Below are 288,358 nucleotides of genomic sequence, written 5' to 3' on the forward strand. Positions count from 1 at the left end.
GTTTACGTATTGTGGCCATCCAAAATGACTGAACCACTGTGGGATGGCTGGGGCAGTTTTTGTGAGAAGTTATGGTGGCTGGACAGTTTATGCGTGAGAAGTTAGGGGAGCGGATGGAAACCTTAATGTTCAGAGGAATGGCCTCAAGTAGAATGACAGCCGAAGCAAGAGAAATACACAGGAGACAAGTGAGTGAAATCGATCTGTCCGTCAGCCATACAATACCTGACAATGGCGACGACGTCTGGCTGGGGAAAGTTTGACGTGAGTTTAGGGGACAAGTTACAGACACAGTGGCAGCCGTGAGGGTGATCCCCAGTGTTGGGAACTTAAGCGGTTCTGAGGAACGGATGGCAAGTGACGACGAGGTTGAAGGGAGGAGGATATGTTTGTCTCAACCTCCAGAAACGGTCAGGTATAGGAGGACGAGTCTAGTCAAGCTGTACCAAACCTCTTTAGTGAATTGGCTTCACCGTCTTTCAACGTCACTATGATACAAGACTGATGACCAGTGTCTTCAGGGAAGGTAAATTCTGTTTTTCTAAAGAACACACGACTATGGAGAGGGACCAAAGCAACGGTGTGGAGTAACAGGTGGAGTGTGAGGTAACCCACGTGAGATCATTGTTTTGATTTGTTCACTGGTAATGGCAGCCCACCCGCTGAACGCTTCAACGTAAACGTAAAGTCTTACCTTATCATCGTCTATATATATATATATATATATATATATATATGGCATCAATGAGATGGCTTTTATTCTCAGGAAGGTATTCAGTGCCTTGCATCGATTCAGCCAGCTAACGTAAAAAATAATAATAGATATTACACCAAGTTAAGGTACATTATATTTGTTTGGATGATATATTAGGCTTCATTACATGTCACCGAGGGACAACTAGTGATCGTTGACCGGAGCAAGTACGGTTGACGGAAGGAGACTATAAAGTCTCGTCAGAGAACTCCTTGTTTTAAAGGAGTCCATCTATTTCTGTTACTGACTGTAGCGCAGCCTTGGAACCTTAGAGCCCCTAAAATATATGGGTCCTGAAGTAATTATGAATGATATATATATATATATATATATATATATATATATATATACATATATATTTTATTTATTTTGCTTTATCGCTGTCTCCCGCGTTAGCGAGGTAGCGCAAGGAAACAGACGAAAGAATGGCCCAACCCACCCACATACACATGTATATACATACACGTCCACACACGCAAATATACATACCTATACATCTCAATGTATACATATATATACACACACAGACATATACATATATACACATGTACATAATTCATACTGTCTGCCTTTATTTATTCCCATCGCCACCTCGCCACACATGGAATAACAGCCCCCTCCCCCCTCATGTGTGCGAGGTAGCGCTAGGAAAAGACAACAAAGGCCCCATTCGTTCACACTCAGTCTCTAGCTGTCATGTAATAATGCGCCGAAACCACAATTCCCTTTCCACATCCAGGCCCCACAGAACTTTCCATGGTTTACCCCAGACGCTTCACATGCCCCGGTTCAATCCATTGACAGCACGTCGACTCCGGTATACCACATCGTTCCAATTCACTCTATTCCTTGCATGCCTTTCACCCTCCTGCTTGTTCAGGCCCCGATCACTCAAAATCTTTTTCACTCCATCTTTCCACCTCCAATTTGGTCTCACACTTCTCGTTCCCTCCACCTCTGACACATATATCCTCTTGGTCAATCTTTCCTCACTAATTCTCTCCATGTGACCAAACCATTTCAAAACACCCTCTTCTGCTCTCTCAACCACACTTTTTATTTCCACACATCTTTCTTACCCTTACATTACTTACTCGATCAAACCACTTCACACCACATATTGTCCTCAAACATCTCATTTCCAGCACATCCACCCTCCTCCGCACAACTCTATCCATAGCCCACGCCTCGCAACCATACAACATTGTTGGAACCTCTATTCCCTCAAACATACCCATTTTTGCTTTCCGAGATAGTGTTCTCGACTTCCAAACATTCTTCAAGGCTCCCAGAATTTTCGCCCCCTCCCCCACCCTATGATTCACTTCCGCTTCCATGGTTCCATCCGCTGCCAGATCCACTCCCAGATATCTAAAACACTTTACTTCCTCCAGTTTTTCTCCATTCAAACTTACCTCCCAATTGACTTGACCCTCAACTCTACTGTACCTAATAACCTTGCTCTTATTCACATTTATTCTTAACTATCTTCTTTCACACACTTTGCCAAACTCAGTCACCAGCTTCTGCAGTTTCTCACATGAATCAGCCACCAGCGTTGTATCATCAGCGAACAACAACTGACTCACTTCCCAAGCTCTCTCATCCACAACAGACTTCATACTTGCCCCTCTTTCCAAAATCCTTGCATTCACCTCCCTAACAACCCCATCCATAAACAAATTAAACAACAATGGAGACATCACACACCCTTGCCGCAAACCTACATTCACTGAGAACCAATCACTTTCCTCTCTTCCTACACGTACACATGCCTTACATCCTCGATAAAAACTTTTCACTACTTCTAACAACTTGCCTCCCACACCATATATTCTTAATACCTTACACAGAGCATCTCTATCAACTCTATCATATGCCTTCTCCAGATCCATAAATGCTACATACGAATCCATTTGCTTTTCTAAGTATTTCTCACATACATTCTTCAAAGCAAACACCTGATCCACACTTCCTCTACCACTTCTGAAACCACACTGCTCCTCCCCAATCTGATGCTCTGTACATGCCTTCACCCTCTCAATCAATACCCTACCATATAATTTACCAGGAATACTCAACAAACTTATACCTCTGTAATTTGAGCACTCACTCTTATCCCCTTTGCCTTCGTACAATGGCACTATGCAAGCATTCCGCCAATCCTCAGGCACCTCATCATGAATCATACATACATTAAGTAACCTTACCAACCAGTCAACAATACAGTCACCCCCTTTTTTAATAAATTCCACTGCAATACCATCCACACCTGCTGCCTTGCCGGCTTTCATCTTTCATCTTCTATATATATATATATATATATATATATATATATATATATATATATATATATATATATATATAAACACGAGTAGGAAATTCCTTTCCAGTCCACAGAACCGGTTTGTATTAAACTTCTGTCAGGGACAAATTACTTTGACTGAAATTTTGCATTTCATACTATGTTTTGGGGGTGAGGGGGGGAGCAGGGTACCCCCACGTGTTAACAGGCAAAACCCTTAATTGTTTTATTTGACATTACGCTGAAAAATACGAAAAATATTGAAACGAAAACGTGTACCACTGGATTCAAGGGACAAAGCCCTTGAATATCATTTATTATCTGATTTATCTATCGATAATTTCGTTCGCTTCAGACCTTTTATATTTCCTGGTCTATTGTGGTCATAAGGAAGAAATTAGAATGAAAAATTACTGAGGGGGATACATGACTCACGGTATTATCTACCTCTGACCCATTTTCTCCTTTAGAATAAGGGTCATTTTCTATGTCAGGTCTACTTGTGGAAGACGGCCATGATACATGAAGGAAGGTAATCATTTAAACGTTTCTATGTGATCTTTAATTTGGGTCTTGTAGGGATTCCTGTGTCCCATCCATTTTCATCGTGATGTTCTCCGGAAATACATGCGATCATACAGAGAGAGAGAGAGAGAGAGAGAGAGAGAGAGAGAGAGAGAGAGAGAGAGAGAGAGAGAGAGGAGACACCTACACATACGATGGCTGCCATACGCTTACATATGCACGTTCAGATACACAGGAGATGGGGATCCACGGATGTACGCACTCTACACACACACACACACACACACACACACACACACACACACACACACACACATACTACAGGTGGGGTAGCGGTCAGCGTTACTGATTATGAGTCAGCACGGATCCGCGTTGGGGTTGTGGCTCCTACGGGCCCACATCCGGCCCACGTGTTCATCCTCCCCTCACGGATGGTCGATGAATGGGTACCTGGCTTTGGCTGGTGTGTGTGTTTGTGTGTGTGTGTGTGTGTGTGTGTGTGTGTGTGTACGACTAAAGACGTCGTAAATGTACACAAAGCTAACAGACGAGGCAAATGAGTGTAAAACTCCCTCCCCGTAACACACAAAATAGTTCGCAATAGTTATCGCTCATACACACCAAACGCCAACACACACACACACACACACACACACACACACACACACACACACACACGTGCGCGTGCGCACACAACCAGTCTCACTTGTACAAGTGGAGAGAGAGAGCACATGTATACACAAACCAAGACAGCGCCAAAAACCACGTAATAACTTGCTGGAGTTCGCAAACTCTTCCCTCGAACGTCTTTCTTCCATCCGGCAAAAGTTAGCTGCAGGAAAGTTGCTCTGTTGATACAGCTCTCGCAATAAACTGGATAAAATGGCTGAGCAGGAGGAGAGGAGGCGGTGTCTAGCTGACGTCTGGAGGGTAGCTGGCTGGGAGAGGAGGAGGAGGAGGCGCACCTTCGCTATGGCAGACGCAGAACTGTGGCTTAAGAATGGAAGATTCGTGATTGGCAGCCTGAGAATGGCAACCTTAAAATGGCAACGTCAGAATGGCAACCAAATAAGGGTGGCTTTAGAATAGTGACCTAAGAACTGTAGCTCCAGAGTGGCAGCCTGAGAATGGCAAATTCAGAATGGCAACCTGAAACTGGCAACCTTAGAACGGTGTCCTTAGAATGACGACCTAAGAATAGCAGCTTGAGAATGGCAGCTTGAGAATGGCAACCTCAAAATCATAATTTATGGTTGGCTACCTCAGAATGGCGACGTAAGAATGGCAGCTTGGGAATGTGGCAACCTCAGAATGATGGCCTGCGAATAGGATACGTAAGAATGGCGACCTGCGAGTGAGCAACGCCTCTGTGTAATAATCTCTGACTGGCAGCTTTTACGTAGCATCGTCAAGAACAACAACTTCAGAGTGATAACCTGAAATTAACAACTTCAGGATGGCAGTTTCAGAGGGGCAACTTCAGAGTGGCGGCCGCCTCATACTGCAACATCAGAGTTTCAAACTCATATCAACAACTTCAGAGATTTAAACTTCAGATTTCTCTTATGTTAGCTGAGGCGGCACGGGCAGCTGGGGCCCTAATCAAGGCCATCCCATTAACGCTGTATATATATATATATATATATATATATATATATATATATATATATATATATATATATATATATATATATATATACATATTATCCCTGGGGATAGGGGAAAAAGAATACTTCCCACGTATTCCCTGCGTGTCGTAGAAGGCGACTAAAAGGGGAAGGAGCGGGGGGCTGGAAATCCTCCCCTCTTGTTTTTTTTTTAATTTTCCAAAAGAAGGAACAGAGAAGGGGGCCAGGTGAGGATATTCCCTCAGAGGCCCAGTCCTCTGTTCTTAACGCTACTTTGCTAACGCGGGAAATGGCGAATACTTTGAAAGAAAAGAATATATATATATATATATATATATATATATATATATATATATATATATATATATATATATATATATATATATATATATCCCTGGGGACAGGGGAGAAAGAATACTTTCCACGCATTCCTTATCCCTGGGGATAGGGGAGAAAGAATACTTCCCATGCATTCCTCACGTGTTGTAGAAGGCGAATAAAGGGGACGGGAGCAGGGGGCTAAAAACCATCCCCTCCTTGTATTTTTAACTTTCTAAAATGGGAAACAGAAGGAGTCACGCGGGAAGTGCTCATCCTCCTCGAAGGCTCAGATTGGGGTGTCTAAATGTGTGTGGATGTAACCAAGATGAGAAAAAAGGAGAGATAGGTATTGTGTTTGAGGAAAGGAACCTGGATGTTTTGGCTCTGAGTGAAACGAAGCTCAAGGGTAAAGGGGAAGAGTGGTTTGGGAATGTCTTGGGAGTAAAGTCAGGGGTTAGTGAGAGAACAAGAGCAAGAGAAGGAGTAGCACTACTCCTGAAGCAGGAGTGGTGGGAGTATGTGATAAGAGTGTAAGAAAGTAAACTCTAGATTGATATGGGTAAAACTGAAAGTTGATAGAGAGAGATGGGTGATTATTGGTGCATATGCACCTGGGCATGAGAAGAAAGATCATGAGAGGAAAGTGTTTTGGGAGCAGCTGAATGAGTGTGTTAGTTGTTTTGATGCACGAGACCGGGTTATAGTGATGAGTGATATAAATGCAAAGGTGAGTAATGTGGCAGTTGAGGGAATAATTGGTATACATGGGGTGTTCAGTGTTGTAAATGGAAATGGTGAAGAGCTTGTAGATTTATGTGCTGAAAAAGGACTGGTGATTGGGAATACCTGGTTTAAAAAGAGAGATATACATAAGTATACGTATGTAAGTAGGAGAGATGGCCAGAGAGCATTATTGGATTACGTGTTAATTGATAGGCGCGCGAAAGAGAGACTTTTGGATGTTAATGTGATGAGAGGTGCAACAGGAGGGATGTCTGATCATTATCTTGTGGAGGCGAAGGTGATGATTTGTAGAGGTTTTCAGAAAAGAAGAGAGAATGTTGGAGTGAAGAGAGTGGTGAGAGTAAGGGAGCTTGGGAAGGAGACTTGTGTGAGGAAGTACCAGGAGAGACTGCGTACAGAATGGAAAAAGGTGAGAACAAAGGAGGTAAGGGGAGTCGGGGAGGAATGGGATGTATTTAGGGAAGCAGTGATGGCTTGCGCAAAAGATGTTTGTGGCATGAGAAGCGTGGGAGGTGGGCAGATTAGAAAGGGTAGTGAGTGGTGGGATGAAAAAGTAAGATTATTAGTGAAAGAGAAGAGAGAGGCATTTGGACGATTTTTGCAGGGAAATAATACAAATGAGTGGGAGAGGTATAAAAGAAAGAGGCAGGAGGTCAAAAGAAAGGTGCAAGAGGTGAAAAAGAGGGCAAATGAGAGTTGGGGTGAGAGAGTATCATTAAATTTTAGGGAGAATAAAAAGATGTTTTGGAAAGAGGTAAATAAAGTGCGTAAGACAAGGGAACAAATGGGAACTTTAGTGAAGGGGGCAAATGGGGAGGTGATAACAAGTAGTGGTGATGTGAGAAGGAGATGGAGTGAGTATTTTGAAGGTTTGTTGAATGTGTTTGATGATAGAGTGGCAGATATATGGTGTTTTGGTCGAGGTGGTGAGCAAAGTGAGAGGGTTAGGGAAAATGATTTGGTAAACAGAGAAGAGGTAGTAAAAGCTTTGCGGAAGATGAAAGCCGGCAAGACAGCGGGTTTGCATGGCATTGCAGTGGAATTTATTAAAAAAGGGGATGACTGTATTGTCGACTGGTTGGTAAGGTTATTTAATGTATGTATGATTCATGGTGAGGTGCCTGAGGATTGGCGGAATGCTTGCGTAGTGCCATTGTACAAAGGCAAAGGAGATAAGAGTGAGTGCTCAAATTGCAGAGGTATAAGTTTGTTGAACATTCCTGGGAAATTATATGGGAGGGTATTGATTGAGAGGGTGAAGGCATGTACAGAGCATCAGATTGGGGAAGAGCAGTGTGGTTTCAGAAGTGGTAGAGGATGTGTGGATCAGATGTTTACTTTGAAGAATGTATGTGAGAAATACTTAGAAAAGCAAATGGATTTGTATGTAGCATTTATGGATCTGGAGAAGGCATATGATAGAGTTGATAGAGATGCTCTGTGGAAGGTATTAAGAATATATGGTGTGGGAGACAAGTTGTTAGAAGCAGTGAAAAGTTTTTATCGAGGATGTAAGGCATGTGTACGTGTAGGAAGAGAGAAAAGTGATTGGTTCTCAGTGAATGTAGGTTTGCGGCAGGGGTGTGTGATGTCTCCATGGCTGTTTAATTTGTTTATGGATGGGGTTGTTAGGGATGTGAATGCAAGGGTTTTGGAAAGAGGGGCAAGTATGCAGTCTGTTGTGGGTGAGAGAGCTTGGGAAGTGAGTTAATTGTTGTTCGCTGATGATACAGCGCTGGTGGCTGATTCATGTGAGAAACTGCAGAAGCTGGTGACTGAGTTTGGTAAAGTGTGTGAAAGAAGAAAGCTGAGAGTAAATGTGAATAAGAACGAGGTTATTAGGTACAGTAGGGTTGAAGGTCAAGTCAACTGGAAGGTAAGTTTGAATGGAGAAAAACTGGAGGAAGTGAAGTGTTTTAAATATCTGGGAGTGGATTTGGCAGCGGATGGAACCATGGAAGCGAAAGTGAATCATAGGGTGGGGGAGGGGGCGAAAATTCTGGGAGCCTTGAAGAATGTTTGGAAGTCGAGAACATTAACTCGAAAAGCAAAAATGGGTACGTTTGAAGGAATAGTGGTTCCAACAATGTTGTATGGTTGCGAGGCGTGGGCTATGGATAGAGTTGTACGCAGGAGGGTGGATGTGCTGGAAATGAGATATTTGAGGACAATATGTGTTGTGAGGTGGTTTGATCGAGTAAGTAATAATAAGGTAAGAGAGATGTGTGGTAATAAAAAGAGTGTGGTTGAGAGAGCAGAAGAGGGTGTTTTGAAATGGTTTGGTCACATGGAGAGAATGAGTGAGGAAAGATTGACAAAAAATATATATGTGTCAGAGGTGGAGGGAACGAGGAGAAGTGGGATACCAAATTGGAGGTGGAAAGATGGAGTGAAAATGGTTTTGAGTGATCGGGGCCTGGACATGCAAGAGGGTGAAAGGCGTGCAAGGAATAGAGTGAATTGGAACGATGTGGTATACCGGGGTCGACGTGCTGTCAATGGATTGAACCAGGGCATGTGAAGCGTCTAGGGTAAACCATGGAAAGTTCTGTGGGGCCTGGATGTGTAAAGGGAGCTGTGGTTTCGGTGCATTATTACATGACAGCTAGAGACTGAGTGTGAACGAATGGGGCCTTTGTTGTCTTCCTAGCGCTACTTCGCGCACATGAGGCGGGAGGGGGTTGTTATTTCATGTGTAGCAGGGTGGCAATGGGAATGAATAAAGGCAGACAGTATGAATTATGTACATGTGTATATATGTATATGTCTGTGTGTGTATATATATGTATACGTTGAGATGTATAGGTATGTATATTTGCGTGTGTGGACGTGTATGTATATACATGTGTATGTGGGTGGGTTGGGCCATTCTTTTGTTTGTTTCCTTGCGCTACCTCGCTAACGCGGGAGACAGCGACAAAGCAAAATAAAATGAATATATATATATATATATATATATATATATATATATATATATATATATATATATATATATATATATATATATATATATTTGTGTGTGTGTGTGTGTGTGTGTGTGTGTGTGTGTGTGTGTGTGTGTCCTAGCCTAAGCCAGGCACCCATTTTATCGACCAGCTCCTAGGGGTGGATGAACAGCTGGTTTGACTGTGGACCGACTGCCGTTAACCTTGTGCGCTCGACTCTGGGCGGCCCGTGAAGACGTCACGATCAGCATGATACAACTGGAGCTATTAATCCCTGGCCAATACCCGACCAAGTAAGGCGCCAGTATTACTCCGTGGGTGGAGGATTCCAGGTCGAGAGGAAAACCCTCCATTCCAGAGGCGGAGGCTTCCAGGTCACGAAGGACACTCTACCAGCCAAGGGCGTCGTGGGACCCCGCTTTTCCTCGTTGCCGAACATGACCCTCCTATTCAGGTCATCAGTCGAGGTTTGTCTCAAACCTTGAAATATTCATTCACTCGTGATCATTATGAAGATTACGTAAAGAGATTAATCATTCTTTAGCTCTCTCTCTCTCTCTCTCTCTCTCTCTCTCTCTCTCTCTCTCTCTCTCTCTCTCTCTCTCTCTCTCTCCTAAATCACTAACGATAATCAAGTTTGCACGATTATACCTGAGCACCAAGTCCTCTCCTACTGTCGTAGTGAGTAATTTCGACGAGAAAAAAAATAGGGTTTCGCTTGCCTAACTTTCCACGTGAATGTGTCCGTCTGTCTGTCTATCTATCTGTCTACGTCTTTCGCGTGAAGACTGTCTGCTACTTCGTCAGCGTTGCCAGTCCCTGGTCTGCCAGCCTGCCTGCCACCGGTGGGGGAAAAAAAGATAGAGCACTGCCATTCCTGTCGTCCTGAGGAGATTTCTCACATCTTCCTCACAACTCTGGCAATGTTTGGACGGCATCCCCAAGTTTGATTGTCGTAGTTGTTGTTCTTGTAGTTGCTCTTCCGGTGAATGTTTGTTGTTGTTATCTCTCACTGCAGACCGGGGCTTGAGTAGGTAGCGTCTGTCTCTCACAGTGGACCAGTTCTTCAGTACGTGATAGCTATCTCTCACTGTGGACCAGTTCTTCAGTACATGATAGCTATCTCTCACTGTGGACCAGTTCTTCAGTACATGATAGCTATCTCTCACTGTGGACCAGTTCAATAGTACGTGATGGCTGAGTTATCTCTCACTGTGGACCAGTTCTTCAGTACATGATAGCTATCTCTCACTGTGGACCAGTTCTTCAGTACATGATAGCTATCTCTCACTGTGGACCAGTTCAATAGTACGTGATGGCTGAGTTATCTCTCACTGTGGACAAGTTCTTCAGTACATGATAGCTATCTCGCACTGTGGACCAGTTCTTCAGTACATGATAGCTATCTCTCACTGTGGACCAGTTCAATAGTACGTGATGGCTGAGTTATCTCTCACTGTGGACCAGTTCTTCAGTACATGATGGCTATCTCTCACTGTAGACCAGTTCGTTAAGTACAGCCATGATTTCCCCTTTCATTGTCGTGATGTAAGTAGGTTTCATCATCGTTCCATCTGACTCAACCTGCCACCACCTGTGACAGAGTTATGTCGGTACGTGGCTGTGACCCCATTTGACCCACATGTCATATGACACACCCACACATCACTTGAGGTGTGACCCATCCCATCTGAAGGCTTGGTCCGTCCACTGAGTGTGGTGCCAGTCAAGTCAAAGCTGCAAGCATTCTACACAAACATACATGTAACCGTATCACTAAATTTGTGTCCTTCCTTTCGGAGTTCCATACTCCAGTCCAGGCTGATCTACAAGAGGTTCTCTTGAGCAATATACAGTACGCCCTCCTGCTGGTGCAGCACAGGCCTGACTCGCCCACACCATAACCCTACCACTACCCATCTTTAATATGACCTACAGGAACCCAAATAGAACGTATCCCTCCATAATTCTAGAGGACGATATTTATGCCGCCCACTGTACACAGCCGCCCCACCTCAGCCTTTAGCCACAGCGCCCACCACCCATCTACCTCTCTCATCCTGTCTCCTCCAAACCGACACGTGCAAATCCCTCTCATCAAACAATTTCCAATACTCACCCTTCTCGAGCCCGCATCATCCACACCCTTCACATTTCACACATCCATTATATCTTTTTTCTTCTCGGTAAACCCGAACAGATTTCGTCCACTAGGCTCATCTGCACGGCCCGCATTGGGCATTGAGGTGGTGAGGGAGACCATCCTGGGGACAAATGATCCGTTCCTCTGGCACACAAGAAAAGCTCCGCATCTTTTCACTTTAGGTTCGACGTGTGTTTCACTGAGTTTGATATGAAACGTAGCGTAAGTATGTGCAGATATCTGAGTAAAATGCGAGACGAAGGTATGGAAATGTAATTTTTGCAACAGACGCAAAAAAAAAAAATGTTCGTTGGTGCGTTGGGTAAAATAAATATTGTTTGTATTGCGAAGGAAATCTATTCAGTCATGATGACATAATAGATATATAGAATTTACCAGACGGGTCTGGTGCACCAGGGATGGGTGAGTCTGTCTGTCTGTTACAATGGTGGGGCGAGTCGCTGTGGAATACTAGTAATGGGCTGGGCTGAGTCACGGTGAATACCAGTGATTGGGCTGGGCTAGGTCACTGTGATATACCAGTGATGGGTTGGATTGTATGTGTACGATAACTGTCTCAACTACCGCTTTACTATCTCCTGCACCTGGCCTAGCGTCCGGGTCCTCTTACTGCAGGTGTGTTCACAGCTCTGACAGAGGAACACAGTGTGAAAACGAGTGATCTAAACTCCCTTCTGTCGTGTTCCTCCCTGGAACCAGTGAGGAATGGGCCACCCACATATACATTCTGTGACCCCATGGTGCACCCTTTCCTAGGACCAGAAGAGACAGCGCTCTGGGAACCAACCCTGTGGATAGAAAGCCCCATTCTGTGCCACTCCTACAGCTAGAGAGCCTCCCTCTGTGCCACCCCTACAGCTAAGAAGCCTCCATGTGTGCCACCCGTACAGTTACAAAGCTTCCTTCTCAGCCACCCCTGGAGCTAGAAAGCCTGTATCTGCGCCACTCCTAGAGAGTCTCTCTTTGTGCCACCCCTATATCCAGGCAGCCTCCATCTGTGCCACCCCTTACAGTCAGGCAGCCTCCGTCTGTGCCACCCCGACAGCCAAACAGCATCACTCTGCGGCACAGGACTTCGCTGTATACACCTCTACGATCAATAAACGATAATCATGGCTGAAAATGAGATCGATCAATGAAGACACTGTTCCACCAGACCCTGCTTCACATGGGACACTGGGTAAACACAAGTGTTGACCCACTTGATAAAAACGTTGATTCACAAAACTTCGAAGACGTCAGGAGCGAAACTGGCGAGAAGATGCACGTATTTTTCTTCTAGGACTTACAAACTCTTGAGCACGACAGTACGACCCTTAAGAACCCTTGTCCATGACAGTACTATCCTTGAGCACGAAGTTATGGCACTCGAACACGAGGGAACGACCCTTGAGTACGACAGTACGATCCTTCAGTTTCAGGTCAGAGACCAAGACAACCGTACCTGAGAATCGTACCTTCGCAATCAAGGGTCGTACCATCATACTTATGTGCCGTACCGTCGTGCAGAGGCACTAAGATACTAGAAACAAAAGACATGCGTCAAATGATCTAAATATAACTGAACTTATGTGACGATTGTCTCATATTTTCACCTATTTCTTTTCTTGAAAGCTATTTAATGCCTCTGGGGACATAGCATTCTCAATAAAGCAGTACAGTAATAGTAAACACTGCGTACCCGCTTCTGAGTAAAGACAGCCACTACCTCCCTAAGTAAGACGGTACACCAACACCACAACGGTACAAACCTCCAACACGACAGTACGAACATTAAGGGTCAGGTCGAAGGTCAGTATACGTCAGAAGCCCTGGAAACCAAAGGGGGGGGGGGGGGGAGAAAAATTTTCATGGAAACATCAAAGGGTTTTGTCGGCAGGAACCAGATGTCGCGTTTTGCTCTGCCCAGCAAGGCAGACAGCGTCATCAATCACCCTCACAATAATTCGGGCGACAGTTCTAAAATCATTAGTTTCCACGCCGGCACAAGTGTTAATTATTAAGAGCATGTCGTTGATTAATGAACCTGGTGTCCCTCTTTTAATCTGGCAGATAAATGTTGACATTTATCGTCTGGTTTCACGCCTGCGTTGGCGTTTCCCAGAAAATCCCGAGATTGCGTTGAAACTCGGACGTCTAGCCTCTGTTTCCTATTTCCGGACGCGCGCTCAAACTCGTACTAACTAACATCGCTGAAGAGTAACTGCTCCTCACGGCTCGGGACAAACGAAGCCATGCGGATATAAGCGAGTCTCTGGAGGGGGTCAGCAGTAACTCCAGCAGTTACTTCTCGATCTCTCAAGTTCTGGAACTTTTCCACTGGAGCCTTTTCACTGAGAACAACCACACCCTTCGTCCGGACACACCCCCACCTTCCCCAGATCCAACATCGTTATATTCAGTTTTCTTTCTCTAACTACGAACTCTTTTTTTGGGAAGGACTGACCGTAGTCCGTCCCAGAAATGCTCTTATTCTAGACATATTCGTGTGAATTGTGTGGTTCGGTGGAGCTGGAAATTGTGTGGTGGGTACGTGTTCAAAACGTAATCCCTAAAGATAACAAATTTCATTATAGTTCTTTTGTTTTCGGTGGCTGGAGTGAGTTATGACGCACCTGGGTAATGCTAATTGGTAGTAGAGTGGCAGTTACTGGTGGGTCAGCCTGGAATATCATACCTGGAAATGTGTGGTGGAAAGGATTTTCTTTATTTTTTCCTGTATGTTTGTCTTTCTTCATTATCCCCCACCCCCCTCTCTTCCTCACACTACCGTATCCACATACTATTCCCCTTACACTGCGTGGTATTTTCTCTCCTTTTTACCTCCCTACAGTTGAGCCGGAGTGAGAGGTGAGTGGGGAGCTGCCCATCTGCTTTCCAATCCCTTCTCTATCACTTTTATTAGATCATCAAAACAAATAACCTCGTTACGGGTCATCAGCTCTCCTGTTATCTGTCCTTCCCACATCCCCCCATGTACACAACATTAATCTTTTCTCACTTTCTATGGAAGTTCTGGCCCTCCTACACCCCACTCTCTCCGGCCACCTGGTCCAATCTCCAGCTGTGACCTCCTCTCTAGTGGAACTCATCCGTTCAACTCTTTCCATCTTCCGTAGCGTGTGTGTGTGTGTGTGTGTGTGTGTGTGTGTGTGCGTGCGTGCGTGCGTGCGTGCGTGCGTGCGTGCGTGCGTGCGTGCGTGTGTATTTTTTTCCCGTCTTCTAGATGTGTTAGCTTTAAACATGAATATTCGTTTCTCATTCCCGTAACGTGAAAATCTCCGGGAAAGAACAATCTTAGTTCGCAAAACGAGCGGATGGAGACAGAAATTAAGAGTTTGTTACGTGAAGTCTCGATCCCACACTTCATGTTGGCCCAACCTTCAGTGTTGTCGGGAATCAATCGCCTCACAGAACACGGACGCTGACATGCCATCAATAGTCGGTCAGTAGCTTGACCCACCCGCCTGACATGACCCGCCACCAAGCTGACATGACCCACCAACCTATCTCATACTGCCAGGATACAGCGCAGCGTTGAAAACACCACAGGCAGACAGACCAATAGGTATTCCATTTCCTTCTTTCCTGTGCAATTCCACGCTTCCTTTACTTCACCAGAGCATTGCTACTCTGCCATTCTTTGATGCAGGAGATTGTAGGGAGAGAGAGAGAGAGAGAGAGAGAGAGAGAGAGAGAGAGAGAGAGAGAGAGAGAGAGAGAGAGGCTTATGACTGTTCTATCCTATCCTACAACAGATGTCTAGTTAGTGTTGTAAACAGCCTGTCAGGGAACAAAGGGCCTTCTGCTATCATCCTATTTTCCTTTGTACCAACCATGATAGTCCACCTACCATTTACATCCACCTACCATGACACCCACTATGTACATCCACCAACAAATCGCGCTTCCACCTACCACGTACACGTCCACCTACCAAGCACATCCACCTGCGTCTGGAGTGGCGATGACGAAAACATATCATACACCCGTGTGATGATGTTTTACACTCGCTGTCGACGTCCTGGAGCTCCAGACATTAATCAGGAAAACACTTTAGGAGATACACACATTTTGACGAGATGTTTGCGACACGCTGAAGAAATATTCCCAAGCATTTATATGTCCAAAACATTTATTATACATTCCAAACTGCTATAAGTCTCTTAGTTCATGAGAAAGACAACTTTATATTCATATAAAAAAAAACATGAATTAAGAGGAAGCGCTTTGTCTACATAGACGAATAAAGACTTTTAAATTAGAACAGGAAACGTCTTTTCAGACACAATATTCAGAGAATATCTGGAAACCTTTCAACTGGTCTGTAACTGACGAAGTTAAACCCACATGTGAAGCAGGTGAGGACGGCCCAAAACACACACACACACACACACACACACACACACACACACACACACACACACACACACTGCACCAACTCACGTATTCTCCCCAAAAATCCACATGCGGTAGTCGCTGGGGAACAAGACTGGACGTTAATTACAGCGTCTTCCTATTTACAGGGAAATTGACTCTCTCTCTCTCTCTCTCTCTCTCTCTCTCTCTCTCTCTCTCTCTCTCTCTCTCTCTCTCTCTCTCTCTCTCTCACACACACACACACACAAACAAACAATACAGCACACTGGCTGTCTCTTCCCACCCCACCATAAGGAGCTTCTCTACCTTACAATACTGGGAAACAATAAATACGAGGTTTGTTAGTTCCCGGTAAAAGCATCAAAATGGTCGTGTTTAAATGTCGTTGAGAACTAAGGCTTTCAGCGTCGTGGGAAAAACATAAGACTCGCACAGGATCATGTTATCCGGACAGCCATTACACTTGTATTATGGTGTCTATTGGGACAGTACTAGACTTGCGCAGAATTACGATGTCTGTACAGCCATAAGACTGGCACAAGACCATAAAGTCCAGATAGCCGTAAGACTTGCACAGGATTTTGAGGGAATAAGTATCGTTTATCAGCCATACTGTATGTGGGATATCTTTATCATATCTAATATGATTTTATAATCTCGAGTTACTGATAGTGTTCAGTATCTGCTCTTAAACAACAGAGTCATTCTATCTGTATTTTCATGTATTTCATATGAATTTTAGTTATAATCTCCATAATTATAATTGATCCTTCTTATGATTAGAATGTCTCTGATTAATTGATCAAAGTTGTTGATATTACCTGTGCACTAATCATTTGATCATATTTCAATCTTTTTTTTTTCTATTTCCCTAATTGATTAAAGTTATACATCGCTTACTCCAAACTGAAAAAATATAGAAAAGTTTTTTTTATATATATTTGAACCAGGTGACGACGGGAAAATCTACCAGAGAAGAATTTATTTGTTGCTCAGGACTTAAATTTCCGATATTGAGGGAAACATATTGTTACAGGTTTGAGGATTTTTCACTAATTGGTGGGTTTCCAATATTTTGGTTCCGGGGGCGTTATTTGCGACGTAATCCAAAATTTTAGGAAATAATTTTAGTAGCAGGGTTGAGGACTGGTCTTATATCTGCCCAAAAGCCTTATTAAAGATGAAGCCTAATTAATAACACCGTCAGTCTTCGTCAGTCTGACCGAAAGTCTTATTAGTGTTGAGCCTAAGAATGATATTAGTCTTCAGTCTGACCAATGGGCTTATCACTGTTGATCCTAGGAGCATTATTAGTCTCAGTCTGACCAAAAGTATGATCAGTGTTGAACATGATTAAAAGCATCATCAGTCTTCAGCCTGACCCAAAATCATGACCACTATTGAGCCTGGAGAGCATTAGCTGTCTTCAGTCTGACCGGAAGCAGGATCAGCGTTCAAGTCTTACCAAAAGGTCCAGTCTGCTCCAGTCTGACCAAAAGGGCCGATTCAGTCTTCACCCTGACCAGTGGCCTAATTAGTCCTCAACCAGACCTAAAAATCTGGCTACGTTCTACGCAAAAATCCTAAGTCAGTCTTCGCCAACGGTTGGGGGCGTCACTGAGCCCCGTTTTCTACACAGCCTCTTGATTCAAATTTGTGTGAAATTACCTCCTAACGCGAGAATTTCTCACAGAGGCCCCCGGGCAGCTGTAAGGCTCTGGGCTTTATGCAAATATCTTTTTTTTTTTCCTTTTATGTAACTCGTATATTTCATGGAACCTTTAAAAAGCTTATACTAGCAAGAAAATATTTTATTCATGAACAAAGTTCATGTGAATTCTGATTCTGGAAAAAAAAACAAAATAATCTACACAGATACGAATTAACTTTTTTTTTTAAAAATGTATATATATATATATATATATATATATATATATATATATATATATATATATATATATATATATATATATATATAAAAGACTACTGGTCTGTAAACGCTTTAATGACAAATACAAAACCTCGGTGTATGGAAATAAAGAATTTTATGGCGCGCATTTGTATCGGGAATGAGAAGGCTTCCTCACGCGGAAGGAAAATGGTTGAATCCAAGGGAGCTCGAAAACATAACAGGAAATTAGCCGGATGAACAGAAAATGAGCGAAAAATACGGACGCGGAGCAGAATGATATCTGTAATGCAAATGAGGCATGACCGGCTGACTAGGCGAGGTAACAAATGGTGTGTTGCTGATTGCTCCCAATCCTCTCGCTGATTATGCTAATCCCGAACTACTTTTGGATAATCGGAATCCTGGTGCTGACTCTCACTGCGTTTTCTGATTATCCTAATCGTATGCAGGTTGGCAGCGCTGTTGCTAAGGTTTCGAGAACCCTGGACTTCTAAGATTACAAGCCTAATCTTCACAACCCAGGTCTTGGTACACGGATTCGCTAATACTTTAGGTGATTATTCCAATCTTTCTGTTGGCGACCTTAGAATGAATGATGATAATCTCATATAGATTGGCTTTTAGTTCTAATCATGTTGGTCATTGATTGCCCACATCTTGTTTGTTATCTGATCTCTGATACGTTTCACTTTAGTATCTGTGTTGGTAATCTTGGATATGTTGTTGGTAATATCGATTATGTTGTTGGTAATACAGATTATGCTGTTGGTAATGCTGATCATGCTGATCAATATCAATATCGTTGCTGGAAATACCGATCGTGCTTGCTGGAAATACCGATCGTGTTTGCTGGAAATACCGATCGTGTGTGCTGGAAATACCGATCGTGTTGCTGGAAATATCGATCTCGTTGCTGGAAATACCGATCGTGTTGCTGGAAATACCGATCGTGTTGCTGGAAATACCGATCGTGTCGTTGGAAATGCCGACCGTGTTGGTGGAAATACCGATCGTGTTGCTGGAAATACCGATCGTGTTGCTGGAAATACCGATCGTGTCGTTGGAAATGCCGATCGTGTTGGTGGAAATACCGATCGTGTTGCTGGAAATACCGATCGTGTTGCTGGAAATACCGATCGTGTTGCTGGAAATACCGATCGTGTTGCTGGAAATACCGATCGTGTCGTTGGAAATGCCGATCGTGTTGGTGGAAAAGCCGATCGTGTTGCTGGTAATGGCGATCACGCAAGAGACAACCTGATAATCCCAGCGCAGTTGACGATCATTCAAGTCCTGATGTAGAGCTTATTGCACCTCTGCCCCAGATTATCCATCTCCACCTCCAGTTGAGTCAAGGACTGATAATGTCATTTCCAGTCCTGCTTCTCGACAGTTCCAGGAATATGTCTGGTAACACAAGTTCTTTCCGCTGGAAACCTCACTCATCTCGCATCTGGACAGCGCTCATATCCTCATGGTGAGGGAGCTCTCTCCTGATGCAGAGTAGCTGGTGCTCACCCCATATTGAGTGAGGTCCGGTCTCATGTGGAGTAACTGGCGCTCACCTCATAATGAATGAGCTCCGGTCTAATGATAAGTTCAGGTGTTCCCAGTTCCTCCAGCCTTCACTAATGATGGTTCTACTTCCCTTCCCTCCCGCCTAGCCTTGCCTGGCCTGGTCTAGCCTGGCCTGGTCTAGCCTGGCCTGGTCTCTCCACTATATGTGTTAACACTCGCAATACGCCGTTGGCTGGTTGCTTTTACCATGGCGTCAGTTTATACTTCCAGCCACCAAAGCCATTTCATGGACGTTTCCTTTCAAACATAGTTCAAGAATTTGGCTATAAATGTCTTTGGCGAATTCTAGCCTTAATTTCTCGCTTGTCGTATTCATTCGTATTATCAATATCACCAGAGTTGATTTTTCATGTGTATCAGTGTTTCCTAGTCATTATCACCAGTCAGTCGTGGGCAATATTAGTCGTTGACTTGACTGTCACGGGTGTCTTCCTCTCCGGACTGGATCTTGCTCTCCAGCTAGTCATCCCCTAGACTGAATCTTTGTCTACCAGTCATTCTCTGCACTGGACCTTGCTCGACTGCCAGTCAACCCCCGGGACTGGATCTTGCTTAACTGCCAGTCCAGTCACTCCCTGGACTGGATCGTGCTCGACTGCCAGTCACTCACGACCCTCCGAGTCGCCACACAACTCCCCACAACTTAGCCAGACTTTCAAAAATCGTTTTACAGTCATTTTTGCCTGACCTGTTGGGAGCAGCAGGTGTCTTGGGGATGCAACATACCCAGTCTTAGAGTCCGTGGGGAACTGCCTGGTTCTTTTCAATGTATCAGAAGACTCTAACATCACACACACACACACACACACACACACACACACACACACACACACACACACACACACACGTGTGAAGAAGCTGGTCAAACCAATGGTGATGTTCAAGACGTAGTAATGTTCCAGCAGAATAAGAGAAATGCAACGTCATACCAATGTTTAGAACAAAATAAGAAATGACAGATGTATCCTGAGCTACTCACAGGCCTGTGTCACTAACGAACGCGGCTTGCGTGATTCGAGAGGATTTCACGAGGGAGCAGATAGAGCAGAGGTTGAGTGAAGTAGGAGGTAACATGGTTCCAGAAATAGACATCTCGCGTGACGAATCTAATGGGTTTCTGCGAGAGTGACCTACGCCCCAGGGAACACGAAGGATGGATGGACTGGTTAATGTATTTATAGAGTGCCAGAGAGCCTTGTGGTACTGTGTCCCCCAACAGGAGATTAATGAAACCTAGACATCCAGGTTGGAGTAAAAGGAAGGCTGCTTAAATGCAATGACAGCCACCTGACTGGGAGAGGAGAGACGAATGATTATTACGGTCTCTCGAGCTTGACGAAGGTGTCAAGTGGGGTCCTCCAAGGCTCTGTTCTGGAGGTATATTGCTCGTTTCTGACCTGCGTAAACGATGCGCCAGGTGGAATCCAACCTGAATATATTTGCTGATGATGCCAAGATCATGAAAGAAATGGTATGTGACAATGACTGCGAAATATTGCAACGTGACCAAGAAGAAAAAAAAGATACATCAGCGATTAGGCAAACAGGTGATGTAACCATGATTATGGGAAGTGTTTAAACACACCAGACGAGGATTAGCGCCATACAGGCAGGGTAAACAAGCTACAAGAGCGGCACTGTGTAAGAGACTTAAGAGTTAACCATCATGCTGAACCGAACAAGAACACGTAGTGTGAAAAAGGATTGCGAAGAAGGCGGGCAATGTATTGGTCAGCGTATAACAACGCCTTGAAGTACAAGGACTGTGAAATGTTGAAGAAAATGTACACTGCGACGCACACACTTGGCCCCAAGAACTTGCAACAGTCTGCCCTCCTTACCTAACGAACGACATCAGACTGAGGGAGGGAGTCGAAGGGAAGGCAGAATGATTCCAGACTTTAGTGCAATGAGCTAACAAGAGATGAGGATCCTTCAGTCTGCTCACACTAGAAGAAAGAAAACAGAAGACACGACAACTACATATGATCTTCTTCAGGGTAATTGACCACATCAACACAGAGCAGTTCTTCGAAGTTAAGAGAGAGTCCAATACAAAAGATGCACAACTGGGAGTCAGGCGGTGTAAAGAGGGGCGCGAGGAAGCTTTTCTTCACCGAAGGAATTGCGGGAGAAAATGCGAATAGCACCAGAGAATTCAAAAAAAGCTGTTAGGTGAAAGTGTAAAGGTAAAACACTGGGCACCAAAGAGTGCAAAGCTCCCTTCCATCTGCACAAGGTAGTGATAACACACACACACACACACACACACACACACACACACACACACACACACACACACACACTCCCCTGGCTGCAGGTGCCGCAACTCGTGACCCTAACCTAGTAGTCGCAGCCATACCCCTGAACCTAACATGGCTACAGCTGCCGCACCTCCTAAACTCCCTCTCCAAGCTGCCCACACCGCATCTCCTAACCCTCCCCAGGCTGCCGCTGCCGCATCCCCTGACCGTCCCCTGACTGCCGCTGCCGCATCCCCTGACCGTCCCCTGGCTACCGCTGCCGCATCCCCTGACTGTCCCCTGGCTGCCGCACCTCCTGGCGCTCCAGCCGCAGCATATCATTAGCTTCTTATTGACTTCTTCAGCCTCCTGGCGGGTGGCGGCCTGCGGCCCGCACCGCTGCCGCCTCCAACACACATTTGCCAGACAAATAACCTGTCGTCCGAGACACTGGAGCGAAAAAGACCACTCACTTTTTTGTACAGGCGTCTCCGTTTTCATTTAGGCGCATCACCTGGATCTTACCAGAGACCTTTCGTGTCTTTTTTGAAAGATGTGCTGAGATCCATTTGAAATTCAGATTTTGTCTATTAAAGAATACGATCATCAACGTTTTCATGTCAGTAAGATTATAGAGGAATATCTGTGTGATGTATGAAATGTGTTCTCCAATACGTGTGCAGGTATCATCCCGGAGGAATGAGGATATAAGGTAAGGAAAATCAATACTGCATTATGTTGTGTGTGACGCTGGGAACTTTCCCCAACGTGATGATAGCCAGTTACCGTCCAGCCTTCTTCCTGTGGCCGGAGGGTTAACTGCCTGGCTTCTCCCTTCCAGTCCACCTCCCTGGCCGCTGCCTCCTACTCCTGTTTGGCCGCTCCAGTGCAGTGCGAGGCCTCCACTTGGTCATTCCAGCGGCAATGTAAGAACTTCATTCCAGCGGCAGTGTACGGCCTCCACTCAGTCGTTCCAGCAGCAAGGTAAGGTGTCTACTTGGTCTTTCCAGCGGAAGTGTATGGTCTCCACTCGGTTTTTCCAGCAGCAGTGCAAGGCCTCTACTCGGTCGTAGCAGCGCGAGTGTAAGCCGTACACTCGGTCTTTCCAGTGGCGGTGTCTGTAGACGTCCACTCTGGCTTCCAAACATCAACAACCAAGACATCTACAGAGAGCTTGGAGTCCTCTCAAGTACACGGAAGTGTGGAGCTGAGGTCGTCTGCTCTGTCGTTTAAGCTTTTCTCTTTCAAATTTCTCAACTTTGCCAGAAGATATAAATTCCTCAGTCCTCATTATCTTCATCGGAGGAGAATTCTGTATTCCGACGTGGACAAGTGGCCAAGAGAAATTGAATAGGAATCAAATTATGAGAAATTCGATAATATCTGATAATGTTTATGCTGCTTTTGATAAGACTGGTTTGAGTGATGTCTACCTTTAGAATCAAATGAAGAAATAATATACGAGAATGGAAAACAAAAAGGAGACCGATTATTTTAAGATGTTATTTATTTTCGAAAACTGCAGAAGAATGGGAAGGTGAGGATGGTACGTGTGATAAGATAAAAACAAAACAATAGAAATAAAAGCATAATATTGAGAATATAGATCACCTGAAGATTCACCCCCATCCAACCCCCTAAATAAGGTTATACTAGGTAAGGTTGGTACTCTAACCTAACCTACTCATATCTAATGTAACCTAGTACTCTAATATAAATCACCCTTATTTAACCTAAGTTGGTTTGTACTGAACCAAACCTAACCAAAACTAACTTAGCCGCAAAAATAGTAAAAGCCGTAAACGCCAATGGAATCAAACGTCGAATATTAATGAAACCTGGACACTGGCTATTGTGGCAGAGGAAGCCGTCAGACAATGCGAGGCACTCACCAGTCTTAGGCTAGTGTATGTGAAGGAGACGATGCACGAGACGCTACGTATAAGTATGGCACATTGACTGGACAGTTGCTGACGTGACTGGGAACGAATAGCACTTGTTTACATCTGAAGCAATGACTTCAAATTTCAGATCCGGAAGTTTACCTTTTGGACAACCATATCATTCCTTCTGAGAAGAGGATTTGATGGTCTTCATGACAGTTGCGCAAAGAAAGAATTGGAGAAAAAAGATGAGAAAATGCAGCCAAGGTCAAGCAGATGCAAGTGACATTAATCATCTATGTATCTGAGTTGCATTTCTAATGTAAGATTACAGAAAGGTTGTATTTCAAACCCAAAACACTATGAACTTCTGTACAACGCTTCACTAACGGTCTACAGCCAAATGAATCAAGTTATCAAACCGCGCCTGATGACACCAGGACGATTAACATGATTCAGGTGGATTAATTAATGTTCAATTCATCCAGCTATACATTCAGCATTGACCACATCACTTATTATATTTTGTGGAACGGGTTTAGAAACACAGGCTGTCTCAAAGGGTTTGGAGTCTAAGGCACAGTCCACTATCCACCTTAAATTTAAGAGGAATTGACATTACGTGACATGAATTAGCATACATTTAACGATGAGTGCGAAGTACTCATGAGTACTACCTGTCTGCTGCTGAATCATGGCGTGGAATCTGAAGATGTGTTGGGCAAAAGGTGAGTAGCGGAATCTGCCGCTGAGACCAGACTCTTCAGACACCCTGTATTTGAGTGCCGTCTCTGACAGTAAGTCTCACCAATGCTGAAACAACGGAATTGCCTTCGTCTTCATGGAAACGAAACGTCAGACAGTAACAAAAAATAGATGGAGGAATAATAGATGGAGATGGGAACTTGTGCGCTACGCGACTTCACCAGAGCAAAAACGCTCTTCAAACACAAGTCAGTTCAAACGCATGAGTCGCTGTAGATGGCGTTTGTGGAAAACTTTGATATCAACAGCCACACTGGCTATATTTCACCCAGATGAGGTAACATACACACACTGTGATGGATCTGTTGACCGCAGATCTGGCGTTCACGTCCCCTACACCCACCATATATATATATATATATATATATATATATATATATATATATATATATATATATATTTTTTTTTTTTTTTTTTTTTTTTTTTTTTTTATACTTTGTCGCTGTCTCCCGCGTTTGCGAGGTAGCGCGAGGAAACAGACGAAAGAAATGGCCCAACCCCCATACACACGTACATACACACGTCCACACACGCAAATATACATACCTACACAGCTTTCCATGGTTTACCCCAGACGCTTCACATGCCTTGATTCAATCCACTGACAGCACGTCAACCCCTGTATACCACATCGCTCCAATTCACTCTATTTCTTGCCCTCCTTTCACCCTCCTGCATGTTCAGGCCCCGATCACACAAAATCTTTTTCACTCCATCTTTCCACCTCCAATTTGGTCTCCCTCTTCTCCTCGTTCCCTCCACCTCCGACACATATATCCTCTTGGTCAATCTTTCCTCACTCATTCTCTCCATGTGCCCAAACCATTTCAAAACACCCTCTTCTGCTCTCTCAACCACGCTCTTTTTATTTCCACACATCTCTCTTACCCTTACGTTACTTACTCGATCAAACCACCTCACACCACACATTGTCCTCAAACATCTCATTTCCAGCACATCCATCCTCCTGCGCACAACTCTATCCATAGCCCACGCCTCGCAACCATACAACATTGTTGGAACCACTATTCCTTCAAACATACCCATTTTTGCTTTCCGAGATAATGTTCTCGACTTCCACACATTTTTCAAGGCTCCCAAAATTTTCGCCCCCTCCCCCACCCTATGATCCACTTCCGCTTCCATGGTTCCATCCGCTGACAGATCCACTCCCAGATATCTAAAACACTTCACTTCCTCCAGTTTTTCTCCATTCAAACTCACCTCCCAATTGACTTGACCCTCAACCCTACTGTACCTAATAACCTTGCTCTTATTCACATTTACTCTTAACTTTCTTCTTCCACACACTTTACCAAACTCAGTCACCAGCTTCTGCAGTTTCTCACATGAATCAGCCACCAGCGCTGTATCATCAGCGAACAACAACTGACTCACTTCCCAAGCTCTCTCATCCCCAACAGACTTCATACTTGCCCCTCTTTCCAGGACTCTTGCATTTACCTCCCTAACTGCAGAAGCTGGTGACTGAGTTTGGTAAAGTGTGTGAAAGAAGAAAGTTAAGAGTAAATGTGAATAAGAGCAAGGTTATTAGGTACAGTAGGGTTGAGGGTCAAGTCAATTGGGAGGTAAGTTTGAATGGAGAAAAACTGGAGGAAGTAAAGTGTTTTAGATATCTGGGAGTGGATCTGGCAGCGGATGGAACCATGGAAGCAGAAGTGGATCATAGGGTGGGGGAGGGGGCGAAAATCCTGGGAGCCTTGAAGAATGTGTGGAAGTCGAGAACATTATCTCGGAAAGCAAAAATGGTTATGTTTGAAGGAATAGTGGTTCCAACAGTGTTGTATGGTTGCGAGGCGTGGGCTATGGATAGAGTTGTGCGCAGGAGGATGGATGTGCTGGAAATGAGATGTTTGAGGACAATGTGTGGTGTGAGGTGGTTTGATCGAGTAAGTAACGTAAGGGTAAGAGAGATGTGTGGAAATAAAAAGAGCGTGGTTGAGAGAGCAGAAGAGGGTGTCTTGAAATGGTTTAGGCACATGGAGAGAATGAGTGAGGAAAGATTGACCAAGAGGATATATGTGTCGGAGGTGGAGGGAACGAGGAGAAGTGGGAGACCAAATTGGAGGTGGAAAGATGGAGTGAAAAAGATTTTGTGTGATCGGGGCCTGAACATGCAGGAGGGTGAAAGGAGGGCAAGGAATAGAGTGAATTGGATCGATGTGGTATACCGGGGTTGACGTGCTGTCAGCGGATTGAATCAGAGCATGTGAAGCGTCTGGGGTAAACCATGGAAAGCTGTGTAGGTATGTATATTTGCGTGTGTGGACGTATGTATATACATGTGTATGGGGGTGGTTTGGGCCATTTCTTTCGTCTGTTTCCTTGCGCTACCTCGAAAACGCGGGAAACAGCGACAAAGCAAAAAAAAAATATATATATATATATATATATATATATATATGCCATACTGGAGGAGGCGATTGAGAGCTGACCGATAAAATGTCAACGTAGTACAATGTACCGTGCTAACCTCCCATTGTCATCATTAAGCAATCCAACAGGTAATTACGTTAAATCAAAAATGACGCGACAGAAACTGTACAATTGATTTCACGCCTGATGATCCACGATTATATCAGGAAACACGTTATGCTATGAACGTTATAGTGTTATGATATATATATATATACATTAGCTTTCGGGGATGAGTGTTTCATGTGTTATATGACATCGGTTCTCAACCTTTCAGGAGTCGAATCCCAGTAAGTCGAAATTTCAGCCACTTTGTAAAATACCTTGAGATTCATTCGTTTATTTATCTACAATTACCTAAGGTCAGTTTCTATGAGTCTTGGTGTTAACCAGGGCCTTTCTGAAGGCTCCTGCAGCCCAAGGCTACTCTACATTCAGTTGCAGGATACTGTACACTCGACAGGAGTGAGAAGAGCTTCGACGAGGCTATTGTACTCCCAGTGGTACAGCCTCGCCAGAAGTGACTTTACAGTCGCGGTGTCATCTCGAGCAGGTCGAGTCCGGTAACACCTACTCTGAAATTGAATGCATCAACGCGTGTATGACGTCACATGACGTTGTGCAACATCTTATAACGAAATTAATATTATACCTTTTTGCTTTAAGACCACAAATCTTAAGACAAATACCATCTACCATCTGGATGGTTCTCCCACTGCTAATGGTACGTGGAATACAGGCCATCGGTATCATGACAACCCTAGCGGACCATCCCAGAAGACCCAAGACCCCCAGCTTCACAAAAACCCCAACGGACCATCCGACAAGACCCCCCCCCCCCCTCAGCTTCATTACAACTCTAGCGGACCATCCTAAAATACTCTAGCTTCATGAAACACTTACGGACCACCCGACAAGACCCCAGCTTCATGACAACCCTGGCGGACCACCCGACAAGACCCCAGCTTCATGACAACCCTGGCGGACCACCTCACAAGACCCACATATTCATGACAACCCTGGCGGACCACCTCAAAAGACGTCCAGCTTCCTGTCAACCTTGGCGGACCACCCCAAAAGACCTCCACCTTCAAGACTAGCCAGGCAGACCACCATAGAAGACCAACAGCTCCATGACGGACCAGGACTGCTCGAGAACACTCGCCTGTTGACAAAAAAAGCTAAGATTTATGTAGGCAATATTTATTTCAAGAAAGATGCGAGCGTGTTGAGTAATACCATGTTGTGATTTATGACCTGAATATCTGTGGGCGTATTGTTTAGGTGGGGGGAAGGGGGGTGCCGCTGCAGCAACAACAACATCAGCTGCAGCAGCGGTAGCGGCACCAGCGGTAGCGGCAGCCAGCGGTAGCGGCAGCAGCGGTAGCGGCAGCAGCGGTAGCGGCACCAGCGGTAGCGGCAGCAGCGGTAGCGGCACCAGCGGTATGGCAAGGAACACCATCAACGTAACGCAGCCAATCACAGGGAGACATCTGCTCGAGAGCAGCCAATTACAAGGAGGCATATCCCCGAGAGCAGCCAATCATAGGAAGGCATATCTCCAAGAGCAGCCAATCCCAAGGAGGCATATCCCCGAGAGCAGCCAATCATAGGGAGGCATATCCCCAGGAGCAGCTAATCCCAGGGAGGCATATCCCGAGAGCAGCCAATCACAGGGAGGCATATCCCGAGAGCAGCCAATCATAGGAAGGCATACCCCCAAGAGCAGCCAATCCCAAGGAGGCATATCCCCGAGAGCAGCCAATCATAGGGAGGCATATCCCGAGAGCAGCCAATCATAGGATGGTATCTCACGGGAACTAAACGAATATTATTTATCCCAAATCATGTGTTGATTCTCATACTACGACCTGGGACGAGCCCACTACGACCTGGAACCCATCATGACCTGGGACCCACCATAACCTGAGGCCTACCACAACCTGGGTCTCACAACAACTTAAGACCCAACACAACCAGAGCCTCACCACAACCCAGGACCCACCATGACCTGGGACCCACTACTACCTCAGACCCACCATGACCTGGGACCCACCATAACCTGAGGCCTACCACAACCTGGGTCTCACAACAACTTAAGACCCAACACAACCAGGGCCTCACCACAACCCAGGACCCACCACGACCTGGGACCCACTACTACCTCAGACCCACCACGACCTGGGACCCACTAAGACCTGAGATCCATTACGTTCTGACCCTCACCACAACCTCAGACCCACCATGACCTGGGACCCACTACTACCTCAGACCCACCATGACCTGGGACCCACTACAACCTCAGACCCACCATGACCTGGGACCCACTACTACCTCAGACCCACCACGACCTGGGACCCACTACAACCTCAGACCCACCATGACCTGGGACCCACTACTACCTCAGACCCACCACGACCTGGGACCCACTACAACCTCAGACCCACCATGACCTGGGACCCACTACAACCTCAGACCCACCATGACCTGGGACACACTACAACCTCAGACCCACCATGACCTGGGACCCACTACAACCTCAGACCCACCATGACCTGGGACCCATCACAACCTAGATCTCACACAACTTGGGGTTTCTAGCAGCCCTTCACTCGTCTCATTACCAACTGCGAGTGGTGTAGGTACGTCTAGATGCCTCCCACAGCACAGTGACCGTATCGTCTTTAAGTAATTGTTCGGGTCATTAAAACTCTCTGGAGGATTGTCAGTGATCAAACTATTATGCAAAATCTTCGTATCGCTATTTTTTCCCACCAGCCGACCCACTCTGGATGTGGACCAAGACAGCAGTATTTCCATCACAAAAGAATGACTCTCTCTCTCTCTCTCTCTCTCTCTCTCTCTCTCTCTCTCTCTCTCTCCTCTTCTGTCTTCTCCTTCCCTTCTTGCCATCAAGTGTTCTTCTGGATGATCTGGTGAGAGTGTTCATCTCCTGACGAAGTGTATTATAATGCTGTGTGTGTGTGTGTGTGTGTGTGTGTGTGTGTGTGTGTGTGTGTGTGTGTGTGTGTGTGTGTTTAATTTCCTATTTGTACTGGATGAAAAGTATAGACAAAGGATTAATGGAACAATGCAGCGTCCACATCGCGGCACACTGCACTACGACCAACACACAACCACACGGCTCTGCTTAAGCGTGAGGTGAGGCAGCAAGTGGTGGCCTGGTGGGTGGGTCAGCCAGACACCATCAGTGTCAACATAACATCTTTATCGTTCCCTGCCGGTCTTGAGAAAACCTCAACCATCGTCCACAGCCGAACTCCGTCCTCCGTAACGTGACGTGTGACGGACGGTTGGACCCCTTCGGCTCAGCCCTGCCCGTCACACACTAATATCAAACCAGACAGACTTTCCCGCTTGACAGTGGAACAGAGAAATGATGAATAGAAGGAAGACTCGACGCATCAACCACGAGAGTGTAAACTAACCATAGAAACAACAGCCAGGCTGAAGATACATTTGTGTATATACAGTACTGGTGGCCGTGTATCCTTTGAGCCTACGTGTCTTGTGTATCAGCGAGGTCACGTCGCGGGACAAGACAAGAGACGTATCATAACTACAAGCAAGGTGATCCTCCGTGTCATGACACACTCATCACTCCCAGGGTTTCACCAAGCTTCACATGGACGTGATATATTTCATAACTTGTCACGAACCTAGTGTGGTACGCCTTGCCCACAGGAGACATTGTTTAAACTTGTGTGATCCATCAAACTTTCAGGCAAACCAGACCCTTGTGAACCCGACTTTCGTCATCTGGGTGCAAGCCTGTGGACCAGTATGTTACCAGGGTAGTGAGTGATGGAGGAGGTGGCAGCCACCCACAATGACCTCCAACACTTTTATCCTATTTTCACCCGCCTGAGTTATGTGAGGGGGGCCTCCCCTGACCTCACCCCGTCAGGTTACTGGCTTTACCTGTCAAGGAAATTGGTCTCCCCTGCCAGTTCCTTGACCTTGCTACTCAGGTTCCTGACCTTTTCTGTCAGGTTACTGACCTCATGTCTCAGGCACCTCTCAGGTCACTGACCCCTTCTGTCACTGACCTCTTCTGTCACTGACGTCATGTCTCAGGCACCTTTCAGGTCACTGACCTCTTCTGCCCAGGTTGCTGACCTCACTTATCAGATTACTGACCACTCCTAGTCAGGCAACTGACCTCAACCAATTAGTCAATATTCTAAAAGCATACAGTTAGTTCGTAGACATCGTCTTCTTGTTTCTGATACGAGCCAAAGAATGTCATGTGTGTGTGTGTGTGTGTGTGTGTGTGTGTGTGTGTGTGTGTTGCATTTGACGACTAGTATGGCTGGTGCTCTGCTGAGCGGGAGGGGTTGAGGAGTCAAGGTTCTAGGGAAGTGCAGGCTGGATTCGTGTCTCTAAAGGGTGAGGAAGGTGACAGTAGATAACTATGGAGCTCCAGACAATCTGTTTTGTGAAAGCCAGCGTTATATTTGTGTGATGTTGTGCCGTATGTTCATAATTGCTTGCACACTGCCACACCTCTGCTTGTGGTATTGTATGGTCGTCTGAAGAAAAGAGGAATCTCACAGAGTGCTTTTCTTTTGACTTTTAGAAGGGGAAGAGGGCGAATAAGGATCGTGTGGGAAGAGACTGAAAAGAGATGGAGACAGAATGGTGCCCTGTAGGACTCCGCTGCTGATCTTATGGCTTTTGGCAGTGTGGCCTTTATGGATGTGGATGGGTCCGACTTGAGGGATCGAAAGTAAAGTTACTTTACTATTCTTCGTCATTGTTATGAAGAGTAGTACCATGTCAAGTTTTGTGAAGGAACGTAGGGAAACGATGTCGAATGCCAGGTTGAAGTGCCACTGAGCTCTGTGCAGATGGCGGCTTATGGTTCGTTGAAGCCATCTAGAACGTATTGTGTGAAGTTTATAGTGGCGGAGCGGTTGGATCTGAAGCTGTGTTGGGTAGATGGAAGTGGGGTGTTCTGCTTGATTCTTTCGTTACTCAGGTTCTCGAAGACACAAGATATTGATGATCTTAGTGCTATGGGTCAGTTAGTGGGGGGGTAGGGAAAATAGGGAGCTGGATGGGTTTTAGAATAAGTATCATGTAGGCATTTTTCTAGATGTGCAGGATTTTGTCGTGTTGACAGGATTGGTTGATGTGTGTGTGTGTGTGTGTGTGTGTGTGTGTGTGTGTGTGTGTGTGTGTGTGTGTGTGTGTGTGGACAGCCATGACCCCAGACACACAGCTGAGGCAGGTGTGTGTGGATGGTAATGACCCGAACACAAAGCTGAGGCAGGTGTGTGTGGATGGTCATGACCCGAACACACAGCTGAGGCAGGTGTGTGTGGATGGTCATGACCCGAACACAAAGCTGAGGCAGGTGTGTGTGGATGGTCATGACCCGAACACACAGCTGAGGCAGGTGTGTGTGGACGGCCATAATGACCTTGGACACACAGCTGAGGCAGGTGTGTGTGGATGGTCATGACCCGAACACACAGCTGAGGCAGGTGTGTGTGGACGGCCATGAACTCGGGCACACAGCTGAGGCAGGTGTGTGTGGACGGCCATGACCCGAACACACAGCTGAGGCAGGTGTGTGTGGACGGCCATGACCCCGGGCACACAGCTGAGGTAAGTGTGTGTGGATGGTCATGACCCGAACACACAGCTGAGGCAGGTGTGTGTGGATGGTCATGACCCGAACACACAGCTGAGGCAGGTGTGTGTGGACGGCCATAATGACCTTGGACACACAGCTGAGGCAGGTGTGTGTGTGTGTGTGTGTGTGTGTGTGTGTGTGTGTGTGTGTGTGGACGGCCATGACCCCGGGCACACAGCTGAGGCAGGTGTGTGTGTGTGTGTGTGTGTGTGTGTGTGTGTGTGTGTGTGTGTGTGTGTGTGGACGGCCATGACCCCGGACACACAGCTGAGGCAGGCATGTGTGTGGACGGCCATGACCCGGACACACAGCTGAGGCAGGTGTGTGTGCGGACGGCCATGACCCCGGACACACAGCTGAGGCAGGTGTGTGTGTGGACGGCCATGACCCGGACACAGCTGAGGTAGGTGTGTGTGGATGGTTATGAGCCGGACACAGCTGAGGTAGGTGTGTGTGGATGGTTATGAGCCGGACACACAGCTGAGGCAGGTGTGTGTGTGTGTGTGTGTGTGTGTGGACGGCCATGACCCCGGACACACAGCTGAGGCAGGTGTGTGTGTGGACGGCCATGACCCGGACACAGCTGAGGTAGGTGTGTGTGGATGGTTATGAGCCGGACACACAGCTGAGGCACGTGTGTGTGGACGGCCATGATCCCGGACGCACAGCTGAGGCAGGTGTGTGTGGACGGCCATGATCCCGGACGCACAGCTGAGGCAGGTGTGTGTGTGTGTGTGTGTGTGTGTGGATGGTCATGACCTGGACACAGCTGAGGCAGGTGTGTGTGTGGACGGCCATGACCCGGACACACAGCTGAGGCAGGTGTGTGTGCGGACGGCCATGACCCGGACACACAGCTGAGGCAGGTGTGCGCGTGTGTGTGTGTGTGTGTGTGTGTGTGTGTGTGTGTGTGGACGGCCATGACCCGGACACGCAGGGAGAGTCAATAATATACCAGCACAAGTCAGTTCACCGGCGGGTCACCAGAGGTCTCGCTACTGACGGAAATTTATCAATGAATTCGAAAACTTCTCAATTTCAAGATGTCCAAACAACCTTCTCAAACCTGGACATTGAATTATATGAAAGAGTCGTATGTCAAAGTTCATGTGTAACTCAAGAAGAAGTAATGATTCTTTTGGAGGAGGATAAATTCCCGTGCTCTGCTGATCCAGATGGGAAACTTTGATGGGAATCATCCTATGAAAAAGAAGTTAGAGACGTGCCTCAACACAGTGACTATGAAGGCGGTAGTAACGGGACCAGCAACAATGTGGGAGCAGGAAAGGGGTGACTGTAAGAGTGGGAACAAGGAGTCAGCGTAGGAGCAGGAGTGGGGTGAATGTCTGTTTAGGGGCAGGAGCGGGGCAGGTGTCACTGTAGGGGCAGGAGCGGGCCGGGTGTCAGTATAGGGGCATGAATGGGTTGGTGGGTTGATATCACGGTAAGGCCAGGAGTGAGCCGGGTGTCAGTGTAGGGGCAGGAGTGAGCCGGGTGTCAGTGTAGGGGCAGGAGCGAGCCGGGTGTCAGTGTAGGGGCTGGAGTGAGCCGGGTGTCAGTGTAGGGGCAGGAGCGAGCCGGATGTCAGTGTAGGGGCAGGAGCGGGCCAGGTGTCAGTGTAGGGGCAGGAGCGGGGCAGGTGTCAGTGTAGGGGCTGGAATGAGCCGAGTGTCAGTGTAGGGGCAGGAGCGGTGTGGGTGTCAGCTTAGATGGTCGTCTATATCTCTAGAATTCTTCGCGAAGATAACTACGTCGTCTCCACCAAAAGAAGCTGATGTCTCTCGTGTCATCCAGCGCCTGCACCTCTAAAAACATATCTTCCTTAAGACCTTGACAGCCAATACGAGTGAGACGTGTGGACAAACATATTCCCTGACGTGACACGTCTCCCGGTGGACTGTGACGAGGAGAGACGAGGAATAACAACGCCGAACTTCCCTTATTATCATCTGCGGAAGCCAAAGATCTTGGCCAAGGCGACACGTCCAAACTGAAGACCATTTTCCTTTAAGAGACCTGGCCTTGGAAAATATATCTACTGATAACACTGACGTAAAGATATATATATACGTCGACAATTGTGTGGGGGGAAAATGTATGTTTCCATCAGTTGTCTCAAAAGTGAGGTGTTGATTCCTACAGGATTTTACGGTGGTTAAGAAAGGGATGGATGGTACTGCAGGGCTGGACGGGCCACAACTGGTGCCTCCCGGTCTATACTGCAGTGTGGCGACCGTGTTAATCCCTGGCCAGCTTTATCATGGGGTTAAATGAATGACCTTTGCTTCCTTAAAACTCGAACGAGAGAGCCGGAAAAGAAAACGAAAAGAGGGGAAAACGAAAAGAAAAGGAAACCATTTCTTCGCAAACTGAAACCCCCCCAAAAACGAATCTTTATCGAGTCTCAGGATTAGAAAAAGAAGATAATGGCGCGCACCTGGAACTGCTGGAGAAAATAGGACTGGAAAGATGTGAGGGAGAGACAGAAGAAACGTCGGAGCCGAGGGCTTCAAGAGCTGTTCTGGACACGGACATTCCCCCACCAGAGTCCCAGGTCTGTCTGTTACGTGGGATGCTGAAAATAAACACGTAACTGAAAAGTCTAAAACTGTGTTATATAATTCAATCACTGTGGCCCAGTTTCCTGGACATTTTGTGCACTCTCTATCCTCTTTCGTCCCTCCGCCCACACGATGGGGCGGAGTGCACGATAAAATAAAGTCGTGTTTTTTTTTTTCTCTCTTTTTTCTCCGCAGTAAAAATCAAATTACCTCCCCACCAGAGATGAGACCTAATAATGGTCTGAGGAAATCTCTCTCTCTCTCTCTCTCTCTCTCTCTCTCTCTCTCTCTCTCTCTCTCTCTCTCTCTCTCTCTTACATATATCTCTCTCTCTCTTACACACACACACACACACACACACACACACACACACACACACACACACACACACACACACCGCAGATTTGACCATTCCCTTCTTCAAGTTGTCGTATGTAAAAGTGGTGATTATGTAGAGTACTCCAAGAAAGGGTGCGGGTTAGGGCAAGGTGCACGTGGAGTGAGGTCCACGTGCAGCGAGGAGTACGAAGGGTGAGGTGCACGTGCAGCGAGGTGCACGAAGGGTGAGATGTGGGTAGGGTGAGGTGCACGTGCAGCGAGATGCACGAACGGCGCCCTTCAATTCCCCCTCCTCTACCTTCCCACTCTTACCCATTCCCAAGCTTCTCCAAAAATCCCCTCTCCCCCTCCCTCTCAACTTCCTCTCATCCCTCACCCCTTTCTGAAACACTCCCCTCCCCTTCCCACCACAGCTTCCCCCTCCCTCGCCCCTTTCTCCAACACTCCCCTCCCCTTCCCACCACAACTTCCCTTCCCTCGCCCCTTTTTCCAACACTTCCCTCCCCTTCGCACCACAACTTCCCCCTCCCTTGCCCCTTTCTCCAACACTTCCCTCCCCTTCGCACCACGACTTCCCCCTCCCTCGCCCCTTTCTCCAACACTTCCCTCCAAATCCCACCACAACTTCCCCTTCCCTCGCCCCTTTCTCCAACACTCCTTTCCCCTTTCCCACCCCAACTTCCCCCTCCCTCGCCCCTTTCTCCAACACTTCCCTCCAAATCCCACCACAACTTCCTCCTCCCTTGCCCCTTCCTCCAACACTTCCCTCCCCTTTTCCACCCCAACTTCCCCCTTCCCTTTCCCCTTCCTCCAACACTCTCCTCCCCTTCCCTTCCCACCTGACTCACCCCTTACCACCACCACCCCTTTTGCCTGGAGACCGAGCCACAAAACTCAGTAATGAGGAGGCCGAGCGGTGCGGAATAAAGAAGAGACAGAAATAAAAATGAGAAACGTTGAGCGCGACGCCAAGTTCCGCCTCCCCTGAATGGCAAAATGGAGGATTGGGAGCGATGATGAGAGGATTCCAACCGACGGCAAGGACGATTGGAGACACTAGCTGGAGGATTGGGGGGACTATAATGAGAGGATTGGAACTTGTGGCATGAAGACTGGAGACACTAACTAGAGGATTGGGGGCTATAATGAGAGGATTGGAACTTGTGGCATGAAGACTGGAGACACTAACTAGAGGATTGGGGGCTATAATGAGAGGATTGGAACTGGGATTGGAACTTTGTGGCATGAAGACTGGAGACACTAACTAGAGGATTGGGAGCTATAATGAGAGGATTGGAACTTGTGGCATGACGACTGGAGACACTAACTAGAGGATTGGGGGCTATAATGAGAGGATTGGAACTTGTGGCATGACGACTGGAGACACTAGCTGGAGGATTGGGGGACTATAATGAGAGGATTGGAACTTGTGGCATGACGACTGGAAACACTAGCTGGAGGATTGGGGGCTATAATGAGAGGATTGGAACTTGTGGCATGACGACTGGAAACACTAGCTGGAGGATTGGGAGCGACGATGAAAGGATTCCAACCGACGGCAAGGACGATTGGAGACACTAACTAGGGGGATTGGGGGCTATAATGAGAGGATTGGAACTTGTGGTAAGACGGCTGGAGACACTAACTAGAGGATTGGGGGCTATAATGAGAGGATTGGAACTTGTAGCATGACGACTGGAGACACTAACTAGAGGATTGGGAGCTATAATGAGAGGATTGGAACTTGTGGCATGACGACTGGAGACACTAACTAGGGGGATTGGGGGCTATGATGAGCGAATTGGAACTTGTGTAGCTACACGATTGGAGATACCGGTTGGAGGACCAGGAGACCAGGATAAAACGATTGAAACAGACGGAAAGGCGATTGGAGAGATGAACAGGAGGATTGGGAGGGCATGATGATGGGACTGAAACCTTCGACAAGATGATTAGAGACACTGGCTGGACTACTGGGGTCAGGATGAGAGGATTGGAGCCTGTGGCAAGACGATTGGGTGCACCAGCTGGAGGATTGGCTGATTGGAGATACTGATTAATGGGAGGGGGAAGAGGAGGAGGAGGAGGATAATCGGCAACAGAACAAAGTATATCGGCGATAGAACATGGTATATCCACAAGCATAAAAATATACCGACGACGAAGTAAATCGGCAAAAGTACAGTATATATCGGCAGCAGAACAGTATATACCGAAAACAAGAAACGGGTGTATATCGGTAGCAAAAGCGGATGATCATCCGTAATAAGAGAGTATATCGGCATCTGGACTGAGTATAACATCAACAGACCACAGTATAATGGCAACAGAAATGGACTGTCAGCAACACAGGATATTTTGACAACAGAACTGAGTATATCGCTAACAGGACAAGGTGTATCGGCAACACAACAAACAACATGGACAAGAAGACAGATACATAAGAACAGAGAAAGTATACTGGCAACAGAACAGAGTATATCAGCAACAGTACGGGGCTCATCAGCAACAGAACAGAGTATACGAGCAACAGAACTAGGTATATCGACAACAGAGCAGGAACATCGGCAGTAGAAATGGGATATCGGAAACAGAACAGGGCATAACGGTAAAGAACAGGGCACATCGATAATAGAACAAGGCCTGTCGATGATAGAACAGGGTATATCGATAATAGAACAAGGCCTGTCGATGATAGAACAGGGCATATCGATAATAGAACAAGGCCTGTCGATGATAGAACAGGGCATATCGATAATAGAACAAGGCCTGTCGATGATAGAACAGGGTATGTCGATAATAGAACAAGGCCTGTCGATGATAGAACAGGGCATATCGATAATAGAACAAGGCCTGTCGATGATAGAACAGGGTATATCGATAATAGAACAAGGCCTGTCGATGATAGAACAGGGCATATCGATAATAGAACAAGGCCTGTCGATGATAGAACAGGGTATATCGATAATAGAACAAGGCCTGTCGATGATAGAACAGGGCATATCGATAATAGAACAAGGCCTGTCGATGATAGAACAGGGTATATCGATAATAGAACAAGGCCTGTCGATGATAGAACAGGGCATATCGCTAATAGAACAAGGCCTATCGATGATAGAACAGGGTATATCGATAATAGAACAAGGCCTATCGATGACAGAACAGGGCATATCGCTAATAGAACAAGGCCTATCGATGATAGAACAGGGTATATCGCTAATAGAACAGGGCCTATCGATGATAGAACAGGGTATATCGCTAATAGAACAAGGCCTATCGATGATAGAACAGGGTATATCGATAATAGAACAAGGCCTGTCGATGATAGAACAGGGTATATCGATAATAGAACAAGGCCTGTCGATGATAGAACAGGGTATATCGATAATAGAACAAGGCCTGTCGATGATAGAACAGGGTATATCGATAATAGAACAAGGCCTGTCGATGATAGAACAGGGTATATCGATAATAGAACAGAGCATAACGATGATATAATTCAGAGATTATCAAGAAAAGGACTGGGATTATGAGCAACAGAAGTGAAATCGAGACACGACAGATTATCAATGATAGAAGTATGATAATCACTCAAAAGACGAAGCTAATCATCAAACTGATTGGAATCCTGAGTTGCAAGGAAGGACATGATTGGTAATAAACTGTGACGATTATACACAGGCAACATGATAATCTGTGCAACTGAAGCGTAAGGTTCAAGGCGACAGAAATGGAATTATATCAGTTACTTGACTGTGCGATTATCAAAGGTAGGATTGGAACAATCAGGGGGAAAAGATTAGGTTAGGTTCATTGAGATTTGATGAACAACAACACATACACAACGACAACAACAACAACAACAGCAGCAGCGGTACCTCATTTGTTTCCGACAATAAACACCAAAAATCCTTCGTTTTCTTTTTTTTTCTACGAAATAAATTTGAGTAAAACTTCCGTTCTCTCTCTCTCTCTCTCTCTCTCTCTCTCTCTCTCTCTCTCTCTCTCTCTCTCTCTCTCTCTCTCTCTCTCTCGTATTCAGAGAGAGACCAAACAACGCCATATATGCGAACTCGTACACATATGAATATGTACCAATTATACATATTCTTACATTTTAGCTTGCGGATAGTCATGCATTGGCAGTCAGTAGTGACCAATCAGAAAGATACTTGCAAAGCCGTCGTGACTAATCAGAAAGATGCTTGCGAGGCCGTTGTGACCAATCAGAGTGAGGTTTACAGGGCCTTTCTGACCAATCAGAGCTAGGTTCGCAAGGCCTTATAGCCAATCAGAGCGAGGTTTACAAGGCCTTTCTGACCAGAGTTAGGTTTACAAGGCCTTATAACTAATCACAGCGAGGTTTGCAAGACCTTTCTGACCAATCGGAGCGAGGTTTGCAAGGCCTTTGTGGCCAATCAGAGCGAGGTTTTCAAGGCCTCTGTGACCAATCCTCCACCTTATGTCTAATAAAGTCTAACACAAACAAACTCAAGGGCGTGAGGTCTGGAGAAGGAAGGATCTAAGGTATGGTTTTGCGTCCAGGTCGTCAGTGAACTGAATACATCATTGATACGTACTTTTTAAGACTGAAATTTTATATCAAGTGCTGGACCAGAAACTCGGTTATCCAGTATCAGAACACGAACTCCAAATATCCAGTATCAGACCAGTAACTGCAAATATCCAATACCAAACCACTAACTCCAATTATTCAGATCATTAACTCCAAATACCCAGTATCAGACCGTTAACTCCAAATATATAACACCGGATCATCAACTCTAAATACCCAGTATCAGACCAGTAACTCCAAATATCCAACACGAGACCATTAACTCCAAATATCCAACACCAGACCAGTAACTCCAAATATCCAACACCAGACCAGTAACTCCAAATATCCAACACTAGACCAGTAACTCCAAATATCCAGCACCAGACCAGTAACTCCAAATATCCAACACCAGACCAGTAACTCCAAATATCCAGCAACAGACCAGTAACTCCAAATATCCAACACTAGACCAGTAACTCCAAATACCCAGCACCAGACCAGTAACTCCAAATATCCAACACTAGACCAGTAACTCCAAATATCCAGCACCAGACCAGTAACTCCAAATACCCAGCACCAGACCAGTTACTCCAAAAGTCTGACGCCTCGCAGTTGTCTGGGGGATGTTGTTGACAGATGTTTGCGTGATGGAAGTAATTTCATGCAAATCTAATTTCCAGAGACGGTATGGAAGTTGGTCGGCGACGAACGCTAGCGCCTCCAACAGCAGCTCTCGACTACCAACCAAACCATCTATATTCCTAACACCACCAGCCTCCATCCCCTCTTCCTTCAGTACATTTCCTTCAGCTTGATGTAGACGATTTACAGAACATTAAGGAGAAAAAAAAAGTGAAAAATCCAACAGCTATGGTAACATTCTCAGGGCAACGGCTGTCTTTGCCTTCAGTTAAGGAGACTATTGTTGCCGCCAGTAAATATCTCTCGTCGGTTGAGGATACGTTCGTCAAGGTTCCACAATCCGGATAAGTGTTGCCGCCAGTAAATATCTCTACGTCGGTTGAGGATGCGTTCGTGAAGGTTCCACAATCCGGATTAGTAGGAATCGTTCTCTATGACCTTCGTTTTCTTACTCTCTCAATATTTTCTTTCCTTTTTCAGGATTTTTTTTTTTTAATCCATTTTAGTCTATCACATATCAATGTAGACAGATAAGTGCAGTTAGTCGTGAGATCTATAGCACAATAACTGAAGAAAATCCTAACATAAACAATGTAAGGATATGAACAGAGACACCGGTGCGAAACAGAGACGAACTGACAGACAAAAACAATTCTATAATGTAACAAAGTCGACAAAACAAAAATAATAAGGGGGCCGGGTGCAAAACTAAAAAATAACTGGACCTAAGAATACGAGAAACTTCATCTGAATTACAGTAGAGGTCATGAAACTCTTACATTAGCAAGTGGATGTTCTCCAGCGGCCTTCCCAGACTTCAGTGTTGTTCAGGTACGATGTAACCAAACCATCTACATCCCTGACACCACCAGCTTCTACCTACTCCTCCTACAATAAGGTATTTCTTCCCCTGATCTACGTAGACGATTTACAGAACCTAAAAAAAAAAGGACATTGGAAAATCCAACAGCTACGGTAACACTCTCGGGGCTACGTACATTTTTCATTTTCCACGGTATAGTTAGCCTTTTGATCATGACGACCTACGACCATGGTATTATGACGACCCACGACCCATGATGGTGCGAATCTTGATCCCAATGGAACGATCCTTGAGCTCATTAGTGATCTACTCTTTACAATGGCGGAATGACCTTCCCCACTTCACCACGGCGGTACGATCCTTGAGCCTAGCGATACGACGTTTCAGCACGTCTGTGCGACCCTCGACCTCGAAGGTTACGACCCTATGTATGATGTCAGGTCAAAGGAGAAGGTCAGCAGATCTACGGGTAGTAACGTCGTGATCAGAAACCCCACCGTCGTTTTCTTTATTCATCGTTTTTAATGGTATTCGAAAGACTTGTGGATCATCCCTACCTGATCATTAATCATGGGTGGGGATGGTTACGGCCTGTTCGAGGCTCCCCGAGATATATGTGTTATAAAACTTAATATTCAGTCACCATATAGTTCCCCAGGTGTTGTCAAAAGATGCTACAGGTGGCGTGAGGAAGTGTTGGCCATTGTTGGCACTTGGGTCAAATGTTGTCAGGCACTCGCGGAGGCCGCGCTGACAACTTTTGTGCCCTCACCACGAGGTAGACCAAGCAATACTTGCAAAGCTGCTGCGTCACGTGATTACTGTGTGGCAGTTGGCAACGCATGGGTGGGCCGTTTTGATAACTTCTTCTTTCCCTACGCCTCGAAACTTTGGACCTCTTTACTTGTCTATAAATGACAAGTTTTCCACTTCCTTGAAAGTTCGTGAATGCTTTCCCTTGTCTTTTCTTTTCCCCTTTCATAACCCTTCCTGCATTTCAAATACGGCCCGAAGTTGATGTGGATTTCAGTCCGTGACTGGAGCCTCCAACGTAGAAAAAAAAAAAAACTGCTAAACATTTACACTCATGATCCCTCACTACGAACGATAAACATCTGACATTATGTGATTAAAAGAGTAGAAAAAATATAACTTTCTTGAGATTTTGAGAAAAAAATATTAAAATAATGTATGTGAAAAGCCTATTATCTTTTTCCTTTTTTTTCTGTATAGCAAAATGGAAAAAAAAAAATGCTTACAATAATGCCCTCTTGGAGAAAGCCTTTGGTGATGCAAGGCCCCTCCCTCTGAAACCACACGTGTGTGGAGGGATGGAACAGGGAGGGAGGGAGGAAACTCCCTGCTAATGAAGAGTGGCCGTAATTAAGAGTGGCCGTAATTAACGGTGAGGCCAGCCACAACCTCCACCCCTTCCCCTCCTTCTGTCTATCCCATCCCCGAAGTCCATGCCCCAGGAGAGGCTACCCCAGCTGGATCTCCACTCAGGTTTTTTTTTCTTGTCGTATGATAACAGCTCTTTAATTCTCACTCATCTATCTGGCGAGTGGTAGGAGTATTTCTCAAGTGCCACTTGAAGGGCCACAGAGGGACCGACTGAACGTGATTTTACCTTGTGAGTAGAAAGGTCGTCCTTGGCTTTCTCGATGTAGATATGATTCAGGGAACGTGAAGATTCGATGGTACCTTAATATATGTGTTCATTAAATCACGTAAATTAGCGTCTATTTAGCACTTGCCATGATGCCATCTCTTGAACTGTCATTAAAGAATAATTACGATCTACTTACACATTTTCATATTCACATGATCATTTACATATGAATCAATTACATCTGCCTTGCGTGACATCAATATATCGTATGTAAGGTGCTGGAGAGAGTGATATAAACATGTTGAGAGCGTACAATAGTGTACAATAATGACTGTGGTCTTGAAATAGCGTGTGGGATGTCCTAAGATTTAATCTGACACTTTCATTACTCGTTCAGTCCCACTTGCGACCGGCAACATAAGTGAATTTCCACATCGTTTCGCGGTTGTTTAGGTACGTTTTATATCCCAGGTTATCCATACGGATTACACGGGCCACCATGAGCCTAAGACACGCTGGTCTGTTTGCAACAAGTCGTCTGTATACAACTGAGCATTGCAATAATGTCCCCATGATATCAACGACAATTTGTGACCCCAACAGGCGTTATAATATCTTGATATATATATATATATATATATATATATATATATATGTATATATATATATATATATATATATATATATATATATATATATCAAATTTCTAAAAATGAAATTTTTGTAGTAATAAAAGAAAACCGGGTAATCACTTTTACGTTTTCTTCCCAGCAAACATGGGGGACTAAGCAGGAGTACTCACGGTCGCACGGAATGGTAATATAATCCTCCACACATTCTACAGTTGGCTGGATATATTTCAGAGGCTGTCTTAGACGTGTGGTGTTCCTAATTTCAATCTGCATCATATATTCTAATAAACACATAGTTGTCGTTTCTCTCAAAGGTTAATTTTCTATTGTTGGTGTCTGATAAGCCTTTTGTACACGCTGTATGTGTCTACATAACTCTCTGTGTGTGTGTGTGTGTGAGAAAGTCGTTTTCTTTTTCTCCATTTTGTAAATCAAGTCCCCCATTTCCTCCCTCTTCCTCTGGCGGTGGCAGCAGCTCGAGCTCCTGCGTCTGATTACCACCTACTCACTACAGGAAAATTGTACCCGTCAAGCCCACCTCTTTAAGCTCGACGCTAATCTGATTATATGAGAAGCTTCATCAAGGCCGTGGGTAGTATGGGGGAGTGAGTCCTCTTGGCTAACAACTGGGAAAGTAGTTCTTATGAGAAATATTTTTTCGTCCTATTTTTTTTCTCTAACCATTGTTTTGCCTCGACGGTCTGCAGCAGGTGTGGCCACAAGCAATATATCTAAGTTCCGAGAGAACTTCTAATGGAAGTTGGCCATTAAAACTTAGATTGCATTAAACAATCGTAGTCCTATGGCCTGACAATATATATATATATATATATATATATATATATATATATATATATATATATATATATATATATATATATATATATATATATATTGTCAGGACTCTACCTGCATTTGAAGCTACACCGCGGGTGTAAAGCCACCTCCAGCGAAGCGCAACGTGGCCAGGAAGTAGTTCGGTCCTGTCGAGAGATTTCTCACTCTAGAGGCGTCCATCATGTCTCTGCTACCGACTCTGGCGCAGCTTTGAATCTGTAGGAGGAGTCCTGAGGGTTTTACCTGATTAAGAATCAATGTTCTCTCGGTCTTCCCTTGCCCTTCTGCCATTTTTTCCTACTGACGGTGAACACTAGAGCCACGGTACTGCCCCTCTCACAGTCTCACATTCCTGGGGCGGTTCTCTCGAGTTTCCTCGTCTTCAACAACAACCTCCTTGGCCGGGGGGAGGCTTCCAGGAATGGCGGTCATGAAACACAAAGCTTCTCCCAGGATCAAAGTTCCAGAGCCCCTAACCTGGTACCAGCCTAGCTACTTCCAGGCTCGCCGGGTCGGTCCGTTTTCTCTCTCCTCTCGCCAGGTATATGGTCCATCGTTCTGGACCAATGGCCTCTATTAGCGCACGGCTCAACGGCTTGCGTAGCCTTCGCTGCAGTTACGTGGACTGGCTGGTCGTACACAAAGAGAGAGAGAGAGAGAGAGAGAGAGAGAGAGAGAGAGAGAGAGAGAGAGAGAGAGAGAGAGAGAGAGAGAGAGAGAGAGACTGGCAATATCATTACTGCAACTGGTGCCATATCTAAGATGGGAGACGAAGCATGTATGGCCGGACTCTCAAAAAAAAAAAAAGGGGGGGGGCTGTTCTCTTAGAGAATCCTATGAGTTGCCCTACTGCCTTCTTCTGTCTGCTACCATTACCATTCCTGCTCTCTACGCCGTCAAACTCATGCATAAGACATTTTCCTGCGGAAATATATCCGAAATTGACATGAAAGGTTCTGTCAATAAAGGATGGCTTTTGTTGGCTTTTGTAAAAGGGTAGATTACACCTTCGACGTAAAAACAGAACGTTTCATCGTTAGTCTATACGTCTTACATGACCAACAACCTCTCGTTAATATCATACTGGACGGTTCTGTGCAGCGAATGATACCTCCAGCTTGCCAACAGCCCAGGAAGATGGTAATATATCTCTGAAAATTCATGAGTCCTGGATTTGTGGGTGGAAAGAACTCATGGTTGTGAGAGGGTGGAGGAGCAGGAGAGTGTTGGGCTGGATGATAAGGAGAGAGGAGTAGGGGAGTGCTGGGGCCGGGTGATGGGGAGACAGCAGGGGTAGGGGAGTGCTAGGTTGGGTGATGGGGAGACGAGAGGGGTAGGTGACTGCTAGGCTGGGTGATGGGGAGACGAGAGGAGTAGTGGAGTGCTGGGACTGGGTGATGGGGAGACAGCAGGGGTAGGAGAGTGCTGGGTTGGGTGATGGGGAGACGAGAGGGGTAGGTGACTGCTAGGCTGGGTGATGGGGAGACGAGAGGAGTAGGGGAGTGATGGGGCTGGGTGATGGGGAGACAGCAGGGGTAGGGGAGTGCTAGGTTGGGTGATGGGGAGACGAGAGGGGTAGGAGACTGCTAGGCTGGGTGATGGGGAGACGAGAGGAGTAGGGGAGTGCTGGGGCCGGGTGATGGGGAGACAGCAGGGGTAGAGGAGTGCTAAGGCTAAATAATGGAGAGATAGGGAAGGAAGGATAAACCATAAGATCCAGCAACGTCCACAAAGATCTATCAAAGCTACCAACGCTAAGTCTTGGATGTAGGACTCGATTTCAAATTAGACCTGAGGATCGATATATCAAGGGTCTAACGCCACGTTTGACCAAGATCCAACTCGACCCAGCTAAATGGGTGATCGGAAAATCAAGTTTAGGATGAAAATTCTCAGAGATGAGGAGGCGGTGCGTGTAAAGGAACCCGGCCCCACGGAGCTGATCAAAATGCAACAGGGTGTAACAAACCTAATGATCAGAAACTCGGAAAGTGTGTCATACATACGTAATAACGTGCAGCTGACTCCGACCTTGAAGATGAGATGACGACCGGCGGAATCCAGATTCACATCCGACTTCCCCGTGAAGATCCAACGTAATCTCACGATCTTTCGTCAAGCCAAGGCTCGGGAAATACACGCAGGCGCAGTTATGTACGTGTCATTAGGTTCCATCTCCACAAACGCAGTATAACCTACCCTTAGGTACCATTCATACAGAGTTTCAGACCGCAATATTGTCACTGGCTATGCGAATAAAAATCATCCCCAAACAAACGCTAACTTGACACCTGTACCACAATGGCATCTCGTCTCATCAAGAGGATGAATGAAATAAAATTAAATAGCTTTCATTTTGAAACAGCTCAACGTTAGATGCAAAATACGGTTCCTGCTAGTCTCGTATAACATACATCTGGGTGTACTCAGTACACTTCTTCAGCCACAGCAACAAGCGGGTCTATAAATCTGTCTTCATTCAATGGCGCTTCAGAAAACGATGATGAGGGATAGAAAATGGCGCTTCAGAAAACGATGATGAGGGATAGAAAATGTAAACGACCTTAGCAAGATAAACTTCATAAGGTTTGTCAGCCATCATGTGTTAACGACGTCGGGGTTACTGAACCCTTCAAGAGGGTAAAGTTAGCATCACTTGCTGTTGGGAACCTCCGAATTATGGACGGCATTTGTCATTACCGTAACATTCACTATACATTGTCATTGTCATACCATTCACAACACATACTCATCACCGTATCTATCATATACTGTCTTACTATATCATTCCCTATACACAGTCATTACTATAACATTCACTATACACTGTCATTACTATAGCATTCACTATACACTGTCATTACTATAGCATTCACTATACACTGTCATTACTATAGCATTCACTATACACTGTCATTACTATAGCATTCACTATACACTGTCATTAGCATTCACTATACACTGTCGTTACTGTACCATTTACTAAGTCCTGACCCTAAAGTCTTGAGTGTTCCGTGGTGTCCTCAAGCATCTGTCACTGTAGAGACGCCAGTGGTAATGAGCGACGGCACGATAAACAACACAGCACAAGAAACAGATTGTAGTACTCAATACTGTTCAACAGACAAACATTCTCTTACCCCCCGTAGCTATTATCACCGATACATATGAGCTTAATAGACATTTGTAGATCAAAAAGGGTTTAAAGATCGTTTCCGAGACTATGATTCAACTGCTTCTGATGTGTAAGTATACAGACAACGATTACCAAGATGTCTTTTGTGTTCAGTCGAACTCGGCCACACCTCTCCTGCATCTTGTGGTCTTTCTCTAGGGTCATGCTGTTCTGACATTACTCGTATCTGCTGTAGTGGGAAATATGACCGAGTGTTGACTTCACTAGCGAGGGATGACCGTCAAGGGGGTCACACAAAGTGGGTTTCGTGAGCCTGTGTGAAGCGAGGTTGATCGTACTGGACGAGAAGAGAATTAACGTACTGCGAAGCGAATAGTTTGTTTGTGAAACCCGTGCCACCAACAGCTGGTTCTCACACAGAGGTCCTGGGATGAAGCAGAATGTTGGTATACGCCCACCACGGCCGTGTGCCCAGTTCACGGTGATGGGGAAGACCTTGGCTCGCTTTGTGTAGTCGCACTCCTCAATGACACACTGTTCTGTAAAGTCATTCCTATAGACTAAATCCCACAGGCCAACGTTGGTCACTGACAAGGGAAAAGTAGTTAGGAGAGATACACGTCTTCACTATCCTGATTGCATAGGACCCGACATTCTCACACCACCGTCACTCAACATATCACTTCCACCTTATCATACTCTTCGACTCGACCGAACGCTAAGTGCACAGGAGCACAGGTCATCTCGTACCCAAACCATTTCATATCGTTTTTCTTTTCCTTTTTGCCCTCGAGTCATTTTCGTATTCACTGCGCAACGAAGTCAATCGTGCACAAAACCGCTACGTGTTTGCGTAAGTAAAATAAGCTAAATATTCAAAGAAACACACAAGAACGCTGTTCTCTGGCGATGAACATCAGAGGCAGTTCCCCCTCTAGTTCCTCCTTGATATCCGTGCGCCTCTGTTCCTTCCTCCCCCACACTTCCACCCCCCCCCCCCACTCTCTCTCTCTCTCTCTCTCTCTCTCTCTCGTGTTTTGCAATAAGCGCACCAGCTGAGCGAGGAAGATGCCTTTAACAACGCTCTATTTCCCACGGAGGTCGAAGTCCCAAATTTCATAAAAGGAATGGGAAATAGCGGAGTCTCTCGGCGTGACTTCTGCCATTATTTACCTTGAGTTGAATATTGGATCCAGCTGGTGCCTGGCCTGGCTCATCCTCCAGGGGCCCCACCTCACCACCACCCCAAGTATAGGAGGTCCTCCCTAAGGGACCCCACTCACCACCATCCCTGATACAGGAGGTCCTCCACAGGGCCTTACTCATCACAACCCCTTGTTTAGGAGGGCCCTGAGGACCCCGACTCACCACTTCGCCTCACTCACCCCCCTTCCCAAGCCTCACTCATGACCCTTGACGTAGGGGAAGACCTTGGAATACGCCTAAACATTTACGAAAACATCCGATATTTATGCCAAAGAAGCAAAGAAAACACCGACTCTTGACCCTGTGGAAGGGTGACCTGACGTAAGCAAATACTATTTCACTCAAAAACTGTTAACGTTTAGTTCAACCCTTCCATACAAGGGTTGGACAACCTACAGTCATCACCTGGATATTTCTGTGCATAATACGGCACCCCAGACCATGCCCATTAGTCTACACACTACAGTCATGTTCCCACTGCGCAGCGAGGTACTGTTAGTGTGTCATGATAAAGTCGAGGATGAAGTGAACGTGTTAAGTCCGCTCCTTTATTAGACAAATATCATCACTCGACCTCCAAACATCACCAGCCACTGTTGGTGTGTCGGGAACCAACCCACGCCAAGGGTTTTGAAGTGAATCCAAAGAAACTACTGTTTATAATTCACTGGTGTATCCCCTTCTCTAATAGTCAATTCAGACTGCATGCCTCATTTCAAAAAACGTCATACATAAGATCGGCAGCAAAATATGCCACAAAGATCAGGGAACTGACAAATATATATATATATATATATATATATATATATATATATATATATATATATATATATATATATATATATATATATATATATATATATATATATATATATATATATATCCTATGCCAGCCATCTATTAAACCTGAACTTATTTGTAGCGTAAAGAAGACACCAGCAAGATGCGATTATGATACAACTATCTGATATCATGAAAGGTTCAACAGCCTTGATGTAAGCAGCTATCTGTGGGTAAATCAGATTTCACACTCACTTGTGGATACACACTCGAGGCGCGCAACACAAAAGAAAATATGCAGTATTATAAGATAAAAATCAGTAAATAACGATAATGTTATGAATAAAGCTCCTACAGTACAATATCCTTTATCATGTTGAGTATTTTCTCTCATTGTAAAATACATTACATGATAGAAACAATGCAAAGTTTGTCCCTACATACCCTCTTAGACTGATTCACAAACATCTTACGATACTCACAGTTTAAATCAAATTTCCCCAGGCGAAATGATAATATATATATATATATATATATATATATATATATATATATATATATATATATATATATATATATATATATATATATATATATTTCAACGTGACTATATAAATCACGCGTTACGTTGAAAGTTTTTGAGAAATGCAAAAACTTTACAAAGAACCAAGCATATAATGACCATCGGATCGTCTATAACTCCTGAATATTGACAGACCTGATCATCATCCTCGTCAACATAATAACCCAAACGGGTCAAATATATTTCGATTGGATTATAACATTACGTTGATTACGCTCTGATGACCTTACCAGTCGATGATTCTCTAAAAGTCAAAGTTAACTATCCAACCCACCTAATCATGATGGTTCAATCTACAGTGCACATTTGTTAGTCAACACTTAAGAGGTCAACACTCACCTGTACCAGTGTTGAGCACTTTCCCTTACGTTTTGTTATGAAATCACAATACCCCAACCTGGAACAGGGTAAATAATATATTTGCTAGGTATTCTTTTTATTGGTTGTCTTTTAATATACAGCATAATACATACATTCAGTACTGTCGTGTTTAAAACATTACTACAGCGTTTATTCAATGGCAATAAACCTAATCAACCCTTTTTACAGTAAGGCAAGAGTTTTTAACTAGTGAGGGGCCCCATCTCCTATTTACCCTTCCAATACACAACTATCCAAACACACATTAACGTCATGAGCTTCCTAGCGTACAAGAAATTGCGGGAATTTCCTCGCGTATATGAACTAATATACAATAACTGCTCCTCATCTCTCTTGCACCTTGTGTTTTGGTCTAAGATAATCTAGTAAAAACACTATGCTGGGCAACCTAGCATAGGGGTGATGTATAACATTCGTCTGGTCAACCTGCACTCCTGCTAGAATAGGAAATATGCCACACGTGTACACAGCGAGGTTATAATACAATAAATATATTGTTACTTTGGGAATTGTTTCTGCCCTGGTAACTCTCAAGAGAACTTTGGACAATAAGAAAATAAAGTTTTAGCATTACTAACATTTTACATGTAAGGAAGTACGTGCAGTGCGACTCCTGTTGCTATTTCGGCAATTTCTAATGTTCACGTAAACTTTCCTCTCAAAACAAAACTTAATTTTCCTCTAAGAGCAATCAATCGTGCGTTTGTTTTAGCACTCTGTTTATTATATGATCTATAAATACCCCAGTAAGTCATTTCTTTTTACCGTGATTAATAACCGACCACATATCTGGAAAACTGACTAAATATCTGATCATAAACCCAAGCTATAATCTATTAAGCTATGCAGGATCAAGAAACTTATCAAAACTTTCATTAAATAGTCATACAATCATTGAGGATGACCTGTACAAATCATTCCATTTCAGTTTATAATCTTCTGTACCACAATACAAACAGGAAAATATAGAGAAAGTAATTTCTCTAGAAGTTATATGTGGAAGGCGATGCTTCGCATATTTTGACAAACACCACATAAAGTGTAGGATCATATTTCAAAATCATTTATGTCTGCCAGATGCAAATTCTCTTGGTTCTCAGAAATGAAGCTTTGAAAACAAATGAACATCATGTATGGCTTAACCACGACCTTCTCACCTAATGAATGACGTAGGAGCTCATGTGATATGTAGCCATAGAATGATACAGACATGTTACGTACGTTACAAACTCAAACATATGTAGATAGGCAGACACCTATTAAGCTCTTCCCTATAGAGAACATTTGACAATATTCTACCTTCCAATGATGGTTTTTTCATACAAGTCGCTTCAAAGTCTGCTTCCTTCTCCAACTAAGAAAAGTCTATTGATATACTACTGTTAAGGCACAGAAAACACCCTCCCTCCCATTTTGATTGTTACACAATCTGCTAGACATAAATCTTATCCTCGCTTGGCCAGGATCATACCATTTCAACACCCACCCACCGGAGGACTGACCAACCCACTGTGGCTGTACCTAAGAACTTACAGCATCAGTAGAAATCCTCCTGCCAGATGTGTCATGTGTTCCGCGCCCCCGTTCCAGCCGTCGTCGCCTGGATTCACAGCTCAAGATCCGTCTGGATTTCCAGGTACGAGGCAATATCTGGAAAAAATAGAAAATGTTAAGAATTGTTTCTGTTCACGGATAAGGCTTGTTGCAATGTGTGTGTGTGTGTGTGTGTGTGTGTGTGTGTTGGGACTTAAAAACTTTATAGATTGTTTGCACCTGATGAGGCGGATTGTCTTCATGAAACATGTCGTACAGCATGTAGAGAAAAATACATGTAAGGTAAAATTATCTGAACTGCCGAATTCCAATTTCACCACACACACACACACACACACACACACTCCCAGTCATTTTATCGACAAGCCCATATGGGAGAATGAACAACAGGGTTAACTGTGAACCACTTGACACGACCAGTATTAAAACCTATGCACTTGACCCTCGGCGACCTATGAATGGTTCATGGTCAGCCACATTAACCGTTACACTCCTGTGGTCCACATACCCATATATGTTACCCTCTTATCATACATGTTATACATGTATCATGTTAAGTGCACTGACATACATACTATAGTCTGCACTGTCATTTGCATACAACACTCACCACAGCTAAATAGAACCAGCCCACAATTTCGTCTGAAAAAATTTACAAAGACCAAGCAGTAACTCAGACACGCAGAGATACGTGATGTATATGTGAAAAACTCACACATCCGGTCACAAGACATTCTCAAAAGAGTACACATCACGAACAAATTAAGTTCTTTCAATATTTCTGACCTGGATGGTGATGGTTTCCGATATCTTCAAGTGTAGGACCCGTCAGTCAGTAAGCACGTCCGTAACACTGCTTCTGCAATGAGAAATACAGCGATGAGTTACTACACATGTAAATATCTGGTCTTATGCCTAAACTATAGTCCTGTTCTATATACTAAAGACAGGGCAAGAGTTAAACCTCTAATCGTTCTCACACTACCAAAAACAAATCTAACCTTAAGCTAACCTTAAAAAAACGTAGCCACTGGTGGCCGTTGTACTAGGCGTTGGTGCACAGTAATGTTGCATGCTCTTTCTACCACACCACCTTCTCCTTTTGCCTGGTCAGATCATATATATATATATATATATATATATATATATATATATATATACCACATACGAGGCGTCTATACACTGTAATACATGCTACTGTGTTCAGACATAAACCTGACTCGAGTGAAGGCAACACACACACACACACACAATTCAAATATGAGGAATTCCTAATCCCAAGCAGTTAGAAAATCAAATAGAAGCAGTCAAGACAGACACTGAAAATAGGACACATGCAAACACAGAGAAACACAAAAGTAACCAAGACTAATATTACCTATCACCCAGACGAGGGTTTGCTAAACCTCCTCGTTGTAGAGAACCGATCAGTTGCTGCGATCGTCCCTCTGTTATTGTAAGATGAGTTTGACCTTCTGCTTCTGTACCAAAGTAAATGATCTGATAATATACCATACTCTTGCATATACATCTATGCATGCTCTGATGTTATTAGTTCTAACCTTATCACACATTGTAGAAATCATACACACTGGAGGTAACCAAATGATGAATTAAGTACATCATACACACTGGAAGGGGTACCAAATGTTGAAGTAAGTACAGATAGAAACATGATTGGGAACAAGTCTATACAACTGGGAGTCACTGGCATCACAGATGACATCACAATCAACTATTACATGAGAAATAAAAGATACAAAAATTCAGACACGATAAGTCATGTGGTTTTAGCAGATATGCGATTTAAAGGTTATGAAGAAATCGTGTGTATGAACATTAAAAACTACAATGCATGAGAACCTGCATAAACGAGGTGGGGAGGACAGGGTCACTTGAAAAGGTAACAACTGCTGCCGTTGAACCAGTTAGGAAATATCTGATGAACAGGCCCCCCAAAAATGCCAATCACCACCATAATACTGACCACCACTCATCATTCCTGGTGTAGATGTGAAGTATGTAAAATATACTTGTCAGAAATAAGCTGTGAATGAGCTCCTACCACAAACCATCCATTAATGCTATGACCTGCTCAGGTACAACAGAGACTCCTAAATACAGAGACCACGAGAGTACGTGGCACCCAAGACACAGAGGTATGATGCAGATATGACCATCATACTCTTACCCATCTACATCTTCAGCTTTCAAGCTACACTTGTTCTACTGAAACCGAGTACGGTCGTTAGGAAGATGAACAGAGCAGCTGCCACCACTAGCTTACAAAGTTTCTGCATAACCAGACGAGTATTACTAGGGGAAAAAGGAAATGAACGTGAGAAAAATTCCTCCGTAAGTTTGAGACTCAAAGAAAAAATGAATCAAAGAATAATGAACGTGAACTTAAAAGATTCACAAGTCACAGCCCTCAACTGCACAAATCGGGTCTTTCAAGAAACGAGAGAAACCACAAACAAGAAAACAAGACAGCTCAACAACGTCAGCCTTCGATAAAACTAGTACACACATCACTAAACCAAGCTATATCGGATTATAATCTACGTGGGACCTCTAAATTTGAGAGAACTACTATATTTTTGAGATTATGACTGGCAGTCTAGTGTTTAGCAACCCTAAACAGCACGTCTTGTGGGGGTGAGGAAGGTTTCCATTCATTGTGATTAATGAAATCCTAAATCCAGACTCAGGATACCCTGCCTTTAAAATCACTTTCATTGAGGTTAAATCATCTCAGATCAAATCACAAGTTATCATTGAATCCTCAATCAAATTTCTAAATGATACATCCTGTTGTACATTAATTCGATCCTACTTTGAAAAATGAAGTAAGGGCTTCCGGACGAATTATCTAAACCAAAATTAAACATCTTCAGCCTCATTACATCCTAAGTAGACACTATCCCCGAGTTTAATATGGACGTGACTATTTACTACGAATCAGTATTAGATCAGTCGTTACCACAATAACCACAAACACTAACCTTATACTATTCATCGCACTATTTAATTAAACTGTTTAAACGATGCAAATAACACACTAACGTGCACGATTCCTAACACGTCACATTCCATGCTCCTGCAAGCTCTACAGCACAATAGAAGTTTTCAATACATCGAATTTAAGTAAGTATGAAAAGTACTGAACATCTTCAAAATCACCTTTATTTACAATGTTTTACGATCGATTGTCCAGTTTCAAACGCCTACGTCCACCAATCCGCCATTTTCAACATGACCAGATTGTCCAGCGTACACTTTGCCCTAGAAAGCCAAGCCAATGCTTCTTTTCATTTAGGCTTATCACCCAGTCATATACTGTACATAGAGTCGAACACTTTAGGCCATTCGTATGATCCTCGATGACTCTCAAAGAAATATCCTGCAACCAAATACAACTTACTTCAGCAAGCTCCCGTCGGCAACTGAACCATATAATAAGGTGTTGGTTCCCGACTTCACCTCCGTTACGAGATCGGGCGCGAAGTCTCGTGAAGCGGTTTTGAACACAATGAATCACCCACACTTTGAAATACCTAGAAGTTTTTGAAGCCATTTTCTGCTTCCAGCAATAGATAGATAAATGGAATATGTCACTGAGTCCCTTCGAATATTAGTGATTAAGAAGATACATCTCCAAACATTTCGATCAGTGAAGAAAAGACAGTTGAAACGCTTATTTAGCCAGTTCATTCACAATTCAAAATTGCTTGTAGACAATCTTTACCTTACATTCATCTGCCATAAGAACACTGTCACGACCAATACAAAAACAAACTAAGAAATTATATTAACATAGTAGTAAAACAACGCAAACCCCCGTAATGTAACGAAAACTGTCGATATGAATATACCTGAATCCGATACCATTAAAGCTGAAACGAAGTTTCGATACTGCTTCAATGCAAGGGTGTTTGTGTGTGTGTGGGGGGGGGGGGGGGATGGTGTTTTCACAACATATTTACTAATAACATCTGACGATTACATGTTAATTATATTTGTATCAGGATTAAGTTTTTTATTTAACAGCTCTTGCAAGAGCCGAGACCATCAACACAACGAGTAACATCTGGCGAGAACGGAACTGAAATCATCGATTTAAGTGATCACTAGCCAGATTTTCAGTAACCTGTTGGAATAAGATTCGTCATTAGGTGAACTTATTATCAACAAAAGTCGTCAGTTAATGTTTCTCTGGTTCTGAAAATTCATCTATGACCATGCTAAGATGCACAGAAGAATATGACGCTTTTCATCATCACTAAATGAGTTATATTTATAATAAGGTTGGGCTGAGATTTGCTACCTGTAGGTAGGGGCCGATATGTGAACCAGCCATATAAACGATGAAACAAGTATGATTGGTATTGGTTATTCTGGTATATTTTGTAGTTACTTTCGGAATGAACATCAGTGCATTAAAGAGGCATTTAAAAGACGAGATGACATTAAAGCCCATGTCGCACAGGCTGTTCTTATCGGTTACCGCGATCTGCAAAAATACTCCCCCCAAAAGTCTTTTCGTTCTTCTTGCTTGAACTGAGGCTCACATCACTTTTTTCTTGGTTGTTTATCATTCTTATATGTTCCTCTATATCACGAGAGATGCGATATGGTGTAAATACGATGCATGTCGTAGTGCGGGCTACCGATCTGGTGTGAGCATTGTGAAATATTTCTTCCTTTGATTTGTTACAGATCTTTTCCTTTCATATCCAGCTTTGCTCTACTAGTGCATTTGAATAAAACTTAAGGCAATTCGAATGGTACAGATTATGTAATTCTGGTGTATTTGGGAATATTTCGAGATTTTGTCACCGTATTTTTCCATCTGAATTATATAAGTGTATCCTAAAATTATTTTGTCCATAGAAAACATAATATGATGGTAGACTTTTAAAACGGTATGATTACTTTACACCTTTGTTATTGTCATTGATTTACCTCTTATGAAAAATGTTAATTAGAGTTGTATTCACATCATTCAGGTCTCTCCGTCAGAGCTCCTACTGTACAGTCAAAACATAATGCCAACAATAATAACAGAAAGTACAGAATCAAAGCCGGGATCAGGAACTTTGTCATAGGGTTTTACGAAGATTTTGTGTATTATTCTATTTTTTCTGAGTCTAATATTAGCAGATCCTGTTACCCTGCGGTAGTTCGGTGCCTTACAGTTTTCTGATACTCCACTGCCAAGACTGGTCGCTTCCATATCCGTTTCTGGGAATGTTTCAACGAATTTCCATTTCGAAAGTACAGTCGCTTCCTCCCAAGACTCACCTGTTTCGTCTTTTCTTGCATCCTGCCTGCCCCTTTCCAGGAAGGCACCCTTTGATCGCCCACTCTTGACGGCACGAGTTTCCCACAAATGAGAAAATTTGGAATCACTAAGCAGTAGGTCCTCCCTGAGCACGTCCTACGTCACTCTTGTTTACCATCGGACTCCATACATTCCGTCCCGTCAAGAGGTCGAACCAGACTCGAACAAGGTTCCAAACTTACAAGTTCGAATCATTCACTTAAGCGCAGCTTTAAGAACGTCCACATCCAACTGCTGCAGACGGTTTTATATATATATATATATATATATATATATATATATATATATATCCCTGGGGATAGGGGAGAAAGAATACTTCCCACGTATTCCCTGCATGTCGTAGAAGGCGACTAAAAGGGGAGGGAGCGGGGAGCTGGAAATCCTCCCCTCTCAATTTTTTTTAATTTTCCAAAAGAAGGAACAGAGAAGGGGGCCAGGTGAGGATATTCCCTCAGTGGCCCAGTTCTCTGTTCTTAACGCTACCTCGCTAACGCGGGAAATGGCGAATAGTTTGAAAAAAAAAAAAAAAAATATATATATATATATATATATATATATATATATATATATATATATATATATATATATATATATATATATATATTGCAAAAAGAGGGAAAAGCTAATCATTGCTGAAGTCTCAGACTGAATACTCATAAATTTGTTTAGGATGAAGCAATTCGTCACATTTTACGCGACACACACACACGTCCACCTAAAAGAGACCCAGAGATTACAGTCACACCGGGGGACCCCGTGCCAATAATGGCAAACCCAGAGCACACACACACACACACACACACATCCTCCCTGTGCCAGTAATGGCACATCCGAGAGCGGGCCTTCATTAACAAGATCCCTTGCTAATCTTTACACATGCATGCAGATCCACTGTCATAGGCTGTACATGATAACTAACATATAACACAAGAACCATATTTCATGATCCGAAATAATCGTACTACGCAGCACATCCTGTGTGGTCAGGAAGTTCAGGTCTTGGATAATTACAGTATACCTACAGCATTTGAGTGTCTATGAGCTAGAAAAAAAGTTAAAACATTGAAACTCATTATCACATAAACAAATATTTCTCTCAAACAACACAGCTTCGTACAACGACTCAATCACAAATCTAACGTCAGGGACATTCTACTCACCTATTTTTCCATCAACATCCTTATTTGTAACGAAGAATATATCTTAACACACACACACACACACACACACACACACACACACACACACACACACACACACACATTTTAAGTCCTGGCAAAGTACCACTATTCCACAGTCTTAAACGTACACATAGGAAGGGAGTTATGCTGCTTACGGTATCCCTTCAATTGATGCGTCCCTAAGGAACTACAATCTTTACAAATGAGTCTCTATTACGTCCTTATAGTCTTATATATAAATTTATGTGGCGAACACATACCACGCTCAACCTTTGGCTCTGTAAATTGATGATAAACACCTCATCACTATTTGTCTATTTGATTCTGATATCAACAGTATGATATCTTGATTCCTTTTCGACATTTTTCCACATCATTACATTCTGAGAGTAGGTTGAGGAGAGAGGGATTGAATTTGGTTATAATTAGCAGAGCCGACGCCTGCGCGTGGGTGCTATTTCAGTGCGAGCCTTGTGCCCCATGCTGAGGTAATCTTTGTGAAGGTTACAGAGGGTCAGTTTCACTGTAAAGTGACCCCATATAACCTTTCTTTTACAGTCTTGTTTGTCACAGATAAGGTCTAGGCTACAAGGCTAACTATATAAAATTCATGTTACTTGATAGTATATATTTTTCTTTTAGATAATCTATAGATATAAAGATAACTTAAAAGAAAAATCTGGGAGTCGAGTCTTACTCAGATATAAAATGCAGTTCTTCCCAGAGAGTTTAGATTCGACGATAAGTATGTGCACATAAATGCTCTGAGCCGTGGAACCATTTATGGCAATAGCAGGAAACAGGAAAATTACGAGGAATTCTAGAAACAGGATCAAAAGAAACAAGAAAAGATTAAATTTTATGAGCATCAACTGAGATACGTTTGCCCCATTGGGAAATCTTATCCAGATTCGAAGTAAAGTAATTGATGACAAACGACTCAAATCGAGGAGACTGGGGATTCTGAATGAAGTTAAAGAATGTATGGTTGACGCATCACCATAGGGGTAAATTGGATTTGTTGGGGAGAAGAAATGATCGTATATATATATATATATATATATATATATATATATATATATATATATATATATATATATATATATATATATATATATATATATAGCATAAAAGTAAATAAGAAGTCAAAGCCTTGGGAAACGCCGCTGCTGATAGGGAAAGGGGGAAGACATTAATACATATGAAAAGGAACCGACTACAGGGAATAGTGATTGTGAGGAGGAAGAAAAGCCGAAAAGTAGCAGATTGGAGATTAGCAGAACACTAGCCATAGCACAGACTCCTTCAATGAAACATACACGTTGGTATTGATTAGATGGGATGACATGAAAATATATAGTCATTATACAACTTAGACTCCGGAAAAAAGTAAGATATTACCAGTGTTACTTAAATACCATTCAGAAGTAGAAAGGTTCATTAAAATACCCGAATGTGATCTAAATGAGAAAACCGAGACAAAAATACTCTTGTCCGAACCGTCTAGAACAGTCTCGGGTGCTTCTCACAACGTTGGGTATTCAGATCTTCTTCATGGTAGGTTAAAAGCAAAAGGATAAAAGGAAAGTAAATCAAGTGTCTGAGGACAAGAAGAAAATTGTTAAGGTGACATTTGGTAAAACAAATTAGATAAACCAACCACGTTATTTAGTTTTGAAAACGATATATATATATATATTTTTTTTCTTTTTTTTGCTTTGTCGCTGTCTCCCGCGTTTGCGAGGTAGCGCAAGGAAACAGACGAAAGAAATGGCCCAACCCACCCCCATACACATGTATATACATACGTCCACACACGCAAATATACATACCTACACAGCTTTCCATGGTTTACCCCAGACGCTTCACATGCCTTGATTCAATCCACTGACAGCACGTCAACCCCGGTATACCACATCGCTCCAATTCACTCTATTCCTTGCCCTCCTTTCACCCTCCTGCATGTTCAGGCCCCGATCACACAAAATCTTTTTCACTCCATCTTTCCACCTCCAATTTGGTCTCCCTCTTCTCCTCGTTCCCTCCACCTCCGACACATATATCCTCTTGGTCAATCTTTCCTCACTCATTCTCTCCATGTGACCAAACCATTTCAAAACACCCTCTTCTGCTCTCTCAACCACGCTCTTTTTATTTCCACACATCTCTCTTACCCTTACGTTACTTACTCGATCAAACCACCTCACACCACACATTGTCCTCAAACATCTCATTTCCAGCACATCCATCCTCCTGCGCACAACTTTTTTTTTCTTTCAAACTATTCGCCATTTCCCGCGTTAGCGAGGTAGCGTTAAGAACAGAGAACTGGGCCTTTGAGGGAATATCCTCACCTGGCCCCCTTCTCTGTTCCTTCTTTTGGAAAAATTAAAAAAAAATAATGAGAGGGGAGGATTTCCAGTCTCCCGCTCCCTCCCCTTTTAGTCGCCTTCTACGACACGCAGGGAATACGTGGGAAGTATTCTTTCTCCCCTATCCCCAGGGATAGTATATATATATATATATATATATATATATATATATATATATATATATATATATATATATATATATATATATATATATATATATATGAGTAAAAAATTCTTTATAATGCACATGATGATATGAATATATGTATACGACTTTAGTATCATTTTGTAAGTATTCCGGAGAAGAGACATACAAATCATTATAGTTTACAGTAGATGCTTGTGTTTGCTAGTATATCTATACTTTTTGTCAGTTTAAGGGCAATAAACTAGGATTTGCACCTTTTGTGAGGACTTGGAATAATATACAGAACAATGTAACTAAAGTCTAAATTGTGTACATTATTCATTACTTTGCGAATATTGAGGAACACTCGTTTGTCACTGTACCTCTAAAATTGTCATAAATTCTAAAACTAGAACAGTACTTGGCTGTAGAGTCCGTTCTAGCATATTCCGGCAGAGCCCAGTATGTGTTATATTTAGTGGTATGAGAGACAGGTGTGAGTGTAACGATGTCAGCAATCCTCTCATGTTTCCCTTTCATCCAAACTGGATAATTTACAATCAGTTAATCTAGTAATGTTTGCCCAGGTAAATCTTCTCATGACTTTAGCTACAAATCTTATTGTCCGCTCCTTTTATTGATTGTTAATAGTCATAATGAAATACCACATTATGCTAAGCTGGTACATATTTGAGGCATTTTGGTTACTGGCTTAAATTTTCGGAATTAGACAATGAATACCATAACAAATTTGCTATTTTAGAAAAATACTCCTTCCGTTGGCAACAGTAATTCATGCCAAAGTACGATAATTATCAAAGTTTACGGAAATAGTTTTTGACATTTAATTTTCCAACATTAGACATATATTCAAATATTCAGAGAGAAAATAGATGTTGGAAACGTTTGAAGAGAAGGCACTGAAAACTGCTTAGTAGTATCAATACAGCTGAATTATTTCATATTCATTCATCATTACAATCATTGATCTTTAAATCTTTCTCTAGAATCAACATATCTTGATTGTAATTGGATTATTCATATCAATATTTTTCTAAGTCTGTTGAAAATTTTTCCACTTTCGCAGCTATCTGATACTTATTATACAATATAATGAAAATTGATTTCAATTTGAGTTGTCTGTGATACTTTAAGATTTTTTTCTAATTACATTTGTATAGTTTTTAGCTTAACTCTTTCATGTAAAGAAACTATTACTTATTCATTTTTTAAGAAGTCGTTTCATCATTTTTCTCTATAAACTATTAGTATGTGCTTCACTGCCTTCATCTCCCGCTGCGAATGAAATTGTACCCTCCAGTCACCATGAATGAAAAATCACTACCTATGACACTGGCAATATATATATATATATATATATATATATATATATATATATATATATATATATATATATATATATATAAACACTATGAACAAGACTGTCCTACAATAATTTTTCAGTGTGTATAATGGTTGTGTATAGCGTTGTTGAAATAAACTAGTTGGCAACTATCGCCCTCAGCTGATCTGGAGTCTGGTGAATCTGTTCCCCAGCACCAGTAAATATGAGCATGGCGAAGGTTAAAGGGCGACCTATTGTGGAGTTGGGCTTTCTTGAGAAGACTCCCTCCTGGAAATTACGATCTAAATTCTTTCCTAGCAAGGTATGAGCATCAATAACATATTCTGAGACGTGATGCATTGGCTCTCATGCTATTTTACTGTTCTCGAAGTCCCCAAAACATGTACTGTAACTTTTACAGAGACTTAAATGTAAATCCATGTTCACTCAGAACTAGAGACAAACAATCAATGCAGATTCTTCGGCAAAAATTATGTATATATGTGATGTGTGAGTGTGATAGGGGTTGTTGCGTGTTTCCACATTAGGTATTGCTTCAAGTTCACGTGCACGTGTTGGTGACACTGTATCAAACTTAGGGGACTCGACGTGGATCATGTGAATAGAATTGTAAGACTTAGTAAGATTAAATTAGACGTGAGGTTCTAACGTACAAGGTGTATATACACTCACACATAGGGGTTAATACCCCAAACTGGGCAGTGCTATGAAGCAGAGGGAAACTGTAGGATAATGACGAGAAAGATGAAGAAAACAAAGTTCAACATGAGCTTGGAAAACTTACCATAACCTGGACACATAGGAGACTAACTTAACATAGCAATAAAAGTACAGAATGAACTTACAATTCAATAGTAAGCATAAGGAATTGGTGCGATATATCAAAATGTTTAAGTACTTTGGACAAAAAGTATGAAGGAAATCAATTTATGTGCAAGTAGAGAGGAAACAGTTTCTTTTGGTCTTGAAGATATATACTTAAATCAGTGGTTATCCAGTCATACAGTGTTTGCTTGATCCATGATAGTGATCTGGCAAGAGACTCTTTAGGCAGATGAATATTATTTACTTTCATACAAAATAGATTTGTTTATTCATTTATTTATAATCTCCCCAGGACCAATTATATGAGAGTCCATTCGTTACTCACGACCTTTCTAAAGGCTCCTGCAGCCCAAGGTTGTACTACTTCCTTAATTGGAAGTTTATGTAACTGTATTGGTTACAGGTTGGAGGTTACCCAGCATGGTTAGCTTTGAAAGAACTACCCACGTATGAAGAGCTGTCATGTCGCAGGTGTAATAAACCTCTTGTCTTCTTGTGCCAGCTCTATGCTCCATTTCATGACAAATCAATTTGCTTTCACAGGTAAGGTTCATTAGATTTCATCAAAAATTCTTGTTTGACATGCATTGTATTTTGTCTGATTCCAGATTATTATTCAAAAAGACAGATCATATTACTTGAGATTTTTGTGGATAGACTGCATTGAATGAAACACTCTTATTATAGACAATGAGAGCCCTCATAATCATAATTTGTAGATTCATAGTTCTTATTTTTAAAAGATGTTTAATTCTCATCTCTGAATTGCATACTTACCAACCATTCAGATTTTGTCAGAATCCTTCCCATATTATTGCCCAGTATGTGATATATTCAGTTGCAATGATACTGTGGAATATACTAAAGGAATGCCAAAAAAATAGGAGTTTCAGAGTCAAATATGAATTATATAACAGTCAGAGAAATAAAAATATTGAGGAAATTTTAGGATATAATGTTAGTAACGATAGATTGATGAATTTTATAAAGGAATCCAAAATATATTTTTCTGTATAAATATTTTAAATTTTGTAAGTATCCGTTAAAGGAAGCCATTGTACATAACTATAGATATTTGCAAGCTTTCACGTATCTTATTTATACTTAATAACTAAATTACCAACTGGTTCTAGCACTCTACAAATGCCACAGAATCATTCTATATCCTGCTATCTGTGTTACAGTCTTTTAACAACAATTTCTTATTTTTAACCTTTTATGATCAAGGAGAAAGATATACGGTGGACAATTTATGATTAAGATTTTATTACATACATGCTTATTGATAGTATTCACGGATCTATTTTGTTAGAAACAAGTGAAATTCTACAAGGCTGTAACTAACTTTTCTTAAGGCTATACTTAGGTCAAAAAGTTAAAGTTGCATAAGAAGTAACACTTGCTTCATCTTTTGATGGTAACCAGAGAATTTCTTAACGTTGAAAATTATATAGACCTCATCATCTTGGAAGTAGCAAGAGGATATGCCTACGAATTCATGTAAAAGAAGGAAAGCAGTTACAAGATATAGTTTTTGAAAAGAAAAATTAATCATATTGTAAATGTGATTTCAGAATAGTATTTGTGTTTGTGTGCCGTGAGCCAGACTGCAGTCAAGACAATGATGCATCAAATATCCGGGTATTCCGTTCACAGTTACCTCGAGAAAATGAATTTTATTCCGCTGACCCATCCAAAGTAAGTTTGATAATGTATATGATTTTCTACTGGCAGTTTGATAATGGCATTGCTGAACTCTGCACAGTTATGCTGCATAAGGAAAAGTCCCCTTCAGTAAGGTTGCATGGGGGAAAGAAATACAATCTTGATGAGGGACTTTTCACTCCAAAGGATTCCATCATTTTCCTGTTACTTGAACCTCACTTTACTCAACAAAACTTACATTAGTAAAAATCTTTGCAGAGGAATCTACTGGGGGTGGATATTAATGGAACACTTTGGAAGCTGGGTGTACTGTACAGTATTACTAAATGCCTGGTGTTAGTAAGTATTCTAAAGGCATATTAAAAGTTTGATGTTTGTAACCTTTGTATTAATGTTTGAGATGTGGAGAGAGAAATTCATATGTTTATCATATATGATACCTGGAATGTTTGGGGTTTGCTTGAGGGTTAGTGGTTAACCATTCAGATTTATGGAGCTGAGAGTGTACAGGTTGGATTCCTGTTGGTTCAGGGCTAAGACTGTGATGATTGCTGTATTTGGGGTTGCAGACTTTCTGTTTTCAGTAAAAATGTAAACAAATCTGTAATTTCCAGGACATTGAACTTGGCTCTGAAAGTCCAGGTGCTGGTGATTTCAACAACTTATGTCGTGTATGTGGTGCCCGAGGACCTAAGGTAAGAGTTCTTTTCAAGTTTCCACTGTCAGAAAAAAATTGTGTGTTAAGACTGTGATGAGTAAAATAATATCATTTATAGTTATGTGTGATGTCTCCATGGTTGTTTAATTTGTTTATGGATGGGGTTGTTAGGGAGGTGAATGCAAGAGTTTTGGAAAGAGGGGCAAGTATAAAGTCTGTTGGGGATGAGAGAGCTTGGGAAGTGAGTCAGTTGTTGTTCGCTGATGATACAGCGCTGGTGGCTGATTCATGTGAGAAACTGCAGAAGCTGGTGACTGAGTTTGATAAAGTGTGTGGAAGAAGAAAGTTAAGAGTAAATGTGAATAAGAGCAAGGTTATTAGGTACAGTAGGGTTGAGGGTCAAGTCAATTGGGAGGTGAGTCTGAATGGAGAAAAACTGGAGGAAGTAAAGTGTTTTAGATATCTGGGAGTGGATCTGGCAGCGGATGGAACCATGGAAGCGGAAGTGGATCATAGGGTGGGGGAGGGGGCGAAAATTCTGGGAGCCTTGAAGAATGTGTGGAAGTCGAGAACATTATCTTGGAAAGCAAAAATGGGTATGTTTGAAGGAATAGTGGTTCCAACAATGTTGTATGGTTGCGAGGCGTGGGCTATGGATAGAGTTGTGCGCAGGAGGATGGATGTGCTGGAAATGAGATGTTTGAGGACATTGTGAGGTGGTTTGATCGAGTGAGTAACGTAAGGGTAAGAGAGATGTGTGGAAATAAAAAGAGCGTGGTTGAGAGAGCAGAAGAGGGTGTTTTGAAATGGTTTGGGCACATGGAGAGAATGAGTGAGGAAAGATTGACCAAGAGGATATATGTGTCGGAGGTGGAGGGAACGAGGAGAAGAGGGAGACCAAATTGGAGGTGGAAGGATGGAGTGAAAAAGATTTTGTGTGATCGGGGCCTGAACATGCAGGAGGGTGAAAGGAGGGCAAGGAATAGAGTGAATTGGAGCGATGTGGTACACCGGGGTTGACGTGCTGTCAGTGGATTGAATCAAGGCATGTGAAGCGTCTGGGGTAAACCATGGAAAGCTGTGTAGGTATGTATATTTGCATGTGTGGACGTATGTATATACATGTGTATGGGGGTGGGTTGGGCCATTTCTTTCGTCTGTTTCCTTGCGCTACCTCGCAAACGAGGGAGACAGCGACAACGCAAAAAAAAAAAAAAAAGTTATGAAAATGATATCATTCATAGTTATGAAAAATCACTAAAGATTCACAGTTCCAGATCTGAATGTTGCTTGCTCAAAGGAATGATCCAGAATTTATTGACATAGTCTATGAAGTTGACTTTTATAATACTAGCATTTATATTGTAAGGATTAATGTTCCAACTGTACCTATAAGACCTTGAAAATTTTCATGATTTGATGGATGGTAAGTAAAGTGGAAGGTTTATTTCTTTATGGACAGTATTTTTTAACCCAGTTATTGACCTGATGAATGTGCATGTCAGAAATTTGTGATAGTTGTTTAAGCTTCCATATTAAAAGTTTGATGTTACCAGACTCCACTTGCTTGTGTTTGTGCAGAGTGAAAAGTCATCTTTGGCAAGGTTTGGCAGCCTTTCAGGTGTATGAACGCCTACGGTAAGTGTCTGGCTTATATTATAACAATAAAAATTTTCATTGTAGCTGATGGAGTACCTTATCAGGTTTTCACTCCTCTGTAGACTGTCTCACAGATGTGAGAAATTACTTAGAATGTCCTTTAGGAAAATTTTTGTTAAGACATTCCAGCTATCAAGTTTCTGGTGGTGAAGTGCTAGCCTTCCCCACCCTTTCCTAACTATTCAGCCATGGTAGCAGTAGCTTGTTCATTTCAGTCCCATCTTTGGTCAACCAGAAACCATCACAAAATTGCAATTAACTTTCCTCCAATTTTTTAGACCTGTGGAGGATGCAAGGTTGCTCGTTACTGCTCCAAAGATCACCAAGCTCTCGACTGGAAAGCTGGGCATAGGGAAGAATGCAAAAATCCTGGTATGTAGGAAGTGTTGTTTTCACCTTTATTTTACCGGATAATCAGCACTAGTTGATCCTAACTGCCCTCAGAAATTGGAGTAAAATCTTGCTTCACAAAACCTGAACATCATAAGACCCTCTGCATATTTCTTTAGACTTATTGAGATTTTAGTGTTGCTTTTGAACCAGCAAGCAATATAAATATATATAGATAACAGTAAGCTAGCTTCTTAAGATGTCCTAAGATGATTCTCTCAGTAAACCCTATTTGTTCGTATCTCTATATTCCTGTACCTTTCTTTCCATTTTACAACCAGGTATTGCACAGAGGATGGCTCTGACAGAACTTTTGTACTCACTATGGTCTCCACAGATCTTTTTATATAACCTAACAAATTATCTTATCCATATACAGTAGTTTATGTTCATCTTTCCATCTTATCTTCTTGCGTGTCTATCTAGTATTTCAAACTCTTTCCATTTTCAATGTGTATGTCCACCACAGGAAGAAATTTAACAAACTGTGACCATACTAAACATCTGCTGTCATTTGCTCACTAGATATGTATGGATGTGAGAATGTCATGTACTAGTTTTATTAACACAGCAGAGAGTGTGTATAATCTTTGATTCCAATAATTTTCTTTTTTTACAAAAAATAAACCTGCAGATGCCTCTAAAACAACTGTCTTGGAAAATATTATGCTTGACAACCATTTGAACATGGGGCCCTGCAAAACCTGATTTTTGTTAGTCATGCAAGCACCACAAATAGGAACTTTAAACACTCATTTCTCAAGAAGTAGATTTCTCTACCCAAAGTCTATTCAGCAAGCACATGAGTGCCTGCAGAAAGGGCTAAAGGGAACATTTGTTCCCCTGCATTTTATAAAGGGGGTGGGTGGCCGGTTAGGATCTCCATAAGATAATGATGAAAAGTTCAAGACAGATGTTAAGAGTGTTGTGTAAAGACACAGTATTTAACTCATGTATACAAGATATTAAAGAATTTCCTTACACAATGATTGTTGTTTGCCATGGTCACTACCATTATGCATGTATATAGTTTAGAATATTAGTTATACATCATAGATGAATTCTTAACATCTTAAGTAAACCACATAATTTTAGTGCCAGTAATTCTTAATGAACCTGTAAATTTGTGTATGTGTTTAAACATACATAACATATTATTTAGTCTGTTGACTTGCACTGTAAAAGGTGATCGCATCATTATTCATAGATGTCTTGCCTCTCCTTGAAAATATTTCTATGGATGCCCATGCATAAGCATGAGATTTGCTTGGGTATTCCCAAGGAAAATCAGGGATAAAACCTTCCAACTGTAATTGTTTCCAGCGAGGAAACTTTGACCTTCCTCATCCAATGCTGTCTGCTTAGTCGTGGGTGGCAGGTCACTCATTTCAGACATATCTTCAGCCAAACAGAGGCCAACTCCTCCTGATATCTGTTCTGACACCAGAGTTTGCACTTATTCTTTATGAATAGAACAGTATTTTTGGGAACCCACTGTCTAGTGTCATACAAGTTTAAATATTTTGCCCAAGGTTCTACAGTGCGTACACCACATTCACATATTGATAAAAAGCCAAAAAAGTTTAGTTCCTTGAGAGCTATTAGAACAAAATTAGTATAGAATTGTACATAAGACAGCATTGTTTCATAAAAGTATTTCTTCCAGTAAGAATGTAGGACTAGTGGAAATCCCTCCTATTATTCCATTTTGTCAGTGAAGATCACTGATGTACAGCTCACTCAGCTTTTCGTCTTTTTTACCTTCATTCACCAAGAAGTTCTCTAGGACTTATAATATTTTTTGTATAAATACCAGTAGGTACTACAATTGCTGATCCTTTTTCTAGTATCCATTAGTAGAATCTTTCATGCCATCTTCATCCTGTTCCTCCATCTTACTTTGTGTTGCTTATCTAATTTGGGTATATACATTAATCATTATGCCCCATCCATTTTCTTTTATCTTAATATCAACTGACTGTTCCATCTTTTTGATAACCACTTCCTTAATCATACGATTTACCTCATATTTCCTTATACCTCACCCTGTCCACTCTTAGAACTCTCTATCCGCTTCTCAGAAAATAAATCACAACTGCTTGCGGTGGTTATGTAATGAATTAACATAGTACATAATTCATATTTGAGAGGTGCAACTCTGATTTTTATTCTTTAAGTAAATAGTAATTATCATCGATCTGGAATATTGTACTTGAGATTTCCAGCAATATTTTTTCGATGCTTTTTTCACCAACAGATACTGTAAGCAAAGTTTCATGCAAGGGTAGTGATACATTTCTCTTTCCTGAATTTGAGATTGAAATGGAACCTGAGGAATTGGAAGTTGCAAAAGACAAGACTGAAGAAGAAGTGATGAAGGATTATCAGGAATTGCTCCGATCTGGTCAAGTAACTCATCAGAATGATGATGGTATAGTTTTCAATTCATTGTCTTGATTAGTAGCACAGATATGGATATTTTAATTCAGAAGCTTTTGAAATACCAGGTCTGTGATTATTTTTTTTTAACTCTTTAACAAAAAAGGTTATGATTTATCATCTTGACTTGAGAAATATGTAAGATATGAAAAAATCCAGTCTGGATTTTAGATGCTAATGAGTACATAACTTTACAGTCATTTAATCTAAGTGCTGTATTTATCAGTGCTCAGTATACATATGTTACTGTCAAGTATATAAGTTCAACACAAATTACCATTATGATTAACTAAATGAGAGGTAATTATACTTATCATAATATAGGTTTGGGTCTGAGGGAAACATCAGGCCTAGGTTTCATGCTACCTTGTCATGGGTAAGAAGTATTCTAGGTTGGTTGGTTGGGTATGTCAGGTTTTAGACATGTCAACTGCCATGATCATTAAGGCCATCAACTTTCAAAGTACATTTATTACTTCAATAAGCATGAATATCAAAATTTCTTTCAGGTGTTCAAAATAATTCTTACTGTATGTATGGCCCTTCTGGAGGCTTGGGATGCATTTTATTACATATACCCATGTTTTAAGAAGGATCATATTAGAACAAAACTATACACTTAACACATATGATATATAGTCAGGAAAATTCCAGTACAAGAGCAACACATGCTCATTTGGGGAATGCAGCTGGGAATCTTAAACACATATGACATGGCATCGTTTCATTTTGGCTTTGGTACTCTTTCAAACTGGAGGGTAAAAACTTTTCTTTGTGACCACCATATTGAAAATACGTTGTAGACCATAAAACCTCTCCCAAGGAATCTGGCATTTTCTTTTAATAATTGGGATTAAGTATTTACCATCTCCTTAACCATTAACAAAAGAGGAACATGAATGTTTGATATGTCCCTAACTACTTAGTGAGACATAGCAATCAAGTCAGAAGAAAATATATACCAAAATTATGAGAGATTGGTTTAAATTCAAGTTGGATAGTCTATAGCGTGACCACCTTATTGAAAATACATTGTAGACCATAAAACCTCTCACAAGGAATTTGGCATTTTCTTTTAATAATTGGGATTAAGTATTTACCATCTCTTTACCCATTAACAAAAGAGGAACATGAATATTTGATATGTCCCTAACTACTTAGTGAGACATGGTTAGTTAAGCAATCAAGTCAAAGAGGAAAAAATATACCAAAATTATGAGAGATTGGTTTAGATTCAAGTTGGATAGTCTGTAGCACAACAGGTGAAGTTACAATATGAAGTAAAAATGGAGCACCATTGGGAAAGACTTTGCAAGAGGAGAAATTTTGTCTTTGTGTGCTCCTCCTGTTTTAGTTAGTTCATTTAGAGGATATAAATTCATTCCTTTTCAGATTCTGACACTGAAAATGACCTTGTTGATATGGCAACCAAAGAGACAGACAAGCAGTTCCAGAAGTTTAGAACACGCATCATGGACTACCCTGATCAAGTAAGTTGTAACTTAGAACAAAGGAAAATGATAACTTGAAATCATCATTAGGTTATTTTCAAAGGAAAGTTTGTCAGAATTTCAGTGCTATCAGACTGGAAAACCTATCTTTGAAATTTTTTACATTAAACTGGATGTTTCACTCATCAATTAAACTGTTTGAAAAAGAATGAAAGAGGATTGCCAGCAAAGTTTAAATATCTCATGTGTAGACTGAACCCTCTTGGCTTCTTAATGTACTTGCTCTTTAAAATATTGTTTTTGCCCCTGAAAACAAAGCATATGCTGGAGGATTAACTCCGCCTTCAACTATCATGAAATATATGAGACTGGTCTATGCTCATTCGTAGGTACTAAACAGCCATGCAGTAACTCACCTAGGTTTATGACATCACTGCCTGGGGTAAGGTAGCACTTGCTCGCTGTAGCACCATACTGACCAGCTGACCATTGCTTGATATCAGTTTGCACTGTCTTCATTTCCATTTCTGGCCTTCAGAGATGTTAGATTGATATCCTTATCTTTTAATCAAGGTTTTCTGTGACTTATGTCATGAGTACTTTGTTGTAGAATAATTCCTTCTAAACATGGGTACTCAGGGTGCTGAACTCATCATATCTTGGGTATTGTGGTCTTGAGACTTGCCAGTCTCTAGGTTAGCAGTGGGGATAAAGATGCCAGTTCAGGTTATGGACATATTGTCAGTGTAGTTTATTTTGCTACTGTGCTGCATGTGTATTTGGAAACTGAGTGCTAATTAGTTGACACTTTTAAGCAGGCAAGCAACTGGCCATTGACAGTCCCATCAGCATCACTCCCCCAGTCACTTTATGTCCAGATTTCATGAACCTCTTCTTTGAGAATTATTCAAAAGAATTTTTGACTGGTCTTGACAATGAAATACAAGCAAGATTGTCTGATGAGCTAAAACACTTATTTTCTATATATTTCCTCTGTTACATGACATACCCCTTGATTAATCCAGTGTCACTTCTTAGTGCAGATAGGTTGAGCCAAGACAGGTTGATCTTCCTTCATAACATACAGTTGAGTTGATTGGTTTCACTTGGAACAACCTAAGATTAGTTTTATTATATCATAGTTTGCACATTATATGAATACATTTTTCCTTGATATGACTAGAAATTTCTTTGGTTGACATGAATTTTAAATCTATGTATCACTATCTGTGACATGAATGTAAACTCTAAAGTGATTTTAAAGAAGTGCTTGTCTTTTTCATAACCCCAAATATATGTACATGTGTGAGACAAAATTATATATTCTGGTTATGGAGAAATTAGATGCCTAGAGCTTTAGGAGATATTAGTGTTGACAGTTTCTGTTTTGGTATATATGATGTGTGCTGATAACTTATTAGGTTTGTGTATTGCTTCTTGGTTAAAGGAAGCCATCTTGAAACTCATTTCTATCAGGTGGGAATATAAAACTTACAAAGTTGTGAATGAAAGAAACATGTTTGGTGTATGAATGTTTAGTTATCAATATATACAAGAAGTGGAGCATTTTGAATATTTCAGAAATAAGCCAGCCTACGTTTACAAGACTTACTTACTCTTAAAGGTGGTGCGTTATGACCGTGGTGGTGAACCTCTCTGGGTATCTACTAGTAATCAGCCTGTTGCTATGCCACACTGCCCTGCTTGTGGAGAGCCTCGGCAGTTTGAATTTCAGGTATGGGCTTTGAAAGCAATGAAAGCTTGTATAACTTTGTCCCTGACTTATTTTTGTGTAAATTTGCAATGAAATTAAACGATACATGAAGGTTCATTGATTCATGAAAACTGTTTGATCATTGATTTAATTTTCCATGTACATGCTGCTGCTCTGTTATCTGAATCTTAGTAAGAGTTTAATAAAATGTGTGTAGAAGGGTTTTGAAAGTAAATTTTAGGACAAGATTCATGTTTTTGAAAAAGATAGAGTCACAGTGTAATACCAGTAAGAATAACAAACTAGCTGTGAGTCACAGTGTAATACCAGTAAGAATAACAAACTAGCTGTAAATAAGTTTAGGGCTTTTACACAACACTGTCAATTGTCTAGTTCTTGCCCAGAGTACCTCATGACATCAGCCTTCTTATGTAGAGAAAACAATGATGTATAGTTAGTGCTTGCTGATCCCATCCTTAGTAACGGTGGTAGGTTCTTTGCTGTGATGCTTTCATGGGCCACCCAGGGTCGAGTGCATAGGTTCAAATCCTGGTTGTGGCAATCGGACCACAGTTAACCCAGCTGTTCACCCTACCCTCGGGGTTAGTTGATAAAATGGGTACCTGACTCGGGGTAGTATATAGTGTTAATGGGATGGCCTTGATTACGGCCTCAGTTGCCCATGCTGTCTCAGCTTACATTAAAAAAAAAGACAAGTTTACTGTAAATGATTGCCAAAGTAATATATTTGATAGTCTTTCTTTGAGAAGATCACTTTCTGACCCTTAGTTTCCCTAATGATTATCTCATATATTTTACCTCCTTTTACCAAACAGGTGATGCCGCAGTTGTTGGTGCACTTAAAAGTAGATAACCCCGGCAAAAGTATTGACTGGGGCACCATTCTGGTGTATTCCTGCCAGGATAGCTGCCAGCAGAACAAACATTATGTGGAGGAAGTGGCTTTTAAACAAGATTATTCACCTATACCTCATATTATGAAGAATCACCCACACAATGAAACAAATTAAAGACTTTTGTGATTTTTGCATAGTGACATTATTTAACGGTAATTTTGCAAATGGACATTTTTTAAGGTAAATAAAACTTATTAATTTATTAATTTCTTTACATTATTACAATATCCACCATCTGCATTTCATACATATAATATGGTTTAAGGTGCTGTAATATACAACCAGTTAATGTCAAACATACTTTTAAAGCAAAAGCAAGATGATCAATCACTGTGGCAAAGATGATATGGAATGTTTTGTCAAGGAGCAAAAGAAGGTTGTACCAACATTTACAGGTTCAGTCTGTTTAACATAAAACAACATATACAGTCTTTGGTAAAAAAAAGGAAGAAAGTAATTTCTTATAATAGTTAAAAGGTCAAAGCATTTCAGAATTCAATAAACTAGAGGAAAGGCTTCATGTAAAAAAACCTATTATCTTGTTTTATCCGCTAATATACAAGGTAGGTCTACAGAATGTTCTTTATTTAGCTTTATATAAAAAAATAATTTACCAATTTATATATAATATTTTGATATAGTAGACTCAAATGTCTTCAAATGTTTTGAAAATCATACTGCATAATATCATTTCAAGACTAGTTCAGAATCCTTCCCTGCAGCATTCTTCTCACATACTATGGATATCTTGGCTATAAAATTATCCGAAAATATGTAAAGCTTTAGTAACTTGGAATTTTGTTACTCAATGACTATGACCACAATACATCTTCAAATACAACTCTGTCAATTTAAAAGGTAAAAAACAATTGTAAATCTGAAGTTTGGGTGGTGAACAGTCATAGTTACCTGCATTTATACTAAATACATATGGACACAGTAAATTTCCAGTTGTATGGAATACTTTGTGGAGAATGTTTCCAATTTCTTTTGACTGCAAAACTAAAACATTTGAAACTGATAAATGTGCCTACTAAATTACAAATATATAAAAATATGTCCTGCAAAATGCAGTTTTAAGAAACATTAAATAAAAGTGAAGGCGAAGCAGGTCATACAAATTGAGGTTTTCGCTTTTGAAGTAAAATGGACACATTTTCTAAGCTGGTCTCTGAAGAGCACAAAACTCATCCACTGAATAGTGACGCTGTATAGGTTAAACCATTGTATAAGTATAATGGTGGAAAGTTTATTACCATTCAAACATGCTCTTGTTGAGGCATCTTTTAAAGTAAAAAGGAAGATTTTAGCATTTGGAGTTTAATTTTAATTTCATACTTAAAGCTAAATAAACATCAGCAACCTTGATCTATAAGTTTAGATTGATAGATAATCATTCATATGAAATCAAACACTCTCCAAAAAGGCTTCCCTTTATCCTGTGTAACAAACTTGAAGATTAATTTATTGTGAAATCAAACTCACCAACATCAGCCTGTTCAAGCTACAGAGAAATAGCTCTTTGGTAATAAAGTTACACAGAAAAAAAATGCCACCCCATTCATACCATTCTCACCTTACCTGACCAGACAAAGAAGGCTTCTCATGTTCAGTTTGTCCTGTAAGAATTCAGAACCTACTGTGTTTTGTTCAAAGTTCACAGAAAAAAAGGTTAGAGTTCAAGGAATCCAAAATAAGAAATTTTTCTGCATTTAGGAAGAGTTTTAATTTAAATAAGCAAGGGCCTATTAATGCATTAATCCTCAGTATGAGATAATTAGCTTGCTTGCCCTATCCTCTGATTTCGAAAGAAGATTGAGGCAGGTGAAGTTACGAACTTCTCCCATTCTTTACAGCACAGGTTAATGCATGGAATAAATATCAATGCCCATTTAAAGATTATTTTTCACCTTACACACATAATTTGTTCAGAGATATCAATATCTTTATTTCCATCATTTCACAATAATCCATAACTCTTTCCCACAATCAAAAATAATTCTTATTTAGTATTTCACAAATACCTCTACCTTAAACAATTCACCCATGGCACGTGTCCATCATTTCCATTGTCTCTCTTTTCTCTTGTAATGAAACTTCAACTATAATATTTCAAAACATTTCTATTAATCTTTCACCTGTTATGCATGTTACATGCTCACAACAATATGACAGACTCGTCCATGCAACTTCTTTTACTGTATATTTTTCTTGTATATTCATTCCCCATCTGTTCTCTATATTTCAACTGCACTGTATAAATAACTATCCAATGGTACTGCTGTTGTTCATCTGTCTGGGCCTTCAAAATCTTTTTTCACATCCAATCATTAGAGTTCATACAAACTTCCCTTCCCATAAGATTCTTGCATACTCAATAATTGATTTCTTCCATTCACCTGCTGCAAGTACTCTTCAATTTCTTATCCCTTGTATAATTCTACTCTGAGCTTCACCTCTTTCCACAACAGTCCTTACTAAACATCACTCCTAAGCGCCTAAACTCATTAAGAACTGCCATATTTCACATCACGAATTCTCCTCTTATGCACATTATCAAAGCAACCCACAAACACAACAGGCTCATAAGCAAGTAGATGAGGAAACCTCCATTCTCGTTTGTAATATTTTCTTCAGTTGTACACCAGTATCCTTCTACACACTTATCTCCTATAATACCTCACCCACAAGTTAACAAATAATGTGACAATACACAGCCTTGATCCATTCCCACATTTATATGAAACTACTCATACATCCTATTAATCTCATTGGTATATCTTCCACTAAAAAATACTTGAACATTAAAAGTCTCTCATGTATAAGTCAATAATTTCTGATCTACTCTCCAATTACCTTTGTCATGACTTCTAAATGCTAAAAAAGCTGCATACTTTTATATTTTCTTCAGAATTTGCTTCGCTACCCCTACCTACGTACAAAACCCTGGTCTAATCATCTGTTTATGAATTCACCTTTGCTTTTATAAATTCATTTTTTAACAATCGTTATCCAACCATATATCATGCCTATTATGTCAAGAGAATATTCCTATATATATATTCTTTTTTTTTTTTTTTTTTTTGCTTTGTCGCTGTCTCCCGCGTTTGCGAGGTAGCGCAAGGAAACAGACGAAAGAAATGGCCCAACCCACCCCCATACACATGTATATACATACGACCACACACGCAAATATACATACCTACACAGCTTTCCATGGTTTACCTCAGACGCTTCACATGCCCTGATTCAATCCACTGACAGCACGTCAACCCCGGTATACCACATCTATCCAATTCACTCTATTCCTTGCCCGCCTTTCACCCTCCTGCATGTTCAGGCCCCGATCACACAAAATCTTTTTCACTCCATCTTTCCACCTCCAATTTGGTCTCCCACTTCTCCTCGTTCCCTCCACCTCCGACACATATATCCTCTTGGTCAATCTTTCCTCACTCATTCTCTCCATGTGCCCAAACCATTTCAAAACACCCTCTTCTGCTCTCTCAACCACGCTCTTTTTATTTCCACACATCTCTCTTACCCTTACGTTACTTACTCGATCAAACCACCTCACACCACACATAGTCCTCAAACATCTCATTTCCAGCACATCCATCCTTCTGCGCACAACTCTATCCATAGCCCACGCCTCGCAACCATACAACATTGTTGGAACCACTATTCCTTCAAACATACCCATTTTTGCTTTCCGAGATAATGTTCTCGACTTCCACACATTCTTCAAGGCTCCCAGGATTTTCGCCCCCTCCCCCACCCTATGATCCACTTCCGCTTCCATGGTTCCATCCGCTGCCAGATCCACTCCCAGATATCTAAAACACTTTACTTCCTCCAGTTTTTCTCCATTCAAACTTACTTCCCAATTGACTTGACCCTCAACCCTACTGTACCTAATTACCTTGCTCTTATTCACGTTTACTCTTAACTTTCTTCTTTCACACACTTTACCAAACTCAGTCACCAGCTTCTGCAGTTTCTCACATGAATCGGCCACCAGCGCTGTATCATCAGCGAACAACAACTGACTCACTTCCCAAGCTCTCTCATCCCCAACAGACTTCATACTTGCCCCTCTTTCCAAAACTCTTGCATTCACCTCCCTAACAACCCCATCCATATATATATGGAGGGAACGAGGAGAAGAGGGAGACCATATTGGAGGTGGAAAGATGGAGTGAAAAAGATTTTGTGTGATTGGGGCCTGAACATGCAGGAGGGTGAAAGGAGGGCAAGGAATAGAGTGAATTGGAGTGATGTGGTATACGGGGGTTGACGTGCTGTCAGTGGATTAAAGCGGGGCATGTGAAGCGTCTGGGGTAAACCATGGAAAGCTGTGTAGGTATGTATATTTTGCGTGTGTGGACATATGTATATACATGTGTATGGGGGTGGGTTGGGCCATTTCTTTCGTCTGTTTCCTTGCGCTACCTCGCAAACGCGGGAGACAGCGGCAAAAAAAAAAAAAAATATATATATATATATATATATATATATATATATATATATATATATATATATATATATATATATATATATATCATATATATATTCATTCCTATATATATTCATATATGTTGCCTTTTATGTCAAGAGGATATTCCTATGCAGTTCTTATGAACAAAATGCATGAAACACTTTTGAGATACATGGATTTAGCACAAAAGCCAGATGATTCTAACCATAACTATATAAATCAAGTGATTTGACAATTACCGATATTAAGTCTGATGTCTTCAGCAATTTTTTTTAATGAAAACTTACTGCCTTGGAGACAGAGTTAGAGGCTGCCACCCTGCTGGATGATTTGCTATTTGGTGCTTGGTATGAAGCAAAGAAAGTCAATTTCTGTAGCAAGAACTGCTGTACTTGGACAAAACTTAAGAGCCTTGATTTTTGAGTGCCTGAATATAAAAGCTATAAATCTATGAAGTGGTAAGTCATTAAATGCTTGCCTTAAATGTAACCTTAGTACCTGATTGGTTAATTCACTTGGTAGAGCATATGACCGCTTGATGTTGACTACCCAGATTCTATAACAGATGAAACAATTTACCTGAATGGTGACCACTTTTGGTGGTTTTGTTTTCAAATATGTTGTAAGTCTACCAACCCTGCTGGATCAAGCTGGCTACTAAGCTTATGTCTTTGCACCTAAACCTTAACACCAAAATAAATCTTTATTTAAGATCATTTTCTGTGTGGTGTCATTCACCAACTAATGTTTTTCGTCATGTTCTCATTCACACTGCAGCTCCATATGCTGATATTCTGCATATGCCATCAATTTCACTGCCTTATAGGAAATTGCTTGTTACTTCTCTTTCCAAGATTCTTGCTTAGCCCATATTTTTGATTAACCCTTTTAGGATGGTGGATTTCTAAAAAGATGTCTCCCAGAGGCAACAATTTTTAGCAATGTTTCAAATACAAAAGAAAAAGTATTAATAGCCATTTAAACAATCCCACCTGTTCATAAACAGTGCCACAGACATTTAAACTTTATCATACTGCTACATGCTGCTGCCATTTGATCTAAGTACCTAAGATATCACCTTCATTTAACTTCACTCACTGTGCTTGAGGATTCAGTCTCCCTCTAATATTACACTCATATTCACTCTTCAAAGTCTCCTGACACACTTAGTTATGAAAGCTTTCTACTTTCATCATAACCTTGATTGTTTATGTAGCCTACTTGAGGGAAACACACGATGTCTTTCTACCATAGTTTTCTATGGGAAACTGAACCATGTTGATATTTCTGCATGCTAGTTACAGTCAAAGGTGACACATCTGACATCTGTGCATGCCACTAATCAACAGGGCAACCATGGGTTCTTTCAAGCCCAGGAGGAAAAATTTAGCCCACAACTGCTGCAAATTTTAATGATAATGGGCACCCATATGTGTTCCAAAAATACTGTAATCCCAAACTGGTTCATTCAGCATAAGACAGCCATTTATTAACAGATACAAAATCCTAATTTCTTCTGTAAGCAAAATGTGCAACATCTTGTGAATGTAACACACAACATACAAAGCCGAAGTTGGTGCTCACTCAGAAAGGCAGCCATCATTCTTTCCATGCATTTTCTCATGGTCAAAAGTCACACCTTCACATGTGAAAGCTAAACTAAAAAAAATTCTTTGGCAAATGCTGGTGATGCTTTTTTTTTTTTTTTTTTTTTTTTTTTTACTTTTAAAGAGTTAAGGAATTCTTTGACTGCTATGCCAACTTGATTTTACTGGCTTAGTTTTTCCCTTAAATTTTGATTAAATGTCCTCTGAGGTAACTTGAGTCACTCAACATCATCCTTTTAAGTAAATGGCTGATTATGAAAAAAAATAAGGCCAAGCCTTTACTGAAATAAAAGCAGAAAAAAGAAAAAAGGTTAATCTAAGACTTGCCTTGTGGTCTCTAAAGAAAAAGAAACACGATAGAAAAACATAGTATACAGAAAAATTCTTAAGTTTCAAGCTGGGAGAACTGATAAGTTAAAATGCTTTAGACTTTCTCAAATAGGTACACAGGGTTATAATACCTCTAGGAATGAGGGTAGTACTCCAAGCAAGGATGGAACAATGCTTTGTGTAGCTGGAATACTGACTCAAATATGAAGAATCTTCAACATATGAACTAAACACCCATTTTCTTTATGAACAAACTTATCTGTCTCTGTAAAGTAGGGTTCCTAAGACAGATCAGGTGTTTTTGTGATACAAAGCAAATTTCAAGTAGAGGTAAAATGGCAGATCCAATAAAAATGGGAAACAAATGAAGAGTCTTAAAAAGAGATACAGATAAACTGGGCTTTAGGGTATCAAACTGAACTACATCATGACTACCCAAAAAAAATTAATCAAATCGCACACAAAAGTTCACAAAGGTAATTGCGAAGAAACAAATTGAGCAACAAAAGATATGATCTGAAAGTGGATGAATCAGTCCTCACCATAAAAATTGCATTATTTGTTGAAGAAATAAGATCACTGATTAAAAGGAGAGGATAAGGTAGGAGACAAGACAGAACCCTGTCAAAACAATAATAACAGAAATGAACTCACCAGAAAGCTGGATATAGAAGAACACAGTGAAGAAGGAAAACTTAAAGATCAAACCTCTTAAGCCACAACCTATCAAAAGTTTTCAAGATATCAGGTGCTGCAATGTGTGACTCTCCAGTCTCTCAGAATGATAATCAGACATTTTAAGACAGGAAAGGATATTCTCAGAGTATCGTGCCTTGTGAAAATCATACTAGTTGTCAGAGAAAAGACCGAGATTCAAGATACTTGAGGAAATGAAAGTTAAGAAGAGATTCAAACTTTCAACTCATAGTTCTAAAGTGGTAGATGTGAGATTAAATGAACATGAAATTCTGAATATCCTCCTCATATTAAAAAGGGCATGGGCTTGAAGTTAATGATATTATAGCTACTTGTCACATCTAGTAAATATGGCCTAACTGAAGTGTAATTCAAGTTAGGTAAGGAGAGATATGATTAACTATGATTTAGTTGTACTGAGTATTTAAAAGTTTAAACTATTAAAGTGGATTTCATAACTTAAATAAGTGCTACCAAACCAAACCCCACATTACAAGTACATCTGACTTCGGTGAGCTCAAGAACACACTTCCATACAGTGGTTGCTGATAAACCTCTGGTTTTGGGTAATGGCATATTAATCAGGTTTTCCAAATGATGATAATAATATGGCACTAACTCAACTAAATTTCATGACTGCAACACTTTCTCACTGCAAAGTCTTTAAAGACATGATCATTATATCAAATGTGCAGTAATCCAAGTTTGGGGAAAATGTTGAATAAGCCAATTCTGCAAGAAATTTTGGGAATTTGCATGCTTAACACATGAAAAAAAGTGCAAGCTTCCTTGTGCATTTCAAGGGTAACAAAAAAAATATAATCTTTTAAGAGTAAATAACCTGAAATGTACAATATTTGAGAATAGATAAGTTACCAGATTCATTCTCTGCCAAAACAAGAGAATATATAGAAACAGTTGTAAAAATTCATATGCACATACCAAAATCTGAAAATTTTTGTATATAGTACCTAATACTTTGGATAAATGAATGATAATCTATACCACCACTTCATTTTGTCATGGCAAATCACACTTCTTATCAGTTTATAGCAGTATAAAAACAAGCTATTAATTTCAGTCAAATTGGGGAAGCAATTTAGTGAAACTGTTATGTTTACTAGTGACTGTTATTGATCTATCAGCAGTTGACCTCTTGCCTCCTTTACAACATTCTACAATTATAGTGTAAAATTTATTCAGGGAACTACCTTAATTCTGATATAGATAATGTAGGAAAGCACCTGCAATACTGAATTTCAAAATCACTTTATATTCCTACATCATGTATTTAAAACATCAGAAAGATGCATCTGTTGTACCTTCATGGATATTATGCATTCCATCTTACTGAGGTGCTTCTCTGTACCTACATTCATTACATCCAAAATGAAATAATAATGAGGCAAGGTTGGCTGAGCATTAATGATCATGAAATGTGAGGAGTTGATCATTATCATGGCCTATGACTAACTAATGCATATAATTTTGAAGGTGTTACTCAAATGAAAAAGGAAACAGCTTAAATTATGCTTTTCATCATCAATAAAAAAAATCTATGTAACTGAAATGACCTGCATATTCTAAATTAATATCTAAAATGTCATTTCCCAATTGTTCAGTTGATGATTTTTTATCCATGAATATGTGCCATGTAACAAGCCTTGACCTAGCAGATGATCACCTAAAGGAATACCAAAAAATAATGACAATTCTGCCAGTCAGCATAACTGAACTTTTCTCAAAGCTAGTATATCAAAACCCTACCCCTGAGCTCCTGTATTCTAAACGAAAAATGTCTTTGCATTTACTCAAACGTAACTCTCCCTAGACTCAACTGCAACTGAATCCTTCAGCATAATACATCTTTAAATATACTTTCATCATAAATGCAATTTAAAAGAAACAACACCTACAATTTTCCCAATCACAATGCAGTTATAATCTGTGCAGTGAATATAATGTTGTCTTACACTAAACCATTATGAAAATTTGAAAGTGATAATATTACCCTTTGACTTTAAGTGTCTAGTGTAAAAATAAGGATAACAAGCAGATTACTTTCATAAGCTAACAATTAAAAATAAATGGCCAGTACATTATCTGCATCTTAATTACATAAAAAATTATGAAGCTTTCTGTATTCCATCAGGATACTATTTTTTTCTTTTCAATATTCACATTTGCACAAAATCAACGAGTAAGAAATATATGGTATCCATTCTGCCTTTAAAGTGGTAAGCCCAAATATTCATTTGTTATTAGCAGGTAATTATATATGTGCTGCTGGAGGACAGTGTAAATCAACTTTATGACGTATAAACACTTGCACCTAAACTTCAACGAAGTAAAATGTTGAGGCTGATGATAGATCATTTACAGTAACCCCTCTTTCTTCTCCAAAAGGTCAATCAAAAATATAAATAACATAAAAAAAGGACATATTACTTTTCAATGGTTCAACCTATCAATAATCAGCACTTACCTCTGAAGACAGTCTGTTAAAATTAGATAAAATATATCAAAGGAGAGTCAACACTGCAAAAAGAAGGAGCATCCAAGAAAACTTCAATACATATCAGAAAAAACACCAGAACATGTTTAGAATGACTAGCCCAATAACCAAGTGGTAAAAATAAGGATTCTTCCTCTGAGGCTCAGTCTTCTGTTCTTGACACTATCATGCCAACGCAGGAAATAGCAAACATATATGAAAAAATTATACATATATATATATATATATATATATATATATATATATATATATATATATATATATATATATAATTGACAGGCGCGCGAAAGAGAGACTTTTGGATGTTAATGTCCTGAGAGGTGCAACTGGAGGGATGTCTGATCATTATCTTGTGGAGACTAAGGTGAAGATTTGTATGGGTTTTCAGAAAAGAAGAGTGAATGTTGGGGTGAAGAGGGTGGTGAGAGTAAGTGAGCTTGGGAAGGAGACTTGTGTGAGGAAGTACCAGGAGAGACTGAGTACAGAATGGAAAAAGGTGAGAACAATGGAAGTAAGGGGAGTGGGGGAGGAATGGGATGTATTTAGGGAATCAGTGATGGATTGCGCAAAAGATGCTTGTGGCATGAGAAGAGTGGGAGGTGGGTTGATTAGAAAGGATAGTGAGTGGTGGGATGAAGAAGTAAGATTATTAGTGAAAGAGAAGAGAGAGGCATTTGGACGATTTTTGCAGGGAAAAAATGCAATTGAGTAGGAGATGTATAAAAGAAAGAGACAGGAGGTCAAGAGAAAGGTGCAAGAGGTGAAAAAGAGGGCAAATGAGAGTTGTGGTGAGAGAGTATCATTAAATTTTAGGGAGAATAAAAAGATGTTCTGGAAGGAGGTAAATAAAGTGCGTAAGACAAGGGAGCCAATGGGAACTTCAGTGAAGGGCGCAAATGGGGAGGTGATAACAAGTAGTGGTGATGTGAGAAGGAGATGGAGTGAGTATTTTGAAGGTTTGTTGAATGTGTTTGATGATAGAGCGGCAGATATAGGGTGTTTTGGTCGAGGTGGTGTGCAAAGTGAGAGGGTTAGGGAAAATGATTTGGTAAACAGAGAAGAGGTAGTAAAAGCTTTGCGGAAGATGAAAGCCGGCAAGGCAGCAGGTTTGGATGGTATTGCAGTGGAATTTATTAAAAAAGGGGGTGACTGTATTATTGACTGGTTGGTAAGGTTATTTAATGTATGTATGACTCATGGTGAGGTGCCTGAGGATTGGCGGAATGCGTGCATAGTGCCATTGTACAAAGGCAAAGGGGATAAGACTGAGTGCTCAAATTACAGAGGTATAAGTTTGTTGAGTATTCCTGGGAAATTATATGGGAGGGTATTGATTGAGAGGGTGAAGGCATGTACAGAGCATCAGATTGGGGAAGAGCAGTGTGGTTTCAGAAGAGGTAGAGGATGTGTGGATCAGGTGTTTGCTTTGAAGAATGTATGTGAGAAATACTTAGAAAAGCAAATGGATTTGTATGTAGCATTTATGGATCTGGAGAAGGCATATAATAGAGTTGATAGAGATGCTCTGTGGATGGTATCAAGAATATATGGTGTGGGAGGCAAGTTGTTAGAAGCAGTGAAAAGTTTTTATCGAGGATGTAAGGCATGTGTATGTGTAGGAAGAGAGGAAAGTGATTGGTTCTTAGTGAATGTAGGTTTGCGGCAGGGGTGTGTGATGTCTCCATGGTTGTTTAATTTGTTTATGGATGGGCTTGTTAGGAAGGTGAATGCAAGAGTTTTGGAAAGAGGGGCAAGTATGAAGTCTGTAGGGGATGAGAGAGCTTGGGAAGTGAGTCAGTTGTTGTTCGCTGATGATACAGTGCTGGTGGCTGATTCATGTGAGAAACTGCAGAAGCTGGTGACTGAGTTTGGTAAAGTGTGTGAAAGAAGAAAGTTAAGAGTAAATGTGAATAAGAGCAAGGTTATTAGGTACAGTAGGGTTGAGGGTCAAGTCAATTGGGAGGTAAGTTTGAATGGAGAAAAACTGGAGGAAGTAAAGTGTTTTAGATATCTGGGAATGGATCTGGCAGCGGATGGAACCATGGAAGCGGAAGTAAATCATAGGGTGGGGGAGGGGGCAAAAATCCTGGGAGCCTTGAAGAATTTGTGGAAGTCGAGAACATTATCTCCGAAAGCAAAAATGGCTATGTTTGAAGGAATAGTGGTTCCAACAATGTTGAATGCTTGCGAGGCGTGGGCTATGGATAGAGTTGTGCGCAGGAGGGTGGATGTGCTGGAAATGAGATGTTTCAGGACAATATGTGGTGTGAGGTGGTTTGATCGAGTAAGTAATAATAGGGTAAGAGAGATTTGTGGAAATAAAAAGAACTTGGTTGAGAGAGCAGAAGGTGTTTTGAAATGGTTTGGGCACATGGAGAGAATGAGTGAAGAAAGATTGACCAAGAGGATATATGTGTCAGAGGTGGAGGGAACGAGGAGAAGTGGGAGACCAAATTGGAGGTGGAAAGATGGAGTGAAAAAGATTTTGAGTGATCGGGGCCTGAACATGCAGGAGGGTGAAAGGTGGGCAAGAAATAGAGTGAATTGGATCGATGTGGTATACCGGGGTCGATGTGCTGTCAATGGATTGAATCAGGGCATGTGAAGCGTCTGGGGTAAACCATGGAAAGTTCTGTGGGGCCTGGATGTGGAAAGGCAGCTGTGGTTTCGGGCATTATTGCATGACAGCTGGAGGCTGAGTGTGAGCAAATGGGGCTTTTGTTGTCTTTTCCTGGCGCTGCCTCGCGCACATGAGGGGGGAGGGGGATGTTATTCTGTGTGTGGCGGGGTGGCGATGGGCGTGAGTAGGGGCAGACAATGTGAATTGTGTGCATGTGTGTATATGTGTGTGTCTGTGTGTATATATGTGTGTACGTTGGGATGTGTGGGTGTGTATGTTTGCATGTGTGGACGTGTGTGTGTGTGCATGTAAGTAGGGGTGGTCGGGCCATTTCTTTTGTCTGTTTCCTGGCGCTACCTCGCAGGTGCTACCTCGCAGGCGTGGGAGACAGCGACAAAGTAAAATAAATATATATAAATATTTCTTTCTTTTTTCTTTCATACTATTCACCATTTCCCACATTAGCAAGGTAGCGTTGAGAACAGAGGACTGGGCCTTTGAGGGAATATCCTCACCTGGCCCCCTTCTCTGTTCCCTCTTTTGGAAAATTAAAAAAAAAAAAAGTGAGAGGGGAGGATTTCCAGCCCCCCGCTCCCTCCCCTTTTAGTTGCCTTCTACGACACGCAGGGAATATGTGGGAAGTATTCTTTCTCCCCTATCCCCAGGGATATATATATATAGGGTGGGGGAGGGGGCAAAAATCCTGGGAGCCCCGAAGAATGCTTGGAAGTCGAGAACACCATCTCGGAAAGCAAAATTGGGCATGCCTGAAGGAACAGTGGCTCCAACAACATTGTATGGTTGCGAGGCATGGGCCACGGACAGAGTTGTGTGCAGGAGGGCGGATGTGCCGGAAATGAGATGCCCGAGGACAACATGTGGTGTGAGGTGGCTCGATCGAGTAAGCAATGTAAGGGTAAGAGAGATGTGTGGAAATAAAAAGAGCGTGGTTGAGAGAGCAGAAGAGGGTGCCTTGAAACGGCTTGGTCACATGGAGTGAACGAGTGAGGAAAGACTGACAAAGAGGACACATGCGTCGGAGGTGGAGGGAACGAGGAGAAGTGGGAGACCAAACTGGAGGCGGAAAGATGGAGCGAAAAAGACCTTGAGTGATCGGGGCCTGAACATGCAGGAGGGTGAAAGGCGGGCAAGGAATAGAGTGAACTGGACCGATGTGGCACACCGGAGTCGACACGCTGTCAATGGATTGAATCTGAGCACATGAAGCGTCCGGGGCAAACCACGGAAAGTTCCGCGGGGCCCGGATGTGGAAAGGGAGCTGTGGTTTCGGGCATTATTACATGACAGCTAGAGACTGAGTGTGAACAAATGGGGCCCTTGTTGTCTTTTCCTAGCGCTACCTCACACACATGAGGGGGGAGGGGGTTGTTATTCCATGTGTGGCGAGGTGGCAATGGGAATGAACATAGGCAGACAGTATGATTTATGTACATGCATGTATATGTATATGTCTGTGTGTGTATATATATGTGTACATTGAGATGTATAGGTATGTATATTTGCGTGGGTGGACGTGTATGTATATACATGGGTATGGGGGTGGGTTGGGCCATTTTCTTTCATCTGTTTCCCTGCGCTAACTCGCAAATATATATATATATATATATATATATATATATATATATATATATATATATATATATATACCCTATCCCTGGGGATAGGGTATATCCCTGGGGATAGGGGAGAAAGAATACTTCCCACGTATTCCCTGCGTGTCGTAGAAGGCGACTAAAAGGGAAGGGAGCGGGGGGCTGGAAATCCTCCCCTCTCGTTTTTTTTTCTTTCTTTTTTAATTTTCCAAAAGAAGGAATAGAGAAGGGGGCCAGGTGAGGATATTCCCTCAAAGGCCTAGTCCTCTGTTCTTAATGCTACCTCGCTATCGCGGGAAATGGCGAATAGTATAAAAAAAAATATATATATTTTCTTTATATTTATTTTGCTTTGTCGCTGTCTCCCGTGTTTGCGAGGTAGCGCAAGGAAACAGACGAAAGAAATGGCCCAACACACCCCCATACACATGTATATACACACACGTCCACACACGCAAATATACATACCTATACATCTCAATGTACACATATATATACACACACAGACACATACATATATACCTATGCACACAATTCACACTGTCTGCCTTTATTCATTCCCATTATCCCTGGGGATAGGGGAGAAAGAATACTTCCTACGTATTCCCTGCGTGTCGTAGAAGGCGACTAAAAGGGGAGGGAGTGGGGGGCTGGAAATCCTCCCCTCTCGTTTTTTTTAATTATTCAAAAGAAGGAACATATATATATATATATATATATTTCCTCTCTATTGGCCCCTTTTTTGGTCAACCTACAGATTCGAGGCTGCACTCCATATGGGCTCCTCTGTGATGGGAAGATCCTTACCAATGTTTACTGACAATGATACAGCATCAAAGGTAATTACTTGCTCATGGTGTTACCACTTGTAGGGAGCATCTGGGCACACACATACAAACATACGCATAAATACAAATGTCATCAACCAAAAATGAACAAAAAGAAAATGGAATATATATATAGAATAGAACCTTGACGTTGCTTTCTTGACTTCTCTTAATGATTAAAGCAGTGTCTGATAAAAGTTCAATAAAATAAAAAATTCAACATCAGCCTTGCAGAATTTAAAGGGCAAGAAAAGAAAAAGCAGAGCAAAATATGACTCTACAATATTCCTATATGGAAAGCCTCAACTGCTTCATGCTCCTGAACCTTTGAACTTTGATATCAGAGTACAACACTATATATCTTCAGTTCTAGTAACTAGATGCTAAAACTTTCTTTACCTATTATTTACTAATGAAAGGTGTGAAATGATGCAAAAAGATTCAAGTGAAATAAATTTTGCTACATTACACAGTCACCCTAAGAAGTAATAGAGTATGAGTGACAGCTATCATCACATTTGTGAAACTTTCTCATATATCACACTCTTATGTATTCTGCTCTATCTGTCACTGTTCTCCTTTTATTGGGAACATAAGTACTTTACTACGCATGAAGCCCAAGTCAGGTAAGTGTTCCACAACTTGCCGTACTTCTGGGATAAGTGAATTAAGAGGAGTGGTCATCAATGATGCTTTGGTCATTCCACCCCCTAAAATCTGCTGCACTAATGGGGATGGAGCTGGAGGGCTCTTGATACGGTTACTTGTGCTTTTCTCCCCACTTTCACTGAGAAATTCGCGCTCAAGACCTGTTAATTGAAGAAAAAAATGTTGTTTTAACATTTATAATTCATGCAAATGGAAATATTCTAACATTTTCACTCATTATTTTAGCCAATTTCAGACTTTACCTGAACAGCCAAAGAAATTTCTTATTTCTGAAAGTTGTTTAAAAAATCTAAATAAAAAGAAATAAAACACAAAGCATGTGCTTCTACCATTCATAAAAAGAGATCCATTAAGTGTCTTAGCTGTCTGCTATTCTATGGCAGTTTCTATTACACTCTCTTAATGTAGGAAAAATTTTCTTCAGTGACTACTTTCAGTATCCATGAGTAAAAGCTGTTTATTAAATTTATGTTACCTAGAAAATGCTAAAAATGCACAATCAAGCTGTGGTTATTGCACACTACCAATAAGAGGGTTAACATACGATATGCAATAGTTCCAGAGGAGGACAAGGAGAAAAATATTTTACCCACCAGATTTTACATAAAGGACTTATTCTATACTTGACATGAATTAGACTTCCATGCACCTAAATATATGATATTCTGATAACACCACATCTGATATTTCATGGATCTGCTTGCTCCGACAATATCTGCTCAGATTACTACTGATAATATGGATGGGCAATGGAGCAGCCAGATAGTCATTTAAGTCTAAATTTGAGCACCAACTTTTACTTCACATTATTTGCAGTTTCAGTATTTTTATCTTGTACAAAACAACTATCATCCTCATACTGTTCATGAGGTAAGAATTTCACCATACAACAGAAACAAACACAAGACCAATCCTCTTTAAAATAATCCAGGCAAATTACTCAGATCAACAATTCCTGTGACTTAAATTGGTGATATGATGCCATCCATACACCAATAATTCCATTATCATCTTCAAATGATATCCATGGGGGTGGACTGTGTTAACTTCTTCTGATGAGAGCAACGAATTATGTAAGATGTGATGGTGGTATTACTTAGCATTTACTGTTTCACAAATGAAACTTTGCAAACATGTTTTTACTTTCCTAAATTGTACCACCACCTATACAACCAATGCTATGGGCATATGTTTTTTATTTTCAGACAACTAATATGTGCATCTGACTGACTGTATTTTATGTTTATGAAGAAGTACACAGGTTGTGAATTATTTCTTCGAACATTTGGGCGTAAAAGAATGCCAGATTACAATTCTGAGATCATCATACTATAAAAAAAAGTGATGTATCATCATTTTTGTAGTACTCTTCTGTAATTGTAATTGGTTTAGATGTTAAAGATATTTTTTCTTGTGCTGCTTTCATGACACAGCCACTTACTTAAAATAAATAAAACATGAAAAATGCTAAACAACATAAATATCCTCAACTTATACTGGGCGTAATGATGAGAATCAAACTTCAACAATTTTTGTGCTTCATAAGCAATCACCGTGTTCAATACATAGATATAATTTACTTTTATAGCCCCAATATCCCCTTTTCTGGGGCTCCTGCAATTTAAAGACTGTTCTACAATCAATAGCATGTAAATGATGGACTCCTCCAGTCACGGCCAGATCTTAACTGAAATATACAATGGATTATGAAAGGGGGGAAAAAAGGAGGCAAGGGAAAGTATCAATAAAGTTTGAAGGAAGTGAAAAACGTCTTTTAAAATGTACCAGGTTGTAGTTATTGGGAAAAACAAGAGAGAGTAGAGAGATCTAAAACCTAGAGGTGTATGGAAAGAAACAGTTATCAAAACAACCAACCCTTGAGTTGCCAACACCCACACAGTAATCAAATGATGCAGCAGCTTACCGAGTATTGTGTGGTCTAGCAAGTGGGAGGGGCAGAAAAGCAGCCATCAAAAAACAAAGTAATATCTATAGAGAAGGGAAAGTGACCAACACTGTAGTACAGAGCAAGCAGGTCAAGTTTTGAAGTTAGCCTGGGAGAGTTTATAGCTCAGTCTGCCTTCAAATGATCTCTGTCAAGTAAGGATGTAGAGCTAAAATCATCCCAGATGAGAAAGCAGTACTCCATAAAAGGAGAGATGAACTTACAATGACACAGCTCACTGATGGTGACTTTTCACTTGTGCTGCAACACCAAGCAGAAGGAGTCCAGTAACACCATATCATATTACCATAATATGTTATGTTTTGTTCTCATATCATGTACAACAATCTGTGCCCATTTCAAATTTCAAGTCATCTCAACTGTGCAGTTAGCACACTCTCCTCTTCTATAATCTAACAATATATCCTTTAGCCTTCAAAACTCACTCTATCCTATGCACTTGACCTCTTTGACCAGTTTGAATTTTGCTGTACTAAATCTCCACCAAACTATTACTATTCATATGTTCTGTAAGTCCATATCATCTTAACATACCATCATTCATACAATTAACTCCCATATACCTGCAACATAAATCATTCTCAATTATCTCTACTAGCTCTTTCTTCATTTTTATCATTATTATCATACTTAATTACTCTCATTTCTTGGCCCATCAACACTAGAGACAATGTTTCACAACCATAAAGAGCAAATGGAACCAGTACTTAAAGCATGTTCTCAAACACTTCATAATAAACATCTTCCTATACATGAAGGGTCTTAAGGCACCCTACAACTCTTTTTCTTTACATTTTATAGGACACAATTTTCACAATGTGAGTTTTTCTCAACATCACTGTTGGACATTTTCCTATCCATCACTCCCACATTTTATGACTGATTCAAAATTCCTCACTTTCTTTCCATTTAAACTGATAATGCACCGGGATTATCCGTTCTTTCATATACAAGGACTGAGTATACTACACTGGGATTGCCGGTCTTTTCAAATACAAGGACTGAGTATACTCATTCTCATGAGTTTTCAGCCAGTGACCAAAACAAAAACAGTCTGCCAGCCTACTAAAGCTGTTTTCTAATTCAGCTACCAAAACAGCATCATCCACCATAATTCAACCATATCCTACATCTATGCTACACAATATTCTATCCATAATCATGATGAAAGCACAATTTTCTGCAACCATGAATTAATCATACCCTATGTTCACCTATTCTTACTCTTATCTTGCATATTACCCCATCCACATACATTAAGACACAGACCTTGTGTATGCCCACATTAATTTCAAAATACCAGCTGATAACAAGATTTACTTTCACACATGCATTATTTAATGGAAACTCCTTCCTAGTATTAGCCATACTGATAACACTTTCAAAACTCCAGTTCTATTTGTTTTCTTTAAATCAATCAATGCAGCACGAACTATATTTCTCTAAAGCTGCATTATATGTCATGTATAATGCATCATAACCGAAATCCACCATTCACAATCAAGCCTCATAGACTGTTCCCTAGTTCTGCCCACTGGCAGTACATCCTCTCTCCCCAACACCACATCAGTGTAATTCACTTTATCCTATAGATGCCTCTCATGCTCCTAAATGTTCATGCCCCAGTAACTCAAGGCAACAAAAACAACACATCCACACTGTACCTGTTATATTCAATGCAATAAAACCTAAGCATACCTTCCACAGCCAAACTCCACAAAGTATTGCACAGTTTACCCTGACCACTTCATATGCCCTGGTTCAGCCCACTGACAGCACAGTGACCCCCATATACCACATCAATCCAATTCTTTCAATCCCAAGCTCATCTCTTTCCCTCCTACATAGTCTGGCCCTAATACCGTTAAGCCTCCTTCATTTCATCATTCCATCTCCTTGGTCTTCCGCTTCCCCTATCTCCCTCCACTTCTGAGATATTCCTCCTCCATTCATCATCTCCACATGTCTGAACCATTACAGTACACCCTAGTCAGATCTCACAATCAGACTCCACTTACTATCACACATTTTTCTTACAGTGCCATTCCTTAGATGATCAACCAACCTAACACTACTTGGTGTCCTCAGGCATTTAATTTCGAAGACATCCACCCTCTTCCTTTCTTTTGTATTCAGGGCCCTAGTTCATATTCATACAAACTGCTAGGACCATCTCTGCCTACCTAGGGACTATTTTCATCCTCCAAGGTTCCGCTGGCTATTGTGTATAAGCACTCCACCTCCTCGAAATTCTCCCTATTCAAACTTACACTCAAAACATCCTGTCTCCAGTCCCCATAATACTCTCAAGTTTATCCTTTAACATGCTCTCCCAAACCCTGTCATGAGTTTCTGCAGTTTCTTTCATGATTCTACAACCAAAGACATGTCACCTGCAAACAGCAAATAAATTATCTCCCATACCCCCTAACCCAAGATACTACAGACTCATCCCTTGCTCTAAGACCCCTGCAGTCACCTTCATCACCAGTCTGTCCATTAACAGGTAAACAACCAAAATGACATCACATTTCCTTGATCTTTGATGCAGACCCACCTAGAGACCCACTTTCCCTCCCTTCCACAACACATCCTTAACAGAGACCCACTTCACCATGAACTACTCACCCTCCTCCCTTCCAGCTCAAACACATGCTTCATATTTCTGACCAAAGCTTGTTACTGCATGCAGTCACTTTACAAAAACCATATATGTAGCACCTTTCACAAGGCCTCTTTCTCAACCCTGTCATGCACTTTTTCCAGATCCAAAAATATAACATACAATTTCATTTTTCTCAAGGTATTTGTGGTGATGTGAGAAGGAGATGGAGTGAGTATTTTGAAGGTTTGGTGAATGTGTTTGATGATAGAGTGGCAGATATAGGGTGTTTTGGTCGAGGTGGTGTGCAAAGTGAGAGGGTTAGGGAAAATGATTTGGTAAACAGAGAAGAGGTAGTAAAAGCTTTGCGGAAGATGAAAGCCGGCAAGGCAGCAGGTTTGGATATTATTGCAGTGGAATTTATTAAAAAAGGGGGTGACTGTATTACTGACTGGTTGGTAAGGTTATTTAATGTATGTATGACTCATGGTGAGGTGCCTGAGGATTGGCGGAATGCATGCATAGTGCCATTGTACAAAGGCAAAGGGGATAAGAGTGAGTGCTCAAATTACAGAGGTATAAGTTTGTTGAGTATTCCTGGGAAATTATATGGGAGGGTATTGATTGAGAGGGTGAAGGCATGTACAGAGCATCAGATTGGGGAAGAGCAGTGTGGTTTCAGAAGTGGTAGAGCATGTGTGGATCAGGTGTTTGCTTTGAAGAATGTATGTGAGAAATACTTAGAAAAGCAAATGGATTTGTATGTAGCATTTATGGATCTGGAGAAGGCATATGATAGAGATGATAGAGATGCTCTGTGGAAGGTATTAAGAATATATGGTGTGAGAGGCAAGTTGTTAGAAGCAGTGAAAAGTTTTTATCGAGGATGTAAGGCATGTGTACGTGTAGGAAGAGAGAAAAGTGATTGGTTCTCAGTGAATGTAGGTTTGTGGCAGGGGTGTGTGATGTCTCCATGGTTGTTTAATTTGTTTATGGATGGGGTTGTTAGGGAGGTGAATGCAAGAGTTTTGGAAAGAGGGGCAAGTATGAAGTCTGTTGGGGATGAGAGAGCTTGGGAAGTGAGTCAGATGTTGTTCGCTGATGATACAGCGCTGGTGGCTGATTCATGTGAGAAACTGCAGAAGCAGGTGACTGAGTTTGGTAAAGTGTGTGAAAGAAGAAAGTTAAGAGTAAATGTGAATAAGAGCAAGGTTATTAGGTACAGTAGGGTTGAGGGTCAAGTCAATTGGGAGGTAAGTTTGAATGGAGAAAAACTGGAGGAAGTAAAGTGTTTTAGATATCTGGGAGTGGATCTGGCAGCGGATTGAACCATGGAAGCGGAAGTGGATCATAGGGTGGGGGAGGGGGCAAAAATCCTGGGAGCCTTGAAGAATGTGTGGAAGTCGAGAACATTATCTCGGAAAGCAAAAATGGGTATGTTTGAAGGAATAGTGGTTCCAACAATGTTGTATGGTTGCGAGGCGTGGGCTATGGATAGAGTTGTGTGCAGGAGGATGGATGTGCTGGAAATGAGATGTCTGAGGACAATGTGTGGTGTGAGGTGGTTTGATCGAGTAAGTAACGTAAGGGTAAGAGAGATGTGTGGAAATAAAAAGAGCGTGGTTGAGAGAGCAGAAGAGGGTGTTTTGAAATGGTTTGGGCACATGGAGAGAATGAGTGAGGAAAGATTGATCAAGATGGTATATGTGTCGGAGGTGGAGGGAACGAGGAGAAGTGGGAGACCAAATTGGAGGTGGAAAGATGGAGTGAAAAAGATTTTGTGTGATCGGGGCCTGAACATGCAGGAGGGTGAAAGGAGGGCAAGGAATAGAGTGAAATGGATCGATGTGGTATACCGGGGTTGACGTGCTGTCAGTGGATTGAATCAGGGCATGTGAAGCGTCTGGGGTAAACCATGGAAAGCTGTGTAGGTATGTATATTTGCGTGTGTGGACGTATGTATATACATGTGTATGGGGGTGGGTTGGGCCATTTCTTTTGTCTGTTTCCTTGTGCTACCTCGCAAACGCGGGAGACAGCGGGGGGGGGAAAAAAAAAAAATTCTTACATGAATTCTTCAAAGCATAGGCCTGGTCCACTCATCCTCTGGCTCTCTTAAAATCATAGCGCTCCTCCTCAATCAGACGCTCTGTGCATGTCACTACCACCTAGATCATTACTCTGCAATACCCATTACCAGGTATAGTGTACTCAACAGAATTGTATCTCTTAAATCTGATCAATCACTTCTGTTCCTCTTGGACTTTTATAATAGCACTATAAAGGCATTCTACCACTTCTCATGCACCTCAATGGTGAATAACCTAAGAATTAAACCAACAATGCAGTCATCTTCTTCCCTGAGAAACTTAACTGCAGTCCCATCCACCCCTACTGTTTTGCTACACTTCATCTTATGCAAGGCTTTTATTACATCAACCCTTTTCATCAAACCATTTGCCAGAACTCTCACACTCTTCATGCCATCTCATCCCAAAAACTACATTTGCCATCCTATCATCTAACATTCAACAATCCTTCCAAATATTCTCTCAATCTCGTTTTCACCTTTTCTTTCTCTCTTAACACTTCCCAATGTACTTTCCTTCCTCTTGTTCCCATTTGTTCTCTTGTTCTCTGTACACTAATCATCTTCTAAACTAGTTTCATATTGTATGCGAAGTTCATTAATACTCCCTCGCCCCCATTTCTCATTTGCCTTGTTTTTCAACTCCCTTACATTTCTCTTGATCTAACACTTTCTCTTGCACATTTCCCAGTCACTTACACTTCTTTTCAGGAAACACTTATACACCTCTCTTTTCTCTTTTCCACTAACACTTCAACCTCCTTCTCCCACAGCTCATTACATTTTCCCATCTGCCTACATCCCACCTTTTATATGCCACTCGCTTCAACCACACAAGTAAGCAATGTTTCTCTAAATACCTTTTATTCCTCTCCCATTCTCCTTATCATTTACTCATTTGATGCAGCTCTTCACTCAACCTCAAGGCCTTTTTTGCAACCTCATTCACATTCACCACTTCTTTCAATACATCATTTCCTCTTTTTTCCTAAAACCACAAAGTTAAACGTCACCCACAAGAGGAATTGATCAGATATCCCACCTGATGCCCATCTCATCACATTCACATCCAGCAACCTTTCCAATACATGCCTGTCAAGTGACACACAACCCAATAATACTCGTTGACACCTAAGCCCACTCACCTATGCATACTTACCTGACCATACTTTCTTGCACCAAGTTTCCCTTCTTTCTCCTCTGGGGATCTACGCAACACTTGGGATACTGGTCATGTCCCATAGTTAGGACCACTGGTCATAAAATGTGGTTATGTTATGTGTATGTCCATGTGAGGCAAGTCTTGTGCAACTGAGGGGTAAGTGTTTTGTGTCCTTATCATAGTCGTTGTACTGTGGGCATGATGGGTCTTGTGATATCTTGATACAGTGATTGTAATGTTAGCAATGATTGGTGTACAAAGGGACACAGAAGGAGCAAAGAGGGTACTTCTCTTCCTCCTTAAATGTTGAGAGAGAGAGAGAGAGAGAGAGAGAGAGAGAGAGAGAGAGAGAGAGAGAGAGAGAGAGAGAGAGAGAGGAGAGAGAGGAGAGAGAGAGAGAGAGAGAGAGAGAGAGAGAGAGAGAGAGAGAGAGAGAGAGAGAGAGAGAGAGAGAGAGAGAGAGAGGAGAGAGAGAGGAGAGAGAGAGAGAGAGGAGAGAGAGAGAGAGGAGAGAGAGAGAGAGAGAGAGAGAGAGAGGAAGGAGAGAGAGAGAGAGAGAGAGAGAGAGAGAGAGAGAGAGAGAGAGAGAGAGGAGAGAGAGGAGAGAGAGAGAGGAGAGAGAGAGAGAGAGAGAGAGAGAGAGAGAGAGAGAGAGAGAGGAGAGAGAGAGAGAGAGAGAGAGAGAGAGAGAGAGAGGAGAGAGAGAGAGAGGAGAGAGAGAGAGGAGAGAGAGAGAGGGAGAGAGAGAGAGAGAGAGAGAGAGAGAGAGAGAGAGAGAGAGAGAGAGAGAGAGAGAGAGAGAGAGAGAGAGAGAGAGAGAGATTTGTGTAAAGGAACCTTGAAACAGCCACTTATCACCCTTCACTCCCAATGACACATGCAATGGAATTAAAACCTTAACACTTGCACAAGGCCCTAACAACATATCATGCTTTCACATAAAAAATTTATACCCAGTTGCAATCTAAGCACTTACAAATATCTTCAACCAATCCTGTCTTTACAGCAAAACCCATGACATCAGGAAACTTCCCAACATAGAATCAAACCTAAAACTCTCCAACCCAGCCAACTACTTTGTCATACCACACAATATCACTCTGTCTTGAGTAACAAAATTTGAAAAAGTGATCCACAACAGAATCAAAACATCACGTCTTCATACCAAGTCACTCCACCACAGCACTACACAAACACCTCATATGACATGCTGTAAATGGTTCAACCAACCACAACTCCCTTCAGTACATTATTAGTGACAATAGACAAACACAAAGCATCTGGCACAGTCTCTTGACATGTCCTCACTCAAAAGATGCACAACACCAGCCTCCACAATGCTGACAAAAGGTGGCTGGCTAACTTTCACTGCTGGCTGCCAAGCCAGAATCACTCATAAATTTTCACCTCTAAAATACTTAAGCTCCAGAGTGGAGTTACCAAGGAACAGTTCTTTCTCCATCCCTCTTCAATCTCTTCTTATATGACCTCCGATACCTCCTGTAAATCAAAATATGAAGGTCCTTTCATATGCAGATGACTTTACAATCACATCACAGGAACCTGACACCAAAGAAGCAACTGCAAATATGCAGCACTACATTACACAAAGTTCTTCTGTCACATTTTTACCCCAGTAAAGTGTTCTGGGGTGTCTAGTTTTTATGGCCTTTTCTGTCATTATTTGTGGTGAGAGGAGTGAATGTTTTGTGTGTCACATAAGAAACCCAGCATGGTTGGAGTTTGGCTGAGTAGGAGTTGGGTGGTCTGGAGTGTTTCAAGATGGGCACTATGTTGGTGAGCTTTCAGAAATTTGGGATTATGTTGTGTTACCAGGAATAATTAAAGATATCTATAAGTACTTAGAGTCAGTTGTTTGCTGATGATACAATACTGGTGGCAGATTTGAGTGAGAAACTGTATAAGTTGGTAACTGAGTCTGGAAGGGTGTAAGAAAGGAGAAAGTTGACAGTGAGTATGAATACAGGCAAGGTTATTAGGTCCAGCAGGATTGAGGGACAGGTTAGTTGGGGTGAGACCTTAAATGGAGAAAAATTGAAGGAAGTGAAGTGTTTTAGATATCTGGGAGTGGACATGACAGCGAATGGAACCATGAATGTAGAAGTGAGTCAGAGGGTGGGGAGGGGGCAAAGGTTTTGGGAGAACTGAAGAATGAGCGGAAAGGAACATTATGTGGTAGAACATAAATGGGTATGTTTGAAGGAGCAGTAGTCCCAACAATATCATATGGATGCAAGGCATGGGCTATAGATAAGGCTGTGTGGATTAGGGTGGATGTGTTGGAAATGAAATGTTTGAGGACAATATATGGTGTGAGGAGGCTTGACTGAGAAATGTGTGGTAATAAAAAGAGTGTGGTTGAGAGAGCAGAAGAGGTTGTGCAGAAATGGCTTGGACATATGGAGAGAATGAGAGAAGAAATGTAGGCAAAATGTTGACAAATGTTGATAAAATGGTAGAAGCAAGAGATAGTAGTAGGTAAGAACATTCAGGTAGGAATATTGGGTAGAAACAGTAAGCGGTAGTAGTAATAGTAGTACTAGGTAGGGACATAAGGCAGGAGCATTAGGTAGAAGTAGTCAGTAGGAACATTAGAGAGAAGCCTCTACAAACATTGCACTACAGTTGCGCTCTGCCAGTGGCCTGTTAAGGGTGTCACTAAAAGTTAAGAAGTGGCACTGGAGTTCACTAGTTAAGGAGACTATTGCCATGGCCACACCTTTGAGGGAGTTCCACTTGGGAACAGGCATCAGAGATATAGACAGATAGATAGTGGATATGTCTGTCAGAAATGGAGGAAACAAGGAGAACAGGGAGACCATACTGGAAATGGAAGGATGGGGTGAAAAGGATTGTGAGTGCTCAACTAGGGACTGAACATTTAGAAGGGTGAAAGACAAGCATGAGATAGGGTGAATTGGAATAATGTAGTATACTGTGGTATATTGAATTGCAATTTATGGCCATACAGTAGTTCTACATATGTAATGTCTCTGCTGGTTAGTGTTTATCAATGTTTCAGAGCAGTGAATATGACAGTGTCACACTCCAGTCAAACTGTAAGGTTTCTGATGAAGGTGATTAATCAGCATCTCCTTTGCTACCTCTGTAATTCCATGATTCATAATGAACATATTTGGTAACAACAAAAATGCTAATCAATCTTGGAAATTTCACATTACAGAAACAGCTAAATCTGCCACTAAGATACTGGAATTCTTCTTCAAACACTGAAGATTTTTCTCTGAAGAGTCACTCCAACTATACAAAGGGCTATTCATCCTTCTATAGAATACTGCTTTTACATTTGGGGAAGTACTAAGCAATTTGACTTATCAACTCCTAATCTGATCTCAACCTTGATCTAACTGCCACTACACTGAAGCGTTGGTTCTAATTCCCTCTTCTTCAGATATCAGCCCCAAATGCCAAAATTCATCACAGCAGGTATCTGGAGTCACCATCTGACAACCTGCACAACAAGCACTAGGAGTAATCAAAAGACAGCTTGTACAGCAGGTGCCTAAAGTCATCACATGACTGCCAGTTTTCACAGCCTTTTGCTAAAACTGCTTATATTTTGACATTTGCATGGCTGCTACATGTCTCCTGATCATAGGTGCCTATTATAGAGAATATCACTCTCTGGAAATAGTTCGTAATTGTAAATATATCAATAAATATATATATATACAGAGCATGTACAGAGCATCAGATTGGGGAAGAGCAGTGTGGTTTCAGAAGTGGTAGAGGATGTGTGGATCAGGTGTTTGCTTTGAAGAATGTATGTGAGAAATACTTAGAAAAGCAAATGGATTTGTATGTAGCATTTATGGATCTGGAGAAGGCATAGGATAGAGTTGATAGAGATGCTCTGTGGAAGGTATTAAGAATATATGGTGTGGGAGGAAAGTTGTTAGAAGCAGTGAAAAGTTTTTATCGAGGATGTAAGGCATGTGTACGTGTAGGAAGAGAGGAAAGTGATTGGTTCTCAGTGAATGTAGGTTTGCGGCAGGGGTGTGTGATGTCTCCATGGTTGTTTAATTTGTTTATGGATGGGGTTGTTAGGGAGGTAAATGCAAGAGTTTTGGAAAGAGGGGCAAGTATGAAGTCTGTTGGGGATGAGAGAGCTTGGGAAGTGAGTCAGTTGTTGTTCGCTGATGATACAGCGCTGGTGGCTGATTCATGTGAGAAACTGCAGAAGCTGGTGACTGAGTTTGGTAAAGTGTGTGGAAGAAGAAAGTTAAGAGTAAATGTGAATAAGAGCAAGGTTATTAGGTACAGTAGGGTTGAGGGTCAAGTCAATTGGGAGGTGAGTTTGAATGGAGAAAAACTGGAGGAAGTAAAGTGTTTTAGATATCTGGGAGTGGATCTGGCAGCGGATGGAACCATGGAAGCGGAAGTGGATCATAGGGTGGGGGAGGGGGCGAAAATTCTGGGGGCCTTGAAGAGTGTGTGGAAGTCGAGAACATTATCTCGGAAAGCAAAAATGGGTATGTTTGAAGGAATAGTGGTTCCAACAATGTTGTATGGTTGCGAGGCGTGGGCTATGGATAGAGTTGTGCGCAGGAGGATGGATGTGCTGGAAATGAGATGTTTGAGGACAATGTGTGGTGTGAGGTGGTTTGATCGAGTGAGTAACGTAAGGGTAAGAGAGATGTGTGGAAATAAAAAGAGCGTGGTTGAGAGAGCAGAAGAGGGTGTTTTAAAGTGGTTTGGGCACATGGAGAGGATGAGTGAGGAAAGATTGACCAAGAGGATATATGTGTCGGAGGTGGAGGGAACGAGGAGAAGAGGGAGACCAAATTGGAGGTGGAAAGATGGAGTGAAAAAGATTTTGTGTGATCGGGGCCTGAACATGCAGGAGGGTGAAAGGAGGGCAAGGAATAGAGTGAATTGGAGCGATGTGGTATACCGGGGTTGACGTGCTGTCAGTGGATTGAATCAAGGCATGTGAAGCGTCTGGGGTAAACCATGGAAAGCTGTGCAGGTATGTATATTTGCGTGTGTGGACGTATGTATATACATGTGTATGGGGGTGGGTTGGGCCGTTTCTTTCGTCTGTTTCCTTGCGCTACCTCGCAAACGCGGGAGACAGCGACAAAGTATAATAAAAAAAATATAAATAAATTTTTTTTTTTTTTTTTTGTCACTGTCTCCCGCATTTGCGAGGTAGCGCAAGGAAACTGACGAAAGAAATGGCCCAACCCACCCCCATACACATGCCTTGATTCAATCCACTGACAGCACGTCAACCCCGGTATACCACATCGCTCCAATTCACTCTATTCTTAGCCCTCCTTTCACCCTCCTGCATGTTCAGGCCCCGATCACACAAAATCTTTTTCACTCCATCTTTCCACCTCCAATTTGGTCTCCCTCTTCTCCTCGTTCCCTCCACCTCCGACACATATATCCTCTTGGTCAATCTTTCCTCACTCATCCTCTCCATGTGCCCAAACCACTTTAAAACACCCTCTTCTGCTCTCTCAACCACGCTCTTTTTATTTCCACACATCTCTCTTACCCTTACGTTACTTACTCGATCAAACCACCTCACACCACACATTGTCCTCAAACATCTCATTTCCAGCACATCCATCCTCCTGCGCACAACTCTATCCATAGTCCACGCCTCGCAACCATACAACATTGTTGGAACCAATATTCCTTCAAACATACCCATTTTTGCTTTCCGAGATAATGTTCTCGACTTCCACACATTCTTCAAGGCTCCCAGAATTTTAGCCCCCTCCCCCACCCTATGATCCACTTCCGCTTCCATGGTTCCATCCGCTGCCAGATCCACTCCCAGATATCTAAAACACTTCACTTCCTCCAGTTTTTCTCCATTCAAACTCACCTCCTAATTGAATTGACCCTCAACCCTACTGTACCTAATAACCTTGCTCTTATTCACATTTACTCTTAACTTTCTTCTTTCACACACTTTACCAAACTCAGTCACCAGCTTCTGCAGTTTCTCACATGAATCAGCCACCAGTGCTGTATCATCAGCGAACATATATATATATATATATATATATATATATATATATATATATATATATATATATATATATATATATATATATATCTTTTCTTTTTCTTTCAAACTATTCGCCATTTCCCGCATTAGCAAGGTAGCGCCAAGAACAGAGGACTGGGCCTCTGAGGAAATATCCTCACCTAGCCCCCTTCTCTATTCCTTCTCTTGGAAAGTTAAAAAAAAAAAAAACAAGAGGGGAGGATTTCCAGCCCCCCGCTCCCTCCCCTTTTAGTCACCTTCTACGACACGCATGGAATACGTGGAAAGTATTCTTTCTCCCCTATCCCCAGGGATAAAATATATATATATAATATATATATATATATATATATATATATATATATATATATATATATTTTTATTTTTTTTTTTCATACTATTCGCCATTTCCCGAGGTAGCGTTAAGAACAGAGGACTGGGCCTTTGAGGGAATATCCTCACCTGGCCCTCTTCTCTGTTCCTTCTTTTGGAAAATTAAAAAAAAAAAAAAAAGAGAGGGGAGGATTTCCAGCCCCCCGCTCCCTTCCCTTTTAGTCGCCTTCTACGACACGCAGGGAATACGTGGGAAGTATATTCATATATATATATATATATATATATATATATATATATATATATATATATATATATATATATATATATATATATATGAGTGTCACACAACTCATAATTCTATTTAAAGTTTTCCAGAGTTATACCACTTATAAATTGATGAGAACTGCTATTGACGTTTGTGTGAATAAATTGTACATTTCCTTTTCCATAGCCAGAGGTTGAACCATTATGTGACATTCATTTTTTTTCATTCATTTCAAGCTAAAAGTTTGTTTCTAAATTGTTCTTACATTTTTCATATGTATATATATGTGTGTGTGTGTGTGTGTGTGTATGTGCATATGTGTGTGTGTGTGTGTGTGTGTGTATATGTATATATATATGTATATTATCCCTGGGATAGGGGTGAAAGAATACTTCCCACGTATTCCTCGCGTGTCGTAGAAAGCGACTAGAGGGGACGGGAGCGGGGGGCCGGAAATCCTCCCCTCCTTGTATTAACTTTCTAAAATGGGAAACAGAAGAAGGAGTCACGCGGGGAGTGATCATCCTCCTCGAAGGCTCAGAGTGGGGTGCCTAAATGTGTGTGGATGTAACCAAGATGTGAAAAAAGGAGAGATAGGTAGTATGTTTGAGGAAAGGAACCTGGATGTTTTGGCTCTGAGTGAAACGAAGCTCAAGGGTAAAGGGGAAGAGTGGTTTGGAAATGTCTGGGGAGTGAAGTCAGGGGTTAGTGAGAGGACAAGAGCAAGGGAAGGAGTAGCAATACTCCTGAAACAGGAGTTGTGGGAGTATGTGATAGAATGTAAGAAAGTAAATTCTCGATTAATATGGGTAAAATTGAAAGTTGATGGAGAGAGGTGGGTGATTATTGGTGCATATGCACCTGGGCATGAGAAGAAAGATCATGAGAGGCAAGTGTTTTGGGAGCAGCTAAATGAGTGTGTTAGCGGTTTTGATGCACGAGACCGGGTTATAGTGATGGGTGATTTGAATGCAAAGGTGAGTAATGTGGCAGTTGAGGGAATAATTGGTATGCATGGGGTGTTCAGTGTTGTAAATGGAAATGGTGAAGAGCTTGTAGATTTATGTGCTGAAAAAGGACTGATGATTGGGAATACCTGGTTTAAAAAGCGAGATATACATAAGTATACTTATGTAAGTAGGAGAGATGGCCAGAGAGCGTTATTGGATTACGTGTTAATTGACAGGCGTGCGAAAGAGAGACTTTTGGATGTTAATGTGCTGAGAGGTGCAACTGGAGGGATGTGTCTGATCATTATCTTGTGGAGGCTAAGGTGAAGATTAGTATGGGTTTTCAGAAAAGAGGAGTGAATGTTGGGGTGAAGAAGGTGGTGGAGGTAAGTGAGCTTGGGAAGGAGACTGTGTGGGGAAGTACCAGGAGGACTGTGTACAGAATGGAAAAAGGTGAGAACAATGGAAGTAAGGGGAGTCGGGAGGAATGGGATGTATTTAGGGAATCAGTGATGGATTGCGCCAAAAAGATGCTTGTGGCATGAGAAGAGTGGGAGGTGGGCTGTTTGAAAGGGTAGGAGTGGTGGGGATGAAGAAGTAAGAGTATTAGTGAAAGAAGAGGAGGGATTTGGCGATTTTTTTCGGGAAAAAAATGATTTTTCTCAACTTTCTTCTTCCAAACACTTTACCAAAATCCTTCCCCGCTTCTCAGTTTTACATGAAAGCCACCAGCGCTGTTCATCAGCGAACAACAATTGACTCACTTCCCCGCTTCTCATCCCCAACAGACTTCATACTTGCCCCCCAATTTTGGTTTTTTTTTTTTTTTTTTTTTTTTAAAAAAACCAAAATTCCCGTGGGACCCTAAAACCCATCTCTCTGTTTTTACCAACCCAAATCAAATTTTCCATTTTAAGAAAAAATTATATATAAACATAAATTTTTTCTTTTTTTCTTTCCAGCACATCCACCCCCTGCGCACAATTTTCCCCACAAACTTTCCCAAAAACTCAGTCACCGGGCTTCTCCCAGTTTCTCACATGAATCAGCCACCGCGCTGTATCATAAAGCGAAAAAAACAATTAAATCACTTCCCCAAGCTTCTCACCCCCAACGGGTTATATTGTTTTTCCCGGGGGACTCTTGCATTTACCCCCCTTAAACCCCCATAAAAACAAATTAAACAACCATGGAGACTTCACACCCCCCTCCCGAAACCTAATTCACTGAAAACCCAAATTTCATTTCCCTTCTTCCTACAGGTACAATCCCTTTTAACCTGGGTATATATATATATATATAAAATATAATATATTTTATTATTAATATATAAATATTTTATAATATATATATATATATTTTTTTTATTTTTTTTTTATTATCCCTTTGTCGCGTTCCCTTTTGGGAGGTAGGCAAGGAAAAAGACGAAAAAAAATGGCCCAAACCCCCCCCCCTTACAAAATGTATATAATACGCCCAACAGAAAATATACATACCTAAAACAGCTTTCCATGGTTTCCCCAGAGCTTCAATGCCCGCTTAAAACCCAAATGAAAAGCATTTTAAACCCCCGGTTTTCCCAAATCGTTTAAATTCACTCTTTTTCTTGCCCCCCTTTCCCCTTGCATGTTCGGGCCCCCGATCACAAAAAACCCCTTTTTCACTCCACTTTCCACCCCCAATTTTTGGTTCCCTCTTCCCCTTGTTCCCTCCACCTGACACATATTCCTCTTGGTCAATTTTCCCTCACCCCCACCTCCCCTTTGTCCCCAAACCATTTCAAAAACCCTTTTCTGCTTTCAACCACCTTTTTTTTTTCCCAACTTTCTCTTTTCCCCTTACGTTATTTATCGATCAAACCACCTCACAGAACATTGTCCTAAACATCTCATTTCCAGCACATCCATCCCCCTGCGCACAATTTTCCAAAACCCCACCCCTCGCAACCATAAACATTTTTGGGAAACCCCTTTTCCCTTCAAAAATCCCCATTTTTGTTTTCCCGAGATAATGTTCTGACCTTTTTTTTTTTTTTTTTTAAGGGCCCCCCAGGATTTTCCCCCCCTCCCCCCCCCTATGATCCATTTCCCGCTTCCAGGGTTTCCCACCCCTTTCCCAGACCACCCCCCGATATCTAAAACATTTCCCTTCCCTCCATTTTTTTCTCCATTCAAACTCACCCCCCAATTGACTTGCCCCTAACCCTAGTACCCAAAAAACCCTTTCTCTTATTCACATTTACTCTTAACTTTTTTTCTTCCACACACTTTTCCCAAAATCAGTACCCGTTCTGCAGTTTTTCACATGAATCAGCCACCAGCGCTGTTTCATCAGGGAACAACAATGATCACTTCCCCAAATCTTCTCCCCCCAAAAGACCTTTAACTTGCCCCCCTTTTCCCAAAAATCTTGCCTTTTTCCTCCCTAACAAAATCCATCCCTAAACCCAAAAAAAACAACCAGGAGAATCAAACACCCCCGCCCAAACCTTTAAATTTACTGGAACCCAAACACTTTCCTCTTTCCAAAACGTACACAAGCCTTACATCCTGATAAAAACTTTTCACTGTTCTAACAAATTTCCCCCCACACCATATATTTTAATCCCCTTCCCCAGAGCAAACTCTATCAACTCTTCATATGCCTTCTCCCGATCCATAAATGCTCCCAAAAAAACCATTTCTTTTCTAAGTATTTCTCAATACATTCTTCAAAACAAAAACCTGATACACATCCTCTCCCCCTTTTGAAACCACAAGCTCTTCCCCAAATTTATGCTCTGTACATTTCCTTCACCCCCTCAATCAATACCCTCCCCTATAAATTTTCCAGGAATACTAACAAACTTATAACCCCTTTTAAATTTTAGCCTCACTCTTAAAACCCCCTTTTCCTTTGTTTCAAGGGGACTATGCACGCATTCCCCCAAACCTAGGAACCCCACCATGAGTCATACCTACATTAAATAACCCTTTCCAAACCCGTCAACAATTTCGTCCCCCCTTTTTTTTAAAAAATTCCACTGCAAAAACCCTCCAAACCTGCTGCCTTGGGCCCGGGTTTCATCTTTCCCCAAAGCTTTCACTTTCCTTTCTTGGGTTTTCCCAAAACATTTTTTTTTTTTTTTTAAAACCCCCTCCTTTTTTCACACCACCTCGACCAAAACAACCCCATATCTGCCACTCTATCATCAAACACATTCAAAAAACCTTCAAAATACTCACTCCAATTTCCCTTTTCCACATCACCACTATTGTTATCCCCCCCCACTTGCGCCCCTTTACCCAATTCCCAAATTTTCTCCCTTGTCTTACGCACTTTATTTTTCCTCTTTTCCCAAAAAATCTTTTTATTTCCCCAAAATTTAATGTCTCTCTCACCCCAACTCTATTTGCCCTTTATTATATATTTAAAATATATATAAGTATGAAGTCTGTTGGGGATGAGAGAGCTTGGGAAGTGAGTCAGTTGTTGTTCGCTGATGATACAGCGCTGGTGGCTGATTCATGTGAGAAACTGCAGAAGCTGGTGACTGAGTTTGGTAAAGTGTGTGGAAGAAGAAAGTTAAGAGTAAATGTGAACAAGAGCAAGGTTATTAGGTACAGTAGGGTTGAGGGTCAAGTCAATTGGGAGGTGAGTTTGAATGGAGAAAAACTGGAGGAAGTAAAGTGTTTTAGATATCTGGGAGTGGATCTGGCAGCGGAGGGAAAACCATGGAAGCGGAAGTGGATCATAGGGTGGGGGAGGGGGCGAAAATTCTGGGGGCCTTGAAGAGTGTGTGGAAGTCGAGAACATTATCTCGGAAAGCAAAAATGGGTATGTTTGAAGGAATAGTGGTTCCAACAATGTTGTATGGTTGCGAGGCGTGGGCTATGGATAGAGTTGTGCGCAGGAGGATGGATGTGCTGGAAATGAGATGTTTGAGGACAATGTGTGGTGTGAGGTGGTTTGATCGAGTGAGTAACGTAAGGGTAAGAGAGATGTGTGGAAATAAAAAGAGCGTGGTTGAGAGAGCAGAAGAGGGTGTTTTAAAGTGGTTTGGGCACATGGAGAGATGAGTGAGGAAAGATTGACCAAGAGGATATATGTGTCGGAGGTGGAGGGAACGAGGAGAAGAGGGAGACCAAATTGGAGGTGGAAAGATAGAGTGAAAAAGATTTTGTGTGATCGGGGCCTGAACATGCAGGAGGGTGAAAGGAGGGCAAGGAATAGAGTGAATTGGAGCGATGTGGTATACCGGGGTTGACGTGCTGTCAGTGGATTGAATCAAGGCATTGTGAAGCGTCTGGGGTAAACCATGGAAAGCTGTGCAGGTATGTATATTTGCGTGTGTGGGACGTATGTATATACATGTGTATGGGGGTGGGTTGGGCGTTTCTTTCGTCTGTTTCCTTGCGCTACCTCGCAAACGCGGGAGACAGCAACAAAGTATAATAAAAAAAAATATAAATAATTTTTTTTTTTTTTTTTTTGTCGCTGTCTCCCGCGTTTGCGAGGTAGCGCAAGGAAACGACGAAAGAAATGGCCCAACCCACCCCCATACACATGCCTTGATTCAATCCAATGACAGCACGTCAACCCCGGTATACCACATCGCTCCAATTCACTCTATTCTTAGCCCTCCTTTCACCCTCCTGCATGTTCAGGCCCCGATCACACAAAATCTTTTTCACTCCATCTTTCCACCTCCAATTTGGTCTCCTCTTCTCCTCGTTCCCTCCACCTCCGACACATATATCCTCTTGGTCAATCTTTCCTCACTCATTCTCTCCATGTGCCCAAACCATTTCAAAACACCCTCTTCTGCTCTCTCAACCACGCTCTTTTTATTTCCACACATCTCTCTTACCCTTACGTTACTTACTCGATCAAACCACCTCACACCACACATTGTCCTCAAACATCTCATTTCCAGCACATCCATCCTCCTGCGCACAACTCTATCCATAGTCCACGCCTCGCAACCATACAACATTGTTGGAACCACTATTCCTTCAAACATACCCATTTTTGCTTTCCGAGATAATGTTCTCGACTTCCACACATTCTTCAAGGCTCCCAGAATTTTAGCCCCCTCCCCCACCCTATGATCCACTTCCGCTTCCATGGTTCCATCCGCTGCCAGATCCACTCCCAAATATCTAAAACACTTCACTTCCTCCAGTTTTTCTCCATTCAAACTCACCTCCCAATTGAATTGACCCTCAACCCTACTGTACCTAATAACCTTGCTCTTATTCACATTTACTCTTAACTTTCTTCTTTCACACACTTTACCAAACTCAGTCACCAGCTTCTGCAGTTTCTCACATGAATCAGCCACCAGTGCTGTATCATCAGCGAACATATATATATATATATATAATATATATATATATATATATATATATATATATATATATATATATATATATATATCTTTTCTTTTTCTTTCAAACTATTCGCCATTTCCCGCATTAGCAAGGTAGCGCCAAGAACAGAGGACTGGGCCTCTGAGGAAATATCCTCACCTGGCCCCCTTCTCTATTCCTTCTCTTGGAAAGTTAAAAAAAAAAAAACAAGAGGGGAGGATTTCCAGCCCCCCGCTCCCTCCCCTTTTAGTCGCCTTCTACGACACGCATGGAATACGTGGAAAGTATTCTTTCTCCCCTATCCCCAGGGATAAAATATATATATATAATATATATATATATATATATATATATATATATATATATATATATTTTTATTTTTTTTTTTCATACTATTCGCCATTTCCCGAGGTAGCGTTAAGAACAGAGGACTGGGCCTTTGAGGGAATATCCTCACCTGGCCCTCTTCTCTGTTCCTTCTTTTGGAAAATTAAAAAAAAAAAAAAAAGAGAGGGGAGGATTTCCAGCCCCCCGCTCCCTTCCCTTTTAGTCGCCTTCTACGACACGCAGGGAATACGTGGGAAGTATATTCATATATATATATATATATATATATATATATATATATATATATATATATATATATATATATATATATATATATGAGTGTCACACAACTCATAATTCTATTTAAAGTTTTCCAGAGTTATACCACTTATAAATTGATGAGAACTGCTATTGACGTTTGTGTGAATAAATTGTACATTTCCTTTTCCATAGCCAGAGGTTGAACCATTATGTGACATTCATTTTTTTTCATTCATTTCAAGCTAAAAGTTTGTTTTCTAAATTGTTTCTTACATTTTTCATATGTATATATATGTGTGTGTGTGTGTGTGTGTGTATGTGCGTATGTGTGTGTGTGTGTGTGTGTGTGTATATGTATATATATATGTATATTATCCCTGGGGATAGGGGTGAAAGAATACTTCCCACGTATTCCTCGCGTGTCGTAGAAAGCGACTAGAGGGGACGGGAGCGGGGGGCCGGAAATCCTCCCCTCCTTGTATTAACTTTCTAAAATGGGAAACAGAAGAAGGAGTCACGCGGGGAGTGATCATCCTCCTCGAAGGCTCAGAGTGGGGTGCCTAAATGTGTGTGGATGTAACCAAGATGTGAAAAAAGGAGAGATAGGTAGTATGTTTGAGGAAAGGAACCTGGATGTTTTGGCTCTGAGTGAAACGAAGCTCAAGGGTAAAGGGGAAGAGTGGTTTGGAAATGTCTGGGGAGTGAAGTCAGGGGTTAGTGAGAGGACAAGAGCAAGGGAAGGAGTAGCAATACTCCTGAAACAGGAGTTGTGGGAGTATGTGATAGAATGTAAGAAAGTAAATTCTCGATTAATATGGGTAAAATTGAAAGTTGATGGAGAGAGGTGGGTGATTATTGGTGCATATGCACCTGGGCATGAGAAGAAAGATCATGAGAGGCAAGTGTTTTGGGAGCAGCTAAATGAGTGTGTTAGCGGTTTTGATGCACGAGACCGGGTTATAGTGATGGGTGATTTGAATGCAAAGGTGAGTAATGTGGCAGTTGAGGGAATAATTGGTATGCATGGGGTGTTCAGTGTTGTAAATGGAAATGGTGAAGAGCTTGTAGATTTATGTGCTGAAAAAGGACTGATGATTGGGAATACCTGGTTTAAAAAGCGAGATATACATAAGTATACTTATGTAAGTAGGAGAGATGGCCAGAGAGCGTTATTGGATTACGTGTTAATTGACAGGCGTGCGAAAGAGAGACTTTTGGATGTTAATGTGCTGAGAGGTGCAACTGGAGGGATGTCTGATCATTATCTTGTGGAGGCTAAGGTGAAGATTAGTATGGGTTTTCAGAAAAGAGGAGTGAATGTTGGGGTGAAGAAGGTGGTGAGAGTAAGTGAGCTTGGGAAGGAGACCTGTGTGGGGAAGTACCAGGAGAGACTGTGTACAGAATGGAAAAAGGTGAGAACAATGGAAGTAAGGGGAGTCGGGGAGGAATGGGATGTATTTAGGGAATCAGTGATGGATTGCGCAAAAGATGCTTGTGGCATGAGAAGAGTGGGAGGTGGGCTGTTTAGAAAGGGTAGTGAGTGGTGGGATGAAGAAGTAAGAGTATTAGTGAAAGAGAAGAGAGAGGCATTTGGACGATTTTTGCAGGGAAAAAATGCATTTACTCTCAACTTTCTTCTTCCACACACTTTACCAAACTCAGTCACCAGCTTCTGCAGTTTCTCACATGAATCAGCCACCAGCGCTGTATCATCAGCTGAACAACAACTGACTCACTTCCCAAGCTCTCTCATCCACAACAGACTTTCATACTTGCCCCTCTTTCCAAGACTCTTGCATTCACCTCCCTAACAACCCCATCCATAAACAAATTAAACAACCATGGAGACATCACACACCCCTGCCGCAAACCTACATTCACTGAGAACCAATCACTTTCCTCTCTTCCTACACGTACACATGCCTTACATCCTCGATAAAAACTTTTCACTGCTTCTAACAACTTGCCACCCACGCCATATATTCTTAATACCTTCCACAGAGCATCTCTATCAACTCTATCATATGCCTTCTCCAGATCCATAAATGCTACATACAAATCCATTTGCTTTTCTAAGTATTTCTCACATACATTCTTCAAAGCAAACACCTGATCCACACATCCTCTACCACTTCTGAAACCACACTGCTCTTCCCCAATCTGATGCTCTGTACATGCCTTCACCCTCTCAATCAATACCCTCCCATATAATTTACCAGGAATACTCAACAAACTTATACCTCTGTAATTTGAGCACTCACTCTAATCCCCTTTGCCTTTGTACAATGGCACTATGCACGCATTCCGCCAATCCTCAGGCACCTCACCATGAGTCATACATACATTAAATAACCTTACCAACCAGTCAACAATACAGTCACCCCCTTTTTTAATAAATTCCACTGCAATACCATCCAACCCTGCTGCCTTGCCGGCTTTCATCTTCCACAAAGCTTTTACTACCTCTTCTCTGTTTACCAAATCATTTTCCCCAACCCTCTCACTTTGCACACCACCTCGACCAAGACACCCTATATCTGCCACTCTATCATCAAACACATTCAACAAACCTTCAAAATACTCACTCCACTCCTTCTCACATCACCACTACTTGTTATCACCTCCCCATTAGCGCCCTTCACTGAAGTTCCCATTTGCTCCCTTGTCTTATGCACTTTATTTACCTCTTTCCAAAACATCTTTTTATTCTCCCTAAAATTTAATGATACTCTCTCACCCCAACTCTCATTTGCCCTCTTTTTCACCTCTTGCACCTTTCTCTTGACCTCCTGTCTCTTTCTTTTATACATCTCCCACTCAATTGCATTTTTCCCTGCAAAAATCGTCCAAATGCCTCTCTCTTCTCTTTCACTAATAATCTTACTTCTTCATCCCACCACTCACTACCCTTTCTAATCAACCCACCTCCCACGCTTCTCATGCTACAAGCATCTTTTGCACAATCCATCCCTGATTCCCTAAATACATATATATATATATATATTTTTTTTTTTTTTTTTTTTTTTTTTTTTTTTTATACTTTGTCGCTGTCTCCCGCGTTTGCGAGGTAGCGCAAGGAAACAGACGAAAGAAATGGCCCAACCCCCCCCCCCATACACATGTACATACACACGTCCAGACACGCAAATATACATACCTACACAGCTTTCCATGGTTTACCCCAGACGCTTCACATGCCTTGCTTCAATCCACTGACAGCACGTCAACCCCTGTATACCACATGACTCCAATTCACTCTATTTCTTGCCCTCCTTTCACCCTCCTGCATGTTCAGGCCCCGATCACACAAAATCTTTTTCACTCCATCTTTCCACCTCCAATTTGGTCTCCCTCTTCTCCTCGTTCCCTCCACCTCCGACACATATATCCTCTTGGTCAATCTCTCCTCACTCATTCTCTCCATGTGCCCAAACCATTTCAAAACACCCTCTTCTGCTCTCTCGACCACGCTCTTTTTATTTCCACACACCTCTCTTACCCTTACGTTACTTACTCGATCAAACCACCTCACACCACACATTGTCCTCAAACATCTCATTTCCAGCACATCCATCCTCCTGCGCACATCTCTATCCATAGCCCACGCCTCGCAACCATACAGCATTGTTGGAACCACTATTCCCTCAAACATACCCATTTTTGCTTTCCGAGATAATGTTCTCGACTTCCACACATTTTTCAAGGCTCCCAAAATTTTCGCCCCCTCCCCCACCCTATGATCCACTTCCGCTTCCATGGTTCCATCCGCTGACAGATCCACTCCCAGATATCTAAAACACTTCACTTCCTCCAGTTTTTCTCCATTCAAACTCACCTCCCAATTGACTTGACCCTCACCCCTACTGTACCTAATAACCTTGCTCTTATTCACATTTACTCTCAACTTTCTTCTTCCACACACTTTACCAAACTCAGTCACCAGCTTCTGCAGTTTCTCACATGAATCAGCCACCAGCGCTGTATCATCAGCGAACAACAATTGACTCACTTCCCAAGCTCTCTCATCCCCAACAGACTTCATACTTGCCCCTCTTTCCAGGACTCTTGCATTTACCTCCTTTACAACCCCATCCATAAACAAATTAAACAACCATGGAGACATCACACACCCCTGCCGCAAACCTACATTCACTGAGAACCAATCACTTTCCTCTCTTCCTACACGTACACATGCCTTACATCCTCGATAAAAACTTTTCACTGCTTCTAACAACTTGCCTCCCACACCATATATTCTTAATACCTTCCACAGAGCATCTCTATCAACTCTATCATATGCCTTCTCCAGATCCATAAATGCTACATACAAATCCATATATATATATATATATATATATTTTTTTATTTTTTTTTTTTCATACTATTCGCCATTTCCCGCATTAGCGAGGTAGCGCTAAGAACAGAGGACTGGGCCTTTGAGGGAATATCCTCACCTGGCCCCCTTCTCTGTTCCTTCTTTTGGGAAAAAAAAAAAAAAAAAAAAAAAAAATATATATATATATATATATATATATATATATATATATATATATATATATATATATATATATATATATATATATTTTTTATTTTTTTTTTATTATACTTTGTCGCTGTCTCCCGCGTTTGCGAGGTAGCACAAGGAAACAGACGAAAGAAATGGCCCAACCCCCCCCATACACATGTATATACATACGTCCACACACGCAAATATACATACCTACACAGCTTTCCATGGTTTACCCCAGACGCTTCACATGCCCTGCTTCAATCCACTGACAGCACGTCAACCCCGGTATACCACATCGCTCCAATTCACTCTATTCCTTGCCCTCCTTTCACCCTCCTGCATGTTCAGGCAGCCGATCACACAAAATCTTTTTCACTCCATCTTTCCACCTCCAATTTGGTCTCCCTCTTCTCCTTGTTCCCTCCACCTCCGACACATATATCCTCTTGGTCAATCTTTCCTCACTCATCCTCTCCATGTGCCCAAACCACTTCAAAACACCCTCTTCTGCTCTCTCAACCACGCTCTTTTTATTTCCACACATCTCTCTTACCCTTACGTTACTCACTCGATCAAACCACCTCACAGCACACATTGTCCTCAAACATCTCATTTCCAGCACATCCATCCTCCTGCGCACAACTCTATCCATAGCCCACGCCTCGCAACCATACAACATTGTTGGAACCACTATTCCTTCAAACATATCCCATTTTTGCTTTCCGAGATAATGTTCTCGACTTCCACACATTCTTCAAGGCCCCCAGGATTTTCGCCCCCTCCCCCACCCTATGCTCCACTTCCGCTTCCATGGTTCCATCCGCTGCCAGATCCACTCCCAGATATCTAAAACACTTCACTTCCTCCAGTTTTTCTCCATTCAAACTCACCTCCCAATTGACTTGACCCTCAACCCTACTGTACCTAATAACCTTGCTCTTATTCACATTTACTCTTAACTTTCTTCTTCCACACACTTTTCCAAACTCAGTCACCAGCTTCTGCAGTTTCTCACATGAATCAGCCACCAGCGCTGTATCATCAGCGAACAACAACTGACTCACTTCCCAAGCTCTCTCATCCCCAACAGACTTCATACTTGCCCCTCTTTCCAAAACTCTTGCATTTACCTCCCTAACAACTCCATCCATAAACAAATTAAACAACCATGGAGACATCACACACCCCTGCCGCAAACCTACATTCACTGAGAACCAATCACTTTCCTCTCTTCCTACACGTACACATGCCTTACATCCTCGATAAAAACTTTTCACTGCTTCTAACAACTTTCCTCCCACACCATATATTCTTAATACCTTCCACAGAGCATCTCTATCAACTCTATCATATGCCTTCTCCAGATCCATAAATGCTACATACAAATCCATTTGTTTTTCTAAGTATTTCTCACATACATTCTTCAAAGCAAACACATGATCCACACATCCTCTACCGCTTCTGAAACCACACTGCTCTTCCCCAATCTGATGCTCTGTACATGCCTTCACCCTCTCAATCAATACCCTCCCATATAATTTACCAGGAATACTCAACAAACTTATACCTCTGTAATTTGAGCACTCACTCTTATCCCCTTTGCCTTTGTACAATGGCACTATGCACGCATTCCGCCAATCCTCAGGCACCTCACCATGAGTCATACATACATTAAATAACCTTACCAACCAGTCAACAATACAGTCACCCCCTTTTTTAATAAATTCCACTGCAATACCATCCAAACCTGCTGCCTTGCCGGCTTTCATCTTCCGCAAAGCTTTCACTACCTCTTCTCTGTTTACCAAATCATTTTCCCTAACCCTCTCACTTTGCACACCACCTCGACCAAAACACCCTATATCTGCCACTCTATCATCAAACACATTCAACAGACCTTCAAAATACTCACTCCATCTCCTTCTCACATCACCACTACTTGTTTTCACCTCCCCACTTGCGCCCTTCACCGAAGTTCCCATTTGCTCCCTTGTCTTACGCACTTTATTTACCTCCTTCCAGAACATCTTTTTATTCTCCCTAAAATTTAATGATACTCTCTCACCCCAACTCTCATTTGCCCTTTATATATATATATATATATATATATATATATATATATATATATATATATATATATATATATATATATATATATATATGTATGAAGTATGAAGTCTGTTGGGGATGAGAGAGCTTGGGAAGTGAGTCAGTTGTTGTTCGCTGATGATACAGCGCTGGTGGCTGATTTATGTGAGAAACTGCAGAAGCTGGTGACTGAGTTTGGTAAAGTGTGTGAAAGAAGAAAGTTAAGAGTAAATGTGAATAAGAGCAAGGTAATTAGGTAGAGTAGGGTTGAGGGTCAAGTCAATTGGGAGGTAAGTTTGAATGGAGAAAAACTGGAGGAAGTAAAGTGTTTTAGATATCTGGGAGTGGATCTGGCAGCGGATGGAACCATGGAAGCGGAAGTGGATCATAGGGTGGGGGAGGGGGCAAAAATCCTGGGAGCCTTGAAGAATGTGTGGAAGTCGAGAACATTATCTCGGAAAGCAAAAATGGGTATGTTTGAAGGAATAGTGGTTCCAACAATGTTGTATGGTTGCGAGGTGTGGGCTATGGATAGAGTTGTGCGCAGGAGGATGGATGTGCTGGAAATGAGATGTCTGAGGACAATGTGTGGTGTGAGGTGGTTTGATCGAGTAAGTAACGTAAGGGTAAGAGAGATGTGTGGAAATAAAAAGAGCGTGGTTGAGAGAGCAGAAGAGGGTGTTTTGAAATGGTTTGGGCACATGGAGAGAATGAGTGAGGAAAGATTGACCAAGAGGATATATGTGTCGGAGGTGGAGGGAACGAGGAGAAGTGGGAGACCAAACTGGAGGTGGAAAGATGAAGTGAAAAATATTTTATGTGATCGGGGCCTGAACATGCAGGAGGGTGAAAGGAGGGCAAGGAATAGAGTGAATTGGATCGATATATATATATATATATCTGTTAATACATGAGTAAAAATGTATGCTTATCTGTGTAAATTATGATCATAAATAACTAAAATGTCATTCTTTAGATATAAATCACGAGGCTCACAAAACCCACCAACCCCTCCTCCACCAACTCCATTAGAGAAAGTATCACTCACCTTTATGGGTATCTCATAGCCATATAAGTTAAATTAGCACACTCACTTTCACGGATCCTTTAGATTTACATGTATTCCTTTCATAAGAGTCATTATTGATTTTGCAACAAAAACTCATCCACCTGTTTTCCTCCATCCTCTTCATGCCCCCTCCACTGACCCTCATCAGTAGGTTCTACAAATTATTCTTAACAATGGATGAAGGCAAGCAAGTATGAATATGTACAAGTACATAAACATACATATACATATCAACATATACATACCTATATACACACATACACAGACATATACATATATACACGTGCGCATATTCATACTTGCTTACCTTCATCCATTCCTGTCGCCACCCCGCCCCACAGGAAACAGCATTGCCACAACCTGCTTTAGCGAGGTAGTGCCAGGAAAACTGACAAAAAAAGCCACATTCGTTCACACTCAGTCTCTAGCTATCTTGTGCAATGCGCCCAAACTACAGCTCCCTATCCACAACCAAGCCCCACAGGCCTTTCCATTGTTTACCTCAGACGCTTCACATGCCCTGGTTCAGTCCACTGACAGTACGTTGACCCTGGTATACCACATCATTCCAATTCACTCTATTCCTTACACGCCTCTCACCCTCCTGTATGTTCAGGTCCTGATCGCTCAAAATCTTTTTCATTCCATCCTTCCACCTCCAATTTGGTCTCCCACTTCTCCTTGTTCCTTCAACCTCCAATGCATATATCCTCTGTCAATCTTTCTTCACTCATTCTCTCCATATGTCCAAACCATTTTAACGCACCCTCTTCTGCTCTCTCAACCACACTTTTTATTTCCACACATCTCTCTTACCCTTTCATTACTTACTCAATCAAACCACCTCACACCACATATTGTCTTTAAACATTTCATTTCCAACACATCCACTATCCTCTGTACAACCCTATCTACAGCCCATGCCTTGCAACCATATAACATTGTTGGGACTACTATTCCTTCAAACATATCCATTTTTGCTCTCTGGGATAACATTCTCTCTTTCCACACATTCTTCGTCACTCCCAAAACCTTCACCCCCTCAACCACCCTGTGACTCACTTCCACTTAGATGGTTCCATCCGCTGCTAAGTCCACTCTCAGATATCTAAAACACTTCACTTCCTTCAATTTTTCCCCATTCAAACTAGTACTCAACCCTACTGAACCTAACAACCTTGCTCTTATTCAGTTACTCTCAACTTTCCTTTTCACATAGTTTTCCAAACTCAGTTATGTAAGTAATGTTACCTCACTTTTCTGTACATATCCTTTAATCTTACATGTACTTCTCTCATTTTTTAATGGATAACAAATAAAGTTTTTAAACTGCAAAAAAATTTTCTACTTTTCTGCCTACAGATTATTCCTTGATTTACCATGTATGGTTCATATACCCTGATTCAGTATGCTGACAACCTATCAATCCATGTCAATCTCTTCATTCAAACCAATGTATGCCTCTCACTCACCTGAATGTTCAGGCTTTGTTACCCTAATGCTTGAATAATTTCATCCTTCCATTTTTCAGTCTTTCCCTTCCCCCTTGGTCCCTCCACTTCTGATTCTGATCTTTATAAGTCTTTCTTCACTCATCCTCTCCCTATGTCAAACCATTTCAACATACAACAAAGCCAGGACTACTATACTTCACACACATCATCTATGCCCAGACAATGATCACCCTTTCCAGATGCTCTTGCATGCACCCTATACCTTAGCCATAACTTCCACCCAAAGATTAACTTAACCCCTCAGGTAACAAAAGCATTCCAATTCATCCTCCCCATTCTAACTCAAACTCAAACCATCTTGTTTTATCCTCCTGCTTATTACCTTATTTTTATTCATATTTCCTCTCAGCTTTCTCCTTTCACATTCTTAAACTTTGTCACCTGCTTCTGGAATCTCTCTCTCTGGAGTTTGCCACTACAGCCATATCATCTACAGACAATAAATGATTCACATCCTATGTCCCCCAAGCACCAGCATACTGAAGTCCTATCCTTCACTCTATGATCCTTTGTTTTTCTTAATACAGTACAACTAAATCATGCAAAGGACTCATCAAATCATTGCCCTTGTTTCAGATGCCAGGTGGAAGATGTATCAGCCATGGGGGTCAATTCACTACTGCCTGATCTTAGTTCTCAAGACTGGCAAGAAATAATCACACTTCAAAATTCACACATGTACTAGTACAATATCAGTACAGTGGATTATGCCTCTAGTATATGCAATCAAGAAAGCAGAAGCATGCTATGCTAGGGGTCTATGCTCAAAATGGAACAAAGGGAATGAGGCTGTTAAGATATGCTAGCTATGGGTGTGACCCCATTCAGTTGTGGGAGACTTGCAGGTGGCCAATAAAAAAGAATCAACCAATATGGACTGGTCTGTTTAACAAGATTAAAAAATCCATCAGACTTCATCAAGCATCCTCTGTGCCTTCACACAAGCACAGCTTGCCTAACTTTTGATCATCTCCTACACCTGAAATGACCAGTAAAATGCTGAGTGTTTTGACAAAAGACTATGAGAGGCAACTTAGGATATGTCCTCTGTAAATGACCAATCGATCACAAAACTAGTCGACCTCCACTGAGGCACTTCTCACCTGCAGTTCTGGCTGCTATTAGCAAGGGTGATTTCTTTCATATGGGTTTGGGTGCCAGTTATAACTCAACTCAAGACTAGGTTTGCTCACTTGTTACTCAGCTCAACTAATATACTGACCTGAGATCAATGTTTTGTCCCTGAAGAACATTTAAGCTGAAACCACAATTGTCTGGCACACTGAACGGAAGATTACATCATTCTATCATTATCTGCAGTTACTAAGCACATGTGTATGCAACTGAAGGAATAATACCAATAAGCAGAGAAGTGACTATACTCTTTAAGTCATACTGTAAAAACTGGAGGCTACCAAACACTTGTCCTCTACATCACCTGTGTAATAATGACATGAGGTGAAGTAACATTATCTGTTAGAAAACTGCAATTAGCAAGGGTTTGCTTACAATGTGTTAAAAGTAAACAACCAATATGCTGCCACTAGCAATGGTAAAGGTGCTATCCTCCAAGTAAAAATTATTCTCCAGACACCCTTTTTATGTAAGTCCTGGATAGGGCTCAAGATCATAGAAAATGACTAGAAAGAGAATGAAAAGATGCTTACCATTTATAGACTTGGAGGGAGCTTAAGAATAAGCTGATAGGAAGTACATGTGGGTGTGTTAAAAACCTATGGTAGGGAAAGTAATTTGAGGCACTGAAGATGAAATTTCATGGGTAAGATAAAACTGTGTAAATGGATAGATCATTAACTATTTTCTGATAATGTCTGAGGTTATACAGGTGTTTTATGTTTCTAGGTCTTTCTTACATCTTCATAGGCAGAGTAGTAATATAAGTTTTAGCAGGAAATATATGTAGTATCAGGAAAAGTTAAGAGTAAATGTGAATAAGAGCAAGGTTATCAGGTACAGTAGGGTTGAGGGTCAAGTCAATTGGGAGGTAAGTTTGAATGGAGAGAAACTGGAGGAAGTAAAGTGTTTTAAATATCTGGGAGTGGATCTGGCAGCGGATGGAACCATGGAAGCGGAAGTGGATCATAGGGTGGGGGAGGGGGCGAAAATCCTGGGAGCCTTGAAGAATGTGTGGAAGTCGAGAACATTATCTCGGAAAGCAAAAATGGGTATGTTTGAAGGAATAGTGGTTACAACAATGTTGTATGGTTGCGAGGCATGGGCTATGGATAGAGTTGTGCGCAGGAGGATGGATGTGCTGGAAATGAGATGTTTGAGGACAATGTGTGGTGTGAGGTGGTTTGATCGAGTAAGTAACGTAAGGGTAAGAGAGATGTGTGGAAATAAAAAGAGCGTGGTTGAGAGAGCAGAAGAGGGTGTTTTGAAATGGTTTGGGCACATGGAGAGAATGAGTGAGGAAAGATTGACCAAGAGGATATATGTGTCGGAGGTGGAGGGAACGAGGAGAAGTGGGAGACCAAATTGGAGGTGGAAAGATGGAGTGAAAAAGATTTTGTGTGATCGGGGCCTGAACATGCAGGAGGGTGAAAGGAGGGCAAGGAATAGAGTAAAAAGGATCGATGTGGTACACCGGGGTTGACGTGCTGTCAATGGATTGAATCAGGGCATGTGAAGCGTCTGGGGTAAACCATGGAAAGCTGTGTAGGTATGTATATTTGCGTGTGTGGACGTATGTATATACATGTGTATGGGGGTGGGTTGGGCCATTTCTTTTGTCTGTTTCCTTGCGCTACCTCGCAAACGCGGGAGACAGCGAAAAAAAAAAATCTGGAAAAGGGTAGGATTTACAAAAAAAAAAAGTTATTATTAGAAGATAACATATTCATGGGTGAAACAAAGTGAAAATGAAAGACTTTTGAAGAAATTTGAAAGGGAAAAAAAATCTGGAAGTGTATGGTAACAAGCATTAGTTGGAAGTGTTCGAGAATGGGGAGACAAGGTGCCTGATTTGGTTGGACAGCTTATGGCTAGAAAGGGTGTAGAATTGCATGTATCTAAGGAGCTAACTTACCTAAGATTAAGGAATGAATACTGAAATACCTAAGTGAGTTTTTAAATGCAAATTAGCTCTGAAACCCAGACAAAGAACATGAAAGAAACAGAAGAGGAGGTAGATGTGACCTTTGTTATATGTCAAGATTCAACTTATCACCTATGGGAGTAAATTAGTCTACAATAACAGAATCAGACAGTACAAGCTATTTTAAGATGGGTTTCCTAAAAGAGGAATATGGAAACAGATTACAGGGAAACAGTCAGAAAAGTCTTTGAATATATGAAACTGTTGAAAAAAGCAAAGTAAGGAATGCTGAGATAGTAAGGAAATGAATAGGATGGATGTAGGATGGATGACTTAAAGAGTTTAAGAGCAGAAGAAAAATGAAGACTTTGAGGCTATTACTGACGTTTTATGAAAGAGCTTTTCCTTGACTGAAAACTGTTCTAAAAAACAATGGAATGTTTGGAGTCATATAGATCTGGAGACAGAAGATTGTTTGTACCATCTTGGTGGATGTAAGGAAATGAAGTAATGTATGTAATATGTTGATAATGTCCAAACATTTATAAATATATATCTTTACACACAATAAGCAAACCCTATACATAAGGTCCTAATATCATGGACTCAATTTATAACTCTTTAGATCAACTAAACCCTACTAGGTATCATATATATATATATATATATATATATATATATATATATATATATATATATATATATATATATATATATATAAAGATCATATACACCTATTCTATGTATACATATATCTATCACATTTTCATATCCCCTGAAACTAAAAATATCAGGTTAATACATTACAGTAGCTGGCAACGACTGACAATATATTTCTGATATCTGACATACTGTACACAAAGCAAAGGATGTACTGCAATGTAACAGCAACAAACTTCAAACAAAGAGAAAATGAGAAACAACACGTGCAGAATAAACCACGAAGCTTGAAATCAATTACACCATGCAAATAAACATGAAATCAAAAAGTGCAAAATTCTGCAAGCTGCCTAACAAATCAAAATATGCACATCATGCAGTGACATCTGGGGTTTCAGGTAACAGAATTACTCACTTGCGAGCAACGCGTTAGTTGCTCCTTTACCAATACTAGTGTTCGTTAATAGAAGGTCCAAGCCAAATAATGATGAATTATAGGCTGAAATGTCCAAAAAGAATTACACAAGTGAGAATGAGTTTTACAAGGCATCAAAAACTTTTCTTTTTCATTCTTCCACTCCAAACAATGTTGAGAAGTATCTACATAACTAGCATCATGGAAAACAGCACTGAAAAAGACAGCTTATGTTCATAAGGCAAGAAAACTAGAGTGAAAGCATTCAGAGTGCATCAATTATGATCTTAACCATTGAAATACCAGAACTGGAAGATGTGTAAAGTGTAAAGAGTGCAAGTAGATGACTGTGATTTTTCAGCAAACTGCCTTGAAAAGCTTAAAAAATAGCTTCAAAAATCATGCCAATTCTAATACACCTCAACTATTTAACAAGAATGAGCACTGTATGTATACTGCACATCACTTAACATTTCAATATGTATCACAATAACTCAGGTATAATTAACTGATGAATATATATTTTACAACAACTGCAAAATATACTGGTGCATGAATCTTCATTATTCCAGGTTGAGAGTGATGTGTTTATCAACACTACTTAATCTTCAAATTATCATACTGACATACTGTGTCAGGTTAATTTCTAAAATGTTTAATATCTTTTAAAAGGACAAAAAGTAATATCTCAAGATTCTCTTAATTACATCATTCTTTAATGAATGTAACCATCAACATTACAAATACTACTCTAAAACTGTATTTTGTTAGGGGGACTCCACATATCTTAACCAAATCAGTACTCTGGCGAGCCTAAAAAAATGGATAAGAACAACTCTGCTTTTGCAATACAATATATATTACTTCCCTCATGAGAATTGTAAAAGATCATTTTAGCTTAAATACTACTCAAATCAATACAACCTATCATTCTTTCTTTTTCTTTTAAACTATTCACCATTTCCCGCGTTAGCGAGGTAGCATTAAGAACAGAGGACTGGGCCTTTGTGGAATATCCTCACCTGGCCCCCCTCTGTTCCTTCTTTTGGAAAAAAAAAAAAAAAAAAAACAAGAGGGGAGGATTTCCAGCCTCCCGCTCCCTCCCCTTTTAGTCGCCTTCTACGACACGCAGGGAATACGTGGGAAGTATTCTTAATCCCCTATCCCAAGGGATACAACCTATCATACTATATTAAATAGTTTGCATTCTTAGCAAAAGATCTAACGTTTCATAAATAAAGTATCGTACGCATTTTTTCATAATTCCATTACAATAATCAGTTATTTTCAAATTGTTACAGTGTTTTCTGTATAAAACAATCATCCATCATACATTATCAGCTACAACTCATACCTGTTAAGTTACTTTTACAGAAAACGGAAATGCTTTTGAGTTAATTTAGACGAAAATCTAATAAACAACTCATAATAAGTGCTGATATGGGTCATTCTAAGTATCCTCGTTGACCCAAGATTTTAAATAAGGGAGACCTCCAGACCCTTCTTCAACATGGAACAAAGATAAATTAGCCTGTTATTCATCACTCTTTGTCCTCCTAACAACCAAATTAACTTATAATGAGCACTCTAAATTTGAAATACAGTATAGTATGATTTCTGGAAATTTCCCTATGTATGATCTATCAGTTTTCGATATAATACTAGTCATGATACTATTGTAAAAGAGTGTCATGCTGTACCCTTCCTTCTGATCTAAATTTATCTTACTTTCCAAAATAACAGCTTCTGATGTTTTAGACATTTTCTAATACGTAATAATTCAACAACTACATCCTCATTATATACCTTATAATAGTCACCTAATGTTACATTAATGCTAATTTCATTAAAAGAAAAATCCTGTAAGACATCTGTAAAGAAACAAGTCATTCCAGGTATCATTTCCTTTTTTCCTTTATCAGTAGACATTTCCATACCAACCCGACACTGGGGTCAAAGAGCAACTGGAAGATATACATGGCTGTTAAGAATAAGTTACACACTTGTTACAGTATATAATTCAGACTTTTTCATGAATCATGCCAATATCTAACAAAGTGTTATATATGATAAAAAATCATTTCACCTTGTACATGACTAATGCGACACAATGCAAGAATGTGCAATCAACATTACAACTAATGATGAAGAAATCACACCATCATTTGATTGTCACTTAGATTAAAAGCTAATCTCCTCAATGCAAATTGCAATCATATTCCAACAGAGGAGTGTAATGTCATCTGAATAACTGGAGCACACAAAAAAAGGTCTCCTTGCTTCAAAGGTTTAGTAGTTATATTCAAACATTTTTTCATGCCAATTATCTGACTGATGTCTCCAACAGAGCAGTCCAACTCAATCAGGCTGGCCATGAATACATAACAAGAAAATTACAAATCAAGGGACAAATACCTAGCCAAGGACTTAATACAACTGTAAGTAGGTAACTGTCCCAATACTGTAGGTGTACTCCTACCTTCTCATTTTTAGCCCCATTGCCAGCTTATACTGATGCCACTTACATAAGAGCATAACATGGGTGACTAATATCATGAACCTGTCCACATACTCCTTTTAAAGTTTTGTTTCTGGCCCTCACCTTACTACGAAACTATATCACATCTACCTTATTTTCACTATGTAACACGGATAACTTAGTAACTCAAGGTCTCCTTAGGGCCAGATACAAAATTAGCCTCTTCTCTGAGACAATGTCTCAGTATAGTCTGTTAGCTAACCTTCACCTCAACAAGTGAAATTCAGAATGTTTGCATGCAGCCAGGCAGATTTGCGAAGAATGGCCAACCACTAAACTATCTGAGAGATGTCCTTTGATTAAAGAATGTTGCTCGTGCAGCAAGCCTGTCTGTTCTCAGTATATAAATGCATGCAGTATATGAAAAACCTTTAAGAGACAGAGGTGATTACATCAGAAAAAAGTTAAAACTGGTATCTTGATAATAAATGGGATCTCTCTACCTTGACGGCACAACAAAAACAAAATTTTCTCATAATACGAAATAATATCAAAAGTACATAGTATGCTTGAAGGAATTGTGGTTCCAACAATGTTATATGGTTGTGAGGCATGGGCTATAGATAGAGTTGTGCGGAGGAGGATGGAAGTGATGGAAATAAGACGTTTGAGGACAATATGTGGCATGAGGTGGTTTGATCGAGTAAGTAATGAAAGGGTAAGAGAGATGTGTGGTAATAAAAAGAGTGTGGTTGAGAGAGCAGAAGAGGGTGTATTCAGATGGTTTGGTCACATGGAGAGAATGAGTGAGGAAAGATTGACAAAGAGGACACATGTGTCAGGGGTGGAGGGAACAAGAAGTGGGAGACCAAATTGGAGGTGGAAGGATGGAGTGAAAAAGATTTTGAGCTATCGGGGCCTGATCATACAGGAGGGTGAAAGGCATGTAAGGAATAGAGTGAATTGGAACGATATAGTATACTGTGGTCAACATGCTGTCAATGGATTGAACCAGGGCATGTGAAGCATCTGGGGTAAACCATGGAAAGTTTTGTGGGGCCTGGATGTGGAAAGGGAGCTGTGGTTTTGGTGCATTACACATGACAGCTAGAGACTGAGTGTGAACGAATGTGGCCTTTATTATCTTTTCCTAGCACTACCTCCCACACACGCGGGGGGAGGGAGGTGCCATTTCATGTGTGGCAGGCTGGCGGAGGAAATGGATGAAGTCAGCACGTAGGAATACGTACATGTGTATATACATATATGTCTGTATATGTATATGTATGTATACGTTGAAATGTATAGGTATGTATATGTGTTCGTGTGGGCATTTATGTACATACATGTGTATGTGGGTGGCTTGGGCCATTCTTTCGTCTGTTTCCTTGTGCTACCTCACTAATGCGGGAGACAGCGACAAAGTACAATAATAAAAAATAATTATAATAGGTTGTCGTGGTATTTTGAATTTAACCAAAGTTAATCAACCCTGTACCATGCTGAAAAAGTAGAGATTGTAATGACATACCCCATTTCTTACAAAAAAAAGGAGCTTCACAAGAAGATAAGAGTAGGATTAATTTACAGGTCCTAAACACTAACACGTGATATAGACAAAAGTCTTTATAATCAGTTTTCATAAACTCTTGATGAACATGATATGATTTTAATGGGGGATTCCAACGTAATGATATCAAAGTGAGGAGAAGCCCTTTCATGTAGCTCTGGATGTGAACTTACATAAAGAAACTTTCACAAACCTACTCATGATATGGATATATCAGTCTTCATTCTAGATACAAACAAGGACCTGATCAGCAATCTCATAGATGAAGAAAGGTTCAGTACAAGTGATCACTAGCGAATTACTTTCAAGATAGCTTTCAATGTTGTTTTAAAAGTTAGTCAACATAATGCTCATGTAAAGATACCAGATTTCCCAAATGCAAGTTTTAATGATCTTTACAATGCTCTTGAACAAGATAGGCAAGGAAAAAATCAAAACTGAAGAGAACATGGATATGGCTTTGTAAGTCACTCATTGTACAGCAGGAAATGTGAACCTATGCATAACAGTGATTTTTCTGAACACCCAAATAGTGAATGCTGAAATAACAACTGGCTGTTGCCAAAGAAGAAAGCACACAAGAAGCTTACAGAGAGCAATAACCAACATGATAACAGATTACATAAATCTGTAACAATGAATAAAAACTCAGAAGTCAAATTATACACCAATATGAGGCATATATCGTTGAAAATAGCAAAAGAAACCCTAATGAATCTAATAACTATGTGTGAAGTAAGAAAGTCACTACAGGCAATTGATTTGTTACTTTCAGAAAATGAAAAGTCACTTCATGATGATGTTAAGGTAAAATTCTTAAATAATTTCTTTTCATCTGTATTTACCACCGAGAAAAACGATTCATGCACCATCTGCAGTCCCACTTCTAGCTGATGATAATATTTTGCAACATTCTCACAAAATATTAAGACATGCCATACGCATTAAACAGAATGGAAGTACTGTAAAATAAACAATATGTCCTGGTAACTTTTATCAAAGAACAATGAAAGGAGCTACTCAAGACAGTAAAAACCCTAGACTCCTCTCAATACACCTCTTCTTAATGAGAAAGTTCCATGAAACTGGAAGTTTGCCAGTTCAACAACAATATTCAAAGATGTCAGTAAGTCCCTGCTCACAAATCATCTATTTAACATGATATCCATATATGACTAACTCATTAAAACCATTAAATGAGACAAGATTGCAAATCATTTAAAAGATCAACATCTGACAAATCACAGCATAGTTTTCAATCTTGTAAGTCATATCTGACAAATCTGCAAGATTTCTTTTATGATATATTCAATCTTAGCAATTCCAGTCATTCATATATATTTTCATAAAGCATATGATACAATTCCATTATCAAAATTTTATTAACAAAAGTTATATGGCATGGTATAAATAATGATAGACTTCTGTGGCTAAGAAACTGGATGACTGGCTGTAAATATAAGAGCAGTAATCAATGGTTAAGCTTAAGGAAGGTCAGACAAAACAATTAGAATTCCACAAGGATCAATCTTGGTACCTATTCTCTCTCTTATATATACAAAAATTGGAGGAAGTGAAGCATATTAGTTATCTCAGAGTGGACTTGGCAATGAAAGGAATCATGGAAGCAGAAGTGAGTCATCGGGTGCGGTTGGGGTGAAGGTTCTGGGAGTGATGAAGAACGTGTAGAAAGAGAGATTGTTATCTAGGAGAGCAAAAAAGGAATAATAGTCCTAATAATATCATATGGTTGCGAGGTATGGGCTATAGATAAGGTTGTGTAAGGAGGACAGATATGTTGAAAATGAGATGCTTGAGGACAATATGCAATGTGAAGGAGTTTGATCAAGTAAGTAATGAAAGGATAAGAGAGATGTGTGGAAATAAAAAGAGTGTGCGTAAGGGAGCAGAAGAGGGTGTGTAGAAATGATCTGGACATATGGGGAGAATGATTGAGGAAAGGTTGACAAAGAGGATACATTTGTCAGAAGTGGAGGAAACAAGGAGAACCAGGGGACCAAATTGGAGATAGAAGGATAAAGTGATAAAGATGTTGAGCGATCAGGGCCTGAACATGCAGAAGGGTGAAAGCTGTGCATGGAAAAGAGTGAATTGGAATGATGTGGTATACTGGGGTCAAAGTGCCATCGATGGACTGAACCAAGGTATGTGAAACATTCAGGGAAAGCATTCAGAGGTCTGTGGGGCTTGGATATGGATAGGGAGCTGTGGTTTTGGTGCATTAAACATAACAACTAGAGACTGATTGTGAACAAATGTGACCCCACAAAACTTTCCATGGTTTACCCCAGACGCTTCACATGTCCTACTTCAATCCACTGACAGCACGTCGACACCGGTATACCATATCGTTCCAATTCACTCTATTCCTTGCATTCCTTTCACCCTCCTGTATGTTCAGGCCCCAATCGCTCAAAATCTTTTTCACTCCATCCTTCCACCTCCAATTTGGTCTCCCACTTCTCCTCGTTCCCTCCACCTCTGACATATATCCTCTTTGTCAATATTTCCTCACTCATTCTCTCCATGTGGCCAAACCATTTCAATACACCCTCTTCTGCTCTCTCAACCACACTCTTTTTATTACCATACATCTCTCTTACCCTTTCATTACTTACTCGATCAAACCACCTCACATCATATAATGTCCTCAAACATTTCATTTCTAACACATCCACCCTCTTCCACACAACCCTATCTATAGCCCAAACCTCGCAACCATATAACATTGTTGGAACCACCATTCCTTCAAACACACCCATTTTTGCTCTCCGAGATAACGTTCTTGCCTTCCACACATTCTTCAACGCTCCCAGAACCTTCGCCCCCTCACTTCCGCTTCCACATCTCCATCCACTGCTAAATCCACTGTCAGATATCTAACACATTTCACTTCCTCCAGTTTTTCTCCATTCAAAATTACCTCCCAATCAACTAATCCCTCAACCCTACTGAACCTAATAACCTTGCTCTTACTCACATATATGTGTGTGTGTATGTATGTGTGTGTGTGTGTGTGTGTGTGTGTGTGTGTGTGTGTGTGTGTGTGTGTGTGTGTGTGTGTGTGTGAGTGGATGGCCCATTCTTCTGTTTCCTGGTGCTACCTCGCTGAAGTGGGAAACAGCAATCAAGTATAATAATAATAATAATAATAATAATAATAATAATAATAATAATAATAATAATAATAATAATAATAATACAAATTTTATTATTATCACCATAATCGCTGTTTCCTGCATTAGTAATCTAGCACCAGGAAACAGATGAAGAATGGCCTGTCCACTCATATACACATATATATACATAGATGGCCATACACATGCATATACATACATATACATATCAACATATACATACATATATGCAAACATACAAAGACATATACATATATACACAAGTACATGTTCATGTTTGCTTGCCTTCATCCATTCCTGTCGCTACCCCACCACACAGGAAATAGCATCACTATCCCCCACTTCTGCAAGGTAGCACCAAGAAAAGGCCACATTCATTCACGCTCAGTCTCTAGCCATCATGTGTAATGCACCAAAACCACAACTACTTATCCACATCCAGGCTCCACAGACCTTTCCATGGTTCAGTCCATTGACAGCACCTCGTCCCTGGTATACCAAACTGTTCCTATTCACTCTATTTCTTGCATGCCTCTCACCCTCCTACATGTTCAGGCCCCAATCGCTCAAAATCTTTTTCACTCCATCCTTCCACCTTCAATTTGGTCTCCTGCTTATCCTTGTTCCATTCACCTCTGAAACATATATCCTCTTTGTCAATCTTTCCTCACTCATTCTCTCCATATGTCCAAACCATTTCAACACACCCTCTTCTACTCTCTCAAGTACACTCTTTTTATTTCCACACATCTCTCTTACCCTTTCATTACTTACTCAAACAACCTCATACCACATATTGTTCTCAAACATTTCATTTCCAACACATCCACCCTTCTCTGTATAACCCTATCTATAGCAAATGCCTTACAACCATATAGCCTTGTTGGAACACCCATTTTTGCTCTCCAAGATAACGTTCTCTCCTTCCACACATTCTTCATTGATCCCAGAAACATTTGGTAAACATGCGATTGTCTGTCTTGGACAATCGCATGTTTACAAATGGCGTCCTTGCTTCGTCTCTTCGATGTCTATCAACTGTCTGTCGTATTTCTCTCTTGTGTCTCCCCTAATGATGTGATTATTACACAAAAGTGCACTTGGGAACTTACCATTTTTCATTTTCCCTGTGGACTCATAAGAATAGATACACATGTACATATTCACTCTTGCTCGCCTTCATTCATTCCTAGTGCTACCCTATCCCACAGGAAACAGCATCACTACCCACTGCTTCAAAGAGGTAGCACCAGGAAAACAGACAAAAAAGGCTGCATTCGTTCACACTCAGTCTAGCTGTCATGTGTAATGCACCGAAACCATAGCTCCCTATCCACATCCAGGCCCCACAGACCTTTCCATGATTTACCCAAGACATTTCACTTGCCCTGGTTCAGTCCATTGACAGCCCGTCAATCCCAATATACCACATCGTTCCAATTCACTCTATTCCTTGCATGCCTCTTATGCTCCTGATTGCTCAAAATCATTTTCACTCCATCCCTCCACCTCCAGTTTGGTCTCCCACTTCTCCTTGTTCCCTCCACCTCTGACACATATATACTCTTTGTCAATCTTTCCTCACTCATTCTCTCCATATGCCCAAACCATTTCAACACACCCTCTTCTCCTCTCTCAACCACACTCTTTTTATCACCACACATCTCTCTTACCCTTTCATTACTTACTTGATCAAACCACCTCACACCACATATTGTCCTCAAACATTTCATTTCCAACACATCTGCCCTCCTCCATACAACCCTATCTATAGCCTATGCCTCGCAACCATATAACATTGTTGGAACTACTATTCCTTCAAACATACCCATTTTCGTTCTCTGAGATAACGTTCTCTCCTTCCACACATTCTTTATCACTATGTATATATATGTATATATACCATTTATACCAACAATGGGCTAGGTTTTAAATATCAAAATCAATAGGAGGAAGTACACCTGAGAAAGATAGAGAAAAGCTACAGCTGCAAACTTACTAAGACAAACTGACAAAATGGACTCATAAATGGCAAGTGAATTTAATATCAACAAGGTTAAAGTTATTCTCAGCGCTAAAAACAAAGGTAAATCTATCTATATCTCTGACACCTGTTCCAATTGGAACTCTCTCAAAGGGTTGGCCATGGCAACAGAATCACCACAACTAAAGAACTCAAGTGCCACCCCCCCAAGCCCCAGTGCCTCAGCCTTAACAGGCCACTGGCAAAGGGCAAGTCTAGTACAGCATTATCTTCGAGAGCAAAAATGGGTGTTTGAAGGAAAAGTAGTTCTAACAATATCATATCATATGGTAAATCATATAAACCAATGTTGAGCAACATACTATTCATGAGGATAAAATTTACATGTAATAATCTTCAGTGACCTAAAGTCAAACAGGCAGTGCAAAGAGACCATTATGGGGAAAAAACAAAATTCATAGCTCAAAAGCATGTCATCTGAACTGAAGTCCAAGATATAACCGTCACTCTAAACAATAAACTGGCAAGTCCCTGTATTTACTATTGCTTTTAATTTTGGCTGCCATACTCAACAAAAGATGTACACATAACAGTGAGCAGGTACAGCAGCATGTCACCAAGATGATTCCTAGTTTGAGTTATAAAACCAATGAGAGCCTTCTAGATTTATTTCAGGTTTTGAAATCATTAAAGCCTTCAACTACCTTGATCTAAGCACTTCTTTCAAATAAACCAGTAAGATTTTGCCTGCAGTAATGGTACAAGTTTTTAAATAAAAGTTTTACTTCAAAAGAAGCAAAGTATTTTTGCTTTAGTAAGATTGCTAATATGTAGAAAGACTTACCAATGGAAAAAGGTTGAAAGCAAGTTCATAAATACATATTCATTTAAATGCAAACTTGAATACCTCACTTTATGTCCAGGACTGACATCATTCGTGCCTCCAAAGTAATATTCTTGGCACTTCTTTCAGTCATATATGTGCTTTTCTATTCTCTATACATTAAATTTGAGCTTCTGAAATCTTCTACTACCACAAACAGTCGCTAAATGTACTAATGGTGTGCTAATGTTAGTATTCCTTGATAAGCATCTCGATTTAACAAACAATCTACTTCAAAGGAAGGGTTAATGAATTTACTTACAAAATGGTTTCCTTTATTTTTGCAGGAAACAACAGAAGTATTATATATCAATCCACTCTCATCTATAACATGAACTCTGACAGAGTTTAGCCACAGAATATCAATCTATGCTTCATGTCTGATCTTATTATGTAGAATTGTAAGTGAGAATTGCTTCTTACACTGACAATGCTCACCTTAGTACAAAAAGCCACTTTAAGACAAGAACTGCAAAACATTTTCAGGAATTTCTTCCCATTTCTTCATATTTTTTCATTATTTTTCTATTATACTTAGTCGCTGTCTCCCTCGTTAGCAAGGCAGTGCAAGGAAACAGACGCACATTTACATACCTATACATTCCAACATGTACATACATATACACACACAGACATATACATATATACACACACACATATACATACCTATACATTTCAACATATACATACATATACATACACAGACATATACATATACACACATGTACATATCCATACTTGCTGCCTTCATACATTCCCGTCACCACCCAGCCACACATGAAATGGCACCCCAATTCCCCCGCGTGCGTGTGAGGTAGCACTAGGAAAAGACAACAAAGGCCACATTTGTTCACACTCAGTCTCTAGCTATCATGTGTAAAGCACCAAAACCACAGCTCCCTTTCCACATCCAGGCCCCACAAAACTTTCCATGGTTTATCACAGACGCTTCACATGCCCTGGTTCAATCCACTGACACCGGTATACCACATAGTTCCAATTCGCTCTATTCCTTGAACCCCTTGAACCCTACTGTATGTTCAGGCCTTGATCACTCAAAATCTTTTTCACTCCATTCTTCCACTTCCAATTTGGTCTCCCACTTCTCCTCATTCCCTCCACCTCTGACACATATATCCTCTTTGTCAATCTTTCCTCACTCATTCTCTCCATGTGACCAAACCATTTCAATACACCCCCTTCTGCTCCCTCAACCATACTCTTTTTACTATCACACATCTCTCTTACCCTTTCATTTCTTACTCGATCAAACCACCTCACACCATATATTGTCCTCAAACATTTCATTTCCAACACATCCACCCTCCTCCACACAACCTTATCTATAGCCCATGCCTCACAACCATATAACATTGTTGGAACCACTATTCCTTCAAACATACACTTTTTTGCTCTCCAAGAAAATGTTCTCACCTTCCACACATTCTTCAATGCTCCCAGAACCTTCACCCCCTACCCCACCCTGTGACTCACTTCTGCATTCATGGTTCTATCCGCTGCTAAATCCACTCCCAGATATCTATTATGGTTAGAAGCAGTGAAAAGTTTTTATCGAGGATGTAAGGCATGTGTACATGTAGGAAGAGAGGAAAGTGATTGGTTCTCAGTGAATGTAGGTTTGCGGCAGGGGTGTGTGATGTCTCCATGGTTGTTTAATTTGTTTATGGATGGGGTTGTTAGGGAGGTGAATGCAAGAGTTTTGGAAAGAGGGGCAAGTATGAAGTCTGTCGGGGATGAGAGAGCTTGGGAAGTGAGTCAGTTGTTGTTCGCTGATGATACAGCGCTGGTGGCTGATTCATGTGAGAAACTGCAGAAGCTGGTGACTGAGTTTGGTAAAGTGTGTGAAAGAAGAAAGTTAAGAGTAAATGTGAATAAGAGCAAGGTTATTAGGTACAGTAGGGTTGAGGGTCAAGTCAATTGGGAGGTGAGTTTGAATGGAGAAAAACTAGAGGAAGTGAAGTGTTTTAGATATCTGGGAGTGGATCTGGCAGCAGATGGAACCATGGAAGCGGAAGTGGATCATAGGGTGGGGGAGGGGGCGAAAATTCTGGGAGCCTTGAAGAATGTGTGGAAGTCGAGAACATTATCTCGGAAAGCAAAAATGGGTATGTTTGAAGGAATAGTGGTTCCAACAATGTTGTATGGTTGCGAGGCGTGGACTATGGATAGAGTTGTGCGCAGGAGGATGGATGTGCTGGAAATGAGATGTTTGAGGACAATGTGTGGTGTGAGGTGGTTTGATCGAGTAAGTAACGTAAGGGTAAGAGAGATGTGTGGAAATAACAAGAGCGTGGTTGAGAGAGCAGAAGAGGGTGTTTTGAAATGGTTTGGTCACATGGAGAGAATGAGTGAGGAAAGATTGACCAAGAGGATATATGTGTCGGAGGTGAAGGGAACGAGGAGAAGAGGGAGACCAAATTGGAGGTGGAAAGATGGAGTGAAAAAGATTTTGTGTGATCGGGGCCTGAACATGCAGGAGGGTGAAAGGAGGGCAAGGAATAGAGTGAATTGGAGCGATGTGGTATACCGGGGTTGACATGCTGTCAGTGGATTGAATCAAGGCATGTGAAGCGTCTGGGGTAAACCATGGAATGCTGTGTAGGAATGTATATTTGCGTGTGTGTGGACATATGTATATACATGTGTATGGGGTGGGCTGGGCCATTTCTTTCGTCTGTTTCCTTGCGCTACCTCGCAAACGCGGGAGACAGCGACAAAGCAAAAAAAGAAAAAAAAAATCTCTCCTACCATTGTTTGTCACTCTTTTCATGTCTAAAGCTCTTACTTTTCATGCTGAGCAAAATAAAGTTGCCACAGGTAGCAATAACATTTCTTTTAAAGACTGTCTACTCTGTCATGGTGACAACTAGCTCCACAAATACAATGAGGGGGAATATTTCGTAAAATGTTCAAATGAAAAACCAAGGACAGGAAATACTCCTTTTATAAGGCTACACTATCAACTTTCTAGAAACTATAACCAGTGATAAGGTTTTCTTCTACAAACAGTGGAACATTGGACAAAGAGTGACTATTAGATAAGTTACTTTCTCATACATATATTAGGCACAAATTGGTTTGATAGTTTGAAACAACAGAATAAAATACATGAAGAGTCTGTATGAATCATAAACTACAGTAATAAGAAAGTACAGGACTTGCAACAGTACCTAAACTAGTTCAGAAAAAAATCCTCCAGCCAAAAATATGTCAATCACAAAGGTTGTATCAATGTTTCATAGGCAAGGCACAGCATACCTTCTGGTATCACAGATCATTTCCCCATGTTGAAATGCACTTGTAAGAGACTTTGCCTCCCAGTTAGAGTACAGTTGCTGCCTTATTACCTAAACCTTCTAGTTTTATAACAATCTTTCATCATTACTAAGGATTTGGTAGTTAACCTACTTTCAATATGTTTCATCACTTTTTGGACAATTATAAAATAATGGTTCAGTTCTTTTCAAAAATGTAAATCTATGAACAAAATTTATAAACTTCTGAAAATCAAAGTTTGAAATGTGGAGTATTTTCAATATCTAAGCTTCAGACAACATTACAACTACAAATATTAACTGTACTTTGCAAAACCATTCTCTGTGGCTGGTATTTATACAAACACCACCTTTGCCTTGAGACAAATTATACAGCCATTAAAGCCTCTAGTGCCATCCCATGCACTTATTCCAGATACACTGGTTAGTCCATGATGAAAATGTCAATGAGGCCTGTACATTATGTAATCAGTGAAGCTACAAATCTCTTACAAAATTACAGATATCAGTAATGAAAACCATTATCAATCATATTTGTTCATGACAAAGACTTTCCAAGAAAATCTCACATTTCACTATGTATTCCTTAACAGTACTCTTGGCACACATCATAAACCTGTCAGTGGAGCAGTAATTGTTAAAAAGCAAATAAAATGCATAAACAATCTTTCACAAGGTTGAGATGTGCTGTAAAATCTTGTTTCATCTAATGGTTTCCATGAGTCTGCCTATGCCCCTTGTTAATCAGGAAGAACTTGTCCAACAAAACCATTTTCAAATACATATGATGAATTGCTATATCAAACATTCACTAGGTATATCAAACTTATAGTCCAATACTTCTTTTTATATTTTTTTTTTTTTTTTTTTTTTTTTTAATACTTTGTCGCTGTCTCCCGCGTATTGCGAGGTAGCGCAAGGAAACAGACGAAAGAAATGGCCCAACCCCCCCCATACACATGTACATACACACGTCCACACACACAAATATACATACCTACACAGCTTTCCATGGTTTACCCCGGACGCTTCACATGCCTTGATTCAATCCACTGACAGCACGTCAACCCCTGTATACCACATCGCTCCAATTCACTCTATTCCTTGCCCTCCTTTCACCCTCCTGCATGTTCAGGCCCCGATCACACAAAATCTTTTTCACTCCATCTTTCCACCTCCAATTTGGTCTCCCTCTTCTCCTCGTTCCCTCCACCTCCGACACATATATCCTCTTGGTCAATCTTTCCTCACTCATTCTCTCCATGTGCCCAAACCATTTTAAAACACCCTCTTCTGCTCTCTCAACCACGCTCTTTTTATTTCCACACATCTCTCTTACCCTTACGTTACTTACTCGATCAAACCACCTCACACCACACATTGTCCTCAAACATCTCATTTCCAGCACATCCATCCTCCTGCGCACAACTCTATCCATAGCCCACGCCTCGCAACCATACAACATTGTTGGAACTACTATTCCTTCAAACATACCCATTTTTGCTTTCCGGGATAATGTTCTCGACTTCCACACATTTTTCAAGGCTCCCAAAATTTTCGCCCCCTCCCCCACCCTATGATCCACTTCCGCTTCCATGGTTCCATCCGCTGACAGATCCACTCCCAGATATCTAAAACACTTCACTTCCTCCAGTTTTTCACCATTCAAACTCACCTCCCAATTGACTTGACCCTCAACCCTACTGTACCTAATAACCTTGCTCTTATTCACATTTACTCTTAACTTTCTTCTTCCACACACTTTACCAAACTCCGTCACCAGCTTCTGCAGTTTCTCACATGAATCCGCCACCAGCGCTGTATCATCAGCGAACAACAACTGACTCACTTCCCAAGCTCTCTCATCCCCAACAGACTTCATACTTGCCCCTCTTTCCAAGACTCTTGCATTTACCTCCCTAACAACCCCATCCATAAACAAATTAAACAACCATGGAGACATCACACACCCCTGCCGCAAACCTACATTCACTGAGAACCAATCACTTTCCTCTCTTCCTACACGTACACATGCCTTACATCCTCGATAAAAACTTTTCACTGCTTCTAACAACTTGCCTCCCACACCATATATTCTTAATACCTTCCACAGAGCATCTCTATCAACTCTATCATATGCCTTCTCCAGATCCATAAATGCTACATACAAATCCATTTGCTTTTCTAAGTATTTCTCACATACATTCTTCAAAGCAAACACCTGATCCACACATCCTCTACCACTTCTGAAACCACACTGCTCTTCCCCAATCTGATGCTCTGTACATGCCTTCACCCTCTCAATCAATACTCTCCCATATAATTTACCAGGAATACTCAACAAACTTATACCTCTGTAATTTGAGCACTCACTCTTATCCCCTTTGCCTTTGTACAATGGCACTATGCACGCATTCCGCCAATCCTCAGGCACCTCACCATGAGTCATACATACATTAAATAACCTTACCAACCAGTCAACAATACAGTCACCCCCTTTTTTAATAAATTCCACAGCAATACCATCCAAACCTGCTGCCTTGCCGGCTTTCATCTTCCGCAAAGCTTTTACTACCTCTTCTCTGTTTACCAAATCATTTTCCCTAACCCTCTCACATTTCTCACATTAATGAGGTAGCTTTAAGAACAGAAGATTGAGCCTTAGAGGAAATATCCTCACTTGGCCCCCTTTGTTCCGTTTTTTGTTTTTGGAAGAGTAAAAAAAAAAAGGGGGGGGGAGATTTCCAGCCCCCTGCTCCTTCACCTTTTAGTCACCTTCCATGACACACAGGGAATACGTGGAAAGTATTCTTTCTCCCCTATCCTATCCCCAGGGATAGTCCAATATATGTAACGCTATTCCAAATTGGTCACATGGGTCAGACACTCAATAAATAAGATTGCATATATTGTTCATAGTGAATATGTACTGACTGGTATGTACAGTAATACAGCACATCCAGTTCTGTAGTAAGGTCCTGACAAATGGTTTGTACACAGTTCAGTTGTAGCACATTTGTAAAGTATGTGTGCAGTGCTGTAAAACTTGTGGAGCTTGGAGTGATGATGGAGAAAGCAATGGTGGTGGTGGTGGAGCTGGAGGCAATGGTGGAGGTAGCAGAAGATTTCACTTAAACTAGAGTATGTACTACACAAGCATTAATACTTGTATACAGTTCTGTATGTACAGTGTACTACACTTGAATATCTAACAATGCACACACTGTTTACAAGGTACTGTACTGTACATGCTCTGTAAACTATTCACTGCTTTCCTTTAAGGGAACTAGATGATGCAGGGATGGACAAGATGTGAGATGAAACTACGGAGGAAGGCAAAGAGACAACAGAGGTATCACTCACTGCTTCACTTGTACACCCAGATGAGTGATTTTTCTTCTTTAGAAGCATAAGCTTGAATGGGCATTGTTTTTTAGCTGCACCCTTTTCTGATACTGCAATTGTGGAAGGTTAATCCTCACCAACTTCACAATATATGTTCAGCTTGTTGCTCCCTTGATAGAAAAATTCTCTTAAATCTATCAAATAGTTTCAACAGCTTAAGCCAGATATCTTCTTTAGGATCATCCTCCACCTCTTCAGATGAAGTAGACAAAACTAGAGCAATCTCCTCATCTATCATTTACTGGTATCCAAGAACAACACCTTCTCCTAAGGCAGGCCACACTGAGCACCAGTGTTAGAGAGGCTACCAAAGTCTTGTATCTCAAACCCCTCAAAGTTGTTCACATTCTTGGGGATGTTCAACGATATGTTCCAGCCATTCCTCAGTGCGGCCAGAGGCATCTCCTTCCTGGACTCTGCCCAGTTCAAGATGGCATCCTTGACATTGTAGACCTTGAAATTTTCAAAACTTCTTTTGCACCTGGTGCTTTCATACTCCTCATCATTCATGCCTTCCTGCACAAACATCAGGCACTTCTGCAAGTGTTTTCTCCCGCACAACTTATTGGTACTCTTACTTATTCCTTGATCCATAGGCTGTATAAGAAATGAGGTGTTTTGTGGGAGGAAGACAGTCCTGAACTTCCCATCCTTCTTTCTGAGCTTGCTGGTAGAGGGATGGGCAGAAGAGGAGATTTGATGGCCTCTGCTGCAATGCCACAGATCTTTATCTGGTATCTACACACTTCAAGCACATGAATTTTCACAAATCAGTTGAGAAATATTTTCTCAATAAAGCACACTGATTTCTTGGTGTAGTATTCACCTGGCAGTGAGTTTATTGGTATGTCCTTCAGTGCATGAGGTCTCCTAGTCTTCCACACTACCACTGGCCACAGAGTGTGACCCATCAGTCAACATATGCAATGAGTGAAATGCTGTCCTTTATGATTTTGTGCCCTGGTGTGATGTGTATCTCCTTTCGGGAAAAAGAGCTCTAAAACAACCGAGTCTCAACCCCACCATAGAGCTAGAACATGTTCAGGTTATTCTCAGCAATTATTATCTTTGTTGTCAATATAAAAATAAACAGCTTGGCATCAACACTTTAAAGTTCTCCAATGAAGATCTTGCTCACAATGCCATGACAGACACCACCTGAAACACTGTTATTAACAACGGATCACTTAATATCTGTGTAGCCTAGGTGCTGCACCAGTCTTCCATCAGCATCCTGAATGTCCACCCTAAGCACTGGTACACTCTCAGCCATTTGTTATTTGCACTACCTGGATGTGGCCTCATCAAGACTCAAATAGCAGTTTTCTCTCACAAAAGAATTTTCCTGTTCCTTCACAGGCTTCCACTGTCTTTGACATATTCCTCATTTTTTCCTTGTCATGTATAATGTCACAAAATGCTGACTTTTTAAAGTTATACTTTTAAATTTACAGCTTTGCAGACACTCCTCTATCAAGTTCCTCTAAGAGTTCCAGCTTCACTTTTAACAGACAAATTCTGACTTTCCCTCTTGGGAGTTGACAACACCTTACCTTTGGAAGCCGTAATGCAAAACAGTAAAGTCAGTAGGAAAGCAAAACACCACAATTATATCACAATTAAAGCAAAAAGTGAATTCTTCAGAAAAAAAGTGTCACAAATCACAGCATGCAGGTTGAGATTTTGATAGCCTAGTTGATACAACAAGACTGACCTGACAACCAGTGTAGCTACAGAGAGGCAAAAATGTAATGCTGTACTCTACACAAAAAAAAATACTAATCACAATATTCATTATTGTGAAATATTCAATTTTCGTGGAATAAATTATTACTTACATTATTGGAAGTGTGGTGAATTCCATATCACAGAGAAAACAACAGTATCCAACTTCTTTCATGATGCAGTAGAGGTGTTTCAAGGAAAAACCTTTTGAAAGATCCGTGTCTTATTTCTCGTATATGTATTGTACTATATTAATACTTCATTACAACAAAAAACTTACTTTTTCAGGGAATTAATCATGAATTTCATTAACTATAATGTTTTGGACTCCATATCACAGACTAAACATCATATAAGTTCATTCATGATGTGTGGAAATATCCAGCTCACCCTATTCTTAAGCCTTGTATGATTAGTTAACTAGTAACTGCCATGGCCTGACATTTCTGTAATATCTGATTACCTTAACTGTGTATTTTCAGCCAAATGGCTGCCTACATCCAATAAACTGTTATTCCTTTACTCATTTCAATTTGTATCGATGGTTGGATTTTTAGGATTTTCAACATATAAATGGATCACAGCAAGGTACCTAAGGATTGTCAGAACGCCTGTATAGTATCATTCCATAGAGACAAAAGGAACAAAAGTGAACGTTTGAATTACAAAGGTTTAAGTTTGCTGAATGTACCTGCTAAATTGTATGGTAAAAGATGATGAAGAGAATGGTGGATACGGATAATGAAATTTCAAGAATGATAAAGGATGTTTAGATCAGGTGTTTGATGTAGAATTTGTATAAGAAATACTTAGAGAAACAGAAGGATTTAGAACTCTGGAGAAAGTATGATATGTTTATTAGCTATGTTTTGTGACAGATGTTATGATTGTATGGAGTGTGACAAAAACTATCATGAGCAGTGAGGAGTTTCAATCAAGAGAGTAAAGCAAATGTGCATGTAAGAAGAGAGAAGAGTTAGTGCTTTCAAGTGAAGCAAGGGTTTGTGATGTCAACATGGCTGTTTAATTTGTTTACTGATTGGGGGGTGAGGGAAATGATTGCACAGGTTTTAGGGACAGAGGTAGGTCTGTAGTCTGTCAGGAGTGGGGTAAGTCTGTAAGGAGAGCCAGTTACTGTTTGTGGATGACAGTGCAGGTGGAAGATTCTAATAAGAAATTGAAAAAGTTGGGTTAGAGTTTGGAAGAGCTTGAGAAAGGAGAGAGATGAAACTAAATACAAGTAAAATCTGAGTTAGTAGGTTCACCAAATGGAGAAACAGGATATTTGTAATGTGAGTTTGAATAGAAGCATTCTAGATAACTGGGAGTGGACATAGAAGTGAATGGAACAATAGGAGCTGAAGTTAGCCATATGGTAGATGAGGGAGTGAAGGCCCTGAATACAATGAGAAATGTTTGGAAAGGGAAATTACTATCAGTGAGGGCAAAGATAGTTATGTATGATGGTATAGAACTCCTGTGAGAAATGCATGAATGTGAGAAACTGGCCCTAGATGACAAAGGGCAGAAGAGGGTGAAAGTGTTAGAAATGAAATGTTTTTGGACAATATGTGGTGTGAAGAGGGCTGATTCAATTAGAAATGACAGGGTAAGAGAGAGGTGTGGTAGTAAAACGAGGATGTATGAGAGAGCTGAAGAGGATGCAAAGATATAGAGGGTGAGTTAAAAAAAAAAAAGGATGACTAAGAGGGTATACATGACAGAAATGAAGGCAACAAGGAAAAGGAAGAAACTAAGGAAAGGAAGAATGGAGTAAAAGACACTTTAAGTGTTCCAGGCCTGAATTGCAGGAGGGTGTGAGACATGCATGGGATAGAGTGAATTGGAGCAAAAAGGTACATTGGGGGGGAGACCAAATCAAGGCATATATGCAGCATTCAGGAGAAACCACAGAAAGATGTGGGGGGCCTGGCTATGAATAGGGAACTCTATTTTCAATCAATTATACATGACAGCTAAAGAGTGGATGTGACAGAATGACATTCTTTCTTCATATGTTCCTAAACTACCTCACTAATGCAGGACATGGTAAACAAGTACGAAAAAAAATCCACTCTTATGTGCTTGTACAATACCTTGAATCTGTACACAAATTGTTACATGAAAGTGCAGTCATACAATAATCTTTGGGCACAGAAACTACAGTACTTACCACTGCTTGTTGGTGATCACAAATGTGGGTCACTTTGGATTATCAGACAATATATCATACTAGGGTCGCCATATCAGATAATAGTCCAACAGGGCTTTGGGTGTCTGATAAAGCTGATTCCTAATGTATACCAGGTCTGACTTGGCATGGGTTTACTGTACATCATAAAAATGATCCTCCAGTGTTATTGGAGTCTACTTGCAGGTGGTTGCACTGCAAACAAGATGACAACATCAGTGATACTATATAATCATCAATGGATGGAAAGGAGAACAGTCTTGCCAAGGAACTTTCAGCTCCAAAGGAATTCATTATTTCCTTGTGCCTGCATGGACTGCAACCTCTAAGCTGCAAGAGCCCTATAAAATGGGTTTTAAGACTGTGCAAAACTAATGTGGTCCTCCAAATTTATGTACTGTATCATGTTATATTTTAGAATCTAGCTACAGCAGTGATAAGTGGTTATTCACATGGTGCTAGAGATGACATGTGACTCAGTTGAGGCTGAAAGTGGTAAATATTACTGTCATCTTGCTTCAATGAGAGTGATGCCTCAGAAGAGGTTTGAAGCATGACTTGCAATTTCATTCAACTAAGGAGCTGGTCAGTGTATATGGAGAATCACCCAATTTCAGCATAAAGCAGTATTTTAGTACCTTGTGATCTTAACCTTTGAACTCAACCTCAAAAACTCAGTTAAGTGAAGATCTTTGCATAGAGAATCTAAGATAAAAGTCTGATCTCCATCCATTCATCCTAATCAAGATATATTGTGTATATTGTGTACAAGAACTGGAAATATAAACGTTAAAATGCACTGATGCATAAACAAAGACAAACCAATATGCCCTTTTGCTTTGTAGCAGATGGCATAAAGCCTTCATTAGTAAAGTTGAAGATATGATCATTCACTACAATGGGAAAAATTAGTTTTTACCCTAATGGACAAGTTTATGTAGCCTTGTATACACATAACAAGTTCTAGCCCTGCAAACTGAGAGCACTGTCTATCATATTGCCATTACAAATATTTATAGCAGAGTAAAAATTATTAATTATATGATAGAGTTGATAGAGATGCTCTGTGGAAGGTATTAAGAATATATGGTGTGGGAGGCAAGTTGTTAGAAGCAGTGAGAAGTTTTTATCGAGGATGTGGGGCATGTGTGCGCGTGGGAGGAGAGGAAAGTGATTGGTTCTCGGTGAGTGTGGGTTTGCGGCAGGGGTGTGTGATGTCTCCGTGGTTGTTTGATTTGTTTGTGGATGGGGTTGTTGGGGAGGTGAATGCAAGAGTTTTGGAAAGAGGGGCAAGTATGAAGTCTGTTGGGGATGAGAGAGCTTGGGAGTGAGTCAGTTGTTGTTCGCTGATGATACAGCGCTGGTGGCTGATTCATGTGAGAAACTGCAGCAGCTGGTGACTGAGTTTGGTAAAGTGTGTGAAAGAAGAAAGTTAAGAGTAAATGTGAATAAGAGCAAGGTTATTAGGTACAGTAGGGTTGACGGTCAAGTCAATTGGGAGGTGAGTTTGAATGGAGAAAAACTGGAGGAAGTGAAGTGTTTTAGATATCTGAGAGTGGATCTGGCAGCGAATGGAACCATGGAAGCGGAAGTGGATCATAGGGTGGGGGAGGGGGCGAAAATTCTGGGAGCCTTGAAGAATGTGTGGAAGTCGAGAACATTATCTCGGAAAGCAAAAATGGGTATGTTTGAAGGAATAGTGGTTCCAACAATGTTGTATGGTTGCGAGGCGTGGGCTATGGATAGAGTTGTGCGCAGGAGGATGGATGTGCTGGAAATGAGATGTTTGAGGACAATGTGTGGTGTGAGGTGGTTTGATCGAGTAAGTAACGTAAGGGTAAAAGAGATGTGTGGAAATAAAAAGAGCGTGGTTGAGAGAGCAGAAGAGGGTGTTTTGAAATGGTTTGGGCACATGGAGAGAATGAGTGAGGAAAGATTGACCATGAGGATATATGTGTCGGAGGTGGAGGGAACGAGGAGAAGAGGGAGACCAAATTGGAGGTGGAAAGATGGAGTGAAAAAGATTTTGTGTGATCGGGGCCTGAACATGCAGGAGGGTGAAAGGAGGGCAAGGAATAGAGTGAATTGGAGCGATGTGGTATACCGGGGTTGACGTGCTGTCAGTGGATTGAATCGGGGCATGTGAAGCGTCTGGGGTAAACCATGGAAAGCTGTGTAGGTATGTATATTTGCGTGTGTGGACGTATGTATATACATGTGTATGGGGGTGGGTTGGGCCATTTATTTCGTCTGTTTCCTTGCGTTACCTCGCAAACGCGGGAGACAGCGACAAAAAAAAAAAAGAAAAAAATTACCTACATGAAAGTTACTTTCTTAAATATTTTCAGCCAGAATAGAAGTGATATCTGTGTTACAGACTGATATAAATCAACATAAGGCAGAGTATGGGCAAAAGCAGATTAAAGATACCCATATAATAGCAATCAACTCTTAAATATTTAGAACTGCAGTTAACAGCTAGCTACCTAAATCTATATAATGCACATATCATCACCCTAAGTGGACGAAAGGAACAAGTTGCTATGTTCTCTTTGGCCTTACTAATCTCTCTCCACAACTTTATTCATAACTACATGGGATGGCGTAAACAACATGCAAGAATTACTAAAAAAAAAAAGTGCGTAAGACAAGAGAACAAATAGGAACATCGGTGAAAGAGGGCTAATGGGGAGGTAATATCAAGTATAGGTGATGTGAGGAGATGGAGTGAGTATTTTGAAGGTTTGTTGAATGTGTTAGATGATAGAGTGGCAGATATAGGATGTTTTGGTCGAGGTGGTGTGCGAAGTGAGAGGGTTATGGAGAATGATTTGGTAAAAAGAGAAGAGGTAGTAAAAGCTTAGCAGAAGATGAAAGCTGGCAAGGCAACAGGTTTGGATGGTACTGCAGTGGAATTTACTAAAAAAGAGGGTGACTGTGTTGCTGACTGGTTGGTAAGGATATTTAATGTATGTATAACGTGCCTGAGGATTGGCGGAATGCATGCATAGTGCCACTGTACAAAGGCAAAGGGGATAAAGGTGAGTGCTCAATTTACAGAGGTATAAGTTTGTTGAGTATTCCTGGGAAATCATATGGGAGGGTATTGATTGAGAGGGTGAAGACATGTACAGAGCATCAGATTGGGGAAGAGCAATGTGGTTTCAGAAGTGGTAAAAGATGTGTGGATCAGGTGTTTGCTTTGAAGAATGTATGTGAGAAATACTTAGAAAAGCAAACGGATTTGCTTGAAGCATTCATGGACCTGGAGAAGGCATATGATAGAGCTGATAGAGATGCTCTGTGGAAGGTATTAAGAATATATGGTGTGGAAGGCAAGTTGCTAGAAGCAGTGAAAAGCTTTTCGTCGAGGATAGGAAGATAGGAATGTAATTGGTTCTCAGTGAATGTCGGTTTGTGGCAAGGGTGCGTGATGTCTCCATGGTTGTTTAATTTGTTTATGGATGGGGGTGTTAGGGAGGTGAATGCAAGAGTTTTGGAGAGAGGGGCAAGTACACAGTCTGTTGTGGATGAGTAGGCTTGGGAAGTGTGTCAGTTGTTGTTCGCTGGTGATACAGCACAGGTGGCTGATTCAGGAGAGAAACTGCTGAAGCTGGTGACTGAGTTTGGTAAAGTGTGTAAAAGAAAAAAGCTGGGAGTAAATGTGAATAAGAGCAAGGTTATTAGATACAGTAGGGTTAAGGGACAAGTCAATTGGGAGGTAAGTTTAAATGGAGAAAAACTGGAGGAAGTGAAGTATTTTAGATATCTGGGAGTAGATTTGGCAGCCCATGGAACCATGGAAGCGGAAGTGAGTCACAGGGTGGGGGAGGGGGCGAAAGTTCTGGGAGCATTGAAAAATATGTGGAAGGCGAGAACATTATCTAGGAAAGCAAAAATGGGTATGTTTGAAGGAAGATTGGTTCCGACAATGTTATATGGTAGCAAGGCGTGGGACTATAGATAGAGTTGTGCGGAGGAGGGTGGATGTGTTGAAAATTAGATGTTTGAGGACAATATATGGTGTGAGGTGGTTTGATCGAGTAAGTAATGAAAGGGTAAGAGAGATGTGTGGTTATAAAAAGAGTGTGGTTATAAAAAGAGTGTGGTTGAGAGAGCAGAAGAGTTTTGAAATGGTTTGGTCACATGGAGAGAATGAGTGAGGAAAGATTGACCAAGAGGATATATGTGTCACAGGTGGAGGGAATAAGAAGTGGGAGACCAAATTTGAGGTGGAAAGATGGAGTGAAAAAGATTTTGAGCGATTGGGGCCTAAACATGCAGGAGGCTGAAAGGCGTGCAAGGAATAGAGTGAATTGGAACAATGTGGTATACCGGGGTCAATGTGGTGTCAATGGATTGAACAACGGCATGTTAAGCGTCTGGGGTAAACCATGGATAATTTTGTAGGGCCTGGATGGGGAAAGGGAGCTGCAGGTTTCGGTGCATTGTACATGACAGCTAGAGAATGAGTGTGAACAAATGTAGCCTTTGTTGTTTTTCCTAGCACTACCTCGTGCGCATGCAGCGGGAGGGGATTGTCATTTCATGTGCGGCGGGGTGGCGACGGGAATTAATAAAGGCAGACTATGAATTATGTACATGTGTATATATGTATATGTCTATGTATATATATATATATATATATGTATACATTGAAATGTATATGTGTATGTATGTACATGTGTATGTGGGTGGGTTGGGCCATTCTTTCATCTGTTTCCTTGCACTACCTCACTAAAGTGGGAGACAGCAACAAAGTATCACAATATATAGAAAAAAAATAATCTGTAATACATCTGATATGGCATAAAGCCAATGAACTTCAGCAAAGGTATCTCTCTGCTACTTCACATTAGAATTGTGCTGAAAACTTTAAACTCATAACACTATCATTTCATCCATCAAACTGTAAAAGCCATTTCACCAAAGCCAGGTGGTCTATTCAAAGACTGCTTTTCAATCATCAAAACTAAGTAACCCTCTCAGGGACTGCTTATCAATCTTTAAAGATTTCTCTGTAAACTGTAAATAAAGCTGACAGCAAAATGACAGGAACAGTGACCTTGATACAGTCATATTCATATTATACTTAATTTCATAAGAGCAAGATGTGGTGAGGGACTTTCCACCTTTTACTATATTATTCAAATTGATAAGCCCCATAGACACATATAAACTGTAGCGTGGATATGAGTGCTCTAATGGCAATGGGACAAAGAATTATGCAAGAACACTGCTGCCATTTATTTCAGGTCTACAAAGCAATTTTCAAGTAATCTTAACTATAACCCACATACTTTGGAGGCTTGCAGAGATCTTGAAATAGTTATTCACTGATTTTCAGATATGCTAATAATCGATCATCACAAAGAGAACTTTACTAAAGAGTTTTAAGTTCCTGGCTTACTGTCAGACTCAGAAAATTAACTCTTATCCTTGAGAAGCTTGTTTCTTTACAAAGAGAACAATACAATGTACCTGAGAGGATGAACCCTCAAGCATTTCCTCTTCTAGAGCTACTTGTTGTAATCTACTACATTATGAGCTGGAAGTATGACACCAACTCAATAATTAGAAATGTATACAAACAATGTTGGAAGAGTTTGTTATTGGCAGTTATCAAATGATCATCTCACACTCATCTGGTCATTTTCCTATCATATAATAGAGATTCACCATAAGTCAGCTTGCCTGGCCACTTGAAAAGATCGTTAAAAGCCAGCATCACTGCCTTTGTAAAGAAAAAAGAATCTCAAGGCTTGTGAGGGGATGACCTTATTGTTGAGGTTTGTATGTGGTAACTCTAACATACCCTTTGCACACCACACAAGAACATTTCCTGGAATTAAGAGCAACATGGTCACACTGGCATATTCAAACATTTCAGTGCCAAATCCACCACTAATGCAAGTACAATGAACTCTCACCTGCTGAACTTTATTCTGCTTTAAACACATTGCAAAATACACTCTTTTGCTTTCAGCTTGTGCTTAACTACCTAATAATCTACTATTACCTGAGGTCTGTAAATAAGTATTAAGACATATAAAACAGGCTCATTTCTTTGCTATTATATAGGTCAGGTATTAAAATGACATTCATGATATCAAACTTTTCCAAGCCAACAAAGGTCCAGTTAACAGGCCAAACTTAGCTAAAAAAAAAAAAATCAGTGTAGCAATATCAAAATTTTAAAAGAAACTTTACCTTTTATTTTAAGGATCACAGCAAAAAAAACAAGCATAAACTCACCTGGACCTTCCAGAGGATTGGTCAGGCCACTAGACGTCCAGTCAAACTTGGCTGGAGGGATCTGTTCCTGGAAATCAATGACCCACAATTTATGGCTACTGTCAGCAACTTTTGGAAGCCTGGTTTCTTGAATCTTTAAGAATTTAAGTATATAGGTAATGTACTTAGACAGGGCAGAGGAAATGAGGCTATAATACTAGTTTCAAAAGGCTAACTTTCTTTATCCATATGTGCACAGTGATGCCTAATTAATGAACTACCAAACGTTTTCTAACTCCAAATCATTCTTCAACTATTGAGATCCTTCTCTTTGTTTTAACCTTTTATCATATCCTCACTTCTAATTACATCCAGGTCTCCCAGTTTTTTTCTTATCCCTTTGTATATACCTGCTGAGCCCATTTCATACTTTACATATAAGCTTACTTCAAAGTGTAAGAAGCTCATGGATCACATATAAACCTAACCAACCTGAACTTTTCATCATCAAATGATCTGAATACCACTGATGAGTCTTCATCATCTGAAGCTGGGAAGAAACCAGTTACAGGAATGTCCACCAAAGATTCTATATGGACATGCATATTTCAAATGCAGGATAATGGTACTTAAGGTGCAGAGAGATACAAACACGGGTGGGAATGCTGATGAAGCTTAGATGGAAATTTAGGGAAAATTGTTAATGAACCACCAGGTGTAATGAAAGCTACTAGAGGGAGCAGCTCAACTCAAATGTATGAGCATTACATGTAGATCCTTATAATCTTTCCTTCTCTCTATCTAGCTATCTATAACTATTAATTTCTCTGACACCTGTTCCCTTAGGGAACTCCCTCAAGAGGTTGGCCACGGCAAAACAGTCTCCATAACTAGTGAACTCCAATACCACTTCGTAGCCTTTAGTGCCTCACCCTTTTCAGGCCACTGGTAGAGGGCAACTCTAAGAGCACAGTGTTTTCAGACACTTACCAAATGTTCCCACTAACTGCTATTGCCTATGTCTACCTAATGTTCTAACCTACTACTTCTACCTAATGCTCCAAGTTAATGTTCCTACTAGCTACTTCTACCTAATGTTTCTACCTAATGCTCCAGTCTAATGTTACTACCATTTACTTCTATCTATTGCTCCTACTATTTTGCCAATAGGCAGGGCTAGTGCACAGCACTCACCACAGAAAAATACAGAGGTTGTTTGAGTTAAGCATTGTCAAGTGTTATGTGTGACAAGAGGATTGTATGCTTGTGGACAGAATGCCAGCAGTCCATGAATGGTGAGGCAGAAGTAAAGACAGCTAGCTTGGTCAAAGAAGTGCAATATGACAACCACTTAGGTGCTGGCTCACTAAGCAGCTATCACTGACCCTCCTGATACCCAAGCAGGTAGTACTGGTAATATACCTCCTTCTAAGAGTGTGTGCAATGTTTCTCTAAAAAAATAAGGTGTAGGTGGTAGAGTGAACTGAATGAGGAACAAAATATGGGGAAACACACTGTAAATCAGCATTGAGATAAAATATGACAAGGAAATGAGAGGGAAATAAATGTGAGATTACTCCCTTCACCAGAGATAAGCAAAAATAAAAGACAACACAATGGATGTGCAGTTCAAAAACAAGCAAAGGATATAGATCCAGTGGAGGAATCAGCATGATTTGCAGAGATATGCAAAGTGCAGGGTGTTTGGTGGAGGTTCTGCAAGCTCAACTCATATCCACACTTTGGATATATGTGAAAAAAAGGGAATTAGTCATTGGCAGTTTCAAAAAGTAATGGATAACATCCATGTGCCCTCGAAATTTGGAGTTTATGTTTTATCTTCCCAGAAAAAGACCCATTCCCATCCATACCACGGTTAAGAGGAAAGCATGTAATAAGACCCTTGCCCATGAATGAAGACATTGCCATTATCAAGACTTAAACTTAGTGCCCTTAAAATTCAAAGTCAGTAATCTTATGTCCCTGGAATAACTCTGAGTATCAATGTATATATTCAGGTATACATTTTTTTTAGAGCAGATCTGTTCCTGATTTTAAATGCTTATATAGGACAAAATTTACCAAGTAATTTAGAAGCAATTTTGCACACAAACATGGACATGAGAAGCTACATGTATAAGAAAAAGAAAAATATCAAGACATGGTAATAAGGAGAAAGGTTAGCCTTGGGTGTCATGAAGGCGTTAGCTGAAAGGTATTTCCTAAGGCCCCAGTTACAGTGTAAGAAGGTGTAACCCCACTTTGTGGTCTACGTATTCAGCAATGCAAACAAACATTATTTCTCTTCAACTAAAACTGTAGTTACCATGTCATAATGATTCAATGTTTCCCTATAGTCATACTTTACTTCATTCTTTATCACTTCTCTCCATCTTTACTTTTGTTCACCTTCTGACAGAACACTTACTCATTTCTTAGATGAGAATCTTCTTTACACTGAAATATCTTCAGTTCTGTAAAGCCAGTAACTGAAATGAGTGTCAACAAATGTCTCCAGCCTCTAAGACTTTGCTTTTATGTTTCATATTCTTTACCTTTAATTGCTCCAACTACATACAACTCTTCAACAATTTGACCTCTTGCCATGAAGAGCTATTCACTTCAAATCCATGCAATGAAAATCACCATCCAGGGGATTTTGATGCACAGCAAAAAAAAAAATTAGTTTAACTCAACTTAGGATGATCCCAATAAAGTTGAGGTCCTTCCTATTCCCCTGATTAACAATTAAAAACAAATAATTAATCACCAAACACTTGCTCCCAACTGTCAAGACCACTCTTCTAATACACAATTCCTTTTTAACCTCTGATCTCTACCACCATACATACATTAATTCTGACCTCATTAAGGTCCTCCAACGACAATCTTACTGCTATCACTTCTAACACTTTTGCCCATCCATTTTCTCCCCTTCAATGTGCCAACTCTGGCACACTGAGAGAGCTCAGCTTTCATCCCCATGCAGCTTCTTTACCAATTTCCTTTGAACTGGTACTACTTCACTGGCAGAGATGCCTCTAACTATGCTAACCATATAGCAAAAGTTATTTGTGGTGGGACAGAGACTAACATCCTCTCCTCTACCAGATTTTTCTTCCTCCAGTCATGGCTCAATCACTCCAGCTTGGATGCCAGTCACATTGCTATTCACATCAGGAACAGAGTGTATCAGGCCATGAAACTCTCCCCTTCCCCTGAATCCCATTCTGTTATCATTCATAATCACTAAAATGTTTCATAAAAGGATAGTGAAGTGACCTGCCTTCTGATACATCTTTCTGATTCTTAACAAAAGCATCCAGTAAGTTTTCTATTCCACTCTTTCTCCTCTCTCATGACCAGGTCAACCTATACCTAACCTCCAAGCAGATAAAGACACTCTCTTACGTCTAGTCCTTCCCCTAATCTCCCACTTAATCTCTCCTATATTTTCTATGCACAGGGTCTTCCAAGTCATTTCACAGCTTAATGTGGATAAGGTGTATAGCCCAGATGACATAACTCCTCAGATTCTGGGGGTGTATTCCTCTGAGTTAACAATGATCCTTCCTTGCCTATTTCATCTCTATGTTTCAAAATTCAATATTTTTTTTCATGGAAGTATACCTTACTATAAGTAAGAAAACCATTCTAACCCTTTAAACTATCACCCTATTGCTCTTCCTACTGCTTTCTTGATAATTTGAAACTCTTCTTAACTCTCACAATCTCAAACACTTAAAATCCTTCTTCCTTCTTTCTGAGGAACATTCAGGAAATTTAAAGGGACTACAGCTGCTATTGAAGGCTTGTTTGTATGTCTATTTTGCTGTTTTACAACTTTTAACACTGGTTAATTGATTAAGATCTTTTTCTTTCAATTCTTTCAAAAAACAACCCATGCAGAGAAAACCCAAATGCACAACAAGCATAGGGCTGAAAGGGTTAATGACGAGTACCATGATAGACTTTAGACTGTTACTCACCACTAGTTAATCCCATTCATTCACAGACATGCTAACTACTACGTCATATCCAAAAAATGCTAATATTTGGTATCAGGCCAGAATGCACTAGTCAATACAGTAAAGAGACAAAAGACAAAAGCAGATAAATAGTCTAAAAAGACAAGATATAATGTTTGTGTATATGTGGTTTCGAAGCATTACACATGACAGCTAGAGACTGAGTGTGAACAAATGTGGCTTTTTTTGTCTGTCTTCCTGGCACTACCTTGCTGAAGCAGGGGGTAATGATGCTGTTTCCTGTGGGGTGGGGTAGCACCAGGAATGGATGAGGGCAAGCATGAATATGTACATGTGCATATATGTATATGCCTGTGTATGTATATGTATACATTGAAATGTATATATATGTATATGTGCGTGATTGGGCGTTTATGTATATAACCCTGGGGATAGGGGAGAAAGAATACTCCCCTCATATTCCCCGCGTGTCGTAGAAGGTGACTAAAGGGGATGGGAGCGGGGGGGCTGCAAACCCTTCCCTCCCTGTATTTCTATTTCTAAAAGGGGAAACAGAAGAAGGAGTCAAGCAGGGAGTGCTCATCCTCCTCAAAGGCTCAGATTGGGGTGTCCGAATGTGTGTGGATGTAAGCAAGATGAGAAGAAAGGAGAGATAGGTATATGCTTGAGGAAAGGAACCAGGATGTTTTGGCTCTAAGTGAAACAAAGCTCAAGGGTAAAGGGGAAGAGTGGTTTGGGAATGTCTTGAGAGTAAATCAGGGGTTGGTGAGTGGACAAGAGCAAAGGAAGGAGTAGCACTTCTCCTGAAGCAGGAGTTGTGGGAGTATGTAACAGAGTGTAAGAAAGTAAATTCTAGATTGATGTGGGTAAAACTGAAAGTGGATGGAGAGAAATGGGTGATTATTGATGCCTGTGCACTTGGTAATGGGAAGAAAGATCATGAGAGGTAAGGGTTTTGCAAGCAGCTGAATCAGTGTGTTAGCAGCTTTGATGCACGAGACCAGGTTATAGTGATAGGTGCTTGGAATGCGAAGGTGAGCAATGTGGCAGTTGAGGGTATAATTGGTGTAATGGGGAGTTCAGTGCTGTAAATGGAAATGGTGAAGAGCTTGTGGATTTGTGTACTTAAATGACTGGTGATTGGGAAATACCTGGTTCAAAAAGAGAGATATACATAAGTAAACATATGTGAGTAGGAGAGATGGTCAGAGGGTGTTATTGGATTATGTGTCAATTGATAGGCGTGTAAAAGAGAGATTTTGGATGTAAATGTTTTGAGAGGGGCAGCTGGAGGGATGTCTGATCACTATCTTTTGAAGGCAAAGGTGAAGATTTGTAGAGGTTCTCAGAAAAGAAGTGAGAATGTTGGGGAGAAAAGAGTGATGAGAGTAAGTGAGCTTGGAAAGGAGACTTGTGTGAGAAAGTAGAATGGCAAAAGATGAGAGCAATTGATGTAAGGGGAGTGGAGGAGGAATGTGAAGTATTTAAGGAAGCAGTGATGGCTTGCACAAAAGAAGAATGTGGAATGAGAAAGATGGGAGGTGGGCAGATTAGGAAGGGTAGTGAATGGTGGGATGAAGAAGTAAGGTTATCAGTGAAAGAGAAGAGAGAGGCGTTTGGATGATATTTGCAGGAAAGTAGCAGCAAGAGGTCAAAAGAAAGGTGCAAGAGGTGAAAAAGAGGGCAAATGAGAGTTGGGTGAGACAGTATCACTGAATTTTAAGGAGAATAAAAAGATGTTTTAGAGGGAGGTAAATAACATGCGCAAGACAAGAGAACAAATGGGAACATTGGTGAAGGTGGCAAATGGGGAGTTTATAACAAGTAGTAAGGAGATGAAGTGGGTATTTTGAAGGTTTCCTGAATGTGTTAGATGATGGAGTGGCAGATATAGGTTGTATTCGTTAGGGTGGTGTGTGAAGTGAGAGGGTTAGGGAGAATGGTTTGGTAAACAAAGAGGTAGTGAAAGCTCTGTGGAAGATGAAAGCCAGCGAGGCAATGGGTTTGGATGGTACTGGTGTGGAATTCATTAAAAAAGGGGGTGACTGTGTTGTTGATTGGTTGGCAAGGATATTCAGTGAATGTATGGATCATGGTAATGTGCCTGAGGATTGGTGGAATGCATGCATAGTGCCATTGTACAAAGGCAAAGGGGATAAAGGTGACAAATTACAGAGGCAAAAGTTTGTTGAGTATTCCTGGGAAATTATATGAGGGGGTATTGATTGAGAGGGTAAAGGCATGTACAGAGCATCAGATTGGGGAAGAACAGTGTGGGTTCAGAAGTGGTAGAGGATGTGTGGATCATGGGTTTCCTTTGAAGAATGTATGTGAGAAATACTTAGAAAAACAGATGGATTTGTGAGTAGCATTTATGGACTTGGAGAAGGTATATGATAGGGTTGATAGAGATGCTTTGTGAAAGGTATCAAGAGTATATGGTGTGATAGGTAAGAATGTATGTGAGAAATACTTAGAAAAACAAATGGATTTGTATGTAGCATTTATGGATCTGGAGAAGGCATATAATAGGGTTGATAGAGGTGCTTTGTGGAAGGTTTTAAAAGTTTTAAGGTTTGGGAGGTAAGTCGCTAGAAGTAGTGAAAAGTTTTTACCAAGGATGTAAGGCATGTGTACAAGTAGGAAGAGAGGAAAGTCATTAATTCCCAGTGAATGTTGGTTTGTGGCACGGGTGTGTGATGTCTTCATAATTGTTTGATTTGTTTATGGACGGGGTGGTTAGGGAGGTGAATGCAAGAGTTTTGGAGAGAGGGGCAAGTATGCGGTCTGTTGTGGATGAGAGGGCTTGGGAAGTGAGTCAGTGGTTGTTTGCTGATGACACAGCACTGGTGGCTGATTCCAGTGAGAAACTGCAGAGGTTGGTGACTGAGTCTGGTAAAGTGTGTGAAAGAAGAAAGTTGAGAGTAAATGTGAATGAGAGCAAGGTTATTACGTTCAGTTGGGTGGAGGGAAAAGTTAAGTGGAAGGTAAGTTTGAATGGAGAAAAACTGGAGGAAGTGAAGTGTTTCAGATATCTGGAAGCGGACTTAGCTGTGGATGGACACATGGAAGCAGAAGTGAATCACAGGGTGGGGGAGGAGGCGAAGGTTCTGGGAGGGGGCAAAGGTTCTGGGAGGGGGCGAAGGTTCTGGAAGGGGCGAAGGTTCTGGGAGTGTTGAAGAATGTGGAGAAGGAGAGAACGTTACCTCGGAGAGCAAAAATGGGTATGTTTGAAGGAATAGTGGTTCCAACAATGTTATGTAGTTGCGATGCATGGGCTATAGATAGGATTGTACAAAGGAGGGTGGATGTGTTGGAAATGAAATTTTTGAGGACAATATGTGGAGTGAGATGGTTTGATCGAGTAAGTAACGTAAGGGTAAGAAAGATGTGTGGTATTAAAAAGGGTGTGGTTGAGGGAGCAGAAGAGGGTGTGTTGAAATGGTTTGAACACATGGAGAGAATGAGTGAGGAAACATTGACAAAGAGGATGTATGTGTAAGAGGTGGAGGGAACAAGGAGAAACAGGAGACCACATTGAAGTTGGAAGGATGGAGCGAAAATGATTTAGAATGATCAGGGCCTGAACATACAGGAGGGTGAAAAGAGTGCAAGGAATACAGTAAATTGGACCGATGTGGTATACTGGGGTTGACGTGCTGTCTACGGATTGAACCAGGGCATGTGAAGCGTCTGGGGAGAGGTCTTTAGGGCCTGGATGTGGAAAGGGAGCTGTTTCAATGCATTACACATGACAGCTAGGGACTATGTGTGAACGAATGTGACCTTTTTGTCTTTTCCTGGAGCTGTCGCTGAAGTAGGGGGGGTGCTATTTCCTGTGTGGCGGGGGTGGTGACAGGAATGGATGAAGGCAGCAAGCATGAACATGTACATGTGTATATATGTATATGACTGTATGTGTATGTATGTATGTATACAGTGACATGTATATTTATGTATATGTGCTTGTATGGGCAATTATGTATAAATATATGTGTATATGAGTAGTTGGGCCATACTTTGTCTGTTTCTTTGCACTACCTCGCTGACTCGGGAAACAGCAATTAAGTCTTTTCTTTCAAACTATTCGCCATTTCCCGCATTAGCGAGGTAGCGTTAAGAACAGAGGAGTGGGCCTTTGAGGGAATACCCTCACCTGGCCCAATTCTCTGTTCCTTCTTTTGGAAAATTAAAAAAAAACGAGAGGGGAGGATTTCCAGCCCCCCACTCCCTCCCCTTTTAGTCGCCTTCTACGACATGCAGGGAATACATGGGATATAATAAATAAATAGAATATTATCTACATTTGTCTATTATACTTAATCGCCGTCTCCTGCATCAGCCAGGAAACAGATGAGGAATGGCCCAACCCACCCACATACACATGTATATATATGCACACCTACATGTGCACATTTACATGCATATACACTTCAATGTGCACATCAATATACATACACAGACATATACATATATACACATGCACATATTCATACTTGCTGCTTTCATCCATTCCCATCACAACCCCGTCACACATTGAATAGCATCCCCCCCCTCCAGGGAGGTAGTGCCAGTAAAAGACAAAAAAGGCTACATTCATTCACACTCAGTCTAGCTGTCATGTGTAATGCATGGAAACCACAGTTCCCTTTCCACATCCAGCCTCCACAGACCTTTCCATGGTTTACCCCAGATGCTTCACATACCCTGGTTCAATCCATTGACAACACATCGACCCCAGTATATCACATCATTCCAATTCACTCTATTCCTTGCATGCCTTTCACCCTCCTCCATGTTCAGGCCCTGATCGTTCAAAATCTTTTTCACTCCATCGTCCCACCTCCAATCTGGCCTCCTGCTTCTCCATATTCACTCCACCTCTGACACATATATCCTCTTTGTCAATCTTTCCTCACTCATTCTCTCCATGTGTCCAAACCATTTCAACATACCCTCTTCTGCTCTCTCAACAACACACTTCATTACCACACATCTCTCTTCCCCTTTCATTACTTACTTGATCAAACCACCTCACACCATATTCTGTCCTTAAACATTTCATTTCCAACACATCCACCCTCCTCCATACAACCCAATCTATAGCCCAAGCTTCGCAACCATATAATATTACTGGAACCACTATTCCTTCAAACATACCCATTTTTGCTTTCCGAGATAATGCTTTCGACTTCCACACATTCTTCAAGGCTCCCACAACCTTTGCCCCCTCCCCAACCCTGTGACTTACTTCTGCTTACATGGTTCCATCCACTGCTAAATCCACTCCCAGATATCTAAAACATTTCACTTCCTTCAGTTTTTATCCATTCAAACTTACCTCCCAATTAACTTGTCCCTTAACCCAAGTGAACCTAATAACATTGCTCTTATTCACATGTACTCTCAACTTTCTTCTTTCACACACTTTATCAAACTCAGTCACCAATCTCTACAGTTTCTCACCAGAATCAGCCACCAGTACTGTATCATCAGTGAACAACAACTGACTCACTTCCCAAGCACTCTCATCCACAACAGACTGCATACTTGCCCCTCTCTCCAAAACTCTTGCGTTCACCTCCCTAACCACCCCATCCATAAACAAATCAAACACTCAGGGAGACATCATGCACCCCTGCCGCAAACTGACATTCTCTGGGAACCAATGACTTTCCTCTCTTCCTACTCGTACACATGCCTTACATCCTTGGTAAAAACTTTTCACTACTTCTAGCAACTTACCTCCGACACTATATTTTCTTAAAACCTTCCACAAAGTATCTCTATCAACCCTATCATATGCCTTCTCCAGATCCATAAATGCCACATACAAATAGTGCAAGTGACTGGGAGATGTACAAAAGAAAGTGGCAATAGGTTAAGAGAAAGGTGCAAGAGGTGAAAAAGAGGGCAAATTAGAGTTGGGGTAAGAGAGTATCATTACATTTTAGGGAGAATAAAAAGATGTTTTGGAAGGAGGTAAATAAAGTGTGTAAAACAAGTGAAGGGGACCAATGGGGTGGTAATAACAAGAAGTGGTGAGGTGAGAAGGAGATGGAGTGAGTATTTTGAGGGTTTACTGAATGTTTGATGATAGAGTGGCAGATACAGGGTTTTTGGTCGAGGTGGTGTGCGAAGTGAGATGGTCAAGGAGAATGACTCGGTAAACAGAGAAGAGGTAGTGAAAGCTTTGCGGAAGATGAAAGCCGGCAAGGAAACAAGTTTGGATGGTATTGCAAAGGAATTTAATAAAAAAAAGGGGTGACTGTTGGTGATGGGTTGGTAAGGATATTCAAAGCATGTATGAAGTGCCTGAGGATTAGCAGAATGCATGCATAGTGCAAGTGTACAAAGGCAAAGGGGATAAAGTGAATGTTCAAATTACAGAGGTATAAGTTTGTTGAGTATTCCCGGAAATTTATATGGGAAGGTATTGATTGAGAGGGTAAAGGCATGTACAAAGCATCAGATTGGGGAAGAACAGAGTGGTTTCAGAAGTGGTAGAGGATGTGTGGATCAGGTGTTTACTTTGAAGAATGTCTGTGAGAAATACTTAGAAAAACAGATGGATTTGTGAGTAGCATTTATGGACTTGGAGAAGGTATATGATAGGGTTGATAGAGATGCTTTGTGAAAGGTATCAAGAGTATATGGTGTGATAGGTAAGTTGTTAGAAGCAGTGAAAAGTTTTTACCAGGGGTGTAAGGCATGTGTATGAGTAGGAAGAGAGGAAAGTGATTGGTTCCCAGTGAATGTTGGTTTGTGGCAGGGATGCGTGATGTCTCCATGGTTGTTTAATTTGTTTATGGATGGGGTGATTAGGGAGGTAAATGCAAGAGTTTTGGGGACAGGGGCAAGTATGCAGTCTGTTGTGGGTGAGAGGCCCTGGGAAGCGTGTCACTTGTCGTTCACTGCTGATACAGCACTGGTGGCTGATTTGAGTGAGAAACTGCAGAAGTTGGTGACTGAGTTTGGTAAAGTGTGTGAAAGATGAAAGCTGAGAGTAAATGTGAATAAGAGCAAGGTTATTAGGTACAGTAGGGTTGGGGGACAAGTTAATTGGGAGGTAAGTTTGAATGGATAAAAACTGGAGGAAGTGAAGTGTTTTAGATATCTGGGAGTGAATTTAGCAGAAGATGGAACCATGGAAATGGAAGCGAAGCATAGGGTAAGGGAGGGGGTGAAAGTTCTGGGAGCATTGAAGAATGTGTGAAAGGCGAGAACGTTATCCTGGAGAGCAAAAATGGGTATGTTTGAAGGAATAGTGGTTTCAACAATGTTATATGGTTGTGAAGCATGGGCTATAGATAGGGTTGTGCAGAGGAGGGTGGATGTGTTAGAAATGAGATGTTTGAGGACAATATCTGGTGTGAGGTGGTTCGATCAAGTAAGTAAGGAAAGGGTAAGAGAGATGTGTGGTAACAAAAAGAGTGTGGTTGAGAGAGCAGAAGATGGGGTATTGAAATGGTTTGGTCACATGGAGAGAATGAGTGAGAAAACATTGACAAAGAGGATACATGTGTCAGAGGTAGAGGGAACGAGGAGAAGTGGGAGAACAAATTGGAGGTGGAAGGATGGAGTGAAAAAGATTTTGAGTGATCGGGGCAAAACATACAGGAGGGTGAGAGGAGTGCAAGGAACAGAGTGAATTGGAACAATGTGGTATACCAGGGTCGACGTGCTGTCAATGGATTGAACTAGGGCACGTGAAGCAATTGGGGTAAACCATGGAAAGGTTTGTGAGGCCTGGATGTGGAAAGGGAGATGTGGTTTCAGTGCATTTACATATGACAGCTAGAGACTGAGTGCGAATGAATGTGGCCTTTGTTGTCTTTTCCTAACACTACCTCGTGCATGTGCAGGGGGAGGGGGTGCCATTTCATGTGTGGTGGGCTGGCGACGGGAATGATGAAGGCAGCAAGTATGAATAGGTACATGTGTATATATGTATATGTCTGTGTATGTATATGTATGTATACGTTGAAATGTACAGGTATGTATATGTGCGTGTGAGGGCGTTTATGTGTATACATGTGTATGTGGGTGGGTTGGGCCATTCTTTCATCTGTTTCCTTGTGCCACCTCACTAACGCAGGAGACAGCGACTAAGTATAATAAATGAATACTTCCCACGCATTCCTCACGTGTTGTAAAAGGCAACTAAAGGGGACAGGAGCAGGGGGTGCTGAAAACCCTCCCCTCCTTGTATTCTAGTTTTCTAAAAAGGGAAACAGAAGAAGGAGTCACGCGGGGAGTGCTCATCCTCCTCGAAGGCTCAGATTGGGGTGTCTAAATGTGTGTGAATGTAACCAAGATGAGAAAAAAGGAGAGATAGGTAGTATGTTTGAGGAAAGGAACCTGGATGTTTTGGCTCTGAGTGAAACGAAGCTCAAGGGTAAAGGGGAAGAGTGGTTTGGTTCCAATAATGTTATATGGTTGCGAGGCGTGGGCTATAGATGGAGTTATGCAGAGGAGGGTGAATGTGCTGGAAATGAGATGTTTGAGGACAATATGTGGTGTGAGGTGGTTTGATTGAGTAAGTAATAATAGGGTAAGAGAGATGTGTGGTAATAAAAAGAATGTGGTTGAGAGAGCAGAAGACGGTGTTTTGAAATGGTTTGGTCACATGGAGAGAATGAGTGAGGAAAGACTGACCAAGAGGATATATGTGTCGGAGGTGGAGGGAACGAGGAGAAGTGGGAGACCAAATTGGAAGTGGAAAGATGGAGTGAAAAAGATTTCGAGTGATCAGGGCCTGAACATGCAGGAGGGTGAAAGGCGTGCAAGGAATAGAGTGAATTGGAACGATGTGTTATACTGGGGTCGAAATGCTGTCAATGGATTGAACCAGGGCATGTGAAGCGTCTGGGATAAACCATGGAAAGTTCTGTGGGGCCTGGATGTGGAAAGGGAGCTGTGGTTTCGGTGCATTATTACATGACAGCTAGAGACTGAGTGTGAACGAATGTGGCCTTTGTTGTCTTTTCCCAGCGCTACCTTGTGCACATGCAGGGGGAGGGGGTTGTTATTTCATGTGTGGTGGGGTGGCGATGGGAATGAATAAAGGCAGACAGTATGAATTATGTACATGTGTATAAATGTATATGTCTGTGTGTGTATATATATGTATACGTTGAGATGTATAGGTATGTATATTTGCGTGTGTGGACGTGTATGTATATACATGTGTATGTGGGTGGGTTGGGCCATTCTTTCATCTGTTTCCTTGCGCTACCTCGCTAACGCGGGAGACAGCAACAAAGCAAAATAAATAAATAAATATCATATCTATTCATTATACTTAACCGCCATCTCCTGCATTAGCGAGGCAGCACAAGGAAACAGACGAGGATTGGCCCAACCCACCCATATACACTTGCACATACATAAATGCCCACACACGCACATATGTATACATATACATTTTAACGTATACATACATATACATACAAAGACATATACATATGTACATATCCATGCTTGCTGCCTTCATCCGTTCCCGTCGTCACAAAAAGCATTAAGTAATGGGGAACTCAAGATATAGAAGGAAAAAGTCTATTAAGAAATACAAATCAAGCAAGGCTTTGATGTGATAGATATCAAAAGAGCCACATAGATAATACAATGTAAGTTATACTCATTTACAATGCCTTGGACAGATTCAAACCAGTGGCCGAGCATGGGCTGGCAAGGTCCTTATCAATATATCACACACAGAGTGTGTCACTCTCCTCTCATTTCAAGCCCCTGAACTAAGCCAACCATTTCAATCTGATATCTGTTATGCTATGGAATCAGAAAACAGTGTAAAAAGCATAAATCTACAGATAGCATGGGCATAAGGAGGATTAATTATGGGAAAAGCTATTTTCATCTGCAGAGCATGTTAATGGTAAATCCTTAGCACCTGATAGTCAAGAACAATACACTCTATCAAAACCATATCACAACAGGATATGGATATGGTACTCAATAATAGATGAAACACAACTCTGATGTCTCAAAACATTTAAGCATGTGCCAGGTTAAATCATCATAAAAGTAACTTTGTTGTCTTTCAAAGTACTATCAGATGTTAAAAATGATACTCAAGCCCAATTATGACTTACCTAAAAAAGGGTTATAACACCTAAAACAGATATTCAAATACATAAATAAAACCAAAATATCAAACAACAATAAGCTAAAAACACAATACTCATTCAATCTAAGTTACTTTGAAAGGTTATCATGAAGCAACAGTACGTCTTTTAGGAAACACAATATTCAAATCTACCCCACAATCCATTGTGTCTAGCAATGATCTTACAAAATAAATGTCAAAACAGCAACACGACATCCATACTACTACAAATTATCTATCAAAATATCTGAAGCAAAGGGATGTTAAAAATGTAAACTAGCTGCTACAGAAATGGTAATATGTTCATACAGGAAACACATAAAATCAAATAAGAACTGTATAATGGAGACAAAACACAATAGGCAAATACTTATATATATACTGATAAAACTGTACTGATGTTTTACTTACACCAGCTCTGATTTGTGTACGTCATATACCCAAACTCAATAAAAACTTGGGGAGTAAGATACTCTAAGAGAAAATTCTGTACAGAAAAAATGCATTTAAAATGAAAGTTCTCTATACTGCATATCCATATGCCTTATGGAAACATACAAAACTAGAATGCCAACAATTACAAGCAAATGCAGTATTTCTCCCTCTGTGTACACATTAAACAAGGCTCATGAAGGCCAATTAGATAATGTACATATTACTAAGAGGGAATGACAGTTATGGATCTCTCTGCCAAATCTCAGCAACACTGTTGAAATGCAACAAAAGTATGGGCCAAAAAACATAATTTGCACTCACAGTGACCTCTGACCTCTTCAGAATACAAATCCTACTTTAAGTGCTTAAACATGTAATCATTATCATCATTATTCATATCATCATTATTACTATTATTATCATTATTATCATTATTATTATTATCATTATTATCATTATTATTATTATTATTATTACTATTATCAATATCATCATTACTTACGTTATTATCATCATTATCATTATCATTATTTATCCCTGGGAATTGGGAAGAAAGAATACTTCCCATGTATTCCCTGCGTGTCATAGAAGGTGCCTAAAAGGGGTAGAAGCAGGGGGGCTGAAAACCCTCCCCTTCTGTTTCATTTTTCCAAAAGAGGGAGCAGAGAAATGGACCAATGCAGGAAATGGCAAATATGTATGAAAAAAATCAATTATCATTAGTACAATATTTTTCATACTTGAATGCTGTTTCCTACACGGGCAAGGTAGCGCCTGGAACAGACAAACAAAGGCCACATCCGCTCATACACATTCTCTAGTTGTCAACAGTAATACAATAAAGCCACAGCTCCATATGCATTATCACTATTATCATCATCATTATTATTACCATATCATTATTATCAATATTACAGCAACCTCCTGCCCCCTTTTATGGGGCTCCTCCAACTTCAAGGCCGCACTTTACTCAGGAGTAACAAAACGATGAACTCATTTGGAGCAAGAATGTCCTTAACCAGACAACTACTTTCCATCCACTAACAGTAATACAACTTTGCTAAGGATGAATTCTCATCTACACTGTAAACACTGGCAAACAATGACAGCAATCGAAAAAAAAGCGATCTTTGACTGCTACAGTAATTCGCCCCTAAAGTAATCTGAAGATGGTCAAATTACAAATCTATTTTCTGCATTATGTGGGGTATCAGTAAAAACACCTTTGTGCCCAATCAAAAAAAAAATATATTTAAAATGGTCTAGTTACGATAAAAAAAAATTAGCTTTTTTGTAAATTTTCACGCTGACCAAATATCAGACAATGGTTTAGTGTGGGGTATGTTAACAGAAAAAAAATATAATCCTGTGCTAAATTTCATGAGTACTGGCTATGTGATATAACTGTGTCATATCAGGAACTCTGACCCCTGTCAAACAACTTCTAAACAACTGCTCCATTCATACAAAGGATTGATTCATCCTTGTACAGAGTACTGCTCTCACATATGGGGTGGTTCTAGTTCTGCATCCTTACTTGATAGAGGTGAGTCAAAAGTGGTCAGACTTATAAACTGTCCCAGGCCAACTTCCAAACTTAACCCTCTTGCTCCACACTGCAATACTGGTTCACTTTCCTTCTTCTATTGGTATCAATTTGGTCTTTTCGCTCCCAACAGCTGGCTGCTTGTGTACCCACATCACTAGCTAGACCATGCAATATGTGGCAAGCTGCTGTGTCACATACTACTGTGTGGCTATCGGCAACTCAAAGGCGAGCCATTTTGACAAATGCTTCTTTCCCTATACATCAAAGATTTGGAACTCTATGTTTTCTCACATCTTTCCCAATAACTAACTATGACCTCTCACATTTTAAAAGACAGGTTTTTGAGTTCCTTCAAAATTCATAAATACTTTCCCCTTGTCTCTTCTTTTTCCATTTCATAATTCTCTCCTATTTCAATTAAAGCTGGCCTTGATGTGGACTTTAGTCAGTGACTGGAGCCTTTAACATAAAAGAAAAAAAAAGTCCCCATCTGGTAACTACATACACATCTACTTATGTGCGTGGGACACATGATGGCTTGTTTCTGATCTGGCTAACATGAGAGGAAAGCAATGTCCATTTTGCATGTTCACAGCCACAAGAAACACTGAATGCATCTAAAAAATATAATCATAAATAGTTTTACAAATTCTTTTGGTAAAGATTTTCAGTACATGCTTACAATGAAATATTTCATATAGTTCCACTATATGTTATAACATATCCTTCTACTATTCTCTTGCCCTTCACTCTGTCCAACCTCATAATCTCACTTCCACTTCTTAAAGGCTCTATCTAAACCACCTCCACTTTTCTAAAATCCATGTTTATCTTGATATTCACCTGAATTTATGCATGCAAACTATGCCACTTATGTACATTCCACCATTTTTTTTATCTGCATTTTCTAATTCTCTTGTATTCTACTGAAAAACCAATCATTGTAACAAGTCAAGCTATTTCTCAAGCTATTTTAGTGCTTTGCATTTTTTCTAGTAATATCTTTGTTTCCCTACTAACTTTCCTCCTTCCTTCAAGAATGCAGATGTTACATGATTGTATTTTTCCAAACCACTCTCCAGACTATAATTCCTGATCAGTTACAACTAATATATCTACATTTCTATTCACTACTTTTACAGCCACTCTCCTCCTGTTTAAGACTTTTGGTCTCGCATCATAATGGTTGCAAGACCCGCAAACTGGTCTCTAAATCTCCCTCATTTTATGCCTTTCAAATCAACTTCACTCTCTCTCTCTTTTATAATATGTCTTTTCTTCATCAACAGCGAACTATTTTCAATTCTGCAAGTTTTCCTCTCAACACCTTCCCTTTAGCCCCTATTTCAATTTCATATCTTTTGTTTGCTCAATCTTGGAGAGCAAATATCTACTACCTGTGATAGCCCTCCTATCCAATTTCCTTCTATTCCTACCTTTATTCCTTGAATAAACATGGTCTTCATCCAATCAGTTGCTACAAAATCAATTATCTTAATCCTTTATCATTTTTTTCTTTTTCATGAATGCTACTGCACCTGGTCATCCAGTTGTGGCTGTTTCCTTATTTTCATTCACTTCAATACTTCTAATCATATCTAAATACAATTCTTGCCCTCCTAAGTCATTATCAATGTTCTACAAGATTTATTTTACCAACATTACCTCCACTCTCTCATTAACTCTTTCTTGAATACTGTTTATAAACAATACTGTCAATCATCTCAATTTGAAGTTCATCTTTCACTCACCCACCTAAAAATTCACTTGGATCACCTCTTTCTGGTTCATTCAAACTGGTCCCATCTGTTCCTTCTTTTTGAGTATTATTGTGATTAATTACAAATATGATGCAAAGAGATAAGAGCAGGCATACCAACATAACTATATTTATTATATTTTGTTGCTGTCTCCCGCATTAGCGAGGTAGCACAAGGAAACAGATGAAAGAATGGCCCAACCCACCACATACACATGTATATACATACTAGCCCATACACACACATATGTATGCCTATACATTTCAATGTATACATACATATACATACACAGACATATACATATATACTATATATCTATTTATTTATTTTGCTTTGTCGCTGTCTCCCGCGTTAGCAAGGACTCGCAAGGAATCAGACGAAAGAATAGCCCAACACACCCACATACACATATACATACACGTCCACACACGCACATATACATACCTATACATCTCAACGTATACATATATATACATACACAGACATATACATATATACACATGTACATAATGTATAATAGCTGTCATGTATAATGCACCGAAACCACAGCTCCTTTTCCACATCCAGGCCCCACAGAACTTTCCATGGTTTACCCCAGACATTTCAAGCGCCCTGGTTCAATCCATTGACAGCACGTCCACCCCGGTATACCACATCGCTCCAATTCACTCTATTCCTTGCACGCCTTTCACCCTCCTGCATGTTCAGGCCCCGATCGCTCAAATCTTTTTCCCTCCATCTTTCCACCTCCAATTTGGTATCCCACTTCTCCTCGTTCCCTCCATCTCTGACACATATATCCTCTTGGTCAATCTTTCCTCACTCATTCTCTCCATGTGACCAAACCATTTCAAAACACCCTCTTCTGCTCTCTCAACCACACTCCTTTTACTACCACACACCTCTCTTACCCTATTATTACTTACTCGATCAAACCACCTCACACCACATATTGTCCTCAAACATCTCATTTCCAGCACATCCACCCTCCTCCGCACAACTCTATCTATAGCCCATCCTCACAACCATATAACATTGTTGGAACCACTATTCCTTCAAACATACCCATTTTTGCTTTCCGAGATAATCTTCTCGACTTCCACTCATTCTTCAATGCTCCCAGAACTTTCACCCCTTCCCCCACCTCATGATTCACTTCTGCTTCCATGGTTCCATCCACTGCCAAATCCACTCCCAGATATCTAAAACACCTCACTTCCTCCAGTTTTTCTCCATTCAAACATACCTCCCAATTGACTTGTCCCTCAACTCTACTGTACCTAATAACCTTGCTCTTATTCACATTTACTCTCAGCTTCCTTCTTTCACACACTTTACCAAACTCAGTTACCAGCTTCTGCAGTTTCTCACACGAATCAGCCACCAGCGCTGTATCATCAGCGAACAACAACTGACTCACTTCCCAAGCTCTCTCGTCTAGAACAGACTGCATACTTGCCCCTCTTTCCAAAACTTTTGCATTCACCTCCCTAACAGCCCCATCCATAAACAAATCAAACAACCATGGAGACATCACACACCCCTGCCGCAACCCTACATTCACTGAGAACCAATCACTTTCCTCTCTTCCTACACGTACACATGCCTTACATCCTCGATAAAAACTTTTCACTGCTTTAACAACTTGCCTCCCACACCATATATTCTTAATACCTTCCACAGAGCATCTCTATCAACTCTATCATATGCCTTCTCCAGATCCATAAATGCTACATACAAATCCATTTGCTTTTCTAAGTATTTCTCACATACATTCTTTAAAGCAAACACATGATCCACACATCCTCTACCACTTCTGAAACCACACTGCTCTTCTCCACTCTGATGCTCTGTACATGCCTTCACCCTCTCAATCAATACCCTCCCATATAATTTGCCAGGAATACTCAACAAACTTATACCTCTGTAATTTGAGCACTCACTTTCATCCCCTTTGCCATTCTGCAATGGCACTATGCAAACATTCCTCCAATCCTCAGGCACCTCACCATGAGTCATACATTCATTAAATAACCTTACCAACCAGTCAACAACACAGACACCCCCTTTTTTAATAAATTCCACTGCAATACCATCCAAACCCGCTGCCTTGCCAGTTTTCATCTTCCACAAAGCTTTTACTACCTCTTCTCTGTTTACCAAATCATTCTCCCTAAACCTCTCACTTTGCACACCACCTCGACCAAAACCTATATCTGCCACTCTATCATCAAACACATTCAACAAACCTTCAAAATACTCACTCCATCTCATCACATCACCACTACTTGTCATCATCTCCCCATTAGCCCCCTTCACTGAAGTTCCCATTTGTTCCCTTGTCTAGTGAGTGAGTGTGAATGAATGTGGCCTTTTTTGTCTTTCCCTAGCGCTACCTCACGCACATGCGGGGAGAGGGAGTTGTTATTTCATGTGTGGTGGGGTGGCGATGGGAATGAATAAAGGCAGAAAGTATGAGTTATGTACATGTGTATATATGTATATGTCTGTGTGTGTACACATATGTATACGTCGAGATGTATAGGTATGTATATTTGTATGGGTGGACGTGTATGTATATATATGTGTATGTAGGAGGCTTGGGCCCTTTTTTCGTCTGTTTCCTTGCGCTACCTCACTAACACGGGAGACAGCGACAAAGCAAAAAAAAAAAATAACATAACTCATACTACCTGCCTTTATTCATTCCCATCACTACCATGCCACACATGAAATAACAACCCCCTCTCCCTGCATGTGTGCAAGGTAGCGCTAGGAAAAGACAACAAATGCCACATTCGTTCACACTCAATCTCTAGCTGTCATGTATAATGCACTGAAACTACAGCTCCCTTTCCACATCCAGGCCCCACAGAACTTTCCATGGTTTACCCCAGATGCTTCACATGCCCTGGTTCAATCCATTGACAGCACGTCCACCCCGGTATACCACATCGTTCCAATTCACTCTATTCCTTGCACGCCTTTCATCCTCCTGCATGATCAAGCCTCGATCACTCAAATCTTTTTCACTCTATCTTTCCATCTCCAATTTGGTCTCCCACTTCTCATTCCCTCCACCTCTGACACATATATCCTCTTTCAATCAATCTTTCCTTACGCAACCCTACTGTACCTAATAACCTTGCTCTAATTCACATTTACTCTCAACTATCTTCTTCCACACAATTTACCAAATTCAGTCACCAGCTTCTGCAGTTTCTCACATGAATCAGCCACCAGCGCTGTATCATTAGTGAACAACACCTGATTCACTTCTCAAGCTCTCTCATCCACAACAGACTGCATACTTGCCCCTCTTTCCAAAACTCTTGCATTCACCTCCCTAACAACCCCATCCATAAACAAATTAAACAACCATGGAGACATCACACACCCCTGCCGCAAACCAACATTCACTGAGAACCAATCACTTTCCTCTCTTCCTACACGTACACAAGCCGTACATCCTTGATAAAAACTTTTCACTGCTTCTAACAACTTGCCCCCCACACCATATATTCTTAATACCTTCCACAGAGCATCTCTATCAACTCTATCATATGCCTTCTCCAGATCCATAAATGCAAATGTACATATTCATACTTGCTGCCTTCATCCATTCCCACCGCCACTCTGCCACACATGAAATGACAAACCCCCTCCCCCCGCATGCGCGCAAGATAGCGCTAGGAAAAGACAACAAAGGCCACATTCGTTCACACTCAGTCTCTAGCTGTCATGTATAATGCACCGAAACCACAGCTCCTTTTCCACATCCAGGCCCCACAGAACTTTCCATGGTTTACCCCAGACATTTCAAGCGCCCTGGTTCAATCCATTGACAGCACGTCCACCCCGGTATACCACATCCTTCCAATTCACTCTATTCCTTGCACGCCTTTCACCCTCCTGCATGTTCAGGCCCCGATCGCTCAAATCTGTTTCCCTCCATCTTTCCACCTCCAATTTGGTATCCCACTTCTCCTCGTTCCCTCCATCTCTGACATATATATCCTCTTGGTCAATCTTTCCTCACTCATTCTCTCCATGTGACCAAACCATTTCAAAACACCCTCTTCTGCTCTCTCAACCACACTCCTTTTACTACCACACACCTCTCTTACCCTATTATTACTTACTCGATCAAACCACCTCACACCACATATTGTCCTCAAACATCTCATTTCCAGCACATCCACCCTCCTCCGCACAACTCTATCTATAGCCCATCCTCACAACCATATAACATTGTTGGAACCACTATTCCTTCAAACATACCCATTTTTGCTTTCCGAGATAATCTTCTCGACTTCCACTCATTCTTCAATGCTCCCAGAACTTTCACCCCTTCCCCCACCTTATGATTCACTTCTGCTTCCATGGTTCCATCCACTGCCAAATCCACTCCCAGATATCTAAAACACCTCACTTCCTCCAGTTTTTCTCCATTCAAACATACCTCCCAATTGACTTGTCCCTCAACTCTACTGTACCTAATAACCTTGCTCTTATTCACATTTACTCTCAGCTTCCTTCTTTCACACACTTTACCAAACTCAGTTACCAGCTTCTGCAGTTTCTCACACGAATCAGCCACCAGCGCTGTATCATCAGCGAACAACAACTGACTCACTTCCCAAGCTCTCTCGTCTAGAACAGACTGCATACTTGCCCCTCTTTCCAAAACTTTTGCATTCACCTCCCTAACAGCCCCATCCATAAACAAATCAAACAACCATGGAGACATCACACACCCCTGCCGCAACCCTACATTCACTGAGAACCAATCAGTTTCCTCTCTTCCTACACGTACACATGCCTTACATCCTCGATAAAAACTTTTCACTGCTTTAACAACTTGCCTCCCACACCATATATTCTTAATACCTTCCACAGAGCATCTCTATCAACTCTATCATATGCCTTCTCCAGATCCATAAATGCTACATACAAATCCATTTGCTTTTCTAAGTATTTCTCACATACATTCTTTAAAGCAAACACATGATCCACACATCCTCTACCACTTCTGAAACCACACTGCTCTTCTCCACTCTGATGCTCTGTACATGCCTTCACCCTCTCAATCAATACCCTCCCATATAATTTCCCAGGAATACTCAACAAACTTATACCTCTGTAATTTGAGCACTCACTTTCATCCCCTTTGCCATTCTGCAATGGCACTATGCAAACATTCCTCCAATCCTCAGGCACCTCACCATGAGTCATACATTCATTAAATAACCTTACCAACCAGTCAACAACACAGACACCCCCTTTTTTAAAAAATTCCACTGCAATACCATCCAAACCCGCTGCCTTGCCAGTTTTCATCTTCCACAAAGCTTTTACTACCTCTTCTCTGTTTACCAAATCATTCTCCCTAACCCTCTCACTTTGCACACCACCTCGACCAAAACCTATATCTGCCACTCTATCATCAAACACATTCAACAAACCTTCAAAATACTCACTCCATCTCATCACATCACCACTACTTGTCATCATCTCCCCATTAGCCCCCTTCACTGAAGTTCCCATTTGTTCCCTTGTCTAGTGAGTGAGTGTGAATGAATGTGGCCTTTTTTGTCTTTCCCTAGCGCTACCTCACGCACATGCGGGGAGAGGGAGTTGTTATTTCATGTGTGGTGGGGTGGCGATGGGAATGAATAAAGGCAGAAAGTATGAGTTATGTACATGTGTATATATGTATATGTCTGTGTGTGTACACATATGTATACGTCGAGATGTATAGGTATGTATATTTGTATGGGTGGACGTGTATGTATATATATGTGTATGTAGGAGGCTTGGGCCCTTTTTTCGTCTGTTTCCTTGCGCTACCTCACTAACACGGGAGACAGCGACAAAGCAAAAAAAAAAAAAATAACATGTTTTAGATATCTGGGAGTGGATCTGTCAGTGGATGGAACCATGGAAGCGGAAGTGGATCATAGGGTGGGGGAGGGGGCGAAAATTTTGGGAGCCTTGAAAAATGTGTGGAAGTCGAGAACATTATCTCGGAAAGCAAAAATGGGTATGTTTGAAGGAATAGTGGTTCCAACAATGTTGTATGGTTGCGAGGCGTGGGCTATGGATAGAGATGTGCACAGGAGGATGGATGTGCTGGAAATGAGATGTTTGAGGAAAATGTGTGGTGTGAGGTGGTTTGATCGAGTAAGTAACGTAAGGGTAAGAGAGATGTGTGGAAATAAAAAGAGCGTGGTTGAGAGAGCAGAAGAGGGTGTTTTGAAATGGTTTGGGCACATGGAGAGAATGAGTGAGGAAAGATTGACCAAGAGGATATATGTGTCGGAGGTGGAGGGAACGAGGAGAAGAGGGAGACCAAATTGGAGGTGGAAAGATGGAGTGAAAAAGATTTTGTGTGATCGGGGCCTGAACATGCAGGAGGGTGAAAGGAGGGCAAGGAATAGAGTGAATTGGAGCGATGTGGTATACAGGGGTTGACGTGCTGTCAGTGGATTGAATCAAGGCATGTGAAGCGTCTGGGGTAAACCATGGAAAGCTGTGTAGGTATGTATATTTGCGTGTGTGGACGTGTGTATGTACATGTGTATGGGGGGGGGGGGTTGGGCCATTTCTTTCGTCTGTTTCCTTGCGCTACCTCGCAAACGCGGGAGACAGCGACAAAGTATAAAAAAAAAAAAAAAAAAAAAAAAAAAAAAAAAAACTCATACTACCTGCCTTTATTCATTCCCATCACTACCATGCCACACATGAAATAACAACCCCCTCTCCCTGCATGTGTGCAAGGTAGCGCTAGGAAAAGACAACAAATGCCACATTCGTTCACACTCAATCTCTAGCTGTCATGTATAATGCACTGAAACTACAGCTCCCTTTCCACATCCAGGCCCCACAGAACTTTCCATGGTTTACCCCAGATGCTTCACATGCCCTGGTTCAATCCATTGACAGCACGTCCACCCCGGTATACCACATTGTTCCAATTCACTCTATTCCTTGCACGCCTTTCATCCTCCTGCATGATCAAGCCTCGATCACTCAAAATCTTTTTCACTCTATCTTTCCATCTCCAATTTGGTCTCCCACTTCTCATTCCCTCCACCTCTGACACATATATCCTCTTTCAATCAATCTTTCCTTACGCAACCCTACTGTACCTAATAACCTTCCTCTAATTCACATTTACTCTCAACTATCTTCTTTCACACAATTTACCAAATTCAGTCACCAGCTTCTGCAGTTTCTCACATGAATCAGCCACCAGCGCTGTATCATTAGTGAACAACACCTGATTCACTTCTCAAGCTCTCTCATCCACAACAGACTGCATACTTGCCCCTCTTTCCAAAACTCTTGCATTCACCTCCCTAACAACCCCATCCATAAACAAATTAAACAACCATGGAGACATCACACACCCCTGCCACAAACCAACATTCACTGAGAACCAATCACTTTCCTCTCTTCCTACACGTACACAAGCCGTACATCCTTGATAAAAACTTTTCACTGCTTCTAACAACTTGCCCCCCACACCATATATTCTTAATACCTTCCACAGAGCATCTCTATCAACTCTATCATATGCCTTCTCCAGATCCATAAATGCAAATGTACATATTCATACTTGCTGCCTTCATCCATTCCCACCGCCACTCTACCACACAAGAAATGACAAACCCCCTACCCCCGCATGCGCGCAAGATAGCGCTAGGAAAAGACAACAAAGGCCACATTCGTTCACACTCAGTCTCTAGCTGTCATGTGTAATGCATCGAAACCACAGCTCCCTTTCCACATCCAGGCCCTACAAAACTTTCCATGGTTTACTCAAGACACTTCACATGCCCTGGTTCAAACCATTGATAGCATGTCAACCCCGGCATACCACATCATCCCAATTCACTCTGTTCCTTGCATGCCTTTCACCTTCCTGCATGTTCAGGCCCCGATCACTCAGAATCTTTTTCACTCCATCTTTCCACCTCCAATTTGGTATCCCACTTCTCCTCGTTCCCTCCACCTCTGACACATATATCCTCTTGGTCAATCTTTCCTCACTCATTCTCTCCATGTGACCAAACCATTTCAATACACCCTCTTCTGCTCTCTCAACCACACTCTTTTTATTACCACACATCTCTCTTACCCTTTCATTACTTACTCGATCAAACCACCTCACACCACATATTGTCCTCAAACATCTCATTTCCAACACATCCACCCTCCTCTGCACAACCCTATCTACAGCCCATACCTCACAACCACATAACATTGTTGGAACCACTTTTCCTTCAAACATACCCATTTTTGCTATCCAAGATAACATTTTTGCCTTCCACACATTCTTCAGTGCTCCCAGAACCTTTGCCCCCTCCCCCACCCTGTGACTCACTTCTGCTTACATGGTTCCATACACTGCCAAATCCACTCCAAAATATCTAAAACACTTTACTTCCTCCAGTTTTTCTCCATTCAAACTTACCTCTCATTTAACTTGTTTCTCAACCCTACTGAACCTAATAACCTTGCTCTTATTCACATTTACTCTCAGCTTTCTTCTTTCACACACTCTACCAAACTCAGTCACCAACTTCTGCAGTTTCTCACCTAAATCAGCCACCAGCGCTGTATCATCAGCGAACAGTAACTGACTCACTTCCCAAGCCCTATCATCCACAAAAAATTATCATTATGTATGTGACAAAAATCCCACAACATCTAAAAACTCAATGTACTACAAGTTTACGACAAATCTTCTTACCTGATTGAGAGTTCAATCTACTATGGTGCATTTGCAGTTCACCATTAACTTCTTGTAGGTCACTGTGCACAAAAACAGTATTTACATAACCATAGTACCAACAAATCTAGCAAGAGACTATGTTTCTACATATGGCCTATTCAATCTAAAGCTAGTATCAAACCTCACCAAAATGAAAGATCTGGACACTCACATGCTTAAGAGAATGTTGGATGGGGCCATATCTAAACTTTATCATATCAAAAATCAAGTAACTTTTTTGATGGTCTGAGCAATACAGCTAGTACTAATCAACCACCAGTAAGTGTACACAACGCAAGAGCAACAGTGACATAACCTGTTACAGTTTCACTGGTTATTCACATTACTTCATTTGGAATGCACTGTTCAGTCTTCTATCCTATACATGCCATAGGTTTGTTATTTGTCTCCTAAAATCAGTTCTCAAAAGATGAACAGATCTTTACAAACCTCTGAGGTTCCATCCTTTGTTGTTGTTGATACTTCCACTGGAGTCTCATCTTTCAACTTTGGTGGGGATTCAGCAGGCAGGAGGATTTGCCGTTTCCCTACTGCATCCATTAAAACCAACTGCTGGCCCCCCATTGCCTTCTTTTGGTTTTGCAGGAGTAAGAGGGGAAAAGCTGAGTGTCTGGGCAAACAACGGAACAGATGAACTCCATTTCTGTCCAAAGAGCTGCAAGGAGAAAATTATGATAAAGGCTATAATTCAAAAGGCTTGACCATCATGCATCAATTATGTAAAATAAATCAAATACATAGGACCATACAGAAAATATATTAATCATCAGGATCATAGACTTGTGCATGAGCTTATCTTTGACGAGATAGATGTGTTCAATACAAGTACACACACACACATGGGCCTTTGTGGTGTAGCAGTTACTGTCACTGACCAGGAGTCAGCATGGGCCAGTCCAGGGTCAGACCACATGGAGTGAAATCCTGGGCAAACAGCTGGACCACACCTAACCCAGGTGCTCAACCTTCCCTTGGGGCAGGTCGATAAATAGGTACCTGCTTAAGCTAGGGTGCATAAGTGCGTATACAAATATAAAAGACATGCAACACAAACTGAAAGTTAAGACAGGCTAAATAAACAAGAGGAAACCTCTCCCCTTAACAAACAAATAGTATTTACATACACTAAAATACAAGAGTCAAATCGAATACCCACAACATAGAAACAGAGATAAAAGACTGGTGAGGAAAACAAAATGAGAGATAGCAGGAAATAATTCAGGGTTTAGTAAGTGAGATACAGGTTACTGACTGAAGCAGAGGACCTGAAATCTGAAGTAAAATAACAGAAATAGTACAAAATTATGTTTCCTAAGTGAAGTTATACAAACCATATACTCAGTTACACACAAAACAGTTTGCAAAATATATGGAATGCATGATGGGAGATTTAGTAAGGTGTAGAGTATTCAGTATGAATGCACGTTGGCAATAATGGAAATTCTTATAAAAAAGAAAAACAAGTGGTCTAAACCAAAACCTTATCATCCAACTCCTCCACTGATTCAGTACTTTATTATAAAAGCATCATGATCTTATAGCAAATGAAGTAACTTTCATTTTAGTGTACCACTGTTAACTGGACACCATGAGATATGGCAAGCATGAAAAAAACTCTACTTGGTGATGCAAATTATACATACACTACTATAATATGATAGTTCCAAGGTGTTTAGTCAAATATTTGCTAAGATCAGACTGTTCATCAAAGTGTCTACTTTACAACTCTGTACATAGAATGACCCTGTACATTTCAGCCTTATTCAAGGGCAACCCAAAATCAGGAAATGAAAAAGTATAAGATATTGAAAATAACATTCACATATATCAGACACATATCAGCCATTCATATCTTAAGCAAAGAATGATATACAAATTAATTCCATTTACAATATATAGGATAAATAAGGAACACTCATAGATACCAAAAAAAAATTCACGAGAAAATACAGCTCATAATCACATTAAGACCATGTGCCACCTGCATGTAAAGATAGATCATAGACTAGTACACTGTCAAAGCCTGTAACATGCCTCAGTCAAGTGATAATGCTGTCAAAATCTTAATGCCAAGTAGAAATTCTAAATCTGGAATTATTCTGTGTTCACAAATTACTATGCCAGTTCACAAAATAGTATAAGAAACAGACCTTTCTGGGTCGGGGAATCCATATCTGAAGGATTTCAGTATGGTGTTTATGTCCAATAAACTATGTCATTTAAATAGTTAATATTAAAATGCTACCATTACTAATGTCAATATCACTTTCACAAACATACTGAGAACTGAACAATCATACAGACACACACACACACAGTCATTTTTTTCATATATACTCGATATATATGTACAGTGCATCAGATTCGAGAGAAGCAGACTTGTTTCAACAGAGGGAGAGGATGTGTGAATGTATGAGAAATACTTAGGAAAACTCATGGATTTGTATGTGGCATTCCTGGATTGGGAGAAGGCATATGATAGGACTGATAGAGATGCTTTGTGGAAGGTCTTAAGAATATATGGCGAGGGAGGTAAGCTGCTAGAAGCATAGTTTTTATCAAGGGTGTAAGGCATGTGTACGAGAAGGAGGAAAGGAAAGTGATTGGTTCACAGTGAAGGGCGATCTGCAGAAAGAGTGTATGTCACCATGGTTGTTTAATGTGTTTATGGATGTGGTGGTTAGGGAAGTAAATGCAAGAGTTTTGGAGAGAAGGGCGAGTATGCAGTCTCCTGGGAAAGAGAGGGCCTGGGAAGTGAGTCACTTGTTGTTCTCCGATGATACAGCACTGGTGGCTGATTTGAGTGAAAAACTGCACAAGTTGGTGACTGAGTTTAGAAAAGCGTGTGAAAGGAGAAAATTGATAGTAAATCTGATTAAGAGCAAGGGTGAGGGACAAGTTAGTTGGGATGCAAGCTCGAATGGAGAAGTAGGGAAAGTTAAGTGTTTTAGATATCTGGGAGTGGACTTAGCAGCGAACAGAACCATGGAAGTGGAAGTGAGTCATACTTACCTCCCATTTGACTTGTCCCTCAACCCTACTGAACCTAATAACCATGCTCTTATTCATATCTACTTTCAGCTTTCTTCTTTCACACACTTCGCCAAACTCAGTCACCAGCTTCTGCAGTTTCTCACCTAAATCAGCCACCAATGCTGTATCATCAGCGAACAACAACAAGACCTCTCATCCACAACAGAATGCATACTTGCCCTTCTCTCCAGAACTCTTGCATTCACCTCCCTAACTACCCCATCCATAAACAAATTAAACAACCATGGAGAAGTCACACACCCCTGCCACAAACCATCATTCACTGAGAACCAATCACTTTCCTCTCTTCCTACTCGTACACATGCCTTACATCCTCAATAAAAACTTTTCACTGCTTTTAGCAACATACTTCTCACACCACTCTTAATACTTTCCACAGAGCATCTCTATCAACTCTATCATATGCCTTCTTCAGATCCATAAATGCTACATACAAATCCATCTGTTTTTCCTAAGTAATTCTCATATACATTCTTCAAAGCAAACATCTGATCCACACATCCTTTACCACTTCTGAAACCACACTGCTCTTCCCCAATCTGATGATCTGTACGTGCCTTCACCCTCACAATCAATACCCATAAAAATTCCCAGGAATACTCAACAAACTTTATATATATATATATCATTTATCTATTTATTTTACTTTGTCGCTGTCTCCTGCGTTAGAGAGGTAGCGCAAGGAAACAGATGAAAGAATGGCCCAACCCACGAACATACACATTTATATACACACATGTCCACACACGCAAATATACATACCTATACATCTCAACGTATAAAGACATATACATATATAAACATGTACATAATTCATACTGTCTGCCTTTATCCATTCCCATCGCCACCCCACCACACATGAAATAACAACCCCCTCTCCCCTCATGTGTGCAAGGTAGCACTAGAAAAAGACAACAAAGGCCCCATTTGTTCACACTCAGTCTCTAGCTGTCATGTAGAATGCACTGAAACCACAGCTCCCTTTCCACATCCAGGCCCCACAGAACTCTCCATGGTTTACCCCAGACGCTTCACATGCCCTGGTTCAATCCATTGGCAGCATGTCCACCCTGGTATACCACATGGTTCCAATTCACTCTATTCCTTGCATGCCTTTCACCCTTCTGCATGTTCAGGCCCCGATCACTCAAAATCTTTTTCTCTCCATCTTTCCACCTCCAATTTGGTCTCCCACTTCTCCTCGTTCCCTCCACCTCTGACACATATATCCTCTTGGTCAATCTTTCCTCACTCATTCTCTCCATGTGACCAAACCATTTCAAAACACCCTTTTCTGCTCTCTCAACCACACTCTTTTTATTACCATAGATAGATTTGTGTGGAGGAGGGTGGATGTGCTGGAAATGAGATGTTTGAGGACAAGATGTGGTGTGAGGTGGTTTGATCGTGTAAGTAATAATAGGGTAAGAGAGATGTGTGGTGGTAAAAAGAGTGTGGATGAGAGAGCAGAAGAGGGTGTTTTGAAATGGTTTGGTCACATGGAGAGAATGAGTGAGGAAAGATTGACCAAGAGGATATATGTGTCAGAGGTGGAGGGAATGAGGAGAAGTGGAAGACCAAATTGGAGGTGGAAAGATGGAGTGAAAAAGATTTTGAGTGATCAGGGCCTGAACATGCAGGAGGGTGAAAGGCGTGCAAGAAATAGAGTGAATTGGAACCATGTGGTATACCGGGGTCGACCTACTGTCACTGGATTGAACCAGGGCATGTGAAGGGTCAGGGGTAAACCATGGAAAGTTCTGTGGGGCCTGGATGTGGAAAGGGAGCTGTGGTTTCGGTGCATTATTACATGACAGCTAGAGACCGAGTGTGAATGAATGTGGCCTTTGTTGTCTTTTCCTAGCGCTAACTCACATACATGAGGGAGGGAGGGGTTTTTATTTCATGTGTGGCAGGGTGGCAATGGGAATGAATAAAGGCAGACAGCATGAATTATGTACATGTGTACATATGTATATGTCTGTGTGTGTATATATATGTATATGTTGAGATGTATTGGTATGTATAATTGTGTGTGTGGACGTGTATGTATATTCATGTGAATGTGGGTGGGTTGGGCCACTCTCTCGTCTGTTTCCTTGTGCTACCTCGCTGACGCAGGAGACAGCGACAAAGCAAAACAATAAAAAAAATAATAATATATATATATATATATATCATCCCTGGGGATAGGGAAGAAAGAGTACTTCCCACGTATTCCCTGTGTGTCGTAGAAGGCGACTAAAAGGGGAGGGAGCTGGTGGCTGGAAATCCTCCCCTCTCTTTTTTTTAATTTTCCAAAAGAAGGAGCAGAGAAGGGGGCCAGGTGAGGATATTCCCTCAAAGGCCCAGTCCTTTGTTCTTAACACTACCTCGCTGATGCGGGAAATGGCAAATAGTATGAAAGGAAAAGGATATTTATATACATATGAGATAGGGAACAGAAAAGTCTAACTACAAGAATGACTCAACCAAAATAATCCACAGAGGCATCAACTCACCTCAAATATGTTTCGGGTATGGTGCACTGCTGAACTCACAAGATATTCAGGGAAATCTACATGTGCAGTTACACCAAAAATATATAGAGGGTTCTTAGAAGGTTCTCTCAGTCACAATTTTCATAAGTAATTATACATTCACACCAGATGATTTAACATGAAAATCTCTGCTGAATATGTCAACTGATAGAAAAAAATTGTTACCCCTCACATGGCATTTGTCTTCACATGTAGTCTGATACCTGGAAGTGTAAAGATAGGTTCTGTATACCATAACATGAATTACACAACTGTCTGAATAAAGCTAAAATGGATACTAATTGGCAACTCTATGTGAAGAAAAAACGTAACAAAATTTTTTGAAAAATGTAACATTCTGTAATATGTAAAAGTATATTGTTTTTTCAAAGAAATGCCATACTTTCTTGTATTAAGAGAATCCCATAATGTAGTTATCACAGTTATAGATGAAAATGTGGTCATATCCCTTGTTTCCCTGACACGATATTCAACCCAATAAAGTCTAATAAAAATAGCTATGGCTCACATGCCAAAACATAACAAGTGAATATATATATATATATATATATATATATATATATATATATATATACCTCGCAAACGCGGGAGACAGCGACAAAGTATAAAAAAAAAAAAAAAAAAAAAAAAAAAAAAGAAAATATATATATATATATATATATATATATATATATATATATATATATATATACATACATTTTTTTCGCCATTTCCCGCGTTAGCGAGGTAGCGTTAAGAACAGAGGACTGAGCCTTTGAGGGAATATCCTCACTTGGTCCCCTTCTCTGTTCCTTCTTTTGGAAATTTATCCAGTTTGGGATATATATATATATATATATATATATATATATATATATATGTATATATATATATATATATATATATATATATATATATATATATATATATATATAGGGAGGTAAATGCAAGAGTCCTGGAAAGAGGGGCAAGTATGAAGTCTGTTGGGGATGAGAGAGCTTGGGAAGTGAGTCAGTTGTTGTTCGCTGATGATACAGCGCTGGTGGCTGATTCATGTGAGAAACTGCAGAAGCTGGTGACTGAGTTTGGTAAAGTGTGTGGAAGAAGAAAGTTAAGAGTAAATGTGAATAAGAGCAAGGTTATTAGGTACAGTAGGGGTGAGGGTCAAGTTAATTGGGAGGTGAGTTTGAATGGAGAAAAACTGGAGGAAGTGAAGTGTTTTAGATATCTGGGAGTGGATCTGTCAGCGGATGGAACCATGGAAGCGGAAGTGGATCATAGGGTGGGGGAGGGGGCGAAAATTTTGGGAGCCTTGAAAAATGTGTGGAAGTCGAGAACATTATCTCGGAAAGCAAAAATGGGTATGTTTGAAGGAATAGTGGTTCCAACAATGTTGTATGGTTGCGAGGCGTGGGCTATGGATAGAGATGTGCGCAGGAGGATGGATGTGCTGGAAATGAGATGTTTGAGGAAAATGTGTGGTGTGAGGTGGTTTGATCGAGTAAGTAACGTAAGGGTAAGAGAGATGTGTGGAAATAAAAAGAGCGTGGTTGAGAGAGCAGAAGAGGGTGTTTTGAAATGGTTTGGGCACATGGAGAGAATGAGTGAGGAAAGATTGACCAAGAGGATATATGTGTCGGAGGTGGAGGGAACGAGGAGAAGAGGGAGACCAAATTGGAGGTGGAAAGATGGAGTGAAAAAGATTTTGTGTGATCGGGGCCTGAACATGCAGGAGGGTGAAAGGAGGGCAAGGAATAGAGTGAATTGGAGCGATGTGGTATACAGGGGTTGACGTGCTGTCAGTGGATTGAATCAAGGCATGTGAAGCGTCTGGGGTAAACCATGGAAAGCTGTGTAGGTATGTATATTTGCGTGTGTGGACGTGTGTATGTACATGTGTATGGGGGGGGGGCCATTTCTTTCGTCTGTTTCCTTGCGCTACCTCGCAAACGCGGGAGACAGCGACAAAGTATAAAAAAAAAAAAAAAAAAAAAAAAAAAAAAAAAAAAATATATATATATATATATATATATATATATATATATATATATATATATATATATATATATATATATACAGCAAGCACTAACCTTAAAAACCCAAATTACAATCAAGAATAACTCAACTGGACAATGTCACTCACAGGGAAATGAAACAAGCATACTTAGTTTCTTTACCATCTACCTGCTGCTATGATGCACAACAAAAGTGGGGTGACAAGAGGGTGTTTACCGTGATCAGTGCCTCCTTACTCACAATGTTGCGAGCGTCAACGTTGACTGAGGAAAGGAAGAAGTTGTGAGCTTGAGTGTTGCCCCAGGAGAGTGTGAGAGCTGCACTAGACTCCAGATTCTCCAACTGCCGCCACACGAATGCATCACTCTCAACAGCCTGATGAAGTGTTGGAATGGGCTGTTCCTCTTGCAAAGTCACTGCGGTCATGGATTTTGGGATCCACTTCAGAACAAGACTCTCCAGCTAAAAAAAAAATGGGCATGTGCCACTGTTTAGCACAGAGACATAAGAAAAAAGTAATCTTGCATATGTGCAAGTAAAAATGCATAAAAATGTAAACCAGAAACAAACACACACACAATCATCAAGAGGGTCAGATGCTTGCATAACAAGATGTTCTTGAAGTAGAGACAGAAACTACACCTTCAATAAACCTGTGGTACATGTAAAAGGAGGGAGGAGGTATCATAAAGACCCCGTGAAACAAAACTTCTAAGATGTAACAATTCACTATGGCAAATTAAGATGCAAGAGAGTTCAGTAAATTTGAGAGAAGAGTGAACTGTGAAAGATGCCAACAGAATAGGTGATCAGAAGTGCCATGTATTCTGCTGAGGATAGTTTACTTGGTCATTCTATAATAATCATTAACAAAGAAGCACAAAGCATATATGAGGTTAAAGGTCATAAGATGCTTATGCGAGGAAAAATATTAAAAATAAGTCTAACACAATAAACAAAAAAGATCATTAATGCTATTAGGAAACTGAGCTGCCTTTCAACAAATGGCAGTCTACACTCCATTCAAATTTTTCTAATAAATGCTATTACAGGTACCTATGGAATATGAACATGGATGACAATATTTCAAAAATCCTGTGAGAGGACAGCATTACACTGAAATTCTGTGTAAAGGCTTTAATCACTTTTATACTGAAACGTATTTATTTATTCATTTATCATACTTAGTCGCTGTCAGAGAAGAGGTAGTAAAAGCTTTGCGGAAGATGAAAGCCGGCAAGGCAGCGGGTTTGGATGGTATTGTAGTGGAATATATTAAAAAAGGGGGTGACTGTATTGTTGACTGGTTGGTAAGGTTATTTAATGTATGTATGACTCATGGTGAGGCGCCTGAGGATTGGCAGAATGCTTGCATAGTGCCATTGTACAAAGGCAAAGGGGATAAGAGTGAGTGCTCAAATTACAGAGGTATAAGTTTGTTGAGTATTCCTGGGAAATTATATGGGAGGGTATTGATTGAGAGGGTGAAGCCATGTACAGAGCATCAGATTGGGGAAGAGCAGTGTGGTTTCAGAAGTGGTAGAGGATGTGTGGATCATGTGTTTGCTTTGAAGAATGTATGTGAGAAATACTTAGAAAAACAAATGGATTTGTATGTACCATTTATGGATCTGGAGAAGGCATATGATAGAGTCGATAGAGACGCTCTGTGGAAGGTATTAAGAATATATAGTGTGGGAGGCAAGTTATTAGAAGCAGCGAAAAGTTTTTATCAAGGATGTAAGGCATGTGTACGTGTAGGAAGAGAGGAAAGTGATTGGTTCTCAGTGAATGTAGGTTTGCGACAGGGGTGTGTGATGTCTCCATGGTTGTTTCATTTCTTTATGGATGGGGTTGTCAGGGAGGTGAATGCAAGAGTTTTGGAAAGGGGCAAGTATGCACTCTGTTGTGGATCAGAGAGCTTGGGAAGTGAGTCAGTTGTTGTTCGCTGATGATACAGCGATGGTGGCTGATTCATGTGAGAAACTGCAGAAGCTGGTGACTGAGTTTGGTAAAGTGTGTGAAAGAAGAAAGTTAAGAGTAAATGTGAATAAGAGCAAGGTTGTTAGGTACAGTAGGGTTGAGGGTCAAGTCAATTGGGAGGTAAGTTTGAATGGAGAAAAACTGGAGGAAGTAAAGTGTTTTAGATATCTGGGAGTGGATCTGGCAGCAAATGGAACCATGGAAGCGGAAGTGAATCATACGGTGGGGGAGGGGGCGAAGATTCTGGGAGCCTTGAAGAATGTTTGGAAGTCGAGAACATTACCTCAGAAAGCAAAAATGGGTATGTTTGAAGGAATAATGGTTCCAACAATGTTGTATGGCTGCGAGGCGTGGGCTATGGATAGAGTTGTGCGTAGGATGGTGGATGTGCTGGAAATGAGATGTTTGAGGACAATGTGTGGTGTGAGGTGGTTTGATCGAGTGAGTAACGTAAGGGTAAGAGAGATGTGTGGAAATAAAAAGAGCGTGGTTGAGAGAGCAGAAAAGGGTGTTTTGAAGTGGTTTGGGCACATGGAGAGGATGAGTGAGGAAAGATTGACCAAGAGGATATATGTGTCGGAGGTGGAGGGAGCAAGGAGAAGAGGGAGACCAAATTGGAGGTGGAAAGATGGAGTGAAAAAGATTTTGTGTGATCGGGGCCTGAACATGCAGGAGGGTGAAAGAAGGGCAAGGAATAGAGTGAATTGGAGCGATGTGGTATACCGGGGTTGACGTGCTGTCAGTGGATTGAATCAAGGCATGTGAAGCGTCTGGGGTAAACCATGGAAAGCTGTGTAGGTATGTATATTTGCGTGTGTGGACGCATGTATATACATGTGTATGGGGGGGGGGGTTGGGCCATTTCTTTCGTCTGTTTCCTTGCGCTACCTCGCAAACGCGGGAGACAGCGACAAAGTATAAAAAAAAAAAAAATATATATATATATATATATATATATATATATATATATATATATATATATATATATATATATATATATATATATATATATATATTTTATTCTGCACATGCCTCTCATCCTCCTGAATGTTCAAGCTTTGATGCCCCGAGCTTCGTTCACTTAATCCCTCTAAACCTGTTGGTGATCTCCACTTTTGTTTTATGACAATCTTTCTTTACTCATCCTCTCTTTTTGTCCAATCCCTGGGGATAGGGGAGAAAGAATACTTCCCATGTATTCCCTGCATGTCGTAGAAGGCGACTAAAAGGGAAGGGAGCGGGGGGCTGGAAATCCTCCCCTCTCGTTTTTTTTTTCCAAAAGAAGGAACAGAGAAGGGGGCCAGGTGAGAATATTCCCTCAAAGGCCCAGTCCTCTGTTCTTAACGCTACCTCGCTATCGCGGGAAATGGCGAATAGTATGAAAAAAAATATATATATATATATATATATATATATATATATATATAAGAATATATGGTGTGGGAGGAAAGTTGTTAGAAGCAGTGAAAAGTTTTTATCGAGGATGTAAGGCATGTGTACGTGTAGGAAGAGAGGAAAGTGATTGGTTCTCAGTGAATGTAGGTTTGCGGCAGGGGTGTGTGATGTCTCCATGGTTGTTTAATTTGTTTATGGATGGGGTTGTTAGGGAGGTAAATGCAAGAGTTTTGGAAAGAGGGGCAAGTATGAAGTCTGTTGGGGATGAGAGAGCTTGGGAAGTGAGTCAGTTGTTGTTCGCTGATGATACAGCGCTGGTGGCTGATTCATGTGAGAAACTGCAGAAGCTGGTGACTGAGTTTGGAAAAGTGTGTGGAAGAAGAAAGTTAAGAGTAAATGTGAATAAGAGCAAGGTTATTAGGTACAGTAGGGTTGAGGGCTCAAGTCAATTGAGAGGTGAGTTTGAATGGAGAAAAACTGGAGGAAGTGAAGTGTTTTAGATATCTGGGAGTGGATCTGGCAGCGGATGGAACCATGGAAGCGGAAGTGGATCATAGGGTGGGAGAGGGGGCGAAAATCCTGGGGGCCTTGAAGAATGTGTGGAAGTCGAGAACATTATCTCGGAAAGCAAAAATGGGTATGTTTGAAGGAATAGTGGTTCCAACAATGTTGTATGGTTGCGAGGCGTGGGCTATGGATAGACTTGTGCGCAGGAGGATGGATGTGCTGGAAATGAGATGTTTGAGGACAATGTGTGGTGTGAGGTGGTTTGATCGAGTGAGTAACGTAAGGGTAAGAGAGATGTGTGGAAATAAAAAGAGCGTGGTTGAGAGAGCAGAAGAGGGTGTTTTGAAGTGGTTTGGGCACATGGAGAGGATGAGTGAGGAAAGATTGACCAAGAGGATATATGTGTCGGACGTGGAGGGAACAAGGAGAAGAGGGAGACCAAATTGGAGGTGGAAAGATGGAGTGAAAAAGATTTTGTGTGATCGGGGCCTGAACATGCAGGAGGGTGAAAGGAGGGCAAGGAATAGAGTGAATTGGAGCGATGTGGTATACCGGGGTTGACGTGCTGTCAGTGGATTGAAGCAGGGCATGTGAAGCGTCTGGGGTAAACCATGGAAAGCTGTGTAGGTATGTATATTTGCGTGTGTGGACGTATGTATATACATGTGTATGGGGGTGGGGGTTGGGCCATTTCTTTCGTCTGTTTCCTTGCGCTACCTCGCAAACGCGGGAGAAAGAGACAAAGTATAATAAAAAAAAAAATAAAAAATATATATATCTTTTCTTTCTTTTTTTCTTTCAAACTATTTGCCATTTCCCACGTTAGCAAGGTAGCGTTAAGAACAGAGGACTGGGCCTTTGAGGGAATATCCTCACCTGGCCCCCTTCTCTGTTCCTTCTTTTGGAAAATTAAAAAAATAACGAGAGGGGAGGATGTCCAATCCCCACTCCCTCCCCTTGAGTCGCCTTCTACGACATGCAGGAAATACATGGGAAGTATTCTCTCTCCCTATCCCAAGGAGTATGTGATAGAGTGTAAGAAAGTAAACTCTAGATTGATATGGGTAAAACTGAAAGTTGATGGAGAGAGATGGGTGATTATTGGTGCATTTGCACCTGGGTAGGAGAAGAAAGATCATGAGAGGCAAGTATTTTGGGAGCAGCTGAATGAGTGTGTGTGTGGTTTTGATGCATGAGACCGGGTTATAATGATGGGCGATTTGAATGCAAAGGTGAGTAATGTGGCAGTTGAGGGAATAATTGGTATACATGGGGTGTTCAGTGTTGTAAATGGAAATGGGGAAGAGCTTGTAGATTTATGTGCTGAAAAAGGACTGGTGATTGGGAATACCTGGTTTAAAAAGAGAGATATGCATAAGTATACATATGTAAGCAGGAGAGATGGCCAGAGAGCATTATTGGATTACATGTTAATTGATAGGTGCACGAAAGAGAGACTTTTGGATGTAAATGTGCTGAGAGGTGCAACTGGAGGGATGTCTGATCATTATCTTGTGGAGGCAAAGGTAAAGATTTGTAGAGGGTTTCAGAAAAGAAGAGAGAATGTTGGGGTGAAGAGAGTGGTGAGAGTAAGTAAGCTAAAGAAGGAGACTTGTGTGAGGAAGTACCAGGAGAGACTGGGAACAGAATGGAAAAAGGTGAGAACAAAGGAGGAAAGGGGAGTGGGGGAGGAATGGGATGTACTTAGGGAAGCAGTGATGGCTTGCGCAAAAGATGCTTGTGGCATGAGAAGCGTGGAAGGTAAGGTAATTTAATGTATGTATGACTCATGGTGAGGTGCCTGAGGATTGGAAGAATGCTTGCATAGTGCCATTGTACAAAGGCAAAGGGGATAAGAGTGAGTGCTCAAATTACAGAGGTATAAGTTTGTTGAGTATTCCTGGCAAATTATATGGGAGGGTATTGACTGAGAGGGTGAAGGCATGTACAGAGCATCAGATTGGGGAAGAGCAGTGTGGTTTCAGAAGAGGTAGAGGATGTGTGGATCATGTGTTTGCTTTGAAGAATGTATGTGAGAAATACTTAGAAAAGCAAATGGATTTGTATGTAGCATTTATGGATCTGGAGAAGGCATATGATAGAGTTGATAGAGATGCTCTGTGGAAGGTATTAAGAATATATGGTGTGGGAGGAAAGTTGTTAGAAGCAGTGAAAAGTTTTTATCGAGGATGTAAGGCATGTGTACGTGTAGGAAGAGAGGAAAGTGATTGGTTCTCAGTGCATGTAGGTTTGCGACAAGGGTGTGTGATGTCTCCATGGTTGTTTAATTTGTTTATGGATGGGGTTGTTAGGGAGGTGAATGAAAGAGTTTTGGAAAGAGGGGCAAGTATGCAGTCTGTTGTGGATCAGAGAGCTTGGGAAGTTGATGATACAGCACTGGTGGCTGATTCATGTGAGAAACTGCAGAAGCTGGTGACGGAGTTTGGTAAAGTGTGTGAAAGAAGAAAGTTGAGAGTAAATGTGAATAAGAGCAAGGTTATTAGGTACAGTAGGGTTGAGGGTCAAGTCAATTGGGAGGTAAGTTTGAATGGAGAAAAACTGGAGGAAGTGAAGTGTTTTAGATATCTGGGAGTGGATTTGGCAGCAGATGGAACCATGGAAGTGGAAGTGAATCATAGGGTGGGGGAGGGGCGAAAATTCTGGGAGGAAGAATGTGTGGAAGTCGAGAACATTATCTCAGAAAGCAAAATTGGGTATGTTTGAAGGAATAGTGGCTCCAACAATGTTATATGGTTGCGAGGCGTAGGCTATGGATAGAGTTGTGCGCAGGAGAGTGGATGTGCTGGAAATGAGATGTTTGAGGACAATATGTGGTGTGAGGTGGTTTGATTGAGTAAGTAATAATAGGGTATGAGAGATTTGTGGTAATAAAAAGTGTGTGGTTGAGAGAGCAGAAAAGGGTGTTTTGAAATGGTTTGGTCACATGGAGAGAATGAGTGAGGAAAGATTGACCAAGAGGATATATGTGTCAGAGGTGGAGGGAATGAGGAGAAGTGGGAGACCAAACTGGAAGTGGAAAGATGGAGTGAAAAAGATTTTGAGTGATCAGGGCCTGAACATGCAGGAGGGTGAAAGGCGTGCAAGGAATAGAGTGAATTGGAACGATGTGGTATACCGGGGTCGACGTGCTGTCAATGGATTGAACCAGGGCATGTGAAGTGTCTGGGGTAAACCATAGGGGGGTTCTGTGGGGCCTGGATGTGGAAAGGGAGCTGTGGTTTCGGTGCATTATTACATGACAGCTAGAGACCGAGTGTGAACAAATGTGGCCTTTGTTGTTTTCCTTAGCGCTACCTTGCGCACATCAGGGGGAAGGGGGTTGTTATTACATGTGTGGCAGGGTGGCGATGGGAATGAATAAAGGCAGACAGTATGAATTAAGTACATGTGTATATATGTATATGTCTGTGTGTGTATATATATGCATACGTTGAGATGTATAGGTATGTATATTTGCGTGTGTGGACGTGTATGTATATACATGTGTATGTGGGTGGGTTGGGCCATTCTTTCATCTGTTTCCTTGCACTACCTCGCTAATGCGGGAGACAGCAACAAAGCAAAATAAATAAAAAAAAATATATTCATAAACAAATCAACCAAAAGCGGAGTCTTCCAAACCTTTCTCAAAACTGGACTGATTTTGCTTGAAGTTTCAAAGCTGTTATCACTCCATGAAGTGCTGAAGTCTCCCATTCCTGTGTCTGTTTCTCCACTAGCCATGCCACAGCTCCCAAAGCCTCCTGTGCTTGCAGGGTCATTGAAATCACCAAAATCATCATCATCATCATGATGGTTTTGTGAACATAGGCCTTCTGAAATATGACTTTTATCATGTACTTCAAAATCACCAAACTCATCATCGTTGCCACCGACATTTGCACTATCAAAGTCGCCAAATTCAGTGTCAATAACTGCTGCTGCAGGAGCCTTAAAATCACCAAATTCATCTTCTAAATCTTCAGTATTTGTATTAGAATCACTAAACTCACTAATATCTTTGGGAGCCAGATGTCCAGATTCTTCTGCACCAAAAGTACCATTCTCAACTTGCTCCCTTAGGTCAGCAAAATCAAGATCATCATCATCATTTGCTTTACTAAAATCCCCAAAATCTGACTCACTACAACTATCATCCTTACTTAAATCTCCATTATCACTGTTTCCATACTGCTCTTTCACAACCATGGTATTGCATAACTTATCACAATCTTGTTCTTCCTTTGCTGTTCTCTCTTCTCTTCTCACATCACTAATAACATTACTAACATCATTAGAGGCACTTACATGAGACTCTGAGACAGTAGATTTTCCAGAATGTTTTTTTTCCCCTTTACTTTTACTCCTGAAACCTATACTATTACAATCTGTCCAATTATCATTACCTACATTTTGTATTACTAACTGCTTTTCTGCTTCTTCTTTAAATGAACATCGGTATTTTCCGGGAATTTATTAACTCCGATATTATGACTAACTTGTACACTATCAAAGTTATTAACATCCACACATGCATCCTTTATTTTTTCAGCACTTACAGATGAAAACTGGCCAGTAACTTCATCTTTTTGGTTGGCAGTATGATCACTTTTAGTTTGTAAAGAAGTTCTTGGGGCTACACTAGAGGTTTCATTGCCTATATCATCCAACAATTCATTTTCAGGATTCAACAAATTATCCACTTGAGTTTTGGAAACATGTGAACTATATTCATTATGAACACTTGTGCACAATGCAACACTTTCATTAATTACAGCACCCGTGTCAACAGACATATCCAGATTCAAATCACTGCCTTCATTAAATCTATTTGGCTTACTCACAACAGGAACACTATCAGCACCTCGAACACTATCTAACTGATGTCCTTTGCTGTTTAGTGAAATCTTTTCTTTACCCTTATCAGAACCTTTTAAGGCGCCATTCTCCTCAAAGCTTGGTAGGGGTACACTTTCATTATCAACACTGTCCTGAAACAAGCATCCTCCACTAATAATTTCTGATACTTTACTGGATGCAAAATCCCCAAAGTCATCATCACCATCAGCTGGAAAATTTGAAGAAGTGCAAGTAAATTCATCATCTAGTGTGACATTATTTGCCACATAATCAAGAGGTGGAGGAGTGCCTATCATGGAAAAACTGTTCCTGGAAGATCTTTTGCCACTGCTTTCAGAACACTCCGGTGCTGAAGGGAATGTATGACTAGAGGTTTCATCATCACCCTGATTTATATTTGAAATATCCGATGAATGTGTCATGGATTCTGGTTCCTGGATTCTTGGAGGTTCAAAAGCAACAGATGTATTAAATGCTTGAAAGTCCGCAAAGCCACAGTCACCATCATCATTCCTTACACTTGTTAGCACTTCATTGTTCACTTTAACAGTATTAGGATCACAGCCTGAAAACTCTCCAAATGAGTGATCATCTACTTGAGGTTGTGGAGAAAATTCATTGGGGTGGTTGGAGCTGCCCACCCCAGAGTCTTGGCTGATAGTGTCCTCCCGAGTTCCCTCTAAGACTGCAGGTAAAATTTTTCCTGCTACACGTCCCCAGTGCTGGGAATTTGGATGGACTGCTATCTGGTGTTGGAGGTAGCTTATCTGAAAGGCCTAGAAGAAAAAAAATAGCAGTATTAATATACTAAGCACTGCAGTAGCCCCACAGAAAAGAAACCTGGGGCAGAGAAATAACATAATGAAAGTATTATGAAATGTTTGGAATGTGTTCAGCAAAATACAGAAAAATTACAAAAATTCTTTGAATTCAGTTCTTGTTTGCATAACCAAAAACACAGTTTCAAGTCTGCAGCCAGCCAGGCAGAGACCCATGAGTGTATATTTATCATGTTCATGCCTTAGATCAGTGACTTCAAATTGGGTTCCACAAAAGTTTAATGAGATCCATAGGGTAGTTAGTGATGGACTGAGCAATTTCTGGGGCTTCAAAAAGTTTGAAAACCTTTGCTCTAGGAGATGCTAATCATTCTCACCGGAGTAAATGCCATCCCATATACACCAAAAGCAATAAAAGCTGCATAATGCAAATATATAAAATATGTAATCCATTCCACAATGTATTTCTGTCAATATAGAAATTCATAATCAAAGACTACAAGGTAAAACTTAAAAAAGCAAAATGCATTCATATTTACTCCAATAGCATTTACTAACCTGTGATATCAAAAGATGCATTGTGGGTTGAAAAGTTCCCAAATTCTTCATCATCATCCTCCTCTCCTGGGCACATCACAGTAGGAAGGGAGTCCAGAGGTGGTGGGGATGATGACAACCTTGGAGGAATCATCTGGAAGGCCATATCATCATCCCACAGCCTACCAAATGAAATATTACACCTTTATCTTTTTTATCATACTTAACCGATATCTCTCGCATCAACGAGGTAGCGCAAGGAAACAAACAAGGAATGGCCAAGCCAACCTACATACACATGTATATACATACATGCCCACACATGCACATATGCATACATATACATTTCAACGTATACATACACAGACATACATATATACACATGTACATATCCATACTTGCTGCCTTCATCCATTCCCATTGCCACCCCGCCACACATGAAATAGCATCCCCCCCTTCCAGCAAAGCAGAGCCAGGAACAGACAAAAAAAGGCCAAATTTGTGCACACCCAGTCTCTAGCTGTCATGTGTAATGCACCAAAACCACAGTTACCTTTCCACAACCAGGCCCCACAGACCCTTCCAAGACGCTTCACATGCCCTGGTTCAATCCACTGACAGCACATCAACCCCGGTATACCACATCGTTTCAATTCACTCTCTATTCCTTGCATGCCTTACAGGCACTGATCGCTCAAAATCTTTTTCACTCCATCCTTCCACCTCCAACTTGGTCTCCCACTTCTCCTTGTTTCCCCCCACCTCTGACATATATATCCTCTTTGTCAATCTTTCCTCACTCGTTCTCTCCACATGTCCAAACCATTTCAACAACCTCTTCTGCTCTCTCAACCATACTCTTTTTATTTCCGCATATCTCTCTTACCCTTTCATTAATTATTCAATCAAACCACCTCAAACCATAAGTCCTCAAACATTTCATTTCCAACACATCCACCCTCCTCTGTACAACCCTATCTATAGCCTATGCCTCGCAACCATACAACCTTGTTGGAACTACCATTCCTTTAAACATACCCATTTTTGCTCTCTGAGATAACATTCTCTCCTTCCACACATTCTTCATCACTCCCAGAACCATCACCCCCTCCCACACCTTGTGACTCACTTCCACTTCTATGGTTCCATCCACTGCTAAGTCCACTCCCAGATATCTAAAACACTTCATTTCCTCCAATATTTTTCCATTCAAACTTAAATCCCAAATAACTTGTCCCTCCACCTTACTGAACCTATTAACCTTACTCTTATTCACATTTACTCTTAGCTTTCTCTACCTACACACTTTTCCAAACTCAATCACCAACCTCTGCAGTTTCTCACTCGAATCAGCCACTAAAGCTGTATCATTGGTGAATAAAAAGTGACTCACTTCCCAGGCCCTCTCATCCAAAACAGATTGCATACTTGCCCCTTTCTTCAAAACTCTTGCATTTACCTTCCTAACCACCCAACCCATAAACAAAATAAACAACCATGGAGACATCACACACCCCTGCCACAAACTGACATTCACTGAGAACCAATCACTTTCCTCTCTTCCTACTCATACACATGCCTTACATCTTTGGTAAAAAATTTCCCTGCTTCTAGCAACTTACCTTCCACACCATATACCGTTAAAACCTTCCACAAAGCATCTCTATCAACCCTATTATATGCCTTCTCCAGATCCAAAAATGCTACATACAAATATATCTGTTTCTCCAAGTATTTCTCACACACATTCTTCAAAGCAAACACCTGATCCACACATCCTCTACCACTTCTGAATCCACACTGCTCTTCCCCAAATCTGATGCTCTGTACATGCCATCAACCTCTCAATCAATACCCTTCCATATAATTTCCCAGGAATACTCAACAAACTTATGCCTCTGTTGCTTGCACACTCACCATTATCCTTTTTGCCTTAGTACAATGGCGCTGTGCATGCATTCTGATAATCCTCAGGCACTTCATGGTCCTTAAATACAATGAATATCCTTACCAACCAATCAACAACAGAGTCACCCCAATTTTTGATAAATTCCACTGCAATACCATCTAAACCAGCAACCATGCCGAATTTCATCTCCCACAGAACCTTCACTATCTCTTCTCTCTTCACCAAACCATTCTCCTTGACCCTCTCACTTCACACATCACCTGAACCAAAACACCTTATATATGCCACTCTATATTCAAACACATTCAACAAACCTTCAAAATACTCACTCCATCTTCTCACTTCATCACTACCTGTTATTACCTCCCCCATTGCCCCCTTCACCAATGTTCCCATTTGTTGTCTTGTCTTATGTACGTTATTTACCTCCTCCCAAAATGTCTTTTCATTCTCCCTGAAATTTAATGACGCTCTCACCTAATTCTCATTTGCCCTCTTCTTCAACTCTTGTACCATTCTCTTGACCTCCTGCCACTTTCTTTTATACATCTCTCAGGCACTTGCACTACTTCCCTACAAGTATCGTCCAAACACCTCTCTTTTTCACTAACAACCTTACTTCATCCCACCACTCACTATCCTTCCTAATCTTTCTATACACGTGCACATATTCATACTTGCTTGCCTTCATCCATTTCCGGCACCACCTCACCCCAAAGGAAACAGCAGCACCACCCACCTGCTTCAGCAAGGTAGTGCCAGGAAAACACAAAAAATGCCATTTTCGTTCACACTCAGTCTTTAGCTGTCATATGTAATGCACCAAAACCACAGCTCCCTATCTACATCCAGGCCCCACAGACCTTTGCATGGTTTACCACAGACATTTCACATACCCTAGTTCAGTCCTGGTATACCATATCGTTCCAATTCACTCTATTTCCTGCACACCTCTCACCCTCCTGCATGTTCAGGCCCCGATTACTCAAAATCTTTTTCACTCCATCCTTCCACCTCCAATTTGGTCTCCTTGTTCCCACCACCTTTAACACATATATCCTCTTTGTCAGTCTTTCCTCACTCATTCTCTCTATATGTCCAAACCACTTCAACACATCCTCTTCTGCTCTCTCGACCACACTCTTTTCATTTCCACACATCTCTCTTACCCTTTCATTACTTACTCGATCAAGCCACCTCACACCACATATTGTCCTCAAACATTTCATTTCCAACACACCCACCCTCCTCTGCACAACCCTATCTATAGCTCATGCCTCGCAACCATATAACATTGATGGAACCACTATTCCTTCAAACATATCCAATTTTGCTCTCCGAGATAACGTTCTCTCCTTCCACACATTCTTCATCACTCCCAGAATCTTCACCCCCTCCCCAACCCTGTGACTCACTTCTGCTTCCATGGTTCCATTTGCTGCTAAGTCCACTCCCAGATATCTAATACATTTTTCAAACTTACATCCCAATTAACTTGTCCCTCAACCCTACAGAAACTAATAACCTTGCCCTTATTCACATTTACTCTCAATTTTCTCCTTTCACACACTTTTCCAAATTCAGTCACCAGCTTCTGCAGTTTCTCACTCGAATCAGCTACCATAGCTGTATCATTAGCAATCAACAACTGATTCACTTCCCAGGCCCTCTCATCCACAACAGACTACAAACTCGCCCCTCTCTCCAAAACTCTTGCATTCACCTTCCTAACCACCCCATCCATAAACAAATTAAAGAAACAAATTAAACAGCCCTGGGGACATCATACACTCCTGCCACAGACCAACATTAATTGGGAACCCCATCACTCTCTTCTCTTCCTACTCATACATATGCCTTACATCCTCGGTAGAAACTTTTCGCTGCTTCTAGCAACTTACTTCCCACACCATATACCCTTAAGGCCTTCCACAAAGCATCTCTATCAATTTATCATATGCCTTCTCCAGGTCCATAAATGCTACATACAAATCCATCTGTTTTTCTAGGTATTTCTTATACACATTCTTCAAAGCAAACACCTGATCTACACATCCTCTACCACTTCTGAAACCACACTGCTCCTCCCCAATCTGATGCTTTGTACATGCCTTCAACCTCTCAATCAATACCCTCCCATATAATTTTCCAGAAATACTCAACAAACTTGTCTCTGTAGTTTGAATACTCACCTTTGACCCCTTTGCCCTTGTACAATGGCACTATGCATGCATTCTGCCAATCCTCAGGCACTCCACCATGGTCCATACATACACTGAAAATCCTTACCAACCAATCAACAACACAGTCACCCACTTTATTTACATAATATACATGCCTCTAACATATACATACTCAAATAACAAAAATCCATGTCATACTCAAGATCAATCTAAAGATAAAAGTAAATGATATCTATTCCTTGCATGTTAACTTGTAAAAATGTTGCTGGGTTTCTGTCCATCATAAAATACATGGAGTGGTATCAGGACTATCTTCTTGCAGTGTATATTGCAATTTGTTTGTAATAAATGATATGGAATAAAGGATGGCAAAAAAGCTGCTTATTTGCAGGGTTTCAATTACTATACCAAATACTATTTTCCTTTTCTCAAGGCATTCAATATATGTCACCCATAAATAACCAACAAGTACTACACTAAGAGATGGGTAAGCTGAAAACATGATGGGAAAGTTGAAAACAAAATGTTTATCTGTTATCACATTTTCACAATAAATCTTTCACTAAGTTTGGGATGATAAATCAAAAAATAAATCAATCTAATATCTATCATTACTAGATACAAAACCATCAGCATACTTTGAAATAACTCAAAGAACTTTGTACACCATCTTAAGCTTTAGCTTCCTTGATGAAACATAATGTTCTACATGCAATGCACAAAAATGTAGCTTGTAAAGGACTTAAGAAAAAAGATGTTGTAAAAGAAGAAAAGAGAAAACATGGAGGGAGATACCATGGCATAATAGGATGGAATGAAACATGCTGTAAGTTAAAAGACAGAACATATGCACCAAACTTTTCATCTAACAGGGAATATCTATTTTTATATATATGTATATCCAATAATTAACACATAATCCAATAACGCTCTCAGGCCATCTCTCCTACTTACATACGTATACTTATGTATATCTCGCTTTTTAAACCAGGTATTCCCAATCACCAGTCCTTTTTCAGCACATAAATCTACAAGCTCTTCACCATTTCCATCTACAGCACTGAACACCCCATGTATACCAATTATTCCCTCAACTGCCACAATACTCACCTCTGCATTCAAATCACCCATTACTATAACCCGGTCTTGTGCATCAAAACCACTAACACACTCATTCAGCTGCTCCCAAAACACTTGCCTCTCATGATCTTTCTTCTCATGCCCAGGTGCATATGCACCAATATTCACCAATCTCTCTCAACTTTCAGTTTTACCCATATCAATCTAGAATTTACTTTCTTACATTCTATCACATACTCCCACTACTCCTGTTGATAGGCGCACGAAAGAGAGACTTTTGGATGTTAATGTGCTGAGAGGTGCAACTGGAAGGATGTCTGATCATTATCTTGTGGAGGCGAAGGTGAAGATTTGTAGGGGTTTTCAGAAAAGAAGAGAGAATGTTGGGGTGAAGAGAGTGGTGAAAGTAATTGAGCTTGGGAAGGAGACTTGTGTGAGGAAGTACCAAGAGAGACTGATTACAGAATGGAAAAAGGTGAGAACAAAGGAGGTAAGGGGAGTGGGGGAGGAATGGGATGTATTCAGGGAAGCAGTGATGGCTTGCGCAAAAGATGCTTGTGGCATGAGAAGCGTGGGAGGTGGGTTGATTAGAAAGGGTAGTGAGTGGTGGGATGAAGAAGTAAGATTATTAGTGAAAGAGAAGAGAGAAGCATTTTGACGATTTTTGCAGGGAAAAAATGCAAATGAGTGGGAGATGTATAAAAGAAAGAGGCAGGAGGTAAAGAGAAAGGTGCAAGAGGTGAAAAAGAGGGCAAATGAGAGTTGGGGGGAGAGAGTATCATTAAATTTTAGGGAGAATAAAAAGATGTTTTGGAAGGAGGTAAATAAAGTGCGTAAGACAAGGGAGCAAATGGGAACTTCAGTGAAGGGGGATAATGGGGAGGTGATAACAAGTAGTGGTGATGTGAGAAGGAGATGGAGTGAGTATTTTGAAGGCTTGTTAAATGTGTTTGACGATAGAGTGGCAGATATAGGGTGTTTTGGTCGAGGTGGTGTGCAAAGTGAGAGGGTTAAGGAAAATAATTTGGTAAACAGGTAAGAGGTAATAACAGCTTTGCGGAAGATGAAAGCCGGCAAGGCAGCAGGTTTGGATGGTATTGCAGTGGAATTTATTAAAAAAGGGGGTGACTGTATTGTTGACTGGTTGGTAAGGTTATTTAATGTATGTATGACTCATTATCTTGTGGAGGCTAAGGTGAAGATTTGTATGGGTTTTCAGAAAAGAAGAGTGAATGTTGGGGTGACGAGGGTGGTGAGAGTAAGTGAGCTTGGGAAGGAGACTTGTGTGAGGAAGTACCAGGAGAGACTGAGTACAGAATGGAAAAAGGTGAGAACAATGGAAGTAAGGGGAGTGGGGGAGGAATGGGATGTATTTAGGGAATCAGTGATGGATTGCGCAAAAGATGCTTGTGGCATGAGAAGAGTGGGAGGTGGGTTGATTAGAAAGGGTAGTGAGTGGTGGGATGAAGAAGTAAGAGTATTAGTGAAAGAGAAGAGAGAGGCATTTGGACGATTTTTGCAGGGAAAAAATGCAATTGAGTGGGAGATGTATAAAAGAAAGAGACAGGAGGTCAAGAGAAAGGTGCAAGAGGTGAAAAAAAGGGCAAATGAGAGTTGGGGTGAGAGAGTATCATTAAATTTTAGGGAGAATAAAAAGATGTTCTAGAAGGAGGTAAATAAAGTGCGTAAGACAAGGGAGCAAATGGGAACTTCAGTGAAGGGCGCAAATGGGGAGGTGAAAACAAGTAGTGGTGATGTGAGAAGGAGATGGAGTGAGTATTTTGAAGGTTTGTTGAATGTGTTTGATGATAGAGTGGCAGATATAGGGTGTTTTGGTCGAGGTGGTGTGCAAAGTGAGAGGGTTAGGGAAAATGATTTGGTAAACAGAGAAGAGGTAGTGAAAGCTTTGTGGAAGATGAAAGCCGGCAAGGCAGCAGGTTTGGATGGTATTGCAGTGGAATTTATTAAAAAAGGGGGTGACTGTATTGTTGACTGGTTGGTAAGGTTATTTAATGTATGTATGACTCATGGTGAGGTGCCTGAGGATTGGCAGAATGCGTGCATAGTGCCATTGTACAAAGGCAAAGGGGATAAGAGTGCTCAAATTACAGAGGTATAAGTTTGTTGAGTATTCCTGGTAAATTATATGGGAGGGTATTGATTGAGAGGGTGAAGGCATGTACAGAGCATCAGATTGGGGAAGAGCAGTGTGGTTTCAGAAGTGGTAGAGGATGTGTGGATCAGGTGTTTCCTTTGAAGAATGTATGTGAGAAATACTTAGAAAAGCAAATGGATTTGTATGTAGCATTTATGGATCTGGAGAAGGCATATGATAGAGTTGATAGGGATGCTCTGTGGAAGGTATTAAGAATATATGGTGTGGGAGGAAAGTTGTTAGAAGCAGTGAAAAGTTTTTATCGAGGATGTAAGGCATGTGTACGTGTAGGAAGAGAGGAAAGTGACTGGTTCTTAGTGAATGTAGGTTTGCGGCAGGGGTGTGTGATGTCTCCATGGTTGTTTAATTTGTTTATGGATGGGGTTGTTAGGGAGGTAAATGCAAGAGTTTTGGAAAGAGGGGCAAGTATGAAGTCTGTTGGGGATGAGAGAGCTTGGGAAGTGAATGAGTTGTTGTTCGCTGATGATACAGCGCTGGTGGCTGATTCATGTGAGAAACTGCAGAAGCTGGTGACTGAGTTTGGTAAAGTGTGTGGAAGAAGAAAGTTAAGAGTAAATGTGAATAAGAGCAAGGTTATTAGGTACGGTAGGGTTGAGGGTCAAGTCAATTGGGAGGTGAGTTTGAATGGAAAAAACTGGAGGAAGTGAAGTGTTTTAGATATCTGGGAGTGGATCTGGCAGTGGATGGAACCATGGAAGCGGAAGTGGATCATAGGGTGGGGGAGGGGGCGAAAATTCTGGGGGCCTTGAAGAATGTGTGGAAGTCGAGAACATTATCTCGGAAAGCAAAAATGGGTATGTTTGAAGGAATAGTGGTTCCAACAATGTTGTATGGTTGCGAGGCGTGGGCTATGGATAGAGTTGTGCGCAGGAGGATGGATGTGCTGGAAATGAGATGTTTGAGGACAATGTGTGGTGTGAGGTGGTTTGATCGAGTGAGTAACGTAAGGGTAAGAGAGATGTGTGGAAATAAAAAGAGCGTGGTTGAGAGAGCAGAAGAGGGTGTTTTGAAGTGGTTTGGGCACATGGAGAGAATGAGTGAGGAAAGATTGACCAAGAGGATATATGTGTCGGAGGTGGAGGGAACAAGGAGAAGAGGGAGACCAAATTGGAGGTGGAAAGATGGAGTGAAAAAGATTTTGTGTGATCGGGGCCTGAACATGCAGGAGGGTGAAAGGAGGGCAAGGAATAGAGTGAATTGGAGCGATGTGGTATACCGGGGTTGACGTGCTGTCAGTGGATTGAATCAAGGCATGTGAAGCGTCTGGGGTAAACCATGGAAAGCTGTGTAGGTATGTATATTTGCGTGTGTGGACGTATGTATATGCATGTGTATGGGGGGGGGGCATTTCTTTCGTCTGTTTCCTTGCGCTACCTCGCAAACGCGGGAGACAGCGACTAAGTATAATAATAATATAATAATGACTCATGGTGAGGTGCCTGAGGATTGGCAGAATGCTTGCATAGTGCCACTGTACAAAGGCAAAGGGGATAAGAGTGAGTGCTCAAAATACAGAGGTATAAGTTTGTTGAGTATTCCTGGGAAATTATATGGGAGGGTATTGATTGAGAGGGTGAAGGCATGTACAGAGCATCAGACTGGGGAAGAGCAGTGTGGTTTCAGAAGTGGTAGAGGATCTGTGGATCAGGTGTTTGCTTTGAGGAATGTATGTGAGAAATACTTAGAAAAGCAAATGGATTTGGGTGTAGAATTTATGGATCTGGAGAAGGCATATGATAGAGTTGATAGAGATGCTCTGTGGAAGGTATTAAGAATATATGGTGTGGGAGGCAAGTTGTTAGAAGCAGTGAAAAGTTTTTATCGAGGATGTAAGGCATGTGTATGTGTACGAAGAGAGGAAAGTGATTGGTTCTCAGTGAATGTAGGTTTGCGGCAGGGGTGTGTGATGTCTCCATGGTTGTTTAATTTGTTTATGGATGGGATTGTTAGGGAGGTGAATGCAAGAGTTTTGGAAAGAGGGGCGAGTATGAAGTCTGTTGTGGATGAGAGAGCTTGGGAGGTGAGTCAGTTGTTGTTCGCTGATGATACAGCATTGGTGGCTGATTCAGCTTAAATGGAGAAAAACTGGAGGAAGTAAAGTGTTTTAGATATCTGGGAGTGGATCTGGCAGCGGATGGAACCATGGAAGCGGAAGTGGATCATAGGGTGGGGGAGGGGGCAAAAATCCTGGGAGCCTTGAAAAATGTGTGGAAGTCGAGAACATTATCTCGGAAAGCAAAAATGGGTATGTTTGAAGGAATAGTGGTTCCAACAATGTTGTATGGTTGCGAGGCGTGGGCTATGGATAGAGTTCTGCGCAGGAGGGTGGATGTGCTGGAAATGAGATGTTTGAGGACAATGTGTGGTGTGAGGTGGTTTGATCGTGTAAGTAACGTAAGGGTAAGAGAGATGTGTGGAAATAAAAAGAACGTGGTTGAGAGAGCAGAAGAGGGTGTTTTGAAATGGTTTGGGCACATGGAGAGAATGAGTGAGGAAAGATTGACCAAGAGGATATATGTGTCGGAGGTGGAGGGAACAAGGAGAAGTGGGAGACCAAATTGGAGGTGGAAAGATGGAGTAAGATTTTGTGTGATCGGGGCCAGAACATGCAGGAGGGTGAAAGGAGGGCAAGGAATAGAGTGAATTGGATCGATGTGGTATACCGGGGTTGACGTGCTGTCAGTGGATTGAATCAGGGCATGTGAAGCATCTGGGGTAAACCATGGAAAGCTGTGTAGGTATGTATATTTGCGTGTGTGGACGTGTATGTATATACATGTGTACGGGGGTGGGTTGGGCCATTTCTTTCGTCTGTTTCCTTGCGCTACCTCACAAACGCGGGAGACAGCGACAAAGCAAAAAAAAAAAATATATATATATATATTTTTTTTTTTTTCATACTATTCGCCATTTCCCGCATTAGCGAGGTAGCGTTAAGAACAGAGGACTGGGCCTTTGAGGGAATATCCTCACCTGGCTCCCTTCTCTGTTCCTTCTTTTGGAAAAAAAAAAGAGAGGGGAGGATTTCCAGCCCCCCACTCCCTCCCCTTTTAGTCGCCTTCTACAACACGCAGGGAATACGTGGGAAGTATTCTTTCTCCCTTATCCCCAGGGAGAATATATATATATATATATATATATATATATATATATATATATATATATATATATATATATATATATATATATATATATATATCCCTGGGGATAGGGGATTAAGAATATTTCCCACGTATTCCCTGCGTGTTGTAGAAGGCAACTAAAAGGGGAGGGAGTGGGGGCTGGAAATCCTCCCCTCTCATTTTTTTTTTTTCTTAATTTTCCAAAAGAAGGAACAGAGGGGGCCAGGTGAGGATATTCCAAAAAAGGCCCAGTCCTCTGTTCTTAAGGCTACCTCGCTAACGCGGGAAATGGCGAATAGTTTAAAAGAAAAAAAAAAAAAAAAAAAATATATATTATATATATATATATATATATATATATATATATATATATATATATATATATATTTTTCATACGATTCGCCATTTCCCACGATATATATATATATATATATATATATATATATATATATACATATATATATATATATATATGGATGTAAGGCATGTGTACGTGTAGGAAGAGAGGAAAGTGATTGGTTCTCAGTGAATGTAGGTTTGCGGCAGGGGTGTGTGATGTCTCCATGGTTGTTTAATTTGTTTATGGATGGGGTTGTTAGGGAGGTGAATGCAAGAGTTTTGGAAAAAGGGGCAAGGATGAAGTCTGTTGGGGATGAGAGAGCTTGGGAAGTGAGTCAGTTGTTGTTCGCTGATGATACAGCGCTGGTGGCTGATTCATGTGAGAAACTGCAGAAGCTGGTGACTGAGTTTGGTAAAGTGTGTGAAAGAAGAAAGTTAAGAGTAAATGTGAATAAGAGCAAGGTTATTAGGTACAGTAGGGTTGAGGGTCAAGTCAATTGGGAGGTGAGTTTGATTGGAGAAAAACTGGAGGAAGTGAAGTGTTTTAGATATCTGGGAGTGGATCTGGCAGCGGATGGAAACATGGAAGCGGAAGTGGATCATAGGGTGGGGGAGGGGGCGAAAATTCTGGGAGCCTTGAAGAATGTGTGGAAGTCGAGAACATTATCTCGGAAAGCAAAAATGGGTATGTTTGAAGGAATAGTGGTTCCAACAATGTTGTATGGTTGCGAGGCGTGGACTATGGATAGAGTTGTGCGCAGGAGGATGGATGTGCTGGAAATGAGATGTTTGAGGACAATGTGTGGTGTGAGGTGGTTTGATCGAGTAAGTAACGTAAGGGTAAGAGAGATGTGTGGAAATAAAAAGAGCATGGCTGAGAGAGCAGAAGAGGGTGTTTTGAAATGGTTTGGTCACATGGAGAGAATGAGTGAGGAAAGATTGACCAAGAGGATATATGTGTCGGAGGTGGAGGGAACGAGGAGAAGAGGGAGACCAAATTGGAGGTGGAAAGATGGAGTGAAAAAGATTTTGTGTGATCGGGGCCTGAACATGCAGGAGGGTGAAAGGAGGGCAAGGAATAGAGTGAATTGGATTGATGTGGTATACCGGGGTTGACGTGCTGTCAGTGGATTGAATCAAGGCATGTGAAGCGTCTGGGGTAAACCATGGAAAGCTGTGTAGGTATGTATATTTGCGTGTGTGGACGTATGTATATACATGTGTATGGGGGTGGGTTGGGCCATTTCTTTCGTCTGTTTCCTTGCGCTACCTCGCAAGCGCGGGAGACAGCGACAAAGCAAAAAAAAAAAAATATATATATATATATATATATATATATATATATATATATATATATATCCCTGGGGATAGGGGAGATAGAATACTTCCCACGTACTCCCTGCGTGTCGTAGAAGGCGACTAAAAGGGAAGGGAGCGGGGGGCTGGAAATCCTCCCCTCTCGTTTTTTTTTTTTTTTTTTCCCAAGAATGAACAGAGAAGGGGGCCAGGTGAGGATATTCCTCAAAGGCCCAGTCCTCTGTTCTTAACGCTACCTCGCTATCGCGGGAAATGGCGAATAGTATGAAAAAAAAAAAATATATATATATATATATATATATATATATATATATATATATATATATATATATATATATATATACATATATATATATATATATATATATATATATATATATATATATATATATATAACGCGGGAGACCGAAAAAAAAAAAATATATATATATATATATATTTTTTTTTTTTTTTTTTTTTTTATACTTTGTCGCTGTCTCCCGCGTTTGCGAGGTAGCGCAAGGAAACAGACGAAAGAAATGGCCCAACCCCCCCCCCATACACATGTACATACACACGTCCACACACGCAAATATACATACCTACACAGCTTTCCATGGTTTACCCCAGACGCTTCACATGCCTTGCTTCAATCCACTGACAGCACGTCAACCCCTGTATACCACATGACTCCAATTCACTCTATTTCTTGCCCTCCTTTCACCCTCCTGCATGTTCAGGCCCCGATCACACAAAATCTTTTTCACTCCATCTTTCCACCTCCAATTTGGTCTCCCTCTTCTCCTCGTTCCCTCCACCTCCGACACATATATCCTCTTGGTCAATCTCTCCTCACTCATTCTCTCCATGTGCCCAAACCATTTCAAAACACCCTCTTCTGCTCTCTCAACCACGCTCTTTTTATTTCCACACATCTCTCTTACCCTTACGTTACTCACTCGATCAAACCACCTCACACCACACATTGTCCTCAAACATCTCATTTCCAGCACATCTATCCTCCTGCGCACAACTCTATCCATAGCCCACGCCTCGCAACCATACAACATTGTTGGAACCACTATTCCTTCAAACATACCCATTTTTGCTTTCCGAGATAATGTTCTCGACTTCCACACATTCTTCAAGGCCCCCAGGATTTTTGCCCCCTCCCACACCCTATGATCCACTTCCGCTTCCATGGTTCCATCCGCTGCCAGATCCACTCCCAGATATCTAAAACACTTCACTTCCTCCAGTTTTTCTCCATTCAAACTCACCTCCCAATTGACTTGACCCTCAACCCTACTGTACCTAATAACCTTGCTCTTTTTCACATCTACTCTTAACTTTCTTCTTCCACACACTTTTCCAAACTCAGTCACCAGCTTCTGCAGTTTCTCACATGAATCAGCCACCAGCGCTGTATCATCAGCGAACAACAACTGACTCACTTCCCAAGCTCTCTCATCTCTCTCATCTCATTTTGCTTTATTGCCGTCTCCCGCGTCAGCGAGGTAGCACAAGGAAACAGACAAAAGAATGGACCAACCCACCCACTTACATACACATGTATATATATACACGTCCACACACGCAAATATACATACCTATACACCTCAATGTACACATATATATACACACACAGACATATACATATATACACATGTACATAATTCATACTGTCTGCCTTTATCTATTCCCATCGCCACTTTGCCACACATGGAATAACAACCCCCTCCCCACTCATGTGTGCAAGGTAGCACTAGGAAATGACAACAAATGCCCCATTCGTTCACATTCAGTCTCTAGATGTCATGTAATAATGCACCGAAAGCACAGCTCCCTTTCCAAATCCAGGCCCCACAGAACCCCCATGGTTTACCGCAGACGCTTCACATGCCCTGGTTCAATCCATTGACAGCACGTCGACCCCGGTATACCACATCGTTCCAATGCACTCTATTCCTTGCACGCCTTTCACCCTCCTGCATGTTCAGGCCCCGATCACTGAAAATCTTTTTCACTCCATATTTCCAACCTCCAATTTGGTCTCCCACTTCTCCTCGTTCCCTCCACCTCTGACACATATATCCTCTTGGTCAATCTTTCCTCACTCATTCTCTCCATGTGACCAAACCATTTCAAAACTATGCAAGCATTCTGCCAATCCTCAGTCACCTCACGCGGGAGACAGCGACAAAGCAAGTATGAAGTCTGTTGTGGATGAGAGCTTGGGAAGTGAGTCAGTCGTTGTTCGCTGATGAGACAGCGCTGTTGGCTGATTCATGTGAGAAACTGCAGAAGCTAGTGACTGAGTTTGGTAAAGTGTGTGAAAGAAGAAAGTTAAGAGTAAATGTGAATGAGAGCAAGGTTATTAGGTACAGTAGGGTTGAGGGTCAAGTCAATTGGGAGGTAAGTTTGAATGGAGAAAAACTGGAGGAAGTAAAGTGTTTTAGATATCTGGGAGTGGATCTGGCAGCGGATGGAACCATGGAAGCGGAAGCGAATTATAGGGTGGGGGAGGGGGCGAAAATCCTGGGAGCCTTGAAGAATGTGTGGAAGTCGAGAACATTATCTCAGAGAGCAAAAATGGGTATGTTTGAAGGAATAGTGGTTCCAACAATGTTGTATGGTTGCGAGGCGTGGGCTATGGATAGAGTTGTGCGCAGGAGGGTGGATGTGCTGGAAATGAGATGTTTGAGGACAATGTGTGGTGTGAGGTGGTTTGATCGAGTAAGTAATGTAAGGGTAAGAGAGATGTGTGGAAATAAATAGAGCGTGGTTGAGAGAGCAGAAGAGGGTGTTTTGAAAGGGTTTGGGCACATGGAAAGAATATGAGTGATTAAAGATTGACCAAGAGGATATATGTGTCGGAGGTGGAGGGAACGAGGAGAAGTGGGAGAGATTGAGTGAAAAAGATTTTGAGTGATCGGGGCCTGAACATGCAGGAGGGTGAAAGGCGGGCAAGGAATAGAGTGAATTGGATCGATGTGGTATACCGGGGTTGACGTGCTGTCAGTGGATTGAATCAGGGCATGTGAAGCGTCTGGGGTAAACCATGGAAAGTTGTGTGGGGCCTGGATGTGGAAAGGGAGCTGTGGTTTCGGGCATTATTGCATGACAGCTAGAGACTGAGTGTGAACGAATGGGGCCTTTGTTGTCTTTTCCTAGCGCTACCTCGCACACATGAGGGGGGAGGGGGATGGTATTCCAAGTGTGGCGAGGTGGCGATGGGAATGAATAAAGGCAGATAGTGTGAATTGTGTGCATGGGTATATATGTATGTGTTTGTGTGTGTATATATATGTGTACATTGAGATGTATAGGTATGTATATTTGCGTGTGTGAACGTGTAGGTATATACATGTGTATGGGGGTGGGTTGGGCCATTTCTTTCGTCTGTTTCCTTGCGCTACCTCACAAACGCGGGAGACACCGACAAAGCAAAATAAATATATATATATTTCTTCTTCTTCATACTATTCGCCATTTCCCGCATTTGCGAGGTAGCGTTAAGAACAGAGGACTGGGCCTTAGAGGGAAAATCCTCACCTGGCCCCCTTCTCTGTTCCTTCTTTTGGAAAATTAAAAAAAAACGAGAGGGGAGGATTTCCAGCCACCCACTCCCTCCCCTTTTAGTCGCCTTCTGCGACACGCAGGGAATACGTGGGAAGTATTCTTTCTCCCCTATCCCCAGGGATATATATATATATATATATATATATATATATATATATATATATATATACAGTGCAAGGAAACAGACGAAAGAATGGACCAACCCACCCACATACACATGTATATACATACACGTCCACACACGCAAATATACATACCTATACATCTCAATGTACACATATATATACCCACACACAGACATATACATATATAGACGTGTACATAATTCATACTGTCTGCTTTATTTATTCCCATCGCCACCTCGCCACACATGGAATAACAACCCCCTCCCCCTCATGTGCGCTAGGTAGCGCAAGGAAAAGTCAACAAAGGCCACATTCGTTCACACTCAGTCTGTAGCTGTCATGTAATAATGCACTGAAACCACAGCTCCCTTTCCACATCCAGGCACCACAGAACCCCCTATGGTTTACCCCAGACGCTTCACATGCCCTGGTTCAATCCAATGACAGCACGTCGACCCCGGTATACCACATTGTTCCAATACATGCTATTCCTTGCACGCCTTTCACCTTCCTGCATGTTCAGGCCCCGATCACTCAAAATCTTTTTCACTCCATCTTTCCATCTCCAATTTGGCCTCCCACTTCTCCTCGTTCCCTCCACTTCTGACACCTCTTGGTCAATCTTTCCTCACTCATTCTCTCCATGTGACCAAACCACTTCAAAACACCCTCTTATGCTCTCTCAACCACACTCTTTTTATTTCCACACATCTCTCTTACCCTTCCATTACTTACTCGATCAAACCACCTCACAACACATATTGTCCTTAAACATCTCATTTCCAGCGCATCCACCCTCCTCTCGCACAACTCTATCTACAGCACATGACTCCCAACCATATAGCATTGTCGGAACCACTATTTCTTCAAACAAACCCATTTTTGCTTTCAGAGATAACATTCTCGCCTTCCACACATTCTTCAACGCTCCCAGAATTTTCGCCCACTCTCCAACCCTATGATTCACTTCCGCTTCCATGGTTCCATCCGCTGCCAAATCCACTCCCAGATATCTAAAACACTTCACTTCCTCCAGTTTTTCTCCATTCAAATTTACCTCCCAATTGACTTGTCCCTCAACCCTACTGTACCTAATAACCTTGCTCTTATTCACATTTACTCTAAGCTTTCTTCCTTCTAAACTAAGTCACCAACTTCTGCAGTTTCTCACATGAATCAGCCACCAGCGCTGTATCATCAGCAAAGAACAACTGACTTACTTCCCAAGCTCTCTCATCCATAACAGACTGCATACTTGCCCCTCTTTCCAAAACTCTTGCATTCACCTCCCTAACAACCCCATCCATAAACAAATTAAACAATGGAGACATCATGCACCCCTGCCACAAACTGACATTCACTGAGACCCAGTCACTTTCCTCTCTTCCTACTCGTTCACATGCCTTACATCCTCAATAAAAACTTTTCACTGCTTCTAACAACTTGCCTCCCACACCATATATTCTTAATACCTTCCACAGAGCATCTCCATCAACTCTATCATACACCATCTCCAGATCCATAAATGCTACATACAAATCCATTTGCTTTTCTAAGTACTTCTCACATACATTCTTCAATGCAAACACCTGATCCACACATCCTCTACCACTTCTGAAACCACACTGCTCTTCCCCAATCTGATGTTCTGTACATGCCTTCACTCTCTCAATCAATACCCTCCCATATAATTTACCAGGAATACTCAACAAACTTATACCTCTGTAATTTGAGCACTCATCTTCGTCCCCTTTGCCTTTGTACAATGGCACTATGCAAGCATTCCACCAATCCTCAGGCACCTCACCATGAATCATACATACATTAAATAACCTTACCAACCAGTCAACAATACAGTCACCCCCTTTTTTAATAAATTCCACTGCAATACCATCCAAACCTGCTGCCTTGCCAGCTTTCATCTTCTGCAAAGCTTTTACTACCTTTTCTTTGTTTACCAAATCATTCTCTCTAACCCTCTCACTTTGCACACCACCTCGAACAAAACACCATATATCTGCCACTCTATCATCTAACACATTCAACAAACCTTCAAAATACTCACTCCATCTCCTTCTCACATCACCACTACTTGTTATCACCTCCCCATTAGCCCCCCTTCACGGATGTTTCCATTAGTTCCCTTGTCTTACGCACTTTATTTATCTCCTTCCAAAACATCTTTTTATTCTCCTTAAACTTTAATGATACTCTCTCACCTCAACTCTCAGTTGCCCTCTTTTTCACCTCTTGCACCATTCTCTTGACCTCCTGCCTCTTTCTTTCATACATCTTCCACTCATTTGCAGAGAAATATTCAGAAAATCACCAGTTTCATGATTTTCTACTTCAAAATGAGTATGATATAAAATGTGAAGAGCCTAACCAAAATTAGAGACATGGGGAAACCATAAATCTATGAGAAATGAAACAAGCAATCATTGCTGTAAAGTGTGAGTCTGAAGAATGTGTTTAAGCAAACCACAAAAATTATAGAGAGTGTAAGGAAGACCCAAGCAAAAATGAATTATCGAAAAACAAACAATTCACCTCTGATAGCATTCTCACGGGAAAGTGTGTCCAAATACTTTACAACCTGTAAAGTCCATATAAATCACCATCTTTCATCATTCTAAAGCAATTCATAACTTTAGATCCTTTCATGAAATTCAATGAAAGATTTTAAATCAATAAGACATCTAATAACAATTCACAAAAATAAATACAGTATGTCATCTCATGGTTCATAATTAGTTCACAAAAACACTGGTCAATTACATATTCTGCAATTATCACTTATCTTCGAACATACCACCATATCCTACCACACACAGAACTTGTAAAACAGCCAAACTGATTTAGAGCGATACAGAAAACTTTCACACCTGAAACAACAACATAATTGATCCAGCTGTGCTAACCAGGACTCAGCTGTGCTCTAAGCCCTACCACACACCTTTCATGCCTTCCTAACATTACCAATAAAACCAGTAGTACAGACAACTTAACATCAAAACAGCACAACAGCCTTATATTTATTCATTAATTCATTTTACTTTGTCACTGTCTCCCACGTTAGAGGTAGCGCAAGGAAACAGACGAAAGAATGGCCTAACCCACCCACAAACACATGTATATACATGCACATATACATACCTATATCTCAACATATACATATATATATATATATATATATATATATATATATATATATATACACACATAGACATATACATATCCCTGGGGATATGGGAGAAAGAATACTTCCCATGCATTCCTCACGTGTCGTAGAAGGCGACTAAAGGGGACGGGAGAGGGGGGCCAGAAATCCTCCCCTCCTTGTATTTTAACTTTCTAAAAGGGGAAACAGAAGAAGGAGTCACGCGGGGAGTGCTCATCCTTCTTGAAGGCTCAGATTGGGGTGACTAAATGTGTGTGGATGTAACCAAGATGAGAAAAAAGGAGAGATAGGTAGTATGTTTGAGGAAAGGAACCTGGATGTTTTGGCTCTGAGTAAAACGAAGCTCAAGGGTAAAGGGGAAGGGTGGTTTGGGAATGTCTTGGGAGTGAAGTCAGGGGTTAGTGAGAGGACAAGAGCAAGGGAAGGAGTAGCACTAATCCTGAAACAAAAGTGGTGGGAGTATGTGATAGAGTGTAAGAAAGTAAATTCAAGATTGATATGGGTAAAACTGAAAGTTGATAGAGAGAGATGGGTGATTATGAGTGCATATGCACCTGGGCATGAGAAGAAAGATCATGAGAGGCAAGTGTTTTGGGAGCAGCTGAGTGAGTGTGTTAGTAGTTTTGATGCAAGAGACCGGGTTACAGTGATGGGTGATTTGAATGCAAAGGTGAGTAATGTGGCAGTTGAGGAAATGATTAGTGTACATGGGGTGTTCAGAGTTGTAAATGGAAATGGTGAAGAGCTTGTAGATTTATGTGCTGAAAAAGGACTGGTGATTGGGAATACCTGGTTTAAAAAGAGAGATATACATAAGTATACGTATGTAAGTAGGAGAGATGGCCAGAGAGCGCTATTGGATTATGTGTTAATTGATAGGCGCGCGAAAGAGAGACTTTTGGACGTTAATGTGCTGAGAGGTGCAACTGGAAGGATGTCTGATCATTATCTTGAATGGCAAAGGTGAAGATTTGTAGAGGTTTTCAGAAGAGAAGAGAGAATGTTGGGGTGAAGAGAGTGGTGAGAGTAAGTGAGCTTGGGAAGGAGACTTGTGTGAGGAAGTACCAGGAGAGACTGAGTACAGAATGGAAAAAGGTGAGAACTAAGGAGGTAAGGGGAGTGGGTGAGGAATGGGATGTATTTAGGGAAGCAGTGATGGCTTGCGCAAAAGATGCTTGTGATATGAGAAGCGTGGGAGGTGGGCAGATTAGAAAGGGTAGTGAGTGGTGGGATGAAGAAGTAAGATTATCAGTGAAAGAGAAGAGAGAGGCATTTGGACGATTTTTGCAGGGAAATAATGCAAATGACTGGGAGATGTATAAAAGAAAGAGGCAGAAGGTCAAGAGAAAGGGGCAAGGTGAAAAATAGGGCAAATGAGAGTTGGGGTGAGAGAGTATGTTAAATTTTAGGGAGAATAAAAAGATGTTTTGGAAAGAGGTAAACAAAGTGCATAAGACAAGGGAGCAAATGGGAACTTCAGTGAAGGGGGCTAATGGGGAGGTGATAACAAGTAATGGTATACCACATCGTTCCAATTCACTCTATTCCTTGCACGCCTTTCACCCTTCTGCATGTTCAGGCCCGATCACTCAAAATCTTTTTCACTCCATCTTTCCACCTCCAATTTGGTCTCCCACTTCTCCTCGTTCCCTCCACCTCTGACACATATATCTACTTGGTCAATCTTTCCTCACTCATTCTCTCCATGTGACCAAACCATTTCAAAACACCCTCTTCTACTCTCTCAACCACACTGTTTTTATTACCACACATCTCTCTTACCTTATCATTACTTACTCGATCAAACCACCTCACACCTCATATTGTCCTCAAACATCTCATTTCCAGCACATCCACCCTCCTCCACACAACTCTATAGCCCATGCCTCACAACCATATAACAATGTCGGAACCACTATTTCTTCAAACATACCCATTTTTGCTTTCAGAGATGATGTTCTTGACTTCCACAAATTGTTCAACGCTCCCAGAACTTTCGCCACCTCCCCCACCCTATGATTCACTTCCGCTTCCATGGTTCCATCCACTGCCAAATCCACTCCCAGATATCTAAAACACTTCACTTCCTCCAGTTTTTCTCCATTCAAATTTACCTCCCAATTGACTTGTCCCTCAACCCTACTGTACCTAATAACCTTGCTCTTATTCACATTTACTCTCAACTTTCTTCTTTTACACACTTTACCAAACTCAGTCACCAGCTTCTGCAGTTTCTCACATGAATCAGCCACCAGTGTTGTATCATCAGCAAACCAACATTCACTGAGAACCAATCACTTTCCTCTCTTCCTACACGTACATGTGCCTTAAATCCTCGATAAAAACTTTTCACTGCTTCTAACAACCTTCCTCCCACACCATATATTCTGAATACCTTCCACAGAGCATCTTTATCAACTCTATCATATGCCTTCTCCAGATCCATAAATGCTACATACAAATACATTTGCTTCTAAGTATTTCTCACATACATTCTTCGAAGCAAACACCTGATCCACACATCCTCTACCACTTCTGAAACACACTGCTCTTCCCCAATCTCATGCTCTGTACATGCCTTCACCCTCTCAATCAATACCCTCCCATATAATTTACCAGGAATACTCAACAAACTTATACCTCTGTAATTTGAGCACTCACTTTTATCCCCTTTGCCTCTGTACAATGGCACTATGCAAGCATTCTGCCAATCCTCAGGCACCTCACCATGAGTCATACATATATTAAATAACCTTACCAACCAGTCAACAATACAGTCACCTCCTCTTTCAATGAATTCCACTATAATACCATCCAAACCCGCTGCCTTGCCAGCTTTCACCTTCTGCAAAGCTTTTACTACCTCTTCTCTGTTTACCAAATCATTCTCCCAAACCCTCTCACTTTGCACACCACCTCGACCAAAACACCCTATATCTGCCACTCTATCATCAAACACATTCAACAAACCTTCAAAATACTCACTCCATCTCCTTCTCACATCAGCACTACTTGTTATCACCTCCCCATTAGCCCCCTTCACTGAAGTTCCCATTTGTTCCCTTGTCTTATGCACTTTATTTACCTCTTTCCAAAACATCTTTTTATTCTCCCTAAAATTTAATATACTCTCTCACCCCAACTCTCATTTGCCCTCTTTTTCACCTCTTGCACCTTTCTCTTTACCTCCTGCCTCTTTCTTTTATACATCTCCCACTCACATCCATTATTTCCCTGCAAAAATCATCCAAATGCCTCTCTTCTCTTTCACTAATAATCTTACTTCTTCATCCCACCACTCACTACCCTTTCTAATCTATCCACCTCCCACGCTTCTCATGCCACAAGCATCTTTTGCGCAAGCCATCACTGCTTCCCTGAATACATCCCATTCCTCACCCACTCCCCTTACGTCCTTTGTTCTCACCTTTTTTCATTCTGTACTCAGTCTCTCCTGGTACTTCCTTACACAAGTCTCCTTCCCAAGCTCACTTACTATCACCACTCTCTTCACCCTAACATTCACTCTTCTTTTCTGAAAACCTCTACAAATCTTCACCTTCACCTCCACAAGATAATGATCAGACATCCCTCCAGTTGCACCTCTCAGCACATTAACGTCCAAAAGTCTCTCTTTCGCGCACCTATCAATTAACACATAATCCAATAACGCTCTCTGGCCATCTCTCCTACTTACATACGTATACTTATGTATATCTCTCATTTTAAACCAGGTATTCCCAATTAACAGTCCTTTTTCAGCACATAAATCTACAAGCTCTTAACTATTTCCATTTACAACACTGAACACCCCACGTACACAAATCATTCCCTCAACTGCCAGATTACTCACCTTTGCATTCAAATCACCCATCACTATAACCCGGTCTCGTGCATCAAACCTACATACACACTCACTCAGCTGCTCCCAAAACATTTGCCTCTCATGATCTTTCTTCTCATGCCCAAGTGCATATGCATCAATAATCACCCATCTCTCTCAATCAACTTTCAGTTTTACCCATATCAATCTAGAATTTACTTTCTTACACTCTATCACATACTCCCACCACTTTTGTTTCAGTAGTGCTACTCCTTCCCTTGCTCTTGTCCTGTCACTAACCCCTGACTTTACTCCCAAGACATTCCCAAACACTCTTCCCCTTTACCCTTGAGCTTCGTTTCACTCAGAGCCAAAACATCCAGGTTCCTTTCCTCAAACATACTACCTATCTCTCCTTTTTTCTCATCTTGGTTACATCCACACACATTTAGACATTCCAATCTGAGCCTTCGAGGAGGATGAGCACTCCCCGCATGACTCCTTCTTCTGTTTCCCTTTTTAGAAAGTTAAAATAGCCTTATAAAGTACATAAATATGTATCACCAAAACACATGATTCATTAATGAAGTTTTTGAAAGCAGAATCCACATATCTAAAGAATATAAATCACACACCCCTAATAATAAGGTATATAAAAGGAAGTAGGATTAGCAGCAAGAAACAAAATTCCTCCAACAATCCTCTTAGAATCACTTTCACAAAACATTTCAATAACTACCAGTATTGTTCCAATGAGCAATTTTGTGGAATATGTGAACTACTTGAACCAAATGGTTACTCAGTACTTTTAAGCATGACAATCTTGGCTTCCTTTGAAAAAACTTCTTAAAATTCACAATTACATATTCTGGCTTCCTTTAAAGAATCAATCAATCAATCTACATCAACTATTTAAACTTTCGAGTAAATTTTACAGTTAAATATTTTACCAAACATGTAAAGAGAACAGTATGTGTGACGAGATAACATCATCTCTGCTGTGATAAATAGGTGGAAAACTGACTCATAACATGCATTTCAATGTAAGTGCTCTGACTGGTATTCAAGTTTTCTGAAACAACACGTCAATTTGTCACAAATATCTATAAGAAGAATCACTCACCTTTACATATTTTTCAGCTATCTTTTTTCTTTTCCATCTTCCCTGGATTGGGGGATATGATTTCAGTGCATTATACATGATAACTACAGAGTGGATGTGAGGAAACAAGTTTGTTCATCATCTGTTCCTGGCGCTACCTCACTACACAAGAAATGCCGAACTAGGTATAAGGAAAAAATAGTTAGGTTGGATGGCAGACATCACCCTTCTACATTCTTTCTCTCTTTTCATACATATTCGCCATTTCCGGTGTTAGTGAGGTATTGTTAAAAACAAAGGACAGTGCCTAAGAAGGAAAATCCTCACTTGGCCCCCTTCTCTGTTCCTTTTGGGAAAGTAAAAATTGGAAGGGAGGATTGCCAGCCCACCCCTATCTCCCCTGTTAGTTGCCTTTTACAACACACAGGGAATATGTGGGAAGTATTCTTTCTCCCCTATCCCCTTCTACATACAGAATAGAAATTCTGCAGGTTTATACTTGCTGTTGCAGCCCTCTACCCAACCTTGGAAGATGGAAAATGTAGGTAATTATCTACTCTTTTTGTAACAGTTATATACTGTTACTTTTATTGGCAGGCATCTTTGTTTAATTTTCACCTTCACATACATTAACTTTATGAAGCTGCTATATTGTCACGGAAAATGTCAGCCCTGGTGGTTAATTCATATCATGGAAATATTCTCTTTCCTGCATCATTTCATAACCAGATTTATTGGCTGTTCTTCGCATAGACTCAAGAGATTTTGATAATATTCATTGAGGTATGCTTGGGTTAGGAGGCTGGAGGGCAAAGTCTCCTGATGGAGGGGAAAAGTACAGTAGTTTATTGATATGATTGCTTTAATCCAACACTTCCCCTGTAATTCACGGTATGAACTCTGACAACTCTCAATAAATTTGTAAGACTAAAATAAATGTTTTCATTTAGCACAATGAAAGTCTTATAAATTTCAATATTTGCAAAAACTTTTACTCTGTATGAAAATTCAATAAATCCAATAATAAAATGGTGTAGGAGAAAATAAATAATATCACCATTATATTTGAACTGTATACTGCCAATGTATCAGAGCAAAATAATCACTGCATTAAACTTATCCTAAGCTATAATACACTGTTTTTTATACTTATACAAAATTCTTTACATTTCACCACACTTTTCCTTAAATTTCAAAACCCTCCCTACTTTATGGTGTTAATCTAAGACTGCAGGATGAGCAGAAAATTACTACAATCATCAGAGCACATTCAAATATCTAATCTCTAGAATAAAACTACATGTTTGATAATCTTTTCTTTTTGAAAATACTGATCACATGGTCTGAGGGGTAAAATCTTATTCTGGGGCAGTACAGAAGCAACTTATGAATCTGGAAGAAAAAAACATACATTACTGGACTTCTTACGCTTAAAAGAAGTGATTATGATCAGGATTGCAAATTATTTGAGCATCTTTTTCTCATCCTACAACAACACGCATGTACCAGTATGGAGGACTACGAATATCAGAAAATATATGGAGTTTAATTCTACGAAAGAGGGTGAAACACTTGTGGTCAACATAAACTACAAAAGCCAAGATCTATAGCAAAAATGAAACAACATTAATGTAGCATTCTGATGGGGACTACATGGAATGGGTGCTCATGAGTATTCTCTTGCTGTTTATATTTTCTGGCTGTTGGTGCAATTCTGAAATCAACTGCGAGCTTAGGATGTTCCAACCATAATAATGAAAGTTAAGATTAGCTGCTACTGGAAATCAATGAAGATTTTTGTAATGTCAGTTGATCTCTATGCATTTCACTTTCATATTAACCCCATTTCCCAACTACTATTTATATAACTGCAGAATATATATAAGGCTCCAAATGAGTATGTTATGAATGTTTAAACCATCAAAAAAAGTTAAAATCAGCTACTACAGGAAATTAGGAAATTAAGAAGGGTCTTCATAAAGTCTGTTGATTTCTATATATTTCACTTACTTTCACATTGATCCCATAATCCCTACTATCACAAACATAATCAAAGGATAAAGAATGCTCCAAATAAAAAAAAAAGTTCAAATCACTTCTATCTCTAATATGCATTTCTTCCAAATCCATTTTTCTACTATGCTTTTCCTAGATTAAAATTTTGATAAATTACCATTTCGGACATCCACCCGTTTGAAAGTCAAAATTATGTTTTTTCGTTTTTTTTATATATACATTTCGCACAACACTGGCCTTCATATCTACTGCAAATCACTACCTTTTGACATATTCCCCCTTTCTCCAGTGATTATGGGCATCACAGTGAGAGCCACGGTTTAGGGTGGGGAAATCACAAAAATCAGCGATTTGCAATTATAAATGAGGGTCAGAATCTTTCAAAAGACATCAAAAAACCATCGGAAAAAATGTCAACCAGCCCAAAACAACACAAAACCTAATCTAACCTAACAAAATTTTTGGAATGTCCGAAACGGTAATAATCCAAAATTATTGTTCCTGGGGAAGTATAATAACCAAAATTTTACGAAAATGAAGTGAAACATCTCAAATTTATTTCTTACACTTGTCAAATAAGCCAAAACAGAAATTTATTATACATACATGAAATGAAGTTGAATGCATAGTTCAAATACCTTTTTTAATACATCCAAACTCTAAAGTCTTATACTTCTCCATATCTTTCACTTCCTTAATTCATACAGGTAACAACAGATTCCAAATATGGGTTCATGTTTATGTTTTGAATGACTAATCTGTCAGTTGACAGAATCTATTTTGTTTACTGATTTTATAACACACTCATTCCTCATCATTCGAAGTCCGTGTTGACAGAATATACCAATTACACTTTTAGAAATTAAAAGTACACACCTAATTGTGAGAAATAGTGGTACAACAGGAGAAGGTCTTCCCCGACTCCTCTCACTTCCAGCTGTTTTCTACTGTGTTCCGTTCCACATTCCTCGTCCATAATAGTGACTGATGTATATACATTTAAGGTCAAATTACAAAAATATTGAATTATACTATATTACACACATTTGAATTATCAAGTCAAATAGATACACAAAACTACACTACACCATATGTAAGGTATGCGGAAGGAAATATATTTAAGTATTGTCGTAGGAACGCAATAATATGAAAGGCTTAGTCGTACAAGACCACCAAATACTTTATAGACGGTATTTTTTCTGAATGATAATAAGATGAATCTTTGAAAAGATAATTGTGCATCTTACTAATGAATTTATACCATATGATGTTTTCATTAATCTTTCATCGTTCCTTGTCATAAATTTTGAATTCAAAGCGGGAATCACGAATCATGAAGTTAAACCATAAAATACAAAAACATTTTAGTTTTCTTCCGTAGAATAGAGCAATATGGCTCTTTCATCGATAGTTTATATCTACGAGTCTGTGGATACAGTGTTATTCTAAATACGGGGTAAAAAGTCCTCATAAAATGCATTAAATCAAAATGGAACAGGACGTGTCCGAAGACCATATTCCAATACCAAAGTAATAGTTGTATTAATGCAAGGCATCAATAATTCATTCAGTATAAGCACAGAAAAGAACACAGGTGAGAAATCTTATATAAATAAAAGTATGGTGGACTTAGCTCAACCGCTTATCTTGAGAACAACTTCAAAAATGTTTTCGACGATTAAGAAACGAAAATTGGTGAGATATTTTCTTCCTTTTATAGATAATAGTTTAATAGTGCGTCACTAACCTCAGGAGGCAGCTTATCTGTAGTGAATATTGGTGATATATGACTTTCTTTTGTTTTCACATTCCACATAACAACTTTGCAAGAAAAGTCTCTCTCTAGCCATCTCTTGTTCTGCTGTGTAGAATTAGATCTCTCGGGATATATATATATATATATATATATATATATATATATATATATATATATATATATATATATATATATAAGTTTGTTGAGTATTCCTGGTAAATTATATGGGAGGGTATTGATTGAGAGGGTGAAGGCATGTACAGAGCATCAGATTGGGGAAGAGCAGTGTGGTTTCAGAAGTGGTAGAGGATGTGTGGATCAGGTGTTTGCTTTGAAGAATGTATGTGAGAAATACTTAGAAAAGCAAATGGATTTGTATGTAGCATTTATGGATCTGGAGAAGGCATATGATAGAGTTGATAGAGATGCTCTGTGGAAGGTATTAAGAATATATGGTGTGGGAGGAAAGTTGTTAGAAGCAGTGAAAAGTTTTTATCGAGGATGTAAGGCATGTGTACGTGTAGGAAGAGAGGAAAGTGATTGGTTCTCAGTGAATGTAGGTTTGCGGCAGGGGTGTGTGATGTCTCCATGGTTGTTTAATTTGTTTATGGATGGGGTTGTTAGGGAGGTAAATGCAAGAGTTTTGGAAAGAGGGGCAAGTATGAAGTCTGTTGGGGATGAGAGAGCTTGGGAAGTGAGTCAGTTGTTGTTCGCTGATGATACAGCGCTGGTGGCTGATTCATGTGAGAAACTGCAGAAGCTGGTGACTGAGTTTGGTAAAGTGTGTGGAAGAAGAAAGTTAAGAGTAAATGTGAATAAGAGCAAGGTTATTAGGTACAGTAGGGTTGAGGGTCAAGTCAATTGGGAGGTGAGTTTGAATGGAGAAAAACTGGAGGAAGTGAAGTGTTTTAGATATCTGGGAGTGGATCTGGCAGCGGATGGAACCATGGAAGCGGAAGTGGATCATAGGGTGGGGGAGGGGGCGAAAATTCTAGGGGCCTTGAAGAATGTGTGGAAGTCGAGAACATTATCTCGGAAAGCAAAAATGGGTATGTTTGAAGGAATAGTGGTTCCAACAATGTTGTATGGTTGCGAGGCGTGGGCTATGGATAGAGTTGTGCGCAGGAGGATGGATGTGCTGGAAATGAGATGTTTGAGGACAATGTGTGGTGTGAGGTGGTTTGATCGAGTGAGTAACGTAAGGGTAAGAGAGATGTGTGGAAATAAAAAGAGCGTGGTTGAGAGAGCAGAAGAGGGTGTTTTGAAGTGGTTTGGGCACATGGAGAGGATGAGTGAGGAAAGATTGACCAAGAGGATATATGTGTCGGAGGTGGAGGGAGCAAGAAGAAGAGGGAGACCAAATTGGAGGTGGAAAGATGGAGTGAAAAAGATTTTGTGTGATCGGGGCCTGAACATGCAGGAGGGTGAAAGGAGGGCAAGGAATAGAGTGAATTGGAGCGATGTGGTATACCGGGGTTGACGTGCTGTCAGTGGATTGAATCAAGGCATGTGAAGCGTCTGGGGTAAACCATGGAAAGCTGTGTAGGTATGTATATTTGCGTGTGTGGACGTGTGTATATACATGTGTATGGGGGGGGGCATTTCTTTCGTCTGTTTCCTTGCGCTACCTCGCAAACGCGGGCGACAGCGACAAAGTATAAAAAAAAAAAAAAAAAAATATATATATATATATATATATATATATATATATATATATATATATATATATATATATATATATATATATATGTCGGCTTAAGTCTATTCAAGGGTAATCCAGGGTTAGTGATGGAAAATGACCAAAGGAGACGGTCCAAGAAGTCATCTTTTAACATACTAAGTGGTGGAATAGTTGCCCAAGCAGTCTCTGTTGCCTGCTTCAGCATCGAAAGGAAAATCTACACATTTTCTCCAGTGCGTGATACTAAATAGGTCCCTGTCTGGAAAATGTTTCAAGACTCTTTTACCTTTTTTCCCCACTTCAGGTTTCATGACGCCCTAGGTTCTTAAAATGAGGAATGAGTTGTGGGACTGTAAAAGTGCAAAGGGTCTTCAAGGATGATGTGGGTTAGAATGAGAGTAGACTATGAGAGGTGAGTGAATGTTGGGGCTTTTGAACCAGGGAGCGAGACGAGTGAAGAATTGAGGACTGCAGTACGGGAGAAAATAGATATTTTTGGCAGTTTTAAGGCAAGGGAATGAATCTTCTAAGCTCTAGAGGATCTGAATATAAGGGAGGGTGGTATGCCAAATCAGGATATAACGGTGGGAACGTGGTCTCTAAGTGAATGAAATAGGAAAAGCTTATCGAGTTGTGTGCTTATAGGGTACTGGTGACTGGGAATAAAAAAAAAATTAAGGAAAGATGTATGAATATGTATACAAGAGTAAATGGGATATTATGTGTTGATGGATATGTTAAATGACGCGAGCAAAGGAGAGTTTATTAAATGTGAACGTGCTGAGAAGTGCATCAGGAGGAGTTTCCAATCTTGATGGATGCTAGAATGAAACTTGGTCTCGAATTTAGGAAACGAGAAAACGACGTATATTCCAAAGAAGCAGTAAAAGTGAGCAAGTCTGGATAAGTGGCCTGAATGCAAAGATACCTGGATGAACTAAGTGAAGCATAACAAGGGGTGAGTAAATGAATCCACGGTAGTGGAAGATTAAGAGTTTAGGAAGCAGTGCTGATAAAGTATGACTTGCGGAAAGTAGTGAGTGGCGAATGAGGAAACTAAACTTCCAACCAAACACAAAAGGGAGAGACAGCATATGAACTATATCATCTGGACAGGAGTGCGAGGTATTGGAAAAAGTTTGAGACAATAGCAGGGAGTAAGGAAAAAAAATAAAAAAAAAAGCTGAAAAGGCATATAAGAAGTGGAGAAAGCATCAATAAAGTTTAAAAAGAAAATTTCATGGATGGTAGACAGGCAGAGAACAAGAGAACAAATGGGGGCGTCAATGAGATGAGCGAATAAGAAAGAGGTGACAGAAGTTGTTAGAAATACCTTTGGCATAATATCAGAAAGAACCTGTCAGCGGAAGAAAGTGAGGTTGTCGTTTCCTTTGGATAGAGGAAGTCTTTACCTCGCGTATGGTATATTTGCTACGGGCCACCACCTGTGTAACATCATTTCAACCATATTGTGTTCGTCGAAGTGTCATAAGTATAGGACCTAATCTTGAGGGTATGAAAATGTCATCGCTTCATGGTAGGATTTTATATACTCAAAGAATCTACAAAGTTTGTAGTCAGAAGCGGGCGAAACAGAAATCCTCGTTCTATTGGCAATTCATAAACAAATTTTAAGCCAGATGACGTCCAAATTTGGAGATTTCAAGGCCCATGACGCGTGCAACGAATGTGCTGTTATTAGAATAAGCACAAGTTATGAATGATGTGAAAGGAACTGTAGGGAACATCATTAGACAACCGAGTCTAAAAAACGAAAGTGAGTTACCAGATGTACGGGTACGAGCCAAATTGTATTCAGCAGAAGACAGGATCATCAGAAAGACCGCAAATGGTGAAAAATAGAAAACAGAGTCAGGCATATTCTTTAAGGGGTCAAGAGGCTTATGAAAGGGATAGTCCTGCTCCTACCTGAGCCTGCGCTCTCACGAGTCAAAAAATTTCTTGACTGAATTAAAAGTAAACATGCACACAGCTCTTGCGTGAGGAAACTGGGAATATCTACTTTTTACATCGCTAACGTCTTATTGAAATGGAGGGATAATGGCGAATAAGAGAAAGAACAGACAGAAAGAACTGTTAGACCTTTTCTACTGGTGTATTTTCATGATCGTTGTCAACTCACGTCTAGCTCTGGTAACCGAGCCAGCAAGTCAAGTTCCTGTTCACTGAAATCTGTGTTCAACAGTGTTTCTAACCAATATTATCTCTATTTCTTCGCCCGCTGAAAGTCTGCGTCTGTGTCCAGTTAGCTCAACTTTGCAGCCGACCAGTTCACTGGGTGTCCCAGTTCTGTGCCCGGTTGCCTGTCTGTCAGACTCCATGTGAAGTTAATTGTGTCTTGAGGTGGATGAATGAGCAGTTGTTGGAATGTTTAAGATGTCAGCATAACACCTTTCGAGAATGAGACAAAGCAGACAGCGAATTTTTATTACATAATCATAAATTCAATATATATATATATATATATATATATATATATATATATATATATATATATATATATATGGTCTATAATACCATATTCGTCCCTCTTGTCAAGTTCATTAAATCTATACACAGACTATACTAAGATTTTAACATCCACCATTAGAAATACAGCTTACATGTCGTCAGTGTCTTTTGATATATATATATATATATATATATATATATATATATATATATATATATATATTATCCCTGGGGATAGGGGAGAAAGAATACTTCCCACGTATTCCCTGCGTGTCGTAGAAGGCGACTAAAAGGGGAGGGAGCGGGGGGCTGGAAATCCTCCCCCTCTCGTTTTTTTTTTTAGTTTTCCAAAAGAAGGAACAGAGAATTGGGCCAGGTGAGGGTATTCCCTCAAGGCCCAGTCCTCTGTTCTTAACGCTACCTCGCTAATGCGGGAAATGGCGAATAGTTTGAAAGAAAGAAAAGAAAATATATATATATATATATATATATATATATATATATATATATATATATATATATATATATATATATATATATATATGTGTGTGTGTGTGTGTGTGTGTGTGTATATATATACATATATAAACAATGGATCTGCGGCTTTGAAAACGCGACCGTAATAAGGCAAACAATCACCTGGGCTTGGACGAACATCTGTTTAATTGGTTTACGTTTCGGTTTTACTTATACCATCAACAGAGCTTAGGAAGGAAGGATATTATGCATGTAATCTCCACATCATGAGTTTCTGTACAAAACATGAAGTCTCATGAAGTCTAAATACAAACGTTAACTGAATAGAATATATAGCAGAAGCTTAACATGAAATGAATCATAAAGAAAAATTAAAATCAAACACAATACATAATAATTTACAGTCTTACTTTGCCTAAAACACATCAAAAAAGTGACTTGAAGGAATAATCAGGGGCAACATTTCCTAGTCAAGATTAAAATCCCATAATTCACCTTTAAATATTGTTTGAATATACATTTAAAACAACTGAACTATACCACACTAAATGTTACAGAACTTGTCTAAAAACACAGTAACTTTGCCTATACCTCGATGCTTCTTATAGTGGGTTTGTTCCTGCTGGACAGTAGGAGCTCAAGTATTAACATATCACCGATGGATCACCTACTGTCCAGCACAGAGTGGTGTTAAGTGTCGTGAGTTAGATTCTATACTGCTGAGAAGGGCGGTTTGACAATAGGTAGTTCGTTCCTACCAGTCGCTCAAGGTGTTCATGGATACACGTCCTAAGGTTTCGTCTCGCCTGGTCAATAAACAGAGTATTAAAGCTGTTGCAATTATATTGGCCGACAGGTGAAGACTGCAAATGGCAGGAATAAATCCTAAGATATTCATCCAAGGCCTGGTGATTCTTCTCTCTCTCTCACACACAAACACACACACACACACACACACACATATATATATATATATATATATATATATATATATATATATATATATATATATATATATATATATATATATATATACATATTTATTTATTTATTTATTTATCTATCTGTTTATTTTGCTTTGTCGCTGTCTCCCGCGTTAGCGAGGTAGCGCAAGGAAACAGAACTATACCAGAACTATGGCCCAACCTACCCACATACACACGTATATACATATACGTCAACACACGCAAATATACATACCTATACATCTCAACATATACATATATATACACACAGACATATACATATATACACATGTACATAGTTCATACTGTCTGCCTTTATTCATTTCCATCGCCATCCCGCCACACATGAAATAACAACCCCCTCCCCCTCATGTGTGCGAGGTAGCGCTAGGAAAAGACAACAAAGGCCACATTCGTTCACACTCAGTCTCCAGCTGTCATATTTAATGCACTGAAACCACAGCTCCCTTTCCACATCCAGGCCCCACAGAACTTGCCATGGTTTACCCCAGACGCTTCACATGCCCTGGTTCAATCCATTGACAGCACGTCGACCCCGATATACCACATCGTTCCAATTCACTCTATTCCTTGCACACCTTTCACCCTCCTGCATGTTCAGGCCCCGATCACTCAAAATCTTTTTCACTCCATCTTTCCACCTCCAATTTGGTCTCCCACTTCTCCTCGTTCCCTCCACCTCTGACAGATATATCCTCTTGGTCAATCTTTCCTCACTCATTCTCTTCATGTGACCAAACCATTTCAAAACACCCTCTTCTGCTCTTTCAACCACACTCTTTTTATTACCACAAATTTCTCTTACCTTATTATTACTTACTCGATCAAACCACCTCACACCACATAATGTCCTCAAAACATATCATTTCCAGCACATCCACCCTCCTCCGCACAACTCTATCTACAGCCCACGCCTCGCAAGCATATAACATTGTTGGAACCACTATTCCTTCAAACATACCCATTTTTGCTTTCCGAGATAATGTTCTCGACTTCCACACATTCTTCAACGCTCCCAGAACTTTCGCCCCCTCCCCCACCCTATGATTCACTTCCGCTTCCATGGTTCCATCCGCTGCCAAATTCACTCCCAGATATCTAAAACACTTAACTTCCTCCGGTTTTTCTCCATTCAAACTTACCTCCCAAGTGACTTGTCCCTCAACCATTCCCTGCGTTTGCGAGGTATCGCCAGAAACAGACGAAGAAATGACCTCATTCGCACACATCCATTCTATTACTGTCACGGACAATGCACCGAAGCCAGAGCATCCTATCCACAACCAGTCCCTACAGACCTTTCCCACTCTCATCCACACAGCACGACTTTACACTCTGTAATAAACCTCACACAATACATACAGGATAGCTTAGCTAGATACACAATACCAATAGTAATTGACATCAATAAGGCATTTGACAGCAGTCCTCCATGACATCTTCGCACAAAAGATGTTTGACACAACCCTCCACAACAAAGGAAAAGTAAAAGGTGGTTGTCCAACTTCATAGCTATCCGCCAAGCCAGAGTCATTGATAAAGGCTTCACCTCGAAAAGCCTCAGGTTCTACAGTAGAGTCCCCAAGAAAAAGGTTCTTTCTCCAGCACTCTTGAATCACCCAGTACATGACTTTCCGCCACCTCTTGCAAACCACATTGTGAAAAATCGTCCATGTAGACCTCACACTGAGACCACAGCACCCTGACAAAACATGCAACAATACATCACAAAATTAGAATACTGATTTACTCGTAACTGAATGGCTGCATTACCTCAGAAATCCACCGTCACCTTCCTAACCTCTGACAGACATTAATCTAACTTGCACCCTCCCATAATCCTGAATGGTTAACCATTCTCTAACAAAGCTCTAACCATATTGCGTGTTAGACTCACACGCATGATCTTTCCCAAAAATACAAACACCCATAAAAAGGCTATAAACAATCTATATTCCCTCTAAACAATGACAGGCACCAGTTTTGGAAAAATGAATCTCTTAGTATTCTATACAAACAATTCATCTGCTCCACCCTAAACTACGCCTCACATAACTTATCTATCCTATCGAAAACATAAGTACAAAGTTGGAAACAACACAAAACTGAGCATTAAGAACAATTACCGGCTACCTAGCAACCAAAAATATTCAGCACCTGCACCACGAAACAAATACTCCTGACACCTTACCTCGATATGCTCAGGACTCACTTCTTGGCAACAGCACTAGACCCCACCCAGCCAAATCGCTTCATAAGAAATCACCATTTTCCAAGTAAAATTGAAAAGCTTACCCCTGCTTCATACTTCAGCATCCAGGAACACATACAGGTTCCCCCTCCCCCACAACAAACATGACTGACAAAATGTAAACACACCATAATGATTCGCTAAGCCATAGAAAACCGCTCTCCTAACGCAGTCCTAAACTCCACTTCACGAGTAGGCAATCTCATTTGTGTTTTGGATGTCTTCCCAACTTGCATGACCCCTCTTGCTCAAGGTGCAACTTCCATATTATTTATCATTATTCACTAAGTACATTGGCAAGTTTGGAACACCTGGAGTTCAATCTGCATTATATACAATTCTAATATGAATTTTCTATATAAAGGTGTCGTGGAACGATATACCAGTGACGCTATTACTCATACACGTAACAAATAGAGCAGCTAACAGCAAAAAGTAGACAGACACATAGAAAGAGGATCGCTGTAAGTGGTGTTCTTTGGTCTGTACCTGTGTTAAGGATGTGTTCTTGTCTAACCCTCCAGTCTGGCAATCTTGTAGTTCATCTGAAGACACCATAGAATCAATACCTTCCAGGAATATCATGTTACAGAGAGAGAGAGAGAGAGAGAGAGAGAGAGAGAGAGAGAGAGAGAGAGAGAGAGAGAGAGAGAGAGAGAGAGAGAGAGAGAGAGAGAGAGAAACTCGTCTATAGATTCCCGGATGGTGAAGAAGGATGACGGCTCAGCTAAGTCGATTCTAACAATGGTCAGGTCTTCAGCTGGTGTGAAGAACATACTGTACATAACTCTTCGAAATGACATCAGAGAGCACTGCCAGACATTCACCTGTCAGGAACTGCTGCTTTTCGGTTATTAACACTAGAGTTTGGTTTGTGAACTACGTTCGCTTGTGCCCGAGTCTCATACCCCAGGTAGCGTCCAGTCGGATCCACAGCGATAGAACGACCATCGTGGGTTGAGGAAGAAACAGCATTGGTAGATGTGTTCGCGTTGCACCTCTGCGTCATCAAGGCCTGACGGAACCGGACCTTCACTTGTGAGATGCAGAAAGACTTGTGTTTTTTTAACAAAATCTTCTTGCAGATCTTCTCCATCATGAAAAAGACAATTGCGAGGATTATCCCAGTCAGGAGCACCAGGAAGGCAGTGACGGTGTGGGTGAAGTCGAGCTCCGTGAAGGGCATCCGTTCCTCGCAGGGGATCGCGACGCCCCACCACCGACGTCGCAATCGGTCTATCACCCCACCAGACACGAGGCGGAATAGTCTGTGGCGAGACACAGAAAAGAGCTTTTACAATAGGAGACATGTGTAAATCGATTAGGTTACGCGAGAGAGTTAGATTAAGCTAGGCTAGGGTGATTGGTGTAAATCACAGTAAATGGAGAACGATGATAAAGATAAAAAAAGAAATAAAAAAGGCCAAGACATATATTAGTACAGCTCGACAAAGGGGCACATGTCAGTCACGTTCAAGAGTGAGAAAACAAGGGACTAAAGAGAGAGCCCAGCAAGCGTACGCACTCTCTGTCGAGCATTCCAGCGAAGGGTAAGTTTTTGGCATAACCAAGGTGACCATAAGAAGGGAAGAGCTTCACGTTGATCTCCTTGATGCTACAGTTTTCCTTGAACATGTAAGACATTAGCTGGGTCTCGCTGAGGAAGGCATAGTTCGCGGTGAGGAGCCTGGCGACGCCCTCCTCCTCCGAGGCCACCATCAGGTCAGGGTTATCGTCCAAACGCGAAGACAAGAGATCGTAGCTCCTTCCCTTGGCCTCCTGAAAAAGACCGATTGATACGGTTGCACTTGTCAATTTACCAAGGAATATATAGCTTTTTCTTTTCTTTCATACTATTCGCCATTTCCCGGATTAGCGAGGAAGCGTTAAGAAGAGAAGACTGGGCCTTTGAGGGAATATCCTCACCTAGCCCCCTTCTCTGTTCCTTCTTTTGGAAAAAAAAAAAAAAAAAAACGAGAGGGGAGGATTTCCAGCCCCCCGCTCCCTTCCCTACTAGTCGCCTTCTACGACACGCAGGGAGTAGGTGGGAAGTATTCTTTCTCCCCTATCTCCAGGGATATATATATATATATATATATATATATATATATATATATATATATATATTTTTTTTTTTTTTTTTTAAAACTATTCGCCATTTCCCGCATTAGCGAGGTAGCGTTAAGAACAGAGGACTGGGCCTTTTTCGGAATATCCTCACCTGGCCCCCTCTGTTCCTTCTTTTGGAAAATTAAAAAAAAAACGAGAGGGGAGGATTTCCAGCCCCCCGCTCCCTCCCCTTTTAGTCGCCTTCTACGACACGCAGGGAATACGTGGGAAGTATTCTTAATCCCCTATCCCCAGGGATAAATATATATATATATATATATATATATATATATATATATATATATAATTATATATATATATATATATATATATATATATTTTTTTTTTTTTTTATACTTTGTCGCTGTCTCCCGCGTTTGCGAGGTAGCGCAAGGAAACAGACGAAAGAAATGGCCCAACCCCCCCCCCATACACATGTATATACATACGTCCACACACGCAAATATACATACCTACACAGCTTTCCATGGTTTACCCCAGACGCTTCACATGCCTTGATTCAATCCACTGACAGCACGTCAACCCCGGTATACCACATCGCTCCAATTCACTCTATTCCTTGCCCTCCTTTCACCCTCCTGCATGTTCAGGCCCCGATCACACAAAATCTTTTTCACTCCATCTTTCCACCTCCAATTTGGTCTCCCTCTTCTCCTCGTTCCCTCCACCTCCGACACATATATCCTCTTGGTCAATCTTTCCTCACTCATTCTCTCATGTGCCCAAACCACTTCAAAACACCCTCTTCTGCTCTTTCAACCACACTCTTTTTATTACCACAAATTTCTCTTACCTTATTATTACTTACTCGATCAAACCACCTCACACCACATATTGTCCTCAAAACATATCATTTCCAGCACATCCACCCTCCTCCGCACAACTCTATCTACAGCCCACGCCTCGCAAGCATATAACATTGTTGGAACCACTATTCCTTCAAACATACCCATTTTTGCTTTCCGAGATAATGTTCTCGACTTCCACACATTCTTCAACGCTCCCAGAACTTTCGCCCCCTCCCCCACCCTATGATTCACTTCCGCTTCCATGGTTCCATCCGCTGCCAAATTCACTCCCAGATATCTAAAACACTTAACTTCCTCCGGTTTTTCTCCATTCAAACCTACCTCCCAAGTGACTTGTCCCTCAACCATTCCCTGCGTTTGCGAGGTATCGCCAGAAACAGACGAAGAAATGACCTCATTCGCACACATCCATTCTATTACTGTCACGGACAATGCACCGAAGCCAGAGCATCCTATCCACAACCAGTCCCTACAGACCTTTCCCACTCTCATCCACACAGCACGACTTTACACTCTGTAATAAACCTCACACAATACATACAGGATAGCTTAGCTAGATACACAATACCAATAGTAATTGACATCAATAAGGCATTTGACAGCAGTCCTCCATGACATCTTCGCACAAAAGATGTTTGACACAACCCTCCACAACAAAGGAAAAGTAAAAGGTGGTTGTCCAACTTCATAGCTATCCGCCAAGCCAGAGTCATTGATAAAGGCTTCACCTCGAAAAGCCTCAGGTTCTACAGTAGAGTCCCCAAGAAAAAGGTTCTTTCTCCAGCACTCTTGAATCACCCAGTACATGACTTTCCGCCACCTCTTGCAAACCACATTGTGAAAAATCGTCCATGTAGACCTCACACTGAGACCACAGCACCCTGACAAAACATGCAACAGTACATCACAAAATTAGAATACTGATTTACTCGTAACTGAATGGCTGCATTACCTCAGAAATCCACCGTCACCTTCCTAACCTCTGACAGACATTAATCTAACTTGCACCCTCCCATAATCCTGAATGGTTAACCATTCTCTAACAAAGCTCTAACCATATTGCGTGTTAGACTCACACGCATGATCTTTCCCAAAAATACAAACACCCATAAAAAGGCTATAAACAATCTATATTCCCTCTAAACAATGACAGGCACCAGTTTTGGAAAAATGAATCTCTTAGTATTCTATACAAACAATTCATCTGCTCCACCCTAAACTACGCCTCACATAACTTATCTATCCTATCGAAAACATAAGTACAAAGTTGGAAACAACACAAAACTGAGCATTAAGAACAATTACCGGCTACCTAGCAACCAAAAATATTCAGCACCTGCACCACGAAACAAATACTCCTGACACCTTACCTCGATATGCTCAGGACTCACTTCTTGGCAACAGCACTAGACCCCACCCAGCCAAATCGCTTCATAAGAAATCACCATTTTCCAAGTAAAATTGAAAAGCTTACCCCTGCTTCATACTTCAGCATCCAGGAACACATACAGGTTCCCCCTCCCCCACAACAAACATGACTGACAAAATGTAAACACACCATAATGATTCGCTAAGCCATAGAAAACCGCTCTCCTAACGCAGTCCTAAACTCCACTTCACGAGTAGGCAATCTCATTTGTGTTTTGGATGTCTTCCCAACTTGCATGACCCCTCTTGCTCAAGGTGCAACTTCCATATTATTTATCATTATTCACTAAGTACATTGGCAAGTTTGGAACACCTGGAGTTCAATCTGCATTATATACAATTCTAATATGAATTTTCTATATAAAGGTGTCGTGGAACGATATACCAGTGACGCTATTACTCATACACGTAACAAATAGAGCAGCTAACAGCAAAAAGTAGACAGACACATAGAAAGAGGATCGCTGTAAGTGGTGTTCTTTGGTCTGTACCTGTGTTAAGGATGTGTTCTTGTCTAACCCTCCAGTCTGGCAATCTTGTAGTTCATCTGAAGACACCATAGAATCAATACCTTCCAGGAATATCATGTTACAGAGAGAGAGAGAGAGAGAGAGAGAGAGAGAGAGAGAGAGAGAGAGAGAGAGAGAGAGAGAGAGAGAGAAACTCGTCTATAGATTCCCGGATGGTGAAGAAGGATGACGGCTCAGCTAAGTCGATTCTAACAATGGTCAGGTCTTCAGCTGGTGTGAAGAACATACTGTACATAACTCTTCGAAATGACATCAGAGAGCACTGCCAGACATTCACCTGTCAGGAACTGCTGCTTTTCGGTTATTAACACTAGAGTTTGGTTTGTGAACTACGTTCGCTTGTGCCCGAGTCTCATACCCCAGGTAGCGTCCAGTCGGATCCACAGCGATAGAACGACCATCGTGGGTTGAGGAAGAAACAGCATTGGTAGATGTGTTCGCGTTGCACCTCTGCGTCATCAAGGCCTGACGGAACCGGACCTTCACTTGTGAGATGCAGAAAGACTTGTGTTTTTTTAACAAAATCTTCTTGCAGATCTTCTCCATCATGAAAAAGACAATTGCGAGGATTATCCCAATCAGGAGCACCAGGAAGGCAGTGACGGTGTGGGTGAAGTCGAGCTCCGTGAAGGGCATCCGTTCCTCGCAGGGGATCGCGACGCCCCACCACCGACGTCGCAATCGGTCTATCACCCCACCAGACACGAGGCGGAATAGTCTGTGGCGAGACACAGAAAAGAGCTTTTACAATAGGAGACATGTGTAAATCGATTAGGTTACGCGAGAGAGTTAGATTAAGCTAGGCTAATCTAGGTTAGGGTGATTGGTGTAAATCACAGTAAATGGAGAACGATGATAAAGATAAAAAAAGAAATAAAAAAGGCCAAGACATATATTAGTACAGCTCGACAAAGGGGCACATGTCAGTCACGTTCAAGAGTGAGAAAACAAGGGACTAAAGAGAGAGCCCAGCAAGCGTACGCACTCTCTGTCGAGCATTCCAGCGAAGGGTAAGTTTTTGGCATAACCAAGGTGACCATAAGAAGGGAAGAGCTTCACGTTGATCTCCTTGATGCTACAGTTTTCCTTGAACATGTAGGACATTAGCTGGGTCTCGCTGAGGAAGGCATAGTTCGCGGTGAGGAGCCTGGCGACGCCCTCCTCCTCCGAGGCCACCATCAGGTCAGGGTTATCGTCCAAACGCGAAGACAAGAGATCGTAGCTCCTTCCCTTGGCCTCCTGAAAAAGACCGATTGATACGGTTGCACTTGTCAATTTACCAAGGAATATATAGCTTTTTCTTTTCTTTCATACTATTCGCCATTTCCCGGATTAGCGTGGAAGCGTTAAGAACAGAAGACTGGGCCTTTGAGGGAATATCCTCACCTAGCCCCCTTCTCTGTTCCTTCTTTTGGAAAAAAAAAAAAAAAAAACGAGAGGGGAGGATTTCCAGCCCCCCGCTCCCTTCCCTACTAGTCGCCTTCTACGACACGCAGGGAGTAGGTGGGAAGTATTCTTTCTCCCCTATCTCCAGGGATATATATATATATATATATATATATATATATATATATATATATATATATTTTTTTTTTTTTTTTTCAAACTATTCGCCATTTCCCGCATTAGCGAGGTAGCGTTAAGAACAGAGGACTGGGCCTTTTTCGGAATATCCTCACCTGGCCCCCTCTGTTCCTTCTTTTGGAAAATTAAAAAAAAAAACGAGAGGGGAGGATTTCCAGCCCCCCGCTCCCTCCCCTTTTAGTCGCCTTCTACGACACGCAGGGAATACGTGGGAAGTATTCTTAATCCCCTATCCCCAGGGATAATATATATATATATATATATATATATATATATATATATATATATATATATATATATATATATATATATATATATTTTTTTTTTTTTTTTATACTTTGTCGCTGTCTCCCGCGTTTGCGAGGTAGCGCAAGGAAACAGACGAAAGAAATGGCCCAACCCCCCCCCCATACACATGTATATACATACGTCCACACACGCAAATATACATACCTACACAGCTTTCCATGGTTTACCCCAGACGCTTCACATGCCTTGATTCAATCCACTGACAGCACGTCAACCCCGGTATACCACATCGCTCCAATTCACTCTATTCCTTGCCCTCCTTTCACCCTCCTGCATGTTCAGGCCCCGATCACACAAAATCTTTTTCACTCCATCTTTCCACCTCCAATTTGGTCTCCCTCTTCTCCTCGTTCCCTCCACCTCCGACACATATATCCTCTTGGTCAATCTTTCCTCACTCATTCTCTCCATGTGCCCAAACCACTTCAAAACACCCTCTTCTGCTCTCTCAACCACGCTCTTTTTATTTCCACACCTCTCTCTTACCCTTACGTTACTCACTCGATCAAACCACCTCACACCACACATTGTCCTCAAACATCTCATTTCCAGCACATCCATCCTCCTGCGCACAACTCTATCCATAGCCCACGCCTCGCAACCATACAACATTGTTGGAACCACTATTCCCTCAAACATACCCATTTTTGCTTTCCGAGATAATGTTCTCGACTTCCACACATTCTTCAAGGCCCCCAGAATTTTCGCCCCCTCCCCCACCCTATGATCCACTTCCGCTTCCATGGTTCCATCCGCTGCCAGATCCACTCCCAGATATCTAAAACACTTCACTTCCTCCAGTTTTTCTCCATTCAAACTCACCTCCCAATTGACTTGACCCTCAACCCTACTGTACCTAATAACCTTGCTCTTATTCACATTTACTCTTAACTTATATATATATATATATATATATATATATATATATATATATATATATATATATATATATATATATATATATATATATATTGTTCCCTGGAAATTATTCTTCCATTATTAAGGCCGCTAAGAATATATAATTCAACCAGATTGCTGTATTTATGTCTGGTAATGTTTACAATCGGTATTTCCATTGTTTCCTCTTTCAAGCAATGATAAGAATTATTGTGATATATCTCCTCCAGTATACCTACTATTACTCTTTATAGGCTATTTGGTGAAAATATTGTTCCGTAAAGGATATCTACTACTTCTCGAGGTGTCCTGTGCCTTCACTGACTCACACGGACGGGACATTGTCTAGACTTTCTGACACTTTACGGTTGCCTGGTCGCACACACTCACTTCAAACCTTTGAAGACACACAAGTAAACTCTCCCAGTGCAAACACGACGGTGTTACATGTAGCAAATCTTATAACTTGTGACTTACTTAAGATAATAAGACCAGAAAAGCAAGTAATGGAAGTTTAACAGTATACGTCAAGTGTCTGGGACAAGCAGAGTTGGTCAAAAGCAGATGACATATATCCCTTAAGGGATGTAGTCAGTGTTTGCAACCATATGTCACCAATGCTTCACCCTGTACCACCCTGGAAACGACAATCCAAACACTAGTACTGATATGAAACTCAAGATCTGTATTCCACGTCTGCATTGCAAGGAAGAATATCATGTTCTGAAGCCCATTCAACTTACCTCGTCTACACAAACACCACACTGAACGACTTCCCTAAGGAATTATCACCGCTCTGAAACACACCTCGATTGGACTGCCGATGCTGCCAATCAAATGTCAAGTTGTCTCTATCTATGAAAATGGATTGATCTTGTCACTGCAGTTATGTCAGTTAAGGCTAGTGTTATAGCCAACACAGGGGCTTGGTAGATTATTCCATTTCCATCTCTTTCACAGTGATGGATGGGGTGGGGTGTAGTGCTATTTCTGGCATACGAAAATTCGTCCTGGTGGAAGTGTTGAAATTTCAGGTGTAGAGGTGACGTAGGTTTCTGCACAGTACTGTACAACCACCCTTACCAAACTGCGTCCATCGCTTATTGTGTTCTGTACCATCTCCGCTCCCCTTACAGATGAAGGTACAGTGAGCCATCTTGTGAACATCATGGATTACATTGGTCAGGTAACAATAAGCAAAGTTAGAAACTCCTCAACCTTGACGCCACCTTCCTTTCTGCTGCCTCATTATTATTATTATTATTATTATTATTATTATTATTATTATTATTATTATTGTTATTATTATCATTATTATTATTATTAATTATTATTATTACTATTATTATTATTATTATTATTATTATTATTATTATTATTATTATTATTATTACTATTATTGTTGTTATTATTATTATTATTATTATTATTATTATTATTATTATTATTATTATTTATTATTATCATCTTTATTATCATTATTATTATCATTATTATTATCATTATTATTATTATAATTATCATTACTATTATTAGTTTTATAAACCCCAGGATCCTTTGCAAAAAGTCTAAGGGCTCCTGTGGGTTCAAGGCTGCGCTCCACTCTTAAGCAGGGACAGGAAGAACTACTTTGAAGAGAGATGTTTCGGCTGCTGACGACGATACAACCTCGCCAAAGGTAACTTTTCACTCGCTGTGTAACCTCGAGAAGGTAGAGTCCGGCAACGCCTACGACACTCATTGACTAACAATATATATATATATATATATATATATATATATATATATATATATATATATATATATATATATATATTCCTATGAGTCCACGGGGAAAATGAAACACGATAAGTTCCCAAGCGCACTTTCGTGTAATAATCACATCATCAGGGGAGACACAAGAGAAAAATATAACAGTCAGTTGATATACAGCGAAGAGACGAAGCCAGGACGCCATTTGGTAAACATGCGATTGTGTCTCTTTTGTCTCCCCTTAATGTGATTATTACACAAAAATGCACTTGGGAACTTATCGTGTTTCATTTTCCCCGTGGACTCATAGGAATATCTTGATCACGCGCAAAATTGTGATCCTTTCCAATATATATATATATATATATATATATATATATATATATATATATATATATATATATATATATATATATATATATATATATATTATCCCTGGGGATGGGAGAGAAAGAATACTTCCCACGTATTCCCTGCGTGTCGTAGAAGGCGACTAAAAGGGAAGGGAGCGGGGGGCTGGAAATCCTCCCCTCTCGTTTTTTTTAATTTTCCAAAAGAAGGGACAGAGAAGGGGGCCAGGTGAGGATATTCCCTCAAAGGTCCAGTCCTCTGTTCTTAACGCAACCTCGCTAATGCGGGAAATGGCGAATAGTATGAAAGAAAGAATATATATATATATATATATATATATATATATATATATATATATATATATATATATATATATATATATATATATATATATATATATTTATTTATATATATTCATTTATTTATTTATTTATTTATATAACTCAACACAGTAGGACCAATCACATATAATCAGAGAGGCACATGTACACTTGAATTATACATAAACACGAGCACTATTATCTAAATGCAAACACAAACGTACCAAGAACTGCACAAGTACACGCATGGAAATAACGAACTCGGTATATCCACACGCACACTCCCTCTCTCTCTCTCTCTCTCTCTCTCTCTCTCTCTCTCTCTCTCTCTCTCTCTCTCTCTCTCTCTCTCTCTCTCTTGGTCTCTAACATATGTTGTGGGGCTTAGCCATCCCACCCCACCACCCCCCACTTCTGGCCTTCCTCTGTACACCTATAGTGCGGCTTAGGCAGCCAAGGAAAGATAAAAAACACAAAGTAGGAAGACAGGGAGAAAAGGAGAGAGAGAGAGAGAGAGAGAGAGAGAGAGAGAGAGAGAGAGAGAGAGAGAGAGAGAGAGAGAGAGAGAGAGAGATGATACATGGAGGAAGGATGTTTTTGTTCCGGACGAAGTAAATTTATGTTGATCGGGATGGTAATCAAGATGAGTCTGATGGCAAAGTTTCGGTAGACAACCGCAGGGACGTTGTGAGAGCGAGCTGAGTCTGGCTAAGGTCCAGGACAGTATAAAGAAGCTTTTGAATTAAGAAATTCACAAGACAGATGCTATACACGCCAGGTGGATTTGCACATCTTGTTAGAGGAGAGTGGTCCTTACACACACACACACACACACACACACACACACACACACACACACACACACACACACACACACACACACAAACCTGCCTCCTCATTCCGCCCCAGCTGCTAGAACTGGATCTCTCTGCGTTACCTTAAGGAACTGGAGAAGGGGTGTGCCTCTCATGATGCCGATCTGCCACGTAGGGTAGCTGGCGACGGCAGAAGCAAAGGAGCTGAAGGGGAGCATCTTGGTGCTCACGGTGAGGGAGGATGTGAGACGCGCTGTATAGGAAGCGTACAGGATGACACACGAGAACCAGAATAGCCAGAACACGGCGCGACCCCTGTAGGTGGCCGGCATGGTGGGCACTCCTGAAGGACAAGGGCCGAGTGATAAGTTTTGGGTCAGGCAAGGGAACCGGGTGGATGGCACTGCTGGAGGACCAGGTTTGGGTACATTTGAGTATATTAGAAACACATAACAAAGAGACTAGTAGCCTAGAACGAAGTTCCCTGTGGAGGACAGTAATATAGAAGGAAATAGGACAGTGAAGGAGAAGGTTACTCCCTCAGACACCTCTCCTGCACACAGCCAGGGAAATAGCTCTGACGGAAAGGAGTGGTTGAAGAGAGGTGATAGTTGGAGAACTGATGAGGCGGCTCTATACTGGGGTGAATAAAATCCCTGTGGATGTAGAACAGCTACTGACATGAAAACTAGTTATGGTACATACAGAACACTCCCAGCTTTTGAGATGCGGGGTTTTGTAATGGTCGATACGTGGGTTCCCAGGATAGAGTGCAGGATATACATGTGCGTAATATGTTTATGATATTGTGAGGTTGAAATGCTCTATCTTGAAATTTTAGCTGGAGGCGAATGAAAGTTATCAAAAGAAGTAGGGAGAAACGGTTTTTGCACTGCTGAAATGAACCAGGTTACTACACTACCATACGGAGATAATAAATAAATCCGCATTAAGAGGAGATATGTTCAGTACGAGAGAAAGAACGTATAGAAGAGTGCGGACGGGATGATAAGTTGACGCATGAAGCATAGAATCATTGGTGTTAGAGTAAATTGGCTAGAAGTCGAAGAACGAATATCGTTAATGAAAAGAAAGAGGATAGGCGATGAGACATAACCCTTAGGGACACCACTGTTTGTTCAGGTAAGAGGAAGTCGTCCCATTAACGACTAGCACAGTGGACCCACTGCGGAGGGAGATGTGTACCAGACAACCAAAGCCAAAGGAAGGAAGTCTAGATAGCAGACATGCCATACACCACCAGATGTTTTGGTGACGTCGAAAACCACAACAATACAGTTTCATCAATATCTGAGAAAGAGGCGCACCAGGATTCTACGCGACTGGGAATTTAGGAGTTAAAAAGTTTCAAAACCTTTGGATTTTTCAGAAGTGAAAGCAATGGGGCAATAGTTGGAGGGATTAAAACGTCGTCTTTTCTTAGGGATGAACTACACTAAGGTCTGCTTCCAAGACGTAGGGAATGTTTAGGTTTCAAGGCGAGAGACAAAATAGGCGAGCGAGGATCGGAGCTGGTTCAGAGGCACACTCCCTTAAGACTCGAGAAGGTATCCCACATGAACCATAAACCTCGCCTACTCGTAGCTTGAAGCTTACTTAAAGGACCTGGCCTGAGACAAATATACAATAGGTCATAGGTTCAGTGGGAAGAGGACTGGAAAAGAAATCCTTAAAAGTTAGAGGAGAGGAACGAACTGAAAAGGGCAGCTTTATCAGCAAGTGAGGAAGCTACACATTGATTAGAAGGTACAGTATCATCATGGGTTACCTCGGCAGGGGGTAGTACTGTGGGAGTAATATAGTTGAGGTGCTCCTCCAGGGTGGTGTATCAGTGAAGGTCAGAGGGTAGGCGGGTAGCATGATTGAGGTACAACAAGCGTGGGATGCGGTACGCACTCCCGTCCTCAGATCATAAAGACAAAGAAACACGAAGCAAGAATCCAAGAGACACGAATACACAACCTAAATTAAAGTAACATATTACGAATAGCGACCACAGGATTAAACTGAAGAAATTTCAGGACTTGAGCAACCGAACAAGTTTAAAATTATGAAAAAGATATATATATATATATATATATATATATATATATATATATATATATATATATATATATATATATATATATATATATATATATATATATATATATATACGTATACATTTATTAGATAGCTGTGTGCGTGTGTATATGTGTGTGATTCCTCATCAACTGACTTACATAAATTCAGCAGATAACACAACTAGGTCATAGACCCTTCTGATATCTGTTATCTCTATGCTGATAGGCTAACGCCAGTCGAGCTACTTGATCATATCAAACACCAGTTTCTCATAAAGCATGGGGAGTGCTTGGGTAAAGAAGTGGTGCTTTAGAATAAATTTTCCAGCGTTTTATAGCCACAGATTCAAATGCCTCCTGAGAACTGATATATACAGCGAGAAACGTCTGTCCGAACTCAGAATTGCAATCAGTAGAGAAAGATAGAAGATAACGATCAGATGGACTGTCCACTCAATGCCATATCAAAATGAGGTGATCTCAAAGCCCGAACGTCCATCCCATCAAAAGGAAGTGTTGCTAGTATCATTATTATCATCATCATATTCACAAAGTCTAATGACCTTGTGAATATCTCAAAGATATATCTAACAGTGGCAACGCTTCCTTTACACTGATTGGACGCTCGGGTGAGAGATCACCTGATTTTGTTTTCGCTTTCTGAACACTCGGCTCTTATACTTAAAGATTTGACAGTTCATTTGATCTGTATGCTTCATTTCCCTATTGATTCCAGTGTTGAGTTCTGACTGAGTCTTTTCCTGATTATCACATTAATTATTCTCATCATCGTCTCAAGATTACGATAATTACTTTAGGTTAATCATCGGCAAGTGTAAAGTTGATCTGTCTCCTCCCTCAGGAGTTCATAAGCCCGTAGGACCTTACCTTGTTGGACGACGCAGGAGAAGAACATGAACAAGATGTTGAAGAAGGTGAGGATGTCCCAGGGGACGAGGTTCTTCTCGTGCTGGTTGATGAACCACAGGGTGAAGGTGGCAGCTGCTAAGAGGGCCGCCGTTCCAACCCAGGTGTGTGGCTGGAAGGATTGCACGTACGTCCCCCACCTCCAGACACACACACAAAACAGTTGAGTTACGACAGGTGATGTCCAGGACATTTTGGGGACGTGACAATATTGAGGGATGACTCTGGTATTAACAATCTATATTAGAGTATCATAAAGTCATCTAAGTAGACATTCTATTTTCTATAAAGAGACATAATGATGAGAGATGCTTTCAGTGTGTGTTTCATTATCATTTACTCTTGTGTTAATTAGACTGCCCAGCTATCTTGTTTTATTATATAACGCAGCCTTGTGCCCCTGATCCACCTCATGCACAGAGAGACAGAATTGAGGCTGATGGAAATGAGAGTATTTGTAAACATTAGATTTCCGAGGATGGAGGAGAGTTTGGTTCGTGCTTTGTACACCGAGTTCCAGCCATAGCAAGCCTCCACTCTACATGTGATGCTTCCAGATTATCTCTCGAGACACGTCAGGTTCCACTCAGCTACTTTCTCCAAACAATTACTATTCAGCATCTCCCCCTCACACACGCCCCTATACTCACTTCCATCACCTTCTCAGTGATTCATACGCCACTAACTCCTTTCATGCGAAGGCCTTTCACGATCTTGCTTTCCTTTTTTGTCTTTTTACCTCCCTCCAGTATAGATTTTCCCATCATCACACAACTCTCCTCTTCCTACTACTGCACGTTCTTCAGAACATTCTCAACAGTTCCAGCAACTCATAACTCATAATCTTTATTCCCGATTCCTCACCCGATGTTGGACAGTGTGGCGTTGGAGCGGATGTAGAGGTTCCTGAAGAAGTACTCGACGTAGCCAGAGAAGTCGATGTCCATCAGTCGGTCCTTCGATATCGAGAGGCTGGCCAGGGCGACCTCTGCCTCCTACAGGGCGACACAAGGGGCTCATTAATCCTTGAGTAATAAAAAAAAAAGTCATTCTATAGAAAATGTTACGTTTTTTTTCCGTGCTGATGTTCAATTAAGGCGTGTCAAATCATTTACCATAAAACCTTAGAGTCTGCAAGATCGAGGAAAAAATATGTAGAAATTTTGTGTTCCAAGCAACGCTACATTCAAAATAGAATCTTAACGAAGAGATTCTCCCAGTAAACATTCGATCCAGCGGTACACCGACAGGTTTCGGGAAGAAGGCTCCTATGGCTGTATGGAAACGTACTACCGTTGTTTTTAGGAACAGCGAAGAGCTTCGTTGTCATGAGCCCGGCAAGTTATCGTAACCCTCGGAAATCTGCTGGTCTTTTGTTAAGCTGGACCAATATAATGCTGAGTAACTGTCCGGCGTAACCTAGGTGCAATTTGCTCCCCTACAAAGTGAAAATTTGTACAATAACTCGAAAATGAAACCATGAAGAGATTGGAATTCTGTAACAAAATCCTTGCAGTATCAGGGTCGATAATGTCTTTGTAAAACAAGTCGATGTGAATTTTCAAAAGGGAACAGAATTTCCCCATATGTTCATCACAGCGAGGTGAGGAATAGGTGCATTACGTAAACTAGAACGCAAGTATCTATACCCATACGAGAGGTACACAGATAAGAAGGTATTCGTAGCGTTACGGATCAAACATCTGAGGAACATCTTACAATAAGGCAGAAAGTTTACCCTAGAGTACAGTAAAGAGGTGTCAATTCCATTTGGTCATCCAGTGGGGCTGGGAACCCACCTTCTGAAAAAGAAAATAGATTCTCCTAAACTTGCATGTATTTATTAGCTCCGCATCATGTAAAAGGACAGGGAAATTATAGATAAGATTGATAACGGAACCTTGTATCAGCGATAATGATACGCGTATGACAGGGAGTTCTAGATCCTTAGTCAGAGACTAAAATATGAAGAAAGTTTTCGGTGTTCCATCCAGTGCAGGATATCAACTCAGATGATATGTGAACTGAACTGAGGCTTCGTTGTGCTTCGGGTTAGTCTCACTCACACCGAGGCTTCGTTGTGCTTCGGGTTAGTCTCACTCACACCGAGGCTTCGTTGTGCTTCGGGTTAGTCTCACTCACACCGAGGCTTCGTTATGCTTCGGGTTGATCTCACTCACCTGCCTGAAGACCATGCCCACCAGACCAGAGTGGTTGTCCGACGCGCCCATCCCGAAGATGTAGTCCCGCCGGTGGTGAGGCTGCAACACCCGGTACCTGCAGATATACGATGTCGCTCAGGATTGTGTTCATTGGTCGACAGGTGATGTACAGGATGTAACCACCTCCCAAGATGGGTCTGATACCAAGGTGATCAGACGGCCATGATACTAGCATAGCCTGCATCTCATTTCCCCTAAGAAAATACGAAATATTCAAGCTAATTGGTTGACATTTTTACAAGTGAAAAGCCTGCTTTTCATTTCCCTAAGAAGACACGAAATGTTCTAAGTGGTTGACATTTTTGAATGTGAAAACTCAGTGGTTTCGGTGGAAGCGAACATATATTCAGTAGTAGTGTGAAGTGTTCGGGACTGTTGGTCTGCCTTTAAGAAAGCTGTAGTTACAAGTTGTGTCGTTCAATATGGATCGGTCTTCTGTTTTGCGGTTTGCGTCAGAGTACGTGGAGTGTCCCCCACCACGAGATTTCTGAATTCACATAAAATTTTAAAGTACGTTCGTAAAAAGAAGAAAAAAAATCCTGCAGGGAATATTAGGGTACAGATTTTATGGCCTTGAGTATGAGGTCCTGATGCAGTGGTCTATACATTGACAATGAAGGAGACCTGATCGTAATGCCAAAGTGTCTGAACGACAGCTAAAGAATAGCAAAGGGTGTCTCTCTTGACTGCTGTAGAGAAGGACAGATCTTTGGGAGTTGAGGAACTTAGGTTTATTGTAGAGTTCCTGGGAATCTAGCGAGGATGAGAAAGATGGAAGGCGTCCATAGCTCCTGGGCCAGAAAAAAAAGGTACTTCACCGTCATTCAACCAAGACAACTTATCGACAGAAATTCTTCGATTCAGTAAGAATGAGTCAGTGAGAATGATTCAGTAAGAATGATTCTAGGATATCAACTTTGGCATTACATTGAAAAAACATAAAATACGTTGGCCTGTCCCTCTATTTGTCTATATCCCTCTCGACGATAATCAATGAGAGTGTCTCTGGCCATATCAACCAGGAGAACTCCCTCCACAACCTCTGCTACTCAGTACTCACGTGAAGTTGAGTTTCTGGGCCAGGATGTTGAAGATGTCCAGGAGGTACCCAACGTACACCTCCTCGTTCAGCTGCCTCCTGCAAGTACGGCTGGTGTTAGTACCAGTGATGTTATAAAGCTGGTGTTAGTACCAGTGGCGTTATAAGGCTGGTGTTAGTACCAGTGGCGTTATAAAGCTGGTGTTAGTACCAGTGGCGTTATAAGGCTGGTGTTAGTATCAATGATGTTATAAAGCTGGCAGTTAGTATCAGTGGTTATAGAGCTGGTGTTAGCACCAGTGGTGTTATGAAGCTGGTGTTAGTACCAGTGGTTATAAAGCTGGTGCTAGTACCAGTGGTTAGTAAAGCTGGTGCTAGTACAGCTGGTGTTAGTACCAGTGGTTATAAAGCTGGTGTTAGTACCAGTAGCGTTACAAAGCTGGTGTTAGTATCAGTGATTATAAAGCTGGTGTTAGCATCAGTGTTATAAAGCTGGTGGTAGTACCAGTGGTTATAAAGCTGGTGTTAGTACCAGTGGTTATAAAGCTGGTGTTAGCATCAGTGTTATAAAGCTGGTGGTAGTACCAGTGGTTATAAAGCTGGTGTTAGTACCAGTAGCGTTACAAAGCTGGTGTTAGTATCAGTGATTATAAAGCTGGTGTTAGCATCAGTGTTATAAAGCTGGTGGTAGTACCAGTGGTTATAAAGCTGGTGTTAGTACCAGTGGTGTTAGTATCAGCGTTGTTATAAAGCTGGTGTTAGTACCAGTGGCGTTATAAAGCTAGTGTTAGTACCGGTGGTTATAAAGCTAGTGTTAGTATGAGTGGCGTTATAAAGCTGGTGTTAGTACCAGTGGCGTTATAAACCTAGAGTTAGTACCAGTGGTTATAAAGCTGGTGTTAGTACCAGTGGTGTTCTAAAGCTAGAGTTAGTACCAGTGGCGTTATAAACCTAGAGTTAGTACCAGTGGTTATAAAGCTGGTGTTAGTACCAGTGGTGTTCTAAAGCTAGAGTTAGTACCAGTGGCGTTATAAAGCTGGTGATAGTACCAGTGGAGTTATAAAGCTGGTGATAGTACCAGTGGAGTTAATGCAGTTGGTGTTAGTACCATTGTGTTATAAAGCTGGTGTTAGAACCAGTGGTGTTAGCGAAGCTGGTGTCCATACCACTGGTGTCAGTACCAGTGATGTTAGAGCATTTGGAGTCAATACCAGTGGTGTCAGCACAGCTGGTGTTAGTCCAGTTGGTGTTAATACCACTAGTGTTAAAGCAGTTATTGTTAGTACCAGGAATGTTAGCACAGATGGTGTTATCACCAGAGGTCTTAGCACACCCGTTGTTGTCAACAGCTGGTGTTAACCTAGCTGGTATTAATAAGTGTTGTTGGTGCAGATGGTGTTGATAACAACGGCGTTCGTTCAGCTGGTGTTGATATCATGAACAAAGTCATGTATGCCATTACAAGCATGCAGGTCTGTTTGAAAATTGTTTTCATCCCAAGAAAACTTACCTTTGGCTACGGTCATATGTGCCTCTTCTCAATATCATTATGAAGTCTAGTAGTATCCTAAGTGATCTTATCTATATCAACCATTCATTACAATCTCACTACAGATGATGGCGTGTTCCGTCACACAGTGAGGCAGGGAGGCACTCATGACTCAAAATCTTTTTCCACTCCATCCTTCCATCTCGTTTGGTCTCCCTCTTCTCCTTCCATCTATCTCCTCCACTCCTGATACATGTATCCTCCTTGTCAAGCTCTCCTCACTCATTCGTACCATATGCCCATACCATTTCAGCATACCCTCTGCAGCAGCTCTCTCAATCGCACTTTTCTTATTCTAGGGAAGACAAATTAAAGCATTCGTTTTTGTCTAATGATGTGGCAAGAGAATGAAGGAAAGAAGGAGCCCCGAGCTCACTAAATGAAGTACGAGCTACCTCCACCAACAGGTAATGATGAGGTGAGGAATCTGAAGGAGGGGGGGGGGGGTGAACAGGGGACTAACACAGAGCACTTGGTTCTCACTGAGGGCGGTGGGTGAGGCAGCGGGGGTCGTAGTGGTACTGGTCATCACTGTGCCGGGTGCAGTTCTCGCCCAGCATCACGTACGGTGGATACTGCAGGGCGAGTGTAAGGAGAGAAATACACATTACCCAATGTATACACGTGGGAACGTGGAAAGAAAACTTTCCCATATTTGTTTCTACGTTACTTCATCCCTGGATAATTTTCGTATTGAGAATCTGTACAAAAGGGACAATGATTCATTGAACTTATGCTATTTATAATTCATCATTTCTAATAAAATGCAGTGAAGTGCTTGGCCATGAAATATATATACACAGCAGGGTTAGGGAACTGGCTCATCTGTGATAAAATGTGACGAGGGGTCTCAGGTGAATTTCAAACTACTGTACTTTCTTATTCACTGTCTTCAGGATCTGATAATTGGCAAGGACATCGACAGTCTGTTCAGTTTACAGTGAGCTACATTGTCTAAAGAACAGAAACTTGCTAGCACCAGTTTCCTCTGTTGCCTACGTACAGGCAATCCCTCCCTAAAAGGTGCCATGTTCTGCGTTAACACAGTGAGCTTGGAGTTTCACCAGAGTATAATGCAGACGTACGGGGAATGAGGCAAGGGTGATGGTGTGGCCATGGAAGTCGAGAGGTCCTTGGCCCGGTGCGTGGTGCAGGAGTAGGCCGGTGGTGGGTATCCAGTTGCCGATGGGTTGCACAACGCTCTCATTCGAATCACTGAAGCTAAACACCTCTTGGACCACCACTTGCTTCGTCGCCTGCACAAAGTACGTTGAAAAGATAAAGATTATAATACCATAATAACTGATTCAATGATAGAAGCATTTCACCTATGTGTATCTGAAACATGAAACACAAAAGCCAGCTACAATGAGGTTACGCAGCCCGATTTCACAAACGAGTTTATGGTCACCTGGATATCCGGCGTCGCCTTCGTAGTAGCAAACACGGGCGGATATAGGACAGGACAGACGGGTTTGTCGCTGCCCACTGACCTCAACAAAACTGATCTGAAGAATAAGACTTATCGTGTTGAATGGACAAGGCAACAACTATTAAAACATATCTCGTTGTGAACGTTCTCTATCATAACTCATTACCTGATTCAGTAATACAGTTCCTTCAGTATGGTCTTCAAATACCAACTTTTCGTATAGGGTAGTAACTCCAAGAGATCTTTGGCACACTCTATTCAGACAGTTTTTTCCCTTGGACCTTTCTAAGGTGTCACTGTTATACTATTAGTCTTTTTACTTTTAACTGAAATGAATGTAATATTTGATGGAGATTTGTGTACTGATAATTTTTTAATAATAAGAAGTCGTGTTGTGCTGTGAAGCTCAGATTCCAGTAGGCAGGAAAAGTGGTAACTATTGCAATTGGTTCACCGATCAATTGTTATTGCCCTGGCAACAGATGACGCTAATGATGAATTGCATTATACCACCACTCGGTCGAAACGCATGACCAAAATTGAAGCATTCATATATATCAAGATAATACTCGTTCAATTCATAGCAAACTAGGCAATCCTTGCTGAGTGTTCCCAAAAATTAGGTTCGTGTCGCATGCTTGGCTAACTTCGTCTGAGCACAGGACACGTAAGCAAACAATGTGACGCGAGATGCCTAGGCTGAGCGTGTTTCCTCGCTTCAAATTACGTGACTTCTTGGTTCGAGTACAACATAATCTTAACCGGAATGTGCTTCATTATACATGAGATCTATCGAAAAAGTCATAAGAAAATTCAAAAATCGCCTGACATAGCCTGGAATTTCACTTTGTTAGTAATGTTTGTGTGAATATTTATCCTAAAGCCACGGAGGTAGTTTGATCTTACGAGTATCGTTGAAAATAGTATTGCACATTGTTTTTCTCACCTTGAGCAATGGGATCGTCCTGTTAAGTATTTGTAGATCATTATAAACAGCCCAATACTGAGTCGTACACCACAGCCTAAAAAAAACTTAATATTAGTGGTCTATACAAATTGGATAACTTTATTGTTGATAAAAATTTGTAAACAATTCACCCTCTTGTCCACATAATAAATTTATGATACGCTCGCTTTCTGTCCTGGACAATCACATGTTTACCAAATGGCGTCCTTGCTACGTCTCTTCGCTGTATATCAATTGACTGTTATATTTCTCTCTTGTGTCTCCCCTGATGATGTGATTATTACACGAAAGTGCACCTGGGAACTTATCGTGTTTCATTGTCCCCGTGGACTCATAGGAATGTACTTGATCACGCGCAAAATTGCAAAATTGTGATCCTTTCCAATATATATATATATATATATATATATATATATATATATATATATATATATATATATATATATATATATTCTTTCATAATATTCGCCATTTCCCGCATTAGCGAGGTAGCGTTAAGAACAAAGGACTGGGCCTTTGAGGGAATATCCTCACCTGGCCCCCTTCTCTGTTCCTTCTTTTGGAAAATTAAAAAAAAGAATGAGAGGGGAGGATTTCCAGCCCCCCGCTCCCTTCCACTTTAGTCGCCTTTTACGACAAGCAAGGAATACGTGGGAAGTATTCTTTCTCCCCAGGGATATATATATCTTTCATACTATTAGCCATTTCCCGCATTAGCGAGGTAGCGTTAAGAACAGATGACTGGGCCCTTGAGGGAATATCCTCACCTGGCCCCATTCTCTGTTCCTTCTTTTGGAAAAAAAAAAAAAAAAAAAAAATATATATATATATATATATATATATATATATATATATATATATATATATATATATATATATATATATATATATATATATATATATATCACACATTTCTGAAATAATTTTAAATTAATGAGTGCCAGCGATTGTGAGTAAAGAGAATTCGTTCACCTTGGTATATGAAGCGATAAGCCAGGAAGCTACGCTGGACATCCCCTTGTTGGCAGGTGTCAGGTCCTGCCCTACCACCACCTGGGGAATGCTACCACCTATCAGCCCGTACTGATCCACCATCTGGCTCACAGTCTCTTCCAGGTGGTCCCGGGAGGTAAGGTGGACCATGGCGAGTTGGCGATTCCAGCAACGGCTTCCAGCAGACAGTCCGAAGCCATTCCGTTGGCTACAGCGGGAGGTTGGCGCGGGTGGGGTTCCGTCGCCACACGAGGTAGGAAATACTAGGCTGTGGGCCAGGGCCAAAGCCACGTTCCTGTACGCTTCCTTCACACCTGCAATTGTACAAAAACATCTGATAAATCTACCATATTTTGCAAAATGTTAACTATGTTCAATATTAATGTTACATATAGCAATATAATGCTAAGGATTGTACTGACAATGATCACTGTAGTAGTGATTATCATAAGCAATACTATCATTTTTTCAAAAATTATACCGACACCATGAATGGTACTATCAATTCTATCTTAACTAACACTGACAACATAAATAGATAAAAATAAGAAATACACGATGCAACTAAGTTCTTTACAACTCAAAAGATGTCTTTTTATATGGAGACAAAAGGAATGTTGCTCCGTACTAGAAACGTCGCACAAGTAAAGTGTAGTGTTCTTTTTATTAACCAAACATTACTGTTGATGTTGCTTTCAAAGTGAGGGATGCGGCGTCCGCGTACCAGATATAATCGGGTCGAAAAGAGGTGACTTCCGTCATATACTATATCCTATATATATATATATATATATATATATATATATATATATATATATATATATATATATATATATATATATATAATATATATATATTTATATATATATATATATATATATATATATATATATATATATATATATATACATATGAATTATTGGGTTTACTCTATATATCTAAATATCGCAGTCATCTCTATAAGAGATGTTTCGCAAGGCTGAAGCCACTAATGAAGCATAAGAAACGAAGGACACGGACAAATCCCCGAAAAACAAACCTTTGCCGACCAAAACTCAACAAAATTAATTCCTCTTCAGAAAATTAATTTGTTTTACAGTGGGACAGCGAACAAGGATCGGGTGCAGAAGGTATACGTGAGTTGTAAGGGGAGGAGGCTAAAACGAACCTTAATTCTAAAGGTCTTGCACGTAGACCCGAGGCACCCTCCTGGTTTGGGTTGCGTGACCCAAGGCGACGCAATCTACACACATTCCCATTTATTCGAAAGGAACTGAATAGACAAAGTCTGATGATGGCTTTCTGGCTGCACCCAGGATCCTAAAGACAGGTACTGAAGGCCCCAAGTGTCGCAAGATGGCCCAGCCACAGTGTAATTGAATATCTAACAAGTATTGAAAACAAGTCGGTCGGTACGAAGATATCAATGCTTTTTCTGTCTGTGTGTGACGATTTTCACTGCTTTTGTATGACGATGTTAACACTTTCTATGTGTCTGTAACACATTAAAACACTGCGCCTTAGTATGTATAATATCAACGTGATGTGGGTCGTATTCGCAATATCAACGTTACGTCATAGTCTATATAACAATACTCACAGTGAAAGGGTTTGATTAAAGATCATATTTCTTATACTGCGTCTAGGATTTATACCACCGTCAATATTCTTTCTATCTTGGTTCCTTTAATGATATGATTATTAAAGTCTCAGTCTATATAACAGTGCAAACACTCCGTGTGGGAGCTCAAAACATCATTCTCTTTCTCTGTTTTATCATTCTCTGTTTTCCCTTGGGTCTCAGTGATATAGCAACGTTTAGGTGTATATCACAAAAGTAACCTACTAAGTTCGACCGTATGAAATAAAAAAAAAAGGACTGGTTCACAAATATATACGTGTGCAGACAATGTCCAGGTGTAGAAATGTATGATGACATGGATTCTACATCAGGTCTATGTAGTAAATATGAGGTTTAGGTCTACTATTTCAGCAAGATAAGGTGTACCATATAGATGTGTACAAGGATGAAGCGAGGTATACTGGCCAGGGTACAGGCGAAGGCGTTATATACTGACCGAAAGACGGATGAACACACACAGAAATCATGCTGACGTGTAAGCTCCGCGCTAGGTCGGCGATGAACCTCCCCAGGTTTTGCAGATCATTCGAGGTCAGCCTCATGTCCGACGTGGGCTGGGCAGACTGGCTCATCCCTGGTATCGGTAAAGTTAAAGCCAGGCAGACAACCAAGGAGAGAACGGTCTTCATTCTCATGACGCTGAAGATGTCATGAATATCTAGGTGGCCGGCCACACCTCAGGAATGTACCAGGTAAGAGGGCATTCTGGCGTTCGTGGAGAATTCAGTCAGGGACGATGGAGCAATTCTTCTTCCTGCAAGATAATGGAACAAATAACTACATATCCAGAGACGCAGCACCTATCACCGGCTCTTTTGCCTCCCTTGAGCAGGACTCTACAACCCTTGGGTATGATGGCGTGGCCCTCCACCCGACCCTCGAGTGTCGGATCAAAAGCCAGGCTAGTGACAACCAAGGGTTGTACCATCGTGTTCATGCGTCGCACCCAATTGTTCAAGGATCATACCGCCGTGCTCAAGGGATTCAGCTTTAAGCACTATGGCTGGTATACCAACACTATATAACACCCGGCGAGCTAAAAGGCAAGGCTTAAGACTGTCTGTACAATACATAACATACATTTTGCTTTCATAATTTCCTGTCTGATCAAAGTATTAGGAATACCGTCATGGACAAGAACCTCAACCGTAAGGAGAATCCCCTCCAGAGCTCTCACTTAGTTTATCAAATTACCTGTAAAGAAAGAGGCTGCAAATTATAACTTAAGACGTATCACCATACATCTCTAACATGGCGTACCCAGGTTATGTATGGAAAACCAACAAAGAATCAGCCTACCTAGAAAGCAGATGGTACATTCAACAAGATAACAGATACATGAAAAATATCAAGCGTCTTCACGTTACAGAGTCCCTCCTTATCAGTGACATGAGACCTTCACTCAAGCCACAAAACACGAGACAAGATCGCACTCTACATCTCTTTAACAGCCTGTCAAAAATAAGAATTCACCTGGCTGTTGGAGTTCTTCCTTGTGTCTGTCCAGCCGCGTTGTTTTGGGCCTCCCCGAGTACAGGCAGCTACTTTTGCACTCGCTGAGCCATTTGCTTCTCCTACACATAATCCACTGAGATTCAAAACTGATACATGTATTCATATATCAAAGGAATTCTAGAGTCAGATCACCTCACCAAACATATTCAAGGTAGTCATTCGGTACAGTCCAGTACCAATTCACAGTCTATATACAAGAGGTCCAAATAAACTCATGCACTTCTACCTACCAGTCTTCGGCAGACCGACCGAGCCAATACTGGGCGGACGGAGCTGCAAGCGCACCCTTACCTGTACTCATATACAGGGCGTAAATAATTCCCAAACGATTGTGACGCACTCCTCATGCCAGCTGACACACACACACCCAGTTTCGACAGCATGGTAATGTGTGACGGCTTCCACAATGATGCCAATCTCTCACAAAGCAGGTTCAACAAATACAAGTTCAGGCCTAAGAGACGCTGCATGTACGCTTCCCATGTACATGGCTGTTGCGTGAAGCTGAGAGCATTGGGGTATTAAGATGAGGGATGGTTGGACTACTCCCAGGGCCCGATAGTTTGTGGGGCACTTAAAGAAATATACATTTTCTTTAAAGCATCCTAGGGTCCGAATCCTGAGGTTGGGGAGGGGAGAGTGCTCTTGAAATGAGAAGGTCCGATTTGCCTTAAATAAGAGTCCTTTAGCCAGAGGAGCGAAGAGGGAGGTGCTGAAAAATGAGAGGATCCTATCTTTAAGATATTCCTACGGCCTGGTAATTTAGAGGAGCCCCTCCAAATGAGAGGACCCAATTTCCCTTGCAGTTATCATTGCTGTCATGATTTCATGAATGTCAAGATTCCAGAAATTTTGTATGGTGTAAAGCTTGCATAATCATATCTAGAGGTACACACGGCATAGATCATATCTGGTTTCATTACATTATTTTCCAAAATCTGCCAAGGAGGTAGAGAGGCAAGAATGTATTGGCCCCAGAGCCCCATAAACCTCAAGACACCACTGGAGCTGAGCATCACATGGGTCATGGTTCTGTTTGGGCCCTGGACACAGCCTGCTTCTGGACTCTAACCAGATCTGGACTCTATCTGGGTCTAAGAACTACCCGACTGCGACATTGCAAAGTTCCGGTCATTACGTGGCATGGAGTTGGACGCTTCCTCAGCCCTGACTCTCTCTTACGTTACACTCTCTAATTAAGTAACCTTCAATACTCGTCTTCCGAACGAATTGCATACACTTGCTGAGTAATTACGTTAGTGTATCACCCTGGGACATCAAAGCAGCTGACAATGTCACCAGTTTCATCCACCATTCCAGACGCCCTTTGCGCGGGAAATCGATGTAATGTGCCACCAGTCTTCATTTCTGTCAGTGAACCCCTCCGCACGCCACCAACCCTTGGATATGTTGTGGCTAAGGTTGCCTTCTATACCATGTTTCATCTGACTGAACACTATTTCAGGGTATTCATATCATACCTGCAACATTATTAGGCAATTAAAGATGCAGACAAGCGTCTGCACTTCTACCCTAGTATGTTACTTCCTTCAGGCGTTTACTGGCCGACAACTCTCACTTGGCCGCCACTTCAACATCTAAGGTTAGCTTAGCTCACCAATTATATCATCAATTGTTTGTCTTCCTCCCTTACACGTTTGCGGGCAGCTCATCTCGAACGTTGATTACTTAATTAAGTTGCAAGACCCACCAACTGCAAAGATAATGCAACCTATCGCTAAAATTTGTCAAGTTTCCTGATATTATTCAACGTGTCGATTCTTCCATACGTCCATACGAATAAATAAGTTAGATATTCTTCCTGTAAATACATAGCTCCCCATTTCTCAAGTAGGAAAAACGCGACGCGGTCCGCTACTAAAGACGTGAAATATTTGCAATAGTAATCACTGGTCTCGGCGACTGTAGCATGACTGCTGTGTACACAGGCTGTCCGAGAAATTCAAATAGTCCAGCGTCACGCCGACTTCCGCTGTGGTTCTGTTTACAAAAAACCGTTGTGCGATGACGCTCACCTCAACATTTTCATCATCCTAAGAGAAGTTGTACCACGCGCAAAAGCCTGAGCCTGCCGACCATTGTTATAAAGAGTGACGCTGAGGTATCTTACTGAAAGTTTCATGATGGAGAAGCATTTTCTTGGAGGTAGTCCTTCCATCATGCCTTAGCAAAGCCGCAGTTCCCGGTAATATGGGTGGCCCCACCGCTGGCTAGCCTAAGTCAAACTAAGAGCGCGTTATTCCAGCTTTACACAGCTCTTCATGTTTCATGCGTGTTTCAGTGTAAATCTACAAACGTCAACTTAAGTTTAATTACTTCTGTGTTCAAGAGTCATTATGCATTGAGACCTTTCGCTGTTTCAAGGTAGGAGTGGAACATTGACTCTGGCACATATCGTTGCAGTCATGTATGTAAACTTCTGTATGTATGTATTCACAGATATGGATACTTGTACGTGCGTGTGATTGTTTGCATAATCATTAATGTAAGAATGTTTGCTGTGTGTGTATGTACTAGTGTGTTTGGGTATGACTATAATCTGTGTTACGGAAAGAGAATTTTTACACTCGTGTTGCTTTGTCTCGCCATGTGTAAATGTACCGAGTCTTTACTCCCATTTGTGTATACAAAGTCATTCCCCAGCATAAACCAAGTATCCATTTATCGGCCAACCTGAGGGAAAAATGAATACCCGAGTTACGTGTGGGCCAACTGCCGCGCCGAGGATTCGAACCCATCAGGGTCTGACCCCTGACGTGCCCGCTCTGTCTCAAGGTCAGTCGCTTTAACCTTTACACCAAGAACACTATGTACATATATGATTGTGTTTTATACGGAGAGAGTTTGACATTTGTGATGCTCCATCTCATAGCCACGTATATATGATTGTCCATATCTTCACTCATGTCCACACACACACACAAAAATAGGAGTAAGGACATCGCACTAACACACACAATTAGGGACACAAGAGCATAACACTCTCCTGGTTAACACAAATAATAACCCTGCCGAAGACAGGTGAATGTGTGTAAAATTACTTATTTGTACTGTACGGGGAGGGAGGTTTACTCTCGTAAGACCTACCACAGTATTTTGTGTTACAGGGAGAGAATATTTTGACCCGCGTTAATCCATTTATCATTCGGTATTCACTCGAAAGGCATTCACTTTTTTACTACAGTGATTCCGTTATCACAGTGACACAACCGCAGTCTATGGAGACGATTATATTTCAATACTTAATACCCTTACGATACAGCTTTCAGCCCGTTGGATCAAACAACAGCTTGTGGTATCTGGCAACTGTTTCTCGAATGACGATATCTTGCATTATAATCTCGTTCAGTAAATATTTTGATACATGCACGAGTTTTTCCTTACGTCTGGGATATATTTTACGTAGAACTTTATAAATCGTTATATAACATTAAAGAAACAGTGCCACGGAATATAAACTGCAATGGAGGGTTATTCATTCTCCTTTGCACAGTCTGTTAATACATCGTACAAGATTTTATTTACGGTTGAAGTGTGTTCGTAGTGGCTTTTATATATATGATCCTTGACGTCAATCTAACATGATAAACTAACTTCAAAAGTCATCATCATTCACATTAAATGCACGGCAAACTGAATCTGAAAGTCATGGTGTTTAAAAGACAAGGAATATAGTACATGGGATGTTTATTCTTATGCGACCTAACCTTGTGGATTCTCGTAAATATTTACCTGCTACTAAAGGGACATCTGTTCAATACATAAGCGTAAATGTTTTGCATTTTCTGAAGGCATCAGCATTGCCACTGGTCTTATGGCCATTAATACAAGATTCTTACTTGCATGATAAGTTTGGCTATGATATTCTAATGTACTGTTTAAGTTGATTGTGTTTGCGCCATTGTTTTTCATCTAAAGAATTCATGTGGGCAGAAACACAACAAATAATGGCCGTAGTTCATGGTTATCGCAACTGTTCGAGATTCCGTAATAGTTTGTTGGAATAGTAATGGGGAGATAGTTCTACACTCATGGTGGCCCCATCTCTAAACTTTCTTCATCGTCCAGCAAGGTTACATCTCTATTAACTTCTGCATACTGTCAGTATTTACATTGTGGTCTTCGACTAAGTTCGTTCTGTTCATTCTCAACTCTTGAGTTACTTTGTTACATCTTTTCTAACAGGTTCCTCTCCATAAATTCTTTGTTGCTCTTTCTTTGCACCTCTGAGAGAACTCTTCGCTGTCGCCGACCTGAATATGAATTAGGAATTTGAGGTTTGTGATCCCGTCTTCCTTCTTCCATGGTGGCCAGATTTAGACCTTTTGATTCTCCATGTAACTCAGGTCTCTTAGTTCAGGTACCATCCTTGTTGACCTCCTATATACCTTCTCTATTAGATCTTCATGTTTAAGTGTCACAAACAAACCTGAGCTACACATTGTAATATAAATTATTGACAGTTAACTGAACGTAATTTTATCCATGTGTTAAAATACAATTCTAATATCAGCCAGGGGATGATTTGCCTCCTTAGCATTCTCTTCTCGTGGTGTTCTTGCAGACCGCCAAAGCCCGCGTACACATAGATTCATACAGCTTGTTTCCTATTAGATTATGGATATATATGGCCCTAAATTCCCTTTTCATTTGTTTCAGTTAAATTTCACGGACAGCGTATCACCAACACCTACGCTGATTGTCGAAGTCCTTTTGCAGGTTGATGCAATCCTCGTCTTTCCTCTCTCTCGTGACCTTGGTATTGTCCACATATATATTCAAGTACGAATCGAGTCCCTCGGGTAAGTTATCAACTCCATTAATAATAATAACTGCCCTATGGTCGAGCCTTGTGTCATACACACCAGTGGATACTCCATACTACTGGCAGGTGGACTTCCCTTGTCTTCCCTTGTACCGTCGTGTTCAAGGAATGTAACGTCGTATTCCAGTCCATAAATTCCACCTGTTGTACAATATGTAGCAGCAACCCTTATTAGAAAAATGGGAGTCGGGTCTATGTGATTACGTTTGGCGGACGCAATACAGACAGTTCCAGCACCACTGTCACTACCACCCTACAGATGTAGCCACTAGGATTATTAATTGCAGCCTTAGAATGTCCCTTTCTACACTAAAGCTACCAGAATGATGAGAAACATAAGGTGACAAGAATAGATTTTGTTTCTCTGAGTCATGACCATACGAGACTCATTTAGTATACAAGGGTATCTGAAAAGTCCAGCCAGACTCGTGGGCTGAATTAACTATTTACCATAAAGTTCAACTAAATGTTCAGATGGCATGACATGAATTATCGTACCCATGAATTCTGAAGTACTGCATCAAGGAAGAAAAAACTTATTTCTTAATTACGCAGTGCTTTCACGTGTCATTTGGTCCTTTAGAATATCATATAAAGTTGTGAGGTGATAGTAACGTCTTGATTATTACCGTCGGACGTTCATTTCCTGTTATGTTGCGTTCATCAAACAGAATCATTACACCATCCGTATACGATATAACTTCCTAAACAGAAGAAATATACTTTGACACCCCTATCATATAGCCTATATGTTAAGGAATTTCCGAACCTGTTCAAATGAGAAAATAAGACATGTTGATAGTCTTTTATACTTACGCAGAGGCGTTATATATCAGCTGATTTATGATCTATATACACTGTACAATCATAGCATATGATTCAGTGTGTGATTAATGTTTGTGAGCACCATTTGTATGTGTTACCACTATGGCTCAACCTTATATATCTAAACTATTTCGTTGCTCTTATTGACACACACGCACAAGCTTAAGCCTAGTGCCCATTTAGCGATCAGCCCCGAGGGGAGGATGAACACCAGGGTTGGGTGTAGGTTGACCGCCTCACCATGTGGGTCCGACCCCGGGCCAGCCTATGCTGACTCGTGGTAACTGTAACCACTTCACTCTGGAGGCCCGTGTGTGTGTGTGTGTATGGGTACTTTTAGGTGTGCATGAGCGTGCGTGTTGTGTATTCATCACACGCCCCTGAATACATGAGATGATGATTCACACGCACTTAAGAAAGATATACACCGACGGCTTTATAAGGACGAAGAGCGAGTGCTTTTAAATTCACTCCTGAAAAAATACGACCAAAATTTATGACGTTTTGAACAGCAGATAATTCAATTTTTTTACGTGAATATGCGAACATGCTGGACTATGTAAACGTTATATTCTGCATTAAACTGTTATATGCGAACGTTGTGTGCTGTAATATGTGTACGTTAGGTACTCTAACATGCGAGGTGTATACTGTAAATATCTATAACTATTTGAACGTTACTCACAATAGTATATAGACGTTACATATGGTAATATGCGAACGTTACATATTGTAAAATGACTGTAACAAAAGGGTACAATTCAACTATGACTGTCAGTAACAAGCCCTTGTTAACTTGTCTTCTGCAGTGAGTTCCTGACAGCTTGTATGGCTACAAGTCTTCATCGTAACTCAGAAATAAAAAGACATTGTTATTACCTTTTTCTGATTTACAAAATGTCATATGATATGTGTGTTAGGCTACACATCTCATATATTATCATTCCTTTGCACTATCTACGGCAGTAATTATTCAAAAACACGTCTTAGTGCAACGTAAAAAGGTGCTTAAGATTTTTTTCTGACTAGTTGAAATTTTACGATGACGTCCATGCCGTCAAGGCCAATTAGAGGGAATTCCCTGGGATCTCAGAAAATTTGTATTCATCTCTATTTATTATGGAGGGAGTAGAGGAGCATAAGGCCTCAAATGCAGAAAATCAACAGAGCGCTCCACTCTAACCTTCTCTCACCTTCCATATCCTTTGTGGGCTTACAGCTCTTGGTATATAACCGTAGCGGAAAAAAGCAGGATGACTAATGGAGAAGGGAAGAGGACCCAAAAGCAACTTTGCACCCCCTTGATAAAATTCCTCTCAGGGGCCCTGCTTATGAACATGGCAGTCGATAAGTCCAAAGCCTCGCATTACCAACCATCGATCATAGATCTACATCGCTTAGCTTACACCAGTAACTTTTCTATGTACTTTTTGATACACTACTTTTTGATACACTAATAACCTCAACAGACGGTTTTGACGGCAGTGAACATCGTCTAACCATCGTATGATAGTCGCGAATCACGTTGCTACCTCTTTTATTGAAGATGTAAGTCTTTTTCGTTACTTTACCTGGGTATCACATTATCTTCACTTAAGACACTTCACCACCAGGTGGCCTTAGCCAACACACCACCACCACAGTAAAGGAACACCACGAGAGCAACCCAACAGTCACGACGGTTTGGGGGCGACTGACTCAGCCAATCACAGACAGCGTCTACGACCCGGGTTCCCGCGGTCACCAACATACTAAAACATATTTTGTTTCGTCTTTCCGTCTTCCTACCTTTAAGGCTCGGCTCTAGAAACACCTGAGGACCTCTGATTCATAGCTTAATCTATTTTCTTCTCATAACCGGTCCGCCTCTCGCATGACATGGCTAGTATAACTTGGTCATGTTTTCGCATTGTGTTATGTCAACCGCTACAAAAGGCAAGGAAAAACTCTCTTCTCAGACAGACCCGTACTTTTCTGACTTTACGTTCGTCTAGGCTGTAATCTGAGACTGGCGATTTCAAAGCTTTCAGAGAGGAGCTGGGGAAAAAAAAAAAAAAAGAGGGGGAGGGGGGGACAGACGTGTCAATTGTATTATACCGTTCAGCAAGTCCTCCCGTAGTTCATCAGTCCTTAGCAGAGTGTATTTACACTCAGGTAGTCACCTTTTAAAAGCCACTTTATAATCCACACGTCTGTTGAACATCGTGTATAGCGACCACAAGACGTATATCCCGCGGTGCTCAGTACCTCATCCTGGGAAATAACCTTACGACTTAGTACCATCCAGACAAAAGATCATATCGGTCTCTCGTCTGATCTGTAATCAGAGAGCAAGAAGCTGTCGGGTATTATGCTGGGCCAGCCGACGTGATCCTAGAGTGAAAATTACATTTGACATAACCCTTGCTTCATGCGGGTGACGATCCCTTCGCATTGCCACGCTGGTTACATAAGGTACATGTCATAGGAGGATGAAGGTACGAAAATGCCTTAGTGGTGTTTTCTCTGCCCAGTGGCATCCTGTGTCCTGACTCTCTAGCCTCTACGTCTGGCAGCCTAGATGGCTCCCTCATCCTTCGTGGCCTTATTATTGGTGTTTTACTTCAGTTCGTACTTGACTCAGAAGCAATTCATATCATAAACCTCAGGACGCTGTACATGAAAATGCAAGGTCTCAAAGGATTATCACCTTAGCTTTCCCATGGAAAGCAAAGTAGGGTTTGCGTCTTTACCCGAGCTGGCCATTCTTTTTGGGTCCCTCCTCTCGCTCGAAGTGTGTTTGTTCACCTTCTCGGTATCGCGTTTTCAGTCTTTGTTAGCCACCTCATCGAGTCTCTCCGTTGGTCTGGTTTCTTCTGGGAATCATTCGTCAAGATTCCCTAAAGGTTTTCGTCTGCCTCCACTCAGCAGCTCGAAATCAGTGAAGACAGTAGAGAAAGTGCACCAAATTTGAGGTCAGTCCTTAAAAATGTTGAAGATCATCAGGATTCAAGTGGTCGAGTACTCAAGGAGGAAAACTAGATAAGTGAGAATCAGCTTGGGTTCTGAGGGAAGGGGATCTTGTCTAGCGAATCCTTCGCATGCCATTGATAGGATAAACACAAGAAATAGACACAAAAACGATTGGTGGGTGAATTGTGTCAGTTGACATTCAATATCGTCCTACACAGAATTGAAAAATAAAAAAAGGTATATTTTCAGGCAGGCACATGAAAAGGAGTCTAACAACCTGATAATTATCAAGAAGGCAGGATACATCTTAAATGTTCTTGTCCAAGTAAGAGGAAAAATTGTATTCTACAGTGTTTAATCTTGGGACCTCTACAATTTCTGATGTAAAACGACTCATTTCCTGAATAAATTTGGGGATTTCAGTATAGCACTCACACAGAGGCGCATGTAAAGATCTGTAATAACGTGGTGGGAGAGGACACTGAAATGTTCTTTAGAAGACATACAATCACCCTGAAGGCTGTGCTGACTGCAATAGGTAGAGAGACGTGCGCACCCACCTTAGCTTATGGAAACTACGTTAGCATTCCAGGGACAAACAAACGCCCGAAAACACACACACAACTTACAATCACCCATAAAAATTAGGCAAAAAATTGCACATTTCCACAAAGGCAAGAACACGGGCCTGAGCAAACACACCACAGTATACAATGGCGAGACGCGGGACCTAAGCTACACAAAGGCGAAAGTGGGACAAATTAATTTCTCATAAATAGCGGGGCGAGGGGGTGTCCCGTAATGGCTTCCAAACCTATCATTAAGTTCCGAGAGCTTTGAATCTGAGGCAACACATGATTATTTTGATCGAATGACGTGCACACTGTGAAGAATGATGCCATACCTCGACGTGTGTGCTGGGTCATTGCATGTTACTTTGGTCGGTAATTTCCCTGTATTTTCCAGTCATGTGTCCCTCTCGAGCCAAGATATATATATATATATATATATATATATATATATATATATATATATATATATATATATATATATATATATATTTGTTTATTCATTAATCAATTTTGCTTTGTCGCTGTCTCCCGCGTTAGCGAGGTAGCGCAAGGAAACAGACGAAAGAATGGCCCAAACCACCCACATACACATGTATATACATACACGTCCACACACGCAAATATACATACCTATATCTCTCAACGTAAACATATATATACTCACAGACATATACATATATATACACATGTACATAATTCATACTGTCTGCCTTTATTCATTCCCATCGCCACCCCGCGACACATGAAATAACACCCCCTCTCCCGCCTCATGTGTGCGAGGTAGCGCTAGGAAAAGACAACAAAGGCCACATTCGTTCACACTCAGTCTCTAGCTGTCAAGTATAATGCACCGAAACCACAGCTCCCTTTCCACATACAGGCCCCACAGAACATTCCATGGTTTACCCCAGACGCTTCACGTGCCCTGGTTCAATCCACTGACAGCACGTCAACCCCGGTATACCACATCGATCCAATTCACTCTATTCCTTGCCCGCCTTTCACCCTCCTGCATGTTCAGGCCCCGATCACTCAAAATCTTTTTGACTCCATCTTTCCACCTCCAATTTGGTCTCCCACTTCTCCTCGTTCCCTCCACCTCCGACACATATATCCTCTTGGTCAATCTTTCCTCACTCATTCTCTCCATGTGCCCAAACCATTTCAAAACACCCTCTTCTGCTCTCTCAACCACGCTCTTTTTATTTCCACACATCTCTCTTACCCTTACATTACTTACTCGATCAAACCACCTCACACCACACATTGTCCTCAGAAATCTCATTTCCAGCACATCCACCCTCCTCCGCACAACTCTATCCATAGCCCACGCCTCGCAACCATACAACATTGTTGGAACCACTATTCCTTCAAACATACCCATTTTTGCTTTCCGCGATAATGTTCTCGACTTCCACACATTCTTCAAGGCTCCCAGGATTTTCGCCCCCTCCCCCACCCTATGATTCACTTCCGCTTCCATGGTTCCATCCGCTGCCAGATCCACTCCCAGATATCTAAAGCACTTTCTTCCTCCAGTTTTTCTCCATTCAAACTTACCTCCCAATTGACTTGACCCTCAACCCTACTGTACCTAATAACCTTGCTCTTATTCACATTTACTCTTAACTTTCTTCTTTCACACACTTTACCAAACTCAGTCACCAGCTTCTGCAGTTTCTCACATGAATCAGCCACCAGCGCTGTATCATCAGCGAACAACAACTGACTCAATTCCCAAGCTCTCTCATCCACAACAGACTGCATACTTGCCCCTCTTTCCAAAACTCGTGCATTCACCTCCCTAACAACCCCATCCATAAACAAATTAAACAACCATGGAGACATCACATACCCCTGCCGAAAACCTACATTCACTGAGAACCAATCACTTTCCTCTCTTCCTACACGTATACATGCCTTACATCCTCGATAAAAACTTTTCAGTGCTTCTAACAACTTGCCTCCTACACCATATATTCTTAATACCCTCCACAGAGCATCTCTATCAACTCTATCATATGCCTTCTCCAGATCCATAAATGCTACATACAAATCCATTTGCTTTTCTAAGTATTTCTCACATACATTCTTCAAAGCAAACACCTGATCCACACATCCTCTACCACTTCTGAAACCACACTGCTCTTTCCCAATCTGATGCTCTGTACATGCCTTCACCCTCTCAATCAATACCCTTCCATATAATTTACAAATAATACTCAACAAACTTATACCTCTGTAATTTGAGCACTCACTCTTATCCCCTTTGCCTTTGTATAATGGCACTATGCAAGCATTCCGCCAATCCTCAGGCATCTCACCATGAATCATACATACATTAAATAACCTTACCAACCAGTCAGCAATACAGTCACCCCGTTTTTTAATAAATTCCACTGCAATACCATCCAAACCTGCTGCCTTGCCGGCTTTCATCTTCCGCAAAGCTTTTACTACCTCTTCTCTGTTTACCAAATCATTTTCCCTAACCCTCTCACTTTGCACACCACCTCAACCAAAACACCCTATATATATATATATATATATATATATATATATATATATATATGTATATATATATATATATATATATATATATATATATATATGTATATATATATATATATATATACGTATATATAAATATATATATATATATATATATATATATATATATATATATATATATATATATATATATATATATATATATATATATATATATATATATATATATATATATATATATTCCTATGAGTCCATGGGGAAAATGAAACACGAAAAGTTCCCAAGTGCACTTCTGTGTAATAATCACATCATCAGGGGAGATACAAGAGAGAAATATAACAGTCAGTTGATATACATCGAGGAGACGAAGCTAGGACGCCATTTGGTAAACATGTGATTGTTTCATTTTCCCCGTGGACTCATAAGAATATCTTGATCACGCGCAAAATTGTGATTCTTCCCAATATACATACATACATATATATATATATATATATATATATATATATATATATATATATATATATATATATATATATATATATATATATATATATTTCTTTTCTTTTCTTTCAAACTATTCGCCATTTCCCGCGTTAGCGAGGTAGCATTAAGAACAGAGGACTGGGCCTTTGAGGGAATATCCTCACCTGGCCCCCTTCTCTGTTCCTTCTTTTGGAAAATTAAAAAAAAAAAAAAACAAGAGGGGAGGATTTCCAGCCCCCCGCTCCCTCCCCTTTTAGTCGCCTTCTACGACATGAAGGGAATACGTGGGAAGTATTCTTTCTCCCCTATCCCCTATATTCATACTACTCGCTATTTCCCGCGCTAGCGAAGTAGCGTTAAGAACAGAGAACTAAGCCTTTGAAGTAAATCCTCACTTGGTCCCTTCTCTGTTCCTTCTGGAAAATTAAAAACGAGAGGGGAGAATTTCCAGCCCCCCGCTCCCACCCCTTTTAGTCGCCTTCTACGACACGCAGGGAATACGTGGGAAGTATTCTTTTTCCCCTATCCTCAGGGATATATATATATATATATATATATATATATATATATATATATATATATATATATATATATATATATATATATATTTATTTTTTCAAACTGTTCGCCATTTCCCGCATTAGCGAGGAAGCGTTAAGAACAGAGGACTGGGCCTTTGAGAGAATACCCTCACCTGGCCCAATTCTCTGTTCCTTCTTTTGGAAAAAAAAAAAAAAAAAAAAAAGAGAGCGGAGGATTTCCAGCCCCCCGCTCCCTCCCCTTTTAGTCGCCTTTTACGACACGCAGGGAATACGTGGGAAGTATTCTTTGTCCCCTATCCCCATATATATATATATATATATATATATATATATATATATATATATATATATAATATATATATATATATATATATATATATATATATATATATACAAGAACGGGTCGCAGTATGTGTGTATTATTCTGACACCGGTAATGACTTATGCAGGTAATCCATATCACCTCCGGCTACCGCCAATACCCGAAGTGAATAGCATTTTCTCCCGCCTATTAGAAGACTGCAGAGAAGATGGCCGGGCATAAGGGGGTTGGGGAGAGTGGAGCCGTCTAGAGACAAGGACCCATGAGAGACTGAGTTCTGCCAGCTTACAGTCAATGCTTATAACACCAGGCAATTTCTGTGATGCTAAACCCGCCCATGAAAAGATAATTTTCCAGCTTTGGAAACATAAATGAACCTCCTTTTCAACGATTGGAAGTGCATTTTTTTTTCCAGTATTTAGCCGATCACGGGGTACAGAGTTTACGGTTGCTGTAGCGGTTATCATTGCTGATGGTGACGCATTCACTGGTCGCCCGGGGTCGAGCGCAGAGCTTTGAATCTGGTTGTGGCAGTCGTTCCAATGTGAACCCAGCTGTTCATCTTTCAACTAGTGGCTGGTTGATAAAATGAGTACCTACCCTAGGCTAGATGGTGGTGTGCGTTACTAATATGTTGCAGGAGGAGTGAGGTGTTCACAATATCTTACAGGAAGCGTAGGGTGTTACCGCTATGTTGCAGATGTGGGGCGTTACGAATATGATGTAGAAGGTAAGGAGCGTTACAAGTATACAGCAGAGAGTGTTGGGAGTTAACTAGTGTTACCAGTCTACAGTGAGGTTGATACTAGCTGTGTACACTACACCTGTCGTTAATTTTGTCCAGGGGTCACCAGTTCACCCCCAGGGGAGGCTGGTGCGTTACTGTATGAATAGGCTTCTCCAGTTTGCCAGGCGGCGGACCACGGCCGGACCCCAACACCCCTCCACCCGACCCGCCTCCCGTCCTTCATATCGATCAGTGATTCGCCTCAACATTAGATCCTCCTTTAATTACCTTCGTGAAATATAGACGCCATGAAATATGTAGACTTTCTGTGGCACACCTGGAGAGGCAAATTCTCTGTAAGTGATGTAATGGCGGTGGGATAGCCAGGATATTGATGAGCAGCTCTCCTGACTAGGCTTGATGAGCAGCTCTCCTGACTAGGCTTCATCGCTCGTGTTCCGGGAGTGAGATATAAGGTGTTGTTGAAGGTCATGTCTTGACGACTATGTTGGCCCAACCCACCTCTCGAGGCTACAGAGGGTTCGCCATACGTTCATCCTGAAACTTCTCAGTCTGGTCGTATCACACATGTCGTACCGTGGGGTGTACCAGTTCGTTGGGTGTGCTGTGTAGGGCAACTTGGGACAAACGTGTCCCTGATGGTTTTAAACGAATGCCGTGTTTTTTTTTATATATATAAATGTGCCTATATGCAAATGAGTGTGTGTGTGTGTGTGTGTGTGTGTGTGTGTGTGTGTGTGTTTGTGTGTGTGTGTGTGTCACAATATGAAATGACACCCTTACAAGCCCTGGACAGTGTCATTACCACCCACGGATAATCACCAGACTAAGTTCTTCAACACGTACTAAAACTTCTGTCAAACATTAAGCTAATTACAAAGAAAAGACAATGAAATGATAAAAAAAACAATGAAATAATAATAATGCAACGAATGTACTCCAGCTGAGTGTATAACTAGACAGTTACAGCTGATTACTTGTACTGTTCTCGTTTGAAGTCTTGCACGGTATATTACCACAATTATTGATTATCCAGAACGATAACGCAAGCTCATAGTACCCAAACTATGCGACAGTCTCTCTCTCTTTCCCACACACGCTCACCAGTTCTTCCAATACCCATCATATTTACAGTCTCTCGTTTCTCTCCAACCATTTCTGGCTCCATCAGTCAATAAGCCCTTTAAACACAGCATTTAAGATGTGACGTCCTGTTCAGATACCGGAAAATTCTCTTCTGAGCAGCTGAACCTATCATGCCAATGACTGATCTGTCCTGGTATGTATGGAGAACTGCTCTCACTTCTGAGGAGGTTCCAGCTCTTCAAACGAACTTGGCAGAGTCGAAAGCAGTCAGAGTTATCAATTCGCCCAGTCTAACCTCAAAAATTTGTCCCTCTTGCCCTATGCCGTAGTGTTGGTCCGCTTCTGTTGATTTTACTCTGATTTCTACCCCAAGTAATGGCTGCTTGCGAACCCCCGCCAGTTCGTCCTACCTCATAGTACTCGTCAAGCCACTGCGCCGGGTGTTTACAGTGTGGCCGGTGGCAAGCTCAAGGGCGGGTAATTGTGGTGATGCTTGTTTTTGCTTTTGTTTGTCCATACCACTTAGCTTTGGAATTCTTTTAATATCCCCATGTCTTTCCTACTAGTTAGGACCTGCACTTCCTTATAAAGTCGTTATCTCATTTCCTTAAAAAATAAAAGATTGACTGTCCCTCTTTTTTGTATACATCTCTTCAACCTTATTTATGTCTTATATAAGGCTCGGTCTGAATGAGGACTTTGGTAATTTAGCTGGTTAGTTGACCTAAGAACTTCTTAACCCCCTACGGTCATTAAAGATGTCAACGTAAAGTTATAACCACCAGCTGATATATATATATATATATATATATATATATATATATATATATATATATATATATATATATATATATGGATGGAGTGAAAAAGATTTCGAGCGATCGGGGCCTAAACATCCAGGAGGGTGAAAGGCGTGCAAGGAATAGAGTGAATTGGAACGATGTGGTACATCGGGGTCGACGTGCAGTCACTGGATTGAACCGGGGCATGTGAAGTGTCTGGGGTAAACCATGGAAAGTTTTGTGGGGCCTGGATGTGGAAAGGGAGCTATGGTTTCGGTGCATTACACATGACAGCTAGAGACTGAGTGAGAACGAATGTGGCCTTTCCTATAACTACCTCGCGCGCGCGCGGGGAGAGGGGGTGCCATTCCACGTGTGGCGGGGTGGCGACGAGAATGGATGAAGGCAGCAAGTATGAATATGTACATGTGTATATATGTATATGTCTGAGTATGTACATTCACGTATACGTTGAAATGTATAGATATGTACATGTGCGTGTGTATATACATGTGTTTGTGGGTGGGTTGGGCCATTCTTTCGTCTGTTTCCTTGCGCTACCTCGCTAACGCGGAGACAGCGACTAAGTGTAATGAATTAATAGAATTAATATATATATATATATATATATATATATATATATATATATATATATATATATATATATATACATATACATTACTTCAGCTCAAAATGATAATAATAATGATAATAATAATAATAATAATAATAATAATAATAATAATAACAGAGGAAGTGCAGACACATAACTGATTGCCGGTTGTCTGGGCCTTGGATCTATTAATGACCAGGGTCATTAAGGCTGTCATCGTCAAGTCATAACCACCGTCCGTAAAATCTTCGATACCATCTTCAGGCTGTTAAGGATGGATTCTAAGACCACTTGCAGTCTCACTATGCATGTGGCCCGTGGAGACACCTGGCAAGTTCAGATGCATGAGCACCCAGCTACCCGCAGCATCTACTGCAGGAAGAGTTATTGCCTGATTCAGATTAGATATTACCTTGAATTTGTTGTTCATTTTAAAATCTAGACATTGTACGTTGTATCTTTTTTTAACCTTTTCTGCATGTACAATGTTATAAAGAATGTTACCGAATGAATAATCTGATAAACTGCTTCACATTTATCAATTCATATTTTTTGGGGGGTTTTGTTTATTCTCTATACCTTAATGTATTGCATATATATATATATATATATCAAGCCAGTTTATCATATTCATGTTACATTCAGCTACAAGTATGTTATCCTCCGAGAAATAGCTACTTGGTAGAACTTATACATTTCACAATTCTTAGGTAGGGGCTATGGTTGGCTGAACGACAAGAATTGTTGCTCTGTTGGTAGCTACTGTGAATGAATATCATATTAACCAACACAGCAAAAAGTTTTCAGCGATCCGCTCGCAACATTTAATGGTTGCTGTGTAATTTTGGAAAGAATGTCATCTATCGTCATGATTGTTATAATTCAAAGACCGCTTAAGAAGACATATATGTGGCATCTTCATTATGCTCATGTTTGTCTCAGTATCACTGTAACGCATGCCATTGGTAAGCGCACAGTCTGGACGTCCTCTACTCTCACTGCATACGCTGTGATCTCTTGGCTAGACTATAACTAGGCTATATCTCTTGATTCTCTTTAGCAGGCGTTTAATGGCCCTAGAGTATGATGATCTAGCCTCTAACCCTCCTCTCGCGAGCCAGGTCAGGATGTCACATCGCCATACCCAGAGATCGCAACATAGTGCTAGAAAAAAAAAAAAAAAGGTCGTATCCTTGCACTCAAGAGGTCGCTCAAGAGATAAGAGTTCCCGCACTTCTGGGTGATCAAGTCACTGAGAGCGTCTGGGGCGGTAGAGAAGTCCAAAGGCCTCTGGCAGACTTTGTCACTACAGCTTGAGGTGATCACGTCCAGTATCCAGGCCTTGTACGGATCAAACCAGACCCAGGCGTCGATACCGGCGTCAGTCGTCTTGTTCTTGTTGTATTTCTTAGGTTGACCTTTGTTCTTTTTCTTCTTGTCCTTCTTGACTCTGTCTGTTCTCGTCTTCTTCCCAACAGCCTTTCGTTTATCCTTGGCGGCTTCCAGTCTTGCTGCAGACTTCTGTTTAGATTCGCCCTCAGCAGTCGCCAGTTTCCGTACAGACTTCTGCTCCCGTTCCTTATTACTGGAACCCCTGATCGAAATGTTTTACTGGAAAATAAAGACTTGAGTCTTCGAGGAGCAGCTGCATATACAAAGGGACTTTCAGATTTAGGAATGATAAACTCCCGTTCCAGCGACCACCTGTGTAAGTCATTACACCAGAGGGTAAAATAGCTAATGTATAAGAACTGCACTAGTCACATTCGCCTCATGAAATCTGAAATACTCTGATTATCTATTCTTTCATTCAGCGTTTCTTAATATGAAGAACAAATAGAATCAAAGGATACACAAAGAAGGAAGGTGGGTGGAAACATTCATTTGAATGCGTCTCTGTTTCCCTACGCCGCTAACCTACGGAACTCTTTCTTTACCTCTTCACATCTTTCTTCACAGCTACGACCTTTTTCTAAAAAGAAAAAGAAAAAATGACAGCTTCCGTCCCACAAAATTTCTTAATTTCCTTATTTTCTTCCTCTTCTCTTTAGCTAACTGTATACTTCATTTGAGGACTGGCCTCCCCAAAGACTTCTACCTGTAACGGGAGCCGTTGAAAAGATAAAACTATAAGTGCAGCTCCCAGAGCATTTTACGTGTCTTTTATCCTCTCCAGGAATAAAGGATCTGAAAATCATGATCTGTTCATCCAGTTGTAACACTACATGTATCAACACAAACTCTGAAATTTTACATGACTCATTTACCCACAAATCAACGCGTGAAAAAAAAAATATTTTCCAAATTGAATTTTGTACACTGGTGACAACATGGGGAAAACAGATACTGGCAAGTGAGGTAGATGGGTAAACTAGGAGGCTTGGATGACTTCTTGTGGGGTAATTGGACGAACTAAGAGGTTTGGATGGCTTCTTGTGGAGTAGCTGAACAAACTAGGAGGTTTACATGGCTTCTTATGAGATAATTGGACAAACTAGGAGGTTTAGATGACTCCTTATGAGACAGCTAGACAAAGTAAGAGGTTTAGAAGACTTCTTATTGGGTAGTTGGACAAATTAGCAGGTTTAAATGACTTATGGCTGGACAGTCTAAGGGGCTTAGATTTCTTCTTAAGAGGCAGCTGGACAAATTAAAGGGTTAAGATGACTTCATCATCTTGTGGACAGATACAAAAATTTCCTGTAAGTGAATCTAGTGGTCTTAGCTAATGCAAGGCATACAGACTTGGAGGTGTTGTGGGAGATGTTGCTGTTGGTCTTGTGTAGGAGTAGATGCTGCTGTTGGTCTTCTAGAAGAGATGTTGCTGTTGGTCTTGTGCGGGAGTAGGTGTTGCTGTTGGTCTTCTAAAAGAGATGTTGCTGTTGGTCTTGTAAGAAAAGAGATGTTGCAGTTGCCCTTGTAGGAGAGATGTTGCTGTTGGTATTGAGATGTTGCTGTTGGTCTTGTGAGAGGTGTTGCTCTTGTTCTTAAGTCGGGGTAGGTTGCCTCGTCCTAGTCCATCCTTCCTAATTTTCATCAAAATCCTGTTGTTGGCCGTTTGATCTTCTCGGCAGATTATGCACCATATAGGGATAGTAGGTCAATGTCATTAAATTCAATACCCTCTCTTGTATTCTTTCTTTCTTTTTCTCTTACTTTTACTTTCAGCTGTAATCAAATGGGCCTCATACTCCCCCACCCCTATCGTCCTCTGTGCACCCTACTGTCTTTTGCTAAGAGTGTGGCTGCCCATGTAAGTGGCTTTGTTTCAACCTTGTCCTTCTCCATATTCTCAGTTTTGCTTTACTTGGTGTTTCTCTAATCTCTCCTTGTCTCAAACACGGCTTTCTTTTGTAGCTTCTGCTCTGTTTCTTAAATTCCTTTCTTATTAACGATTTCCCTTCAATCTTTCCTTATATGTGACTCTTCTTTACCTGACGTGGTTCCTCCCTTAAATTTCGGGTTACCTTCCTTCGTCCTTTACGTTTTGCATCATCGTAAAGTGGCATATTTTTCCCGTGAACTCAGTAAACCAATGTAGGTCAACTTTCCCTTCCTCAGAACAAGGGAAGAAGATATTATCCATAGGTATCGTTCGTTGTGAGTTCCAAAGGCTTTCTAGCCATGTTGCAGAATCAACTGCAGCCTACACGCCCTCACTCAAACCAATCTAAATATCATTTCACCTTTCTATGAACGCATTCTCAAGACTGGTTTACTAGTATGTATCTGCCTGCAAATCTGAGGCTGACAAAATACATACAATCACTCGCTGATTTTTAAGATGGCTCACAAACCTGTGACAATGTTCCACACAGTTTTAAGAGATTTACTGGCACAGGACCAGTGACATCTGGTATCTCGTTTCAGTGCCATAAATATTTATTTATCGGTTCTGTATGTCTTTCCGTGTTTAGATGTTTTAGAAGCTGCTGACCTTGTCGTGTGTGTGTGTGTGTGTGTGTGTGTGTGTGTACGTAAAATATTTTTTTTCCCTCTTTCTAACGAAGACGCATTCAAAGATGGAGATTCAGTCGTTGCGAGTTCGTGTACCCTCTGGCACAGTTGAACTTGACGTGGTTTTGAAAGTTTTACTGATCGGGTAATGTATTAACAGAATTTATTCCGTCTTTTATCTTCCTTCTCTTTCTTTTTTTTTTTTTACGTTGGAAGCTCCAGTCACGGACAAAAATCCACATCAAGGCCGGGTCTAAACTGAAATATAGAGACGTTAATGACAGGGAAGAAGACGAGACTTACCTGATAGATTGCTTGTGGTCGAGTTTGTTGGCCCGGCAGACGTGGGTGGACTGGCAGAAGAGGACGCAGTTGTGAAGGATGTTGGCCCATTTGTAGTGACTGTTGTATCCGCTGCTGTTGCTGTGAGACCAGGACGCTGTACAGACATGAGAGAAGGAGCTGCAACAGAGTCACATGACGCAAGAGGGACGGACGGTCAAAGAGTGTGTGCGTATTGTATCATCGTGCGTAATAATGCCTGGCCCTCAGGCTGGGAGAATGGAAACACCTGCCGAAGACTTCCATTATCCGAGATAATGCGAGACAGTAAGTACGTCACTGAGCTAGGCCATGTCTCAAGCATGACCAAGCCACAACAAAATGTTCTGTGCTGACAAGCAAGGTACTACAGCAGCTGAGTGGATGGAAAGATGAAAGAGTAAGCTAAGAAATCACATACCTCAATCCCAAGTACTGGGCTCCGTGGAGTATATATCACCTGGTGGACTGTGTGTGGGCAGAGGTGAGGTTCGGCAGGATAGATGGCGCTGGCGGCGGTGGCCGAGGATCTGCTACTGCAGCTGCTGGTACACACACACACACACACACACGGAGAATCATGGTGTGTTCGCGGTTCTTGAGTCGCAAGGGTGCTGTGACCCTCTTGTCCCCCCAAATCCTCTAAGGTTGAATCATAATCTGCCAGGCGAAGAAATGATCATGACCTTGATATGGAAAACTCTTAAAAGAAAACGAGTAATTAGTTTTATATCTTCTTTTTTTCCTTTTGAAAGAGGAAGAACGTCGAGAAAGCTAAAGGTACCTAAAGTGTACCTAACTTGTTCGCCAGAGCCCTGCCTTGAAAAAGTAAAGGGACTAACTGTCTGCTGGCAAATATTAGAACTGCGTTCATATAAATGGATGTCAAGCCAAAACTAGAGCATGCTTCTCACGCTTGGTCACCGCACTTAAAACTGCGCAAAGATGTATTAGAAAAAGTTCAAAGGAAGGGAACAAAGGGGGTACCGGAATTAAGAGTGGTGACTTAGAGAGAGATGTTATAGGTCATCAATGTGTCCACCATGGACGAGACAAGACAGAGGGGAGAATTAATGACAGACTTTGAGTTTCTCTACCAAACAATTGACTCACTTTCCAGGCTCTCTCATCCCTAACAGACTTCATACTCGCCTCTCTCTCCATAACTTTTGCATTCACCTCCCTAACCACCTCATCCATAAACAAATTAAACAATCATAGGGACATCACACACCCCTGCCGCAGACCGAACTTCACTGGGAACCAATCGGTCTCCTCTCTTCCTACTCGTACACATACATGCCTTACATCCATAGTAAAAATTCTCACTGTTTCTAGCAGCTTACCTCAAACACCATATATTCTTAAGACCTCCCACAAAGCATCTCTATTAATCCTATCATATGCCTTCTCTAGATCCATAATTGCCACATACAAATCCATCTGTTTTTTCAAAGTATTTCTCACATGTAATCTTCAACGTAAACACCTGACCCACACATTCTCTACCATTTGTGATATAAGTCTTCAGAACAAGAAGAAATAAGTGACGAATTGTACCATACAGCACTGCGATAAATCCCAAGAACCACCACGAACAGTTTATGAAAGAAACTGCATAACTGACCAGCTTCTGCCCACGTGAAGGTTGAGTGTGTCGGGCATTACCACCAGAGGTCCGAAGAGCTCCTCTCTTTTCTTGTACCTGAGAATACGGCAAGGGTCATCCATCAGAGCAGACGGGACCTTCCGGCATGCGGCGTTCCTGTAGACTACAACGTGCAGTACTAGCCCCACGCTTTTCTACCAAATACACCATTTCCTCCCTCCCTCCCTCGTAAATCACCCAACCACCTCTCCCGCACCCACACTACAAGGTCTGGCGGGCACATGTGTAGCCGTCAACTTGTCATGTACAAACCTCATTTACGTGATAATATCTCATCTCTATAGATGTCATGCCTGCTATCACGTATATCTCGATCGCGTGTACCTGTCGGATGAAGCCTATCACTTATTCTTTATGGTGGCTGTTGCTTCTTCCGTCCACTCCCCAAACCCCAACCACGTCGAAAGTGTGGACCGCAGCAGCGGCAGCGATGGCAACAGAGTGACCAAATATGCAAGGCTTACATTACTCCAGTGTACTACGTCAGACGAAGCTGGTCTTGTCGCCAAGGTGTCCTTACCCACGACAATGAGGTGCTTCATATGCTAAGAAACAAATGGCTAAATGGCCTGAAATATCTGGTTAAAGCTAATCCTGTTCAACAAGACTTGTTTAACGTCTCCTTCTGGCTCTTTCCTTCACAGGATTCTGGTGTCAAAATCTTTAGGACCCCGCGAACACAGGCCGACATGGCATTTGAAGCCAGAGACTAACTATAACCTTCGTGGTGTAACGGCTACCTTCGCTGACCATGACGCATTCCCGGGCCGCCCGGAAATCGAGCGCATGGGTTCGAATCCTGGTTGCGGCAATCGGTCCACAGTCAACCCAGCTGTTCATCTTACCCAAGCGGTTAGTCGATAAAGTGGGTACCGGCTCAGATTCCTGGTGATTACTTGCCTCTTAGTTTGTTTGTTTTTTATGTTTCATGGTGGATGGTCACGTTTTCAAACACCTACGGTAATTAGTTTCGGATCGTTTGATTCTCCGAATCGCAATAGATTCTGATCGATTTTGTTGTAGTAACCTTTACCTAATTCGCAGCTTGATTTTCTTTTATGAGGAACCAAGTCACGGAGTCGTGTGTGTGTGTGTGTGTGTGTGTGTGTGTGCAGGAGGTCTTTTCCATCAGAACTCAGTCCTTCGGAAATATGAGGACAGAGTGCATCCAGGACCTCGACTGGCTAAAGAACGTCTGCACTAACGACACCAGGACGACCCACCATCTGCGTCTGGGGCCAGTCGAGGACGACCGAGAAACGACCGTATCCTCAACCAGGAGCCACCATGTTCGCCCAAAAGACGGCCTATAAACAGCCAAGAAATAACGACCACTTTCCACGACCGAGTATAAGGCCTACTCGGGACTAAGAACCACTACGCAGATCCGACCAGCACTACCCAGGATTGATCTTCACGACGCAAAAAAAAGAAAAAAGAAAAAAAAAAGAGACCAGCACGGACACACGAGCGACCACAACCAAGAAGTAATTATGACTACAACCCACGACACGACAACAACCATCACCGATCCCGGAGTGATCACGAACGCTAACAACTGAGACTCACCAGAGCTACCCAAGACAGCCCAAGACTACCGTGAAACGATCAGGAGGACGGGGCTTGCTTTGCCGACCAGACCAGACCCGAGCCATCAGGAGGACGGGGCTTCCTACCAGACCAGACCCGAGCCATCAGGAGGACGGAGCTTGCTTTACCGACCATACCAGACCCGAGCCATCGGAAGGACGGGGCTTCCTTCACCGACCAGACCAGACCCGAGCCATCAGGAGGACGGAGCTTGCTTTACCGACCAGACCAGACCCGAGCCATCAGGAGGACGGGGCTTCCTACCAGACCAGACCCGAGCCATCAGGAGGACGGAGCTTGCTTTACCGACCATACCAGACCCGAGCCATCGGAAGGACGGGGCTTCCTTCACCGACCAGACCAGACCCGAGCCATCAGGAGGACGGAGCTTGCTTTACCGACCAGACCAGACCCGAGCCATCAGGAGGACGAAGCTTGCTTTACCGACCAGACCAGACCCGAGCCATCAGGAGGACGGGGCTTGCTTTACCGACCAGACCAGACCCGAGCCATCGGAAGGACGGGGCTTCCTACCAGACCAGACTCGAGCCATCAGGAGGACGGAGCTTGCTTTACCGACCAGACCAGACCCGAGCCATCAGGAGGACGGAGCTTGCTTTACCGACCAGACCAGACCCGAGCCATCGGAAGGACGGGGCTTCCTTCACCGACCAGACCAGACCCGAGCCATCGGAAGGACGGGGCTTCCTTCACCGACCAGACCAGACCCGAGCCATCGGAAGGACGGGGCTTCCTTCACCGACCAGACTAAACACGAGTCATCTCACAGAAAGTAACCATAGCCTTGCACAGCCTCCTTAAAAGAGAAACTAATCGTAGAGAGAAATTCAACCAGCTTTCAACCAGATCTCGACCATCCTCCTCGACCCGTTAGCAAAGGAAGATTCGCCATACGAAACTGGACCAGTTGTAACCGGATCGGTACAAGTGTCGGGGCCCTAAAGGTGTCGCGGTATTGTATTGCCTCACTGACCCACAGGTAAATGACAGATGTCCCCACACCTTGCCACGTCCCCCGGGTACTGTGCCGGGTATGATGATATTATAGATTCACCTGCTGGTGGAGGAGTATTGTATGTGAGCAGCGACGACAGCAGTTCACTTTATGATAGCAGAAAACATACGTACACAGTGAAAAAATCTCTCTCTCTCTCTCTCTCTCTCTCTCTCTCTCTCTCTCTCTCTCTCTCTCTCTCTCTCTCTCTCTCTCTCTCTCTCTCTCTCTCAGGTATAGAAAGTGAACCTGCCCGACTGATCGACTCTGGCGGAGACAATTTTCTCCACTAAACCGTCATGGTGTCGACTAGGGAAGCTAATAAAATTGATCTAGTTCTTGCGTCCAGGGTAACCAATACTCGTGTTGGCGAACATGTAGGTAAATGTGGCCATAACAAGGTTTGGTTCGATATAAATCTTGAAACTGACTCCCCTAAAGAAAAAAAAAATTATTACCTTAACTTTACAAAAGTGGATTTTAATGGGTTGCACGACGCGTTGAAGAGTCCCACCCTTGCTGGTTCATCCCTAAAGGTAATGTGAACATATTCAAAACGTTAGTTTGTCTACCAACAATACATATGCGTTCCCATACACGACAGAAACAATAAAATTAACAACAGGCCTGAACGGGTACTTCCCAGATACAGCAACACCAAGAGCTATAAGGCGCTTAAAGTCGACAAGCTTATAAGAATCAGGCAATTCACCCTAAATCTTAAAACGTAATATAATAACGCTAGGAGAGACGTAAATGACTTACCAAGCAAGTCAAGAGAGAGTAAGAAAAGAAGTTATCAAGATATAGCACTAGTGATCCTAAAAGATTTTGTAGATGTATCAATAAGAAACATAAGGTATGGGATAAGAGCCTTAGTAAACGGAGATTGGGAACCCATTATTTTTCAGCTCTGTTTTTACACCAGAAAAGAGCAAAATGATTTTGAGATCGAGATAAACAGAACACAACATCATCAGACAAATATCACACAAGAGATAAGTTGACGACTAAGAAAAACATCGAACATGAAACTAAGCAAATCGTTAATCTATATTGTCAATAAATTTCTCCACGATGGAATAGTACTGGAGGACTGTGGAAACTAGCAGACGTCACTCCTATATTCAATGAGGGGAAGCCCTGAAATGCTAGGCAATTACCGGCCTATTAGCCTCACAGCAAAATCGTTGCTTATCTTGACCAACCCAGTCCGATAGATTTTTCAGTACCCACGATAATACTAAAGCAACAGACACTATACTTCTGGACTTCCAAAAAACATTCGACCAAGTCCTCCAAGATAACCCGAGGCATAAAACCAAGGCCATAGGGACTACTGGTGGTATAGGAAACTGGAGAGAAGTAAAAGCAGAGTCGCTATGAATGGTGAAGCCCCCACCGTGGCCCCCAGTTACTACTGGGGTACAGTGGCCAAGGGTGTCCTGGAACCTATACTTCTCATCATCTATAATAAAGACGTTGATGTAGTTCGCAGACGACATAGCAAATGACGAAGTAGTCTAAGACTATTATAAGTGGATCTAGATGTAATTGCTGAGTTGTCTAGAAAATGGCAAATGCCATTTAACGTCACAAAATATTGTCGGAGGGAGTGGAGGGCGGGATGAGTCTTTGCTTTGGTATCCATTTCTTGCACTGCTCTTAAGCGAACGGCATCTATTTCAGTGGTAAGACCAGACCACCTCCCATGAACCTTGGGTGTGTGTGATCTGTGCATGTAACACACTCTCTCTCTCTCTCTCTCTCTCTCTCTCTCTCTCTCTCTCTCTCTCTCTCTCTCTCTCTCTCTCTCTCTCTCTCTCTCTCTCTCTAAACACGAAAAACGGCCTTATTCGCTCACATCCACTTTCTAATCATCCGGCCCATACGTCCAAACCAGTGACCTTTCTCTCCTCTTCTTATTCCTTTTCCTCCTCCACCTTCTTCACTGAGCCCGTTCACTGACCTTCATAAGGTACCAGCTGACTCCTGGCAACGGTTTGAGTTCAGGGACGCTCATGGCCACCAGCAGCGGCCGTTATGTAAGACCAAGTCATAGCATATTGTGCTGTACCTTGTCATGGATGTATTACGTATTACCTTGTCATGGATGTAATCTGTCTTACCTTGTCATGGAACTGTATTACGTATTACCTTGTCATTGATGTATAACGACACATACAAGCCCCAGCGGCGTATAAACATAACACTAGGTAATGTCTGGGTGTAGCCCATGTAGCTTTTTCTAAAGACAACTGCTGCCCAAGGCTGCGTTATTTCCAGGAGCAGGAGAGCGCATACTCCTTTGTAGTGAAAGGTTCTTCGACGAGACATGACCCTCATTGATACAGCTTCGTCTATGGTGAACTAATCCACTAGCGATTTTACCCAGAGGGAGGAAAAGTTCAGTGTCGTCCCAGATGATGTGGACAGGTTTATTGAAAAGTTTCCTGGTAATTTGATCTTAAAGTCTGTCCAGACAGGCATGAGGCCATTGGTCATGAAGGGCCAGCAGTCATGGGTATTAGAAATGCAGGGTGTTGCGTGGTTGGTGGGTGTTGTAGTGGTGGGTGTCGCAGGGGTGGGTGTTGTGGTTGGTGGGTGTAAAAGTGAAGACTTGTAGCGCACGTGGGTGTTGTGGTTGATGGGTGTTGTGGCGGTGCTAGGTGCAGTGGTGAAGACTGTTGTCGTGGTGGGTGTTGCAGTGATGGGTGTTGTGGGTGTGAGTGTAACGGAACAACATACCCATAACAAGACGGGCTGGGGGGGTCACCACGCTTGATGCAAAAGGTCAGCCTTTACATCAGGGTTGTGCTTCCTGTGTCGAGAGAGAGAAAAAAAAAAAAAAGGTCAAGCGTCAAGCGTCCAACGAATAACATCTCGTCACGCCTCAAGGTTCTCAACTCAAGCGTGTCAAGCTTGTGAAGAAACAGGCTCGTCGAGAATCAAGCTTGTCACACGACAAGCGCGTCGAAATCAGTGATGTCCAAGAAACAAGCTTGTCATGAGTTAAGCTTTCCATTAGTTAAGCTCGTAAGCTTGTTAAAAGTCAAAACTCAAGAGACTTGAAAGTGAAACTTATCTGGAGTTAAGCTTGTCAAAAGTTAAATGTCAAGAATAAAGCTTATCAAGGGTTAAGCTCCCCAAAATTTAAGCTTGACGTGATCCAAGCATTAATAAGGAAACTTATCAGGACAAGAAAGTGACAAGTAAAGCTTTTCAGGAGTCGAAGTTTATCAAGTCAAGCTTGTCATGAGTTCAGCTTTTCAAACTATCAAGAGTCAAGCTTATCACGAGGTAAGCCTGTCTGTAATGTTGCTTGTCAAGAGTGTCGGTCAAGCTTACGTGAGACAACCTTGACAGTAAAGCTTGTCAACGGATATGCTGGTCGAGTCAAGCTTGCCAAGAGTTAAGCTTTTGAAAAGACAAGTTATCTATCTGGCAACAGTTATGCTAAGTCATGAATCAAGCTTGTCGAGAGTCAAGCTTATTTGTCATTGTATCTGTTTATCGAAGTGGTCATCTAGAACTTGGGAAAAATAAGGTGTGGTAAATAATAATAATAATAATAATAATAATAATAATAATAATAATAATAATAATAAAAATGGTCGATTGATCAAGCCAAAGGCTGAAAATATACAAAGTACTCAACATTTTTATAAAGTTTAACACTAAAGAAAATGGGGCTATCAATGGCAGTCCATGGTGGTTGGGATGGAGCTGTCCCTGTGGTGGTCTGCTCGAAGATAATGTGGTGTCGAACTGCATCTTGTGGAAGAGGAATATCCGGTGACAGGAGGTGATAATACAATAGCTTCTTTCCGAAATGCTGGACGATGAGGTCCAAGTGATGGTTGAGGAGAGGCGCGTCGAGTTGATGAATGGTGTAGAAGGGAGCGAGGATGATCTTTTTACACCTTTTTTTGCCGTAACCCCAGTTGTGTTGGTAGATGGCGGGGAAGACCAGGTTGGGACGCATTGGTGAACTTAAGAAGAATAAAATGGGTGTAAATGATGTGGAGTTCAGATTCAGGGAGTCCAAGCGTCTCGGATCGACGAAGAAAGTAGAGACGATAGCTGGAGGATTTACTCTTAACAACAGACGTGTTCCTTCCAGCTTAGTCCATCGTCCAGTGACATCGAAGTACTTGATGAACTGATGAATCTGGAGGTGCTGGGGCCCTTGTGAGACAGTAGGAGGTGGGATAGGGCTGGAAGTGAGGTTCATAACGCTGTCGAGATTTAGTTCTGGAGGCTGTTAAGGGTTTTTTTCTGGATGGCGATGTAGTCTGGAGTGATGGTGTCAACACCGATACCAATGGCAGAGTCATCTACTTATATCGAGCAGGTGTAACCATCAGAGAATTACTTGTAAGGATGAGAAAGCACAGGGGTCCTATCATTGCACCCTGAGGGACGCCACAGGTGAGGGACTAGTGGGTGGTGCAGATGACCCCCTTTAAAAGTCCAGTTCTGTGTTGGCCAACATCAGAAGAGGAGAATGGTTGGGAAGTATAGGAGTGTATCATGTAATCAGTATCTGTAGCGAGGGACGGAATGATGCAACCCCTAGCGGCTGCGACATCTGTGGCTGCCTTTCGTAACGTCAGGTGAGACCCCACTCACTACACCCCCTGGACACCCTACATACTTCATGACCCTCTCCGTCGACAACCAGTCTACCTCTGTGTGCAGTAATAGCTGTGTGCGCTTAAACACTATGCTTTCGCACAGGTGAGCATTAAGTGGCCTTGACTTTATGAAGGTGATTGACGCCATCATTCAATATCCCATGCAACTCTGAACTCATTGTTTTAGTTGCTAATGATTCTCTATGAATGATGCAATGAGTCCACTCCACATCAGGATTTTCCTTCTTAATCCATGCAACGAGTCCCTTCAATTTCCCGGTCATGGATGCTGCAGCGTCTGTGCACAAGTTAATGCAAGATTTCCAACTAAGCCCTTGTTTAGAGAAAAACTGATTAATGACATTGAAAATGGCTTCCCCAGTTGTGTTCTAATTTTTTGAAAAAAAAAGTACATGTTCATTAAATCATCTCCATCAATGTATCTCACAAATAAGACATGTTGAGCCTCTCCACTAATGTCAGTCGATTCATAAAGTTGAAATGAAAAAAAAACTGACTTGTTTTCAGCTTAAGCACAACTCTATCAATAATATCTGTCCTCATTTCATTTACCCTCCGAGAAACAGTTTAAAGTGACAAAGGAACAGCCTTTAGTTGGTCAGCTTACTTTTTATCTTGCATTTTTTTTTTTTTTTTCTGCCATCACAAAGCAGCTGCCAGCATCAGTTCTTCAGGTACATCAAATGGCTTTTTAGCTTTAGAAGCTAATAAAGATACAGCTAAAGATCCTTCCAGAGATTTGGTTCATGTTGTGGAGGCTTTCCCTATTGTTGTCTGGGAACACTTAAAGTCAGAAAGTTTTCCTTCTATAAAAACTCGGCAGGTTTAACATGACACTGATGTGCGTTCAGGTGACGTTGGAGGTGAGCTAGTTTCATACTACTGTTGGCCAACCTCTCCCAACAAAAGCACAAAGCTTCCGGAAGATCAGAATTCGTAGCAGTAAATCCAAAAAGCGTATAATCTTCCTTGTATTGCCGATATATATAGGTAGGTCTGTTTTCTTTTTCTTTACAGCTGCTTGATTCCTTCACTTGCTGCTGCGGCTGCTTCAGCTATCACGTTTTAACCATCTATCCATACTTCTTGCTGTTAAAGAAATAACTGTGTCTGTAAGCTTACATGTGAATCTGAAAACGAGATGTTCACACTTTTGCCCCTAAGACGAAACTAAGCTAGCGTCACTGTCCCGTTTCCTCACCCTCCCCACTACTCCCATTTCCCCTCAATTTCTTTCTCGTTCATTATAATTCTTACTCAGTTCTTTTATCATTCAATTAAGTTGAGAACTGCGTACGCGTTGTGGCTATTCAATTATTCTATATTCTTAAACTCACACACGCACACATGCACATGCTCAGTAAAGTTACTGATCCAAGATGCCGGTATGACCAAAGTGTGATACAGTCTGAACTGTTCCCTCCAGTACACCCACTGAATTGATTTGTCGAGGTCCTATGATGTGCTGCGGAAGGGTGGAGACGTTGTCGAGGTCGTATGATTGAGTTGCAGGAGGGAGGAGGCGTAATTATGGCCTGGCTGAGGGCACGTGGTGGCTTGATACGGTAGTTGAATGGCAATGTTTAACTTATTAGGACACGGGGCACAGCATGGGGGTAAGTATCGTTGGGATAGTGAATGATGATTGCAATATGGAAGCGACGCGTCATTAATGCCATCTTGTAAGTGAATTATGACTGCTGGTGGAGATGCTTTGTGAAGCAAATCTAAAGCTGCATAAAAAGCATCGGTATCACTGACACCATCTTGGGTGTGATGTATAACTACAGGCCATGTGGCTGTGTATAGGCAGAACGGTGGAGGCGTGGGGTGGGGGGATCGTGTGATTGCGCAAGGCAGCAACGTCCCTCGCTCCAAATTCCTGCCATGTCGAGAGTTCCCACAATGAAGGACGCCCTGAGCAGTGAGGGATCTCCCAGATTCTTCACTACTTTGAGAAAATCATCTTACATTTCATTGTAGTTGTCATTAATATACTGATGCCATCTCTCGGTGATTTGCTTTGAATATGATCCAAAGTAGAGACACTTAAGTGAAATGAAAAGTTTCACGACCTGGCAAGGATGAGTCGATTAGCCATCCGCTGAACCACTTGAAATACATGAGGAAAGACATGCTTCGTATATAAGGTGCCCTCATTAGCGAAAATAAGATATGAGGAAGGCTAACAAGTTGCGAAAATGCTTTAAAGAGGTAAATCGATGCAGAGTATCAAAAGGCAAGACAAAGCTAGACAAATGACAGTTTGTCTTTTCTAAATCAATATCGTTTGGAAATCTTAAATGAATAACCAATGAAACTGACTAAACAAATTGATGTTCTGAGATGGATACTATTATGTATAAGAATTTACAGAAAATAACCAACACTTTGCAAGTTCCACTTACAATGTATGAGACATGAGGATAACCAAGAAATGTTGAAGATATAGCCAAAACAATGTCTTACAGGGCATCCTATCTGTGAAGATATCTTGGTAACTGCCGTTTGATTGACGAGTCCTTATCTTAAATGTCTTTAGTGACTCCCGGCATAGCCTTGATTCTTGACAGTGCTTGTTACAACCATATGCAATGCAATAAGTCCCTTGCTGACTTAAAGTTCACGTGTTGTACTACGCTCTTCCTTGTTTTCTACAGTTTATCAATAACTGTGGTGACCTTGTAGTATGGTGCTAAAAACCACGGGTTTCGAGATCACTAAACACAATTA

At 41.3% G+C, this 288,358-nt stretch overlaps 4 protein-coding genes and 2 long non-coding RNA genes across 9 annotated transcripts in view; 1 reads left to right on the forward strand and 5 right to left on the reverse strand.

Annotated features, from left to right (window-relative positions):
* The window catches only part of LOC139753457 (uncharacterized), a 192,749-nt gene extending 142,398 nt beyond the window's left edge, over positions 1-50,351 (reverse strand). The window contains exon 1 of the long non-coding RNA XR_011713713.1: positions 50,294-50,351. This is a non-coding gene — a long non-coding RNA (uncharacterized lncRNA). The remainder of the gene's footprint in view (positions 1-50,293) is intronic.
* Positions 50,352-50,373: 22 nt separating this feature from the next.
* LOC139753460 (uncharacterized) lies at positions 50,374-57,355 on the reverse strand. Of its 4 annotated transcripts, XR_011713720.1 has the most exons (4): positions 55,314-55,343; positions 53,268-53,370; positions 52,676-52,748; positions 50,374-51,985 (listed from the first exon to the last, which is right to left on the reverse strand). It is a non-coding gene; the product is annotated as an uncharacterized lncRNA (long non-coding RNA). The 4 variants fall into 4 exon arrangements; XR_011713716.1 differs by lacking the exons at positions 53,268-53,370; positions 55,314-55,343 and adding an exon at positions 57,194-57,355; XR_011713717.1 differs by lacking the exon at positions 53,268-53,370 and having other exon boundaries at positions 55,314-55,361.
* A 5,073-nt stretch (positions 57,356-62,428) lies between these two features.
* Positions 62,429-74,200, forward strand: Zfrp8 (Zinc finger protein RP-8). Its single transcript, XM_071670022.1, has 9 exons — positions 62,429-62,580; positions 63,508-63,647; positions 64,679-64,802; positions 65,384-65,464; positions 67,365-67,458; positions 69,734-69,907; positions 71,308-71,405; positions 72,991-73,101; positions 73,917-74,200. Exons 1-9 carry the CDS (start codon positions 62,482-62,484, stop codon positions 74,109-74,111), a joined length of 1,116 nt encoding a protein of 371 aa, XP_071526123.1. The 5' UTR covers positions 62,429-62,481; the 3' UTR covers positions 74,112-74,200.
* A 4,636-nt stretch (positions 74,201-78,836) lies between these two features.
* Positions 78,837-195,457, reverse strand: LOC139753474 (uncharacterized). The gene is given in 10 exon segments (XM_071670035.1): positions 78,837-89,512; positions 124,045-124,128; positions 150,991-151,057; positions 178,058-178,133; positions 178,135-178,283; positions 185,434-185,679; positions 192,745-193,565; positions 193,601-194,678; positions 194,680-194,738; positions 195,300-195,457. Coding segments are annotated over 10 exon segments (2,967 nt in total). The 5' UTR covers positions 195,445-195,457; the 3' UTR covers positions 78,837-89,270.
* A 31,751-nt stretch (positions 195,458-227,208) lies between these two features.
* On the reverse strand, positions 227,209-232,781 carry LOC139752589 (glutamate receptor ionotropic, kainate 2-like). The gene is made up of 2 exons (XM_071668346.1): positions 232,361-232,781; positions 227,209-232,103 (listed from the first exon to the last, which is right to left on the reverse strand). The coding sequence occupies exons 1-2, from the start codon at positions 232,552-232,554 to the stop codon at positions 231,659-231,661; spliced, it is 639 nt and encodes a 212-aa protein (XP_071524447.1). The 5' UTR covers positions 232,555-232,781; the 3' UTR covers positions 227,209-231,658.
* A 937-nt stretch (positions 232,782-233,718) lies between these two features.
* On the reverse strand, positions 233,719-255,475 carry LOC139752598 (glutamate receptor U1-like). The gene is made up of 11 exons (XM_071668357.1): positions 255,052-255,475; positions 252,953-253,287; positions 250,667-250,837; positions 250,065-250,156; positions 248,054-248,131; positions 246,952-247,048; positions 245,636-245,766; positions 244,733-244,911; positions 241,883-242,103; positions 236,718-236,971; positions 233,719-236,450 (listed from the first exon to the last, which is right to left on the reverse strand). The coding sequence occupies exons 1-11, from the start codon at positions 255,248-255,250 to the stop codon at positions 236,006-236,008; spliced, it is 2,202 nt and encodes a 733-aa protein (XP_071524458.1). The 5' UTR covers positions 255,251-255,475; the 3' UTR covers positions 233,719-236,005.
* Positions 255,476-288,358: the final 32,883 nt, after the last annotated feature.

This window comes from Panulirus ornatus, chromosome 2 (genome assembly GCF_036320965.1).
Source record: "Panulirus ornatus isolate Po-2019 chromosome 2, ASM3632096v1, whole genome shotgun sequence".
In the NCBI taxonomy this organism is placed as follows: domain Eukaryota; kingdom Metazoa; phylum Arthropoda; class Malacostraca; order Decapoda; family Palinuridae; genus Panulirus; species Panulirus ornatus.

Bases quoted from the DNA above. Each gene is read 5' to 3' on its own strand.
- Zfrp8 (XM_071670022.1), top strand. From the start codon at position 62,482: ATGAGCATGGCGAAGGTTAAAGGGCGACCTATTGTGGAGTTGGGCTTT. The intron at 64,803-65,383 runs GTAAGTTTGATA...TGTAATTTCCAG, and splicing joins ATTCCGCTGACCCATCCAAA to GACATTGAACTTGGCTCTGA. The intron at 71,406-72,990 runs GTAAGTTGTAAC...TTACTCTTAAAG, and splicing joins TCATGGACTACCCTGATCAA to GTGGTGCGTTATGACCGTGG.
- LOC139752589 (XM_071668346.1), bottom strand. From the start codon at position 232,554: ATGGTGGCCTCGGAGGAGGAGGGCGTCGCCAGGCTCCTCACCGCGAAC. The intron at 232,104-232,360 runs GTGCGTACGCTT...GTCTCGCCACAG, and splicing joins GCTGGAATGCTCGACAGAGA to ACTATTCCGCCTCGTGTCTG.
- LOC139752598 (XM_071668357.1), bottom strand. From the start codon at position 255,250: ATGAGAATGAAGACCGTTCTCTCCTTGGTTGTCTGCCTGGCTTTAACT. The intron at 250,157-250,666 runs GTACGTCTGCAT...CTCGCCCTGCAG, and splicing joins TCACCCTTGCCTCATTCCCC to TATCCACCGTACGTGATGCT. The intron at 245,767-246,951 runs GTGAGTGAGATC...GTCGCCCTGTAG, and splicing joins TGGGCATGGTCTTCAGGCAG to GAGGCAGAGGTCGCCCTGGC.